This window comes from Haliotis rubra, unplaced genomic scaffold, assembly GCF_003918875.1.
Source record: "Haliotis rubra isolate DU_JTF1 unplaced genomic scaffold, ASM391887v1 Scf6, whole genome shotgun sequence".
In the NCBI taxonomy this organism is placed as follows: domain Eukaryota; kingdom Metazoa; phylum Mollusca; class Gastropoda; order Lepetellida; family Haliotidae; genus Haliotis; species Haliotis rubra.
Window position 1 is genome coordinate 3829637 of NW_025767301.1, and position 233055 is coordinate 4062691.

Below are 233055 nucleotides of genomic sequence, written 5' to 3' on the forward strand. Positions count from 1 at the left end.
TCCATGGCCTCATTGACACTAAGATGACTCAGTTAGTGTTTTGTCTTTTGCCAAACCGACAACGCCGCACGTATGAACGTCTGTTCAGACTCTTGAGTGAGAAAGTACAGCAAACCACTGGACATCCAGTTCAGCCAACTAGCATCCAAACAGACTTCCAGTGTTCCCAAATAGTGCTGTCCGTGGTTGCTACTTTCACTATTCACAAGCTCTGTGGAGGAAGGTGCAAGAACTTAAGTTCACTGATGTCTATCTCCAGGATCCTGAGGTGTATACGTGGATTAGGCGCGCTGCAGCTCTACCCTTTCTGCCTGTGAGGCAGGTTCAGGATGCCTGGATTCCACAGAAGGTCCAGTGGCACGACTACATCACCAACACCTGGGTTGACGACCATGCCTTCTACAGAGTCGGAATCTGGAACCAGCATGACAACCTAGGACCTCGCACGAACAAACCACCGCCACGACGTCGTGTGTACAAGGAGATTGACAGCAGGCTTGATAGACTAAAGGATCAGCTACGAGCTGGTGTGAAGGCTCCCTTGGACTTTCTCAGTGCTGTTGGTCGACTAGTGAAGATGGAGTAAAACAAATTCTCAGACTTTTTGCCAGTCAAAATATGCATAAGATAATGTAAAGATATTTGATCCTGTCAGATGTAAAGATATGAATTCAATTATTGTTCCATTTCACAAATATATGAAAACCCCCAGCATTTTTTCATTGTGTAGGCATTTGTCCACCTTGTCTGTTGGAATGTTCCATTTATGTAATGGGGAGAAGATACTGCTGCTTGAAATCACTGGTGCATTACTTTGTTTATTCTACACTGTAGGCATTTGTCACTGTAGGCATTTGGAGACTACGCCACTGGAAATACCACATGCCTCATTGAATCAGACGGGCACAGGTGTGATGCAAACCAACAACCGGTCACTAAAGATTTAAATAGCTTGGGATTCGAACCACGATTCAGCGGATCCTGATAGTTCATCGTTGTTCGTTTGATGTTTAACGCCGCTCTCAGCGCCATTCCAGCTATATAATAAAGCTGTATTATTATATTGTAAAGGATCGAGTCTGGGCCAGACATTCCAGCTATATAATAAAGCTGTATTATTATATTGTAAAGGATCGAGTCTGGACCAGACACTCCAGGTATATAATAAAGCTGTATTATTATATTGTAAAGGATCGAGTCTGGACCAGACATTCCATTTATATAATAAAGCTGTATTACTATATTGTAAAGGATCGAGTCTGGACCAGACACTCCAGTGAATGCCATCATGAGTATCGATCTCAGCAACTGGGATACGATGAAATGTATTTCTCCCACATAACAATGTTTCAGCTATAGAACGATGCAAAGACGTGCAAAATTGACGGAACCGGTGATTGAAAGCATGAGCATCGATACACGCTTTCGGTAGGAAACCATCATTCAGGTTATAATTCAGTCCCCACCTGATCCAGGAATACCAAAAGGAAAACGAATCACAAACCATGCAAGTAAATGCGTCGGTTATTGTTTTCATAATCACAACCACATAGGTACAATGTATGAAGCCCATTTCTGGTGTTCCCCGCCTTGATATTGCTGGAATATTGCTAAAAGCGGCGTAAAACCATACTCACTTATTTACTCACTCATACACATAAGAAAAGCAGAGTTCATCGTGTGGTTCTGACTGTATAATCAGTATATGCTTTCGAATCTCTATCCAAAAGTGATGGTACCGGGTGTTCGCGAAAACGTCAGCGTATCCTGCTCCACCGATGGCATCCTTCATAAACAGTATAACATTGTCATGCTATTTTTATACGTTTAGACCTGAAACTGGGAACTATCTACGACATGTATCTGTTCGGACTTTCTTCCCGCACCAAGGTGACACGCCGTGATTTATCTGATTTATCTGAAATATACTGACGTTCAAAGAAAGTACACAGTTGGAGCTTTGGGATTATTTCCTCAAAAAGACAGCGTAAATATTTGAAGTGCTAGTGTCATCAAATATTTGATATTTGATATTTGATCAACCGAGAGATGTTACGAGGTTATTAATATTTGACCCCCAAAATGAAGTTGTGGAGGTTTCGCGAATTGCTTGTAATTGATGTAAGCTGCTAAATCATGTGTAACGTTCTCTGTATTCTTGATTGTGACTTGTAAGTCAGAGACATTGTGTATTTGTAGCCAAGACACTACTCAAATCTGGGCGGTGGGGTAGCCTAGTGGTTAAAGCTTCCGCTCGTCACGCCGAAGACCCGGGTTCGATTCACCACATGGGTATAATGTGGGAAGCGCATTTCTGGTGTTCCCCGCCGTGATTTTGCTGGAATATTGCTAAAAGCGGAATAAAACCTTACTTATTCACTGTTCAAATCAGCGTTAAGACAAATATACACTGACTTTATTTTCCATTTTCCCTTTGACATATTTCTAGACACCTGCCTTCAGGATAGTGTTAATTTCTAGTACTTAGTACAGGTCCAGAATTTCTACTTTAATCACTCGTTGATATCCTTGGCAAGGATTGACCAGTATACATGGTTACTCGTGAGATTATATACAGGAACGGTAGATCTGTTCTTGATCAAACTCGGACACATGTGGCCCGTCTGTGTGAAAACAGTTCCTCACCAAAGCTCACAACAAACCCATCATTTGGGTGGGGAAATGTATCAAACATGTCGAACACATAAGCTGTTTTCGAATTTTTTTTACGGAAATGAAAATCCCCTGTCGGAGGGAGTTGGTGGAGGCTGGTGAAAGATATCCCGGAAGTGAAACCTCAGTCTTGTTATTCTACCTTAACCTGGTGTTTTATTTCAAACACACTGGCTTTCGACGACACACCTACACCGTTCTTGAAGCTCGCGGGGGTAAACTAGAGGACTGTGCGTGATGAATCTAGCTCCCAGCTCAGACATATAGCGTTACTGATCCCAGGGGAAGAAAAAACTCCTAGAAGCATAATGTTGACAGAAGCGATCTGCCTCTCACTACCGCCACTATATCATGTTAGTCAAAATATTGTAAAAGGCCAAACGATTAAGGATCTCTGTTTCTGGCAATAAACACAGGCAAATGTGTCACTATATGCCCTTGTTATCCAAGTGGTGTTAACCGGGGAGCGAACAGCTTCTTCCTCCCACCTGGTGCACAGCTGTGGGACCAGAAGGCGTTGTTAACCAATCGGGGTATTATCCGACACTTTTAACGCCTTTTTGTCACATTTTCTTGTAATTCCTTCCGTAAACCTCACACTGGGAATATATGAAACATAAACAAATATACAAAAACGTATTTAAGCTGCTCATAGTGACAGAGTTCGTGACCCTAGAAGGTATTTGAGTCTTGAGTGCTTGCTTGCTTTTGTAAATTACCACTTCTATTGAAATGCATTATTTCTGTAAAGTACTGACGGTGTATGTCAGCAGAGTGGGAAGGTCATCGGCTCGGGTCTTTGTCACTCAATTTGAACTGGTAAACTTGTGTCTTAGTGAATTTAACTACTTGGTGTTTACTTTGGACCGATGTTTTCCATGAAAACCATCCCTTGTTGAGTTGACTCACTGGAATATTGCTGAGTGCGGCGTTGAATTTGGTTCACGTGCAAGAGAAGGCACAAAAAAACTTGTTTGGGATTATGAACTATATATAGAACGTATACAGCCTTAAAATGTAAGAAATATGATTCATATCAAAACAGATGCGAGGAGGAATAATAAAATAAATCTATATTATTAATCAATCATGATTTTTATATATTATATATTATAAAGTAAGCATTTAGCATACAATGCTCTGTAAGTTGTAACACAGATACCGCCTTCGTGGTGTAGTGGTTAGAGCGTCCGCCAGGGGAGAGGAAGGTCACGGGTTCGATCCCCGGCCGCGTCATACATTAAAACATTAAAATATGGTACTTGTTGGTCCCTGCCTGGCGCTCGGCATTAATGGGTACAACAAGGACTGGGGTCTTCATGCTTAACTGCGGCGTGACATGCTAGTGAGCTGGCACTATAAAACCAGCTTCAATCTGGGCTAGTACAAGCAGCCACACACACACACACACACACACACACACACACACATGCATGTCGTCATATGAGCGACATATTATAAGTACGACGTTAAACCCCGCCTCACCTCACCTCACCTCACCTCACCTCACCTCTTGGCTCGTCACGCCGAAGACCCGGGTTCGAATCCCCACATGGGTACAATGTGTGAAGCCCGTATCTGGTGTCCCCCACCGTGATGTTGCTGGAATATTTCTAAAAGCGGCGTGAAACTAAACTGAGTCAGTCACCTCACCTCACCTCACCTCTGTAACAAAGGGCGGTGGGTATCCTTGAGTTTAAAACGTTCACTCTGGTGTACCAAAAGGTCGGGTTCGATTCCCTGTATTTGCGAAATGTGTGAAGTTTATATCTTTGGCCTTTCAATACACAAAGAGTATACTCTAAAATATATAAAAGTATAATTAACCATTACCATACCTGGATATTAATATATCGTCATCTACTTTATGACGAGAGCCCAGTGCTGGAAGCAACTTAAAACTATTCTCACACAGGCCCAAGTGTAAATGTTCACTGAATCACAGAAAGTCCAGGCCTGTGTGAATTGCGAGAACGTTACAGATGATTTAGCACCTTACATCAATTACAAGCGATTCGCGAAACCTCCGCAGCTTCATTTTGGGGATCAAATATTAATAACCTCGTAACATCTCTCGGTTGATCAAATATCAAATATTTGATGACACTAGCACTCCAAATAGTGTGCAGGTACAATAAATCGACAAACGAGGAACTCATTTCCCCGCCATCAATGTCTGACGTTAGGCGTCGTGAACTTAGTGTGGCTACTGATATTTACACACCCACAGCTTCGGTAGTCGCAGTTGTGGTTTTAAATAAGGTTTCTTTCATTAGATTGTGTTGGTACACAGAAGTTAAACACGTGGCATGTTGTCGGATACCTTAACCGTGGGTATATGTAAACATATAATAGGTGTGTTATATATGAGGTTTGATATTTGGTACATAGTATACATACCACAGAGTTATTGTGAATCCATATTACGAAGACACCTTTTAAATTCTTCAAACACCTTGTGCGTCTTAACAGAGAAAACAATAACTATTTATCTGACGATGTTTAGAAAAGTCCTGCTTTGTTTGCAAGATAAATAATTTAAGTACACACGCACACACACGTGTGTTCGTATGTAAAGTGTATGTGCGTGCGTACATGCGTGTGCGTGTGTGTTCGGTAGGTAGGTAGCTAGGTCCCCTGGTTGACGAGCTGTCAACTGGTTGAACTTTGTTGAAGTTTTTACCACATATTTCGTCTAGAGATGTTTACATTTGATTTAGCATGTAGGTATTTGCAAATCTAGACGACCCTCTGATATTTTAGCGGCTTAAATGTTAAAGAATGTGTGAAGATATTCAAACGTGTGGCTTGTCGAGAAATGTCGCCTACAGCGGGTTGGTCATAGACAGAGAGTGTTCACCTGCACGGCTCCCCCGGCTGAGGAGTAAACGGACAGTGTGTCGCAAGAGTCACCATTGAGACACTTCAGTGGACTTTTCAGCGCTGAATTCGGAGTGAGGTTATGCCTTTAAAAGTGCCGAGTTCAATAATGAAATCCATGAACTATCATCCTTAAGTCTTTTACCTTTCAAGAACATGCTTTACCTGCATTATACATTATGTTAGTATAAATGGTGGGTTATATACCGTATCTGACACATGACATATGTTTGTTATGACACAGCACGATGTGGAGGTACCTTCATTACAGTGAAACCCCGATAAGTAAACTACTGAAAAGTGGCAACCCGACCATGTATAACCGACTTCACTATAGACGTACCTGTTATAACGGACTATACATAGGCGTTTTGTTAGAACAGACTTGCTACAGACAGTTCCACTTCATAATCGACACCCATACCTTTATAACAGCGTCCACCGTTGTAGACATTGTGTTATAGCCAATGTTTCGCTTATAAGAGAGAGAGGGGGAGAGGGAGAGAGAGGGAGAGAGAGAGAGAGAGAGAGAGAGAGAGAGAGAGAGAGTGTGTGTGTGTGTGTGTCTCTCTCTCTCTCTCTGTCGCTGAGTGTGTGACGGTTCAAGGTGGTGTTTATATATACAAACTGTTTATCTACGTTCCTTTCTAGACGCAACGTTTTCTTTCCTTACAACTTAGGGGGTTTATATTTTCAGAACGAATTCAAAACGTCTTTTCGTTTTCCGCTGTGGCTCACATTAAAAAATCTCACATATAGAAACTAACTTGAAGAGGCTCTACAAGCTTTATGTATTCACACAAACGAAAAGGACACGTGGTATCATTTACTCGTGTGTATATTGTACATTGGGAACAGGCTGTCGCCCTTCCCCTCGCCACCACAACCCTGACTGGGAATAATCAGGGGTGTTGCCGTGAAAAGAGATTTACCCTTAGTGGAGCAGGTAGACTTCAAATATATTGCATTGTGTCACTGTCACCTTGTCTGCGCCCGGGGCAGCAGCTGTGAAGAAAACCTCTAGAGTCAGTCACTTCAAGAAGATTATGCGACAGTTTCGCCGTGTAATCAACTTAACGATAGAATTATATTGAAAGGAAAACGACACCCGTTTAAGTACATCTTTCAAGGGGTGGTTTATTACCCTCAGCGTCAAAAAGATGGGGCGCTCCGGTTATTCAAATAAGCGGTCTGGCGATAAGCTTCAGGGCGAAGTTATACTCAGGTAGTTTATTCCTGCCCCCCTCTTGGTGATGTCTAGACGGACAACGTGGTACATACATACATAGCTAGTTTTATGTCGGTGAACAGGGTACACGCCGGTAGGGGAGGATGACGTCACACAATGTGCTAGTCAGCGGGCCCGGGGCAACCTGTGGAGGGGATAGAGGCGAGGATGCTGGTTAGAATGGGGAATAGGAAATGTAGATTTTATGGAGATTTCTAAAATTATCGGGATATTTGGTAGCGTCGTCATCGTAATGTTAACTTGAGAAATTGTGATGTTAATATTCTTCACAACGCGGGTGGGATTATGATAATTTTCGAAATTAGGTGGGGATTGTCGGCAGTGTAGTGTAAACATTGCTGAGATATTGTTGTGTTTATTTAACGGGTTCTGAACGCAATAATGGTGGTCTTATGTGGTATCTTGGATTATCAGTGCAAACTCACGGTTCATGTACATTCTTCAAAGAAAGAAACGCACAGGCGTTTTCAGCAGTTCATTTCGATATATTTTGACAGCAATCGTCATTAAGACAATTCCTGTGTTTGAATCCCGTTAATCATGTCGTGGTTATTGTGTTTTGCACGCAAACGAAGAACAAAATGTGTTTGTAAAGGTTTCTCAAAAAAATTAAAACGATACATGAAAAATGCATGCAGAAAAAGTTTTCCTCGTAATGTACGTGCAATGTGTTGGAAACATGAGTAGAGACATCGACAATAGAAAGCCAAACCAAATTCATCATTTCATTTCGAAATTTACGACTTTAAGGAAGATAAAACATGCCAATATTGAATACTACAGACAGAAATATCGCCATTGGACGTTTGGAAGCAGGGGAGTTTGAAAAACAGTTCAACATCCACCGCAGCACCATATCTCCATTATGGCATCTCTATACCCGCTCCGACCTAGATCGTCCCAGACGGACTGGCACGACTACACCGACAACGACGTGTTCAATTGTGAAACAGAGTACAGGCATGGAACCTGAGGAACCGGCGACGCGTTTGGTTGAGCGATGAATCGCTTTCCCTCCTGCAACGACGGGATGGGAAACAACGCGTCTATCGACGTCGACACAAACGTTTGGCGCCGAACTGCGTTGGACAGGTGGACATATTTGTTGGAGTGAGCGTCATGGTGTGGGGAGACATGTCCTACACGGGTAGATCAGAGCTAGTGGTGGTTCAAGGGAATCTTACAACAAATCGCTACATCGACCACATCCTGCTACCTCACCTCCTCACGCTTTTTAACCGCAATTGCTCCGTACATCGAAAACTGTCGCACGCGGTGTTGTCGGTATTTGCCGAACTGATTTCAATCACACGTTTTGCGTAGGATCTTCGTAAAAGCGCTCCAAGGGACATAAATCTATGGGGTTCGCTTGAAATAATGTTTGGCCGGTAGAGGGCGCGAGAGTCGATTTAATGCAACGTTGCATTAATTCATTCGAACTGTTTAATTCAATATTGTAATCTTAATATGTAGTTGTTTTTTAATAAATTATATGGTAGCTTCTCTGAGGGCTGATTGTTAGTATATTGAGAGAAATGCATAATTATTTTTTATTGTGTGACATTGTGCCTTTAATGAAGAGAATCTCTACAAGCTTTATTATGCATAACAGGTAGTATGCATAACACAACGGCTGGATAATCGAGTTTCATGTTTCACCACATTCTTTCCATAAGATATCAATGGAAATTACGTGTGGAAACATTCTCAAGTATTTCTGTGATATTGTTGACTACAGGCCGCCAGTATCTTGAATATTGCTGAACGTGGCATTAAACAAACAAATTGTGGTGAGAGCCGACTACACTCACTCACTCACCCACTCACCCATTCACTCTTCCCGTGAAGATCCGGGTTACAATTGGTCCTCGGTAACCCATGCTTGTCGTAAGAGGCGAATAACGGGATCGGATGGTCAGGCTCGCTGACTTGGTTGACACATGTCATCGTATCCCAATTGCGTAGATCGATGCTCATGCTGTTGATCACTGGATTGTCTGGTCCAGACTTGATTGTTTACAGACCGCCGTCATATAGGTGGAATATTGCTGAGTGCAGCGTTAAACAACAAACAAACAAAACACAACCTTCCAACCCTGATGCTGTTATAGACTGCGCGGTTTATTTACTCGATTATTTACTGACCGCCACCATGTAGGTGGTATATTGCTGAGTGCGGCGTAAAACTAAACTCACTCACTCGGAACACATTATTATGTATTACTATCTCGGATTTCGTTTTGCATGCCTAATAGCAGTAGTAGTAGTAGTAGTAGTAGTAGTAGTAGTAGTAGTAGTAGTAGTAGTAGTAGTAGTAGTAGTAGTAGTAGTAGTAGTAGTAGTAATGGTGGTGGTGGTGGTGGTAGTAGTAGTGGTGGTGGTGGTGGTGGTGGTGGTAGTAGTAGTAGTAGTGGTGGTGGTGGTGGTGGTAGTAGTAGTAGTAGTAGTGGTGGTGGTGGTGGTAGTAGTAGTAGTAGTAGTGGTGGTGGTGGTGGTGGTAGTAGTAGTAGTAATGGTGGTGGTGGTGGTGGTGGTGGTAGTAGTAGTAGTAGTAGTGGTGGTAGTAGTGGTGGTGGTGGTGGTGGTAGTAGTAGTAGTAGTAGTGGTGGTGGTGGTGGTAGTAGTAGTAGTAGTAGTAGTAGTAGTGGTGGTGGTGGTGGTAGTAGTAGTAGTGGTGGTGGTGGTGGTGGTGGTGGTAGTAGTAGTAGTAGTGGTGGTGGTGGTGGTGGTGGTAGTAGTAGTAGTAGTAGTAGTAGTAGTAGTAGTAGTAGTAGTAGTAGTAGTAATGGTGGTGGTGGTGGTGGTGGTGGTGGTGGTAGTAGTAGTAGTAGTAGTAGTAGTAGTAGTATAACTGCTACAAATCCCTCCCACTGCATTCTTCTTCCTGCGTTTGCGTGTTATAACTGTAAGAGGGAGGGAGGCACAGGTGGTGCTGGATTTAAGTGGTAAAAGTCTGCACTCTTTTCTCCCACATTAAGATGATATTTATGGAATGTGTTCAAAGCGGCGTTAAACGTCACTCATTCGTTCACTATACATGTAACAATGTGACAATCGACATGCTAAAATTTTACTTTAAAAGCTATTATCGCGATTACAGATGTCTGTTTAATAATATACTACTCTAATTGTCTGCTTCAGAAAACAACGCACAGATCGACTGTGATAGTGTTGAGTTATTGCTACCTGTGGCGTAAAACAAGATTCATTCGTCCGGAATTAACACACAAAGATAATGTCTTTTTACAGAAGTTGTCTTAATAGGCCCTGAAGCTTTCAGCTGTGCTTGTTTATTACATAACTTTCCAGCTCGTGGTGCCCGGAGAGAATCGATAATATACAACGCCTTCGGCTCCATCAGAGACGAATCCTGATTGGCTGATATGGCCAGCAATTGATGATATGATTGGTCAGTGCACTCGATCAGTTCTGAGCGATCAGACATGGCGAGACATGATCGCGTGGCTAATGGGATCTGCATAATCTAAGAAATGCGTAAAACGTGATGCTTAGACGTTTTAATGGGGTGTGTTTGTCTTATATTTTAACACATTGTACATGAGAAAGTTTTAACACAAGCTGATGTTGAAAACAGGGATATAGGCATGTGAAGGTAGATAGTGAAAAAACCCTCTTAGAATATGGAGATTTTCACTTGAAGTTTGTACACTGGGATTTTGACTAATTTATCATTGGTAAGTCTAAAGTCTATACTTGCAATTGTAAGAAAGAGGCGAAGTTAAATATGGTTAATCGTCGCGTTGCTGATTATATCACTCATATACCGGCGAGTACACATGTTTGTGCGTGTAGCTGCTTGTTCCGGACCAAGCATATGTCTGACATGGGCACCCAGGTCAGTATACTGACTCCAAGACGGATAGTCTTTGTGTTGTTATGCCCCTAAAATCCTAGTGCCAGACAGAGTGACAACAAGTACCATCTTTTGGAATTGACCCGTGAAGATCCGGGTTAGAATTGATCTTCAGTAGCCCATGCTTGTCGTAAGAGGCGACTAACGGGATCGGGTGGTCAGGCTCACTGACTTGGTTGACATAGGTTATCGTATCCCAATTGCGTAGATCGATGTTCATGTTGTTGATCCCTGGATTGTCTGGTCCAAACTCGATTATTTACAGACCACCGCCATATAGCTGGAATATTGCTGAGTGTGGCGTAAAACTAAACTCACTCACTCACTCTTTTGGAATGACGCGGCTGGGGAACGAACCACCGAGGTTCCGCTGAACGTGTAGCCTCTCTACGCACTACACCACTGAGGCGTGGACGGACATCTATGTATCTATTAAGAAGCAAAATTAATATAAAGAAGACCAGACCAGCTGCACATTTCTTGCCCAATCCTTCTAGACTTGAGTCGGGCTCCTTTATCATTATATTCTCTAGGTTCTGGGAGACAGACTCATTCAGGGGACCTTTACGACACAAAGAGACAAGGCCAGTTGACAGCCATTAATCATGTGATACTTATCTCAAATATCTAACACCGGACATATTGACACACAAGCTCATGCTTGACATTTGCAGTGATTAACATAGACCATATCACGTCTGTAGCCATTCTTTCCCACCCCAGGATATGCGCGTGTGCGTGGTTACTTTTTTCCTGGATAGTTAATGTCTAAAATGGATATCCTAATTTTCTTTCTAGTGAAATATATTGTAAATAACCGTCCTTTCCCGTCTCAAATATATAATTTCAAGCTTGTTCCATATTGACTCAGGTTTGTTGTTCTAATCTTGCTGAAACGTAATGCAATTTTCTCCTATTTGGAAGGGTACAAATAAACACTGACTAATTTAATCTTAAATTTTGATGGCAAAACTTTGTCTACATGAACCGGCAGTCAAGTGTTGACAGAAAAAGTATTTCACACACCGCGTTCACAGACATCACCATTCTAATTTCATGAAATGATTCTTCAGACAAATATCAATATGTTGTCGTTATCGTTACTTCAATGTAAGTGTAAAAACATTAAAAAAATAGATTAAAGGTTGAATGGGGGTCATTTTTTAACCATGGTTAAAACACCGTCTGTTCTTCAAATAGAAAAAAACATTCAAATAATAAGTCCTGACGCATTCATACTCTCGTCGCCAGTTTCCGGTATATCACCTCCGAACTGTGACCTTGCATAAATTAGTTAAAGCCTCAACAGTATCGGTCACACCTGTGCTTAATGGGCTCTTCGCAGGGTTGCAATGGCATCATTAGCGTTGCTTCTAATTAGCTCCGAACACTGCGTGCTATTATGGCAGATTGAGAAGAATTCCACTTGAGAGAGCCGCTCCAACAAATGTCGTCTTAGCTGTAAATGGCCCATAAACCTCTCAGCTCTAATTTTCTAAAGCCGTTACGGCATACATTCATTTATCACCTTGACCTTTCAAGTTATTCTGATGGATACAGGGCATTTTTTTCTACATGTTCAGCTGTTAAAGGCGTGTATTTCTGCTAAGTGCCCTTTGCATCCAATCGTTGATACCCAAATGGACATAACGCTTTCCTCAAGATCAGTTTCCTCTTGCATGATCAGGCTTGCGTTATTGCCCATTTTTTCACAATTCACAATTTTACGCTCTAATAATACTTGCCGTTTGTAGAAAATGGCCTTCTGTGAACATTTGCAATGCTGTAGAAAGGAACTCTGTTTCGTGTACTCTTCTAAATTACACATAAAATAAACACTAATGCCAGCGTCGGATATAAGTCGGTTGTTGACTTCAAGTAGTTGTAGGTAAACTAGCATCCACAAATTTGGCTCATGATGAATGGATCGTAAATGTTCTATGTTTTCGGATACATCAAAGAGGCTATTAAAGCTTTAAGAGACTGGAAAGACCCTGAATAAACTTTATGTGAGTGGGTGAGTGGATTGGGTTTGACTCCGCTTTGACAGAGACCATACACCGGTATATGTTTTCAGGCTTTGCTTTTATTATACTGATTTTTGTTCAGGTTTTATCTATACTGTTGTGCGTCAGCTAAATGTTACACAGGGCGTTCCCCGCTTTATCAAAACTTTTAACATTGGTTTGGTACACATAACACAAGAGTCATACAAAAGGATAATGCATGTTTGTTTGTTGTTTAAGGCCGCACTCAGCTATATTCCAGTGTGGAAATAATTGAGTCTGGGCCAGACAATCCAGTGATCAACAACATGAGCATAGATCTACGCATCAGGAAGAATTAAGGAGTCCAACTAAACCTCATCGGATCCTAACACAATTGTCGGGCGCAACTTCACGCTTGACGAATCGCGAAGCCTGAATACATTGGACCACCAAGATGTATGTCAATGAATTCTTGTAAACACTCTTCTGGCACACCAGCCTCAACATAAGCGTAATCATGTATGTACATGAGTGAAGACTTCACTTATATCACGACGCGTCAGGCTGACGGGAGAGAAGTGCACAAAGTGATGAAGGTCATGGACGTTTACCTCTTTGGTGAAACACACGGTGAAGGACTAGCAAACCTAGAAACTGTCGACCCACGATCAATTCCTGGCGCGCCCAAGGGACGCAACTCTGCATTGCGAAATAGACGCCTTTCACAATTGTCCTGGACCTAACGTCTATAGTTGACATAGGTGACAAAGTTAGGAGAGTTCGTTGTAACAAAGGGCTCCCCTAAACATGTACGTATTCTACAAACATTGATACCACTTAATACCATGCTAATTATGTAGAATTAACAATTCATATTGTAATCACCGTAATATCCGTGATGTAATCAAAACAGCAGATAATCCTAAATAGGCCAATCTATTCCCCTCCAACCTGAAACTGATAAATCCAAATTCCACGGAAAAAAAACGTTATCAAAACGCCGACACACCCCAAACTGTCCAAAAACACATCTCTGATTCCCGTATCAAATACATGCGAGTTAGTGAGCTTAGTTTTACGCCGCTTTTAGCAATATTCCAGCAATATCACAGCGGGGGACACCAGAAATGGGCTTCACACATTGTTCCCATGTCTTCGGCGTGACGAGTGAACGCTTTAACCACTAGACTACACCACCGCCCCTCCACAACTGAATAACCATTTTCTTTTTAACCGGTAGTGTATATGCACACCAATGTCCTTTACACACATTTTCGAAATGCACTGTCTGCGTTGTGGCTTTTCAGAACATATTCAATATTTATTATAAAGATCCACAAATAAATACTATCCAAATGTCTACATACTATCCACATGTCTTGAGAGAACATACGGAATGTTGGCTCAGTCGAGAGAAAAGAAATCTCTAAAGCTTATCCATTTGCCGTTGATGGGCCATGCGTCTGCAAAACGATGGACATTTACAGGCATCTCTGACTCTTATAGTAGCGACTTGGGGACCACTTCTCCCTACAGCGTATATCATAAAGTGTGCCGATCTAACCATGCCGCGACATCCAGACATACCATGTTAATATCCACCAAACTTATCAGAGTAAATCCTATATCTTTTATGGCCTGGTGTGTCTGAGGCCAGCGAAACATGACATTTTACTTCAATGTACAAACTCTCCTGGGCCGTATTGTTTGCCAGGCCAATCAAGCATCAGCGTTAAGAGTTGGACTTTCGTCTCTCAGTTCAAGACTGAAGTAGCTCCTTTATCTGTAACTGGTTCCAGTACGTGTATGCGCACTTCCATATCTGTGCTCAGTTTACAGATATCGTAGACAGTAGCTCCTTCAAATTGATCACTTGATCACGGGCTATATTCGGTGATAATTTAGGCTTCGGATAAAAGAAAGTGTTAATAAACTATATATATATATCTATTGAAGATACATGATGGAGTGGAAAAGTGTGCCATCAGACAAACGTTCATGACAGTTACCCTAGGAGCCATTCGCTAAAACTCGGACATGTCCGGCAAAGACCGGAAACTCGGTATTCACTAAAATAACAAAGTGTAGACTGTTTCTGAAAATTCCACTTTGAGGAACGTCTAATTACAGTTTATCCATGTACAAAGAGTAAATTCATGGAAGGGTTTGCTTTGGGAACATATTTAGCAATACATATACATCCATTTTTAGGGGTTTGACTTTGAGGTAAGTCCAAGAAATTAGCGGATGGCGAACTTGGCCAGAAACACCGCATGCGCAACCAGCCCAGGGAACCAGACTGCATTGTGGTACACGTTATGACAGTCATCTTTGGAAAGATGTGAAGTACCGTTAATCGAGTGTTATGTGATTTAGAACAATCTCACAATGACAGTGTTAGTTATTTGTTCCAGTGTTTAATAGGTGCCACTATCAAGCTTGTCCAAATTGCGTAATAACGTAACGATTGTATTTTTTCTAAATTCAAGAATGTCTTATTACATCCAGTATCAAACAGATATAAGAGATATCAAACAATACTCCCTAAATCCCTGCTTTAACGTATGTGGCTATGAAACTTCCTACCGAAAAAAGTTTAATAGCTTTCAGGTTGTTTACTTGAAGGTCGTTAAGTTTCTCCGCAATCCACATCTCGTGTTCATCGGATAAACCTGACGACCCACAAATAAATACTTTGTTAAGTATTAAACTAACAAACTCTCGGGTTTAATTAAAACTAGTTGAGTCACTTTTGCTACATAAATAAACTTTACAGGGTGGAATTGATTGCTTTGACGAAGAGAATGAGATTTCTACTGTAGAAACGGGCAGATGTTTGGACAAAGATCAAAACACAAGGCTCTCTGAAGTAAGCGCAGCTGTAGACTATAAAACACTCATTTTGTTTTTTTCTTCAAATTAAAAGCTTACACGCATCGGTAGCGTCTTTCTAAACTGGCAAAGGATGTATCACATAGATTATTACATGTTGCTCTGAACCAGGTACCGTGAATGCTGCAAGATGACTGCAAATTGTAACACTGTTGTGTTGTTGTCTGTTGCCACACTATAGTCGCTCGTGCAGGCCAGCCTTACAAAACCGTGCTTATCAACCACCTCGCCATGAACGTCTCCCACTTCGCCTTGCACACCACCCACCTCTACTTCCGTACCAGACGCCTCACCTTGCATACCACCCACCTCTGATTCCGTACCACACACCTCACCTTGCACACCACCCACCTCTACTTCCGTGCCACACACCTCACCTTGCATACCACCCACCTCTACTTCCGCACCACACACCTCACCGTGCACACCACACACCTCTACTACCGTACCACACACCTCACGTAACACACCACCCACCTCTACTTCCGTACCACACACCTCACCTTACACACCACCCACCTCTACTTCCGTACCACACACCTCACCTTACATACCACACACCTCTACTTCCGTACCACACACCTCACCTTGCACACCACCCACCTCTACTTCCGTACCACACACCTCACCTTGCATATCACCCACCTTTTACTTCCGTGCACACACACCTCACCTTGCATACCACCCACCTCTACTTCCGTACCACACACCTCACCGTGCACACCACCCACCTCTACTTCCGTACCACACACCTCACCTTACACACCACCCACCTCTACTTCCGTACCACACACCTCACCTAACACACCACCCACCTCTACTTCCGTACCACACACCTCACCTTACATACCACCCACCCCTACTTTCGTACCACACACCTCACGTAACACACCACCCGCCTCTACTTCCGTACCACACACCTCACCTTGCACACCACCCACCTCTACTTCCGTACCACACACCTCACCTTGCATACCACACACCTCTACTTCCGTACCACACACCTCACCTTGCACACCACCCACCTCTACTTCCGTACACACCTCACACCTCACCTTACACATCACCCACCTCTACTTCCGTACCACACACCTCACCTTGCACACCACCCACCTCTAATTCCGTACCACACACCTCACCTTACATACCACCCACCTCTACTTCCGTACCACACACCTCACCTTGCATACCATCCACCTCTACTTCCGTACCACACACCTCACGTAACACACCACCCACCTCTACTTCCGTACCACACACCTCACCTTGCATACCACCCACCTCTACTTCCGTACCACACCCCTCACCTTGCATACCACCCACCTCTACTTCCGCACCACAGACCTCATCTTGCATACCACCCACCTCTACTTCCGTGCCACACACCTCACCTTGCATACCACCCACCTCTACTTCCGCACCACACACCTCACCTTGCATACCACCCACCTCTACTTCCGTACCACACACCTCACCGTGCACACCATCCACCTCTACTACATGTCATCGGTAGATCGATGCTCATATTGTTGATCATTGGATTGTCTGGTCCAGACTCGACTATTTACAGACCGCCGCCATATAGCTGGAATATTGCTGAGTGCGGGGTAAAACTGAACTCACTCACATTACATACAACTCACCGTATTGTGCATACTGTCCACTTCGCTTTGGATACCACCCACCACACCGAGCATACCACCAACTTCACCTTGCATACCATCACCTCACCTTGCATACCACCCACAAAACCCACTTCACCCTGCACACAACCCGCCTCACCCTGCAGAGCTCCCACCAGGAAGATGTGTGAGTGAGTTTAGTGTTACTCCACTTTTAGCAATATTCCAGCAATATCACACAGGAATGGGCTTCACACATTGTACCCATGTTGGGAATCGAACCCGGGTCGTCGGCGTAACGCGCGAACGCTTTAACCACTAGACTACCCCACCGCCACCCACACCGTACATACGCGTAGTCGAACCTTTATGGGCCCCGATCCACAAAGTGATCGTAGTGGTGATCCTCAACAGTTTCCTACATACAGCTGCTTCTTGCAGCGCTACCAACGCTTTATGGAAGTGGGGCCCTGTATACATGATGTGTGTACACATCATCGACTCAAAGCACAACTAATGACGAACTTTTTTTGCGATAATACCAGCCAGTATTGCATATTATTTAATAATAACCACAACCAGCGCATCTGGATAAAAGTAGGAACATAAATGGCAAATGATAAATGATAAAAGGCAAGTCATTGCCCATACGCTTCCTCCATAACCCCATTCGCCTGTCCTAGACAAGGGACATAACTCTCATGTCTGTCGTCACTTCCTAACTGACCATGTGCCCAGATACCAAAAGCCAAAGATGAAATTTGGAATGACCGAATGTTTGATAGTTTATAAGCATGAACGTGTTGGGAACTTGGACGAAGCTGGTTTCATGAGCACGTTCAGCTGAAGTCACGTGTCAATACCCCGTTACATTGTTTTCCTTTTCGGAATAATTCACTCGTCAAGAGAACCGATTCAGAATGTGATCTTTCGTCAGTCTGCATTTCTTGAAAATGTAACGCCGTTTGTTGTCTTAAGAAGATTAATGATTGTTTACCCAAGACATAAAAACATGTTTCACACCTCCTGTGAGAATCCATTCATCACAGAGAACTCTGCTGTAAAGGCAGGAAGTGACTAAGAGTAGAAACTGTACCAAACAGTCGGTCGTTATCAACAGCATCCACATGCCAACTTGACAATACTCTAGCCAACACCTTATTAAACCCGCACGTGGGTTTGCAGCATGTCGTAATCACTAATTGTCGTAATTGGTGTCGTTTTTCTGACGCAGAGTGCGAATGACCCACCATTGTGCGACAGACCTACCACCCTTACCTGTACCAGTAGGACTTGTCCCCCCTAACTCCCGGGGGTTCTTGGTGGGGCGTCTTGACTGGGGGCTTAACAGTGGGATCATGGGAAGAGCAAAGAAAATGGGAATCGAAACCCGCATGACGCATAAGAAAATATTTTATGAACAAGACTGGCATGCTCACAAACAGGTGGTTCTAAAACATTGTCCTATTCACTGATTAAAACGTTTTCTGTGTCGAGCCTTAGGTAAAGTGCATTACAGTAAACAACGAGCGTTAGTTCAGTGTACTTCCCTTATGTCAAACATAGAAACAGGTAGAAAAACAGAAAGTACTAAGAGAAAGAATGTATAAAGTGTGCAATCATGTATATGCAGAAAACGAGCGTCACTGTTTGTTTGTAAGGATTTACGTCAAATATATTTTCATAATAAATACTGTGTACATCCCACTTTACAGAAATCAGTCAGTTGATAACATTACTGTTATTATTCGGGGCGGTGGGGTGGCCTAGTGGTTAAAGGGTTGGCTCGTCACGCCGAAGACCCGGGTTCGAATCTCGACGTGGGTACAATGTGTGAAGCCCATTTCCGGTGTCCCCCGCCGTGATGTTGCTGGAATATTGCTAAAAGCGGCGTAAAACCAAAACTCAGTCAGTATTATTCAATTTCAAACCATGAAAGATACATGGCCGCAAAGAGGCTGTGGGGCTAAAATTCCATAAACATCTGATGCTGCGGAACCATAGACATCTACTGCCTGGGCAAAGAAAGTATCACCCATGTTTGATGGTGGCTAAAATGAAATAAGAAAGAAATGTTGTTTCCATGGTAATGTAGCTGTTTGTGTCGACCTAATTACGTTTGAATGAAGTTTGTATGTTCAGGGGAACCCAGTTACCAAGTGTACACTTTTTCATCCTACAGGTTACTTTTTATTCCCCCACATTACCGACTAATACACACAGAGATCAAATGGATACAAATATGGATTACTTCGGAACCACGATCACAGTGATCACATTTGCCTATTTTCTAAACTGAAAACGTTAACCAACAGATGATAGTAATACAGTCTGGGTAACGTCGTTTCTGTATTTTACATCCAATTGTCAAGGACCACCTATTGTGGCTCGCAGTCTCGAGCAGATCTCTGCAGGTGGACATAGCCTAATGGGTAAAGCGTTCGCTCGTCCGTTCCGAAGACATGTTAGAAGTTCAGTTCACCATATGGGAGAATGGCCCATTCCTGGTGTCCTTCACCGTTATGATGCTGGAATAATGCTAAGAGGTGCAGTCAACCCCTCACCACTCGCATATACACAGATACACTCGCTCTTAAACACTGTAATAAAAACAATCACAAAACCTATTGCTAAAACACACTGACCGAGAAGGCGAAAGCTTCTGCAGAGTCCTCGTGAACATTCACGGACAAACTTGCTCTGTTTCACAACAGCTTTAGTCGGCTTTGTATCCTACTGGTACAAGCGTTGCTCGTCTAACCAAAACACGTTTATATTCTGCACTACGTAGGGTGAGTGAGTAGAGTCTAACGTCGCTCTCAACAAGTTATATCACGGGGTGTCTGCTAAATGAGGGAGGAAAGTCCGAAGAAATGCAGGTGGTAGATGTTTACCACTTTGCCGAAACCAACGTTTGGTACTGGCAAACACACGGCATGGTGCTGTCAAACCTAGAAACATCAAAAGCGAACTGGGATTCGCCCCACGATCATGGGTTTCTAACATCCCAAGGGACGCAACTCTGCACAGCGACTTACGGCGCCTTACATGACCGTGCTACCCATGTCCCACACTCTGCAGAGACACGGTTCTTGTGTCCCCGCAGTGACTCGACAAATCGGTCTCTTTGACCCTAGAGAATATATTGAAGAGAAAAGAATTCCACTAGACTAGACTAGAGTACAGAACGATTTGTCGAGTCTAAATTGCCTCAGCTCTGAAATTAACATGAACTAAATGTTAATCCTTGATTTGACTTCAATATCTCTGCATATGACTAAAACCCGTATTCCCTAATAACACATTCTGAGAAACCATTCAGCGATAAACAAATATCAAAAGTGCACTGATTACCAAAATACTTCTGCTTAAAAGTTTGGAAGAGAATTACAGCAGTAAGCCCATTCACATACTCCTCTAACGATTGATTATATTCCCCAAATAAAGAGCGAGTTTCTTCCTCCACGAAAGCATGTCGTGGTGACTTCACCTAATCCCCTAAATAGCCATACCATGTCCAGACGCGCCCGACATTTACTACAATACAAACACCGCCAGACAAATTCTCTTATAATCCCGCCTATCCGTCTCTGAAGATAGCTACATGTTTTCTAAATAAAATCTTGGCATACAAAGCCAAACATGATGTAAGTGAAGAAGACGATTCGGTTCCAGAAAAAGGTTACCTATATACCCAAGTCGTATGAAAAACTACTTGCGTATCCTTCCACATGTGAAAATAGTTCCGGTCCTATTATCCGTTTCCTGAGTAGAGGGCGCTGTGTATTTTCCCCAATTACCACGCGTCCCCCTTGCATAACGCACATTAGTGTCCTTTGATTGGCAGTTCCTTTGCTAAAGCTGTAAATCTTGAAATTTATCGATCATTTACGGGCTTCAAATTATCGTTTGGTGGCCAATTTGAGGGTGTAAGTACGCATTGTGCTAAGACTCGAGTAAAAAACATTCGGGGAATTTTGGTGCGAAATCGAAAGTTTTGAACCGAGACTTTAATCCCATTGATTCCCTTGAATAAAACTTTGTTAACAGGCCTTGAATCAAAGCTTGGCGATGGACGTTTGCCTGTTTATACCTGGGCCCTGCTAACGATCTCTTACTATTTCTAGTTGGTCTTTTTGTGCACGTGTGGGTGAGTGGTTTGGATTGGTTGAATTTCAAATCAGAGTCTGCTTCCCGTCGGAAATAGCTTGTCATGGGAAGTATGCCGACACATAGACTAACATCTAGTCTCTGAAATGATCATCTTTTGAAGAAAGAATGTTCCTAAATCATATTCATAAAATATCATAAAAGGAGTCTCGAGACTTTGGAGAACTGCGGCAATATCGAGACTTGCCACATAGTCTATGTTTGTTTCAGGGTCTGTTTGACAGACCTGCAGCTGTAGCGTACACAGACACACCAGACCAAGAACAGACAAGAGATGCAGTAAACCTATAAAGCAAAACTATATACCACTGAAGAAAAGGTAAACAACAGTCGATTATCATTGTTGTTCTAATCATGGCACATGAAGTAGAGTAATGTAAAACAAATCGTTGTTTTGTTAATAAGTTTTAGTTGTATATTCTCCTGTATTTATTGTTCATGTGAAGAATGAGTGAGTGATGTTGCAGCGAGTCAGCTCCATGAGGAAGGAGAGCACGAAGTTATAAGGAGGGCCCTGGAGGTTTACCACTTTTGTGAAACATACGAGCCAAGTATTAGTGCTGACAGACCAAAAGTCTTTAACGAACAGGCCATCCGTAACTCCAGGTATTCAAGAAATAAGTCCCGTCTCAGGTAAAAACAAACAAGAGTATTTGTTTTATAGAAGGTATAAGGCTTCCAGTTATCAGTGTTCTTAACTTTTAATAGTTTTCAAAATGTACTTTTTAGGTAAAAATGTGGAAAAAAGTAAATCGAAGCAACGTGCCCTCCTGTCCTACTGGTTAAATATCCAATATGCAGCTCCGACGTGGAGTGAGTGAGTTTAGTTTTACGCTGCTTTTAGCAATATTCCAGAAATATCACGGTTGGGGACACCAGAAAAAGGCTTCACACATTGTACCCATGTGGGGAATACCCGGGTCTTCAGCGTGACGAGCGAACACTATAACCAATTGGCTATCCCACCGCCCCTGTGACGTGGAGACATGAAGCTGTGTTACAAGAAGTTGTGGCGTGGCGTTAATGTGAAGTTGAGGCGTGAAACTGTGACATGAAGCCGACATGTGAAATCGTGACGTAAAGCTTAGAGATGAAGCCGAGACGTGAAGATGTGACGTGAAGCCGACATGTGAAATCATGACGTAAAGCTCAGAGATGAAGCAACGACGTGAAGCCGACATGTGAAATCGTGACGTAAAGTTTAGAGATGAAGCAACGACGTGAAGCTGTGACGTGAAGCCGACATGTGAAATCGTGACGTAAAACTCAGAGATGAAGCAACGACGTGAAGTTTTAACGTGAAGCCGACATGTGAAATCGTGACGTATAGCTCAGAGATGAAGCCGCGACGTGAAGCCGACATGTGATATCGTGATGAAAAGCTCGGAGATAAAGCCGCGACATGAAACTGTGACGTAAATAAGTGAGATTTTAGTTTTACGCCGCATTCAGCAATATTCCAGCTATATGGCGGCGGCCTGTAAGTAATCGAGTCTGGACCAGGCAATCTAGTGATCAACAGCATGAGCATCGATCAATTGGACTGTGACGTGAAGTCCTGATGTAAGCTATTACGTGGAACTACCAAATGAAGCTGAAGTAGTTCAACTGCCACATCGAGCTCAGAGGTAACGCAGTGACCAAGCGTGATGCCGTAGCTTGACAAGCAGCGGCGTGATTGTGCTAATCAAGGAAACGAGTATAATATGCATCTAATATAATACCACATACCATGCAGTTAGCACCTTGAGGGCGGAACGATTTCTTGTATATCACAAAAATCGATATGAACCAGACAAAATTGTCTCAACCCAGACTATCAGTCATTTAAAAAGTACACTGAAAGAGTTCCGGCACGGAAGGTTCAGGGAATTTATAGATCCCCTAAACTCTACGCTTTGTGTGAACATAAGTAAGACCACATAGACTGAAAGCTGAATAGTGCACCACTCTCATACTAGGTGTCCGTCTTCATCTAGTTTCCCCACTTTCCCTCTACCCCCACCCCCAGGGGCTCGTGCCTCAAGTGATGTGCTCTGACCCCCTGCTGCCGGAATCGCTGTATCCTTTGCGATACGGACATGTATCCGTGGCATTCGCATATCGGCGAAATAAACCGCCTCCCGCGGGCCCTCGCTATCTGACTCCAGATGAAAGCGCCATGCTCTAGTACCAATAAAAATGTCGGAATTTCTCCCGAGCGAGTAACTTTTACCGATAGAAATTGAGATATGCCTAGTGTTTGAAACTTTGGAGAGATTCGTCTCGCGGTGCGTTGTCATATCTAGATATCACACACGTTTATTGACGTATTTCCATGCACTGGAGTTGAGTAATGGAGGCTGCGCGATACCTGCACCACCATTACCGTAAACATTTCAATCCAAGACACAGCCAAACACTCGCCACTTTCTGTAACGGACACGGACAGTTTCGGTGTCATTTCGAGTTGACAATCTTCATCTGGAATAAACGGTAAAGGATGGATTTCAACGCTTTCAAACACTGTACCCATGTGGAAATTCTAACCCGGCACCCCATTTAACCACCAATTAACAACCCAACTGAGCTCTCGATACTTATCATGTCTGTTTCTATGATACCATTCTTCAACACTCGCCTTTTGTCGTAACCGGCAAGCAGACCCGTCCCTTATCGATGGATCATTCGTCAACACTCGCCTTTTGTCGTAACCGGCAAGCAGACCCGTCCCTTATCGATGGATCATTCGTCAACACTCGCGAATTTCATTCGGCATGTCCCGGAATAACACGAGTTGGTCACGAATGTTTGTATACCCCAAACGTCTCATTCAGCTTTCACAGAAGAATCAAGCTAATTATGATCAAAGAACAATAGAAAATCAGCGTTTGTGAAACTATAACACGTTTTCCTCATGTAGACTCGTGACGAATCAGCTATTAACATTATTCATCCTTGGAGGATGGTTGGCTGGATCATGTCACGGATCGGTACTCATGACGTCAGTCACCGGATTGTTTGAGCCAGACTCAATCATATACTGACAACAAAGAAACTAAACACAAGAACCGACTTACGAAGTAATAACAATGTCTGGCTTTGATGTCATCGTGCCCTAGTGAGTCTCATAGTCCTTGAACCAGATTATTTCCCCTTCTGCCCAGCCCTTTGGTTGCAATGCTAAAGCCCTAAATGAAACATATGTTATATTTGGGATTACTCTTTCTCAGTAAAGTACAGATTCTAGTACTTTTGTTGGGTTGAGTCCCTTGCGGGATTCGAACCCACACCCTCAGAGTCAGACGCCTGACTCTATTACTAAGAAAGTGTAATCCCAACTATAACATATGTTACATTTGCCCACTTTCTTAATGGCATTGTGTATTCATGCCCAAAATGAAGACTAGATTTCACCAGGTTCAGGATCTAAATGGGGCTTCTTTTCAGTTTAAAAGAAGTATTTGTATCTATTAAAACTATATAAACGTTAGTCTAACGTGCCCCGACGGCGTGGACCTTGCTCGTCAACTCTCTGATCCAGACAGCTGTGGAATACTTCTTGTCTGCTGTGTTAAAACAAGATTCACTAACCCAGTCCTGACAAGTGTACCAAATTCAGCAACAAATAGCCTCGTACGATCAGTCTTTACTGTGTGTAATGGTTAAAGAATTTGCTCGTCACGCCCATGACATGGGTTTACCTCCCTACATGGGTACAATATGTGCCAAGTTTTGTCCCATGCCGTGATATTGCTGAAAGCGCTGTTATCAACCACCCTCAATCACTTTCTAATGCGTATCGGCAACACTTCAGAGTGAGTGAGTTTAGTTTTACGCCGCACTCAGCAATATTCCAGCTATATGGCGGCGGTCTGTAAATAATCGAGTCTGGGCCAGACAATCCAGTGATCAACAGCATGACTATCGATCTGTGCAATTGGGAACCGATGACATGTGTCAACCAAGTCAGCGAGCCTGACCACCCGATCCAGTTAGTCGCCTCTTACGACAAGCATGGGTTACTGAAGGCCAATATTCTAACCCGGACCTTTACGGGTGCAACACTTCAGAAAGGCCAGCGATGTACCGAGGCAGAAGAGGTTCGGTAAGGATCAGCTGATCACTGTATTACTTCACACTATTTTGTTTGTGTAATTTCTCCGGTTACAACATACGAAAGAATACCCATGAAGTGAAACCTTCCCAAATCCTTGTAAACATTTCCAATTTGTGTCAGATATCGTCAATGACAACAACATCGTCATGTCATAGTTCCCCTCCCGTCTCCACTTATCCCATTTCCATCGACTCAGTGTAGCTGTCAACGCTCCGCTCTTTGAAACAAGCAGCATTCGGCCGACTTCGGGAATCTGGATGGTCCGGTGCACTGCGTGATGCTTGACGAAACGTCTAGAAAGGTCTAGACGCCAGGTGGCGCTGATTGTGATCCATACATTAACACCGTCGACTGCGGCTGTACACTAATCATCTTTATGATTACTAAACAAACGGGGCTTCTCTAGTACTCATCCCCACAACGTCTGTTTCCGCCTTGGCCAACCATCTGTTGCTCAAGGATGATGTGCGGGTCACCTTGTTTAGTTCGGGATGATGTAGGAAAGGAAACAGCGTATCAAATTTTATTTGAGGATTAGTAGTTTTTAGGAAAATAGAACATATGATACATTCGGATTTTCTCGTCGGTGCAGAAAAGAAAACATCTCGAAATATATTGCTTCCAACACGGCGTATTTTGCAACCTTGTTAACCCGGAAATTTATGTAATAATGTGTGAAAAATATCCGTGTCCGTATTCGTAGGGTTTGGTCTAGACTAAGGCTTAGTCTCTGAATATATATAATTTTGATAGTAACAAACAAGCCCATTTAAATTGAAAAGGAGCCCTAGGTAGACCAGAGATTCCTGAACCTGGGGAAATCTAGACTTGCTTTATTTAGGGCTTTAGCACTGCAGAGAGGGCTTGGCAGTGGGGAAAATAATGTGGTTCAGGGACTGTGAGACAGACTAGGTTTGGTCAGACACCGTGTCAAATAGAAATATTATTCTTAGCAGCGGTAAAACCAACAGACCCAGTCCATTTACAGCTCAGTAGTAATCAGCAGAGATAAAATATACTTTGAAATCAGTTACTCAGATTGCCTGTAATAAAGTCAAATATCAATATATCAAGATTTAATATAGTCCGATATTACCCTTTAGTCCAGAGTTAGATTATCTGTATAAACATATAGCAACAATATCTTCAGATGCAATATACTCCGATATTGTCCTTTACTCCAGAGTTAGATTGTCTGGATATATATCTGATATCAGTATATATTCAGAGGCAGTACAGTTCGATATTGTCCTTTAATTCAGAGTTAGATTATTTGTATATAAATCTAATATCAGTATGTATTCAGAGGTAATATAGTCCCATATTATCCTATACTTCAGAGTTAGACTGTCTGTATTATCTGTATAAAGGTAATATAGCATATTATCATATACTTCAGAGTTAGACTGTCTGTATCTAAATCTAATATCAGTATGTATTCAGAGGTAATATAGTCCCATATTATCCTATACTTCAGAGTTAGACTGTCTGTATCTAAATCTAATATCAGTATGTATTCAGTAGTGGTTAAAGAGTTGGCTCGTCACGCCGAAGATATATGGGCACAATCTGAAGATATCGTGAGTTGCTGGAATATTGCTAAAAGTAAAACCAAACTCAGTCAGTCGGTCAGTTCAGAGGTAATATAGTCCCATATTATCCTATACTTCAGAGTTAGACTGTTTGTATCTAAATCTAATATCAGTATGTATTCAGAGGTAATATAGTCCCATATTATCCTATTTCAGAGTTAGACTGTCTGTATCTAAATCTAATATCAGTATGTATTCAGAGGTAATATAGTCCCATATTATCCTATACTTCAGAGTTAGACTGTCTGTATATAAATCTAATATCAGTATATGATAATTCAGAGGCAGTATAGTCCGATATTGTCCTATATTTCAGTCTTTCAGATTCGATCACTTACAAGCGGCCGTCATACAGCTAGAATTGAGCAGTGTTAAAGAGCAAACAGACAATTGTTGGTTGATTGCAATTGGCGTAAATGTATATCAAGAAGCACCTGAGGCCGATACAAATGATCACCATTTTGGAATGAATAGGTCTTCAGAACATATACAGTAACATAAGTAACACAAAACAACAGCTTCTTAGTCTTCTGTTTCCTCTTTAAGTCATTAAAATATAAATTAAAACCAAGTTAATTGCGCTTATAAGATTGTCTCAGGCAGAGGAATTCTTGCTTACACTGAACGAAAAGGTAAAAGAAGTTAACAAGGGAAAGCAGTTGGTGAACATCAAAATAGGATTTCAGCAGGCTTAACTATTCATGCGAAACAGCTGGACAGAATGGAAGGCTGCGATAAGTGAAACTTGGACAAAGAAATCATAGTGTATATTTTGAATACCAGTGAGAAGCTCCGGTTGAGGCTCAACATTTAAAGACGAAACACTGCTGGACCAGTATTGGTTGTCCCAATTTAAACTTAAAAAGGTGAAAAAGTGCAAAAACGCTGAGAATGAAACAGTTTTGGAATTTGATTTTTTGAGAGTATCGTTTACTCGTGTATGTATCGTGTTTACATTCAGCATGGCACACTGCCACCAGTGGAAGTGTTCAACGCTGTGCTGTGTTACAAGGGAACTTGGGTAACCTGTGCTTCTCATCATGAGGCCAGTGTCAATTGATAATTTGATTTTCATCCAATCTGACTCCAAAGCATCTACGCGATCGGGTGGTCAGACTCTCTGACTTGGTTGACACATGTCAACGTATCCCAACTGCGTAGATCGATGCCCATGTTGTTGATCACTGGATTGTCTGATCCAGACTCGATTATTTACAGACCGCCGCCATATAGCTGGTATATTGGTGAAACTAAAATCACTCACTTCAAAGCATTTAACTTTTATTTTTAAAAAAGCATCCAGGTTTTCAGTATAACATCGAGCCTCCCTCTGGAAACAACTTCCGCTTCTCGAAATCCAAAGTTCCCATCCAACCTCCCTGTCAAACCTCACGCATCAGCTTCAGCCCCTATCTTAACTTTTTAATCTCCTAAAACCCCCTCCTAAAGCCTCTGAGAGCTTCATCTCACTTTTTCTGATTGGGCTATGACTGAGTGAATTTTGTATCTTTGTTGCAATCGGGTTATTCAATCTTAATTAAGGCGGCTTGTAAATAATTGAGTCTGGACTAGACGATCCAATGATTGACATCGCAGGCATCGATCTGGGAAACGAAGACATTTGTCAACCAAGTCCGCGATCCTTACAACCGATTCCAAAAGTCGGCCCGTGCGACAATCAAGGGGTGCGGTAAAAACAATTCTAACCCGGATCTTTACAGGTGTAAGTGTGAGTGAGGGAGAGGGCGGTCGGCAAGTTGGCAAGTTGCAGAGAGCAAGTTTGGTTATGCGCCGTTTTTAAGAACATTCTATCTGTTTAGCTCGTTACGAGGATCGCGTGGATACAACGCGTCAGCGACGGCATTGGACGTAACCTACACACACCATCGTTCTGCCCGCCCGGTTACTTACCGCCTGCTGTGATGAATATAGTTGGAATATTTCCCACTGAAGCTTAAAACTAACGTTAAATATCACATATTTACCAACATGCCAATACAGTCATCACGTTCCTTCCTTGAAAGAGTACCCGATGAAAAGAATCCTTTTTCTAATTTCCAGAAAAAATAATGACCTAATAATTATGTTTTAGCGGCTTATCGTACACCATGAACATCTCCGATAACATATCCAGATGTCGCAAAACGGTAGATGAGATTACGGAAGATTTTTGGAATGTTTTAAATACGCAATTTCCACGTTCCAGTCACCCGTTGTCTTTTTCTGAAGGAACTAATCTTTAAATGCGTTTCGAGTTTCCATCTGTGAAGAGTTTGGCAAGGGGCAGTGCATGCTGGAGAGTTCTGTAAGAAATGGATGGAACAGATTGCCAAATTAGTTAAGATTTATATAAATTGACCATACCACGGACTCGCTAACACTTTATGATGTCATTGCAGCTGTTTCAAAAACGCGATAGTTTGGTGCCTTGTTCAGAAATAAGCTTGACCCTATTCTTGGCAGTCAAGAGTGACTGAGTGAGTTAAGAATCATAGTCACATCGGCAATATTTCACCCATATCGTGACTTTAAAAAATACAAATTCATAATAAACGCAATTAAATTGTACAAACCTGTCGACGAAAGACAGTAAAATAACTAGATTATCAGAGATACAGAATTAAAACTAGCATGTAACTGTTAAATTAAACAAATTGTATGGACAATACAATACATTTGTATATAAATCGGACTGGAGATCCCCTTGGCAATCAGAGCAAAGCTTATACGTGGAATTGTGTTTCTGTATTCAGTGGTATATGCCGAATGGGAGGTTCACTTGTTTTCCTTGATTCTCAGCTTCTTACTGTTATAAAAAAATATAATGAGCTATCAGTTGTAAACAAGTGATGGCAATCACTGGATTGTCTGGTGATGCCGAGATTACTTACAGGCCCCGTCAATATAGCTGAAATATTGCTGATTGCGGCGTTAAGCAGCAACCAAACCATAAGTACTTACTTCTCAAGGTCCAGGGAGTAACAATGTCTGATTCCCTGTGTATAGTTGCTTTGTAAGAATATGCTTGTGACTTTGAAACAAATAAACCAACTTGATAAAGTTGAATTAAGATAAAAAATGTATAGGTTCAAATTCATATCGCAGAGTGATATATCTGAAATACAGTATACCCAAAATATTCGTCTGTTCACAGAGAACCCAACTTTGATCCAACCAAACCAAACCTCAACCGAACAGAATCGAACACGAACCACGAGATTTACATCACACTGATCCTACCAAACCTGGATAGACGGCACATTTACATCACACTGATCCTACCAAACCTGGATAGACGGGATATTTACATCACACCGCTCCTACCAAACCTGGATAGACGGGATATTTACATCACACTGCTCCTACCAAACCTGGATAGGCGGCACATTTACATCACACTGATCCTACCAAACCTGGATAGACGGCACATTTACATCACACTGCTCCTACCAAACCTGGATAGACGGGATATTTACATCACACTGCTGCTACCAAACCTGGATAGACGGCACATTTACATCACACAGCTCCTACCAAACCTGGATAGACGGGATATTTACATCACACTGCTGCTACCAAACCTGGATAGGCGGCACATTTACATCACACTGATCCTACCAAACCTGGATAGACGGCACATTTACATCACACCGCTCCTACCAAACCTGGATAGACGGGATATTTACATCACACTGATCCTACCAAACCTGGATAGACGGCACATTTACATCACACCGCTCCTACCAAACCTGGATAGACGGGATATTTACATCACACCGCTCCTACCAAACCTGGATAGACGGCACATTTACATCACACTGCTCCTACCAAACCTGGATAGACGGGATATTTACATCACACCGCTCCTACCAAACCTGGATAGACGGGATATTTACATCACACCGCTCCTACCAAACCTGGATAGGCGGCACATTTACATCACACTGATCCTACCAAACCTGGATAGGCGGCACATTTACATCACACTGATCCTACCAAACCTGGATAGACGGCACATTTACATCACACTGCTCCTACCAAACCTGGATAGGCGGCATATTTACATCACACTGCTCCTACCAAACCTGGATAGGCGGCACATTTACATCACACTGCTGCTACCAAACCTGGATAGGCGGCACATTTACATCACACTGCTCCTACCAAACCTGGATAGACGGCACATTTACATCACACTGATCCTACCAAACCTGGATAGACGGCACATTTACATCACACTGCTCCTACCAAACCTGGATAGACGGGATATTTACATCACACTGCTCCTACCAAACCTGGATAGACGGCACATTTACATCACACTGCTCCTACCAAACCTGGATAGACGGCACATTTTACATCACACTGCTCCTACCAAACCTGGATAGACGGGATATTTACATCACACCGCTCCTACCAAACCTGGATAGGCGGCACATTTACATCACACTGCTCCTACCAAACCTGGATAGGCGGCACATTTACATCACACTGCTCCTACCAAACCTGGATAGACGGCACATTTACATCACACTGCTCCTACCAAACCTGGATAGGCGGACTGCTCCTACCGGCTGGATACATTTACATCACACTGCTGCTACCAAACCTGGATAGGCGGCACATTTACATCACACTGCTGCTACTAAACCTGGATAGGCGGCACATTTACATCACACTGCTCCTACCAAACCTGGATAGACGGCACATTTACATCACACTGCTGCTACCAAACCTGGATAGGCGGCACATTTACTACCAAACCTGGATAGACGGCACATTTACATCACACTGCTGCTACCAAACCTGGATAGACGGCACATTTACATCACACTGCTGCTCCTACCAAACCTGGATAGACGGCACATTTACATCACACTGCTGCTACCAAACCTGGATAGACGGCACATTTACATCACACTGATCCTACCAAACCTGGATAGACGGCACATTTACATCACACCGCTCCTACCAAACCTGGATAGACGGGATATTTACATCACACTGATCCTACCAAACCTGGATAGACGGCACATTTACATCACACCGCTCCTACCAAACCTGGATAGACGGGATATTTACATCACACTGCTCCTACCAAACCTGGATAGACGGGATATTTACATCACACTGCTCCTACCAAACCTGGATAGACGGCACATTTACATCACACTGCTCCTACCAAACCTGGATAGACGGCACATTTACATCACACTGCTCCTACCAAACCTGGATAGACGGCATATTTACATCACACTGCTGCTACCAAACCTGGATAGACGGGATATTTACATCACACTGCTGCTACCAAACCTGGATAGGCGGCACATTTACATCACACTGCTGCTACCAAACCTGGATAGGCGGCACATTTACATCACACTGCTGCTACTAAACCTGGATAGGCGGCACATTTACATCACACTGCTCCTACCAAACCTGGATAGGCGGCACATTTACATCACGCTGCTCCTACCAAACCTGGATAGACGGCACATTTACATCACACTGCTGCTACCAAACCTGGATAGGCGGCACATTTACATCACACTGATCCTACCAAACCTGGATAGACGGGATATTTACATCACACTGCTCCTACCAAACCTGGATAGGCGGCATATTTACATCACACTGCTGCTACCAAACCTGGATAGGCGGCACATTTACATCACACTGCTGCTACCAAACCTGGATAGGCGGCACATTTACATCACACTGCTGCTACTAAACCTGGATAGGCGGCACATTTACATCACACTGCTCCTACCAAACCTGGATAGACGGGATATTTACATCACGCTGATCCTACCAAACCTGGATAGGCGGCACATTTACATCACACTGCTCCTACCAAACCTGGATAGACGGCACATTTACATCACACTGATCCTACCAAACCTGGATAGACGGCACATTTACATCACACTGCTCCTACCAAACCTGGATAGACGGCACATTTACATCACACTGCTCCTACCAAACCTGGATAGACGGCACATTTACATCACACCGCTCCTACCAAACCTGGATAGGCGGCATATTTACATCACGCCGCTCCTACCAAACCTGGATAGACGGCACATTTACATCACACTGCTCCTACCAAACCTGGATAGGCGGCATATTTACATCACGCTGCTCCTACCAAACCTGGATAGACGGCACATTTACATCACACTGCTCCTACCAAACCTGGATAGGCGGCATATTTACATCACGCTGATCCTACCAAACCTGGATAGACGGCACATTTACATCACGCTGCTGCTACCAAACCTGGATAGACGGCACATTTACATGTTCCTAGTTGACCATTTGTTCATGTGTGGACTTACATGTTCATGTGCCGTAGTATTTCTGTGAAAAACCTAGGCTGACATTTATTCCTCTAAACAAAATTATCTTTTTAACAACAAAAAATGTTTCAAAATCCAAACACAGAACGATGTTTAATTTCAGGAGCTAAGACAATCTAGAGCTGCCAGATTGCTTTAGAGTTTGCATTAGATTCATCTTTCAATACATTCTCTTGAGTCTCGCAGACTTGGATAAACCTACACCCTGATGCCACTGAGAGAACAAAAAAATATATCATGCGTCTACAATAACAGCACAGAAAAAAATAAATGATAATTATGAAAAACATAAATATTCGCCAAATCATTAAATGGTAGACACCTGGCATCAGTTTGGCTTCCCTCCCACATGGCTCTACTACGTCGTCCTACAACGGTAAAACTGGCGGAGGCGTACTCGGGCAGATGGACAAAACTGGTCGCTTAGCGCATCTACCGGATAGTCCTCCTTCTGAACACACCCATCCTATAACGGCATCCCCAGACTATCCGAACGTAAGGTATTAGCAAGGTACTCGATGGTAGCAATTAAATCAGCTGGAGTGGCGACTCGGCAACTCTTCCTTTTAATTGCCCGTCTCAAGCAGAGCACTCTCTGTGGCGTGTATATTGATTTAAAGAACGCTGCCACTCCACTGCATGATAAAACATTATATTTGTCAATTAACATTATCAGTGGACCTGTAAGTGTGCAGTTGCCTCGCCACTGTCGAGCATGTCTTCAAGATATTATAATCAAGAACATGCCACATGCCAGGTATAGGGGCATAATGGATTAAATATCTCTCTGATGTAAGAGTATAACGTCAGTGCTAAAGAATGCCCAGAGTTGACCATCAACAGAAACACATTCCATAAAGAATTGTAGATTTGAATGCACCACTGAAAATCAATTATGACACCAGGTGTTCGCGAAATGGGTAGCCTGGCCTGCATTACAGGTAGCACCAGCCATTCCCACAATCTGCCTTAAACAGCACTATTTACAGCCAGAGACTGGACAGCAGTGATCCTGCCTCGCGACGGCGCTCTGTGAACAAACCAGACAATCAAGTGATTATCCAGTAGGCCTAATGTTTTGCTTACATTTGATCGGCTGTTCGCCGATACGATCAACGTGAACAGTTCACATTGATATAGGCTACATTGATATAGCATCTAGTATGTGTGACAAGATAATCTAGCAAATGTTCAGATGAACTTTCAATATGTATAATCAGAGGTATTGCTTTTGTGGATCATCCTAGAAGTTGGTATCTTATATGTGTGCCACAGTGTTGCTGTCCCACATAGCCAAAGTAAGAAGGTTTGGTGAAACACCGTGTTCACCAGTTCATTCATACCTTGATTCAGTCTCATTGCTCTGACCACAAGTCGACCCCACCGCTCTGGATAACAGACATAATATGTTGCACTAATGCCGTCGGCATTCAGTAAGCCTGTAGTGTGTGAGTTGGGTTCCGCCGCTTTTAGCAATGTCCCAGCAGTGTCATGGAGGTGACACCAGAAATGCGCTTCTTCGGCGTCCTTGGTCTTCGGTTGCCCCACCTATAGTCAGATGTTGGGTCTGTTGTGTGTTGGCTACACTAGAAACCTATTATCAGATAAAGCATATGTTGTCTGAATACTGAGGAACCTCAGTGCGTAACATGTTTTTTAAAGATAACAACTTTTAACATTCTTTGTAACGTTTCTGCGATACGTCTTGCCCCTTCATCTGGTGGGATAGCCTTGTGGTTAAAGCGTTCGCTCGTCACGCCGAAGACCCGGGTTCGATTCTATAGATGGGTACAATATGTAAAGCCCATTTCTGGTGTCCCCCGCCGTGATATTGCTGGAATATTGCTAAAAGCGGCGTAAAAACTAAACTCACTCACTCTTGCTCCTTCAGAAGGTGGACTGACCCGATGAATGAACAACTTCTTCCATCTTCTAAATGCTTATCGAAGACTTCACTCTATTGTAAACCTATTATCAGGAGCAGCATTGGTTGTTTGGCGACTTGTTTATTTACTGTTGTTAAGTTATTTATTGTTGGTGCAGTTGCTTAAAACCTTTGAAAAGTATTTTCAGAGGAAGAACGTCGGGACTTATTCATTATTGGTATCGGTGCTGATAACAGTAGAAATGTCGACTCTTCAGGTGTTGTGCTTATATGTTTGCAATAATTACGAACAAGTCGCTTTCCACATGGGTCGGTTTTGACTTGGCATTCGCTCCATATACTTGGCATTCACCCCCAACATCTTGGCACATAGTTGCCTTGGCATCAACGTTAGACATCCGGGGCATTATTTACAGAGTCATAACGTTTGGACACCTGCAAATTAGTATCTAGACGCAGTGTGACCTCGCGATCTATTCACAACGTTATCTTAGTGCTAACATTGACGTTAAAGTGTCAGAGCAGAAAGGGTTTCTCGGAGCTGGCATATGATAAAAGAAAAAGATTCAAGTTCATTCCTCGGTATTGTGTAAAACATACTTAGGGTAAACAATGTCGTCTTTCAATCAAGGCAGGTTGATTCCCATAACAGGCCTTCCAAACTATCGATATTGCTTTCAGGGACCGCGTTGTAGTCACGGACATCTGTGTGTAATGGCGTATCTCTTCACGCCGAAGGTCTTGGTTCGATTCCCCCATGGGTACAACGTGTGAATTCAATTTCTGACCTCACCAGCAGTGATATTGTTGGAATGTTGCCAAATGCGGCGTAAATCGATACTCACTCCTCTATGATATGTTGTTGGATGCAAGCTATTCCAGGTTTTTCACATGCTAACTTTGCGATATAACGCACGTGTGTCTTGTTTCCCTTTTAGAAATGTGAGATTCTATACAGATTTATCAATTCGTATATGAATTTCAAACTGGGGAATTCCCCGAGTCACCAATGATGGCATTGTGGAATCCCCAGCTTATTTTCTTACGTCATAAAAGAGATCACTGTTTTAGATAAGATTTTTGCCGTGAGAAAACGTTGCGATTGGTTTACGACAGCTGTAAATATTCAAGTCTCGACCAGACAATCCGGTGATCAACATCATGAGCATCGATCTACGCAACTAGGATGACATGTACGAACCAAGTCATCGAGTCTGACCACCTCACCACTTACGACATGGATGGGTTGCTGAAGGCCAATTCTAACCCGGAAATTCACTCATAGGTTGGCAGTGGTGAATAATTGGTAAATACAGAAAAATATCCCATATTTGGGTTATCTCCATAATGCAAATACATAGCTTATTTGATGTTGCTCAGCAAATAATTCGTTAGATACACGTGGAAAAAATTATTTATTTATTATAAATATATTTAGTTAGGTTTACTGGGTTTTTTCTATGCAGCATGTAACAGTTGTCTGAAATCTGAAACATTTTCCTTCAGAATTATTTGTGTTAATATCAGAAACCAATCAGTGATACTATGGATTACACACGAGGACTCCGCCCTCCTTCTAATCTTCCCCTGCAGCTAAAGCTACATCAAGAAGGAATGAATCCTACTGGCTATCTAACTAGAGATGGCTAACTGATGGTATCACACACCGTGAAGAATAACGTTATACTCTCCCAGACTAATCCGCTCTGTTGTTCGACCGGCACCTGAGCAGACTCTGAAAGGATAATCCCCTTGACAAAGCTCCAATATCCCACATCAAAGTACAACATCGTATCGCATCAGAATGACCTTTGGCATGCAGTTTCACACCAGTCGTGCACGGACTTGGCTGAAACTACAAGACTTTATTATATGTTTTATTACAAGACAAGGAAGGTCGATGGCCTATAATGTTCACATCGACTCAATGCATACACCTAAAAATAGTCGAAACAATCTGATCTGAGTAGTTAAATACGCATAACCATAGCAACGCTCCACAAGGTGACAAGGGCAGTAAACCCCCGTGTTAGGTGTCATGGTCTCGTAGTATTAGTAGAATTTGGCTCTGCCACAGGTATATAGGGTCTATGATTTTCTTATCGCTTATGATAAAGATATGATTATGAAAAGGAAGCAATCGAGCGGTGCTCAAAGGTTGGAATAGCTAAATAAACACGTGACACAGAAACGTCAGAATGGAATTCCTGGGATGCACACGACACCGCTGTTCTAACTACACTCCGTGTAAGACGAAATGACAGCGATGAATTGCAATCTAACACAAAACAAATAGACACAAAGATTCAAACCAATGCGGAGTGCAATAAAAACAACAAACCAACTTTGTCACAAAAATATAAAAGTTGTTTAAGAAACTGTCATCATTTATTTGTGCGTTTTCCAAGTTTGTTACAAGGGCGCATTGGCAACTGAAGGAACAGCGCGAAAAGCGAGATGCACTTGTAACACCGACCTTTCTATACACCGAAATGTTATCAACAATATGTGCAATCTTATTTGTTTCCTATGCGCTATATAGCATATAGTTTATACCAGACACCCAGGAGTGAATTAACATGCTCAAAATCTAAATTAATTCAAAGAAATAAATTGTTTGATTATAATCAATAAAAATTACTGACATATGGAAGTCTTCTTGGGTCCTATCCATTCTCTAAACCAACATAGATAATTATAGACATACATTTATCTTATTATTATTTTAACAAGTAAAGAGTCACGTCTAGAAGTGTATTCGTATTCTTAAATGTAAATAATTAAATCTTCACTTAAAACTAAATAGAACACATTCCGGAGAAGTGCGGCTATCTCTGATGATAGACGGGTCCTCCTAAATCTCTCAAAATAAGATGGTGCTGTTGTCATTTGTCAAATGTATGTATCTAAGCGACGACATCCAGAGACATCTACTACATTAAAAACGTCATCAGAAGTGAGTGTCTATGTCATGTCTTCAGAAACAAATTGCCATCTTGAAAGATAGTTATTTTCAGACAGAGGTAAGGAAGGAAAAACAGCATCACGGTAATAGCTTTGGCCACATAGGTTTTAACAGCTTGAGTGGGGCGCGCTCCCCTTATCAAGAGTAAGAGAATAAAAGCATCCTCGCCCGGTATTGGGGAACTCAAATGTCGCCGATAGTTTCACAGTCCATTCCATGACACTGAGTTTAATGGAGTTATCGGGGTTCTCCATAGTATTAGCCGATACTTCACGACTAAACGATTTACCGAGTCGGAGATTGCAGTTTTGGAAATATCAAAACACAATGAGGAATGTTTTCTAGTTGACGTTAAGAAACACCAACGGTTTTATCCAAGCTTATCGTGGAATGTCTGCATTTTCAATATTTACCCCCAAAATGAAACACATCAGAAACCCCGGGAGGTAATGAAATGTTTCTCCCGACTGACATCCGACTTAACAGTAAATGATGACTCGCCATGAGGAAAATATAATAGCGAAAGTAAATTGCGGATACAATGACCAGGCCGAGAGTCCGTCCTATCTGATCGCATGGAAAATTGAATAAATACTGCCAAAGTCTGGGAATCATAGTGGAAAGTGGAGTCGATTATCGGGAAGATTTCAACTCATGACATTCTTAGCGCGTTATCCAGTTTGGTCGAGATTCCATTTTCTGGTAATAATGTCCCTTGGACCATTCTGATGGCGGCACACCTGATGAAGAGACATAACCAACCAGAGTCAGGACCAGGGGATGTTGAAACACCCCCGATTCAGATCTGTAATATAGGATGCTGCTGGAGAGAATTAAATGTAACACGGACGGGCTGAGATCGAAACGCTATCTCAGAGCCTTTGGCCCCTAGGTAAACCTGTGGTCGGGTCGGTAGCTCTGTTTAATTGCGATTGTGAAGCCCGAAAGAAATGTTTTGGAACGCCGAGTGTATGCGGTAACGTGAGTGTGCGATAGCTTCCTGTTGCCGTACATTAACAGACCCTGTTATGTAATCTCTGTTTGTATTTGGGCGGGGATAAACACTCGCACATATAACGTAATCTTGTAAAGTCATTAAAACTTCTAAACTTAGGAGAAAGTTTGTCAACTTTGGCAGAAATAAAACTTAGCAGTTGTTTTGGTGGCTATCCTGTTACTTTGTATAGGTCAGCAGCGGAAGTATCTGGTGACTTATATAAATGCAACTTGCATACCTATTGGGCATCACCGTGTCCTCCAGGAGGGTGAGAGGTATAGGATAAGCAGCAGGGAGAAGTCAAAGTGAACCATCTTGGCATGGTGATAAGTAATTGACTTCACCTGCAGGTGGTGCACGGTAACTAACGGTAATTGAGCGCTAAGAACAGTACCACAAGAGACGAAGGCTTAAATGCTTTCCTTAGGGTGCACACAACTTGGGTTAAACTCTCCGACCATACGATGTATGGTTTCACAGGAAATCTGACGTCATGGTGTTTTGGTTTCGTCAGGCACTTGGACACAATCTGGTCTAATTATATGTGTTATGAATACACAATGACATTTAGAAAGTGGTCAAATGTAACACATGTTATATTTGGCATTACACTTTCTTAGTAAAATACAGATTGTAGTACCTTTGTTGGCTTGGGTCCAATCCGGGATTCGAACCCATAACCACACAGTCAGGCACCTATTCGCCAGCACACACCGTCAGCCGTTTAAGTATAATCCTAATATATAACATGTGTTGTATAAGTGTTGTTTTAGGCCGCGTTTGGTAACGTTCCAGCCCTGCACGGTAGGGGACGTGGATGATGGACTTCACACATTGTACCATGTGGTAAACCCAAGGCTGGTCAGTGAATGGTGTACCATCCCCACCTTCATCGCTGTTAGTCTACATGGGGATGGTAGAACTATTGGGGGACTAATTAAAGTTAATGCAAGCTGTCCGGTACGCTCTATAGCTCATAAATCTTTGCCAATTGTTGTTGCTGTTGGGGCAGTAGTAAGTGGTTGAAGCGTTTCTTCGTAATGACCAGGTTCGACTTCCCTGAGTGGTACATGGTGGGAAGCCATAGCTCTGTGTTGCCATGGTGACATAGCTGGAATAATGTTGAAGCTTTATTGATGATAAGTTCTTGTTTATTACAAAGAGAGATGTTTCAAGCTAGATAACGGTGTAAAAAGCTACATCTAAACATCGTTCTGGAATAAAGTAAAATCGGAGAAAAAACACTTTAAGTCACTAATTGCAAAACCTGTAACTAACAGGGATCAATAGGTCTTTCAGGTCCACTAAGGACATGTTTTTGATAGGATCAGTATTCAGTATATATTATTTCTTATATATATATATATATATATATATATATATATATATATATATATACGCGCAAAATATATATATATATATATATATATCACATAGATAAATAAAACAGAATGCCTTTTTCTCCAACATGAGAGAGAGAGAGAGAGAGAGAGATAGAAATCTAAAGATAAATGATATTTTAGCGGAGATCTTTTCTGAACTAAGTCATTGAGAAAAGCATTGAGAAAAGCATTGACATTAGCAAGATTGGTACGGTTAACGTTTACTGATAGACGTTGGTGAAAGGTTAGTCTCCAAGGGTAGTTATTTTTGTAAATCCCGCTCTGTTTTACCGGAAAAGAAGAAATAGCATCTAACCTGAACGGAGGAATCGTGAATGCTAAAATCCAACATGGCCGTCGGCTAAAGTTACCACGTACACATTAATCTTGCGCCAATAAACAGTTTAAATAGATTCCCCCAAAACACCGAGACAACACCTATGTATTTTTGGAGAGAAAAATAAATACCGGAACTCCCTGGTCATGCAATATACCAGAAATATCAGACTCGTGACAATCTCTTCATTTACGCTCCTCATGTGTCGATACGAAAAGCGAATGAGAAATTTACTTTTTTAATTATGGTGATCCAGGTGAGACAGGTGAGTCCGACTTGAGGTGAGTAATGAGGACCAAGTATATATCGGGATGAACATGGCAACTGCATGTCACTGAGGGGATTGGTGTTCATGATGTTGCCCACTGGTTGGACTGTCCCAAATCAGATTACAGGCCGTTGTTATAACCTTTCTGACTATGGAACACAATACAAGTTGTCCTAATGACATATAGTGTCATAGTGTCACAGGTGGCAATGGTAACATCGCCTCGACCAATGCTGTTTTAACCGTGAATTGTTCACGTGACGAGCGCACGAGTGCAAATGCACTGAAACGCTACATACGGTCGTACACCATGAACATCCGAGCGTTGCCTTGAAAGTAGGTACACCATCCCCCAGGCACTGAGGTAACTGACTGAAGTGATAAAAGAGCGGACCCTGCAACCGAAGGCCACAATCTCATCAGACTAGTTACACTAACGGTTACTCTCTGAATGTATATGATTTTCATAGTAACACATAAACCCATTAAATTGAAAAGGAGCCCAAGTGAGATAGGAGATTAAGAACCTGAGGAAATCTAGACTTGCTTAATTTAGGGCTCTGGCATTGCAGGGTGGGCTAGGCAACAGGTAACATAATGATGTTTCGAGGACTGTGAGACGGACTACATACAAGTGCGCAAGTCTCGATACAAAATATGTTATTCGAGATATCTGTGTATTTGTCGTGTCTAAGGTATCGCACGTCGCTGGGAAGAGTTCCGCCCCTAATCTCAGCGTTCGAAATACCTGCCTGCCCGACCGCCCGGGACGGGTTATTTTCAACGCGGACTGCTAGATTATCAAATTCACATGTCCGACGGTCGGGTTAAAATTTAGATATGTGGTATGAAGATATTTTGTGGGCAGGTGATTTTGGTCAGGGCTTGCAAGTTTTACATCTAACCAGCCCTGTGGTCTGGCTGCAATGTTTGGGAGTTTCATACCCTGGTAATCTACAGACATCCGCCCTGGGATGCATGAACTCGAATCCCAGGTCTGACCCCAGCAGGGGAATCCAGGAGTTTGAAAAAGATTTGACTTGGCGTCGGGGGTGAGGGGCTGCATGAGTTGACCAGGTCGAGCTTAACTCGAAAGGTGTCTGAAAAAGAGGGATGAGAACATACGCTCCTTGCACCCACCTCCTGATCCGCCGGAGTGCCCAGACAATGACCCTGGGATATTCAACACAGCAATGGCCAGATGACCAGATAAGGGCGTCCTTAACGATGGACAAGCTTATAAGAATAGCTTTCTTCAGTTTTGCTACTTCTGGTCAACAGAAAGGTGTTCCCCTTCGTTTAAGGTGCAACATCCACTTATCTTTCTGTGGGGACTAAGGTACCTGTATATTTGTCGCTATCGTTCCTCATTGTACTTTACGTTTCTTGGAATTCGCCGAAGTGGCGAACGTCAAAGAACTGAATCCCTTCGACTTCAGCACACATCAAGCAGGCACGCCATGACGTAACTAAAACATAGGGCCGTGTTAACCTAAGCTCACTTACCATTCAACCGTTCCCGGACAGGCACAGCTCAAGTAGATTCAAAATATATTGTCGTAAGGGCCAGTTACAAAGAACAGGTGCGTGATACACGATCATCGTATGGATAGCTGTTCATGCCATTAACCGCGTGTTAGCCTGGCTAGGATATTCCTGTCAAGGTCCAGCTAACGTAGTACCATCTCCCTGTGAAGATTTACCGAAATACAACCAAGGAAGGAATTCCTACATAATGACGCGTCTGTAACGAACCGTATATTCCCGATGCAAGTCCCTATTTTGAAATGTACCATACGATCCCGTGTTGGGTTTTTTCTTTCAGGTGAATTGTTGCCTTGTCTGTGCATGTGTGTGACCAGTGCCACATTTTCGCGAACTATCACCAGTCAAATTGATTCATAAACATATGCTCATCATGTGGTCTGAATAGTACAATGGACTTTGTTTTTCGTGTAGATTACTTATGACAAACGGTTCGTGTCGCTTTAATTCACAGAAGTATCAACGTAGCCCATGGCGAATCCGCAATACGTGGCGTTTTGAAAAACGGTACCCTGCTCTCGACTTAATAATGCATGTTCACTTACATACCAGCTGTAATGGTTCACTCTTTGGTGTGAAAGGACACTGACTCAATACAAATTTGCAGACGAGGTTGCTGAGTACTCGTATTATTATTTTTTACAAACTTCACAAGCTTGTGCAAAACTACACTCAGTACGGCTGTCAATACCAATAACAGCATGTCTCCCTAGAGCAGGTGAAAAGCATAACAACATCTCGGAGAATATCGTACGCATTACCTTAAGACAGCTGCGTACTCACTCCGGAGTCAAACAGAATACAATCAACAAACAATTCAGTGTCGTAAACTTCAAACCAATGTGCGAGCGTACTTGCTTTCCCAATTGTAGTCCTCCATGACAGATTGGCGGGCTACTAAAGCTTGTCAGGTCTTCAAGCCTAAGTTCTTGTCATTGTTCAAGCGTGGTACACATAGTACAGTCGGTTAACTTTACCGTTGCGCTGATACTTCCTGACGTTGCACGAGAGTTTTATGGTGGCGATATGCACCGGGCATATTATTTCAGTGCTAGAGCACATTTGGGGAGACCCATAAACGTAACCTACGGTAGTTCAGGCGTTTACTGGGGCGGTGGGGTAGCCTAGTTGTTAAAGCGTTCGCTCGTCACGCCGAAGACCCGGGTTCGATTCCCCACATGTGTACGATGTGTAAAGCCAATTTCTGGTGTGATATTGTTGGAATATTGCTAAAAGCGGCGTAAATACCCAACTCACTCACTCACTACAATGGCCTTGAATCAAGGAACTGAAGTAATGAAAGAAATCAAGTAACACTTGTATCATCCTCGATAATCTCCAGGGTATACGTTCAGCCTGGTTCCCTGGGTCTGTTGCGCCTGCGCTACGCTAGCGCAGGCGCAACGGACCCAGGGAACCAGGCTGGGTATACATTACGATCACTCTCCACTATACCCTGGATGCATCCACGGCTTGGCCCAATGATTTTATTACCTCCCTTTGCTGGCTTTTTATCCAATCAGGTGTCTACGCTGGGAACTTGAGCGAACCAATCACAACTCACTATTCGCTTCTTAAATTATCTAACCGTTTAAACTTGACAACACAATTGATGCAGAGGTACTCCGAAAGAGGTAGAAGGAGTTCTTTCATATATTTATTTAAAGTTTCAGATCCGTCAATTTGTTTGTATGATTTCCCCAAAACTCTGAGCGGCACTGCGGACAAACCTTCGCGACTGCGACCGCTATCTTTGTTGACACTGGCAAGCTCGGATGTAACGGCGGCTTAGCTGATTGGCTACTGTGAGAATGCGGAGCCAGCAAAGGGAGGTAATATAATTATCGGGCCAAGCCGTCGATGCATCCAGGGTATAGTGGGAAGTGATCGTAACGTATACCCTGGAGATTATCAAGGATGCACTTGTATGTGTGTTTTGATATTAAAGTTTTGGCATAAGGATCATTGGATTATCCCCCACTTTTACAACGGCAGTGTGTATATCAAGCATAAATCTCTGACTTAGGCTACCATGTATTCTTTATTCTTCGTCGTGGCAGGTGTAATTTGCACCTGTCTGAGCCCGATGGTCAGTGACCATTGAATTACTGTTACGACAGGTTCACACACCATGCATTGATTTATAGACACATGTGTATATATTTTCAGTTTGTAACTGAACAGAAGGAACTGGACTCGTGTTCTGGGTCATCGCGGAATTCTTCTCTGCACGTTCACAACAGACGCTATTCAATATTAACGTATCGAGTTTAGTTTCAGCGAAATTAGTAAATGAACTGTCGTGATAGATTTCTGTCCATCACTTGATTGTCTGGTTTGTTTACATGCTGAGGGTAGGAGTACTGTTGTGAGGTGTCAGGCAACAAACAACACTTTTGTTAAGTGAGTGAGTGAGTTTAGTTTATTCTAACCCGGACCTTCACGGGTCACTTTTGTTAAGCAAACTGTGTGAGTAGCGGATGAAACTGTCTGGCAAGACATGCTTACCCAGATGATTGAAATCATGAGCGTCGACCTACGTAGTTCCGATACGTTGACATGCATCAAGCCATATTAACACAGGGGCGGTGGGGTAGCCTAGTGGTTAAAGCTTTCGCTCGTCACGCCGAAGGCCCGGCTTCGATTCTCCACATGGGTACAATGTGTGAAGCCCATTTCTGGTGTCCCCCGCCGTGATATTGCTGAAAGCGGCGTAAAACCCAACTCACTCACTCATATTAAAAAAGAATTAGTGCGGGATTCGGGTCTTCAGTAACCCATGCTTGTCGCAAGAGGCGACTAAAGGGATCAGGTGGTTAGGCTCGCTGACTTGTCATCGTGTACCAATTGCGTAGATCGATGCTCGTGCTGATGATCACCGGATTGTCTGGTCCAGAGTCTATTATTTACAGACCGCCGCCATATAGTGGGTATATTGCTGGGTGTGGCGTTAAACCAAAAAACAACCAACCGTTTGGTGTCATAATGACCTGCCGGGACCTATCGGTGCTCATGCTATTAACCACTGATTTTTCTGCTCCAAACCAACCAACTGTAAATACTCGAGTATGGGATACGATGACATGTGTCAACCAAGCCAGCAGGCCTGACCACTCGATCCTGTTAGTTGCGTCTTGGGACAAGCATGGGTTGCTGAAGATCAATTCTAACACGGATCTTCATGTGTACGAATATTTACAGACCGCCGCTATATAGCTGGGATTGTACTGAGTGCGGCGTACCACAACAAACAAACAAACAATATAGTGTCGGATTGTATGGTTTTTTTATCTAAGCATAGGCGGATCTGGGGTGTGTGTGTGTGTGTGTGTGTGTGTGTGCAGGGGTGCGCACCCACCCTTTTGTGCTGAAAGTTTGTTAAATGACCATTGAAACTCGGGTGAAAATGAAGTGTGCACCCTTCCTTTTCTCAATAGTGTGCACACACACAGACCCCCCACACCCCTTTCTCAAAAAGCTGTATCCGCCCCTGCTAAGGATGCGTATTGCCTGGAATTTTGTTTTACAATACACTGCGATAAGTAGGTGTGTACTTGTGTAATACATTGCAATATATTGCTGTCAAAATGTATTATTTTTATGAGTGAGGCAGCTTCAAAACAAAACAAATAAGATAGCGTTGGCTGCAATGTTCAAACAATAACAACGCTTTAGGCCTCTGTCACTTGAGACAATAACTGCAGCGTCAAAAGGGAGTGAGTAGGACTTTACGTCGCTTTTAGCAATATTCCAACAAGGCAACACTAGGAATAGGCTTCACACATTGTATGCTTGTATGTGTGGAAACGAACCCGTCTTAGATGTGACGAGCGAACGCTTTAACCACTAGGATAACCCTCCGCTCCGATGAGGAAAGTAGCGTTGGAGCCTGTTTCACCATATCATTACAGGGACGATTTACTGCTGTTTCCCTTCTTTCGAGCTGACATTCGTTGTATCAAGATCAAAATAGAGCCATACGTCGGCTTTCCCCTTTGTTGAGATCAAAGAGACACTCTTATTTACATACTTTCTCAGTCTACCGACCCATTTAGATGGTATCGCGATCCCTATTGTTGAAGGTTTATATCACGGCTCTACCGGTAATACTGCACATTCTTGGACTCTCTGCAGCCTTTCATAACATGCCGACCAAAACAAAAGAACCAGCGAGTTCAAAAACCTAGATATGTGTACGTTATTCCTCCATTTTGCATGTTAAAATATCCAGTAGCAGTGAAATATAAGATGTTGCACATTGAATAAAAGCAAGAAGACCCTTTCTGTACAATGTCGAATACAGTCTAGGAACAGACTATTTCATGAATATATGTTAATGAATCACAATCAAAGAGTGGTCATACCAGGTGTTTGAAAAGAGATGAGCTTATCATGCCCCATCATTAACACACGAAAAGGCTAGTCAATTGTTTACCTCAAACTGTTAGCTGGGTTGAATAGAGGTATCTAAGTGTTAGAGAGTTTAGTTTCAACCTCAACTCAGCAATATTCCAGCTATATGGTGGAGGTCTGTAAATAATCGAGTCTAGACCAGACAATCCAGTGATCAACTGCACCAGCATTGGTCTATGCAATGGGGATAGGATGACATGTGTCAACCAAGTGAACCAAGTCACCGGTTAGAATTGATCTTCAGTAACCCATGCTTGTATGCTTCCATATGGCAACTGGGCTGTCCAAACGTGCACTCGATGGCAAGAATAAATGACATTGTACTCATTGTAATATATTTTCATCTACAAATTCATTTTAGTAAAAGTACTTTGTGTGTTTAGCATTAATTGGCTTATTTGACCAGCCAGTCAAAACTGTCTCTAGCTCATTGCTAAATTAAAATTCCATTTATTTACAACTTGTTGCTGCTAACAACAGAACTCTTTTGCCATTTTAATCTAACTTAAAAGTGGCTGTATCACTGTCCCGGTTTCCAAACCATGTGCTCAGTTAGAGTATCACGGTATCAGCTGGAACCAATTAGTGGCGGTCATGCTCACTGACCAGTGCTGACCTCTCCACTGAGCAGCACACAGCCTGGGCTGTCTTCGGCTCTCCTCGGCATTCTCCGGCTCCCGTCCGGCTCCATTACAAAATGGCTGCACCGGATGTAAACAAAACTAGGGTCCGTCGTCTGCTTCATGGTTATCTCAACATAGCATTGACTACCGGTACCATGCAACTATATCAATCATATTTTAGTATGTTTCCCCACTTGATGTGAAAGTGAAGTCACAGTTTATTCAATAATAATATAATATACCTGCAAATTGTAGTAATGTAAATTATGTAATATCCGTTTATTACATATTGTCAATTTACTTACTACAATTAGGGTGTTTATCCTAGGTAGCCCCAAGTGGTGTACCTACTGGGTGTATCGACATTCTGTTGGAGCTAGCCTCATATTGACTAGTATGATCATCCAACAGGCAGTCATACCCCATTTCCTTTAGCCACATGTGTGTCATTACAGGCCAGGTGTCCTGTCGGTATTATTGTCAATCAATCAAACCGGTTTTCATATATTCCAAATGTGTTGGGTATAGATGTTGCCCCACTTTGTGTATATATATGTATTTTTATACTTCCCATTGGCCCTTAATATTAATGTGACATTCACCTCACCTCAGGTGGGGCCCTATGTAAATCCCTCTGATAGGAGGGGTGTGACGATTCTTTTGGGTTATGTAATTAAAGGTATTTATGTAAATACTCTTTGGGATTGTGTTGCTCATATATGCACATATACTTTTGTACCAATATTGTATTTATTTGTCCTTTAATAATATTGTTGCCCCTATTAAGTATTGTCGTCACATCCTACATATCAGTCGGATTATTATGTATTTTCATTATTGTATCTGTACAATGGCTCTTTCTGCCTGCACTGTCGAGGTGACAACAAGCCAGCTTGTTTTAGGGTTTCACCTGGACTGTGCAGTCGGAACTTGCAACTCTGTTACCAAGACTTTATTTCAATATATATTATTACTGTCTTTTGTGTTGTGTCATCTTTGACTGGAGCACTTCGCGCAATAGACACACTTGCCCATCCAGCACTTTTCCCGTGGAGACGTAATTGTTATGCAATGGCAGCAATTACCCAAGTCTTACATTGGCGCCCAACGTGGGGCCAAAGTGTCGCAAAGCGTTCATAGTACTCCTCAACGGTCAAAGATATACACTCGTTGGAACATAAGGCATAATTTTGTATCTATACTCCTACCCTTAGTTGCCTTAGTCAACTAAGAATTCTCAGTATCCCAACCTCATCTCCGATTTTTTTGTCAACATGTTCTCGCTCACAAACTCTGAGCTCTTGGACACTATGTTGTCAATGAAAATTGACCCCAAGCGATCAATTGGAATAATTGGGCTCCCAGAGGAAACAAAAACGGAGTCGGTTGAGGAGGAGTTGTCCCCTTGCTATGGGAAGGTGCGGGTTCTCCAGGTGCTTGATTCTATTCATCAGCTGCACCTCGTGGAGTTCCCGAGCCCTCAAGTCCCTCTGAAGCTTGGGGACACTGTACTCATCAGAGAGGAGGAGTATCAAGTTATGAAAGTGAACTTGGTTTGGGAAGGATCCTCTCTAGAAGATGTTGTGGCCAGGGCAGTAGATCAGGCCCTGGACAGGAAGATGGCCCTGATGATGGAGGCGATGAAGTCGCAGATGCTGGAACAGTTCCAACTGCTATTACGACAGCTTCAATCAGCTACGACCAGCACCGGATCCATAAAACCAAAGCCAACAACTCCCACACCTGTTCTGGCGGCTAACGATGTTGCTGCTGCCCACTTAAAATCCCAGCCGCTATCGACTCTAATGTTTGCAAGCTCGAGTGCTGGGGTTGTGGGAATTGCTGGGTAGCACTGTACCTGTAGACCCACAACAGGTGCTGGTGGTGGGATCGTCCCTCATCCAGCTACTTCAGACTGAAGACCTTCTCTGGTACAAGACCCATCAAAACCGGAGAGGTAGCCTTTGAAGAATGGGCCAAACAAGCGAAGATTGTAATGGAAGATCAGGCCCCTCTCAGACACCGGGAAGTCAGGGGAGTCTTCATTGTCGAACGTCACCAAGGTGAACTGCCTGTCTATGTTGTTCGACCAGAAAATGGAGACGGCCCCTCAAAGACTTACCATCGCAACCTCTTACTTCCTGTTGGTTCATTGCCCCTAGATATGGATGAACCAGAAAGAAACCAGTGTCAGAGGCGGCCTGTTACCAGATCCAAAGCCCAAAATCAACAACCAGAGGACATCTCAGAATCCTCCGAAGATGAACTCCACGCTGTCAATGTATGGTATCCACAGCCTGACACCATTAAAGCTGTATTCCACTAGCAGCTTGAACCCTGAGGCTCAACCCTTTGAACCACAGGGAGACCATGCGCTGCCATACACACAACCTACTGTAAGAAGTCCCCTGCTATCCAAGTGGTTCCCGGTACGCAGAATGTGAGGCAACCACTGCAGGACCCCTCACCTGGGAAACGGTTGCAGTGGAAGCTGAAGCTGCTCCATCAGAACTCATGGAGAGTGGGGATTCAGGAGAACTACATGGGAGAGAAGATGGGCTGATTGAAGATCCGGACAATGAGGATACATCGCTCATCGCTCCCTGTGATCCGGTAGAATCATCTGGTGGTGAGCCAGACCTATCTGAGAACTCTGTGGACTCTGCTATAAGTGATCCAGTTGCCGCTGACGAGCCACTTCAGTCTCTCCCCTGTGAGGAGACTGTTATCATGACCTTGCCGGAAGCTCCTCGTAGATCCCAGCGCCAGCGACGAAGCACTAGGTTCTTTTCCTGGGATCCATTTACGAAGAAGTATTCTCAGGTCATACATGTGTGATACAAGAGGGTTACGAATGATTGTTCAGCTGAAGCATTGTTTAATCATGTATTTGTATTCATCAATACCAATCCGGGTTACAAAATTTCCTTAAAAGAGTGTAAAGGCTGGATATTTTGTCCCAGTCTTTTGCTGCAAGTAACCCAATATCCTGCCCTTTACCAGTTATCTGATAGGGTTCTGGGGCTCAAGGCACTGGTGCTATGGGTTCCATAGCAACAGTTTTTAGCCAATCCCCAGGGGCTATGTTGTCACATGACAGGGGGCAAGAGGGAGCGTGGGACCCCCAAGCCTGAAATCTTCCTCTTTCTGCCTGCACTGTCGAGGTGACAACAAGCCAGCTTGTTTTAGGTAAGAACCCCAGTTTGCTTCCATATGGCAACTGGGTCTTCTGTATTAAATTCTATGCATAGTGATGTTGTTAGCAGGATAAGTAATTATCTGCGGCTTTTAAATTAATGTATTTTTTATTTGATAAATTACAATTAAAACAAGTGTTGGGTCACTGTCATCAATTATTCTTGCTGTTGCCAAACTGGCGAAGGTCACTCATCTGTGACTGTCCAAACGTGCACTCGATGGCAAGAATAAATGACATGTACTCATTGTAATATATTTTCATCTACAAATTCATTTTAGTAAAAGTGCTTTTGTGTGTTTAGCATTAATTGGCTTATTTGACCAGCCAGTCAAAACTGTCTCTAGCTCATTGCTAAATTCAAAATTCCATTTATTTACAACTTGTTGCTGCTAACAACAGAACTCTTTTTGCCATTTTAATCTAAATTAAAAAGTGGCTGTATCACTGTCCCGGTTTCCAAACCATGTGCTCAGTTAGAGTATCACGGTATCAGCTGGAACCAATTAGTGGCGGTCATGCTCACTGACCAGTGCTGACCTCTCCACTGAGCAGCACACAGCCTGGGCTGTCTTCGGCTCTCCTCGGCATTCTCCGGCTCCCGTCCGGCTCCATTACAAAATGGCTGCACCGGATGTAAACAAAACTAGGGTCCGTCGTCTGCTTCATGGTTATCTCAACATAGCATTGACTACCGGTACCATGCAACTATATCAATCATATTTTAGTATGTTTCCCCACTTGATGTGAAAGTGAAGTCACAGTTTATTCAATAATAATATAATGTATTATATTATATGGCCAATAATATACCTGCAAATTGTAGTAATGTAAATTATGTAATATCCGGGTTTATTACATATTGTCAATTTACTTACTACAATTAGGTGTTTTATCCTGGGTAGCCCCAAGTGGTGTACCTACTGGGTGTATCGACATTCTGTTGGAGCTAGCCTCATATTGACTAGTATGATCATCCAACAGGCAGTCATACCCCCATTTCCTTTAGCCACATGTGTCGTACAGGCCAGGTGTCCTGTCGTGGCTATTGTCAATCAATCAAACCGGGTTTCATATATTCCAAATGTGTTGGGTATAGATATTGCCCCACTTTGTGTATATATATGTATTTTATACTTCCCATTGGCCCTTAATATTAATGTGACATTCACCTCACCTCAGGTGGGGCCTATGTAAATCCTCTGATAGGAGGGGTGTGACGATTCTTTTGGGTTATGTAATTAAAGGTATTTATGTAAATACTCTTTGGGATTGTGTGCTCATATATGCATATACTTTTGTACCAATATTGTATTTATTTGTCCTTTAATAATATTGTTGCCCCTATTAAGTATTGTCGTCACATCCTACATATCAGTCGGATTATTATGTATTTTCATTATTGTATCTGTACAATGGCTCTTTCTGCCTGCACTGTCGAGGTGACAACAAGCCAGCTTGTTTTTAGGTTTCACCTGGACTGTGCAGTCGGAATTTGCAACTCTGTTACCAAGACTTTTATTTCAATATATATTATTACTGTCTTTTTGTGTTGTGTCATCTTTGACTGGAGCACTTCAGCGCAATAGACACACTTGCCCATCCACTTTTCCCGTGAGGACGTAATTGTTATGCAATAACAGCAATTACCAAGTCTTACATGTAGACAGATCGGTGTCTGGCTTGTTGTCTTTATCTATATTTTATGTCAGAGTGAGTGAGTAAGTATGGCTTTACGAAACTTTTAGCAATATTCCATCAATATCACAGGACACCACTAATGGGTTCCACGCATTGTACCAATGTGGGGAATTGAACCCAGGTCTTCGGTGCAATGAGCAAATGCTTTAACCACTAGGCTACCCCACCACCCCTTTAAGTCATAGAATTTAGTTATTTGTCCTATCTGAATGGAGGAAAATCATGTTCAGTTAAGTAAGATTAGCAGAAAATATAGCGAAGAGATAACTTTCACCTTGTAGACTCCATGTCTTTACCTCTGTATATATGTTCTATTTTGCTACGCAGGAAATAACCTGGCATATATATATGGTTTAGTGGTTTGTGAAAATAATTTGGCTCATAAGTCTGCTTCACTAACATAACATCTTTGGAGCTCTCTAGCCACACTGTTTACAATAAATACACGATAAAATCTGAATGAAAGTACATGAGAGTACACTTTCCCACATCTCAACCAATAAATACTTTCACAATTTCTGGGGTAAAACAATACCCACAAAAAAATTATCAGAGCTGTCCCCCACAAATCAACTTTTACTGTTACATAATGAAAGTCATTAGCGTATTCCTCAGAGACTAAGCTGCTCACAAACTTATGGTGATAATATTTCCAGGTTTGTACCAGAAATACTAAACATTTAAACATCACCCTTTGACATGGAGCTACAATACTTTCAAGTGACTTAGCATAAGACTACAAGATTATCATAATAACTGCAAACTGATCTCATCACAACATAACCTTCCATGAAGATCACTACTGATAAAAGTAGTTCCGGCAACACACAAACAACAAAGCCTTGTATCATACACTCCACAATTTATTTATGCAACAACGCATAAGCACCATGCTCAGTGACACAGAAACTCAGGAGGATCACCAGGGAGACGAGACAGGCTAGTGTTTGCTGAAAAAATATTTCCCCTGGGAAAAACCCTCACAAACACAGAAACACGAAGGAAAGAAAACATAGAAGATTGAGACTGTGGCGGATATGAGTAGAGACCATAACAGTTGGTTGTGAGAGGCGATGATCATCTCTCCGTGAATTACGGGTGATGAAACAAACGGAGAATCGGCGGCTGCAACTCTGTGGGAGGCATCATGACAACCTCTACAAGCTGATGCTGGTAAAGTCATCAGCTCCTCCCACAGAAGGTAAGGCAGCATACTTAGCATATCTTCATGGACATTGCATTCAGTTAGACACACCGATTCCAGATTAATATTTTACCATAATTAAAAAGCCATGAGTGGGGAAAGCTTCTATTTTGACTTGCTCCATCAACACACACAACTCGTTCAGATAAAGGACATAAAATTCTGATGTTAGGCAATCAAAGTTGGTAATGTGCCTATGTTCATTTTATCATCTGGTAACCTCTTCACCAACACATAATTTAGTCCATATTGATACCTAAAAATGGATATTTCACATTCTCAAGACATTCCGCACAACATCAATACATGATTCAAGTTCTAAGAAAGTCTTTCACGTCTTGGAGTCTGTTAAAAACTGGGGAGATACCTCAGGGGTAAGCATAAAAATATTACAAAAAGAAAATGACACTAAATTTGTTCTGTCTCTCATCACATGCAGTATATCTCTTTGTCTTGGAGTGAGAAACACCACCAGTACATGGCCAGATGAAAGACGGATAGTAAAGCCAATTCATTTCATCATTTCTATAATCATAAATAACCTGGACTCACATCATCACTTCCTACTGGAAGTGAAGTCCCGATCTCCATTGTTAGTCTCCATTGTGACACAGAATGTCTCTCGCACATGACAGTAATCTGACTGGACAGCTTTTTTCAGTATATCGTCATTTGGTTCTGTCATGTTTAACAGAATAGGTCCAGGGAATTTATCATGATAGAATGGACAGATATACACTGGATATTGGAGGAAGCTCCTACACAGTACTTTACCAAAATGAAGACAGTCTCTTGGTACATTTCCATCCAACAAGTCACATACAAGTTCCAATGGTCCACATAACTGATGCAGTTTTCAAAAAAGTCATAAAATGTCTTTTCTTATTTCTAAATGCCACACTTACATCCCACTATAAAATAGGAAATGTCGCCAACACTAGCCCATCCCTCCTGTCTATGGTGTATAAATTGCATAAACACAGACAATATCTGCCGTGGAATAACACTCGCTTTCTTACAACTGATGATGTCATAGACTTGCCAACTATTGTGTTATCAAATATATACATAGGAAACATGGTAAATACTTCAAAATGTTGTTTACTGGGTAAATATACATTAAAACATTGATTAATTTCACATCCAGTTACATAATTCAAAGTCAACTTATATTTTTGTAAAGTAAAATGAAGCAAGTTACTAAAGATGGACAAAGGACCAAAAACCAAGTCATTTGACACACTCAAGCGAAACATCTCATCATGACAGAATGAGGTCGGAAGGGTAGCGTAATGGTTAAAGCGTTTGCTCGTCACACCAAAGTGAGTGAGTGAGTTTGGTTTTAGCAATATTCCAGCAATATCATGGCGGGGGACACCAGAAATGAGCTTCACACATTGTACCCATGTGGGGCATCGAACCCGGGTCTTTGGTGTGACGCGAGCGAACGCTCTAACCACTAGGCTACCCCACCGCCCTCGTCACACCAAAGACACAGGTTTGATTCCCAACATGGTTACAACGTATAAAGCCCATTTCTTGTCTCTTCTGCTGTAATATTACTGTATATAGCTGTATATTGTATATTGCTGAAATATTGCATTACTCACTCACCAGAAAAATGAGAGATTAAAAAATACCAGGAAATATAACTTTCATCAAACGCGAGGTATGAAACCAACTCCTGTGATATACAGTCAGCAAATTGCTTTATTCATCTCTTTAACATTAATCCAGCCACATCACAACAAGGGGGACCAAACATGAGAAATGTGCTTCACACTGTACCCATAAGGGGAATAGAACCCTAGTTTCCAGCCTGATGAGCAAACACTTTAACCACTCAGTTCCCACACCTCCCCTTAGTGCTACAGAGGAAACACTTCTTCTCCCTGGCTCATTCTACACTTGTGTACTATAATAACCTGCAATATTCACAGACTTCCTGTCATCCTTCAAAGACCTCATAATCAAAAGTGGCTTCTTACACGGCTCTCAACTTCGTGTGGAAATTACATTCTTACATTTCTCATCTGTTCTCTAGCGTTGTGCAATAATTCCTGCCAAAAACCTGAAGCATCTTAACTGATAACATGCTGCAACATGCTTGTTGGATTCACAAGCACTATTTCAGGCTCCTGTCATGTACCAGGCCACTGTAGCTGCAAACACGTCACTAGAAAATCTATCAGCCCTGTGTCTATTCTGTGCAATGAATGACTGCCTGGGATTACATAAACACAAAACTAATCAGGGTGTCTAAAGGTAGAATTAATCACAAGCCTACATCCATGATTCGTGTTTCCCAAAACATTTGAAAAGGTTCAAGGATTAACATACTCCAAGTTAAACATGTTTACTGTATTTTATTATTAACATGCCATTCATTGTTTTACATGAAGCATATTATAGATGACCTTTCTTCTGAAGGCTGCCCATGGTTCAAGTTGAACAAATATTGTTCTGTTTTTATTGGCAATAAAAATATACAAATATGCAAGAATATTTTGAGGCACTCAGTAAAACAATCTACAATATGATATTTTATTTCACAATGGTATTTTCTATTTTTGCTGACTTTGTAAAACAAACAAGCTGACTTTTATTTTAAACTAAATAATCCTTCACACAAGAAACTAATTTGGAGGAAGCATATTTTCCTTGGAAACTGGTTCAAAGGCATTTCTCTTTCCAAACAGATGAGACTTACTTAATTTCTTTTGTTCCTCCAGGCAACTTTCAGCCTCAGCTGCTCCTAAAAGGATAATCTATTTTCACAGTCTCTTTTAACAAAGTTAACAACTAGCCTTAATTTTAGCAAGATGTTTTTCAGGTCGTTGATGAATAATTCCACATGAAGTTTACCGGCTCAAATTGACTTTTGAACACCAAAACCAACACAAAACCTGTTCTACTGTTCAAAGAGGAGCCTTATAAACAGCAGCTTTCCATCAAAATCTACACATATTAGGGGAAAGGTCATTTATGGGGGGAGCGACAGATGCCTGGGGAAGGGCCACCCAAAATGTGACAGAATGGAGGGGAGGTTCATACAAATTAATAAATATATATTGAGGGATGGTAATTAAAAAACTGGCCATTTTTAAATAAACAATGAAGTACTTTTCAATTTTGACGTTGCAGGATAGTTCAGGAACGAACATGGGTCTTCCATAAAGGCACTAGTATTAGGGGAAGGTAATTATTGTCAGTTCATGCGAGCCAACCATCAACCCTGTAATCGATTAGTGGTCCATAGAGTCTTGTGTTGTTCTTCATGATGCCAATGATATTTTGCAAACATTTTAAGTGAATATCCTATTTGTCATTTGTCAAGCGAACACAGTGAATGTTGTATTTCTGCACCAAACTAATTTCAGTAACAGATGTAGTTTCAATTAGTGTTGTTAACAAAGACCACTGGTTAAACAGCAAGACTGATGCTGTTTTCCACACGACTACACACAGATAAGACAACAGTCACCTGGCCTTGATAATACAAGTGTCTTGTTAATGTCTTAGGGGATTAACAGAGGAGACAAATCATGATAAACAACAGTGCAATTGTTGGTGATTGACAGCCAATCTGTCACAAGGACAGACATACCTGTCAACCCAGAGATGTCAAAAACAATCAGACGTCAAGAAGCAGAAGCATGATTCACAAAATTCAGCAGTGTTGTAAATTACAAAATTCACTTACAAAGAAATGCATCTTCATTTCAACAGTCAAAAAACATCTATAACATTTTCAGTTGTTCAGAATTTAAATGAAATGTGAATCTCTTAAAGTACACAATGCTGATTATTTTTAGCAAAATACGGAACAATACACAAATGTATATATAAAAAATTAACCAATTAGTAATATTACATTCACTAAATGTCCAATTAATGCTGAGCCTATATTCAAAGTAGCTACAAGTCAGCTTGGTACATCTCCCAGACCCAAACTGGAGTCAGGAATAACTGAGCAAGTCTGGATTCTGAAATGTACTGGACGTTTTACTTTACATTTTTTTCTTAAAGATACATAATTCTAAGGATAATTATTTTATTTCTGGGACTAAATGCCGCTAAGCTTAAGCCAGAGATTCAGAGAAACACAGCTTCATTGTTTTTTCACAGCATCCTCCATAGATCCTTACTATGCTCGTTATCTTGTGCCTCCATCATTGAAAGCTTCCATAAAGCAAACCAGGCAAGAGGCAAATCTGGGAAAATACAACCCTGTGCAAATCTGTGAAAATACAACCCTGTTGGGCATTACTCATACCTGTATGCCACACTGCACATTTAATGTCAGAACTTCTGTCAATTTCATCAAAGCCAGATCTTGTATATTTCAACCTTCTGTATGTTTTCACAGTAAACATCATAATAAATGCACCTACATGTTTATTTTAGATGGAGTCGGCTGATTCATCTGTCAGATGAGGCTGTGAGAGTTATTTACTCAATAACTCTTATCAATGAAACATTTTTTAAATACATGGCATAACCATGAAAAGGCAGAGAAAACAGAAAAACTGTCATTCTCCATGAGAACACTTTCACAAACGGAACGGCTAATGAGATCCTGTTGTGAAAACTAGTTTTTTAGAACCTGTATTTTTAATTGAAAGACATATATCGTCAGAAAATGCATTAATTATTGCTCAAATAGTCATCTAAAGTGATGTATGATTTTCAAAAAGTTTTGATATTTAGCATTCACATACATGTATGTGCAAGAGGTATCAGAGTTAACATTGACAGCCATCTAATATCTAATATAAACAATAATTGTCAACAGTGAAACAGTATTAGGAGTGAGTGAGGGAGTATAGTCTAAGGCCGCTTCTGGGGAGACGCTGGAAACACTTTGCACCTCTGTGGGGAACTCAACCCAGGCCTTTGGTGTGACAATCACAAGACCTTTACTGCTTTAGGCTCAACGACTTTGTTCCATTTTCACTCTCAAGAAAGTTTCTTAAGTCTTGTATCTTTTCATTTATAATTCAACAAGTGACTCATGTCGTCGATCCACTGGCAAAGATGATAGCACATTTATTTGCTGGTGATTTCTTCATTTCAAACTTTAAACAATTACGCCCAAACTAGTGTAATATTACAGAGATTAGAGCCCCCGTGCTATTTATAGGTGACATCACATGACGTGCACATGTAGCCCTGGAAGTCAATCATCACTCAACCCTGCAAGATTAACACCCAACTTACATCATTCATAGCTGAGTGGGTGTGTCTCACACTCGCCATTATTGTTTGGATAGCTGCCTCTAAAACATATTTATTTTTATTCGTACACTGTAGAATAATTTTAGATACATGAGAAAATGTTGACTTCCTTTGCGAAGGTGTTAGTTTAATATGGTGGTATTTACTTTATTGTCGACACATGTTAACGGAACGTTATACCTGCGGACAATATAAGCAACACTGCTGCTGTGCGGAATGTGCAGGGGTAAATAGCCATATGCGCCTGTCCCTGATGAATTCATTCCGAGAGCAAACATAAACTAAACATACAGAATATTCACAGGTGTTAATTATGTCTGTCGCAAAGGTGAGCTACGAAGTGCTATTGTGTCACATGTTCACAAAGACAGAGCTTCAGTTGTAACCCAATCCCTTCTTCAGATTGTAAAAGTAACTATAGTTTTTGTTTACCAGAATGATTCAGACAATCAAATTTGACAATCAAACCTGTCTCCACTTTCTTCAGGTTTATGAACAGGGATCAAGCAGTTACCACGTTAACTGTCAGCAGTTACCGCGTTACCTGTTAGCATTAAAAACTATATCAGTTCCATCCACAAAGGTAATTGTGTTGGGATGCCGTGACAGTTGGTACTGTATTGGCATCCAAGATGCCAACAGGCCTTCTATATCAGCAATGCGAGGCACAAAGACTTATTAATCAGTACAGGACAACTTTAGGGAATTAGATATTAGAATCTAAGAAATGTGTAAGTATACACGCTCCACAGTATATTCATGGACATAGTTATTTATTACGACAAATCTATGACTTCTTCAGTTTCTATCCATCTAACCAGCTACAGCTCTTCATGATCATCCGTCGGCGGTAACGGTGGAAAACGAAGAGGCTGTCGTACAATAAGTTCTGTGACAATAAGGGCCAAGATGGCCCCTAACAGAAGCCCCGCAAACAAGAGTGTCCCCCACAGCAGATCTCCATGGTTACCCTCCTGAGTCATGGTCAGTCCAACTCCTCCGGCCGAACTGGGTGGGCAAGCGGTATGACCGACTTCTTTTCAACATCGCGAGACAGAGCCTTCCTCATGTCTGAAATAACAAAAACAGGGATTTCAAAAATCTATTTCACACCTTCATAGTAATAAAAATGTTGACACATGCCTGGTTTCTTGTGTTCATAATCCAAATGTCAGACTGGAATTATATAGGTAAAATGTGAAAAGCAATGATAAGATCCTAAAAAATAAAAATTCTATTTTATAGTCATCCTACCTCAATACCAAACTTTCACCCTCACATCATTAAATTGGGGGCTGTGGGGTAGCCTAGTGGTTAAAGTGTTCGCTTGTTCGAAGGCCCGGGTTCGATTCCCTACATGGGTACAATATGTGAAGCCCATTTCTGGTGTCCCCCACCATGATATTGCTGGAATATTGCTAAAAGTGGCGTAAAACTAAACTCACTCACTCATTAAATTGTCTCTGCAAATAAGAATAATACTTATGTGTGTTCTCTTACTTTAAATGCAGTTACCTGAAACAGACTGTATAAAAGATTAAATGCCTACTACCACACACTTTGGAGTGAGTGAGTGAGTCTAGCTTTATGCCGCACTCAGCAATATTCCAGCTATATGGTGGCATCTGTAAATAATCAAGTCTGGACCAGATAATCCAGTGATCAACAGCATGAGCATCGATCTACACAATTGGGATACGATGACATGTGTCAACCAAGTCAGAGAGCCTGACCACCCAATCCCATTAGTCGCCTCTTACAACAAGCATTGGTTACTGAAGATCAATTCTAACCCGGATCTTCACGGGTCCACACACTTTGGAAACATGTGGATGAATTTATGTTGGTTAAAATGTCTGCTCTATTTCTTCAGTGTCACACCCACTCAGGTACCTGCATGATAATACCCTTACCCAAAACAACAATCTCTATACCACCATTCCTTCTACCCTCTCACAACAAGTCCCCTTCCCCTAAAGGGGATGCAGGAAATAAGCTTCACAAACTGACAGAAATTTAAGTACTAGGCTACACTACCACCCCTTAATACAAAGCTGGAATATAGTTATAGAAATACTATCACTCACTTGCAGGTTTTCCAAATCAGCTACATCAAGTTTAGGACATAATTATGCCTTCTAAAACATAACCTTTTGCATTCCCTTTTCACCCTCGCAGTTTGAACAAGTCAATTGCTCTTAAAGTAACATTCATGGACATGTTAGGGCTAAGCCATTATCTAATTTCCAGTGGAAGATGACAATAAAAAAGCTTTTACCATAAACCTATAAAAGGAACACCAAAACACAGTCATATGTCTTAGTACCAGAGTCAAAGCATCACTTTCCCCAAATACAAGACTTAATGTACATTTCATATGCGCCATGTTTTGTCAGTTACTCCAGCTGTTATCTTTGATAACAAACACTACATTGGATAACATTTACATAGCACACTACATACATTTCCTAGTGTCAGCAGTTTGGAGGGGGAGTTTGCACCACTTGACATAATTGCCAAGCTGAGATAGAGGAACCCCCTCAAGCATATATTGGCAACCCCAGCCACAAGCAGAGGTCTACCCCAATTTGCTCGTCATCATATTAACACAAGTCGTCACTTTGATCCTGACATCCTCAATGGCCTGTTTCTCCTAAACGCCAGCAACATGTACCATACTCTTCTGTGTACCATATGCTGTTTTACAGTTTGTGCAAGACTTTATTTCAAATGCTATCTATTTTAATAGAATTACTTTTTATTCCGATAGATATCTGAATACAGTGTTATGCGTGCTATGTCCATCAAACCAGTTACAATAGTGCTAGTCAGTTTCTTTGTTTGCATACTTTTTATAAATCTGTGGGTGTGGAAACCAGTTAAGGAAAACTCATCACTGGTGAATCAATGAGACCTGTATAGTAACTTGTGTTGCAACTGCACATATTATTTTATTATTTATTTTTTATTATTATTATAGGATATTTATATAGCGCACATATCCACGCAACTAGTACATGCTCAAGGCGCTGTTTTGTGTGTGTTTTCAGATTGATATCTGTAAACAGCCCATCCTATCTACATTCAATTACTAGATAATATCATTCAGTTTTTAACTAATTTAAATTTGAAGTATGTGGTTAATTTATCGTATGGAACAGTAAGATTTGAACGACATATGTAGAACGAAAGGAGAGGTGCAAAAATGTCGACCAGATTGCCCTGATATGGATTGGGTGGTAACAATGTGGATCAGGTGGCTATACAAGGTAACAATCTGAATGAAGGTGCCTATGAATAGTAACAATATGGATCAGGTGATAACAATGTGGATCAGGTGGCTATAAAAGGTAACAATGTAGATCAGGTGGCTATAAATGGTAACAATGTGGATCAGGTGGTGGTTAATAGTAAAGATGTGGATCAGGTGGCTATAAATGGTAACAATGAGGATCAGGTGGCTATAAATGAGAACAATGTGGATCAAATGGAGGTAAATAGTTAAGATGTGGATCAGGTGGCTATAAATGGTGAAGATGTCAATCAGGTGGCTATAAATGGTAACGATATGGATCAGGTGGCTATAAATGGGAACAATGTAGATCAGATGGCTATAAAAGGTAACAATGTAGATCAGGTGGCTATAAATGGTAACAATGTGGATCAGGTGGCTATAAATGGTAATGATATGGATCAGGTGGCTATAAATAGTAAAGATGGATCAGGTGGCTATAAATGGTAAAGATGTAGATCAGGTGGCTGAATGTGGTAAACGATATATCAGGTGGCTATAAATCAGATGGCTATAAAAGGTAACAATGTAGATCAGGTGGCTATAAATGGGAAACATGTGGATCAGGTGGCTGGTGGTAACAATGTGGATATGGCTATAAATGAGAACAATGTGGATCAAGTGGTGGTAAATAGTAAAAGATGTGGATCAGGTGGCTATAAATGAGGAACAATGTGGATCAAGTGGTATATGTGGATCAGGTGGCTATAAATGGGAACAATGTGGAATCAGGTGGCTCTAAATGGTACAGATGTAGATCAGGTGGCTATAAATGAGAACAATGTGGATCAAATGGCTATAAAGGGGTAAAGTGGCAATATAAATGTGGTAAATAAATGGTAAAGATGTGGATCAGGTGGCTATAAATGGGAACAATGTGGATCAGGTGGCTATAAATGGGAACAGATGTGGATGTGGATCAATGTCAATCAGGTGGCTATAAATAGTAAAGATGTGGATCAGGTGGCTATAAATGGGAACAATGTGGATCAGGTGGCTATAAATGGGAACAATGTGGATCAAGGGTGGCTATAAATGGGCAATGTATCAATGAACAAAATGGTGGTAAAGATGTGGATCAAGTGGCTGTAAATGATAAAGATGTGGATCAGGTGGCATATAAATGGTAACAATGTGAATAAGGTGGCTACAAATGGTATTGTTGTGGATAAGGTGGCTATAAATGGTAACATTGTGGATCAGGTGGCTATAAATGATAACAATGAGGATCAGGTGGTAACAATGTGGATCATGGGTCTACAATGTGGATAGTGGGACTACAATGTGGATCATGGATCTACAATGTGGATAGTGGGACTACAATGTGGATCAAGGAGCTTTAATGTTGATCCAGGGACTACAATGAGGATCGGGTGGTAACAAAGTGGATCAGCTGGCTATAATATACAACAAGGGACTATAATGTGCATCACGGGACTACAATGTGGATCTGGGGGCTTTCATGTGGATCCAAGGGCATCAATGTGGATCAGGAGGTTGCAATGTGGATCACAGGACTTCATGCTGAGTCAGAGGAATCCATGTGGATCAGAGGACAAAAATGTGGATCATGGGACTACAAAGTGAGAATTTACACAGACTCACAAAATTGCAATTGTTCATGATTGTTTTTACCTGACCTAAACACTTTTTCTCTATTATTAAAGTTTAACTGTATTAATTTCTCTCATCAGCTCAAATGAACAAAAGAATATACTTCAATGGCTTCCCATATTGGGGAACAATACCTTTCATGAAACATGTACCCCACGCCCCTGTTCCTACTGAAGAAACCTCAAGTATTCAAACAAAACAACAAACTCAAAATCCAAAGCCATGCTCAGATTTACGGTCAGACACATCCAAGTTTTGTCACATGCTGACAAGTAATAACCACAATTTCACAAGCCATTATTAACGACCCCCACTGCTGGTGCAAAACGCAATCAAAAAGATAATTTTTAACCTTTTGGCCCTCCACTGTTGTATGATCTTACAACAATGACATCCCACACTCAAGGCTTACGTCTGCCATTTACAACTCCACAGTTTTGCATCTGATTTGCCTCTAAATTTTTTAACAGTCCCAGATGTGCAGTGGTGAAAAGTGGGACGGAATCTGAATGTGACAGAAGCGAGAAATAACACATTTGTCATGATTAATGTGAACAACATTTGATACTTCCCTCAGATGGATGAATAGGATGAAAGAATGTAGTTGTTGTTGTTGTTTGAGTAATCCAATGGCTATCACATGATGTTATGTCTACCTAATTATCCAGTGGTAAGGACGTTTATCGTTCATCATTGGGCAAGACTCTGACACTGAGTTACTGAATGAACTAGAAAAGATTTATCATCTACCTTTCTGTGTTGTGCTGTGCTGTGCTGTGTAGTGCTGTGTTGTGCTGTGTTGTGCTGTGTTGTGTTGATTAACACCAACATACCCAGCGATACTCCAGCTATATGATTGTGGCCTGTAGAAATGACTATGGACCAGACAATACAGTGATTGATACTGAAAACAGCAATTCACTCCATGGACATGCATCAGTCAAGTCACCAAGCTTGATCACTTGATTCATTGAGTTTCTTCTCACAACCACCATAGGTTGCTAGAGACCAATTCGAACCCACAACAACCCTGCAACTATATGGCGGTGGTCTGTAAATAATTACATCTGGACCAGACAATCCACTGATGAACAGCATGAGCATCGACCTACGCAATTGGATACGATGACATGTGTCAACCAAGTCAGAGAGCCTGACCACAGGATCCCGTCAGTCGCCTCTTCCGACAAGCATGGGTTACTGAAGATCAATTCTAACCCGGATCTTCACAGGTCCACACACTTTGGAAACATGTGGATGAATTTATATCGGTTAAAATGTCTGCTATATTTCATCAGTGTTACAGCACACACCCAGGTACCCCTACCCAAAACAACAGTCTCTATACCACCATTCCTCCTGTCCTTAGGACAAGCATGGGTAGCTGAAGACCAATTCTAACCCAGATCTTCATGGGTATTATTTAAAAAGCAAGATATTATGCAGTCTTAAGGGCCACATCATTAATCATTTAAAGCCTATAAAAGATTTATGACATCAGGCTTCCAAAACTGTTCATTGTGCACATCACAGATCATGATACAACACAGATGTGTAATAAACACTCAGGTACCCCTACCCAAAACAACAGTCTCTATACCACCATTCCTCCTGTCCCTTGGACAAGCATGGGTAGCTGAAGACCAATTCTAACCCAGATCTTCATGGGTATTACATGTATTATGAAAGAATCATTAATCATTTAAAGCCTATAAAAGCTGTATGACATCAGGCTTCCAAAACTGTTCATTGTGCACATCACAGATCATGATACAACACAGATGTGTAATGGCAGGTATTATAAAATGTTCCAAGCTAGTCCAGATATAATAGCTTCCAACCTCCAACTGTAACAGAGAAGCATGATACACTGTACTGTCATAGACTCTGTTTATTTATATTGCTATACCAGTAGTTGAAGATGAATACCATTTAATTGAATACCATCAGATTGAATGTGTTCCACCATACCTATATATTGGTAACCTGTGTAAGGATAGTTTTGTTAGACTTGTGTCATGTAAGGTTGATGTTTTGATATGTATTGCTAGGTTTTCTGATAAAAGCTTACATAAGATCCACATGTTTTCTTTAGAAGGGTATATTATGCCTGTACTTTGTGCAAAAATGTTTCCATAGTTTACAAAGGCAATAATGTATGACTGTTACTGGTTTTACCAGCATCAAATAAAATGTAAAATTATTCTGTAATGTGGGCCATGGCCTTATATACTGAAATAAAAACGGTCTGTCTGTCTGATACCAACAGAGATGTGTAATGGCAGACACTTCACAACTGGCTTCACAAAGTGTATATACATTCCACATCTCAGAACCCAGACTTTTCCCACACTCAGCAAGCACACTAACCATCAACCTACCCACAACCTCTGCAGATAAAAACACATGCCAGACAAAATAATCTTAAAATATATTTCAATATTCCAAAAATATAGCCTTTGTTTATGATTTTTACATATTACTATTGCTCAAATAGAAAACAGCACAAAGAATAAAGAATGTGACAACCAGAAAGAATGTTCAACCCATGATAATATTCCATCCAGTTTACTTGATTAATTCATTCTCAACAGGGATTCATTTTAATCCATTTGTCTCCCATAACTTAAAGTCACTACAAAACTTTTATTTCCCAGAAGAATGTGAGCTTAACAAACTTATTCAACAAATTACAATATTAGACCATTATATGCTCATAAAATTAAGACATAAAGTTGGATGAAACAGTTTTATTACGGGTATTTGAATTAGGCAAGTTTGTATCACATAATTCTATGTTTGAATTGATGAAATGTACATTAGGCCACACTCAGTTGTTGGGGGTACAGCATTGTCTAGGGACAGGTCATAAAAAACATAACATAAAATGCAATGTACAGGATTTTTTTATCATTTGAAATTTTATTTGGATTGGCGATAAAAATGTAAATTAATCTTGATTCAGTTTGTCTGGAGTTGTATGAATTGGGTTGTCTGCAGTGATTTGTTTGGGGATTAACATAGGCATGACATACATATCAATTGCATTGAGAAGGTGGTTTCAGCCACATAAAAATCCCTTGGATTATTTCAAGTGTCAAAAGATCTTTACTGTCAGGAGTTACTAAATAAACACGTTTACAGATGATTTCTTTATGATATTTCTATGGTTGGGTGGTTGGTGGATCCATAAACCATGCCCCCAAAATGTTTGGGTTAAATGAAGATCAATACAGCTAATATGTGGTAAATAATAATATCAATTTTGATAATTATCAAGATATGGCCAAATGAAAACTGGTACACATCATATCTTTTACAATTAGCCTCCAGTGTATGTCAGGTATTTCATACTAAACCAAATGACAAAAATCTGCTTAAAATAATTTAACAATTCATGTTAGAAATCGTTCATATACCCATAAACCACAATATATATTACACAAACAGTTTACAAATACAGCACAGCATTGTACATCACAGCATTGTACATCACAGCATTGTACATCACAGCACCATTATACCCATAAACCACAATATATATTACACAAACAGTTTACAAATACAGCACAGCATTGTACAGCACAACATTGTACAGCACAACATTGTACAGCACAGCATTGTATAGCACAGCATTGTACAGCACAGCATTGTACAGCACAGCATTGTATAGCACAGCACATGTACAGCACAGCATTGTACAGCACAACATTGTACAGCACAGCATTGTACATCACAGCATTGTACGGCACAGCATTGTACAGCACAGCATAGCATTGTACAGCACAACATTGTACAGCACAGCATTGTACAGCACAGCACATGTACAGCACAGCATTGTACAGCACAACATTGTACAGCACAGCATTGTACAGCACAGCATTGTACGGCACAGCATTGTACAGCACAACATTGTACAGCACAGCACATGTACAGCACAGCCCAACATTGTACAGCACAACATTGTACAGCACAGCACATGTACAGCACAGACTCTGGAACATTGCTGTTGCTCTTGCCATCCTAAAAATGTTTTCCTTCATTGTGTTTGTAGATGTATGAAAATAAAGTATTGATTGTGTTTGTACAGAAAATTAGGGCATGGAAGAAGTGCAATGAATGATCTTATGATAGCCAAAATGTAAACCTCAAAACACACACATTGCTCAACGTTTCTCCTTCTGACCAAGTGTTACTTCTAAACCTTCATCAGTTCAATTCCTAGATCCAAGGTCATTGTAACTATCACTGTGTCTATGTATTGAACTCTACTACAGAGCTGACAGAAAGAACTAAAATGGTAAATTATCATGTCTAGTGATGCTATATCATACTTACTGCAAATTTCACAGTTTCATCGACCAAGTTTGTTATCTTCTGTTTATGCACTTTGAACAATACATGAAATTTGAACCAAAGAACATGTGGTGCGCACAAATACACAAGAAATTATTACTGGTATACTTCTTCCAGTTCTGGATGTAACACCATCCGAGCCAGGACCCTTATTCTCGAAACGTTCGTAGCCCTAAGATTTCTTAACTTTGATCGTAGCCAATGTGTTAAGAATTGGCTTAAGAAGTTAGTAGGGCTACAAACGTTTTGAGAATAGCTAGCCAGGTCTATATATTGCATACTGTCATCACGCAATTTTCTCTTTTCAAATATTTCTGTGCCCAATTTTAAACATCAAATGAGATTCAAACCTGTCCTGTTGTGCTTCATTACCTGATGTCAAAATACCCTGAACAACTAAAGATTATCTATGTGGCCATCTTGCCAAACATTACAAAACAATTAATTTATATGCCTTTTCAAAGTGTACATTGGTATATATTTAGGGAGAAACTACTTGCCCTTACAAAATTCACAACAGTCTCACAATACATGTACCTGCAGTGCCAAATCCTTAAATATGGCTGCAGTGGTAGCCATATTGAAATTCAAAGACCTCTTGAAGCAATTAAAGATTCTTTATCTCCTGTGTGTACACATCTTACAATGACATTTAGCTATTTTAGGCTTTTTATCAAGAGAAGACAAAAAGGTATGTTAAACCTATAATAATTACAAGGACGTGATAGGAAAAATTTCAAAACATGTCAAGAATTATCACGATTACAGACGATTGTTTAATAATACATACGCCCGTTTCCTGCTGCCCTGATAGACAAGGAACAGAAGTTATTCGTGTTTACATAAAACTGCACTGCAATAACAAATAGTCATCAATGCTGCTCTTATCCAAGTCCACATATTGACAAAACAGTGGTTTTAAACGCAGGAATAGCCTGCAATCTTCCTCTATGTGTTGAAACCTCAAATGTGTGGGCCGATACCTCTTATATTAACAGGAACAGCAACTAAGACAGGCGCTGACAGTGATTCAGATCTAAGGAAGATTGGGTTCAACATGACAGAAATATTTCACCAATATCCACCTAAATGGCTGTGAAGCTCACCTAATACAACCGAGTGTAAGAGTTGAAAATGGAAATCATTTTTTTGCATGTTGTTTAACACCACACCTCGGCAATACTTCACTGGTATGTAAATAACCAAGTCTGATAAATGATCCAGTGATTTCTACTGTGAACAACAATTCACATTAAGGAAGTATTATGACACGTTCTCAGCAACAGCAAAGTCTCTGCGTCAGATCGACAGTTCCAACAAGTCACAAATTTACATCAAATACAGGTTGCTTGGATCCAACAGGGGTGGTGGGGTAGCCTAATGGTAAAAGCATTTGCTCGTCATGACAAAGATCCGGGTTTCGATATCCCAACATGAGTACAATGATTGATGCCCATTTCTGGTGTTCACCGGCATATCTTGCTGGAATATTGCTAAAAGCGGCGTAAAACCAAACTCACTCACTCACTCAGTGGATCCAGCCCACAATTCCAACAGGGTAACAAGGAATTCAAACAGTTCCAAAAGTTTTTCTTTAGACATTTTTCTCCAAATTTTCAAAATAGGACAGATGGAAAAAATATACATATTTCTTTTTATAAGTCTGTGTTCTTATGTACGATTTTCATTAAACACTTGCTATATTATGAGTGAGTTTAGTTTTACACCGCTTTTAGCAATATTCCAGCAAGTATCACAGCAGGCAACACAAGAAATGGGTTTTACATATTGTAAACCATGTGGGGAATCGAACCTGGGTCTTTGGTGTGACAAGCAAACGCATTAACCACGGGGCTACCCTACCACACCTGCTATGTTATGAGGTGGCAAAAGTTGTTTTCTACGTACTGATGGCATATGAGGGAACACAATGGGTATTTTGAATGGAAATGCATCTCTTGGGAAATATTGTTACATCCTTTCAGGAAAGTTTTACATATAATTAATCAAATGAACTCAATGTTTTTGGGAGGGGAGTGGAGTAACAAGAGCGACATTTATAATTGTAATTGTCAGAAGCATTTCAAGCCCAATTCGATCTTAACCATAATGCTTTTATCAAGGCAAGAAGAATAATACCTGCACCATGAGCTCAAATTATCAATGAAATATCACTGCCTCAGCGAAATTAACTGTTTCCGTAAAACGTTTATAATCACATAAGTTCATTTTGCTACAGAATTGTGAAAACATTATTCATGCATAATGCTCATTTCCTAGACTAATGCTTAGTCTCTGAATATATATAAGTTCAATAGTACCAAACAAGCCCATTTAAATTGAAAAGGAGCCCCAGGGAGACAAGAGATTCAGAACCTGTACCTGGGGAAATCTAGACTTGCTTTATCATGTTTATTTAGGGCTTTAGCATTGCAGAGAGGGCTAGGCAGTAGGGAAAATAATGTGGTTCAGGGACTGTGAGACAGACAACTCATTTCCATGCAAACAGACACTTACACAACATCCAGAGATTTAAACCACAAATTAAGGCAATTAGAACATCTGCCATAATGAGGGTCTAATATTATTTATGTTCAAACATAAAACAGTAATCACCACTGACTGACAGCATGGTGCACTAAACATGTGCTGAAAAATTATTATGTTGCTTACTTTTTCTATGTGAAAATAGTGATTATCAAGTGATTAGCAATTATTTGATTATTAATTGGTAGTACTGACAAATATCAGATCATATCTTTTACCAACCTGGCCACATATACTACTCACAACTTAAAGAACAGCAACAACTGGAACCATGAATTCTAATACCTACCAACCTTGACAGATCAGTAATACACATATGAACATGTTCAGTGTTCTCTAACTTATTCTGAGTATATATAGAGTATTTCTCTTTAAAGTTTTTGTTGTGTTTGTTTCTAAATATTACAACTACTCCACCAAAAGAGAAATGGTTGGCATCTTTGAACATCACATCATCAAATTTGTTAAATTTTGGTTCAAAATCATCAAACATAATCTATAACCTTTTTTTCTTACAAGCAAAATATATTAATGAAATTCCATCGCTGAAATGAAAATATCCATGAATGTAATCATTAGCTATTGCACGGATTCGCTCCAAACTCAAATTCAGCTGTAAATATTTGAGAGGCACAGCCCATCCACTTATGTTTTGTTCTGGAGCACTCATCTGCACCTGCGACATTCATTAAAATCTTTCCATATCTCATGGGATCCGAATACTCGCATTATTACGTAAGCTAACACTTGCTTTCCATATGTTCAACAGAAATGAGCCTGTGTGAAGAAAGCCAATGGGCACAATATGGATTTCAGAACAGCCATTCGGAACAGTTTCATGCTTGCACTCTTGGTAGAGGATGACAGGTTAATAATAAAACATACTTGTTATCCTGAACATGTTAAACAGAAACACCAGCTAGGTGGACATCCTTCACAACAATATGTAAAGGTGCACTATTTATTTACACGTGTCGTTATTAATACTCTGACACCACCAACTAGTCACAACATTGCACCTAAGAACACCAAACAAACCCAAACTGGTAAGGCCACACTTAGGTATTTTATGGTTTACAGACTGTTGTCAGCTAATCAAAATTTTAAGTTATATCAGCAATATTTCAGCCACATATTGATGAGACAAAGTGTGTCAGTACAGTTTAGGCCACTTATAGCAATATACCAGCCACATCATGGTGGGGGACACCAGAAATGAGCTTCACACATTGTACCTATGCAGGAAATCGAACCCAGGTCTTCGCCATGAAGAGCGAACCCTTTAACCACTAGGCCACCCACCACCTGATCAGGACAAAGTAATGCTTTTGGATTATAAAAAAAACTGTCATCAAGTGCAGTAATATAACTCGTACATAAAAAGAACATAATAGTTTAAAATAATATTTAGAGTAGACAACTAAAAAATGTAATCTAATATTCAGACTTGAGATCTGTATGAATCAATAGTAGGCCACCCTACTGGGGACCATGGAGACTTGTCTGTTATTTTCTGGTACCCTAGCAGGATCTACACCGTCGTCTGCTGCCTAAGATTGTTTGCCAACTATACTGTTATCTTCTGGTACCCAGCAGGATCTACACCGTCGTTTGCTGCCTAAGATTGTTTGCCAACTATACTGTTATCTTCTGGTACCCCAGCAGGATCTACACCGTCGTCTGCTGCCTAAGATTGTTTGCTAACTATACTGTTATCTACTGGTACCCAGCAGGATCTACACCGTCGTTTGCTGCCTAAGATTGTTTGCCAACTATACTGTTATCTTCTGGTACCCCAGCAGGATCTACACCGTCGTGTCTGCTGCTGATTGTTTGTCAACTATACTGATCTGTACCCCAGCAGGATCTAAAGCATATACTGTTATCTTTGCAGCAGGTTTCTGCGCCTAAGATTGTTTGTCAACTCTTTAATTGGTTATCTTCTGGTACCCCAGCAGGGATCTACATCAGCCGTCTGCTGCCTAAGATTGTTTGCCAACTATACTGTTATCTTCTGGTACCCAGCAGGATCTACACCGTCGTCTGCTGCCTAAGATTGTTTGCCAACTATACTGTTATCTTCTGGTACCCCAGCAGGATCTACACAGGACCGTCGTCTGCTGCCTAAGATTGCTGCCAACTATAGATTGTTCTACTAACTATGCTGCCTAAGATTGTTTATCTATACTGGTATCTTCTGGTAGCAGGATCTACACCGTCGTCTGCTGCCTAAGATTGTTTGCCAACTATACTGTTATCTTCTGGTACCCCAGCAGGATCTACACCGTCGTCTGCTGCCTAAGATTGTTTGCCAACTATACTGTTATCTTCTGGTACCCAGCAGGATCTACACCGTCGTTTGCTGCCTAAGATTGTTTGCCAACTATACTGTTATCTTCTGGTACCCCAGCAGGATCTACACCGTCGTCTGCTGCCTAAGATTGTTTGCTAACTATACTGTTATCTACTGGTACCCAGCAGGATTTACACTGTCGTCTGCTGCCTAAGATTGTTTGCCAACTATACTGAAAAATTCAACTCAACAAATATGCTATGACTAAACAGTGGTAGATATGGACACAAAATTAACATGGTCTTCTGATAGCCTCTCAGACAATAATAATTTTACACTCCTTCAACCCCCATCGAGGGCAGAGTCTATCGCATTAACAAGGTCATAGGCTTGGGTTTGAAACAAAAGTAATCTTTTGGATCTCAATATTTCTATTTGTGGCATGTGGGAGCAGGGTGTGTAACTATCCGAGTCATTCAGTTTAATAGGAAAATATAAATGATAATACTGTTTAAAGTGCAGGATGTTTAGTATTTCTGAGCACAGGGGCTTGTAATGCTAAAAACGCCATCAAGGTATATACTGTCACTAATGGGATCTTAGCACTATAAAAACTGCCATCGAGGTATATACTGTCACTTATTGGATCTTAGCACCATAAAAACTGCCATCAAGGTATATACTGTCACTAATGGGATCTTAGCACTATAAAAACTGCCATCGAGGTATATACTGTCACTAATTGGATCTTAGCACTATAAAAACTGCCATCGAGGTATATACTTTCACTAACAGGATCTTAGCACTATAAAAACTGCCATCAATGTATATACTGTCACTAATGGGATCTTAGCACTATAAAAACTGCCATCAAGGTATATACTGTCACTAACAGGATCTGAGCACTATATGCTTATATATACTGAAATAAGTTTTTAGACCCGTGGAATGCCGCTGCCGATCGAATCTAGCCCTACATAGGAGCTGTCAACGTGGCTGGAATTAATAAACGAATTTAAAAGGTGAGTTTTCGCTGTCTTGGCTGATCCATGATTTTGGCTTGGAATTGCGAAGGTAGCTGTTTTCGGTGAGTCGTGGCGTATAACTTTTGAAATAATGATCCGATTAAGACCATTTAGGGCTCATTTTGTAGGTAAATCATCTAGCTTTCGATGCGTAGGCCTCGACAGGGCCTTAAAAATAGTTTACATGGTGAAATCTAACTTTGATCGAGGATGGGGTGGTTCCGTTGTCACATCCCTTTCCTTTTATACAGTACTAGGGTAGGGTCCTACTTACGCTGTTTCTAAGCGTGACACGCCCCTGTGTATAGTGCTAAGACCCTGTCAGTGACAGTATATACCTGGATGGTACTTTTTAGGGTTACAAGGCCCTGTGTTTCTGAGTAACTTTGAGTAAGTGTGCTTTGTGTTCTTTATATGTTCTTTACGTGAGGACGGCAATGACCTGTAACGACCCACTCTGCATTGGATCTTTATTAAAAAAGATTCATTTGGCAATTGGTTAATAACATATGCCCCATGTTGTGTTAAATCGTAATTCTTTAGTTCATACATACACAATTATTGCTATTATATTTCTATAATTTATTAAAGATGAAGCAGTCGACAAATACAATTAAATTCTCAATAGTTTTATTTTTGTTTTTGACTGTGGCTTTAGGCAAATCTGTAAACCAAAATATTGAAAGGTTTTGAAGTAATGCCATTATTAGCAAACATAAATCTGAAAACTGCCTACCAAATATGCATGTGCTTAAAAATTGTCACCTGCATGGCCTTCACTCCCAGTGTGTGGTTACATGATAATGGGTGTTCACACGCTTGTTTTAAAGGTCGCTGGGAGCTAGTTTAAAAATTGCTGTCATACTGTCATTTTGTAAGTGTTTGCATTGGATCTACACTATGCCCGAGTCATTCAGTTTAATAGGAAAATATAAAATGATAATACTGTTTAAAGTGCAGGATGTTTAGTATTTCTGAGCACAGGGGCTTGTAATGCTAAAAGCATGCATCAAGGTATATACTGTCACTAATGGGATCTTAGCACTATAAAAACTGCCATCGAGGTATATACTGTCCTTATTGGATCTTAGCACCATAAAAACTGCCATCAAGGTATATACTGTCACTAATGGGATCTTAGCACTATAAAAACTGCCATCGAGGTATATACTGTCACTAATTGGATCTTAGCACTATAAAAACTGCCATCGAGGTATATACTTTCACTAACAGGATCTTAGCACTATAAAAACTGCCATCAATGTATATACTGTCACTAATGGGATCTTAGCACTATAAAAACTGCCATCAAGGTATATACTGTCACTAACAGGATCTGAGCACTATATGCTTATATATACTGAAATAAGTTTTTAGACCCGTGGAATGCCGCTGCCGATCGAATCTAGCCCTACATAGGAGCTGTCAACGTGGCTGGAATTAATAAACGAATTTAAAAGGTGAGTTTTCGCTGTCTTGGCTGATCCATGATTTTGGCTTGGAATTGCGAAGGTAGCTGTTTTCGGTGAGTCGTGGCGTATAACTTTTGAAATAATGATCCGATTAAGACCATTTAGGGCTCATTTTGTAGGTAAATCATCTAGCTTTCGATGCGTAGGCCTCGACAGGGCCTTAAAAATAGTTTACATGGTGAAATCTAACTTTGATCGAGGATGGGGTGGTTCCGTTGTCACATCCCTTTCCTTTTATACAGTACTAGGGTAGGGTCCTACTAACGCTGTTTCTAAGCGTGACACGCCCCTGTGTATAGTGCTAAGACCCTGTCGGTGACAGTATATACCTTGGATGGTACTTTTTAGGGTTACAAGGCCCTGTGTTTCTGAGTAACTTTGAGTAAGTGTGCTTTGTGTTCTTTATATGTTCTTTACGTGAGGACGGCAATGACCTGTAACGACCCACTCTGCATTGGATCTTTATTCAAAAAGATTCATTTGGCAATTGGTTAATAACATATGCCCCATGTTGTGTTAAATCGTAATTCTTTAGTTCATACATACACAATTATTGCTATTATATTTCTATAATTTATTAAAGATGAAGCAGTCGACAAATACAATTAAATTCTCAATAGTTTTATTTTTGTTTTTGACTGTGGCTTTAGGCAAATCTGTAAACCAAAATATTGAAAGGTTTTGAAGTAATGCCATTATTAGCAAACATAAATCTGAAAACTGCCTACCAAATATGCATGTGCTTAAAAATTGTCACCTGCATGGCCTTCACTCCCAGTGTGTGGTTACATGATAATGGGTGTTCACACGCTTGTTTTAAAGGTCGCTGGGAGCTAGTTTAAAAATTGCTGTCATACTGTCATTTTGTAAGTGTTTGCATTGGATCTACACTATGCCTCTGTTCTCAAATCAAATATTTTTGAATTTCACAATAAATACCAAAACAGTCCTAATAATGCAACTATAAAGAAGCTATTTCAGTCACTAGATTTAATCTGTCATGGCATAACCTATAGCCATAGTCATATGAAATAATATGGGACTGCTTCTGTAAACAAATATGTCTAACAAACATTTACCAAAATATAATTAATTGAACTTTGTATGGGTAAACTCTTCTTAATATATGTTAATGACTGAAAATATACCTACAACTGTGATATTATATAAGAGTTTATTACCTTTGTTTCCAAATCATAACAAACATTTGTCAAAAACAATACCTAAGTTAAAAAACAGTCGCCTTGTCTTAAGAGCCGACATAAAATGATCAGCCTTGGCTCGGTGACAACTGACATCATGTCATCCTTCCCAGGATGCATTAGCTGTAGTAGTGTAGCACACGGGGAAATTCTTTACCTTTCTAATGAAAACCTGCTTCACTGATGACAAATTACTAGTGAATCCTTGTTGAGAAAAAAAAATGTTTGTGAAATATGCAAACAGGATAAAAAAAGAAAAAAATTCAGAATATATTTTTTTCATTTCAAAAACATTTAGTTGGCAGATCCATAAAGCATGTAAATAGTGTGGCCATTGAAGCATAAATTTTCATTGGATCATATCACATATACAATCCTGGTAATGAGTAATCACCCCAATATGAACACAAATTCAGTCCGTTACATCATAGTTTTTGTCTGTAACTACGACTTATTCCACACATTCATGAAAGCAATCAGGGGTACAGAGTACATAAATCACGAGTTTTAAAAGAAATGAGATGAGTTTTACACCACTAGTATTGATTCAGCAGCCTCATCTGGAGAGGAGGCACAAAAGATGGGGTTACCATACACTATGATACAGACTGTGGGTGTACACCATGGCCTCAGACAACTGCAGATACATCTTGCCTACCCCCAATGTACTTTTTAAGTGATCCTGCACACTTCAATATCGGGGTGAAATACAGTGGCAACACAACTCTACCACTACCAAGAACCCAAGTGTAAGGGAAACCAAAGCTATAATTGTTATAGTAAAGAAATATCTTTAGTTCTGCATCAATTCAGACATCAATAGAGAATGGGTTTGGTTTAATCCTAGTCTCAACAATATTTCGTTTACCGGTATATTACAGTGTATCAGCTTAATGTGGATGGAAGGTGAGCCAAAACTGATGACAGCAACCACTGCCTAAATGCCTAACAGCACAGGTATGGTTCTGACAAACTAGAAATATAACCAGAAAAGTGTCCAACAGGTCTTCAGCAGTAAGGATCAATATTCATTAGATCCTTTGGGATGCCAGAACAACTCAGTGCTGTGCCTATGCAATACTCTAAAATATCTACTGCTGGTTTCATAACCATTACTGCCACTTCAAACAGATAGTACAATGTATATAGATAAACTAATAAGTAAGTTTCATGCATTTCAGTTGAAAAAATATTATTTCTGGTTTTGGAAAATACCTGAAATGCAAAACAACAACAACATACAAAAAATGAGGTATTTTGTTACATTATACAATACCAAAGCAATAACAACTTATTCCAACAAGTGTTTCTTTGTCTGGTATACAGCAGCAGAGCACTTCTGGGTTAGTTTTTAAAATGGCACCCAATGCTTTGATGGCAGTACAAGTTGTCTCCCTTGTCGTGTACACTTCATATCCAAAAGATTGACAAATCCCAATATTTTCTATCTAAATATTATAATAATTCCTCAGTGATGACAGTGATAAAGTATTAATGGTGAAATATCACTGATGTTGATTAAGGTTCCTCACTTGGTCACATATCTATGATATTCAAAACTGTAGTAATAATGCTCCAACAAGAACAGTGTCAACATTATGCAGTGGTCAGCCCTGAGGTCCTGATTTAAACCCAATTCAACATCTTTGGGATGAAATTCAGAGGAGACTTAATAATGTCATACCAAGGCCGAAAACAGCCGATTTATTGCGCCAGGCTTTTCTCAGAGTGTGGTTCCAGGTGCCAATGGCCTTCATCAATCGATTGATGTACTCCATGCATAGACGCTGTGCTGCAGTTATTGCCGCTCGTGGTGGTCACACTAGATACTGAAGTCAAGGGTCTGAATGGACTGCAAACGTTCGAGTAATGTCTTGAAATTGTGCTGAGTTATTCATTGATGTGTCAAGATATTGTACACAAAAAAACGTTTTTGATCCGCTTATTATGTCAATTTCTGTAATGATTTGATTACAGTGCCTATCTAATTTTGAATTCGTACTGACGGGCTTTTTGCTGCTGAGTATATACACTTTTGATAGTAACAAATCATCACATTTAAATTGAAAAGGAGCCCCAGTGAGATGGGAGATTCAGAACCTGAGTAAATCTAGACTTGCTTCATTTAGGGCTTTAGCATTGCATGGGGGACTAGGAAGTAGGGACAATAATGTGGTTCAAGGACTGTGAGACAGACCTGGGGTTTCTGTCGCTGAGTAGAAAATCAGGATGCCTACGCCTACATATAGGTATTTTTACCTGAGAAGAATTTCATTCGCTTGTAATTTTTAAAAGGAACTTCGCAATTTTCAAGCTACTAGCATATGATGGTGGTCAACAAGAAAAAAAGTTAGGATAACATAATCCAGTGATTAACAGCACAAGAATCAATAACCTCATCTCACAACAATCATGGGTTGCGGAAGACCGATTCTAAGATCTTGACAGGTAATCAAAGAGTAAACATGGGTCCAACAGATAAAGTATTGCTACTGGTCACTTAGCAATCATTGCATCAGACTGACCAATCTTTAAAAACATCAGCACTTCTCAAGAGGCCCAATACAAAGATATTGTAAAACGCCTCCATTATGTAGGAGATATGATTTTAGGTGACAACGCAGCACAACTGAAATATTTTTATGAGAAAAACAGTAAGAAGGATGTGGTTGTAGTTTAATGCCTCACTCAGCAAATTCCTGCTATATGTATAGTGGCCCAGATATTGATATGATGAAGAACTACGTCCACGCCAGGGAACAACGACACACCATCAACATCCATTGCTCCAGATCAGTTCCCACCAATATTCAACACGGGAAGAGTGAATGGGTATGGTTTTGCACCACTTTTAGTAATATTCCAGCAATAACACGTCGTGGGACACCAGAGTGAGCGAGTTTATTTTTTACGCCACACTCAGCAATATTCCAGATATATGGCGGCCTCTGTAAATAATCGGATGTGGACCAGACAATCCAGGGATCAACAGCATGAACATCCATCTACGCAATTGGGATACGATGACATGTGTCAACCCAGTAAGCGAGTCTGACCACCCGATCCCCTAAGTCGCCTCCTATGACAAGCATGGGTTGCTGAAGACCAATTCTAACCCGGACCTTCACGGGTCGGGGACACCAGAAATAGGCTTCACACATTGTACCCATGTGGGGAATCAAACCTGTACCTTTGACATGACGATCAAATGCTTTATCCATCAGGATACTTCACCGTCCACACCCCCACCCACCCCCTCACACACACAAAGTGGAACAATGACATGAAAGGTCAGTGACAGTGGTGCTCATAGTACATCTCTCACCCAGGGTCAAAATTACGCTAAATACTCAATTTATGTGACGTAGTTGACACTCAAGTCGAAGTGGCACAAAAATATAAAGGAATGCAATTCAACATGTTCGGTATTGTTTGATATCACGTTTAATGACTGTATACATCATGTGCTTGTAGCCTATGTATATTATTCTATTTGTGTGAACAGATCAGCAACATTAAGTAACATAGTTAGTTTCATGCAAACAGTTGCCATAAGCAGCAGATACATGACCCATCGGATACACAGATCAAAATGCTCCGTTAAAGCACCACTTGCTTAAAGTCCCAGTCAAAACCTAAGAAGTGCACATAAATCTCAGTGATATCAGCGATATTTTCTCACTAAAAGTTAGTTAACATTGTGAAATGGTGTTTCTACCATGACCTTGTAGGATGATCCAATTTGATTGGTACACTTTCCTTAATAATTATTAAATTTCGTTAGTGAGCAAAATTGCCTCCTGGAAGCATCACTGGACTCAAATGGTTGCAAGAAAATGGGCTTAACATGCATTTTGTCATGGCAGAACACAGATAACCTAATGTGCGTTAAACTTTGAGGTGGTTCATTTTCGGAGCTATTTTTTCACAAAGTGACAATATACCCCACAGCATAGACATTACTCCAATAACAACATCACATAAAACCATAAGTAACAGTCTTGTTCACAGACAAATGCACAGAAAGACCTGAAAACATCTTAACAACACTGAATACGTTAATGCCGATGACCTTCATTAATGTTGGGGACATCATCATATCAGGGATTTGACTCCAAGCGTTTGTACACATCTTGAGGTGTGTTTGATTATAAAAAAAGACAAACACTTTTCTAACATTAATCAGAAAATACAGGTTCCTGTTCCCAAACCTACCATCTTGGTTCTGGTGCTTGTAACTCCCTAAGAAGACTATACTTGGGATGGAGGTTTGAAGAGTTACCTCCCTTAAACCAAAACTTCCTGCTTTCCAGGATGGTCCTTGAGGTTCCACTACACTAAATCATAATCACGTGCCCTGAGCGAGCATCGTATGTAAACAACTGAAGAGATAGAGACTTGTGACAGCTGTGATTGGATGAAATAGTGTAAGATGTTTATGCTTTTTAAAAGCACATCCATCCAGTAATTAAAACTGACCACAATTTTAACTGTGCTGTCATTTTTGTCACCATGAGTTATACTTATTGTGTGTACAGATATTTTCCAGTAGGTGACATTTGGTGCGGAACTGAGGTTGATGTGTTCCGCTTCCTGTGCTCGGAAAATGAGCCGGACAATTTGGCCAGAAATTGTCTTTTATTGTAGTTTAAAGGCCTGACTGTACCCATGTGTATGTGGAATGACTGTTGATAGCCTGGATAATTTTAAAAAAAACATAAGGTTACTATAGATGTCTATGGGAAAACATTTGGTGTTGTGTAACCTTGAGGGTGTTCCACTTATCAAAGACTCATGTCAAAGAGCATTCCTTAAAAGTAATACTACTCACCAAATGCATCTTCGTCCACTTCCCCTGAGTAGTACTCTAACACTCTCCGGTACACACTGTACCCTAACTTCTCATACATCGCCACGGCAACCTTGTTCGATACCCTCACAAACAGGTCCACGAAAAAACAATGTTTTCTGCAACATAACCAAATTCACATATTCTTTAACATGACATAATTCAGTGCCTGGTCCAGATATACTATCAATCATATATGGACTGCACATCTATAACTGCACAACCTGAGCATCTCACTGCTTCTGATCTATAAACCAGGTATAACTATTAACCAAAAATGATCAATCTGCTTCTGATAGAGCTTACTTCTCTGAGATTTCTTCTAGTATGTTCATGAGTTTTGCTGCAAGGCCAAGTCTCCGAAACACTGGGGCAACAGTCAACGCTGTCACATGACCATGCCAAAGGTCACCAGTTCCTTCTGACTTCCCCATAACTGAAAGTGTACACACAGATTAAGGATGGTGGCGCGCTGTTATCACTTATCTTTGGGCAAAAACTTTCTGAATTACTGCAACCATGTTCATATGCAATCAGCAGCAAAAATGAATGGAAGAGCTGATAAATCCATGTATCAACATTCTTTCTTAAATATATAAATGTGATCCATGAACTTCCACTGTACATTTTCTATTTATGTCATTTGCCAATATACTTGAATAAAGAATCAACTTAGACGCTAAGTTAGAGTGAGTGAGTTTAGTTTTACGCCGCACTCAGCAATATTCCAGATATATGGCGGCAGTCTGTAAATGATCGAGTCTGGACCAGACAATCCAGTGATCAACAGCATGAACATCGATTACATGTGTCAACCCAGTCAGCAAGCCTGACCATCCAATCCCGTTAGTCGCTTCTCACAACAAGCATGGGTCACTGAAGTTCAATTCTAACCCGGACCTTCACGGGTGAATCAATTTAGAATGGAACAGCTTTATAGTATGTGTTTGATTGAAGTAAATTCACTGCATTAAGATCATAGCAATTGCAACACCAGTGAGACCAAATATGTGATATAATGTGTCCCAAACACACCCATTCTAGAGACCCAAAAAACATCAGCCCTTTTTACGCTTCTTTTTCTCGTCATAAAAAGTGATTGTATGTTCAGGTTTCCTGGTTGATACGTGTCACTGATTCTCAATTGATCAATGCATATAATGTCTATCACTGGATTGTCTGGTACAGACTAGATTAATTGTCACACAGATATAATCATAACAAACAAGCAAGCAAACTAACGAACATAATTTTTCTCAAGTTGTAACACAACCCTTATATCCATGATCACAGTATACTTGTCTATATTTTGTTCCACTGTCATATGATTTGTTTAGCAAATACTTACTGTATCCCATGATCTCGCCACTTGGAGACTCCGCAATCTGGAAGTACTCCGGCCAGTGAGCCAGGTACTGCATGTAGAAGGGCAAGCCATACTGGGACAATATAAGGAAACCAACATGGAATACTTTCTTCATCTGTGACAGCCATTTTGAAAATCCTCTCTTGTTGCGCTGCCATGTGCATATTACACAGCAATCAACACATCAGATGTGGATTAATAACCCAATCTTAATTTGAATAATTAGCCCAGACACAAGAAATAAAAAAAAAGTGAACCATCATCAACCACATACTGACAGTTATACATAATGATTACCCTTAGAGGCATGGATGAAAGTTTTTGAGTGATTTTCTAAAGTCTTTATTAGGTATTCTGTGTTTTGCCACCACTAATTGATACTTGAAATAATATTATTTTCTGAGCATCAAGTGAATGAGAACAAGTAATGTAGGGTATATATAATAAAACATGGATGACAAAGAGGGAGTAGGGTTTGTATTGAATGCAATTCGTTTTTAGTTTATTGACTGAACTTTGCTGCTGCAAGAATATGTACACATAATTGCTGTACACTGCCATACATAATTGAACAAACACATTAACACCCATGAAATTTGCAGGGTGAGAGATTTTACGAAGCATCATATGTGAATATTCAAGGGGATTCCCTTGTTGTTGAGGTCCTCCCTTACCATTGCTTACAGCTCAAAAACCCAGATTTTTGGGTGATTAAGTGGAATAAATAAAATAGTTCCCGCAAGATAAGTAAGAGTTGCAGTGCTGGTTCCCTTGTAATTGTAATTGTATAAAAGGTTTGATAATAATAAATAACAAGACTAAAGAGTATCTATATAGTGCTGACTTCCACCACACAAGGGCAGTGCTCAAAGCGCTGATATTGCTTCCATGTGACGTTTGAAACACTATATGGAACATTTTTGGATCCGAAAAAACCAGACCGCCTCCGTGGTGTAGTGGTTAGAGCGTCAACCCGGAGAGCGGAAGGTCGCGGGTTCGATCCCCGACCGCGTCATACCAAAAGATGTTAAAATATGGTACTTGTTGGTCCCTGTCTGGCGTTCGGCATAATGGGTACGACAAGGACTGGTCGGCTCGGAGTCAGTATAATGTGTCTGAGTGGGGTATTCTTGCTTCACTGCGGCATGGTATCTCAGTGGGCTAGCACTATAAAACCAGCATAAGTCTGGGCTAGTACAAGCAGCCGCACATACACATACACACGCACGCACGTCGTCGTATGAGCGAAATATTCTCAAGCACGACGTTAAACCCAATTTTCACCTCACCTCACCGAAGAAACCAATCTTCATAAAATGTAAGGATACCGTTTCTGTGAGTGGATCCAAATTCCTGAAAATAAAATAATTATTTTACCTTTGGTTTGTTGCTATTTAATAACACAATGCTTTTCAAACCTTGGTTTTGTTATGAGCCTTTCCTTTGAACTACCATTATGTTATATTTTTCCATGAAGTCCGAATATTGCTGGGTTTAGAAATTCAGAAGATGACCATGCATGATGGGACTCTACTGAGGTCTGTGGGACCAAATTATGGGTGTGAGGTGAATGGTTGCACGAGTCGAGGAGTCTTGCAATTTTCGACGCATGTCTTACAACAAAACAGGAAAGCTGTTTACGCTAATCCACAAAACAGTTTACTTACACGTTATTAAACCTGAACAGGTCGTCACAAGTAAACGGTCTTATCGTCGTCATGTTTGTCGCAAAACCGACATAACAAGCCTTGTTGACAACCTGACTGGGTCCCCCCTCTCTCAGGTCATGCTTGTGTCCATAAGGGACATAACTCTCGTTTCTTTGTAAGCGACAGCCGCTAATTGACTGGGTTCGTGTAAACGCGCTTCGTCGGGGAGAAGAAAGACTTTACAAGTCTCTAAGGTAAACATTAATAGTTTAAATGGATGATTTCTAAGAAATAATAAATAACATACAGGGGTTCGCTTAGACTTGCCTTTTCGAGGGATAGAGTTACTATACATCTATGGGCTCACCATTCAGTACAGCCTTAATGGAGCAAGGCTAGGGGGTAGGCAGTAGTGTAACCAATTTTATTGTGGAGTAAACCACTAATTCTCGGAGGCGATCAGTGTGTTTATAACTAATATAAAATCAGGAAGACATGTTTCTAAAATTTGGAGTTTACACTACGTCTTCGTTGTTTAAGGCATTTTGTCACCTTAAACTGGATATCAGTTACGAAACCGTTTGTTTTTTAACAAGGATATGTTAACTAATGGTTATTTGATGTACGATGTACACTACTCAAAGTTTGCTAAGGATCACATTTTCAAGACATGAAACATGAAATTATACTATGAAGTCATACTGGATTAAAACCCGGTCCACAATGATTGGGTAACCAAACTGGAGTCACACTACCACACACAGCAGGGAAAAGCATGCTGTGACGGACACGATATGCACGTGCATAGGCGGATCCAGAGGGTGGGTGCAGAGTTGCGCACACCCCCGTGATGCATGATAAAAACAGTTTCCCCCGTTCTGATTCTCTGGCATTGCAAAACTGCACCCTGTTTTTAAGAACCTGACAAACGTCCATTGCAATTACTGAAAAGAGAAATGCCCATCAACGGCAACAACGTCGTCTGACAGTCGAAGAATTAGCCAGGGCCCTGTTCCTCAAAGCGATCGTAGCGCTACGACTGTCGTAAGTCTATGTTAAAGTATGGGAGTTACGATCACCTTAACGCTACACTCGCTTTGTGGAACGGGACCCTGATGCGTAGTGGGACAACACAGCGTCACGTTCAACGTCCTTGAGTCAAAGCGTGGTCTGCAGGGCTTGGAATCGGTATCAAACTCATGGTTCAGCTACCCAGCGACATGCGGGTGGTCGAGCACGTTCAACCAGCCAGCGTGATGACCGGTTTCTCCTGCTTTCAGCAAAGACGTCATCACTTTGAGATGGCAACCACGCTAAGAAATGAACTGCGGAATTTTAATGCCATTGAAGTGAACGTTTCCACTCAGGCAGTCCGTAATCGTCGTCGGTAGACTGGTCTTCGGCCAAGGAGAGCATGCATTCGCATTACCTAGCCGTCTCACAGTCCCTGAACCATATTATTTTCCCTACAACCTAGCCCTCCTGCAAAGCTAAAGCTCTAAATGAAGCAAGTCTAGATTTGTCCAGGTTCACAATCTCTGGTCTCCCTGGGGCTCCTTTTCAATTTAAATGTGTTTATTTGCTACACTCAAAATTATATATATTCAGAGACTAAGCGTTAGTCTACCCTCTTACCCAGCGTCAACGGCAAGCATGTGTGGAGTGGGTGAGAGATCATGCCAATTGGAGAGTCAATGACTGGGCATCCGTCCTTTCACAGACGACTCAAGGCACTGCGTGGACTTCACCGATCGGTGGGCACGGGTGTCCCGAAGAGCAGGAGAGCACTTTCATGATGTTAATGTAGCCGAACATGACAGATGGGAGCCGGCTCATTAATGGTTTGGGGAGGTATCAGCAGAGCTGGAGCACTAATCTCCATGTGCTAGGTAGACTGTCTCACAGTTCCTGAACCACATTATAGTCCCTAATGCCTGGCCCTCCCTGCAATGCTAAAGCCCTAAATGAAGCAAGTCTAGATTTCCCTAGAATCTCCCAACTCACTGGGATACTTTTCAATTTAAATGGGTTTATTTGTTACTATCAAAATTATATATATTCAGGGGCTAAGCGTTAGTCTATGTGCTAGTGAGAGGCACGAAGGCAGGTGTACGTTAAGGGATGAGATCGTAGACGTGTACGTGAGACCGTTTGCTGGTGCAGTTGGTCCTGACTTCATCTTCATGGACGATAATACCGACCCTATCGTGTCAGGTTGGTTGGTGCTTACCTTGAGCAAGAGACAATCGTCCGCATGGAGTGGCCACCCCGATAGAACACATTTGGAACATGCTTCAGGTTTCCATCTCACGTCGTCCAGTGTATCCAGGTTCTCTAGGAACTCGGAATTGATCTCCGCCATGGGTGGAACAATCTTCCCTTGGCGTCCATCCAGACTCTTACTGGAAGCATGACACGACGGTGCCAGATTGTTATCGCATCTCATGGATCCCACGCTACTGACAGTTGTTGCGTCATGAGTGGAACAATCTTCCCTTGGCGTCCATCCAGACTCTTACTGGAAGCATGAGACGACGGTGCCAGACTGTTATCGCATCTCATGGATCCCACGCTACTGACAGTTGTTGCGTCATGGGTGGAACAATCTTCCCTTGGCGTCCATCCAGACTCTTACTGGAAGCATGAGACGACGGTGCCAGACTGTTATCGCATCTCATGGATCCCACGCTACTGACAGTTGTTGTGTCATGGTCAATGGCTTGTTCTGTGATTTGGAGATTTGTTGGTTGCTGTCATGATCACCTGTGTTATGGCAGTCTCACCTCACCGGTCCATTACGTGTTAGTTTGGCGTCTTCATCAACACACGACAACAATTTCTTTTGAGTTAAACATTTATTTGCATGTTTTTGTCCATGGTTATTTGTATTTGTCAGTGAGATGTTCATTGTCATATTCGGAAATTGTTATCCTTAGCTAACTTTGAGTAGTATATTTTCATTTTCAGTTCATTGTAAAACCCCATGGAATATCGTCGATTGCTGAAAGGGATCTTCACTTGAATATATACGTTCCTTAAATGATGTAATTTACTTTCACCAAAGAACTGTTTTGAACAGAACGAAGTAGTGAAATATATGCTCCGTGCATCTCTAGTATGTATGATATTTGATAAAACATTGTTTGTTAACCACGTGGAAATCTGTAATTTAGTTAAAAGTATTGTAACACTTGTGTGTTACGTTTATGTAAAACACTTTAAAAAGATGATTTTTAACAGTGTTTGTTAATGTAATTATTGCCCAATATGAACGTTTACTTTAGTGAGCGATTTCAACTTTTCTCCCCGACTACTTTCACCCGCTTCTGATCAGCATCTTCAAGATCCAATTATCATACAGAACATAATGATCAACACCCAGAATATTGTGATCGACTTTTTATCAGGAAATGTATATGACCAACAAGTGAGTGAGTTTAGTTTTACGCCGCACTCAGCAATATTACAGCTATATGGCGGCGGTCTGTAAATAATCGAGTCTGGACCAGACAATCCAGTGACCAACAGCATGAGCATCGATCTACACAATTGGGAACAGATGACATGTGTCAACCAAGTCGGCGAACCTGACCCCCCGATCCGTTAGTCGCCTCTTACGACAAGCATGGGTTACTGAAGATCAATTCTAACCCGGATCTTCACGGGTTATGGCCAACAAGAACCTTTCAAGTAACATCAGTATCATCAGTAATGTGTTAAACTATGTTCAATATCTGAAGGAGGTGAGGTGAAATGGGGTTTAACGTCGTATACTTGAGAATATTTCGCTCATATGACAACGTGCATGCGTGTGTATGTGTATGTGCGGCTGCTTGTACTAGCCCAAACTGAAGCTGGTTTTATAGTGCTAGCCCACTGAGATACCATGCCACAGTTAAGCATGAATACCCCACTCAGACACAGTGTACTGACTCCGAGCCGACCAGTCCTTGTTGTACCCATTAATGCCGAGCGCCAGGCAGGGACCAACAAGTACCATATTTTAACGTCTTTTGGTTTGACGCGGCCGGGGATCGAACCCGCGACCTTCCGCTCTTCCGCCCAAAGCACATAAAAGATAGCACAAGATATTATGAGATTTTATTGAATCCATGTTCAATAAGAACACATAGGCACGATAAACGAAAATATGTTTCCTACAAGCACTACTACGATAATGAATCGAAGGTCTGGTTTTATTGAGATTTGATCGTTTCAGAAAATACAATTTTCATACAGGCTTGTGGGTAAATTCAGTGTTCTCAGGGCAGCGATTGAATTCGGTGCTTCGGGCAAGCTACAGCATCATAGCTCACAGGTACTGCTTGAACAATTTAAGACATTCAGAATACACCATCAAGATGACTGCATTCAACGTGAAGGACCGTAGATATATTACCACAGCACCTTTAAAAAATATCTTCCCTCCATCTGTTTTATAACTTTTTGTGGCACAATCCCACAATCCACTGTACAGGCGCCTCTCTGGGTCTGCTTGTATCCGGCTCTTGACTACATCAACAGGTAGAATACAGGACCAGCTGATTATACCACTGAGTCCTCCAGAGAAAAAGTTGATGACCTGAGATGGAACTGTGGGCATCACACTGGTGGTTGTGTGTGTCAGTAGTTCATAAGTCATCATGAAAATACCACTGACTGGGATGTCTCTCAAGGCCTGTGCACTTAATCCTCTGTATAAGCCTTGTATCCCTCGAAGACGGATAATATCCATAGCTGCTGTAGTGGGGCCACGGTTGAATTTTTTGTGTGCATCTGAAAATTACACATATAATAAGTGACCCCCTTGCATGTCATGTACAAAATCAATGACCCCCCCGCCCCTTCCCATAATTTCTAAGCATAATTTTAAATTGCTGAACCCCACCCCCCTAGTACGTGTGTACAAAACTGCTGACCCCCTAGCTCCCCAGAACAAAATGGGTCACCCCCCTTAAAATCATCATCACCTCCCCCTAGCCATAAATTATGAACGGTCCCTAAACTGATATTACTAAAACGAGAACAGTTACATTCGTGACGTGGGCGAGTGACGTATTTAGAGCAACAAATCTGATGTGCTTTTTAGATTCAGGAGCATGGTTAAGAAGAAATCATTTGTGTGAATAAGCATGTGACACATCAGCTTAGACATTAACATTTTGTGGCCAAGATGATGTGCCAAGTGCCAGTAAATGCAGTTTATAAGAATTCAGGAGCATATTCGTTGTCTAAAGGCCAATATCTAAGATGATCTGTTCAGTACTCATACGAAATCCCAATAGACTTTGGGCACATATGTCCCTAAATATGTTTCAGCTTGCAATATGGTTGAAGTAAAAAGGTGCAATCAAGGTGGAAGTACTTGAAATGTTAAATATGATTACACAAATACAAACATTCTTAACATTTTGTAGCAGGGCGTGGAGTCATCCCACAGATGACATCCTTACCTTGTCAGCTTGCCGAAGAGGTTAACCTTTTTGGTCATGTGGACGACTTCTGATCAGAAGGTTCGTGGTTCGAATCCCAGCACGGACTAGGAAATTTTATGGCCGCTACAATTTTGATAAACGTGCCATGTAGCCATACATATGTTTTTCAAAATGGCTGTCACGGTGGCCATATTGAAAATCGTATTTCTGGGACCAAGCATTAGTCAAAGGTATTCCAGAGAGGAGGTACACTCATTTGACATTCAGTTGGTGTTTTTCTAAACATATATGTTGCCATATATATATATGCATTATGGTCGGCGAGTGGGGTTTTACAATTTTAACAGGTCTCATTTTATTAAAATCAAATTTCTGAGGCATGTGTCTGCGCGTCAACAGACAAGATCCATTCAATAAAGGGGCAGTGGGATAGCCTAGCGGTTAAAGCGTTCGCTCCGAAGACCTGGGTTCGATTCCCAACATTGATACAATGTGTGAAGCACATTTCCTGTGTCCACAGCCATGGTATTGCTGGAATATCGCTAAAAGCCACGTAAAACTTTACTCATTAACTCATTCCACGCAATAAAATATGTAAAAAATACATCATCCAGATTTGATTTTTTCAGCTTTGATTCTTTTAATCTAAACGTTGTCCGATTAACGTTTCCGGTACTGTGATTAGGTCCAGCTTGGTCGTCGTAGGACACACAACCCACACCATCACTGAGCCACCGCCAAAGGGGACCGGTGGTTCAATCATTTCCAGGTTATAAGCTTCATTGCGGCGGCGCCAGACACGGCTGCGGCCGTCAGTGACGTGCAAAAGGTAACGACTTTCGTCCGACCAGTGGACTCTGCGCCAGTATCGGAGATTGTGGTTTTGCCTTAACCTGCACCACGCCAGGCGTTCTTGCATGTGTCTGTCAGTGAGAAATGGACGTCTGACTGGTCTACGTGCACGCAATCCTGCAGCTCTTAACCTCTTTCGGACGGTATTCGTGGACAGTCTGACGCCCACTCGCCATTGTCTACGGAGGTCTTCAGCATGGGTCATTGGATTGCGTCTGGCTAAGCGAATTAAGGCCCTGTCGTCACGAGCACTAGTTTTTTCTTGGACGTCCAGGTCTGGGTTGGTCTTTGATTCTTTTTACTATATATACCACCTAAGTAGCCCCACCTAGCTTGTCACCCTGGGGTATCTGAGACTGCAGGACGATCTTCAGTGTGTCTACCGGGCATGACAAGGGCAGTTGAGCAGCACCAGCAACACAACCTGCAGCTAAGACTGTCGAATAGTAGGTGGCGCTGCGCTGTGAAGACTCCCTCTGGTGACCAAGAAGAGACAGAGTTGTCCCATATGCGCCAAAGAAGATGGACGTGAGGGCGACACTTGACATCAGGGGCCATGACAAACCACGGAAAAAACCATTTGACTGAAATGAAGTGTTTATAATTAATATATGGTATGATAAAGGGTAGTCCCTACTGACCAAAGTGAGGGGTGAGTTTAACCATTTTCCACCATGTGAACTCAATCAATGGACTCCAACATCGTATGTGTGTGGGGAATCAAACTCAGCTTTCATGTGTTAACACGTCAACCTCTTGCCTTCCCCTACTCCCCTTAAACCGGGAGAGAGTGAGTAACTTTAGTTTTACGCCGCTTTCAGCAATATTCCAGCAATATCGGGGCGGGGACACCAGAAATGGGCTTGACACATTGTGCCCATGTTGGGAATCGAACCCGGGTCTTCGGTGTGGCGAGAAACGCTTTAACCGCAAAGCTATCCCATCGCCCTTTTAAACAGGAAACGCGAACAGTGATGATATAATGACTGTGTAATGATATCAATCTTATGCATATTGATGTAAATCAGAAACTCAGATCATAATATAACAGAAGAATTTGGACATAGCCCTGGCTATTTTATCAAAGAAACAAACCAGTATTTCTGGCACCAACCGATATCTATGTTGTGATGTAAGTATCATGTCATAGGTTGTTCTTATTACCAGTGTTGTTTGTGTGTGGAGATTCTTGACACAGTCCAGGATGTTGTTGTAGCGGTTCCCGCCTCCCTGTATCTGCAGCAGCACCTAAATACAGAACATATAGTCCCATTTAGTCCCATTTCTGGCAGTCCCATTTCTGACAGTGAGATTATCATACCTTTTAATTGGTCTAGCGCGTTGTCCCATTTCTGGCGGTGCGGTTTCCGTAAGTCCCATTTCTGGCAGTATGCTGTTCACACCGCTTAACTGATAGGTAATAAATTGCTAATTGGACTTGAGTAGGCTAATTAATTCGGTTGACTCAATCCCTGATCCAGGGAACTGAACCATTCTTGATTTCCTTCCTGCGTGTATATCTGTAACCATCCAGAATCAAATCCCCACCTACTTCCATCTAAAATTTCACCTCTCTCTGCCATCATAATGCTTATGTGTGACCAAAGTACTGACTAACAAGTATTTATGCCAGTCATATTTCCTTCTCTCAATGTACCAACAATGGAAAGCGCCTTCAGACACAATAGAACAATGGAAAGCGCCTACAGATAGAACATAATACAATGGGATGCATAAACAGACCGATCACAATACAACAATGAAAAGTACCTACAGAGAGAACATAATACAATGGGATGCATAAACAGACAGGAACACAATACAACAATGGAAAGCGCCTACAGATAGAACATAATACAATGGGATGTATAAACTCAGAACACAATACAAATATGGTTAGTACGTGCAGACATAGAGGTGAGGAGGAATTGGGTTTAACGTCGTGCTTTAGAATATTTGAGAATATGCGTGTGTATGTGTATGGTCGATTGCTTGTACTAGCCCAGACTGAAGCTGGTTTTATAGTGCTAGCCCACTGAGATACCATGCCGCAGTGAAGCATGAATACCCCACTCAGACACATTATACTGACTCCGAGCCGACCAGTCCTTGCTGTACTCATTAATGCCGAGCGCCAGGCAGGGACCAACAAGTACCATATTTTAACGTCTTTTGATATGGCGCGGTCGGGAATGGAACCCGCGACCTTCCGCTCTCCGGGCAGACGGTCTAACCACTACACCACGGAGGCGGTCTGCAGACATTGAACAAAATACAAGAGAACAAAGTCATCGATATCCCCTGCAATGGTAATTGCTGGTCTCGAAAACGTCATCTAGTTATATTAAATGTATGTACTTTTCTTCCAAAATAATTTTGTAAATAAAAACTTTAGAAAACATTATTGTTTACAAACCTCACTATTTCCGAATCACATTTTGAATCTTCATTAATTATATTCATTCAGTTAATGTACTGGTTTTAGATAAATTGTATTATAACTTTTGTGATATCTTTCACTGTACCAATGTCACTCCTTTAATAGGGGATGTGGGGTAGCCTCGTAGTCAACGCGTCCGCTCGTCCTATTTCTGGTGTCCCCCGGCGAGATATTGCTGGAATATTGCTAAAAGTGGCCTAAACCTAAACTCACTCACTCATTATATGAGAATTACCTTAACTGTGTCGAAGGGATAGCCAACTACCATTCCAGCACCACCTGAGAACACAATGCAATATTAAACAAGAATTACTTTTACCAGGATGCTTTACAAAAGACTATAAACAGCAGTTATGCACAACGTACAACCATATGTAGAGCTAACATTCGGATTCAGGGCAGTTTATCCCGTTTGAAGTTTGCTGAGAACATAATATGTTAAATGCTGGACAGTACAATATATGTAAATTTAGAGGCGAGTCATGTTACTCAGATTATTATTCATACAAATCGCAATTTCTGTTCGGATTGGCAGGGCAACTAGAAGTAAAAACAAGGTAATTTGGTCCAGGCGCTTAACATGTATGCTTCAGGTATATCAATGATATGATATCGTTCAATAATTGTTAAAAGACACATTCCTTCCACTGATTTAGAATAGTGAGACCGCCACGTTGATTTCATATTATAACATATACATGTGGGCTGAGAGCGGCAAAAACACTGAACAAGTCTGTATGACAAGAGGACTGATTTCAACTTTCTCCTGATGTCGAGACCCGTGAAGATCCGGGTTAGAATATTGGTCTTCAGTAACCAATGCTTGTCGTAAGGGGCGACTAACGGGATCGGGTGGTCAGACTCGCTGACTTGGTTGTCATCGGTTCCCAATTACGCAGATCGATGCTCAGCAGATGCTGTTGATCCCTGGATTGTCTAGTCCAGACTCGATTATTTACAGACCGCCGCCATATAGCTGGAATATTGCTGAGTGCGGCGTAAAACTAAACTCACTCACTCACTCACTCCTGATGTCGAGCAGTTTTCGTGACTTTCATGTTTACGTCGAACCTCCTGAGGTAGAGTCGGGCACACTTTTTGTCAAGATTTCAAAGAGCATCAAATGACTTGATCAAAAGATGTACAATCAAGGTTACAACATTCTAGGTCTCATTAAAGCTTCAACAGGAAGGAAAATCATATATATGGTTTTAAGGATTTGTCACTTTCATTTACTACCAATCATGTGAATCAAATCAGATGGAAGTTGCAGTTTGTTAGGAAAGAAAACGTAAAAGAAAAAACTACTCACTTCTCTTAAATATTTGGATGAAAATCTTACAATTTGTTTATTGGTGTGGCCTTATCCAATCAAACTACACTGATAGTAGTGCATTACCTGTTTGCTTTCAATTGATTAGATAACCAATGCTTGTCGTAAGAGGCGACTAATGGGATCGGGTGGTCAGGCTCCTTTACGTGGTTCCAAATTGTGTAGATCGATGCTCATGCTGTTGACCACTGGATTGTCTGATTGACTCGATTATTTACAGACCGCCGCCATATAGCTGGAATATTGCTGAGTGCGACGTAAAACTAAACTCACTCGCTCACTTTAGTATTCAAAATATTGATAATTGAATCCTGACATCACCAAGGGACAAAACTCAGTTCAGCAAATTGTGGCTATGTATACCCTTAATCAAGCACGCCCCTTTTACTCTTACGCCACCAGTGCCCCCTGTTGGTAGAGAACAGTGAGTACCTCCAATGGCTCCTGCTATGTAGTCATGGAGGACTGTCTGGTCCTTCAACACGGCCTTCCTCTCCAGCCATTGGTCATCTCCTAACTGACAGTCCGCCATTAGATCATCCAGGACAGCATATCCTCAGAATATCCTGCAGAAAAAATCAAAGATGAGTGGTCAGTAACTGAGACCATCGAAATACTGTACTATACTGGGATATTGTCTGACTAATGGTTTTGTATACAGTTCCATACATATGTGATATTGTCTGAATCATGTACTACACACGTGTGACATTATCTGAATTTGTGGTGATCCGATTGAAATAATCGAAGATTGGTCGCAGTGACTAAACGACCAAGCAATCGATCATGTTTTCTCATAATCGAACACAAACAATTCTGGAACACTTTTTGCATTAACAATATTTTTCACATGTTTTTTCCTTATTTTTTGTGTGCATTAACAAATTTCATAAAAATGACGCTAACCAATTATTTTCGATGATTGGTCGGTGGTAATGAACCAATCATCAATTATGAGATTTTAACCAATTCCCAACACTATTCTGAATCATGTACTATACATATGTGATATTGTCTGAATCATGTACTATACATATGTGATATTGTCTGAATCATGTACTATACATATGTGATATTGTCTGAATCATGTACTATACATATGTGATATTGTCAGAATAGGGTACTATACATGTGTGATATTGTCTGAATCATGTACTATACATGTGTGATATTGTCTGAATCATGTACTATACATATGTGATATTGTCAGAATAGGGTACTATACATGTGTGATATTGTCAGAATAGGGTACTATACATGTGTGATATTGTCTGAATCATGTACTATACATGTGTGATATTGTCAGAATAGGGTACTATACATGTGTGACATTGTCTGAATCCTGTACTTCATGTGTGTGATATTATCTGAATCATGTACTACACATGTGTGATATTGTCTGAATCATGTACTATACATGTGTGATATTGTCTGAATAGGGTACTACATATATGTGATATTGTCAGAATAGGGTACTATACATGAGTGATATTGTCTGATCATGTACTACACACGTGTGACATTATCTGAATCTGTGGTGATCCGATTGAAATAATCGAAGATTGGTCGCAGTGACTAAACGATCTAGCAATCGATCATGTTTTCTCATAATCGAACACAAACAATTCGGGAACACTTTTTGCATTAACAATATTTTTCACATGTTTTTTCCTTATTTTTTGTGTGCATTAACAAATTTCATAAAAATGACGCTAACCAATAATTTTCGATGATTGATCGGTGGTAATGAACCAATCATCAATTATGAGATTTTAACCAATTCCCAACACTATTCTGAATCATGTACTATACATATGTGATATTGTCTGAATCATGTACTATACATATGTGATATTGTCTGATATCATGTACTATACATATGTGATATTGTCTGAATCATGTACTATACATATGTGATATTGTCAGAATAGGGTACTATACATGTGTGATATTGTCAGAATAGGGTACTATACATGTGTGATATTGTCTGAATCATGTACTTCATGTGTGTGATATTGTCTGAATCATGTACTATACATATGTGATATTATCTGAATCATGTACTATACATATGTGATATTGTCTACATCATGTACTATACATGTGTGATATTGTCTGAATAGGGTACTACATATATGTGATATTGTCAGAATAAGGTACTATACATGAGTGATATTGTCTGAATCATGTACTACATATAAGTGATATTGTCAGAATAGGGTACTATACATGTGTGATATTGTCTGAATCATGTACTATACATATGTGATATTGTCTGAATCATGTACTATACATATGTGATATTGTCTGAATCATGTACTATACATATGTGATATTGTCTGAATCATGTACTATACATATGTGATATTGTCTGAATCATGTACTATACATATGTGATATTGTCTGAATCAAGTGTACTATACATATGTGATATTGTCTGAATCATGTACTATACATATGTGATATTGTCTGAATCATGTACTATACATATGTGATATTGTCAGAATAGGGTACTATACATATGTGATATTGTCTGAATCATGTACTATACATATGTGATATTGTCTGAATCATGTACTATACATATGTGATATTGTCTGAATCATGTACTATACATGTGTGATATTGTCTGAATCATGTACTATACATATGTGATATTGTCTGAATCATGTACTATACATATGTGATATTGTCTGAATCATGTACTATACATATGTGATATTGTCTGAATCATGTACTATACATATGTGATATTGTCTGAATCATGTACTATACATATGTGATATTATCTGAATCATGTACTATACATATGTGATATTGTCAGAATAGTGTACTATACATATGTGATATTGTCAGAATAGTGTACTATACATATGTGATATTGTCTGAATCAGTGTACTATACATATGTGATATTGTCTGAATCATGTACTATACATATGTGATATTGTCAGAATAGTGTACTATACATATGTGATATTGTCTGAATCATGTACTGTACATGTGTGATATTGTCTGAATCATGTACTTCACGTGTGATATTGTCTGAATCATGTATAGTGCATTTGTGATATTGTCTGAATCATGTACTATATATAAAATGTGATATTGTTTTAGTCATGTACTACACATACATGTATATGGTATTGCCTGAAATATATATCGTCAAATGTAATTTGATAAGGACAATGTCAAAAAACCAGAACTGTTATATTGATAGAATTATTCAACACAATGAATTGTAGGTATTACCAGTCGACTTTGTACATATTGTGGTGTGTGGTACATTACGCATACATGTATCTTGCGAGCACATGTAAGTTGGTATATTCTGCAAATTCTTCACAAGAACTATGAGACTTTCTCTTACCGTGAGCACGTGTGACCATTACCTTATGGTGTAATCCGTTCAATTTGACAGTGTACCGTGTTGACTGACGTTTGATTTTTCACGCACATTGACAATGCACGTGATTGTCACAACTTACACGTGCATTCTGTTTTTCATTTCCTCTCTATTGCATTTGCGTGCAGTCTCACCAAAATTGCTGTTAAAATTATAAAACTTTATTACGGTTGTATTTGCGCTGTACCAGTTATCGAAAATGTGACTTACATGATTCGGTCAAAATACTGAATCTTTATTGAATGTTTTATAAATAAACAAGGTCATTATTCTCAATATCTATTATGTTTCTGTTTTCAGGGTGTGGACAAATAGAAACTTTACCAATCTGAAACATTGCTACTTCTGGCAAATTGTCTGTTCATGAATTTGTAAAGTGATATAAAGCAACCTGCTATATACAAATATGGTGCTTTAAAAGACTTAGCATTGAACATGGCTCATATGTCGTCGTGCATGCGTGTGTATGTGTACAAACGTGCTTCTGTTAAAACAACACGCCCGGTACTGTGTAAATCAAAGGAAATACGTTCCTTCCAATTTATCTTGGTCCCACGGGGCATAAGATGGATTAATTGTGATATATATATGACACAGAAAATATTGTACCATCTTAAAACGCGTTACTTGTTAACGTAAATATGTATTGTATTTAAATTTAACTTCCATAAAAGCGGCACAAGCCTTTCCCTGCATGCATAAACGTTCGACACATGTCTTGTGATGGCAATGTTTTGAATTTCTTGGCCTCGGTGGCTAAGATTCGTTTAAATATCTCGCAGATTAGGACCCTTTTATACATAAACATCACTGAATGTTTTAAGAATAATTCTGCAGACGCTACACTGTAAATGCGATAATAAATGCAGACACATATAGTAGCCATCACTTAAGCGTTTCCGTGTGCCTTTAATGGACGCAAGGAGATACGACACCATTATGTGAAACAAAAAATACTCACAAATTTTCAGTACCACAAACGTTCACGGCCATTCAGGTATAAAACCGAATTTAAATGTATGGACAGCATTTATAACCTGTTGGCTGCAGCTGATATTGATATACATACCCCATTAACACAGCTGCTGATCTGAAGATAACAGCATTACACGCAAACATGCACATTCGGTGAGGTCACCATATAGTCAACACATACAAGCTAAGGAACCACTGGTATTTTGCGTGAACTGATGAGGTTAAAACATTCGCTTTTTAGCCGGAGATCCAGGTTCGATTCTCGGCATGGGTATCATATCACCGTACTGTCTTTGGTATAATGGTAAGTGCGTCGTAAAACCTAAGGGAATGAATATTGTTTTATGCCGCTTTAAGCCATGTGTCAGTATAATGGTGAGGGAGACCAGAAAAGGGATTTACAAATCGCACCCATGTGGGGCATTACCCCGTGTCTTTGGAGTCACGAGCGGATGCTTTAACCACTAGGCTACCCGACCGCCCCCCGTAAAACACAAACGTGTTTGGCGTATCAATTCTGAGGTATTGTGGAATGGGGTTTAACGTCGCGATTATTTTTATATACCTAAAATACGTCTGTGTGTCTGTGTGTGTAGTTGTCTGTCCGTCCGCGTGTGTGTCTCTCTCCGTCTGTCTGTCTCTCCGTCTGTCTATCTCGGTGTGTCTGTCTGCGTGTGTGTGTGCGTTTATCTTAAACTCTTTGCGTGACTTAGAACGAGTATTGCAAATGTTTTGATGTACAGAAAACGTTCATTTCTGTTACCTCGTCAAATTTTATATGGTATCAACTTGTGCTGGAATTCTGAAAACATTAATACTATCTTTCAGTATGTATAAATTACTTGTAATAATAATAATAGCAATGAAACAAGAGTCTAGGCTGTCTAAAATATAGTAATAGAGATAAACTACATGGCATCTGGTGTTCAATCTGCAAGAGAGATCTCACAAAGTCGCCCTGGAGAGAATTTTAAACAAATAATTATTCTTATTTATTTTTCTTAAACTATTTACTTAACACAGATGATACAAAAGACTGAAGAAAAATACCAATTGTGACCCAGATGATGAATTTCACTGTTTGTCTACTTGTCATTTAATAAAAGAAAAGAACATAGGTATTATTTTATTAACGTGATTAAACTGAATTCACTTAATAAATTACTTTTGTTCATTTTCAGATCCTGAAACTGTAGTAATCTAGACTTCCCACCCATTTTAGACTTGCATGGGCTACATTGGGTATATTTGTGTCAGAATCTGTATGACAGGCTTATGATTAAACAGTTCCCAAATTACAACATATGTCGCCATTTATATGGAACTGTTGATACCTGTTCTGCACAGTGTCTTTACAATCAAAATGAAATAATAAACCATTAGTATGAAGATCGTTGGTTTTAGATTGGATTAACACGCTATATAAGGATAACAATTAACACGTGTTTACCAACAGATCCTGTGTTTTTCCCCAGTCACTCAAGCGTAAGTTGCCAAATTAGGTTGACAATGCAAACATATTACAATTATCCAAGGCGGAACTGGAACAACGACGGCCATTACAAAGTATTCAGAAGACCGTGTCTCATGCCTGTTTAAATATGTTAATAGTACTCATATTGTGATGTACATTTGTGATATATATGTAAAAAAACAACGCACACTTTTTTTGTAAGTGATGGGTCGGATGATGTTTTACGCAGCACACATGGACTATAGTGAGTATGGTTGTAAGCCACTTACAGCAATATCAAAGTGAGGACGCAAGGATAAAAAGGTGGGGCACCTGCCAGTATCAGTTAAGAAAAATGTCCCTAAGGCTATGAGAGAGTGCGTGCCGTGCGTGCGTGCGTGTCAAGCGTTCGTACAGAAAGTCGTGTTTCTCGTGGTTCGGTTTAAACACGACACATTTTACGAGTTATGTCTTCGTAATAGTATGATCTGTATCTCTTCATATCGCACGTTTAATCTGTGCACTTGAATTGTGCTCAGACTTTCTGGAAAGGGGCTTTGGCCAACTCATTCGTGACCAACTCGTGTTATTCCGGGACAAGCCGAATCATTCGTGACCAACTCGTGTTATTCCGGGACAAGCCGAATACCGTTCTTGAAGGTTACGGAAAGGGGCGAGTGGTGACGAATGTGGCCAGCTGTGTAGCGACTACTTTCGTGCCAATAATCGCAGAAAATAGTTTTCACGGGCATAAAAATTTGTTTTTGTTTAGTGTAAATATATAATTTGTCTCTGTCGCTATAATTAGCTGATTACACACATAGAAGGACATGCTTTGGGGATGTTACAATGTGGTATTGGGGCGGGAGGAATATAGTCTTTCGACATAATTCGTTATCTGTTTAATATAAGGTTTTCATATCATTTCAACACTCCGATTCCCAGATGGGACTCAGTTAAACAAAAGTACTTGATTTCTGTACTGAGAAAGAGAAATCCCAAATATAAAATATGTAACAAATATTGAACATTATATATTCCTCTGTTGACCCTTTTGTTCGTAAGCCTTGAAATTTCTGAACTGGCAACAGTTTATCTGGCCTTATGACTTTGCAAAGCGGTAGCCCGGTTGTGTGACTGGAATTTCATATGCCGCTGTCAATGTTAGTAGCCTACTATCCGCTAAATCTAATATCTTTAGGCCTATTATCTAGGCTATGTAGTCTTCTATTTGTTCACACCATGGATAGCACTGAAGTCTTCTCCAATGAGAATAGACCCATGAAGATCCCGGTTAGAATATTGATCTTCAACAACCCATCTTTGTCGTAAGAGGCGACTAACGGGATGGGGTGGTCAGGCTCGCTGACTTGGTTGATTTGGTTGACACATGTCATCGTAGTTCGAGGCTCGTGATGTTGATCACTACTACAGTAGGCTGTCTGTACCAGTCTCGAAAATTTACATACCGCCGCCATATATAGCTGAAATATTGCTGAGCGTGGCGTTAAACAACAAACAAAGAATCGATGGATAATATGTATATCTGTGTCAAACATCTTAATTACACCAGATAAAAAGTTACAAATTAAGGTCCTGCCATATTTTGCGTTTCTGTTACAATAATCGTTCGTTACCAACTCAAAGAGTCTACGGGCGGTGGGTAGCCTAATGGTTAAAGCGTTGGCTCGACACGCTGAAGACCGGGTTCGAAAATGGGTCAAGCCTATTTCTGGTGTCCCCGCCGTGACTGGAATATTGCTAAAATATTGCTATTGCACATATACACTACTGGCCAACTTGTCATAAAATTTACAATATTTCCAAATCAATCCACGTTACGACTGGCACCACAGAGGCGGATCCAGGAATTTTCAACGGGGGTGGGGGTGGGGTGTTCAGGGGTGTTCGAACTCCGCCAATGCAAAACATTAACTTCAATGTGGTCTTCAGTCATTTTCAAAAAAGATTTGGGTTTCCGGCGGAACCTCCCATTTGTTCCTGTAATAGTGCATGCAGAACTCCGCACACACAGTTACTTAATTTCTTTTTATGAAAATACATTTGTAGATTCCCCAGAGTGCGAACTGATGATTCTAAATGGATCTTGTGTTAAAAAGAGTTCAGTTATTATGTAACCAAGTTACCTTCATTAATCAGGTTACAGTCAGTAGCCAGGTTACAGTCAACATGTAACCAAGTTACAGTTAGTCAGTAGCCAGGTTACAGTCGACATGTAACCAAGTTACAGTCAGTAGCCAGGTTACAGTCGACATGTAACCAAGTTACAGTCAGTAGCCAGGTTACAGTCGACATGTAACCAAGTTACAGTCAGTAGCCAGGTTACAGTCAACATGTAACCAAGTTACAGTTAGTCAGTAGCCAAGTTACAGTCAGCATGTAACCCAAGTTACGGATGTTGACAAGTTGGATGAGTCCATTTTGCATTCAATAATGACTGGAATAGGTTAGGCCTACGGTATTTGTTCCTGTTCGATGGAATATTTGCCGTATGTGCGGAATTTTTATTCGTGTCATCCATTCTCAATTTCACGGCATTTATTCCGAACCGGAACATTTTACTACTTGGAACTAAATCATGTTTACATAGGATCCACCAATGCACTACCAGAATTCAATGGTCATATTTTCCTCTTGCGAAATTCATAAATTCATTTCTGTTGCGCGTTGATCTTGGGATAATGATTTGTTTTAAGATGATCGAGGGCTTTTGATTTATTTCAACTGAGAATGACCACGCTGTAATTAATTTTTTCAAGGTCACTTCAACAAAAATTCTGGACGAAAGATGATAATCACTGAGTGTCCACCTGTCTCGGGTGGGTTTACATAACGGCGAAACGAACTGGGTATCGCTTCGCCAGGCCTTGAAAAAAATCCATATTCTTATTACGCCAAGAGTTCGTTCCCTTTGTCACCCCTTGAACCAAGATCCTCGATTCGTGGGCAATAAGAATTATGAAGAACTCAGACACAATGGGATAGCAGGAAGGTGATTTGTGTTACTGGACCCATGGCGTGGTTATATTCCCGCGCCTTTCAGTGTAGACGATGACTGGCTGACAGCTGTTAGGTGCCCTCAAATTTTCCATTGCAGAATATTCCGAGGTGGTTAAGATACCAAGAGGCCCAATTTGGGTTGTGTCAGATACATATTTGGCGTTTTTGTACACTGTGTATTCATTTTTTTTTTTTTTTACAGTTCTGCATTTAAAAACCAATGAAAATTACCAAAACAATAACCACGACAATATGTTTCTGGAACATATGGAAAAAGGTTGTTTTGGCAATTATGTGAAGAAGCTAAGTAATACAAAAACATGAAATTCTGTCATACTCAGAATGTATCAGGTTCTTCAAATTTCTCTTATTTCAGACTTAGAATTATCTGGTGTGGAGAAGCTAGGCTAATGTTTAGTCCCTGAAGATGTTATTCTGATAAAAACAAATAACTCCATTTAAATTGAAATGGTGCCCCAGATAAATTACATTACCTGCAAATGTCATTTCTCTTGCCAAGCTCTCTATTTTCTCCATGGGAGTCTCTTCCGAGTGCTGCTGTCATGACCTCATGTACCATAGTCCTGCCCTCCCATAATTTCCCATATGGTATTTTCTTAGATGTAAGATGTAGGAATTTTATCTTTTTCCAAATTTACAAGTATTTATTTCTGTAAGTCAAGAGGACATAAACCTCTTTACAACAGAAAACTTTTTAATGGAACTGAAAAAAACTCTGACAACTGTCTCCAGGGTACTTGAAGATGTAGTGAATGATCCTTTTCTGAGAGGGAGCCATACAAACAGCAAGGGTAACAACTGCATCAAAACCCAACTGCCGCTGATGTTCTACTTAAAAAATGAATCATCTTGTCTGTTGTACAAAAGTCATAAAACTACATGTTCCAAAAGATTGAGGTCGTTACAGTGATTTTTTCACCAAGTGCGACCAGAGCATAGCATTACAGAAAAGGTCTTATATCCTGACAGCATAGCAACATCTCTGGCAGAAATTACAATTATTTGTCCTCAGCGTCTTCTTTCTCTGAATGATGTGACAATGGACAAAGAACTGTTTCTCCACACAGCTGTGATTTTCGAGTCGAATTGTGGTGGTCAGGGTTTCCAGAAATGTAACTGTTGTCCTAACCAGTGTAAATCAATACGTTGTAAATGTTTTAAAGTGCTACTGAAGTGTAATAGCTTATGTGATAACACTCTATCTTGTCCCAACAAATGAATTTTATCAGGAAATACTCTGTACTCGCATTATAAATTTGTTTTTCTCTATTTCAATAAGGGCTTACAGGGATATCATGAAATCACTGAGCTAATATTTCAGTAATTTCATGAAATCCCTGGAAATTTTAGGGAATACATGAAATCCCTGGTTTCACACATTCCCTGTAACATATATTCAGAGATAAGTTTTGTCAAGTCGTATGAGGCAAGTAAGGGGATCAGGTGGTCAGGCTCACCGATTTGGTTGAGATGTCATATCCCATTTTCATAGATAAATCCTTATGATAAATTGCAATGTCACTGATTTGTCTGGTCCAGACTTGATTATTTCCATACAGTTGGAATATTGTTGAGAGTGGCTGAAAACAACTGAAAAAACAAATTGATTTACAGTTAAATACAATGTTACCATTTCTGTTAGCCGATCTGAAGCAGATATCCAGAAGTATCCACTTATCCATGTATACACATACTGCTTTGGTGTGAGACAAGGGCTGAATTAAAGTGTGTGTGACAAGTGGCGTGTGTAGCTAATTTCGTTTTTTATACAATCACATGCATCGTGTCTCTGGGTCAGACAACCCAAACCTTCATTGGTAGTCACCTCTTCCTACAATCACACTGTAGGTGTCAGGTCATATTCTTAGATACACTGTGTCAATGTCCAGAGGCACCAAACGGGAGGTGAAAAATCTGGATCTGAAAATGCAGACAATGTGTGGGTTCATCCGGGGTGCAATCAGTGTTTGAGAACTACACTGGAGACCAGCAACAGACTCTCCTGAACCTGTGTGGATCATTGCTCGGATTTCATACCCAATCATCTTGATCATTTTTTCTGCAGGATATTCTGAGGATATGCTGTCCTGGATGATCTAATGGCGGACTGTCAGTTAGGAGATGACCAATGGCTGGAGGGGAAGGCCGTGTTGAAGGACCGGACAGTCCTCCATGACTACATAGCAGGAGCCATTGGAGGTACTCACTGTTCTCTACCAACAGGGGGCACTGGTTGCTTAAGGGTCTAAGGTGTCACCACTTGCTTGCTTTTTGAGTTTTGTCCCTTGGTTGTGCCAGGATTTGATGATCATCTCTTTGAACACTAAATTACTGACAATCCTAGGTATATACAGACATAATGCATGGTAGAAACTTAGAGATATGCAAGGTATATACTTTCTCATGGCCTGGGGTTTACTTTTGATTATCCTGACTGAAAAAGTAGAAATAGATCTTCTTAGTATGAAATATTTTACCACTGCAAGTTGTCAACAAATGTTTAAGAATATTTTTAGGCTGTATCTCTCAGAGTAATGTATTTGTTTTCACATCAAATAGAACAAGTTCAAAATGATTTTAAAACTGCAGCTCTAAATATTATGTCATTCCCTGAAAGGATTAGAGAATAGATTGTTCCTGCACCAATACAATATTTGGATGTCTTCATTACATGTGGTGTTTTCCTAATCAAATGCAAAAACAAATAGAACCACTACCAGCATATCTTCACAGGAGTATGCAACGATAAACAATGTGAGGAAGAAGGCACATTTCCTTCTGAATTTTCTTTGCCATTAAAAGTAGTTACCGTCATCAGAATGTTAGGAACACCACAAAATAATTAGGTATTTCAGTTGTATGTATTTAGGTGAAGGGACAGAAAAGCCAAAAACATATTTGGCACTTGTGTTCCATGGTTCATAGATTGTTTTACTAATCAATGACTTGAGTACATCAACATCCTAAATATGTACAAATGCAAAACAGCAATTACAAATTTAGCCCTCCATTTGATGGGCAAGTGTGCATAATTGCTGTTAAAAGTCTTTGTGAAAGAATATAGTCATAAGCAATCTCACTGAAGTGTTTGCATTGTGTTCCTAGGTGGCGCTGGAATGGTAGTTGGTCATCCCTTTGACACAGTGAAGGTACGACATTAAGGCTTCAGCCATATCTCCAAGAATATTTTGTATTGTGTTCTCTGTCTGTAGGTCCTGCCCATTGTTGTATTGTGTTCTATGTCTGTAGGTGCTGCCCACTGCTGTATTGTGTTCTGTCTGTAGGTGCTGCCCATTGCTGTATTGTGTTCTCTGTCTGTAGGTGCTGCCCACTGCTGTATTGTGTGTTCTGCCCATTGTTATATTGTGTGTCTGTAGGTGCTGCCCATTGCTGTATTGTGTTCTATGTCTGTAGGTGCTGCCCATTGCTGTATTGTGTTCTATGTCTGTAGGTGCTGCCCATTGCTGTATTGTGTTCTATGTCTGTAGGTGCTGCCCACTGCTGTATTGTGTTCTATGTCTGTAGGTCCTGCCCATTGTTGTATTGTGTTCTATGTCTGTAGGTGCTGCCCACTGCTGTATTGTGTTCTGTGTCTGTAGGTCCTGCCCATTGCTGTATTGTGTTCTATGTCTGTAGGTGCTGCCCATTGCTGTATTGTGTTCTCTGTCTGTAGGTGCTGCCCATTGCTGTATTGTGTTCTATGTCTGTAGGTGCTGCCCATTGCTGTATTGTGTTCTCTGTCTGTAGGTGCTGCCCATTGCTGTATTGTGTTCTGTGTCTGTAGGTGCTGCCCATTGTTGTATTGTGTTCTCTGTCTGTAGGTGCTGCCCACTGCTGTATTGTGTTCTATGTCTGTAGGTGCTGCCCATTGTTATATTGTGTTCTATGTCTGTAGCTGCTGCCCATTGCTGTATTGTGTTATATGTCTGTAGCTGCTGCCCATTGTTGTATTGTGTTCTATGTCTGTAGCTGCTGCCCATTGTTGTATTGTGTTCTATGTCTGTAGGTGCTGCCCATTGTTGTATTGTGTTCTATGTCTGTAGGTGCTGCCCATTGTTGTATTGTGTTCTATGTCTGTAGGTGCTGCCCATTGCTGTATTGTGTTCTATGTCTGTAGGTGCTGCCCATTGTTGTATTGTGTTCTATGTCTGTAGGTCCTGCCCATTGCTGTATTGTGTTCTATGTCTGTAGGTCCTGCCCATTGTTGTATTGTGTTCTATGTCTGTAGGTCCTGCCCACTGTTGTATTGTGTTCTATGTCTGTAGGTGCTGCCCATTGTTGTATTGTGTTCTATGTCTGTAGGTGTCCTGCCCATTGTTGTATTGTGTTCTATGTCTGTAGGTGCTGCCCATTGTTGTATTATTGTGTGTCTGTATGTCTGTGTTCTATGTCTGGTGCTGCCCATTGCTGTATTGTGTTCTATGTCTGTAGGTGCTGCCCATTGTTGTATTGTGTTCTATGTCTGTAGGTCCTGCCCATTGTTGTATTGTGTTCTATGTCTGTAGGTGCTGCCCATTTGTATTGTGTTCTATGTCTGTAGGTGCTGCCCATGTCTGTATTGTGTTCTATGTCTGTAGGTCCTGCCCATTTGTTGTATTGTGTTCTATGTCTGTAGGTCCTGCCCATTGCTGTATTGTGTTCTATGTCTGTAGGTCCTGCCCATTGTTGTATTGTGTTCTATGTCTGTGTGCTGGTTCCTGCCCATTGCTGTGTTGTGTGTTCTATGTCTGTAGGTCCTGCCCATTGCTGTATTGTGTTCTATGTCTGTAGGTGCTGCCCATTGTTGTATTGTGTGTTCTATGTCTGTAGGTGCTGCCCATTGCTGTATTGTGTTCTATGTCTGTAGGTCCTGCCCATTGTTGTATTGTGTTCTATGTCTGTAGGTCCTGCCCACTGTTGTATTGTGTTCTATGTCTGTAGGTCCTGCCCACTGTTGTATTGTGTTCTATGTCTGTAGGTGCTGCCCATTGCTGTATTGTGTTCTATGTCTGTAGGTGCTGCTGCAGATCGAGGGAGGCAGGGATCGCTACAAGAATATCCTGGACTGTGTCAGGAGTGTCCACACACAATCATTGGTAATAAGAACTCAATAAAACATGATACCTATCAAAACACATGTTTGACATTGTGGTAGATATACTGATAATATTTCTATGATAAGTCATGTCTAAAACCTTTGCTATAGAATGATATTTATATACAATCATTATTTCCTGACTAAGGTAGTTGGAGAAGGCCAGTGGTTTAGGATGTCACACATCTAATCTGAGTTTGATTCCCTGTCTTGATGTTGCTGGAATATTGTTAAACGTGTCATCACAATTTTAAAAGAATGATTATATATGAAGTGCAAACTTTATTTCAGTCAAAGGGTTTCTTCCGTGGTTTGTCATGGCCCCTGCTGTCCAATGTCTGCCTCAATTCCATCTTCTTTGGTGTGTATGGGACAGCTGTCTCTCTCTTTGGTCACCAGGGGAGTCCTCACAACGCAGCGCCACCTACTATTTGACAATCTTAGCTGCAGGTTGTGTTGCAGGTGCTGTTCAACTGCCTCTGTCATGCCCCATAGACTCACTGAAGACTGTACTACAGTCTCAAATACCCCACGCAGTGAGTGACAAGCAAGGTAGGGCTAGTCTCAATTTCATTGTATCTTGACCATCCTCGATATCTCCAGTGAGATCACTCTGCACTATACCCCTGGATGCAAGGTATGTTGCCTGGCTAATCTGAAGTGGTATTTTATTATCTAAGCTGAAGATGTGGAAGGAGTTCTTTTACATGTTTTGTAAAGTTTCAGATAATCAGAATGTATTTCAAACCTTTGCTACTGCGCGTCAAGCTGTTGACACTGGCTAGCTCTGATGTATCTGTGAGAATTGACCTGCTTGTTGGCTACCCATCGAGGATGTATCAATACCCACCAATCACGCACCACAACATCAGAAACAACTGTCAAGACTGTAAAACCATTGTGTATTTGTGTCAAAATATTCAAAAATAATTTTTAAATCAAATGAGCTCATGTTATGACCTGTTTATAAGTCTTGGGTTGTCCATCATAACCTTCTCCCCAAAATCTGCAAGACCAGTGAAACTGAGACTTCAAATGCTTGTTCCCCACAGTGACTCCTAAAAGTTATGTGAATTTATTTTTCAATATGGCTGCCACTGCATGTTGATTTGGGGTAGGGGGATGATTGGTGTTTGGACTGTATATTTAACTTTTTTATTTGCAAAGATCAAACTGTTATGATTTCAGGCACACTTTTTTGTGTTTAAAACATTTTTTCATTCCAGATACACACAAAAAATTCCACCGTGGGCCAATTGCTGCAGCTATGGACATTATCCGTCTTCGAGGGATACAAGGCTTATACAGAGGGCTAAGTGCACAGGCCTTGAGAGACATCCCAGCCAGTGGTATTTACATGATGACTTATGAACTACTGACACACACAACCACCAGTGTGATGCCCACAGTTCCATCTCAGGTCGTCAACTTTTTCTCTGGAGGACTCAGTGGTATAATCAGCTGGTTCTGTATTCTACCTGTTGATGTAGTCAAGAGCCGGATACAAGCAGACCCAGAGAGGCGCCTGTACAGAGGATTGTGGGATTGTGCCACAAAAAGTTATAAAACAGATGGAGGGAAGATATTTTTTAAAGGTGCTGTGGTAATGAGTCTAAGGGCCTTTCCAGTCAATGCTGTCATCTTGATGGTGTATTCTGAATGTCTAAAATTGTCCAAACAGTACCTGTGAGTTTTGATGCTGTAGCTTGCCTGAAACGTTAGTCCAAAAACCAGAATCTCTGAATTTATTCCCTTCCCAGTCAGTAAATTTAGTCCCAATTTAATTCATATCCTGCCCAGAAACAATGAAATTAGTTCAAAACCTGGAACCAGAGACCATATCATAGATTATTCTATTATCTGGTCTCTCAGCGGCTTGAACCCAATTCATTCCCTACCTGGGACAGTGCATTTAATTACTGGTCTTCATACAACTTGAGATGTGATGTGAGATGAAAGTCAAGATTTATCTCCCATTAAATACTAATTAAAAGACTCGAAGTCCAGGGCCCTGGGTCCTCAGTTGAAAGGACCATAGGGTTGTAGTGCCCAACTCTGTCTAAATATAGCACAATTCTAAATATAGATCACCACAGCAAGTCTACTTAATAAAGTCTACTTTACACAAGGAACATTTCAACACAATGCTTTTCACTGCCATATAACACAATGAAATGGCTGGGTTGATGGGGCTGACCTTAAATGTACATGATTCCAACTTTATAAAAATAAAACATACTATCATTATAATCCATTGCTGTGCTGCAATGATTTCGACATTGATCTTATTTTAATTATGTTCTCAATGTTGTGTTCACATATTACTTAGTCTTTCCATGTGGTTGTGAAAATTATGGTAATTATTTGGTTTGTCGGTGACATCACATTTTGTTGTATATTTTCAGGTTGACCTGTCACTGCTTATTTTCAGGTTGAGTTTTTTATCTTCATGTTGCTGTGATATTGGAACTGTTTGTTTTTTGTCCTCTAGTCACACAAATCGTTTGAAATGTATGATCTCATGAGGCAAATATTCAAGAATAAATCAGTTGAACTATAGAGGCTTGAGTTTATTTACAGCAGGTCTCCAAGATTCATGTTTGAATATTTGCTTCTATCCAAGATCTGCACCCGAGGTGGCTCCTCTCAGGCTCGCACCTCAGTTAAGCTTCCACACTCACTTGTGGATTTAATGTGATGTTTGTTCGAGCTGACAGGAGGCCGGTGGGTAGCCTAATGGTTAAAGCATCCGCTCATCACACATGAAAACATGCTTTAGATTCCCCACATGGATACAGTGGGAAGCCCTTTTCTGGTGTCCACCGCCATGTTTGGCTGGAATATTGCTAAAAGCAGCATCAAACTCAACTCACTCACTCACTAGAGCTGACAGAAGTAAGTGAAGCACACTTAAAATCTTTGCAACAAATATGCCATTAATGGATAGTTTGTGGAGGATATGAGAGGGAATTCAAGCAGGATATTTTCCTGAATATTATTGAACTCGTGTGAAGAAAAACAAACAAAATAATAATAATTACATACGTGTAACCTTTGATAGTGTATGGTCTTCATATGAATTGCCATCTATGACTGAAGAGAAAGGTTTATCAGACAATCATCAGTAGTTCAAACATCAGATACATGTACCATGGAAACAAGACCAGCTGCTTGGTGTTGTATGTAGATTATATAATACAGAGGTCAAAAGGTGGACATTTTGGATTTGTAGTTGGCAGATCCTCTTATGGCAAACATATTTGCAATTCTGAAGAAAACCTTCAAGTACATAATTTCACTATAGGACAGTAGAGGAGTATCATTTTAAATCAATGATCTATAAATTACATCGACAAATAACTATCTTTGAAACACAATAAAGGCATGGCAACTGAACAACTGCTTCTGCACAGAAACTGTTTTGCATGTCTGCATGTCATCAAATGACACACCTTTGCACAAACAAATAGCTTGGATTTATGAAATCATCCAAATGACATGTAAGCCATAGTCAAAAGGTTTACCCAAAAAATTGGCCTTTAGTATTTCCACAGAAAATCTCTCTCTATATATAGGAGAAACCAGAAGGGATTTCAAGAATACATATTTAAATATCAGATTTCATGGTTCCCATGTTCTTGATTTTCTTACTTTTAGAAACATAAAAATACATTAAGTCCCTTGCAGATTATTTTCTTAATTTTTTTAATTTATTTTATTAAAGATATTGTACAACGAATGCAACCAGATTCATTTTCAGGACTGTTCCGTTTTAAATCGATTCCATCTTCTCGGTTATTAACTTCCGGTCACAGTCTTCCGGTTTCAAGAAAGAAAGACTTGTTGTGTCCAATTTGCATGTTATGACGCGGGAAATACAACAATCCGACGGACAATGATATTTAAAACAATAGGTTACGTTCACAAAAGTCTTAAAGATGCTAGATAGCGATTGTGGACGTCACCCGTGCAGAAAATGGCCAGTTTATATCAAATACAGACGCCCAGTTTCAAAGCTGATACAGTCTTTTGCTTTGTTATAATTTTCATATTCATATGGCCGTCAGTGTATATGCATTGTTGGCACGATTTTGTACAGGAGGATATTGTCGAGTCTACATATCTTGAATATGAAAATGACCAAGATTTATCATATCACACTGGGAATTATGATATAGGTCGAAACAAAAGGGCATCCAAGAATCAATATCAATCAATTAGGATAAAACCGGAGTATATTTTTGGAAAGGGCCTCTTCGGGGATGAAGTCGATGTTTTGAAAGATACCATAGGAAGAGCCATACGAAAAAGCAGTCAAATTCTATCTGGTAAGTCATTTATTTGATAACTTTAAAACTTGAAAACAAATACTTTCCCAGTTTGTTTTTGGTCTACAGGTGTCTTAGCTATTACACAATTTCAAGGTCATAACTTCATTATGGTGTTTTGTTCAATGTTTATCATCTTGTAATTATGAAAAATGACCTACCATTTTACAACTTTGTATTATCACTTTTATTATTTATGCGTTATGTATGTTTTATGTAAATATTAGATGGAATAAATTCAACATTACCTGAACATCATCTGTGTGAATAACACATAATTTATTGTTAATGTGTCTCAAAACATGTAAACAAAATATGATTTAGGTAAATTTTAGGATTAATGTTAAAGTATGCAAAAACCTATGGACAATAAAAGTTTATAATATTATTTCGGTAAGACTTCCACACGTATCCCCCCCTAAATTTTAACCATAAGGAAAAATTTCTTTGAGTGGCATTTTATAAGTTGGATATGTCTTTCATTATGTTCAGATATAATTAAAGAAACATGTTAAAACTCATCCTTATCAGATAAGGAAAATATACTCAGGTGATATTATTTGACTAGAATGAAAATTAAGGGAGGATACGGGCGGAAGTGTTTCCATTATTTCAATCATTTTGAGCAAGTGAGCAGCATACACATTAACTCTCAACATAGTCAAGTACATGTCACCATGGTCACATTTGTCACTACTATACATTATATGGGTTCAGGCTAAAATGGAACCACAGCAAAACGGCACCTGGCGAAAATGGCACCATTTGGACATGACGGAACCTTGACTTGGCGAAAACGGATACAAATCTTATGGGGAAAACGGCACCAAATAAAATCTTATGGGGAAAACAAGTTTGTTATAAGATAATCGGATTGCAGATAGTAAATACATCTACTATTATGGCGGAACTATCAAAATTTAAGAACAAGGATGTATTTATATATTCAAGGATACGATGTGAAAACTACTCTATACGATAATGGCGCATTGAATAACTCAACTAATAGTGACATTCTGAACTCATTACAACAGTTCATTTCTAAAAGTAACCGCTTCCAGTAATTATCAAATCTATGTATATATTCAATGTAAGGCAAGTTTTATATAACTTGATTTTCTGCGGCTGCTCATTTCCTTGCTAGGCATAACCAACACTATACCAAACATATTTATTATTCAATCATTTATCTGTTATTTTGTCACAGTATTATTCTTTTGTTGTCAAATTATTTCAACTATGTAGGCTTGAACAATGTAATGGATTTGCATCTATCCAGGTTTCAGGTTTTGATCTAAATAAAAATGTGCTTAAACCAAATATATTTACTGTGCTGACAGTGATTGGAAATGGGCATCCCATAGCTGATAATCGGATTGCAGAATGTTTAGATAGTAAATACATCTACTGTGCCAACAGTGATTGGAAAGGGCATCCCAATTTAGCGTGAAAACATCGCAACCTTTGATGTTTTAAGTACATTTACTCAACTGAAATCGCCCAGTGTCAAAATGAAATGTACCCATTGTTTACCGTCGACGAAATACCTTAGTTGTGCGTGCGACATTAAATAAAGCAAATAAATATATGTTAGCAAATAAATATATGTTAGCAAATAAATATATGTTAGCAAATAAATATATGTTAGTTTTTTGGTTTTATGGGGATTTTTTTTCCTTTTTGGGTATACATAACATAATATTTTTTCTGAATATACATAACATAAATTATGCAAGCTTAATGATGTTTCATTTTTCATATTTTACCATTTTATTAGACATTTCCTGAAATTGTGTCACTACCGTTACGAAATTTGTAACATCATTTTGAAAAGAAAAAATCCAAAGATAATATTTATTACATGTACATATATATTAAAATATCTAGTTTTACAATATAACATGGAGTTTTGAAATTGTATATTTATTGCTTATGAAAAAGACCCAAAAAATTCAAATGCCACATCTGTGACATCAGCCACTGGAGTTGTGACACATGAACATTGAGTAAAATTGGCCGGTGTAAAGTAAATATAAAAATATAAATTTTCCCTAATTTTGTTACTGTAAAGTGTAGAAGATACTGGGATAAGTTAGTTACCATAATTTTTTTTGTTTGATTTTGACTTAAGTTTGTCGGATACAAACATCTGACATAAATATGCACGGATTTTGAGAATGACTCTTATGTTGATATAATCTTGCTAATGTTATAATGAAATGAAATAAAACACGAGTCAACGTCATACTTTGTTTTATATATGGTGCCGTTTTAGCCCAGAAATCAGTAGCTAATATGGTGTGGTTTAGCCACAACACAAATTTGGTCCCGTTCTGCTGTGGTGCCGTTTTAGCTATAACCCCATTATATCTAGCAAATAATGTTCAAAGTATCAGTGTGAAAAGCTTGCGGTATCATGGTCATGGAGAAGTCTTTCTGTTTAGTGGGCAGTGGGGTAGCCTAGTGGTTAAAGCGTTCGCTCGTCACGCCGAAGGCCCGGGTTCGATTCCCCACATGGGTACAATTTGTGAATGTGAAGCCCATTTCTGATGTCCCCCGCCGTGATATTGCTGGAATATTGCTAAAAACGGCGTAAAACCATAGTCAGTCAGTCAGTCTTTCTGTTTATATGTCTTTTACTCTACCATGCTTACCATATAATACCACTGATTCCTGAACAAACCTCACATATAAGAGTCACAAGCTATATATGTGTTCATGGTGCTAATTAACAGTCCTTTTATCAAATCTCAAACTTGAGAAGCATACAGTTTTGTCTCTAACATGTATTTCAACACAAACATTTTATGTTAATTTTTGATGTGGGTACAGAGAAAGCTATTTTATTGCCAGAAAATCTGTTAATATTTTTTTTGTGAAGAAGCAAATGTGTTAACAGGATCATTTGTTGATACATATTCTCATAAAACTGATAATTGCAAGTAAAGTAAGAATGCTAAATCAGCTACCTTTAGTGATTAGCTGCCCCGCCGCGGATATTGCTGGAATATATATGCATGTCAGTGAAGGTTATATACAGAATACAGAAAACATTTAACCCCAAATCATTGAAATGGAAACGCATTGGTAAACTTTGACTATGAATTTCAATTATGCAATTCATGAATTGCGATAGCTAATGATTTGTGAATTTTCAATCTCCAATTTTAGTAGTCTGTTTATCAGCTGAAATCCCTGTATGTTTGTCATTACATTTAATTCCAAATTCAGCAATATTCCTACTAACTGACGGCAAAATATAAATAATCATGTCTTAACCCGATATTCTAGTGATTGAATTGATGAGCCTGAGCTCCTGATCCATTTAAAACATGTTAAATGGCTTCTTATGACCAAAATGGTTGCTAGAAGGAATCTGTAACCTTGAATCCCAACATGGTTCCCAATTTAGTCACTGCACATGGCTCATAGAGGGTTGATCAGAAGACATTCTACCCAAGTCCCCATGAGACCAGTAGGATCATGTGGATTATTGGTAGTATTAACCTTACCATCTTGTTTGCACTCATATCAACTGTACTTTCTTGTTCACAGTCAAACCTGTGGTGGGACCACTATTGCTGTCAAGGACACCATGCACAAAAACATGGCTGTCAGGAATCAACAAGGGAAAGTAAGGAATATTAGGATTAATACTGGACAAAATTGACATAATTAGCATGATTAGTGCCTTAGGTATTTTCTTCATGTCAGTTTCAGAAGAGATCTCTCTTTCACTTAGTCAGGCCAGCTAAGATAGCAATGTATTATCACATTGAGTATGGCATTATCAGAGTTCATACCAGAACAGTCAGTGATAAGATGTTGGGATAACTATCAATGCCATGAACATGATTCTCAAGAGCATGGCAGAAAGAAATTATCAATGGTTCACATCCCAATTTGGTCAGATTATGTTTCGTGGTTGGTCAGCACCATACTCATGGGTTTCATGAAAGTGATAAACATCGTAGACCTGCATCATTTCCACATTTCCTGCCTCAACAAGCTTATATAACTGGAATATTGTACTAAGCAACGTTAAGACACTCACACTTACAATCAAAGAGTGGTTAAAATAAGTTGACAGAAGATTTGTTTCCATTTGTCAATGGCATACATTTGTCTTGTTGCTCTTCAGCACTGTTTAGACCACCTCTGATAGTTTCTGATACTAAACAGCACTAAAAGTTCACAATTTCATCACAATGCTATCAACAGGCTGCATGCAAATTACCTTAAACCTCATTGAGATTCCTCAAGATTCCATTCTGGAGAAAGTAGTCAATTTCAGTCAGGTTGGCTGATTTGTTTTTCATTCATTGCAAATGATACAGGTTACAGGTTGGCATGTCTTATGTCCATGTGAGAATGGCGCAGTTGATGATTAATTTATTTCAAGGATAACATTTACAGACAGCAGGCACTGAAATACTGCTAAAATGGTGAATACATATTTTTTACTTAAATTGAAGCAATTTTGTCAATAACCAGTCTTTCTTTATTCTTGTAGGTGTTCCCAACTTGATGGCATAAAACAAGACTATTGCATGGATTATTTAAAGGTAACACCATGATTTTATTGGCACTATTAGAACAAGAACAGTAGTTTCTGTTTTCTGGTTGATTTTGTACCTGATGATGGTTTGTCTTGGTCAATATGTCACAAGCACTTTCAAAGCTAGTGGCAAAATAAAAACCAACATTCTACTACCAAAAAGACAAACACTCAAGAATGTATTTTCAATTAATTTAAACACAGCATTTTTAACTATCATTATAGTCTTAGCTCTACCATAAATCAAGAAATAAGATTTATGGCACCTTGAATAAAACATGTAACTTGTAAATTATACTATTTGGAAATGAAATGGAGATTGTTCTTGATATGAACAAGATAAAGGAAGTAAAGTACAATCACCATGGGCACCATCCCTCAAAGCAACCTTAGTTGTACTGTTGTCAGAATTCAGTGTAATAGTATGGGCATTACATCGTCTTATTGCTGAGATTGTTTTCTTGTTCCTATTTTGAAACATTTATTTGAAGAATTGTGCAAAAATATAGATCATTGCAGAAAATAGTTGATAGTACTGTGACCATCTGGGACCCAAGAAGGACCGGGTTAGAATATTGGCCTTCAGTAACCCATGCTTGTCGTAAGCGGCGACTAACAGGATCGGGTGGTCAGGCTCACTGACTTGGTTGACACATGTCATCAGTTCTCAATTGCGCAGATCGATGCTCATGCTGTTGATCACTGGATTGTCTGGTCCAGACTCAATTATTTACAGACCGCCACCATATAGCTGGAATATTGCTGAGTGCGGCGTAAAACTAAACGCACTCACTCACTCACTCACTCACTGTGACCATCTGGAGTCAATTCTTAGAGATCTTAGGACATCCTATTACAATCAATCAGAGCACTGTTTACCAGATTGGGAAAGTGACAGTTGGAATGTATTTTCAAATGACGCTATATTTTGAATTTATAGGCTGTATGGCTGACTCCGTCAAAAGCATTGGCTGTCTCCCATTCAACATTTGAAACTGAAGAGACTTTCTTTAACTCATGGGAATGCCTATTTTTCAGCCTCGTCTTTCCATTTAATATTTCCAGATGTGTTTTTTTTTTTTTTTTGTATTTGCAAATTTTAAATGATTTGTTTTTAAAGGGGAGTCACCTGTTTAAAACTACTGTAAAGTTTTAGAAGCAACTTTGATTCATTGAGTCGCTTCATTGGTCAGTCAAGGTTTACTAAAGATTGTTCTGATGTTACCCTTTATGGGATGCCTAAGATCTTCGTTTATTTGGATGAGATTACTGATATTAATGTTGACTTATTGATCAAATAATGAATGGTTTGTGACATTAAAAGAAATTCTCATTGTGTTGATGATGGTGATAATGAAATGATGGAACTATTGCAGATACCTAAATCCCATTTGAAGGGATACTCCGTGTACAGTGGAAGGAGTCAGTCGGCGCCATCTCACCACGAACCTGATGGCGCCGGTGTAGAGAATGCAGACTATGTTCTGTATGTCACTGCAGAGATCACTAGTGTCTGTTCTGGCTCAGTGAGTATCTTACTGACATAGTTTGATGTTTAAGGAGTTAGTGAAAGTCTGTCCGTCATGATTGTGTCAGTGTACATGAGAAATGTCAGTGTATTTCACCTTTCTGCCAGTAATCTGAACAAGTATACTGGGAGGGATAGTTTCTATATTGACAGAGACGTAATGTGTACGCGAGACAGCCTTTCGTATCTTGTACGCGAGGTGGGTGCGCTCCGCACTACTAAGTGAAGCGATTGACCCTAATGAATTCAATCACCCTGGAATCAACTCGATTGGGTGCTAACACAGCGCAGGGTGATTGATTTCTTGACAGTCGTGAATAAACAGGTTTCTCGATCTCGGATTTCACGCTTTCGTCATTTGGAGATTACCATGGATGAAGTTTGAATTCCATGAAGTTGTAAAGTTGTTTATTGATTTCTGTCTAACATTAATTTGATCACTTGATCGATTTTTTGGTCTGACAAAATATACTAAATCATCCTATGTTGATGTATACTGGGACTCTCTCTTTTTCTATTTATGCGGCATATGAAAACATCGGGAAAGCAGAAACACCATGCCAAGGGTCGGCTGTTTACATATGCAAATTACGTAAAAACAATTCATCGCATTTGAAAAATTGATTTATTTCATTGGTATGCCATGTCTAATGGTATTAAGGTATTCATCTTTGCAGTAAGTTCTGGAACATTTCAGGAAGTCACGTATTGTGTAACTTCACCACACGGCACGTTTTTAAAAAGCGGAATTTTTTTATTGCTTTCGTGTATTCAAATGCAGAGAAGTCTCAGATGTTTTCATTGAAAACATGATGATATTACTAATCTCAATTCCAAAATTCATAAAAAAATAATATTTAAATTTGTTACTTGTCCTAAATAAATGTTTGACAATTGTTTGTACCTATTACATAGTGAGAATGGTATTGTGATCATGTTGAACAATTTGAGACTATCTGCCACATTTTTGTGACAGAAATGAAGATTAAACATCGGTCAACTGAAAACATATATAAAATGCCAATGTCATTAGGCATTCTTAATCCCGATAGCGACAACATTAACTATCGCGATAATCGAGGGTCACAGGATAACAACGCGAGCTAAATCTCTACAAGACCGTCCGAGAGATGAATGTCTCAGCTACTCGGACTGTAGTGTCTTGGCTTCGGCATTACACAGCTACGAAATTTTACCTTACCTCACCTCACTAATGTTCACATATTTGTACTCGTAAAAGTAACCTTACAATTCAATACTAACGTACAAGTTGTTCTTGCTTGTTATAACGTGTAAAGAGACTCAAAGGTACATTCGGATATTGAATCTGAAATGAAGTTATTGAAGTTGATTAAAAGCTCAGACTGTACTGCACATGGATTGTTCATTTCACTTCAAAATATATTTTTTGGGATCATAATTGTTATCCAGCCATTACATGATCCATTTTTGTTGTATGCATAACTAGTTGTTGGTTTGTTTTTTTGTTGCTTCAGAGTATTTTTACTTTAATTTGTGTGCACAAAATGGATTACATCCAAGTCAGGCAAGATAATAGCCAACACTGTTTTCTATTTAATTTGGCAAAAATCTGGTCATTGATCATTGCTTATAAATTAACACTGTCAACAAGAAACATGACAAGTAGTTATTTTGTTATTGTTTCACTGGTAATAGTGTTGGGAATTGGTTAAAATCTCATAATTGATGATTGGTTCATTACAACCGATCAATCATCGAAAAATATTGGTTAGCATCATTAATGAAATTTGTTAATGCACATAAAAATAAGGAAAAAACATTTAGTTCTTTGGGGTTTTTTTGGCAAAATTTCACATCTTTAAAGCATGACTAGTATGTTAGGAACATAAATTTCTTGGAGTCTTTAAGATAAATTCAATCATGAGTTGAAACGAGTTTGTAGTGCTTATGAAAATTAACAGACAAAACCAACCTTGTGAAAAATATTGTTAATGAAAACAAGTGTTCCAGAATTGTTTGTGTTCGATTATGAGAAAACATGATCGATTGCTTAGTCGTTTAGTCACTGCGACCAATCTTTGATTATTTCAATTAATCGGACCAACACTACTGAATATAATGAAGAATACAGCAGCTGCTGACTAGTTAGTGTATTTGTTACCCAGTATTCATGATATGTATCATATATGTGCCTCATAGTGGATTCATTGCAGACCTACTGTGCATATTGAAGTTATATGTGATGATCTATGGCTAGGGGGTGATGGTGATTTTATGAGGGGTCACACATTGTGTTCTGGGGAGATAGGGGGTCATCAATTTGGTACACATGGACTGGTGGGGGGAGGGGGGTGACAGCAATTTTGTAAATAAAAATACTAAAACATTATCCTTAAAATTAATGTCATTGATTTTGTACATGACATGCAAGGGGTCACTTACTTCGTACATAAATTTTAGGGGGGTCATTCACATTGTACATGCTTCTCCATAAAAAGCAGCATCACCACCCCCAACCCTCTAGCCATAACTTATGAACAGTCCCTTAGCTGTTCATGGTTTCATGTTTGTTTAGTGTATAACCTCCACTAATCTTTCCACAGGGAGACACTGTGTTAGCCTATGCATCATTTTGCCGAGTTGACCAGACTGACCGTCCAGTGGCTGGACATGTCAACTTCTGTCCATCAGCATTCAGGAAGCCAGGCTTCAACAAAGAAAGACTATACTGGGTACAGTATTACTACAGTAGAGTTAATTTTTTTAGGGGGCGGTGGGGTAGCCCAGTGGTTAAAGTGTTCGCTCGTCACGCCGAAGACCTGGGTTCGTTTCCTCACATGGGTACAATTTGTGAAGCCCATTTCTGGTGTCTCCTGCCGTGATATTGCTGGAATATTGCTAAAAGCGGCTTAAAACCATATTCACTCACTCAGTTTTTTAGGGAATGGTAACAGCATCATGTCATCTATCTCCAGATACTGATTTGTTTTGCTCCTTATTTGCTCACACAGGTAGTGAAACCTTACAAAATGTTCAGGTTCATTCAAGGACATGTTCAGTTCAACCCTATTTGATGAAAAAAATTGTTCTGAAGTGTATTTTTTCTTCAAGTGCAGGGGAAATGTTGGAAGTTGATAAACTTTAATTGATAAGCATGAAAGTTTCATTACAAACAAACCTCACCTTGAAAAATTTACAGAAATAATTGTTGCTAATGGTGTTCTGATTGAAATATTTAAGGATTGATTAGTTCATCCAAGCAATCAATTTATTTTCAGCATGAGTAATTTAGATGATCGTCCATCTTCAGTCAGTCATGTTACAACTGATTCTGAATGTTGATTTTATAAAATTGACATTTCATGTTTCAGAGTGCTCTCCATGAAATATTCCATGCCCTGGGGTTTTCCAAGCGGCTCTTCAATAAGTACAAGAAATGTAATGAAAATGGTTCGTATAAGGAAATCTATCTACATTATCATAAGGGGATTGAATCTTGAGTTCACATAATAGTCACAACCAAGAGTCAAGTGAGCTTATGGCATATGTTGTTCTTCTGTTGTTGACTGTTTTGTATTTGCGGCAGTTCCCCTCAAGACTTGTGTAATGGAATGATCCCAGCTACTGTATCTTGAGAGCTTGGTCACAAAATTCAGATTTTGCTTAAACACTTTTGGCTACTTGTATAAAATACTGCTCAGAGAATTTTGATGCATTGTTTAACAAGTGTTTAGTTAATGGCTATTAATCATTTTACAAAATGCATTGAAATTTGTTGTGGCTGTAGTTTGTGGTGGGATCTTAGATATGTTTTGCAGTCATGTTGATGTTCACCTTGATTCAGCTATTACAGCATTCTATTAGGCACTAAAAATATTGGGAAATATTTGGTGAGTGAGGTGCCATACCTCATAGCTCCAGTTTGATAAGTAAACTGACCTGTGAGGATTCAGGTCTTCAGTAACCAATGCTTGTCGTAAGAGGCAACTACAGGTGGTCAGGCTCGCTGGCTTGGTTGACACGTCATCATATCCCAATTTCGTAGAACGATGCTCAAGTTGTCGATCACTGGATTATCTGGTCCAGACTTGATCATTTACAGACCGTCGACATATAGCATGAATATTGCTGATTGCGGCGTTTAACAACAATCAATCAATGATAAAAGATCGATCATGTTTACTTTTCACCCACAGGAAATACTGACTTGACTTCTTCAATCCGGTGGGTTATGATGGAATGTTTATTAAGTTATCAGCAATTGGGTTGCTACCCCAGATATGACTACTAACAGGACGGGCGGTGGGGTAGCCTAGTGGTTAAAGCGTTCGCTTATTATTCCAAAGACCCGGGTTCGATTCCCCTCATGGGTACAATGTGTGAAGCCTATTTCTGGTGTCCCCCGCCGTGATATTGCTGGAATATTGCTAAAAGCGGTGTAAACTAAACTCACTCACTCACTAACAGGACATTGTAATATAGACAGAATGCTGCTGAAACATTCACTGACTCACTGACCACTGTTTGCTGCAGGCCTGAACTGTACCGTCCATCCCTCGCCAGTTCTCCGTCTTGAAGATAACGTTATGCGGCTGGTGACACCACAGGTCAAAAGAATAGCTGAAGAACATTTCCATTGTCTGGATAAGTTTGATTACGGAGGGCCGATGGATATCAGAGTAAGGGCCCCTTTCTTTCTGTCATGCTTGTCAGTGTTTGTGGTCATTATGACAAGAATGAAAGAGTCTCTGTGTTCTGTTTCAGAATTTGCAATTGTACATGATTGTCAAAGAAGATAAAAAAGATTTAAGTTACTGTTCCATCATGGTGTTGATGGTGATTGTGTGTTATTATGAAAGGTTTCACAATGAACCGTTTTGAATTTATATACCCGATATGTTATTACTATGACAGAGGGTAGTTTGCTTCCTATCTTTGATACTACGACTGAGTGAAAACAGGTCACCCAAACACTCCCCAGAAGTAGTTCACCCATGGGTCAGGTTGATATTCTTTGATCTTCCTCTTGCTCAAAATCATCATGTGCTAGACTGGTTCTGCCTGGCTAGCAGACAGCCTTTCCAACTTCATCTTTACATGGGGATTTAGGCCGGCCTCATTCTGTGGACTATTTTTCCTGTATGATTGAAGCCGGAAAGCTTCAAGTGCAGCTAAATCCAATGGGTGACCAACACTATAGTGTAGTTACCAAGTTAGAAGCAGCCTGTACACTGTTACATGAGACTAAGTATATATACTATGGTATATGGAATTCTAATTCCTGTAATATTTTGATTTTCCTTCTTAAATTGCCTTTGCTCATCTCTTAAACTCTTTTCACATAATCATAAAAAATAATTGAGGGAATGAATTCAGCTTTGTATACCTTGTTTTCTTCAGAATACGTCCCACTGGGACTCTCGCACAATGCAGGGATCAATAATGGCTGCCAAACAAGGCATGGTAAGGCCAGTGTTCTCTCAACTGTTTGTATTAAACTGATAAAACATAGGCATCGACATTGATAAATCTCTCCATCAGCATAATCAGGACATGTAAATAATTTACATGTATTTAAATGGATTTGTCCTAGATTTCTATTAAACAGCCACAGCATTCTTTAAGTTGTTTCTGATTAGCTGATATTCTTAAATGCAGGGAACTTGAATGAAAAACAAATAACCACAAATAACAAGGATAATCCTTAGAAGAGCAGCATTATCAGTAAATAACTTTAGTACATAAGGGACCGTTCATAATTTATGGCTGGGGGTGTGGGGTGTGATGATTTGTATGGAGTAGCATGTACAATGTGAATGGACCCCCCTCCTTAAAATTTATGTACAAAGTAAGTGACCACCCCTGCATGTCATGTACAAAGTAAATTACCCCCCTCTCCCTTTCCATAATTTTAAAGCATAATTTTTAGATATTTTTATGTGCAAACGTGCTAACCCCTCCTACAAAGATGTGTACAAAATTGATGACACTTCCTCCCCAGAACAAAATGGGTAACCCCTTTACAATCATCACCACCAAACCCCACCCCTACCCCCTAGCCATAAATTATGGATGCCCTAAGAAACCCTGTGAACAAGAATATATACAGGTGTACTTCAGCTGAGTTGTCATTTGTTTGTCTGTTCCAGCCTCACCTGACGTTCATTGACTCGATCACCCTAGCCCTGTTTGAGGACTCGGGGTGGTATAAGGTGGATTACAGTCAGGCTGATGTGTATCTGTGGGGGCGAGGTGGGACTAAATGTCGTAAAGTGCATGAGCACATAGTGCATAGTAAAACTAGCCCTACTGTAACTGGTGGTCATCATGTGCTGCATGTTGCGTGTTGACCTCTTCAATGTTGTGGCTCCTTGCGAGGTAAGTAACAGCTTCCGCACTTCTTATATGCTCACTGGTTATCTTTCTGTTTGGGTTTTGTCCACCCCAACCCTTTCCTTCAGACAAGTACTGGAAAATTGTGCTCTTAAACAGACCAATTTGTGTAAAGTTGTTGTCTCCCCTTACCATGCCAGGATCCTGGCTTTGAATGCTGGATTTGCTATGATTTTGATTAGTGGGCGTGCTATGACGTATCTGCAATGGTGTTAGGTCTAATTCATTCATATGATTAAGATAACCATGTTGTTTACCAATTGCCCCTGTTTCCTTACAATGAAGTTTAATGTGTTAAAAGGAACAATTTCTTGCTGCTTATCTTCCCACCATTCTTTACCAATTTTTTTCATGTTTTGTTTTTTATTTTCTCAAATTTCAATTGTATTTTAAGACCGGTTTTAATCGTATGAGAGGCCATGAGGACTATACATGTAGTATAATGTGTGTGCCTCACATGTCAAATTTCAGTGAGGGCTATTTGTTCCAAATTTGAAAAGTAGCAATATGCAGATCTAAATGTAGCAATATATTTTCCTTCTCTGTGGTACATAAACTAGCAATGTTTTGTTGATTTGGATCAATATAATAGCATGATGTGTATATTTTCTCAAGTGCACATATTCTACAGATAAACAAAATTTGCTATTCATCTTTGAGATATTAACCACATTGTCCACAAAAAGCATCAACAGGATTTTATTATTTTTCAGTTTTGAAATCATTGGAACTAGTGTAACTTTTCCAAACCTGTATGTTATGATAGATTGTTTATGCAAATTTAAATAGTGTTTCATTTAATAGTGAAATGTCCACTATGATGAAGCCTGTCTGAACCCCAGTTTTTTTGCTGACAATCATACACACTGTTTTGCTTCTTGATTCTATGATGTCTTGATGTGCAATCTCAGAAAAATCTAGTTCAGCAAATTTGTTGTTTGCATGAATGTTGTGTTTCCATCTTGCCTAGCAACTTTCTTTAGACATACATCCAAGTTTTTGTCTGTTCTGAGTGTTCGTGAACCTTTAATCAGTGTCACACTGGTAGTCAGGCCTGTATTTCCTCAAGCTTCATCAAATATTTTTAGCTCACCAGACTGATGGTCAAGAGAGCTCATGGTGTGTTGTCCAGCCTTTCATTAACTTTTACATTGTTGACATCTCCTGGAACTACTAGGCCATAGCTGAAACTTTGTATGATTGATCTCAGTTGTTGTATCTCTAGTACCTTCTCACAAGATTCAGATACGACTGAATAGTTGATTTCTATGTTGAGAACATACACATAAAGGGATATCTTATCCCACGCTCAACTGTCCAGCACCCGGACTTGAACCTTTATGATAGTCACACAAGGGGTGGTGGGGTAACCTAGTGGTTTAACCATTCGCCTCGTCACACCAAAGACCCCAGGTTCGATTCAGCACATGAGCACATTGTGTGATGCCCATTTCTGGTGTCCCTTGCTGTAAATGTTGCTTATAATACTAACTCACTATCATAGTCACACATGACTATTTGTATATACTCAGAGTAGTTTTAAGGAGCAAAGGCTGTCAAAGGAACAGGCTAAGTTTGGATACCACACTATGCTGTTTAATGTAAACCATGAGTGCTGTGATGGGTCTTTATTGCTATTGATAACATGTTTAAACTGGGGTGGAGACATTTCAGCAGAATTCAACATTACCTTGGGAAGTACGAGTGTATGATGTTTTGTTTCAGGAGCTGGATGTAGTTTTGGACTCCCTTCTCATTGTAAATTTGAAGTGGAATACTTCTGTCAGCAACAGTGAGTGAACAATACATGAATCATATAGCAGTCTTAACTAAAGCCACAAGTCTGAAACCAGAGTCTGTTGAACAATTGTTTTTCTAGTTTGCTTAGCTGGTAATAGTCAAACAATGTGCAAATGCTAGAAATCACTCATTCTTTTTCCACCTACTTCTCATAAACGTATTCTCTGTGCCGGTCCAACTGATCCTTGTTTGCCAGTAGAAACTAATCAGATTTTCATTGCATTAAAAAGATTTTCTTTAGAAGGCCTGTATCTGATGAAGATAAGTCACATATTCTTCATCAGCATGTATGCATCATAATGTCTCCTTTGCTTCTCTACAGGGCAACTGGATGTCACTTCCTGCACTGGGACAAAGCGAAGTGTAGCACCAACTCCCATCTCACCCCTTGCCGAGTGTTCGAGTCCGAGCCAGGGGTGCGTAACTCTCTCCTATAGTTACTGTCTTCAGGTTAAATAGTAGTCTGGTTGCCTAGTAGTGGACACAGTTGCTTGTCAGACCAAAGACCTGGGGGTTGATTCCCTTCGTGGATACACCATTTCTTGTTCATTCTTGTGAGCATGTTATGATATAGTTAGAACTAATATATTGTTTATCTGTTTATTGTCCCCCGCCGCAACACAGAATGGGGGACTGTGTATTCAGCAGCGTCTGTCCGTCCATACGTACATCCCGTTTCTTGTTAACGTGATATCTCATGAACTGTCATACCCAATGTCTTCTAATTTGGTGGCAGCCTACATTGGGGGATTACACAGACACCAGTTGATTTGGGTGACCTTGACGTTATCTCCGAGGTCACCACGAAACTTTGGCCTTTTTTTCAAACTTATGTAAACCAGATATCTCACCTAATGTCTTCAGTTATGTCGACAGCCTACATTGGGTGATTATGCAGACACCAGTCATTTCAGACATCTTGTATATTTCATTCTTCTTTAGCGGGGTCGGTGGGGTAGCCAAGTGGTTAAAGCATTTGCTCATTACGTCGAAGACCCGGGTTCGATTCCCCACATGGGTACAATGTGTGAAGCCCATTTCTGGTGTCCCCCTGCTGTGATATTGCAGGAATATTGCTTAAAGTGGCATAAAACCCAACTCTCTAAGTCACTCTTCTTTTGCAGCGAGGGACATTGCCATATTAGTGGCAAACACTTGTTTGTTAATGTTTGTTTAATGCCACACTCAGCAATATTCCACCTGTGTTTAAATAATCCAATCTTGGTCAGACAATCCAGTGATGGATATCATGAGCAGCGATCTATATAAGGATAAGAGAAAATGCATCAGCCAAGTGAGCCAGCCGGCCAATCCTGTTAGTTGCCTCTTATGATATAAAGGGGTTGCTGAAGATCAATTTTGAACACAAATCGCCACAATTTATCATTCGTTCACAATGTTAAGTCACCTATGGTTTTGTAACATATTTTCTTGTGAACATGGAAGCTATGAATTTTCTTAAGCCACTGTATTTTTCTATATAAACAAACTAGATTGTCATGCAACCAAATTTGTGGGTAGTTGTATGCACCTAAATGAGTGTTCAGGAGAAGAATACCTGTATAATCTGAGTTAATCATGATATTATATACCAACTTTACAGTTGTATTGTTTTGAGTCCTGGAGTTTGTTTGTCAACAGGATGAATGTTGGAAGGTGCCCTCAACAGACCCGTCCAACGTCACGCTGGAAGTGTTCTCTAAGGACAGCAGATGTTTTCTCTCAAATATCTCGAAGGTCAGAGTTTTCCCCTACCTCAAAACGATCTGCAAAAACCTATTTTAGTAAAATATGTATTGCACGAGACAGATAAATCAATTCCAATTGATTGCAATGTGTAGTTGAAATGTATAATACATTGTTTGTTTGTTTAGTCCGAGGGAGCCCCATCAGTCCTCACACCTAGATGTTTCCATGCCCACTGTTATGACCGGAATCTGATGGTCAGGGTAGATAACTCTAGCTGGATGCGTTGTCCTCCTGGGACACTGCTGCAGGTAGGTGTTTTATGGTATACAATCAGAGACTTCATATCCAACAAAAAGCACTGTTGACCTTATACTACGTTCATAATTGTTTCATATCGATATCATCAGTAGTTTGTCTGGTTTTTGAAGCAAAACTACTTTAAGACAGCCTTAATCATAGTTCTGCACCATGGTTCCTGAATGTCTGCATTTTATCTGAACCTTTATCTGCGTCTTGTTGGTAAAAATAGGCAAGTTTAACTAGCTATATCTCACATCAGCATTATAGTTTTATCATTTAATAGAAACATTTATGTGCAGTAAAAGATTTCATCAACTATAACTAACTCTACTCACACTCCACCGAGTGGTGTGTGTCTCTTATTACATGGGATTAATGGTACTGTTCACAGATTCCTGGTTATGTTGGCGCTGTGAAATGCCCAAGTCATGCAGCACGCATCTGTTCCACTGTACCTCGACCTCTCACCAGCACACAAGCAACGACCACAACACAGATTGCTCACACTGTGCCCTATCATACTCCCAGGTAAAGGGTGACATTGTTGTTTGCCCTATAACACACATAGGTCAAATGTGACTCCACTCTCTTAGCATTAATATTCTCCAAGGTAAGACCCATGAAGATTTGGGTTAGAATTGATCTTCAGTAACCCATGCTTGTCAATGTCGTAGGAGGCGACTAACAGGATCGGGTGGTCAGACTTGCTGACATGGTTGACACTTGTCATCATATCCCAATTGTGTAGATCACCGGATTGTCTGGCCCAGACTAGATTATTTACAGACCGTGCCATATAGCTGGAATATTGCTGAGTGTGGCGTAAAACTAAACTCACTCACTCTCCCAGGTAAAGTGTGACATCACTGTCAATGCTCCATCAGACTAGCAAGTAAAATGTGATGTCACTCTCTATGTCTCACTCCCATGACATCATATCGCAACCATCACTCTCTCAACACACTTTGAGGATTCCCGGATCAGAATAGTACCCGGATAACACGAATGTGTTGTAAGATCCTACTAAAATGAGAGTCAGTTTGAAGCTGCTTGCTTCATACCCAAATGGAATAATACATGCTTTATGTCCTGTTATTACACAAGGATGAGATCCTGCTCTCTCAGATACAGTTTGACACCACTGCCGGTCCCATGATAAGATGTAAATATTTGAGTACACACGTTCTTGATGATTACCACGATAACTGTTGATGCTGACAGTGATGATATGGAGATGTCACATACTCTTTCCATCCAGATGCTTATTTCACTTGTGGTCACGTTGTTAAGGCTGGTATTTTATTGACAGGGCCAGCACTACTACAGAAAACAGTGGCCAGTCTTCCTCTGCTCCACTCTGCTCAAGTGCCACTGTTGCTGCCATCATCCTGGTCTCCCTACAGCTCACCCACATGCTTCCAACATAGGATGGCTGGTCTTCCATCGGCAACTAGCTGACAATGTGTTAGATACATGTTTTGTATAGATAGTTGATTTATCCAACTAGAATTGACTGGTTAGTGAAAGTTTCCCCAGCTGTTTCTAACAACAGATTCAAGTTTCAGGTTGTAAATTTCAGCAGAATGTAACTTGAAGTGTGGATTTACTATAGGACAATAATATGCTTTTTTGTATCGTCTATTATTTATTTCAAATTGCATTAAATGTCTGTATTTGTAATTGAATGGAAACAAAGTAATTTGAAGACTCTTGTGTTCAGTGAACAAGGTGAACAGAACTTGGGCATTACATGGATTTTGTCTACCTGGGGAAGTCTGTTTTAATTAATGTAATGATACATTGTAGTCCAACTCAGACAGACAAATGAACTCATGTTCACATACATGCTTGATAGTTCAGGGCAGTTAATGTGGCTCCAGGCATTGAAATAGTATGACATTTTTTTGTTTTGAAATTTTATTTCATAGGGCAGTTGGGTGTACCCCATCTTGGTACAATTTGTGAAACCCTTTTCCTTTTTTCTTTAGCTGTGACATGCCTTGAAAAAATTGAAAGCAGTATTACAATGTACGAAGTCTTTGTTTACAGACTTTGTGACAGTTCAAATATTCTTCCACCATTCAAGGCCTGGAGTACTTAAGACATCTTCAGCTATTGTAATGTTGTGACATTCTGTAACTGTGTGACGTGAATGTGTATCATGCTGATGCGAGTGAAACTAATAATACCAGGGGTTCATATCAAATTTGATTTGGGGATTTCAACCCCCCAAAAGTACCCACAAGATATAAAGCAAAAAGTGTTTTAACCCTTATTTGTGCCATAAGGCGTCTCTAGTCCATATGTGTTTACTGAGACAGCTAGCTGATTTAGTTGCCAAAACGACAATGTCCACCTTTCACAACCGTGTTAATTCAGCTGTGACATAGATGGGTGCTGAGAATGTGTTTGGCACCAGAAAATATTTCTCTTCTACAGCCTATGCTAATTCATGTATTTGTCTGTTGTAAGTGCTTCAAATATTTCCCACTGTGATTCTTGAGAAAACTTTCTCTATCCCTGTGACCAGTGGACCAGTGTTGTTGAGTAAAGTTAACAATCAATATGTTCTTCAAAACCAATGCTAAAAGTTTGTTACCATAATACAAACTGCCTCTTTCGTATTTTCTGGTATTTTTCAGCATCAAACACTCAAACCTTGCAGTCAGAGCAGTGATAATGAATGAAAGTGCACAGTGCCTGATGTCCTTTTTAAGAAATGGGTCCCGATCCACAAAGCGTTCGTAAGCGCTACGACATTAGTAAGCCTATGATAAACTATAGAGTTACGACAGGTCGTAACGTTGCTAACGCTTTGTGGATCGAGGCCTAGATCAACTACCACTGCAATCTAAGCTATAGAAATCAATCTAACCTGACTGCAACATGCAGTACAACCTGTAAACAAAGATCAGTGTCCACTGTTTCCATGGATACAAAGAAAGTATAATGTCATTTTCTTGAAGCTTTTGAAAAGAATTTATTATGCAATAAAAGATAATCTTGTAGTGTTATCGTCTCACCCATTGTTAATTATGCTTTGTTATGTGTTTTTCAATCTAATATGCTGTGCAAGACATACAATGTGCTTCCTCTGTGATGTCAGTCTCTTCCAAGTGTTGTCTTATTTAAGTGTCAAGTTATTTAATTGTGTTATGCATAATTAAACTTCAATGCTTCCTACTGTAGAAGTGCCTTATTTGTAAATATATTTTTTTTGTAGAGACTAGCATTGTCCATCTGAGCACATAATATAGAAGTGCCTTATGTGTATATATTAATTTCATAGCCTTAGAGTTTGTCCATTTTATTCACTGGAAGTGACAGTTTTGATTAACAATCAAGTTTTATAACTGCATTTCTTTTAGATATTTATACTGTATGGCATAGTATTTTATTAAACGATTTTATGTATGATAGGGTATTTTGTTATCTGTTTGGCTTTTTGAAACCCCGAATCAGGATGAAGTCTGCAAGCATGTCTTATGCTTATTGTTGTGAGTTGTGGGATTCAGTACATTTGCATAACAATGAAATACCAGTATAGGAAGCACATCCACGTATCTTGTGTTTTCTATGTTTTTAAACATCGGAGTGGCAACTGTAAAACTTCTCATTCTGGCTATAAAAAAACCCATTATTTTAAACACAAGCCATCACCTGAGTATTTACAATGCCTACTTGACATCAACCCACTCATTATAGCATGAGCAAATTGCAATTAACATGGCCATTCAAAACCCTTTGTCTGAAATCATGTAGTTAACCAATATGGTCCGAAACTGGTACAGTGCATGATGGGTTGTGAGCATAACAATTCTATTATGCCTGACATTAACTTCATTAAATGGCATCTGGAATGTTGGGATGATAACATGGGAGATAATTCCATGGATGTACAGTTTCTATGTTACAATGAATGCAATATTGCGGTGTAGATACCCATAACATTCTGAACAATTTTATCAATAAGCAGCAAAAAATCCACGCAGCTGACTCAAGAGAGGACAAAAAGCATGATCATTCCTGGGATATAGAGCTTTCTTTCAATGCATGCAATGTTTTTCTGCTTGACAAATTTGTCAGCATCTTCACCAAAACTTCATATAGAATTGTGTCCCTTATTCATGCTTGCCATGTTAGCTGTGTGTAATGTCAAATTTGACATTGCTAATTGTAGGGGCCTTATTGCTTGGATCAGTCACGTTTCAGGTTCATGAACCTGATGGTATCAGAAGAGATCATTTGTCGTGCTTTAAGTTCCTTTCCCAAATACAACATCACGTCTGTCATTGTTTGCTCCAATATATCAGAGGTTGTTTTCTGACATAAGCTTCTTGTGGTATTTTTTAAAATGAAACACAGCATCACAATATGTATTACTAAATGTTACTCTTTATTTACAAATGTACAAATACACAGCCTGTCATATGTCCAACCACTCCTTCATATAGACACATGTTTGAGGTGAAACAATTCCTCCATCATGGCACTGATCAAACACCTGGAACACAAATAAATGGAAAAGTTAAAATTCTTAAATGTCCCTCATGTTTTTCTACTTAAATCACAAACACCTATAAAACCCCTTAAAGAACACTTCCTGCTTTCTTCAGTCTGCGTAGTTGTATTTTGGAAATTCAATATGTGCTTGTGGATTTCACTGAAGCAGTAAGGGGCTGTGGGTTAGCCTAGTGGTTAAAGAATTCGCTAGTCAAGCTAATCCAATGTATACATCGTGTACATTCTCATTTAATAGCCATATAAAAGGATGGCCATGAGCAACTCACTGGACATGTTCCACAGGGTATCCTCACTAGCCCTGTAGGTTGGATGATTGGTTTAACAGCCCGGTACAGCCTCAATTGACCGCTGTCCCCTGTTGTCCCTTGAGCAGCTACAAGAGTTCGTTCCACCTTGCCGTCATAAATCAAAGTGTCAAGAATTGTCTCGATGTCCTCCACAGATAGTTGGACCTGGGAGCAGAAAATCAGCGAGCAAATGTACAGCCTTCAAAATTCATGCTTGCCTTTTAGTCTGAAACTAAGGACAGGTACAAGAACTGATAATGGTGGGTCTCACTGACAGAATGTTTGGGCTATAATTCTGAACCAGTTCTTGATGCTTCAAATTTACAATACTGGAATAAATGGAACAAAAATATAAGAACAATATAATTATTGTATTGATTCTTGTCTCAATCAAGCAGGACTTGCTTCTAACATGAGGACAAGTGAAAGATGGTTTCCACCAGTCATTAAAAAGACTGGAGGTAGCTGCACCCGTTCTACTTTCTGCATCTTCCAGGATATCATATCCACAGTCTACTATGGCATACCCTGGACCAACAGCGTCTCTACAGAATGTGAGCTTGCAATCAACCAATCAAAATGTTACTTTGCAATGCAAGTTATGCCTAGATCTAAAAAATCATGTTCCCAATATATTTGAAATACACAAGCTAATCAAAGATACCAATACCAGCCCACCCCATCCTCTTTGGCAATTGTCACTACTGAATCTTAATAATCGTACCCTAATATTTTAAACATTAGGTACAACTTTGGACAAAAACCATCATGTATTTTCCAGACTTGCAGTTGCAGGTGGGTATTCATCAACTACACAACAATACTGATAACATTCTGTTGCCCTCTTTACATAAACTGAAACACACAGATACATCCTGGACATTGCGTTTTAATGCTGTCATGTCAGTATACAACAGATGAAATTACATGCTTCTATGACAACAGAACACGACTTGTTAGAATGTTCTGATAAGTATCAATAAAAATATATATGTTAGATGTGGAATTCTGGCTGCCGAGAAGTGTGCTGCATTTCTCACGTTACATGACATGAAAAGTATTCGTACACATTGTCATGACCAGAGGATACTGGAGTTAGTTTGAACAAATGACTCAACTGCAGCAAATATTTCCATTAATTTTGCAACATACTGACTGACTGACTGAGTTTGGTTTTACGCCGCTTTTAGCAATATTCCAGCAACATCACGGCGGAGGACACCAGAAATGGGCTTCACACATTGTGCCCATGTGGGGTGCAACATACTGACTCACTAATACAATCCAGGCATGTTACATATCCCTCAGTATAACAGCAATAGATAGTCTCTAGCATAACGAAAATAAGTACATCTTACTTTGCTTATTCCAAGTTCTGATATGTACTTCCAAACATCTTTAGAGGGAGCAAAGGCACCATTTTTCTGAGCTACAGGGTCAATCTGAGATTCTCTTGCTTGGGCAGCCTGCAAGAAAAATCACACACACTGGAGTAGACTGATTATCAGATGCTGACCAATGATAAAACAAACCCTTTTATTAGTCAGTTATATATCATTTTGTAAAATTCATATTCCAGCACTTGTGTTTACCACATTCTGTGTTCAGCATGAATGTCAAGGGTGACTCATCTTATTTCCAATGTGGAATGTTGATTCAGGTATTCCTGATCAACTACTTAGTTATGAACGCTGCAATTCTACCTCAGATCGAATACCGACTGACAATACATTCTTAAACTTTCAAACCTTGAAAGGAAAACTGTTGGTGAAGATGAATATGCTACAAATGATATAATGTATAACATTGGAAAGATAGTCATAGTGCTAAGATTGTTTAGTGGGAGGGGACCCGGGGGGTGGACAACAAGCAACAAACAATATTTCACATAATAAGGGCACGAGTTAGGAGTTATAAAGATCACATTCTAGGGATTCAGCATATATCTAACAGCAGCTTTGTCTGAGCTATCTCCCAATACATATTATCCTTATCCTCCACTTAAGTGGTATTATCTTTAGCAGTATTCATCAAGCATGCCGTCTGTATGATACAAAATATGGCTAAGAGCAATAGGAACTTTTACTAACAATGATTTCACTTTTCAAACACACAAGGACCACCTACCTTCTGATCCAGATATTTGTAACACTGTTGGTTGAGAACCTCCACAAACTCGGCCTCGAAGTCCTGGTCACTGTACCATGCCCCGCCTGTCACTGTCCGGTCCGGTTCTAAGTTGTACAACATGTAAACCTTCTTCTTGGAGGCCTGTGTTACAGAATAATGGACATATATTCAACTGTTGAAGTAACAAACTGGAAACAGGGAAATCACGAATATTGTAACAAAAACATTGTAAATTTATTAACTGAAATGGGCCAGTTGCTCAAGCACAGTGACTAAGTTGATTGTAATGTAATTGTACCCTGAAGGCCAGGGATGCTACTTATGACATCAACCAGTGTCTTGTTTCATCTGGACAGAATTATATAGAGGAGGAGTATAGCTGACAACCGTACACAACTTCACTGCATTATTTACATATCGTGAGACAACAACATTTACTAATTTCTGCCTGATGGTCACTGACCCATGAAACCTTTCAAAAACATTGTCCTATATCTGACACTCAATGGGCACCAGCAATCTGGATATTATGGTCTTGATAAATCTCTTGACTGTCAAAATACTTTCAATGATTACTTTCCAGGGTTGTACAAATGATGATGGTGAGATGTACTTACTGCTACAGACTTGACAGCTTTGATCAGCTTCTTGCTTTCTAAGTTTTTCAAGATCTTGTTGAGCTGGGTCATTAACAGATTGCTCTTGTAGCGGATATCCCTGATCCATATTCCTGCAAAATATAGGACATACAGATGATGACACACATTTTAATGGTATGAGTAAAATGGTAAAATGGTTTTATTTTAAGAAAAATATAACAAACAAAACTCTGAAAACTTGTCTAAAATGATATGGATCCCATGTGCAGACATACTCTGTGTACACACAGTACATGTGGCAGGAATATTTGTGTTTTCTTCAGAGAGTCCATTTTCATGTTCTTCTATAAATAATGGTATGATTAAAAAGCAGTAAATATTCTTGCCTGTAAATACTAAATGAAGTTAAATCATTGCAGATGCATATAACACTAAAATGAACACTGTAAATATTGGACAATAAGTATGATTTATTCTTTGCCAATCAATTATGGCCATGTATGATCATGGCAATAAGCTAACACAGTCTCAACCATATAAAAATGAAGGGTAAAAATTCTTTGTTCCAGGGTGTCAATGATCATTGTGAAGATATGGTTCAAAACATGACAAGGACATGGGTGGCTAGTTGTACAATGCACTGCCATTCGCTATGTAGAGTTGTGTCCCTTGAATACTCCAGAAACACTGGGAGTCTGCATCATGGTTTTTCTCAGTTATGTTTGTACAGCAGTGCTATAGAGTTCCACCAAGTTGTAAATGTCTGAGGCCTGCATCACTGCCACATTACACTGTCTTGCCTTGATATAACTGGAATAAGGCTACAAGTGGTGCTAATTCCAACTCACTCTAACTCATGACACAGTTAAAATTACCGGTAGATCCCAATACCTTCAACAGTTGAAACTTTAACTTTTTTAACAACTATTCTTTTTTTTTAAATGGAGCCAGTGATTAATGTACTTTCATACAAGTACATTTGACAAACCCAAAGACAATTCTTTACAACAACATGCTAATTACAGAACGATTCACAAACTGTGAACAAAAAGTGTATTACCAATCACAATAAAAACCAGTGAGGTAGACTTTCTAAACTACAAACTACTTATTATCTAACTTTTGGTAAAATGAATTCTGAGTTCAAAGCTAAATCAAAATTGTGCTCATTGTTGGCACACAACCTTTTCACTGCTTTATGACACACATGAAAACTCAACATTTCTATCCTTGCAATGTGAAATGAGAAGTCACCTTTGTTTCCAGCCTCCTTGATGATTTGGTATACCAGCTTCTCCTGGTGATCTGCACCCTTCACCTGACTGCAACACACAGAACACAGCGTCATTCACCGCCCTGTGAACATCCAGGCTAGAACTGGTCTCCATCAACCCATTACCACAAGAACACACCGTCATTCACCGCCCTGTGGACATCCAGGCTAGAACTGGTCTCCATCAACCCATTACCACAAGAAACAGTTAACAGGATCAGATAGTCAGGCTTTCTAGCTTGGAGGATGCATGTCATTGTATATCACATGTGTAAATTGATACTCATGATAACATGGAAATTATATTCTGTTATTTCACATCTCTGCTCTCAGGATTTATTCATATAGGCCAGGTTCTGGTGCTGATTACACAGTGATACCTCAACTCCCACAGATTCTGGTTTTGACCTATTTCCATGAATCCATTTCAGTTAAAACCTGTATCATCAGGGCATTTTATCCTGTTATTTTAAAATTCATAAATCATATTTCAGGATTAGTTTTCAGTTATCAATTAAAACTCAAAATATATGTTTTTCGATTTAACAACTATCATGTGAACGCATATATATATATATATATATACATGTACTCTCAAATAACTGTACTCTGGGCCATATGGCCATACTTCTGAATAAATGATTAATTGAAAATATATATGAGTGAAAGTTTTGCAACCCTAATTATATATATTCCATAGAGGTTGTTGTTACCAACATTACGATGATCATGACATGGTGACTATGTGTCTTGAATTTGGCAAAAAACTGACATTTCAGAATGTACTCACTTAGCAGCATCTGGATCTTTCAACCTGTACACCAACTTTGATCCACTCTTCAACAAGTCAATGCGCCCCTGCATAAGAGACAAACATATTTTATTGCAAAAAACCATGGGAGAATGTTGACGATATAGAATATTGTCTTTGAACAATAAACATTAAGCAATATCTTCATTTTCATAAATACCCATATGCAGAGCTACAGATAATTTTTTGGTCATTGAGTTATGTACTCGCTTGTGTTCATCTTAATGGGTATCCTAATTTTCCTTTGAGTAACCAAATAAATTGTACCCCCCTCACTCAAACGCAATTGGATATTTTGTCATTTTCCATTAATTGTAAAAATATATTAAAGTTTAAATGTTGATTTACGTGTTTGTTATTTATATTTGATCTGTTATATGAGAAACGATAAGAAAGACTGCAAGTTGCCAAGTCCAGGTGCTGAATAGAAACTTTCAGTATACCTCAGTTATTTTATTTTTTTCTGTTTTGTATGTATGTAATATAAAATCTATTGAGTATTTACAAAAATTGAAGCGTACTTGTACACAATAGACTTCATAGGAATTGAGTTTTCACATAAATATTTACGCAGATACGCAGCTTATCTGTACCTCTGATATGGGAATTCAGGGGAAGAACAGATCCCAAGTACCCCAGTGCTTGCCGTAAGAACTGGATGGCCACGTTGTGTGATCTGATGGATTGTGTGTCATCTCACCATGCTTGCGTTGACGATGACAAGTATAAGTGTTCATGGAATCAACCCCATGTTTCTCAATATTGTGCTATATTCACTGACTAACACATTTCTATCTTCATAGAAACATTATTTAGACATTTTGCAATCGCAGGTGTTATGTTTGTTTCCATGTATTGTCTCACTGTGGAGGGCTATCACTTGCTTGATCCACTATTAAGACTATGAAGACATCAGACTCAGGACAAGCTTATTATTCTTGAACATTGCTGCAGTACAACTTGTCCGATCCTGGTCTGAATGTTATGTTATTGAGTTTATTTAGTACCTGATAGAGTGATCTAGTTGCCTCTATTTAAAATAGCAAGACACTACAGCAGGCCTGAAAATGTACTTACAGTGGACAGCAGCCTGTTGATGGCTGTAACTCTCTGTTTCACCTCAAACTGAGGCATGTCAGCTTGAATTGTTGCATCATCAATTCCTTCAGGGTGAGACTGACAGAGAAGGAGAATCCTATAAAGATATACAGGATACCATGGTAGCTTAACTGCACAAACAGTCCATACTGATAGCATGAAAATACCAAGAAGATAGTTTTATTCAGAACACAGGAGACAAAGAGTTAGTCACTATTCAGTAACATAGCTTACACCTGACTTGAGGATATTTTAACTTTTGCATTTGTACAGTTGTTACTGCAATATCTATAAGCATTATTGGAAAAGTTGGACCACCAGAGACTTTCAAAAGTCGCATTTTGTTAATACATCGGCATGAGTTTCAGCTTCCAATAAACATTGCAGGGTTTCTTATTAGATAGTTATTTTTTCGAAAACTTTGTGAACATAGTACACAGACAAATGTATATCGCATAGAAATAACCTTGAGTATGCACAATCGCGCGCACAAATTACTGAACACGATAAAATTGAGTGAGTCAATTAACCCGAAAGCAGGCATCTGCTGCTTATGAACGGCAAATGTGACTGTCTTTCTGAATCCACGTGTGTAGCCCTTTCCTCGAAAATGTACCACATAGATCTATATATCCTTTATCACCCAAGGTTAGTAAAATTAAAACTTCAAATGATATTACAGATATAAATTACGTTTTTGTCTTACATCGTCGAAAACCCCTGATACCGGGATACTATCTTGTTCATGTCACATGCAAAAACTCAACAAGCACTACTATCCACTAGACTAGAAATTAAGATCTTGATCTCAACAAGACAAAATAGATGTTTTACATACCTTGTCTCTAAATCAGTTTCTTCTACTTGTTCTTGGGGCTCTTGTTTCACAACTGACGCCATGTGTCATTTAAATTACAATAAACAACTAAATAGTAATACTTTCTGTTTACTGTCGGTAGTTTCATGCAAGAGCTGGAGCCGGTGAGGAAATTCCGGAAGTTTATGTCTGCTGCTCTTAGCGGAACAAATCCTGGTCTGAATGTGGTTGGTTATATATTAGCCGAATGACCATAACTGATTTCTATAAATAGATACCATATATCATTCTTATCTACTTAGATCTAATATAAACTTTCAACGTTTATTTCTTTCTTTAAGAGTTATATTTAATCTTTATTTCGTTGTTTGAAATTCAGTGCGAGGCTAATCATGACGATTATGGCGGAAGCACAGGTACGTTTGTGAGAAGTTCTGCGTAAATTTCAGTTAAAAGGTATGTTTTTCAGTTCTTTCTTGAGATTGACGAAAAGAGTACATTGTTTGTCTTTTATTGTTTGCAGCCTGAGATAACTGAGGGTTGCAGATTGCCCGTGCTTCTAAAAAACGGCGATGGTTGGCGTAAGTAAAGAGAAAGTAATACCGAGCGCCACCTGCTGGCATTTCAACACACCAAGATGTGGATGCCGGTTTATTCATTTTGTTCATTAATTATTGTCATGTTGAATGAAGATATTCTGTAATGATATTTTTAATAATATTTTGATAGGGATGAAGTACGTGTTTTACAATAGGTTTTAAAGTGGAGCTGGAATATGTGTACAAAGTGATTATTAACTCCCTTTACTCTCAGGGGAAGCAACTCTAATGATCTTTTGGTACAAGTTACCATTCAACAATTAAGGGACAGACTTACAATTTCACTCCATGACATTTGTTGACGACATAATATCTGACATGAAAATCTCATCTTGTTATTTTGCAGATATTGCAGAAATCCTCAGTAAAAAAGATGTCCAAGGCAAACCATTATACTACATTCATTATGAAGATTGTAAGTATTTCTAGTAATAGTATTAGTTTTATGAGTTACTGTTTGTTATTCGTTTAGAATAAGCAGTCTGATTATAACCACAGGTTTGTATTTGTGTTAAATTTTCCTTCTCCTTGGGCAGTTAATAAGCGACTCGATGAGTGGGTGCCAGAAGAGAGGATGGACATCAGTAAGTTGGAGCAGCCGAAGAAAGATGCCAAAACACCTAAGAAGGATTTCCAAAAACTGGCCAATGGTGGATCTCTCGCCCCAGTAGTCCAGAGCGGGATGTTGTCACACCAGTTGTAAGTACAGTAGTTTTGTGAACATCTGAATGCATTTACATGAAGAATAACACAAATCAATTACTGAATCACTTTTCCTATAAAATAGGAAAATTTTAGCCATGTTGTGCCCTTTCAGATGATGACAAACTAAATGCGTGTAGAATACAAAATTAACTGTTTAACAATTTATTTTTGTTGTTGCCAGGTACAAAATGGTACCTCAAACAGTGGTGGACTTGGTGGCGGGTTAGGTGGTCTGGGGCCTGGCCTCGGTGCAGGTCTTGGTGCTGGACTTGGTGCTGGCCTAGGTGCTGGATTGGGAGGGATGACTGGATTGACGATCAACCTAGCAGTTCCGTCTCCCAGTGGTGCAATGTGCAGCACTGGTGGCATGAAAAAAACACAAGCAGCCACTGCAGCCAGAAAAAGAAAGGCAGAAGAAGATGCACTGGTAATTATGTTATGCTTAAACATTCAAATAGGTTATGTTGGGTGCTCTTATCCTGTGTATTACCATACATTTTATTCAATTTTGTAAAATATATGAATATATGAAAACGTATTACAAAATGATAATCCTCCAAAATAACAGTTGAAAAATATTTAAATGTGATGTATGCTTCAGGAACACAACTGACAATATTCATTTGCTATTTAAATTTTGAGCATTACCGTCAAATTGTCAAGTCAGATTTCAAATGTGTAAATGTGTCATTATTTTAGCAACCAGACTCACAAGATGCACTCCCAAAGATGCCAAGACAGACAGGCAGCATGGTCGCACATCATGATGATATTGTTACAAGAATGAAAAATGTTGACCTTATAGAACTAGGTCGATACCGCATCAAACCTTGGTACTTTTCTCCCTACCCACAGGTATGTACTTATGACTGACTGACTGACTGAGTTTGGTTTTACGCCGCTTTTAGCAATATTCCAGCAACATCACGGCGGGGGACACCAGAAATGGGCTTCACACATTGTACCCATGTGGGGATTCTAACCCGGGTCTTCGGCGTGACGAGCCAACGCTTTAACCATTAGGCTACCCCACCGCCCCCTGTACTTATGAATATCCTTTGTGTTATTTCTAGTCCATGAAATGTAAACATCATTATAGTGTTTAAGAGTGATGAATGCATTGCAACCTACAAACTGAAGGAACTTGTTGACACATTTTGTGTTATTTTTAAAGTAAATGTTGTATTTTGGAAACCATGTGTCCACATCCCATGAAGCATTTAACTGTTTTTGTTTTTTCTTCCTTTCACAGGAACTCACACAGACACCTATTGTATATATCTGTGAATACTGCCTGAAATACTTGAAAAGCAACAAATGTTTAGAAAGACATTTGGTAAGTGAATATATTTAGAAGTACATGAAGAGTAGGAGTTCATCTTGAGATAAAACGTTTCAGGGAGTCATATATTTCTTCTGTTAGATGTCAATATTATTTTCAGTCTTTATAAGGATATTAACCTGAATTTGAATAATGCAGGCTCTTTGAATAAATGTATTCTCAGTGACATCTAAGGGGATCATCTTCCAAACATACTGTTGTCCTGTTTATGATGTCATCAAGTGGTAAGCATATGTTAAATCTCAAGAAATAACATCATATTCGGGGCTCCAGATAATTTTTCAACATCAGGAGTAGATACTCCTTATTTTCTAAATATAGGAGTACTGGAAAAACTTAAGAGTACATTTAGAGTACTGAATGGAATTTAATGGAGTATGTGATCTTGTGTTTCGTTTCATATATGCACCACAACACTGCTACTCTTGTGTAGACAAGTAAAAAAAAAACCCCAATAAACAATACTTTTTTCAGATAAATACATCTGTAAATGATTCTACACCATTGCTGGGGTGTGTATCTGCTACATTTTCTAAATTATTTCCTACCATATCGTGCATATTTATCATCCGTACATACACCGATACGGCTCTTATCTGGAGCCCTGCATATTAGAGCAATGTTTCAAAGTTAAATAAACTCCACCTCATTCCTCATTGTTCTTGTTGTGCAATTTATCTCATGGCTATCTTGTATCCGGTAGTCATGAACTGAATTACACAACTTATATGTATATTCAGTGAAGCTGTTTATCTGTAGCATGCCCACTGAATTAGTAATCCTGATCAACAAAGAGTGGTGTATATGTTTCTTGAAATTGTGGCATGTTGTGTCAGTGTAAGTATTGTAATATCATGAATATCAAAATGCATGTAATTTTCTAATTGCAGGCCAAATGTTTGCTTCGGCATCCACCTGGAAATGAAATTTATAGAAAAGGTGAAATCTCTTTCTTTGAAATAGATGGACGGAAAAACAAGGTAAGTGTGATATATATTTTTCCCAGTAGATGAAACATTGTGGCAAAAACACTTATATGTATTCTTTTGAAATGGAAACACCTTCTCAAAATATATTAACAATATTAGTAAGGTTGGTTGTTGTCAGTATTTGCAAAGTGAAATTTGTGTGTTAAAATGTTTACTCATGGTATTACTGATATTTGAAAGACCTTTATTGTAGTATTCCGTCTGTTATTCTTGTTTTCCAGGCATATGCTCAAAATTTGTGTCTCCTGGCCAAGCTGTTCTTAGATCACAAAACACTGTACTATGACACAGATCCATTCCTCTTCTACTGTATGTGTGAGATGGACAACAGGGGCTATCACTTAGTGGGCTACTTCTCCAAGGTGGGTGCAGTCAATTGTTTGTTTGTTAAACCCCACACTCCGTACTATTCCATCTGCATGATCATTGATGATCACCTGATCCATGTATTTAAACAGTAAGTACTTCAAACTTTTGGAAATCATACCTTGTGTGTATCTGACAAGTGTACTCCTTTATTTTACAGGAGAAAGAGTCCACGGAAGATTATAATGTAGCTTGTATTCTCACATTACCACCTTATCAGAGGAAAGGGTACGGAAAACTGCTGATAGAATTTAGTGAGTACTTTACAGTCGGCCTTCACATAGCATTGTGTGTGGTTGTTCTATGTTGACACCCCTCATTATATACAGGGTGACAAGCAGCAGAATATACCCAACTAATCTTTTTCCTTATCTATAATATACAGTGAGACCTCGGATATCCGGACACATTCGTTTTTACCTAAATCGTCCGGATAATTGAATATCTGGATATCTGGATTTTTGGTTTTCATACACCTCAAGGAAAATCCAAAATGTTTATGATCATCAAGCGTTTATTGTACATGTATAGACATTCAAAAACAGCATCACAACATAACAATCGTACCTTTACAATTTTTCAGTTTTGAAAAAGTCTTTCATTGAGAACTGCTTACACTGGGTGCCGCTCCTTTGTAACACGACGGACAACATTTTGTCCAGGTTTTCACGGTCGCCATTGTTCTCAAAGTAGCTGAGTAGGCCTTTGTAATATTTCTTTGCGTCAGCAAACGAGCAGGGTAGTGGGGCTGCCTGATCCTCCGTATCGACATTGTCTAAAAGCAGTATGACACGCCTACTTACGCGCTAACCTCATCTGTCTATCAAAGTAGATCAGCCAATCGCTGAACAGGTCAGATGTCATCCAGGCTTTAGTGTTGAATCTGTAGCGAGCATACGCTTCGGGGTTGAAATCACTTCCGAAACAACGTGGTCCAAAATGTTTGCTTATGTTATCAAAGCTTACTTTGGGATTTTGTTCCTTGTAAAGACATATCTCTTTCTTTTCCTTGGCTGTCACTGCGTGGCGCTTATGCGCTTAGTAGGTTGACTAGCCATTTGTGATCAATTGAAAGACCAACTGACTTGAATATCGACACACTGCACTTTTATTGCTTTGACTGAATAAACAACTTAACAGTTAGAACTCAATGGTTAACTCAGTGTCAGCTAGGCCTTCTAATCACCACCAATACCTTGATGATCATTAATCCGGATTAGCCGACCATGTCTTGTGTCAAAACACGTGGGACTCTCGCACTTATCTTCACACGGTTAGCGGTAGATCAAAGCTTCGTGCGGATAGGTGAGTCAATTTTGTGTTGATTTAGCCGGTATGTTTGTAAAATGTACCGTCCGGAAACGGAAACCGAATATCCGTTATAGACAGTCACTTTTATAACGTAAGAGATTGTTTTTTTCTAAAAATTGACCGGAAGGCGAGGTTTCCGGATATCTGGGGTCCGGGTATCCGAGGTCTCACTGTATTATGATGTCATATTGCTGATTATATGTTTCTCTGTCTTTCACTGGTCTATTACAAAGCCACTGACCCCATTTTCATAAAAGAAAATGAGAGGTCACACATGATAATGTTTTGTGATTTCTCAGCATTGATACCACCATCAATTTGACATTCATATTTCCATGCCAAGACAGTCAGTTCTAAAGGATCTAATAGCGCTGTAAAAAAAAATCAACACTTATGGTATTGTTGATACTTGTAAAAACTTCTTACATTGGCAGATAACTGTGATCAAAATAATTATCAGCATATGAATTTGGTTGTGCATTATCAGTTTGATGAAGGCTGTGATGATTTTATATTTTTCGTCATCCATATTCTGTATGAGGATAAATTTGTTCTGAGCCTTCTTTTGTAGATATTTAGGTATCCCATGTATACCGAGAACAAAATAAGTTCTTCAATCTCATGCCGATAGACCTTTAAAAAGGGTACTTGATATTACACTTCCTGGTGCTCTGTATTCAAAGGTAAAATGGTTGATGGTGAGCGTAGAGTCTGTGTCTGTGAGTGGTATGGTATGCGTTACAACATAAAGCCTGGCTCTCTGATCGGATGTGATTGTGCAAATGTGATTGTCTGTTTACAGGTTATGAACTTTCTAAAGGTGAGGGTAAAACGGGTTCACCAGAGAAGCCTCTCTCTGACTTAGGCCTTCTGTCATATCGCAGCTATTGGTCACAGACCATTCTGGAAATACTGCTGAATCTCAAACCAAATGAAACTGGGGAGAGACCTCTCATTACCATTAAGTAAGTTGCTGCTCTCATCTATGTTGCTATGATTCTTTTGTTTGGATAGCACAATGCTTCAAACTAAAATTATCCTGATAGTGAGATTTTTTTCTTTCTTCCACAGAAACTAGTTTGCTCAGAATAAGGCATAAAGAAAATATTTCACTTAAGATTTCGTGTTGAATCTTTTTCATTTTGTTAATTTGCTTCATGTATTGTTTAGTTTGCTTTTCCACATGTTCTTAGGTAGTCTAATCCATGCAGTGTTGTACAGATTATATTCTTTCCTTTGTAGCAAGCACAGATAGCAAAGTCATTTATGGCACCACATTTAGCAGAGTTGAGTCCCTTAGGCAAACCATAAACCTACGATCATGGGTTCATATCCCAGTTCACCCTGATTATGTTTGTAACACTTTATCCAGGCCAAAATGGTAAATGTCTTAGACCTGTTTCACTTCGGGCTTTCCTTCTATTAAGATGACATGCTATGATATAACTGAAATACTGTTCAAGCAACGTGAAATCCAACTCACTCTGGTGATGGTATTATTATCCCCCGCCACTAAGTGTGTTGGGGTATAGGTTGGAGCTCCGTCCGTCCATCAAAGATGATGGGGACAGATTTTATCAAAAATCATTATAGATAGAGAAACCAAATTTGGTATGTGTTTTCAGGACATGAATCCTTTGATGGAGTTTGAAAATGGAAACCGTGTTACAATTTGTTACAGAGTTATGGCCCTTGTCATGCGTTTCTTGACTTAGTGCACCTTATTTCCAACGGGGACAGCTTTTCTCAGAAACCGTTATAGATTTGGAAACCAAATTTGATACGTGTTTTCAGGATATGAATGCCTTGATGGAGTTTGAAACGGAAACCATATTACGATTCTTTACAGAGATAGGGAAACCAAATGCGGTATGTGTTTTCAGGACATGAATGTTGTGGTGGAGTTAAAAAACAGGAACCATATAGGAACAGAACACTGTAGTGGGGGATATTGATAACCATGTCTTCTTGTTTTATCATTTCATTCATTAAATAACATCTAATCATTTTCATTACAGTGAGATTTCGGAAATGACAAGCATCAAGAAAGAAGATGTTATATCAACACTCCAACATTTGAATCTCATCAATTATTACAAAGGACAGTATATCATCACAATATCAAATGAACTCATGGACTCTCATAATCGTGCAATGGCTCGTAGAAAGATCCGCATTGACTCAAAATGCCTCCACTGGCAACCAAAAGACTGGAGTAAACGAGGAAAGTGGTGACTATAGGAAGTGATAGACTAACAAATAACCCATCCTTCTAGCAGTCTAGTAACTTGAAAGTACTTAAACCAGCCTCTTCCAGAAGACAACTTATACCATGAATAAATGTTCCAAAGTCAAGAATATCAACATCACAGAGTGATCAGTCCCATACGCCGAGTTCATGGTCACCTTCAACATGTTCAATGCAAAAGTAGCTCCTGGTGTGTTGCAGCAAATACCATTGACCAATGCTTAAGGATTTTGCCTGAAGCCTGTGGGATACAGTTTAATGAACAAGTGCTTCTGTGGGTTTTTTCTTAAATCTTTCATTTCCTTTTTTTCAGCAATAGTCTGTGATACAAACTTTTTTCTACCATTTTCATTCTGACTTTTTTTTTATTAATGTGTGTCCATCATCCCATTCCAATCTCAAATAGTTTGAAATATATTCAGGTCCTACTCCTTCAGTGGAATACTGGTTCACTTTTGTCATTTTCCAAGTCACATACTACCTTGTAGCCCTACTGGTATCTTGTTGGTCTCATTTCAAGTCCTATTTCACACATTTACAATTTTCTTTTTAACTTTTTTAGACTACAAAGGGTGCTTATGGTTTCCTAATAAATGTTTTACAAACGTTCTTTAACCTTAATATAGTATTTGTGTTCTACAATGCTTAGCGGTATGTCATTGTACAAACGAGTTACCTTTATAAAGCTTAATGCACATGACCATGATAATATACTCTATAATACAAGTTCTACCACTGTTGTTTGCTGTTAGTTAAGGTTTACTTCTGAGGATTATTGTTGCGTTTGACACAGTGGGTATGTTGCATTTGACACACTATGGGTATGATCCACGAACTTAACTGAAGTAGTCTGAGAGTTGGATACACAGATAAACATTCATATCAGCTGGTAGCATAATTGATATTGTCCCTATTTATGTACAACATTTATGTGATGATGATTTGGAGATTTAACGTGCGCTTTCTGACATAATGCGTATTTCGCACACAACACATTTATGTTTGCAACTGACTGCTGAACAAGCATGTCTCAACATCTAAATAATTGATTTCAAAGACCTGCTATTTTACTGAACTTCCTTTGTCAGGGTTAATACCAAATTTTTTAGTTGGAAATTATTAACTTCAAATAAATTGACTCAAACATACTCTCCCAAAAAAGAAACACATATAGGAATTTCAACTGTATTTTTATGTTTATTTTGAAACATCTTAAAGGCTTTATGAGTCAATGAAATATAGCGAAATTGCACACTGGGAATGCAGACTTATCCGTCTTTGGCACCAACTCGAGGAAAGTCAGTTTGAGTGTCACATGGAGACGTGTGGTGGCGCTTAAGTCAATACCTCGTGTGACCACCGTGGGCATCCAGAACTGCACGGCATCGCCTCATCATCGAACGTATAAGTCTCAGAATCTCGTGTTGCCCAATCGCAGCCCACTCTGCCTGTAGTGCCTGTGCGATTTGGTGAAGTGTCTGGGGATGAGGGTTACGGCGTCGCACCTGTCTGTCCAGGGCATCCCACAGATGTTCGATCGGGTTTAAGTCCGGTGATCTTGAGGGCCAGGGGAGCACATTGATGTTGTGGTTCTGGAGGAAGTCTCTAGTGTGACGTGCTGTGTGGGGCCTGGCATTGTCCTGTTGAAACAACTCCCTCTGGCGATCAGTGATTGGAAGGAGGTGTGGGCGTAGGATTTCGTCACAGTACCGTTGAGCTGTCAGGTTGCCCTGGATCATCACCAAATCACTTCTCCTACGGCAGGTGATCGCTCCCCACATCATAACACTTCCCCGGCCGAATCTGTCTACGTCTTTACACCCGCAGTCTTCCATCGCATCGTTCCAATAGAAATCGTGATTCATCACTGAACCAGATTCTACGCCAATTCGGTAGGTTCCAGGCCTGAACGTTGGTGCACCATTGAACTCGATGTCGACGATGTTGTTGTCGAAGCACAGGGCCAAAATAAGGTCTTCTGGCACGTAAACCAGCCTCTCTCAACCTGTACCTGACGTCCTGTGCAGAAAGCCTCCTCAATCCGGGTATTTGTTGAGCGGTACTGGTCGCCGTAGCTGTTTGATGACGCAGGTGATGTACCTGGATGTAGCGATCCTGCGCGGCAGTGGTCGCTCGAGGTCGCCCACTACGAGGGGCATCTGCTACCGAATTCTGCCGGCGATATCTCTCCCAGAGCCGTGAAATGGTGCTTTGGTGAACATTCATGCGTCGGGCAACTGCGCGTTGAGACTGGCCAGCTTCAAGCAAACCAATGGCGATATGACGGTTGGCTTCACTTAGACGTGGCATTTTGCGTTCGTCAACAATATTCCAAATACAGTGAATAATCGACAGACAGCGATCAACCTTTTATACCCATCATTGAGACTATCTGATCCCCAACTTTCACGTGCATTGCATGTGAATTGTGTATTCTGTGACACTACACGCCGAAATTGAAAATCATGCTGTTAAATACGGGTATTTTACGGATGGTGCGTTTTGTTGTGATGTTTCAAAACATAAACACCATAGGACTCATAAACAGAGCAAAACCTTTTGTAAAATGAATCACGTTTTAATTCATTGCTACATGAAATTGCTATTTTCATGATGCGTTTGTTTTTGGGAGAGTATAGTTTCAGTGATAAAACCACACTTACGTTTTTTGCTTTAGTGACAATTGATAGTTTGTTTGACTGCAAATGCACAAACAGTCAAACCAATTAGGTATATATAGCTTATATATATTGCATAGTTTGTCAAGAATTCTTAAACATTTATCACCTCATAAATCCAAATGTTTTTCCAGATCAGTCAGTGTCATTATCATTTATGAAAAAGTGGATGTGTTCATTTCTTACCAACTGTTATATTTTGGACTTGTGCCATTTTGTAAGGACCTATGGACAGGTTGATAATGATAGGACTTCAGGTGTCTAACAAATACCACTTTTAGGAATTATAGGCAAGAAACATATTTCACCTGCGATAAAGTGTGTTGTACTTGACGAATTATTTTCTGGCTGAATTTCTTTATTGTGTATCACATCCAACTTATATTCAGGAGATAACATTCGCTTTGTATACTCCTCAAAGGAAGTTCAAGACCACACACTTTGTTTCTGTTACTGTAGTTAAAGAAGATATATTCAATATAAACTTCTTAACATATGTTAATTGTACAAAGTATGCTCATTTACACTCTAGAAAAAAGTGATCAGTGATTTTATTGTCATCTGAAAAGCACCAAACAACTGCTCTAATTCTACAACCTGCAGGTATGCATATCGTAATCCCAGCCTCGGCAGAGCTCAGATTTTGACGTCACAGTATCAAGCCGCCTACCGTTTCACTTTGTTTACACAGAGCATTTATCTGCATAACAATGGAGTGATTTTTTTCATTATACTCAGTGTGAGTTAGATGTAAGATGGTATATTGTTTCATGGCGTTGTCTCAGTCCTTCCCAAAAAGTTCCAGGTGTCATTTCTTCAAAATTCTAAGTGTAAGGACCAATTTAGCGAGGAGAAACTTTTCAGATACAGCATAAATTGTATACATGGTAAATACTCATAACAACATACATAATTAAAGTCAGCAGGAATCATGTAAATAAAGATGTGTTATACAAGGATAATAAGAAATATATTGTACAAGTTTTTGCCCTGAGAACTACTTTTCATAGATAAATGGGTAAAATGGTGTGTGTCAGTTTTATTGGATAAACATTGTTTCACTGGATATATGTTTATCATCAATCATTAGTGATCAGTCAGAGACACATCTGGTGTTTTTCAAGCGAAAAAGCTGTTATAGAGATAGACAGTCAGAATATGGCGTACATTCTTTGGATAAATTATGGAGTGATAGGTATATTTAAGATTAATATTGTCAGTTCAATAATTGTTGTGTTTATTTATTTCTTCGTTTTATGTTTTGTTTTGTGTGTATTATATATGGTAGTCAGTGATATATTGATGGATTTTGGGTCAAGACAAACTGTTCCTATTGTAAGCTAAATACCAGCCACAAAGACCTATCAGTTAAGTATGTTACAACAAATGTTTAAATGGCAGTAATCACTGAACCAACCATCACTAGATACACTAAACAATTAATGCGTAACATTCATTTGTATAAAAAAAACCAAAGTTTGCCTTAATTATAGGCTAATTATTTCGTGAGTGCAACATTTCAGCACAGATTCTTGTATCGTTGTCAAGCAAGAATGAGTACCAAAACAAGAATGAGTACCAAAACATCACACTCACGCAATAGAAGAAGAAGTTATTCATTAAGGTTGTCTATATGGACATAAATACACATGTGAAGAAACTCACAATTATTTCATGATTTCCATGGGAGATTATTTGTGTTGAAAGTAAGTAACAAAAGTATAACATCCAGCCTAAATCAAGTTTCAAAATAGAAAATTGATGGTATAGGTTGCAAGTTATAACTTTGTGTCTTTCCGTAGTGACATCTGATTCTATTTTCTGGTGTTATTGTCCGGTGAAAGCAAGTTATCTACGAAACACTGTACTGAAGAAGGGAGGCAACTCCCACTATGACATTAGGTCATGTGATGCCAAACTCTGCTCATTAACTCTCCATAGTCTCCGGAACATGTTTAGGTTTTTGATGTTTTTGGCTACAAGTGTTCACTTAAGAAAAAACATTCTCCTTCAAGATAATTTCTTTTTACATGCTTTATAAATAATTTGATTTAAGATTTTTACTGTATATTTCCTTTGATCTATCCTGCTATGACAGATTAACTATAGTAATAGGAAAGAATCGGGTGGTCCCTAACTTCTTGTGTGTAGTATACATAATTCTATCAGGTTTGTGGCCAGAGTGCATTGTTTGAAACAAAGCTCGCATTCATAAGACTTCCAAACAGTGTTTATTCCCATGGTTGGCGTAAAGTACTTTCTCAAGTGCCTACATTAAATGAAAATGAAACAGGCATATTGAAGGGAGTGAACAGAAGCAGAAAGCTTGCTGCTATTTTTTTTTTGTTACTTGCCAGTTGTTTACATTGCAGATTGCTTCAGTCAGTTCATAGTTGAAGTGTTCGAAATTTGATGCATCATTATTCCTAAGATTGATGATGTATTCTTTATCTTAAATACGGGTCATTGAAACTTACATATAATGTCCAAGATCTTATCCCTTGACTATGGATACATATTGTGTAGATTTATTGTTGTTTCCAGTTTCAAAATGAATAGCTGATGATGGATCCACTGACTAATTTGGCCTTACAATCAGGCCAGGCTTTTGGGGTTCGTTTTATCTTCAGTCACATGTATAAGTGTTATCTTGAACTTGGTTTCATCTGGTACTGAAGCACTTTGAAATGCTAGAAAAATACTAAATGATCTTCCTGCTGCTATGGATAAATGAGATTCCTTTGAATATGCAAAACGTGTTTGTCTTGTGTCAGCTCTCTCGTGTCATCTCAAGTGTTAATGTGAAGTTGTGAATCATACCCATTGTTTCAACTATTTTTATGTAATGCATCAGAATTATAACAGGTGGACAAACCACATGTATGGCGTTTTCGTTAATTAATAATATTGAACACCTATTATGTAATTACATCAGCGTTTAATGAAGTGTTCATTATTTTAACTGAAAAAGAGTTGCATTTGCATATTTCTAAAGTCTGTTTCAGCTTTCATTTGTCTCCTTTGAATTTGTAATTAAAATATATTAACAATGAAATAGTTCAAACGTCAGGTTAGTCAACTGGTAGCATAGGAACTCTCATGAAAACAGCCGAGAATGAATATGCATCCCCCTTTCTCAAAAATCTGTATCTGCCCCTTGGTAGTTATTTGATATTAATAGCAGCAAATTGTGTTATGTTCTGCTATCAATTAAATGGCAAATAGCCTTTCTCTAAACATTTCCAACACTTTAAAAAAATGTTCTGCAGAAAGACTTGACCTTTGGTGTTCCATCATGTCATGTTGAAACAGAAACAGTTTTGTCTTTGAACAAGATCACAATGAACAAATTATCTTATGCATTGTTTCTGGACCATCACTGCATAAGATTGACAGAACTATACTTTTTATATTGTTGGCACACTAACTGTATCAGCAATGTCCATCTTCAGCCAATTACAAACAGTTTATCGTCATAGTTACCTTGTCTACAAACATGTATAAGGAACTGTATCTTTGTCAGTCACATGTGATAGATAGAAGTGGTACTGGGAATTTGGAATAATGCAACCTTGGTGAATCTGTCACGTAGTATCCATGGTGAAAGGCGAAGAAACCCAGCAATATTTGGGTGTTGTATTGTATGCGTGTTGTTTGTTGTAGCCAAACCATTGCATGTGAAGCAACACTGACATATTCTGTACATCATTTATATATTAAAATTGTGGTGTGCCTCTTTCTAGAAACAAACTACACAACTTGAGCATTTATTTGTTTAATGGATAGTATTTTCTTTAAAACAGATAATTTAGTAATATGAAGAAATATTGAGGTAGCTTTATATTTTGCATCTCATTTTATTCCATGTTCATAAGCTGCTATGTCCTACCTTTTATGTAGACATTAAGCAGCCATGAAACATCCACATCATACTCCCACCCCAATGGTGCTGGGATGAAGACTGTAGCCTTTACTTCTTCCCCTGACCAAAGAGTTGAGTAATTATTTGTTGTAACCATGGTTACCTGAATGAGCTGATATTTGCTCAAAGCACGTCACCCTCTAGTGCGTAAGAATGTATCAGTCTTAAAATGGTTCATTTTGGCATCCATTATTCAAAAACGTGTTGGATGTAATAGGTTTCATTTTTCCTTTCCAACTTAGCAATAGATGCTGTTCTTTTGACTTACATATTAGGTAAACCATTCTGACATCCACCCATTTAATTTCAGCAAAATATTTTTCATATATATGCACAAACAACAGTTAAACTACCCCTATAATCTGTTTTCTAATAATTCTGAGAGACCATTACTGCTGGCAGTTTCTGCTTGCAATATCCCAAAAGATGTATCACCATCAAGCACTCTCTGACTAGAATTGTAACCACTAGATATCGGAAATGATGAAAGTGTTACTTTGCAATATTTTGTCAAACTCCACTCCAACATAACCACTAGAAAATACTTGTATATAAGACTGCATGAATGTATGGACAGACCAAGGTAACTAAATATTAACTGAGCTTTCTGATCAAGGTTTGGTCTTTAAGTACAAATAACAAAACTGACAGTTACCCTCTAGATAAGTAGGAGTACTGTAGTTGTTCAAAGTTTCTAGCCTTCTAAGAAGCAAGGATGGGCAAGTGCTGACAATGTAGCTGGACAATGTATAGTCATGGTAGAGCCACCTCAGGAAGTGTTCCGATTGAGTGGTTTGTGTGTGACGTGAGAGCTTGATAGTTGTATCATGAAGAGTGAGAGAGTGACCATTTTTTGTCAACTATCATGTCAAATAAAACTGTCTAAACAGTTACTCTGATGCTTTGTTATCAATTGGTTATTTTGGACAAGTATGAAACCATGTGTCAGGTATTTTTTGCTTTCAGTTAATTGTAGCTGAAGGTGACATCCTTTTCATTATGTGAGGAGCATTTTTAGGCCAATTTAGCAATATTGAAACAACATCAGCTGAGCGCACTAGAAAGGCTTCATACATTTTACACATGTGGGCCACTGAACATGGGTCATAAAATAACTATAGTCCATTTGGCTCAAAATCGGACCGATGAATTGCAATCTAACTCGAAAACTACTAAACATATAGTACTCGATGAAACACTGATCATAATCAAAACATCAGACCAACTCTGTGATTTGTTTTCAGAATTTATGTCCTAAAAAAAAAAAAGTTGTTTAACAAACTATCATTAAAATCTTGACACAGTTCACTATTTGTTACGAGGGAGGGTGCAAAGAGAGGAACAGCCAGGTGTGCGAGAAAGGATGGGAGACGGCACAGCTCAGGTTAATGAATCAATGACTGGCGGCACGTGCTTCACTTGTGCAGTCCTCCCTCGTAACAAATAGTGAACTGTGTCAAAATTTTAATGATAGTTTGTTAAACAACCTTTTTATTTTTAGGTCATAAATTCTGCAAAAAAAATATAGTTGGTCTGATGTTTTGATTATGATCAGTGTTTCATTGAGTACTACATGTTTCGTTGTTTTCGAGTTAGATTGCAATTCATCAGTCCGATTTTGAGCCAAACGGACAATTTAAACCACTGGGCCATCTAACCAACACATCAACTTTGATGAAACTAAAATGAAAACCACCTTTCATAAAGCTTAAACGGAACTATTTCTGCCTTTTAACATGGATGGAGTAAAGACGTTCCATGTTCCTTTTCACCCAGCAGATTACACTTTCATCTTCACAACAGAATACAGGGTTTTCTGTTACGTTAATCACAACACAAACATCAAATGGCAACAATAATTTATTTAGAACCTCTCTGCTGACCTAGAGGCAACACTCCTCATCTGGCCATATACTTTGGATGGCGGACTCCCTGCAAACAGAAGAAAGGTACAAGCTGTAGATGCCATTCTGATCCATGTCAATGAACTTCATACTAACTAGACTTAGAAATTAGTGGAACTCGAAGCCATGGAACTTTTTTATGGATAATAACCTCTTTACTGTTTGTCATGACAGCTGATGAAAGTAGAAGAAATATGATTCAACTAGAATCACCATTAGACATTAAATACAAACATACTCATATGCAACATGAAATATTCAAAAATATATGTTTTCCCTCCCCAAGATTCTGGGTTTCTGGCATGCCCAAGGGAAGCAACTCTTGAATAATGGCTTGTGTCACCCTGGATGCTAGCAGCACTTGTGGTCCTGTAAACAACAGTGTTGTAGCACTACTTTTAAAACAGTTGAAGAGAGTCTATCTTGAACATGAACTTACCCAATATGAGATTGCATATTGCTCTTCTTGCAACCTGGATATTTTGATAGGAACCAAGGATATTCACTTTCCTGTAGAATAAATACATAGCTGATTAATTAGGAGTAAGACCTACATCACAATATCCTCAGACTTTCGAAAATACAGTCAAGCACTGTTGTGTTTAAGTTGAAGGGACCTACATAACATTTCAAAACAACCCCAAAATAACTTAACATAAATCAACTGACATACATAAAAAATGAATAACACGGAAACACATTTTGCAATTTACATTTTAAAGCCTGCACAATCAATTACACTTTCAATTTACATTTTTAGGGGCAGGAACATCTAATCCAGTTATTCTGGTTAAACCAGGCCCTTTATTTGATTGCTTTGACATGATTTTGGAAAATTTGCGGTGTACCTAAACTTCTTTTGAGTGTTTTGTAAAAACTTACGTATCAGCTAGGACAATCCTAGTTTTTGTGACATTCTCAATTGTGAATTTTGTCTTGCCATTTTTCCCTGCCAGTCTTCCTATAGCCCTGGCAAGATGGTCGCCCTTCAAGGGTTTGACTGAAAACCAAACACATTTAGACATTTAATATGAACCAAGTTGAAGGATGAAACTTTAAGTTGTGAAGAAAACATATCAGACACACATTATACAGGTGTGACCAGTTATGTATCACCTGTGCTTTTACCCATTGCTTGGTTTACAGAGTTCAAGTTCAATGTATGCTAGACTGCCCAATACACTTCATATGATGATATACAACTCACTGTTTTAATCTTACACATTTAATAAATAGCAAGTGAAATGTGTAAGAATTATATATCAATCTGCTGATTTGATGTCTTTATTAAACAAGTGGTGTATTTATTTGCACACAAACATGAAGCAGATGTCTCAAAGTTTTAAGTCTAAATGTACCACCATGTACTTTCAGTCAAAAAACATTACTTCCAGGGCATGATCTTAAAAGGATAACTTCTTAAGATCCAATGATGACCTTGACCTTTGATAGACACAGCACCAACTTACTACCAGACATAGTAGAATTTGTACAAATACTTGCAAACATAAAGTTTCAAATATAAAAGTAACCATGCCCTCAGAAACTGGCAATGACATATCAATGTTTTACAAATGTTGAATCCTGACTTTGACCTTTGACTTATTTTGACATCGCCTTTTGGTACAAATATCTACAGTGAATTCTAAAATGGTGCAAAGGATCTTTTGAAACATAAGAGATGGTGAAAAGAACATGTTGTTGCAGCTATTTCTAAAATCAAATTTTCAGTGACGATATTTCAGAGACACAATTACTGGGATCACTCATACAAATTTTCAGGTCCATAGGCCTTGTGGTTTCAAGAGATGTTGAAAATACAAAAGTTAACAATGGACAGAAAAACAAAGGACAACGCATTAACACATAAGCTCACTTGACTTTCAGTGACAGTCAAATTCAAAGAAATACTATAAGCAGTCTCATTTCACAAGGTTACTGATAACATTTTCTTATTACAATAAACAATATCTTACCATCTGTAACAGAAAATGACTCCAGATATAAATCATCCAGCCTCACAAGAGCTAGGGCATCCTGAAACAATAAGAACAAGTATTAAGACCATCTCAAAACCAGTTTAAGTAAACTTATCCTAGTAGAAGGTCGCGTCAGCTAACCTTTGAGCGACCTATGACCGTCCAATCAAACGCGAGATGGCAAACAGATTTAACCAATCATACAACGGCTACTATTTAGGGTTTGGCGGGACTTACGGTTCCCTTTTAAAATCACCAATGATTAGTTTAATCTTTTCAATTCTTCAGAATTCAGTTTTGAGTTTCTGCATGAAGTGTCTATGGATTTTCTCTTATTAGTATATATTTCCAAAAGATGACATCCTGGAATATTTACGAAAACGCTATTTTCAGCGACTGTTTACGCACTGTTACAGTGACTGTGTATCACACATACAATCATGCGGAAAATCGGAATAGTTCAAGAACAAACGTTTTCGAGATAAAGATTCCAACGGTATGTGCGAATTTTAACTTTCAAGATTTGGAAAGCTGTGTTCTGATTGGTCAATTCAAAAGGTTAGCTGACGCAACCTTCTACTAGAGTTTGTTAGACTCAGTATGGCAGTGTAATGAATAATACTGAGCCTAACTTTACTTAGACTGATATCAAAACATTTGCACATGTCAAACATTAATACTGTACTACATTAGACATGGGCTAATATTAGCATAATCAAACCTACTCCATGTACACATGAAAACAATAGATTATCAACATTACAAATTTCATATTACCTTCATTTAAAGAACAGTGCCCAACAACAAATGTTAACCGATGAAAAGTTATTCATATCTAAAATTAGTTATTGAAATTTATGGTATTTAACAACAAATTCCTTAACAACTGATAAGATATATATGTAAACTTACATCTACTTCAAATCCAAGGGAAAACGCTTTTACAAAGTCAGCTGCTTTCTGAAGTGCACCTATATCTTTTGTTTCCTTGCAAGTCTGTAATATTTGAAACATGACAAAATTCAAACCTATGAGTATGACAAGAACATCCATTATGTTATCATGGTTATCATTCATTTCAATTCAACCAGCATACGAGTAAAAAAGGTTGAAGGACAATACATGGAACTTTAATGTTTTGTTACCAGTGACAAACATGAACCTGAACCCTGTTATTTCCAGTTTGCTATGCTTACCTTTATTTCAACATTTCGCGACCGCAAGTTGAACCTTATCTGTAGATGTAGATGTTCAACAACTGGAGTAAATATTTTCATCCAGTTTTCCTTGAGTGGAGTATATCTGTTTTGTGGGATGGGAATCTTCCTCATTTCTGTAGAACCACCCTGAAATAAATCCATTACAATACATTATGTACTGACTCTACAATCTGTAATTATCTACTAAGATTAACACATAACTAATTCTTTAAAAACAAAGGACATATATATAAATGCTACTATCATTATCTTAACTACCTTACAACAAAAAGCACCTGGGAAGTGCATGCAGAAGTTACATATCTTACACAAGTTGGGTGTACATTTAAGCCTTGTTAACCTGGATGGTACCCTTCCCAGGCATGAACCGGAACATCAAATATGACAGGGGTCGCAATTTTCGCCAGGTAAATCTATGGTGCCTTTATGAAGAGGTCATTACGTGTTAGCTGAATTGCCAAACATCAAATGCTGAAGGGGTACAAGTGGAGAAGAATCACAATATGATTGAATTAATTGAAAAGACTTTATCAGGCACTCTTTTTCAGATTTCACATGTTGCGTGGGTGATCAAACTAAATTTGTAAGCTTAAATAGTAAGAGTTCCTCCCGTTCTCCCATCCCAAATAATATTTATAAGATAATTAATATATACTAAAATTATTAACAAAACTTAACACAACAATTACTAGAGAACTCACAAAAATGAATAAAAGTCCATAACTTAGGTTTAGGGTTGGGTGAACGGAAGGAACTCTTTCCGCTTAAACTAGTTAAAGTTAACTTTGGCTAATGAGTCAACAAAAATTAACCCATGTTCATTTACTAAGTCGTCAGCATTGTTTACCTTTCTGCGCATGTGAGGCTGTAGACATTTTCTAGACAAAACTCGAAACATGACGAAAATGATACAGAGTATCCTCAAAGTGTATGTGTTGGTTATATTCGTGAAAAGTGGTGGTTGATCCATACCCTACCTCACAACTAACATATAGTCTGGCATATAACTAGACAACTCTGCACTACACCAAGGTGTTGGCATTGCTGGAATGCACTTTACCGCACTCTCACTCCTTTTACAATCCTTAGGGTTAGGGTCTAGGGTTAGGGTATTGCACCCTTTACGATCCTGGTTAGGGTTAGTTTTTTAGGTATATGTTTTGGCACCCTTTACGATCCTTAGGGTTAGGGTTAGGGAACGCTAATTAATCTGAAAAAGTGCGCCCGGTAAAGTGCAGTACTCCCGTTTATTTATATGCAAAGGGACAATTTTTATGTAGAGCGACAGCAAGAGCCGACAGTCTCATATAATTACTGCCTGTCAACTGCGCTAAAATGTATGTTACCATGGTAATATTTGTAAAAGGTGTGACATCAAAATTTGCTATGAAGAGCCTGTCAATAGTATTACCATCAATTTATCACTGCTGATAGGAGGAAAACTGGGACGTTTGGCGGCTGATTCCGACGTATCCATAACAGTTTCTTCCTTGGAATCACTTTCAACCATCTTTCGTTTCCTTAATTTTCTTTTCGCTGGTATGAAACTGTCTTCTTGTGGCGTTTGTGATGATTCCATTGAGGAGGTCTGTGATGTTTGTGTTTCTGCCATTTTCACGTGTGTTGTAAGAGGAAGTTGGTTATTGAGCATGCGCCAATTGATGACTATTGAGTCGATTATCCAGACATTTACAATTATTGAAACTGGATAAGTGAATATGACAGGTGCCCGTTGACTTAAAGGGAGAATACTCTGATCTAATTTCAGTAACGGAATGGGTGACAGAGGTTGGAGGTGGACTGATGCCCATTTTTGCAGTCTCCCGTCGCAGACGAATGTTTATGGATTAACAAGAATAACAGACAGTGAAGGAAATAACAAATTATTAGTTGCATCTCTTGATGGAAAGGTTATTGCAGTTGAATATCAGACATTTAACAACAGACTGACACCATGCACCAAAGAAATTCAGTTTACCTACATTCCAGGTATAAAAGAGTTTTTGATATATTTAGATGATTGATACATTGGCTGACTGACAGTTGGCCAACTTAATTGATATACATATTACCTTGAAAACAGATCAATCATTTTTTTAATATTATGTATAGTTTTAGCATTGCCATGGACCCTAAAAAATATAGTGTTCACAGTTAAGACAAGAGTTCAAAGTCTTAGTTCAACCTTTTTTAAAGCCAGTTTAAAAATATCTCATTCCTCATTACATTTTTGAAGACTCACTGTAGAGGAAGGGAGTGTTTTATTCTGAAAGATATTTATGTATTAACTTACATATCCATAAAGATGTACTTGTTTCTTGTCATGCTAATGTATAATGGATCTCTTTCCTACCATGCCATGGCAGCTCGAAGACATTGGGCATAATCTATCGATGGTGTCCACGAGATGGTTCACCATGCTATTAATGGCATGGAATTTTATGAATTGTAGGATTCATATTCATCTCTATTCTGTCATAGCAAAATGACAAACTGACTGACTCTCTAGAATGTAATTAGGATAACAAAGGCATGAATATAAATTCTAGAAACAGAACTGAAAAGATATGCAAAGATGGAATACATAATTGCCTGTTGATGTGGTACTTTGATTTCAAAATATGTTTTCAGCCAAAGTCAAATATTCTACATGGTCTTTTGAAAAATCCATACCAGCATATGATTTCATTTAAGCAATCTATTTAAGGTGATGCTGAAATAGTATCTGTTGATGTCCTGCGGAGATGTCAAGGAAACAATGGAATCATTGTAGGGATTACCTTTTTAAAGGTAGGATTACAATGATATGTACTTGGTGGTCTTGAGAAATGTTTCATTCAGTTCAATCAAAACTTTATTTCCGTACAAAGGCCATCGGGCCCATATACATACAGTTACATAATTTATAACAAACATCAACAATTACAGAGACAAAATGTATGTGAAGAATGGCCATCAGTAAAGTTACAGACAGGCTTTCTGGCATTCACATGAAATAACGTTTTCAGGTCACCATGGTTACTGAATTTATAGTTTTCAGATAGAATCTTCATCAATGTTTTTTTTAATGTTTTATTCAGGTATTTGTTAAAAGGGATCTTGTAACGGTCACCATTGTAAAGTTACATTTTTGTATTCCATTAATAGAAAGTAAAGACAGTGACATTTGTGTGTTTTTTGTAATAGTTCACCATATTTGAATGGTCATATGATTTAACTCATGGGAAATTCTTATAGCTGCAAGAGGATGAGAAGGAATGTAAGCCTGCCTCACAGTTTCTCAACTTGTACTCGGCCAGTGAAGTGGGGGATGAAGCAAACTTGGATACAGTTGCTCGTAAGTTCAATATAACCAAGAAAACAATCGTAATTACAAACATCTTGATGAGTTTCCTATGGTGCACTTGAGAACAAATACTGGTGTTGATAATTATTAGATGGGAGACCCATCGGGTGTTTCTTATTAGAAACAGATTTGCTGCTTATTACTTATTGTACCATTCAGCAGAAGTTAAAGAACAGAAGTTCATTTGAGTAGTATATATTTAGCATGTGATAGCAGTAGTGTCCATACAAATGACAACTTATCTTTTCAGAGGGATGTTTGAGTCTAGAACTGAATTTCATTCCCTACCAGCTGACACACACAGAGTGAGTTCCTTCATGATTGTGGAATGTTAGTAAACAACTAAATCTAATCAATAATGTGAAATATACTATTCACACTTTGCTAAGGATTAAATCATGGATTCAAAAGAAAACTATTATGTGGGGTGAAATTTGGTTTAAATACCTAAGCTTATTGTAAGCATGGATCCTAAAGTAAGGCCAGAAATGCTTGGAAAATGCTTTTTGACTTCAATATCAATATGATGAATTTGACACAAGATAAAAGCACATATATGATGCATGTACGACTACCTAGTTGAAAATTAAAGCTCAGCTGAAACAATACACTTGAGGGGTGACTTCACAGGAGGAAATTTGACATTTAAACAACATTCGTAAATATTCTAAGTACAAACTGTAGTTTTGAAATACAGACTATAATTATTCATATAGCCTTAACTAATTAAATTACATAAATGATTGTAAAAAGTTTGTGTTTTTTTTAACATCTATATGTGAAAAAGATGGAACTGTTGTAGTAGTTAAATTCAAAATAATTATGTGAAAAAGTCTTAATTCAAATCGCATAGATAATCTTGTTCACCCATAGACGTTTCACTTCGTGTATGAGCATTGAACTGGCAACATGCGACTTGATATCTCTGCAAGAACATTTAATTTCAAATTTATACCAGTATGTCATACTGGAGAAACAAAGGGGGAAACCTCTCATCAGCTATGACAGGGTTTACTATAGAATGTGTAAAGCCCTTAATTTGACATATAGTCAGGTTTACAAAGTTGTAAACAAATCAGTTACCTTAGGGGTCATGTCAAAATCAAAAACCAAGTAGGAAACACAAACTGGATAGCTTTGATAAGGGTGTCAATACGCCGTGCAGTTTATAAACTGTATGAACGCAAAATCCCACCGACGTGTGCTAAAATACAAGATGAGATGAAAGATACCATAAATGTTCTGGTGTAATTCCGCTAGAGTCCTCCACCAGCAGTGATACTGACACTTGATATTTTGAGGCGGTCCCTGACATGTACTGCCCATGCATTACATAACGCTGTCACCCTGTCTGCCTGCCAGGTGGGTCACAGTATAGTTTGTTTCTTAGAAGTGTTTCTATCATGGATTTTTTTCTAAGTTTTTCGATATTTTACAAGTAATCATTATGATTAGGGAATGGTACATCGTGATTACTCATATGCCATATTAGGTCGAGGTGGTATGAATGATTATATATGAGTTTTGAATCTGAAATATCAACCATTGTCAAATAGTTGCCAAAAAGCATTTTTCAAGCATTTCTGACCTTACTTTAGGTTTCAGTTTGTCATTGTGGATCCCATACCTGCTATTGTCATGTGTTGTTTATTTGTCAATGACTTGTTCCATGATTTGCAAAATGGTTGATTGGTGCCATGAAAACCATTTTTATGGTTACTTGTGTATCAAGTGCATAAGGTTAGCTTAAAGTGACCATTTGCATAATGAGGGGTTACCATATTATTATTTATCCAGTTTTAAATGGATACAATTTCAAATTATAAATCTACGTTTAAGTAAAGTTGTGAATTTTATGCAAAGTGTGAGTAGTATAGTATTGCTTTCCTTCAAAATATACATACACATATGGTTTTCTGGGTGAGTGACATATATAGCGGGACAGATGTTCTTAATAACATCTTATCTCAATTATATCTCATTTAAACCAGACTTCTAGATGGCAGTTCTAAGGAAATGGTGTTTCTGCTCAGTGGAGGTGACAACAAGATACACATGTACCGAGAGGTAGGTATGAATGATAATGGTACACGAAAGCTATGACCTGCGCTCCCACATAATCCATCCCATACCTTAAAATAGGTATTAGAGGCTTGACACAACCGATTTATCTTTGAAGTGTTTCCCTCAATCTGGACTGCACAAAATCAATGTAGTTATTGACAGGACAGAACATACTAACCAAGTTCTTCATTCTGATAAGTTTTAGTTGCTGTTATTTTTTCTATGATTTTAAGGACAGTACATACTTGAGTCACTAACATTGTTAAAACCAGACTTCAATGTATTGTTTTAGTCTTTCAAGTCACATGGATTTCAAGAAACACCATCTGAAGAATTCTTTCCAGAGTTTAAAAATATTCCTAGCAGGTCAGTATATTCAAAATAGCATGTCACTTGATAAGGTTTTCCTTATATCAAATTGCTCACCTTATGCGTATACATATGTTCATTTCATCAGACATTTAGCTTGCTCAGCTTTTCACTTCATATCAAGTACTACATTGCAGCATGCTTACTGTCTTATTGGAACTTTCTCTGATCTCTTTGACAAATGTTTGTGTTGTTGCAAGTGAAGTGTTATGGTGTTGCAGTGTCCTGCAGCTGAATATTGGTTACCTAGACAACTACGAGAGACGGCTGACTGTGATGGGACATCAGAATGGCCTTGTCCAAGTTGCCTATGTCAATGTTGCAGCCAAAGGTATGTTAACTTGTTGGAATTTTTATATTACAGCCAAAGGTAAGTAAATCTGTAAATATTCCAGTGTTACTGTCAAAGGTAGGTAACTCTGTCAGCATCCAAGTAGGTCAGCCAAAGGTAGGTTAGTATGTGTCATAGGCCATAGCAAGACTTTAGTCTACATCAGTACCTTGATCTTTTCCAATGATTCATTTACATGAACATTTTGATTGTCAGTTCTCTTTGTACCTATTTCCACTAAAGTTACAGCCTCTTGTGTGATAATCACTACAGAGGGTACAATAATTTGTAAGCAACATAGGGCTTCAGGCATTTTCCCTGTTAGTAATTTGTCTGAAACAGTCATATCTTAGGGTATAAAACATGTCGTTATGCATGCTTGTTATTAAGAACGGTTTTACCAGCCTCTAGTTGCTTGGCCTGCAGAGTTCTGTCCCTTAGGTGCAAGGGTCCACTGATCACACACTTCCTCCTGTCACTGACATGTTGTGATGACCTGTGAGTGAGTGAGTTATTATTTAACGTCACATCGGCAATATTTCAGCCATATCGTGACGAGTGTGATGACCTGTGAATATACTATGCAGAATATACCACAATCATGCCAGAATCATTCTTCTGACACTTGCAATCATCGAGTGACTTTCTGTGCACAGTTGTGCAGCCATGTCAGAATCCTGTGTTTGATCCCACATTCTCTGTGATTGAATCTTGTTTTGTCAGAACCATGCCTGTAGTTAGTTCACCCAAGTGGATAGCATCTAATACCTCCATATCTTAGTGAGTGAGTGAGTTTAGTTTTACGCCGCACTCAGCAATATTCCAGCTATATGGCGGCGGTCTGTAAATAATCAAGTCTGGACCAGACAATCCAGTGATCAACAGCATGAGCATCGATCTGCACAATTGGGATACAATGACATGTGTCAACCAAGTCAGCGAGCCTGACCACCCGATCCTGTTAGTCGCCTCTTATGACAAGCATGGGTTACTGAAGGCCAATATTCTAACCGGACCTTCACGGGTCTCCATATCTTAGGATTAAGCTGGCATGCAGTAATATACTGAAAGACCACTCACTTATGAACAAACAAAAGAACATGTCTCCTATATGTGTTATAACTATATGTGTTATAGTTATGTTTTTCTGGATAAGTTTAAAATGATATTTTTACTCTAATAATACATTTTTCACTCATTTGTTTGTCAGAGGTGCTTTATTCCTGGTCAACAGAGCATGACAGCCCTATCACCAGTATCAGGGTCTTCACAGCCAAGAACCATGTAGCTTGTCCATCCTTCCTTGACTTCTTCAATGGTACTATTTGCAATGGTTTTTATTTTCACTCACGTATTGAGTGGGGCACAGGGTAGCCAAACAGTGTTTGACTAACATGGTTACAGAATGGGTGTATTTATTCACATGGGTATAGTTTTTTCGGTCCATTGTTGGTGTCTTTTGGAATGGTAAATCTTCTTAACACAGTGAATGTATTCATCGACTCAATCAAGGCCTATCAGTTGTGGACCACCTCCGTGGTGTAGTGGTTAGAGTGTCCGCCCAGAGAGCGGAAGGTCGCAGATTCGATCCCCTACCGCGTCATACCAAAAGACGTTAAAATATGGTACTTGTTGGTCCCTGCCTGGCGATCAGCATTAATGGGTACAACAAGGACTGGTCGGCTCGGAGTCAGTATAATGTGTCTGAGTGGGGTATTCATGCTTCACTGCGGCTTGGTATCTCAGTGGGCTAGCACTATAAAACCAGCTTAAGTCTGGGCTAGAACAAGCAGCCGCACATACACATACACACGCATGCACGTCATCATATGAGCGAAATATTCTCAATCACGACGTTAAACCCAATTTCACCTCACCTCACCGTTTAATTGTAATGTCAGTGTACACTTTCGGTGACAGGGGATGCAGCTTCAGGATTCATTTGTTTAAGCTCAACAACTCACACTTTGGCTGGGAATAATCTTCCTCTAGGTGAATCTCTACTTTCTATAGAGTAAACTACTGTGATAACAAACTCAAAGGGACCACTTATTTTGTTATTACCATAGTCTGTTAGATGGAAGTACGTATTTAAACTAATATATGCAGCAAGTAACTACAAATGAAAACACCGCACATTGTTGTATATGTTACATGCATGTCCATTATAAATGTAGTTTACTGTATTTCATTATTTATTTGTTGAGATGCATTTGTTTCATCTGTCATCAGAAGAAAGTACACGTGAAGAAGAAGAAAAGTTGGCCAACTTCAACCTGTTGGTTACCAGTGCTCTTGAGCCTGCAGTTGTGTACAGGTAGGTAAGGCTCATCAGTCCTCAACAGGGGTGCTCAGTGTCAATGAGTTTGGTAAAATACCTCATCAAACATTATTTTACATACCATATTTGCCACGATATATGCCCAGGGAGTTAGAATATTGATAATGTGTGAGCGAGTGAGTTTAGTTTTATGCCACACTCAGCAATATTCCAGCTATATGGCGGCGGTCTGTAGATAATCAAGTTTGAACCAGACAATCCAGTGATCAACAGCATGAGCACCGATCTATGCAATGGGGATACAATGACGTGTCAACCAAGTCATCGAGCCTGACCACCCAATCCCGTTAGTCACCTTTTACGACAAGCATGGGTTACTGAAGATCAATTCTAACACGGATCTTCAAGGGTCAAATATTGATAAGGGGGGACACTTATTAAAAGCATTCATCAGTCAAATTTGTCAGTGATCATATGTTAGTGAACAATCTTGGACATCAAAGATACTAAAATGTATTTGATAATATTTACCTGGAAATTATGTTAACCTTATTTAATCACTGAAAATTGGTCCCCAGCAACCTGTGCTGGTCTTGATAGGCAACAAGATGGATTGGGTCATCAGGCTCCAGGACATGTGCCAGGATGGCGCCTCATGATACCCTGATGGTGTGGATATCTGTACCCAATGTCAATCACTGGATTGTTTGGTCCAGAATTGATTCATTATGGGCCACCATTGTATAGCTGGAATGATGCATTGTTAAACCACTCACACTTGCACGTACATGTATTGCCTTTGTTATGTATAGCAGATTACAGATTAAATCAAGAGAAGTTAGCTCTTCATATCAGTGGATGTATTCTTTGTTAAAGTAGGCAAACATTTCAGTCATTGCAGTGAACAAAATTCCTCTCTGCTTGTATCCAAGAAACAGCAAATCTCACACCATTAAATCAGGAATAACATCAATTTCAGGAATATCCTGATCACTGGGTTCGAGGACATGTTATCACTCCCCAACAGTGAGAAGTTTGACAGCACACTCTGCTCCTGTGTGGTGGACATAGACTTCGACGGGGAGAATGAGCTGCTTGTTGGAACCTATGGCCAGGTAGGTTAAAGCCACTCAGAATACAGCCATGACAAAAGTATCATGTTCAGGTGATAGTGTTTTAGTCTATCAGCTGCTGTTTCGACTACCTTTTGCAGTCAGTTTTTTCGGAATTATAGCACAGGTAGTGCACTTATCTAAGACAACACACTTGACTGTGGATTCAAATATTCGTTTGCTCTTTTTATGTTTCTCTTTTTATGTGGTGTCAGCACCACACTTATGCTTTAGAGTTTTACCCGAGAGATAAATGTCACAGACCTGCGACACATTGGTCTTATTTCTACTAAGCATCCATGAAGATGGGTGTGACAATTGGTCTTCGGCAACCCACGCTTGTTGTCTTCGGCAACCCACGCAGGGGTGAAAATAACCCATTGCCCGACGTCCGAGTCCAGTGCTTTTTTCTGTCGGGCAAGCAAATTTGTATATCACGTTGTACCGGTGTCCAGTTGACTTTCCAATGTTAATAATGTTGTTTATTTAAAAAATGAACAAGAAAACGGCCGGTATATTTGAAATATGATCAGGGCAAGTGATTTTACATGTGCCAATGTACCGGAGTACACTAGCAATTTTAAAGTTATTTCCACCCCTGCCACGCTTGTTATAAGAGGCAACTCACGGCATTGTGTGGTCAGACTTGCTGAATTGGTTCACGTCATCATATCCCATTTGTGTAGATCAATGCTCATGCTGTTGATCACTGAATTGTCTGGACCAGATAACCAATTAGAGGAACTTAACAAACAGAGGCACGGAACAAATTATTTACTGAATGTCGGCATATGGCTGGAATATTGCTGAGTATGGTGATAAACAACAAACAAAACAACATTAAGGTGACATATGATATAACTGGAATACTGGTCAGTTTAGTTTTAACACAACTCTTTCACTATCTTTTAGCAAGTCTTAAAAGTGGAGGTGTTAGCTGATGTTTGGATGACCCTACATATATATCATGAGTAAAGTATTCTACGGCCAGAATATATTCTCTGTCAACTTTCTGTTAAACAATTACAGGAACTTCTAGCATACAAGTATTTTGAAGAAAATCAGCACTTTGACACTGACAGAAAATACAGCCAATCTGATACCACTAAAGCTGGGAGCAGCCAATCAAATACTCCAACACATACGTCATCAACACCAGAGAGAACTCTTAACCAATTAGAGGAACTGAACAAACAGAGGCACAGATCAGATGAATCTAACTCACAGCCAACCCATGTAAAGGATGCACAGCCAACAAGGAAGGCAAAGTCACAGGAGGATCTGTTTCTGCCAGTCCATGGTGTAAAGGAAGAACAGGATCAGCTGCAAGATGACATCCAGCCTCCATTTAACCCTGCAGGTTTCCAGTTACTATGGCAACGGAGTTTCCCCGGGCCTGTGGTTGGGTTGGATAGACTGGACATCATGGGGGACGGCATGGACGACCTTGTGGTGGTCACCCTGAAAGGGATGCATATACTACAGGTAGGTGTCTGTAGATATTATTGTATTAGCAAAATAGCATTGTAACAATTGTGAACTGTAGTACATGCCAGTAGATATCTGTTGTATTGGCCAGAGCATTGCATAAGTAAATGTTTCAAAGTGATACGATGTTGTTTTCATACCCTGGAAAAAAGTTTGATGAAAGCGTAACCCATAGATAAGCTGATCCCCTTCTTCAGACTGCTTTTTTTTGTCCTCAAAATTTGGCTTATCTACAGTAATATATGGTATCTGTTTTGAAAAGTAAAGTATTAAGACCATCATAAACGATTACAAGTAGTCTTAGTAAAGAACCCCTGGTGATGTGAAATTCTTCTACTGTGTGCTCAGTACTCAGTCTTTTTCCTGTTTTTGACAGATTTGAAATAGGTCAATTGTAACATGTTGTAGCCTGATCTTGGGGAAGTGGCGGAGGTGTGTCGGGAACGACTGCGTGGTTTGTGTGACTCCAGCTCTGAACCTGACGATGCTTATCACAACCTACAAAAGGAGACTTTCGGGAGATGACAGTGACTGCCTGGAAGCTTTCAACAAGTTTTTCTTTTTGTTTAACAATTTGTAAATAAATCATCAACTGTCAAATCTAAGACAATGTATTGTTACTTGCCAAGAACATTGTTATGCTGACAAATGTGGATCTTTCTAAGTCATGTGGGGCAGTGGGGTAGCCAAGTGGTTAAAGCGTTGGCTCGTCACGCCGAAGACCCGGGTTCGATTCCCCACATGAGCACAATGTGTGAAGCCCATTTCTGGTGTCCCCCACTGTGATATTGCTGGAATATTGCTAAAAGCTGTGTAAAACTAAACTCAGTCAGTCAGTCTTAGCCATGTTTATGTTATGTCTGTGAGAAATGTTTTGTGTAAGTATTCATACATGTAGAAACATGTAAATGTGTGTACATACAGTGAAAATTATGATTAGAAGTTAAATTAACACATCTCACAATATGCTGTCTGTATATATCTACATGTGAGTTTGGGTTTTACAGTAACGGGATCAGGTGGTCAGCTTCACTGACTTGGTTGACATGTCATTGGTTCCCAGTTGCACAGATCGATGCTCATGCTGTTGATCACCTGAATTGTCTGGTCCAGATGCGACTATTTACAGACCACCGCCATATAGCCGGAATATTGCTGAGTGCGGCGTAAAACTAAACTCACTCACTCACTCACAGCTATTAACAAATCTGGTTACAGTAAAGCAACATGTAAGAAGACATCTTAATCATGAATGTTTACAAACTTTCCTGATGAAAGAGATTGAAGATAATGTAAGCATAGATGTGTGTTACCCTGCTCCCTAGCAGACTCATGGCAACAAGAGAGTGAATAAAACAAACTACTTCCCTACCACCATATGCACAAGGTGATTCGAAGAGAAGATATTTCATCAAAGACATTGTTGAACACATATATGAGTATCAAACCAGATACCTTTATGAAACATCAATGCAGTGCAAAAACATGGTAAATATCAAACTAGCATACAAAATACTGTTTCCCTAAGAACAAACATTTAAAAATATAGAGAGATATACATACTGTAAATTATGAGCACCATAACTGAAATACTGTTCAGGTTCTGTTTCTTATTCACAAACAACAGAAGAATTCAAGCCACTCCTTTTTGTGTACTGTTTTCTGAGTTCCTTATCCTTGAAGTGTCATGCTGTTGATCACTGGATTGTCTGGTGCAGACTTGATTATTTACATACCAACGCCATATAGCTGGAATATTGCTGAGTGGGGTGTTAAACAACAAACCAACCAACTACAATACCCCTTGTAGTGGATGAAAGACATTCATTGAACACTTTGTTTTGAACTACTCAGTAAGGTGTCTAGCTCCATTCATCCTGAATCTGCTTTGTGTATGGAAGACATCTTGATTGACTTTATTTCTTCTCTGAAGGGGCAGTGGGGTAGCCTAGTGGTTAAAGCGTTCCCTCTTCACGCGGAAGACCCAGGTTCGATTCCCCGCATGGGTACAATGTGTGAAGCCCATCTCTGGTGTCCGCCACCGTGATATTGCTGGAATAATGCTAAAAGCAGCGTAAAACCATACTCACTCACTCACTCTTCTCTGAAAGCTCTTGGTAAGTTGAAAGGGTGTTTTCCATTTGTGCTCCAGACGGATCTTTATGATGGCGGTGTCTCCAGCTGCTCGTATAAACCAGGCCTCTCAGACATATCTACATGAAGTTCCACTGGCGTGACTGATTTGTGTTTGAACCAGTAATTATCAGCTTCATCGTTTTTTTAATCTTTAATTTGCTGTGGTACATCGTCTCCAAACAAATTCTCAATCAATGTTGTATTGTGAGCAAACAAAGGCTTATACTCACGGCAATGTGTTTTGAAATACATGTAATTCAAACACTTCCTGACCTTACAACTTTCCAAGGGCTTCTACACATATCTTTACATGGTACCACCCTGCAGGGAATACTCAAGTGCATGTCAAGTGTGCATGAGATTGAGGAATGTTGAATGAAAAAGTGCATGTTGTTAATTGTGTAAATGTTGATGTAAATAAATACACAGATCTACAAGTGATCCCCACTGTCATCTGTTTACTTTGCAGCCTATCAGCTATGTAATCGGCTCTTTAATGTATACTGTGTATAGGATAGGGTTACCTAGCGCGACGTGTTGGGTTGCATCTCCGCGGTATCAGCGCTTGTAGCACAATTAATACGGTATTGTAACTATATACGTACAGCCACATTCACGCTTTCTTATAGATGTCACCTCCACACTGTGACCCTTTTCCAACTTCCCACGTCAATCATGTAAACAGGTACTCTTCCAGGGCTATACAGGTTAATCACGTAACAGGTCTTCATAACATACTTCATCCGGTTATGTAAGCCGTCCAAACAAGAAGGCCAGTGGGCGGTCTCTTTGCAGGACATACTCCACCGGTGAGGACATATGACGGATGATTAACCCCGAATCCCGGCTTTATAATTATATATATACCAGTTGGGGGTATTTTGCGATATTGGTTTATGTTCCCTTATTATTACCCTCGATAGTATGTTACTGTATTGCGTGTACCTCAGTATACAACTTTGTAGTGGTTTATTCGCTTGCAAGGGGTGAATCTACATTGTTTATGGCTCCATTTGGATTTATTTTTTATTTTGTAGACGTATATATAAATCCTGAATGCTGGCCTTTATTTTTAAACACGATACCTATAATTCCGAACGTTCTTTTCTATACCAATCCCAGTCGGTAGTGTTTGTTCAAATTACCTGTTTAACTATATATTGTCATTACTGGTTTCATAATTTTATCTATGTGTGATATCTTCTCTTTCTATGGGTACAATGTGTGAAGCCCATTTCTGGTGTTCCCCGCCGTGATATTGCTGAATATTGCTAAAAGCGGCGTAAAACCCAACTCACTCACTATTCCCGTTCTGTAAAAGTCGTCTTACGCAGTGCCATGATGTATGGAATGTGGGGTTAGTGAGTGAGTTTAGTTTTACGTCGCCCTCAGCAATATTCCAGTCATAAGGCGGCGGTCTGTAAATAATCGAGTCTGGACCAGACAATCCAGTGATCAACAGCATGAGCATCGATCTACGCAATCGGGATACGATGACATGTGTCAACCCAGTCAGCGAGGCTGACCAGCTTATACCGTTAGTCGCCTTTAACGACAGGGCGTGTTATACCAGTACCCGTAAGTCACTGTTACACGCAACATTACCATCCGTTACGTTTGTTTCAAAGCTATTAACATGGGTACAATGTGTGAAGCCCATTTCTGGTGTCCCCCGCCGTGATATTGCTGGAATATTGCTAAAAGCGGCGTTAAACTAAACTCGCTCACTCACTCACTCAAAGCTATTATTTTCACCAGCAGTCAAGGTGAGCATATGCGAACACTTTATGGTTCATTGTTTTCTGAAAGCCATATGTCGGTATACTGACATCCCCTTGTCTCAGATGTAAGGAGAAGGCCTAAAAGGTGACTCACTTTTGTCCAACCATTTTGACTTAGTCAACAAACTACGTCTCACTACTCCTAAAGGGGTGTGCAACAGATGTGTACCCCAGGCACTTTTCTGCATACAGAAACGTACCTTTATCAAAATCAGAATACAGAAACACACCCTTGGACGAGTGCATTCCGCATTGTGCCGCGGAGTTGTCATACTAGCTGTTGTATAAAATGCATTTGATTGCGTTATATAAGAAACAAGAATACACAGTATCGAATTTTTCGCGAGGTACAATGCCACTCGCGATCAGGTACACGGGAACGACTTTTAAGACGGCTTCGTTTTTTGGTTACGAGTATGGACTCGTCCCCCGTTTAGAGTACCGGGTACGTTTCTGTATTTTGACTTTGTTTAGGGTACGTTTCTGCAGTACATGTTCCGACAACAACCCCTTCAGCCTCACTACTAGACTAACATCTTGTCTCTGAAATGAACATATTTTACAGAAAAATACTGTTCATAATAAATAATCATAAAATATGATGAAAAGGACCCCAGAGACTTTCTTCATTTTCCTGAAACTGTGGAAACCTGGGATATTGCCACAAACTCTAGACTTGCATCCTTTCTTGGATATATTTGTTTCGGGGTCTGCATGGCAGACTACCTCACTACAAATAGACAGACAGATTTATACAGTATTACAGGCCTTTTGGTTCGATGTACAGTTTCACTTCCGTTTTCTTATCATCACTGGCGTATATGGGCACTTATTTCGTTTCCAAAAGTGACCCATCGACTGATCCACTTGTGCTACGGGATATCTTTGGCGCAGATATAGTTTGGTAACCTGTTCACCAGGACAATTTGGGTTACAAGTGATTTTCAGCAACCCGTGCTTGTCGTAGGCAATTATAATGGGATCAGGAGGTCAGGCTCGCTGACTTGGGAGATGTATACAGGCGTATCAAACATACGGATGTCAGTGTTCATGATGCCAGTCACTGCGGATGTCAGGTCCAGAAATACAGAACGCCCGAACAACACTTTATTTCCACTCGATGATACATTAGGCTAGCACGTGGAGGTTTACAGCCATCATAAAGCAGGAATATTGCCGAAAACGACGTTAAACAACAAGCGATCAATCAATCAATGCAAACATGTTCCTGGAAAATCGAGGCATTTCTAGAAACAATCTCGACACAGGGAAGAACGATGTCGACACTCAAGTTGGGTCCGAGCTTCGTAAAGTCCTCCCTTGAGTTAAATTGCTAATGGCTTGACGAAACGTAGTCTGTCATAAGACCCTGAAGCAAATATATCCAGGAAAGCCCACGCAAGTCTAGAAAATGTGGCAAGTCTAGATTTCCACAGCTTCTGAAAATGAAGAGAGTATCAGGGCTCCTTTTCATTATTATTTTTTTTTTTACTATGGGCTTTTTTCTGTAAAATATGTTCATTTCAGAGACTAGTTGTTAGTCTAGACGAAACGATAAAGTGAGAAAGATAACTTTGTTCCGAGAGCAAGAGGGGTATCTATTTTATAAGAATGGAAGGCTCCTTTTTGAGGTCATCTTACAGCTCGGGAAGGCAGTGGACAATATCTATCGGCTCCAGCTGCAAATGTCATTAACCCACGTGGAAAACCGTCAGCTGTGGATCAGGAGTGCGTGTGGCACGGCCAAGGTCGACAGTTATCTCCGTTCTGGGAAATAACGGGATGTCGAGGGCTGTTGCGGTGCCTCAACAGGCAAACACTTATCTTATATCTTAGAATATAGGAGGTTTATACCCCACAAACTGACCGATAACTATGTCTTTCGTTCATATCTCTGACATGACATTATTGCTTTCTATGTAATATGGTCAACAGAAACTAAAATAGTGCATATGACATTCTTCGTGACTTTCAGAAATATAAATTAGTAAGTTAAACCTAGCTATTTGTCTATATTATTGCCATTATCTTTGTGGCTTTGCTGCCTTTTATTATGCCAAAAGTGTCAAAGTTAGTCAGATATTGCAAAAATGCAACGACACGACATTTGACCTATTTGTCGCGTTGTTGGGCTTTGAACGCAAACATATTAACTATATAAAAAGCGACAATGCGACAACGCCATATTTTTCAAGGTCAACAACTATTGTCACCTTTGTAAAACAATATGTGAAAATAGGGACAAAGTGCCTTCCACGATTACATATATATAATTCATCCGAAATCTACTGACAATAAAACATATCTTGTATTGTTTACTCTGTGCACCTAAGTTGTTCTTCTTTCGCTAAAATGTCCAGTGGCCTATACAAAGTACTGAAAAAAGTCACATTGACTGAAGTGTTATATCTATTTGCTGACATTATCAGCAATACAGACATTGTTAAATCTTCTTTTCTTCACATACACTGAGTGAGTGAGTTTAGTTTACACTACTAACTGCTACAAAAATATGAAGGAATCCGATGGTCCTCACTGCTTTTGTGAAGTATGAATGTTTCAGCGACCCGTATTACCAAATGAAACCAGCGAACGACAAGAACAGTTATGAATAACATACGGGGCTCCGCAACTATATATGGGGGGTTAACCTCTAATGGGCTTCAAGGGACAGTGCGTCGACTGTACCCTAGCACAGTTTGTAAACAATAGCCAATAACCTATGATGGTTGGTTGTTTAACGCTGCAATCAGCAATATTCCAGCTATATGACGGCGGTCTGTAAATAATCGTGTCTTGACCAGACAATCCAGTGATCAACAGCATGAGCATCGATCTACGCAATTGGCATACGATGGCATGTGTCAACCAAGTCAGCGAGCCTGACCACCCAATCCTGCAAGGGCTACTGAAGACCAATTCTAACCCGGATCTTCTCAGGTCTTATAGCCAATAACCTATGCGCTCACTCGTCTCTGAAAACTTTATTCGGCTACGTATGTTTCTGCTCAAGCGGCCACACGGTGGAGAGATCGAGGCTCGTCACGTGACCGGACTTATTTGGAAAAAAAGGACAGACTTGTCTAATCATACATTCGGTGGGCTTTACTTGCGTGTTGGTTTTAGCATAACAATATAACAATATCTAGCTATTCACAACAAGGGCGACAGTTACAATGTACAGTGGACGGAGCATATGCGATAACATGACACTAGCTTCGACAAAACGAGTTGATATCACACAGTAGAAGTCGACACCGCTCTGTGCTGGAGAATATAACCATTGTATAAATTGGCAAACGGAATATGTAATGGCGGGAGTTAAATGTACATATCGTAACACCTTGTTCAAAAATCTTGTATTTTGTTTCGGCAAGCATGTTTAAATATTCAGCTTATTTTGACAGTCGTTTGCTTGTTTGTTGTTTAACGCAGCATTTAGCTCTTTAAAGATGTCCCTCTTAGATAAACAATTTTAATGCATTTATTTTGTAAAAGCTGTTACTCATGTTTAAATACATCTATTATAATTGCGAGCCATCATTTCAAGCTCTCTGTATACAACAAATATATGTACCTCAATGTCTGTATCATGGGCCTGTGGCCCCTTTACGAAATAAACACATATCAAACGCAGCATTTAGCAATATTCCAATTTATGACGGCGGTCTGTAATTAAGTGAGTCTGGACCTGACAATCCACTGATTAACATCGCAGGCATTCAATCAATGTCCCTGGGCTACGATGACATGCATGAACCAAGTCAGCGAATCTGGTCACCTTGTCCCCTTATAGCCCTCTCTTATACGACAAGCATGGGTTGATCTATGGCCAATTCTGTCAGGCTTTCTTCACGGGTTCTTCACATCATGAGTATGAGCTTCGTCAGTTGTCCGTCCGACAGCACAGAACTTGCCATCTCTGTTTCAACTGAACATATAAATATCATTTTCACATGACATGTTGTAAAAAATCTCTAGATACAAGGAAGTAATCTTTTGCATTTTTCAATTCAAAATAGACGCTGCCGCAGCGCATCTGAGTTAAAAATACAGCCTTCGAGCGGAAAGCATTTGACATGTTTGTTATTTGTTCAGAGGATGTTTTCGATCCGTGGTTTGCTGTGTCAAATACTATTGCATTAATACTATTGTGTGAGCTGATTACTGTACTTCATCCTCTTCCTGGTGTTCCTGGATATCGCGTACCGTACACTATAACTTGACCCACTTGTGCCCTAGGTACAGATAAACTTAGAAAATAATTGTTTTACAGAAAGCTTTAATGATATTGTATAAGTGTTGAGTTGAACCTAGGATGTTTTATTGTGCTGGAGTCGAATCGCTATGATAATATATGATATAGCAAAGAAATGTCAATGTCGAACGAGTGAGTGAGTGAGTTTAGTTTTACGCCGCACTCAGCAATATTCCAGCTATATGGCGGCGGTCTGTAAATAATCGAGTCTGGACCAGACAATTCAGTGATCAACAGCATGAACATCGATCTACGCAATTGGGATACGATGAAACGTGTCAACCCAGTCAGCGAGCCTGACCACCCGATCCCGTTAGTCGCCACTTACGACAAGCATGGGTTACTGAAGATCAATTCTAACCCGGACCTTCACGGGTCCAATGTCGAGCGAATGTTCTACAGATGAACTCAGTAAGGTACGATCTATCAGAAACAATTCCAGTACAGCACACCCCCATAAACAACATATACAACATTAGTCCAGCATATAACTAGACGACTTTGCACTATACCAAGGTGTGATGGACGTGGGCCTTGGCTGGAATACGAGTTTATTCATATGAACTAATACAACATATACCTCTTATAAACATCATGCCTAAGATCCATGCTACTACATACCTATTGGCCGACTTACGTGATGGGGTGGTCAGGCTCGATGGTTTCATTCATGCATATCATCGTGTCCCACTTGCCTAGATCGACGCACATGATGTCAGTCATTGGATTGCTTGGTCCAGACTCGATTGTGTACAGATCGCCGCCATATGGTTGTAATATTTCTGAGCACGGCGTTAAACAAACGAAACGAAACATGCTTATTAAAGTAAGAAAATGCTATTTGAAACAAACCCCGTGTATGTAACACATTGTATAAAATTAGTGACCAAAGGGTTTTGGTCCATAACACCCCTTTCCTACAGAGGACAGCGCACCGTTCTGGTAAGGTAGCGTTTATGGCGCTTTACGCGTATCATAAGTAAACATACCCATACGCCAAGATCAGCCACATACTTCATAACGCAATACACAAACAACATGCACGGATCGGTGGAAAATAATTTTTCTCCAACTACATCCACAAGTCAACGTTGCTGTTGATAATCTAATTATGACCCGAAAATCTCACATGCACAACCCTTTCTGAAGTTTCATGGCCCAGTTTTGTAACATACACTAGCTATACATTTGGTCCAATCAACACGCGCCGGAATTTGCCACGCCCACTTCTTCTGGTGGACCATTGACCACCAACGGTACTGGTCATGTTAACATTGACCTTATTTACAAGACATCGAGCATTTGAAGAGATAAATACCAGTTTCGGAGATATATAGTTTTGTGAAGTATACTAGTGTACGCGTATTGTTTGTGTGTAATACGGTAATGCGGAGCCAGCTAGCGAATGGGGCGGCTGAACGCTGTCAGTTGAATTGTTGAGTGAGGGCAGCTTGGGCAGAAACTCCAGCAGGATGGCCGTGCTCAGGGAATTGTTTTGCACCACTCTTAGAGTCCAGACGACACTATCTTGCAGCAGACAACCACAACTGAGGAAGTGCCTGAAGTATGCCAAGGTTTTGGTCAGTCAGCGAGGCATCACGACATCCACCACAACAACTCCTTTTCCTGAGTTTGAAGGGGTGCCACACATCAAAACACATGACGATTTGTACAGGTTCAGTTTGGAGAGCCCCGACGTGTTTTGGGGTAAACTGGCACGATCCAGGTTAAAATGGTTCCATGACTTCCATAAAGTGAAAGATTGTGACATGACAGAGGGGAAAATACAATGGTTCGATGGCGGCAAGCTCAATGCATCGGGTGAGTGTTGACAGAACGCAACTGTTTTGTTGTTTCTGTGGCAAAACTTGAGAGGCCCTGTTAGGGTTAGGTCATCTGTGAACACAAATGAAACAAGTCGATTAGATATGAATTGTTTCAAATATTATTGAAAAGACCATGTGTAATTCCCCATGTTATTTGATTCATGGTAGTTTAATGTTATTTGAAACACAACATCTTCCTCACCCTAAGTCGCGCCCTTTGTGATAGCAACCTTATTGTTCTATAGATAGTGAACGATAGTGAACAAACTTAATATTTTTAAGACATCGTGTGATGATCAAACAACGCGATAACAAAACTATTTTCATGTCATGAAGTTGTTGGAATTAAAATAATTGAAATAATTTACTGCCTGTTATTGATGGTGAGAATTCTTTCAAAACTGCAGTGAGAAAAATGTCATTATTTGCATGAAGTTCCCTAATTTGCTCTCTGACTTCTTGTCATACTTCTCAGATTGTCAAAAGAGTGATATCTAGTCTTTGAAATGAAAGTATTTTATAAAATTGTTTTTATTCAATTACCTTGATAAAATTGAAAAGAAAAACTTGTACAGGGATGGTTTTCACTTTAAGAGACTGTGGTAATCTTGACTTGCCAGATAGAGCTGTATTTTTATATATGTGAATGGACCGTAATGGTTATATTAGCGGTATGGTCTGCATGACGGACTAGTAGATCAAGTTTGTGACAAGTTCAGCAGTGCATGGATTTAGGTTAATAGTTTTAAGGTAATATGGCCGTTGCTCAAGTATGCATGCATGAAGTTCACCAGATTTGGATGGAGATTAAGTGTTTGCATGACCTGTAAAATTTGCATTTTTTAATTTTTTCAATAATTAGCACTTTGAAATAAGACAAGACTCGATTTAATAAGTGAGTGAGTGAGTTTAGAATTACGCCGCACTCAGCAATATTTCAGCTATACGGTGGCAGTCTGTAAATAATTGAGTCTGGACCAGACAATCCAATTATCAACAGCATGAACATCGATCTACGCAATTTGGATACGATGACATGTGTCAACCAAGTCAGCAATATGACCACCCGATCCTGTTAGTCACCTCTTATGACAAGCATGGGTTTCTAAACCAAGAGGGGCGGTGGGGTAGCCTAGTGGTTAAAGCGTTCACTTGTCACGCCGAAGACTCATGTTCGATTTCCCACATGGGTACAAAGTGTGAAGCCCATTTCTGGTGTCCCCGCCGGGATATTGCTGGAATATTGCTAAAAGCGGCATAAAACTAAACTCACTCACTATGCCCGCGTCTTTATGGGTCCATGTGATTTAAAGTGAAAGACGTGTTTATAGGATAGGATGCATATATAGTAACAGATACTGTTGTAGTATCTATGAATGAGCACCACGTTATCTACAAGGGTACAACTACCAGTATATAGTAAAGTTATCAGTAATTTTAATCACAATCGGCTCTTCAACAAATACTATATCCTAGCAACAGCTTATCCCTGATACAAGGATAAAATTTAACTATTTAAAACATGCACCAATGTAACTTGATATTGAAAAATGCTACTTTTTATGTGAGTATTTTCTCCTGGGGCATTTCAAAATTGTGCAAATATTTGTTCTATTTCATAGCCAAAATTTACAGAATTTAGCAGCAGTTGTTTGTTTTGTATGCAGCACTCAGCAATATTTCAGATATTCCCGGTAGCCAGTACATAGTCTGGACCAAATGACTGATTTTGTAAATCTGTACTGTCAGGTAGTGCTCGAGCGATTGATTGAAATCGAATAAATTGAATGGCTATGCTTGATGTGACGTGACAATTGCACGTGCTTCCCGCCCTTGACGCTGTTCACGCAGGTTTACTGTTAGTTTACCCTTGTAAAACTTCACACAGAAAATCAAAACAAAATGATAATAGTTTGTTAAATAACTTTTTATTTTGGAGAAACCTTTTTCCAGAATTGGTCTTATGTTTTCATTACATTCTGTGTTGGAATGAAAGATTGATCATGAACCAATTTGGATTTAGATTGTGATTCATTGATATCATTTTGACCCAAACAGACTGTGGAAGCATTTCCATTATAATACATAGCAAATGTCTGAGATAAAAAATACTATTCATTACATCTGTCAGTTTCTTAGAAGTGTTTTTGTTATAAACATACTTTACTGTATTTGGTTCTTCCTATTAATGCAGGGGCGGTGGGGTAGTCTAGTGGTTAAAGCGTTGGCTCGTCACGCCGAAGACCCGGGTTCGATTCCCCACATGGGCACAATGTGTTAAGCCCATTTCTGGTGTCCCCCGCCGTGATATTGCTGGAATATTGCTAAAAGCGGCGTAAAACTAAACTCAGTCAGTCAGTCCTATTAATGCAAGTCACTGACTACCTTTATCAACGGAAGTGATAAAACAATCATGCTGATAATAGAATACCGACCCAGTTAGAGGACTCCATTGTTTAGTGAGTTGAGAGGTAATGTTAACATGATAGCACTTAGTCCTTGAAGGAGACAAAAATTATGTTAAGTCATATGCAACACAGTGCTCATGCATTATTCATGAGGTAGCCAGAGTGTATATTATTTATAAAAAAATGTTAGTTATTGTTTTAACCAATAACGCTGGTAAGTTCAATGAGTGACTTAAGACTTGATGCTTTATCACGACTCCAGATTTATATTCATCAAGTATTTACGCTATCTCACAACAGTGCTATAGTGTCTATGATTACCCTCATGTTTGCCTAGGGAATATCCATTTACTTTGGGATGGGTGGAGAGTGGGAGAGAATTTGTTTTTAGAAAAAATCTTTATTTTCTCCATCTCTATCCAGACTGCCTCCGTGGTGTAGTGGTTAGAACGTCTGCCCAGAGAGCGGAAGGTTCGGGTTTGATCCCCGACCGCGTCATACCAAAAGACATTAAAATATGGTACTTGTTGGTCCCTGCCTGGCACTCAGCATTAATGGGTACAACAAGGACTGGTCGGCTTGGAGTCAGTATAATGTGTCTGAGTGGGGTATTCATGCTTCACTGCGGCATGGTATCTCAGTGGGCTAGCACTATAAAACCAGCTTAAGTCTGGGCTAGTACAAGCAGCCGCACATACACATACACACGCATGCACGTCGTCATATGAGCGAAATATTCTCAAGCACGACGTTAAACCCAATTTAGCACGACGTTAAACCCAATTTCACCTCACCTCCATCTCTATCCAACAAACTATTTATTTACTGAGCACCTGCAAACAATCTTTTCATTTTCACTACGAACACAGGAATTTTGACATTTGGGTATTTCCATCAAACTGACAAATTATTCTTTTATACCTCTGCCAACAAAAGATAACATTTTGAGCATTTGTTTCAACACACTACTCATTTAAATAATCTTTCGAAAACATATTCCCTGTATATGTGTACAACTTAAACCTATGCAAAATAGTACTCTTGTTTTTGTAATGTAAATGCAAATGCTCACCTGTGTATTTTACACATACTAGTATTTACACCAAGTGTATAAGAAGTGAGAAGTTCCTCATGTTTGGTCCCACCAATCAGGTATCTGCTCTTTTTTGCAAGTCTTCTTCTGTGTCTTTCCAGATATGTGTCCGAAACAAATGTTTATGGAAGCTTTCTTCATGTCATCTTCAAAATGTAGTCTTTCCATCCTGAAAGTAGTTTTACAACTCAATTTATACATGATTTAGCACCAATATTACCAGCCATGTATACACTTAGCACATTTTACTTATACCATCTGTAAGATTTTGAAATTTTATAAGTGTGCAAAGTGCACATAATGAAATTATAATTTTATTTCGTGAACTGAAGTAAGTTCTAAACTTGATAATCTCAGGCAAGGTGGGAGATTATCAAGTTTAGACCTTATTTCAGTTCATGAAATATAGTTAAGAACTTCATGTGTTAAAACATGTAATGAAAACACATCCGGATAGGGTATACTTGCACATGGGGTCAATTTGCCTATGGTCTGGAGGTCATGTAAATGTATCTGCCGTGATATTGCTGGAATATTGCTAAAAGTGGTGTAAAGCTGAACTTACTCACTCACCCATGTAAATGTATAGTTGCATTTGTGCAAATTAGCAGGATGTGTATTTCGGCCATGTGAAGACATGCCAAAAATACTTAGGTGTGGATTTCAAGTTATTTCATGTCATGTCATTTACAGAAAAGCAGAGGATCATTTCTATTAATAGCACTCTCCTGTCTTGACATGAACTCATTGTGTCTAAGAGAGTTCAGCTGCACCTTTCTGGCGTGCGTGTCACATGTGCATGTCACTTGAAATGTGAGGAATGTTCAAGCTCAAAGGGCCTTGTCCAGTAGGTAATGTGCTAGGTACATCAAAGTCAAAAGGGAGTAGTCAAACAAGGAACATTGTAAGTACGTAAAAGTCCAAATGACGTGGTCCAGCATGGGATGAAGGTTGAGCAACAACTTTGCTCACTATCTGCCGAGAACTTCACATTGTAATGTCCCTAAAGAGAGTGAGTGAGTGAGTGAGTGAGTGAGTTGGGTTTTACGCTGCTTTAAGCAATATTCCAGCAATATCACGACGGGGGCACACCAGAAATGGGCTTCACATACTGTAAGCATGTGGTGAATCAAACCCAGGTGTTTGGCGTGATGAGCGAATGCTTTAACCGTTGGGCTACCCCACCGCCCCTAAAGTGAAGAAAGCTAACATATACAAGACTCATGCATCTGAAAGGGAAGAACAGGGATATGACAAGATTACGGAATGATGTAAAACAATGATGCACACTCAGACGCAGTTACCGTCTTTGAAAAAATGATGACACAAGACTGGTTCATGCCAAAAGATCTGAGGGTTTGAAAATATAATGGTGTCATATACACAACCAGGCCAACCAAAAGCTGTGAAGACACAATGCCATTTAGAAAGTGGTCAAATGTAACACAAATGTTTATAACTGTTACATTTGACCACTTTCTAAATGGCATTGTGTATTCATAGCTTGCCATGCATGTAATAGTTATATACTCATACAGGGGTGGAAATAACCCATTGCCCGACGCCCGAGTCCAGTGTCTTTTTCTGTTGGGCAAGCAAATTTGTATATCACACTGTACCGGTGTCCAGTTGACTTTCCAATATTAATTATGTTGTTTATTTAAAAAATCAACAAGAAAACGTACGGTATAGTGGAAAAATTATCAGGGCAAGTGATTTTACATGTGCCACTGTACCGGAGTACACTAGCAAGTTATTTCCCCCGCTGTCATATCTGTAGTTAGTTTATTTGATGTTTTGTGATTGGTCAGTAAGTAGAGATGAGTCATGAAAGTGGTTCACGAACTGAAAAGGATACTTTTGGATGATTATGCAGAGTTGTGTATCATCAAATGTATTTACTTTAGATAAGAGCATTGTTACACCTTTTTTTAAAATTTTGCATTGTATTTGTACTGCTGTTAACCACTGGATTGTCTGGCCCAGACTCAATTAATTACCGACCACTGCCATAATTCTGGAATACAAAATAGCAGATCCTTAACCAAGCAGAAGAAAGGTATAATGAAGTATAAACTACCTTAATGCTAATATGATAATAAAATTCATACTTTATGAGACTTACAACAGTTGTAGTGCTATGATTGCTTGGTGGAGGGGGCCTAGCTTGTAGTTAAGACATTGAAATGAAGTATGATTCAATCATGCTGAAGGGCCAAGATAGCTGATGGCAAGGTATTTATCAAGTCGATTCATCCATTCAACTATTCAGGATATCGGCATTGTTTTTCAGTCCCATTTGACCTAAGCAGCCAATCATATTATGGAAATGGATACCTTCTTCAGAACGAAAAACTTTTAGATTAAGACGAAAGTTTTGGGTAAAATAATGCTATTCTGAACATATTAAGAAAGACATCGCTACCTATACCTAAATTATGGAACCATATTGGACATATCGCGGCTAGGTTATGGCCTATGACAAAAATGCTTCATGCATATATTTTCACATTAAGCATCGCGGTCGCGAAGGCTAAGACGGAGGCTGTGAAAGTTTCTAGATGTAACTTGTCAGTGACTTGACTTTACATTGCATGATCGCACAAAAGTATGGAAATAGTAATTTTATATGCACGCTGGACAACTTTTATGAATGTTATTGTTGATTTCAATTTATTTAATGATTTCCTCGATGTTTGAAACATCGCTATTACTTTGCTCTTTGACAATGCTATTGTAGACCCGGGGCCAAAGCATAAACAAGAATCGTTGTTTTCAATAACATTGCGAAAAATAGTTTATACTGTTTTACATGGAGTGCTGAACCTATAAACCTGACTTCAGATATATATATTTTATATTCAGAGAAGGAAGGAGGTTTAGTTTCTCAGAGCATAAGAAGCGTCTAACCATGGTAACACAGAAACTAAGACAACCGCAGCTTGTTTCCTTCATTTTGTTTATTAATTAGTGTAAACATGAGCGCCTGTTACTCGTATCTGGGACATTTTGAAAAGATAATTCTGCATAAAATGTTGTTCGTTTGACTTCTGATTTTTACCTGTATATTGGGAGTCCTTGATGTGTCAGATGTCACATTAGATCATAATGGCTGTTTACACCTAAACTACAATGAAGGTATCCCAAGTTATCTCCCTTACCTGGATCTTACTTCTCAATCCTATTCCTGGAGCTACAACATTAAGAAAAAATGTCGTGAATAACAGTGCACACATATGCATGCACAAACACACACATGTAGACAAACATAGACGCACACAGTCACACTCTTGACAAGAAACTTGATATGTTTGTTTGGTAGCGTACAAAATGTGTTATGTAAACAGATGTGCAACCATTTTCAAGGCCAACATACATGTTCCGAAAGCCAATATTTCTTTCTGTTTTTTAGTTACTGCAGGATAAGAGTATATCGTCTGCTTAAGTACTGTAATGTAGCATAACTATACCCAATATTAGACTGTCTTTTGACATTTCCTGATTGTGGTGTATATTATGCTACATTGTTCAACGTTTGTTTACATTGATATATATCCCAACCAGTGGAACAAGGTGGTAAACCTACAGATATATACAGTGTATCAAACCCTCTCTACATGTCTACAAACACCAGAATATGTAGAAAGGAAACAAAAATGATCATTAGGCTACTTTCCTGTATTAAATGAATCACGGTCCAATAAGATGTATGTGAGGGTGGCTCAGTGGAAGTCCAACCTTTCTTCAGACAGCCTTTCTCTCTTCCTTAAGTACGTGTCAATCAGCACGTTTTTCATGTAGTGACAGCATAGTGTGCTCTCTGTTGTTTTAAAATCTGTAATCCATCTTCAGAAAAGTATGCAACTCTGACAGAGATGAAACTTGACACCTGTACTCAGAATGATTTTTTTCCAATTCCTTCAATATACTAGAATGTTGATGTACTTACCTTGTGCAGCCTGTGTAACATCAGAATATGTTCACAGTTGCGAATCATCAAGCGTATTGACTTTAGATAAGAGTGCAAAGTTCAACGCAGGTATAGCCCACCGAAGTTGGTATTTGACCTCATTATTTTGATAATTTACAACAGCTTTCCCTCTTAGTCAAGCTTTCAAATAATAACGACTAGTTGAAACTCCAATAGAGTTTAACAACATTAAGCATGAGGTTATGTTGGATGGGAATATTAGTGCACCAAACAAATGACAAGTGCATTATTAAACAATTAATCATTATAATCATAAACGTTTTCATTCTTTGGAGACACTACTATTAAAATATTAATATGTGTCCCACTTTTGTAGTTGTTCACTTCATTTCCTATTCTTTCTAGTATATTTGAATTAGGTAATGTCAGAGCTGCCTTCAGTTTCAGACATGTTGTAGACCTTGATGATACTGTGTATGTTAAAGTTGTTCATGGATGGATTGGCTATGTATTAGTGTTGGGAATTGGTTGAAATCTCACAATTGATAATTGCTTCATTACCAACGAACATTACCAACATGATGCAACTTGCAACTTTAAAGTGATGACTAATATATCATGAACATAAACTTCCTGGAGTCTTAGAGAAATATTCAGTCATGACTTTTCAGTTAGTGAAGTGACTTTTCTAAGAATTAAACATGTTTTCAGGACCTGACAACTTCTAAGATATGTTCCATCGTCAAGTATTTCAAACACTAAAACAGTAGTTCCAAAATTGTTTATGTTCTATTATGAGAAAATGTGATCGATTGCTTGGTCGTTTGGTCACTACGACCAATCTTTGATTATTTCAATTAATCGGAACACCACTACTATGTATACATGAATGCCTAGGAGTTGGAGTATGTCAATGTCTGTCTATCCATCAGTTTTCGTTGGGTGGCATGGGGAAATTTGGGAAGTACACTAATACAAATTTATGTATATCAAGGTCCTTTATTTCATGAATAATAAAATGAATGAATTTGTTATAGATAAAATTTGTCATTAGTGACTCAGTCTGTCTGTCATTACCGGTAAGCTTGACATGTGATGAATTCACTAATTGTATCAGTGGCAAGAGACATACCTACAGTAAATTCATTAAGGTAAATATTTGCATGTGCAAAACAATGCACGTATAGTTTGTATTTAACAAGTTTTATTCTGATTGAAGTACTATAAAAATATCTAGTTCTGCAGACTGAAGTTTCAAGCCAGAATAGCATTATAAGGACACTGCAGTTATCATTGAGAACATGTTTATTTAAATCCAGGTTTTTGATCATATGATACAGGACCAAAAGATATAATTGACAATTTATTGCATGGCATGTTGTCAATAATCTATCCTTTCTTCCGTAACCACCTTCTTCTCTGAGATTTCTTAGATTTGATTATTTCAGTGAGGTGTGGTAGAAAAGCCATATTCATCTGCTGAATCCACATCACCATAACTCCATTAAGGCTATTAGACCGACCTTGCTTTCTGGATCCTGCTCACTGTGATATGGGGGCGGTGGGGTAGCCTAGTGGTTAAAGCGTTTACTCGTCACACTGAGGATCTGGGTTCAATTACCCACATGCATACAATGTGTGAAGCCCATTACTGGTGTTCCCCGCTGTGATATTGTTGGAATATTGCTAAAAGTGGCATAAAACTAAACTCACTCACTCATTGTGATATGGTGTATTGTCCATGAATATACAGAGTTTGCAGGCAAAGCAGGGACCAACCTATTTTTCACCCACTCCTTGGTCTTGAAGGGAAAGACGAGGTCACAGATTGGAGGACAATTACACGACTGACTTGATTTTTTCTGAAAACTGTCGAATTTATCAACCCTACATAATGTGACATAAACAAAAAAATTGTACATGTGCTGATTTGACGCTATTGACACCTTTTACAGGACTTAAGTGTATCTGTACAATTTGTTTTATGGGACTCCTGCAAACACTGTAATTAGTATCCAAGTTATGTTAGACAAGTTATTTTTGTGTATTTCAGTGAACTGCGTGGACCGCCATCTGGAGACTCGACAAAACCAGGTGGCACTCATCTGGGAGAAGGACGAGCCAGGGACACAGGAGACAGTCACTTATGGGTAAGGGCACATTGTCATTTGGGGCCTCCATTCTGCATGGGCCTTTTTGTCCCTTGCCGCAACGCAGAACGAAGGACTATGTATTCTGCAGCGTCTGTACGCCTGTACGTACATACGTCCCGATTCATATTAACGCGACATCTCATAGACTGTTGTACCCAATGTCTTCAAATTTGGTGACAGCCTGCATTGGGGGATTACACAGACAGCAGTCGGTTTTGGTCACCTTGACCTTATTTTCAAGGTCACCACGAGACTTTGACCACTTTTCAAGCTCTTGTTAATGCGATATCTCATTAACTGTTGTACCCAATGTCTTCAAATTTGGTGACAGCCTACATTGGGGGATTACCCAGACACCAGTTGATTTGGTTGACCTTGACCTTATCTTCAAGGTCACCACAACACTTTGACCACTTTTCAAACTCTTGTTAACACGAAATCTCATGGACTGTTGTTCCCAATGTCTTTAAATTTGGTGACAGCCTACACTGGGGGATTACGCATATACCAGTTGATTTGGGTGACCTTGACCTTATCTTCAAGGTCACCATGACACTTTGACCACTTTTCAAACTCTTGTTAACGCAATATCTCATAATACATTGCACCCAATATTTTTAATTATGTCGACAGCCTACATTGGGTGATTATGCAGTCATTTCCGGCATCTTGTACATTTGTATGTGACCAAAAAATGAAAAGTAGTAAATGTGTTATAAATATTCCATTCTGAATACTCATGAAAAAATAGATGTAGCAATAAAAAGTTGGGTGATAAGACATTGATTTTAACTTTGCAGTGAGCTGTCTGTCATGGTGAACAAGATGGCCAACATGCTGCGGCACAGTGGAGTGGACCGCGGTGACCGAGTGGCTATCTATCTGCCCCAGTCCCCCATAGCTGTGGCGGCCATGATGGCCTGTGCCAGGATTGGTGCCATCCACAGTGTAGTGTTCGCAGGCTTCAGTGCAGAGGCACTGGCAGGGAGAATCCAAGATGGTAGGTATTGGGGCGTTTTCATACAAGTCTACATATCAGATGATTTCATTAATTTCATTAGGACATTTAAATACGTTCTACAAATATTATGAATGTTTGATCAGCCAGTAATGAACTAAATATATATAGTATCGGTATCACAGTTATTTCTTCAGTGGCCTTACCCTTTAAGCACTAATTAATTTGAGAATCAAATGATGATAATTGTATGATGCAGAGATTATGTTAGGAGCTAAATAACAGAGTGTATACCCCATCACGGGGGGTCGGCTTATGTACGAAACATACCATTTTGATACTGATTTTAAGGGTCAGGTTAGGGGGTCGGTTTATCTATGAGGTCGGCTTATCTACGGTAATCCATATCTTTTACTAGTTGTGCATGATGATTAAGATATGGAAACAGACATAGTTTATAATCTCTATTTCAAAAGACGTTGTATTGAAGCTGCTGATATACACAAGCTGTGCATGCAGTATAAGATACCAGTCCACTGACATTATATGAATCGCTTTTAACAAAACCAATTTTCCTCACCAGCAAATGCTGAAACTGTAATAACTGCTGACCAGGGACTTCGGGGACGGAAAACCATCGAGCTGAAGAGAACTGTAGATGCTGCAGTTCAGAAGTGTCCAAGTGTCAAACGTGTGTTTGTGTATCAACGCACTGGAGGAGATGTGCCCATGGGCAAACTGGACATTCCCCTCGAGAAGGTTAGTCGAGAATCTCTGCATACCAGATGGTTATTAAAAAAAATTTTGTAACTTAAAACTATTTTCATGATGAAGTGGGGTCAACAAGCAAATGTTTAATACAGTAAACAGTTTAAAACTCATAACAAATTGACAGATACGTTAATCTCTATTACATGTCCTGGCTATTCGCTGTATATCTAGCTGAAATGCCAATAATGAGCAAAAGGTGGTCGTTCCTTTAAGTTAATTATAACCAGTTTATATTTACTGAAGATAAACCTCTTCTCAAAATGAAAAGATAACCATTCATTCTATTCTGGAATCATTTGGAAAGTATGTGTCAGAAATACTTGACTGTTATTTTATATGTATCACAGTATTGACTGTAAATCACTGCATAATGATGGTGGTTATCTTGTCAGATAAAGACATCAAGGACCACGTGCACAAATCAATCCTAGTGTTGCGATGATCGGAACTTATACTTTAGCTTAGGGGTGGTGAGGTAGCCTAGTGGTTAAAGTGTTCTCTTGTCACAGCAAAGACCCAGGTTCAATTCCCTACATGGGTACAGTGTGAAGGCCATTTCTGGTGACCCCCACCATGATATTGCTGGAATATTGTTAAAAGCGACATAAAACCATACTCACTCACTCACTTTAGCTTAGACTTGTTGTCCCGGAGCTAACATCTCTCAGAGCAAGTTGGTCAACTTCAGAGAGTAATCATGTTTTAATACCCTCCAGGCATTAAGCGGTGAGTCTGTGTCATGCAAACCCTCCGAGATGGGAAGTGAGGATCCCCTCTTCATGTTATATACATCTGGCAGCACAGGAAAACCCAAGGGCTTATCTCACTCAACTGGTGGCTACCTCCTCTACACCAATGTTACCTTCAAGGTCAGTCAAACTATACTAATGATACCATGGAGGTACAGGTAAACCTCCCCGTTATGTTGAACTTTGATATGTTTGACTTATGGTTGTCTTGAAGTGAGAGTTTGGTGCATTCTATCTTTATACATCCTTGTTTGGTTATGTCAAATATTTTCATAGGTTGATTCAACTTGTATTAGGTCCACCTTTTTGTGAGACTTCTAGACCGTGCTCCTTGGCTGATATTCTGTGTCAGATGTACAGTTAATGTCAGTACAACTTGCAAAATTGGAGGAAAAACTGTCATGTTTATACAGTTTTAATTAGAGAGATGGCTTTGGCTAAAAATAAAACCAACAGAGAGGCAGAGACATTATTGTAATGTATGCAGTGTTAATAACTATGTATTAAAAAACCTTTAACTTTTAAAAAATCTGCACAACATAATGATTCGTTTTAAAACCTAAATAAAGTTTGGAACCTGAGATCATCTCAAGGAAAGGCTCTACCTCTATGTTGATGTTAGAATCAAGGTGTAATCTGCTAAGTTACTGTTGTGTGCCTTGCCAGCATGTCTTCGACTACCAGGACGGCGAAGTGTTTGGCTGCGTTGCAGACATTGGGTGGATCACAGGACACAGCTACGTGGTGTACGGGCCCCTTTCTAATGGGGCAACCACCCTGTTGTTTGAGAGCACACCTGTATACCCTAATCCAGGTAGGGAAGCTGTTTTAGACATGTTTCAAATAATTGTAATGTTTTAATGCATATTAGGATATTAAATAATGTGTTTAGACTTTTTAAGTCATTAAACAAGGAGATTTATAAACTTGTGAACGACAGCATGGAAAGTGATTAGAGAGGTTAGAATTACCTTCTCTTGGCTGTAGGGCCGTCAAACAAGACAAAAAAGTGTTTTTGTTTTGCAGATATTATATTCAAAGTATAGTTACAACTGTTGTAGGAATTTTTAATGGACATAAAAAGTACCTCAAGGAGAACTCTCTTCAAAGAATGAGCAACCTCTACAGATTGGTGCGAGTTTCTTTATTATATTTAGCCTGTAAGAAATTCAGGAAGATTTTAAACATTGTAGAGACAAAATTATGGCTTATTTCATTTTCAAACCAATCACTAAAGGGCCATGCCTTGTGAAAATGATGAACATTTGTCATTAGTGTTTTAGTGATATACTGGTAATCAGTACCTGTACATTGAAGTCTGTTGATACTTAGGTCGGTACTGGGAGGTGGTGGAGAGGTTAAAGCTGAACCACATCTATCTGGCACCCACTGCACTAAGACTGCTGCTCAAGTCGGGGGACTCCTGGGTGAACAAGTATGACCGATCTTCACTGCGAAAACTGGGGTGTGGTGAGTGTGTGTTGCCAGTCTATCAGAGCACCTTGGTACCAGGGCTGGATCTAGCATTTTGGAAAGGGGGAGTGCACATATATTATGAAGTCTAAAAGTTAGGGGGAAATACTCCTCAGTGACATTTTCTTCGAGGGAGAGGGTGTGTGTATATGTCCCCCCCTTTTCTCTGGATCCACCCCTGGGTACCCTGTGTACTGTACGGCTGTTAGACTGTATAGGGTGGGCTTACTGAAGACCTCCTACAGGTGCTTTGTGATCAAGTTCTGTAAGGAATGCTGCGAAGAGTTGTGTCTACACGTGAAGATCCATGTTAGAATTTGTCTTCAGCAACCCATGCTCGTCATAACAGGCGACTAACATGATCAGGTGTTCAGGATTGTTGACACATGTCATTGTATCCCAATTACATACCTAGATTAAAGGTCATGCTGTCGATCACTGTATTTTCCGGTCTGGACTCGATTATTCACAGACTGCTGTCAGAATGCTCAGTTAAACAACAAACAAAAAAACAGAGTTGTGTCCCTTGATGTGGTTTTGAGTGTTTGATACTTCCTGTTTGTGACTTTTTGATTGCTGACACCAAACCTGTGGCCAATCATATGGCTAATACACTGTGCAAAATGGTCTTTGATAGGAGTGCACAGTATAATTAGGATACCTGTATTCCATTACTTCAAGGTGCTTTTCCGATAATACAAACTACATTAATGTATGTGTTCTGGTCAATTTTGTAAAAAAAGACAAATAAAACTTTCATTATTAACATTACACTTAACATAAAATCACACCATAAATTTCAGTACTTAAAGCCACAGGTGTTTTTGTAGGAAATATGTACGGTATTGTTAAAATGTTCATGAAGTGCTTAAATTTTAGTCAGAAAATTCATAGACAGAACTTGCTTCATTGACAGTCTTCATGTTGTTTCCAGTTGGTGAGCCACTCAACCATGAGGCTTGGCAATGGTACTACAATGTAGTAGGGGAGAACAGGTGTGACATCATCGACACCTGGTGGCAGACAGGTCAGTGCATAAAGGGAGACCACTGTCTCAAACTTCAGCTGGCATGTTTTACCTTGTTTGAATATTATCAGTTACCTGTAACAAGTTACTCTTTTCTAGTTTCAGCTGTTTATTTCTTTGCTTTGGTACCATATTTTTTATTTTGATTGTGTGACCTGAAAAAGTTCCAACACACTTTGTCAACATTTATGAGTCAAATTTGCTATGTGAAGTAACCTTTAGACTAAAATACTGTCAAAGCCCTTTAGTTTAAAAGTTGTTTTTCTCAACCAAACAGAGACCGGGGGCATCAGCCTGGCTCCAAGACCGTCGGCTCCTGGTGCTGAAATTATACCTGCCATGCCAATGAGACCATTTTTCGGCATTGAGCCTGTTCTCATGGATAGTGAGGTACTGTCAGGCTATTAGCATTTGTTGGGTTCATACATTTTGCTGAGGTATGACACAAGTTTTTGTTTTTCATTATCTGTATCATGATGATGGTGTTATATTTTGTTGTGAGATAAACAATGTTGTGTAATAAGTAATGATATTCGGGAAGCCTTTTTTAAAGTCAGGTGAGCTTCTGTTGTGGTCTCTTGTGTTGCTTACTTTTTACCTTATTTAGACACTTGCACTTTGACCATGTCAATAGATTCTCAATTGCCAGCATCAAGAGACTCCACTCCAAAACTCTTGATTTTGTTCAATATAATCAAATCGTATTTCCAATATGGCTGCCACAGCAGCCATTTGTGAAAACACCAGAAATTCATATGCCAGTATTTATAAATCTGTAAGAGCTGAATGTTAAAGCTCATTTGAATTATGATTTAGTATGAGAATCCATGAATCAAACAGTGTGTGCACTCTTCTTGAGTAGGGTCAAGAGTTGACTGGGAATGATGTCAATGGGGCCCTGTGCATCAAGAAGCCATGGCCTGGAATGACCCGCACCATCTATGGCGACCATAACCGATACCAGGACACATACTTCAAGCCTTACCCTGGTCAGTGATCTACATCATATATATCTGTAGAAATTGCATCTTCGCGAAGCAAGGGAGTTAACTGACTGTAAAAGTCCACTTTCAACCCTTGCCAAACTAGACTGGGATTCCGTAGCTCAATTGTATTGCCACCAGGGGATTACTATTAGTTATGTCCTTTTTGTGTACCTCATACTGGCCAATAACATTCCATCTCTCATATCATGTGCACTTGTTTCAAACAAAATGACAGTCAAGACGACGAGATTAAAAATCAAGATTTATTGGGGTATAGTGTGATAAAACTTGTCTTATCTCATAAGTGTATCAGGGGCGGTGGGGTAGCCTAATGGTTAAAGCGTTGGCTCGTCACGCCGAAGACCCGGGTTCGAATCCCCACATGGGTACAATGTGTGAAGCCCATTTCTGGTGTCCCCCGCCGTGATGTTGCTGGAATATTGCTAAAAGCGGCGTAAAACCAAACTCAGTCAGTCATAAGTGTATCAAACCGCTTGTTGACTGAAAAAATGAAAAGATCTGGCCAATATTTGTTCTTGCCCAGCTGTACACTACAATGGACCTACATCTGCACACTACTGGCCATGGTGTTTTAGAAACCAGTTGTTGAATTTGTTACACGTTTGATTCGACTGTGCATAGGTTTGTTAGGCCAACATATACTGGACAAAATAAGTTAGGGATATTGGTATTTTTATGATTGATATTTTATCAGTGTGACAATGAATAAATAGATCATTATTCATAATTTCAAAATTTACATATATCCCTAACTATTTTTGTCCAGTATATAACAGATACAGTTCAGGAAGGGTGGAAATTGGACTTTTATAGTCGGGAAGATGTAGAAATCACTGCACTTTACATGTATTGAAATGAAAGTTCATATACATGTATGTATACGTTTGAGCTAAGGAATAATTGATCTGTTTGAAGAGCATTATATGTAAGTCAAAGTAACTGCTATTTATATGAAGTAGAAATGATAATTTATCGGTAAGTAGAACTGAAGTTGTAAAATGTCAGAAGAGAAATGTTCAAGTCTAGATCCACTTGCACTAAGCTTCTGAAACACATAGATTAATGGAACCCCCCATACTTAACATTGGCTTACAATGGTTGTAGCACTGTGATTGTTTTGTGCAAGCCAGTCTCGGGCTGCTAATAACATATGTATAGTTCAGGTTTGGCCATGAAAAGGATATAAAAGTGTCATTGCTCCAAGTTGAGCCATTCATTCAAAAGTGTATCTGTTGTATTTGATTTGTGTTTTGATAAGCAGCCGCCTGTAATGGAATGCCTTCACCTGTTTGCTTGCAGTGTTAGAAAACGTTAAATATATGTAAGTTTGATCTTTTTTAACATGTATGTTTGAATGTCCAGGGCTATACTTTTCGGGTGATGGTGCACACCGAACTGATAAAGGATACTACCAGATAACAGGCAGGATGGACGATGTCTTGAATGTCACAGGCCACAGACTTGGCACGGCAGAGATTGAAGATATTATTGTGAGAATATTGTTAATTAAAAAACTATTATCTCCTTGCGGTTACATGATATAGCAACCCAAACATGGCGCACAGACATATTTAAGTCTTCTTAGGGTACCATGTACCGCGTATTCCAATCTGAACTTGTCCTTGAAAAATATCACATATACCACTTTCTCCTTGGCTCTTAAATTTCTCTTGTTTAGAAGTTCCTGCCATTGTTTACCTATAGAAGTAGGTAGGTGGCACAAAGTTCCACCTGAAGAAAGAATGTGTAACCTCTGCGACGCGTGTGATGTTGGCGATGAATTTCATTACATTTTTCTCTGCCCTTTCTTCAAACATCATCCTAAAAACTTATATCCCAAATCATTATGTTAAAAAATCCAATGTTTTAATATTTAAAGAATTGTTTAACTGTAAACGAATTAGTGTTTTAAAAAAACTGTGTATATTTTGTAGTACTATCATGAAAACTGTAAATCTTCCTTGTAAACCATCCAGCCATCCCATGTATTCTCAGTTGTATATTTGTACCTCTTATGCCGAGTATCCTGGCCTGAGCGTAATCAAAGTTCTGTTCTGTTCTGAAGATATTATTGTGAGAATATTATTATAATACACATTAGAGTTGCTTAATGAATTTGCATCTCTATAATATTTAAGGGACCAGTCATATTTTTGGAGGGTGGCTAGGGGATGGGTTTTAGATAGAATCATGGCACGGTCACTGATATTTCACTAGGGAAGACTAATATAAAAAAGTACTATATTTGGGATGATATATGACTAGGGACGATTATTAGAAACATAAAACACATTTTTGGGGAGGGTGATGGTTAAATGGCTATTTTACAATGAAATACAGAGTGATTTTGCATTTTATCTTTTCAGCGAGGGTCAATACAAAATATACAAGGTCATGAGAACGTAATCCAAAAATATGAAAAGCTGTAGGGAAGGGTGTTTTCTGTGCATTAGTACCTCAAACTTCTCTGTCTATCTGAGTTCATTATAACTGTAGTTTGCTATGATAATGACTGACAAATTGCATTTGATCATGATTTGAGAAAACAGGATGTTGTGATTTGTCTTACAGACAGAGCATCCAGACATTGCTGAAGCAGCAGTGGTGGGCTTCCCTCATGACATCAAGGGGGAAGGTAGGGTATGAACATGTTACCTTTATGACAGTGGTGAATCTATCTCAACAACAGTCATATCCCTAAGATCACATTGTGGAATTGAGCCCACACACACCCTCTGGATCTGCCCCTGCATACACAGGCAGTCTCACGCACACTTTCTCTCTCTCTCACACACAACACACTATCTCATACACACACACACACTCTCTCTCTCTCTCTCTCTCTCACACACACACACACACACTCTCTCTCTCTCTCTCACACACAACACTCTCTCTCTCATACACACACTATCTCTCTCACTATCACTAGCACACACACACACTATCTCATACACACACTCTCTCTCTCACACACACACACACTCACACACAACACACTATCTCATACACACTCTCTCTCTCTCACTCACACACACAACACACTATCTCTCTCATACACACACTATCTCTCTCACTATCACTAGCACACACACACACACTATATATATATATATATGTCACACAAAACACTTAATCTCTCGAATGCACACACTACCTCTCTCTCTCACACACACACACGGTTTTCAAGGCCATGTCTTACCCTTCACCTTGTGTGTGCAGGTGTGTATGCCTATGTGACACTCAAGGATGAGGTGAAGACGTCCAAAAAAGAGATCTGTGAGCAGCTGAAGGGTATTGTGAAGGCCAACATTGCCGCCTATGCCGTACCAGATGTAATACAGGTCAGTGGGTAATACAGTCAGTGGGTAATACAGCCAATGGGTAATACAGGTCAGTGGGTAATACAGGTCAGTGGGTAATACAGGTCAGTGGGTAATACAGGTCAGTGGGTAATACAGCCAGTGGGTAATACAGGTCAGTGGGTAATACAGGTCAGTGGGTAATACAGGTCAGTGGGTAATACAGCCAGTGGGTAATACAGGTCAGTGGGTAATACAGGTCAGTGGGTAATACAGGTCAGTGGGTAATACAGGTCAGTGGGTAATACAGGTCAGTGGGTAATACAGGTCAGTGGGTAATACAGGTAATACAGTGGGTAATACACAGTGGGTCAGTGGGTAATACAGGTCAGTGGGTAATACAGGTCAGTGGGTAATACAGGTCAGTGGGTAATACAGGTCAGTGGGTAATACAGGCCAGTGGGTAATACAGGTCAGTGGGTAATACAGGTCAGTGGGTAATACAGGTCAGTGGGTAATACAGCCAGTGGGTAATACAGGTCAGTGGGTAATACAGGCCAGTGGGTAATACAGGCCAGTGGGTAATACAGGTCAGTGGGTAATACAGGTCAGTGGGTAATACAGGTCAGTGGGTAATACAGGCCAGTGGGTAATACAGTCAGTGGGTAATACAGGTCAGTGGGTAATACAGGTAATACAGGTCAGTGGGTAATACAGGTCAGTGGGTAATACAGGTCAGTGGGTAATACAGGTCAGTGGGTAATACAGCCAGTGGGTAATACAGGTCAGTGGGTAATACAGGTCAGTGGGTAATACAGGCCAGTGGGTAATACAGCCAGTGGGTAATACAGGTCAGTGGGTAATACAGGTCAGTGGGTAATACAGGTCAGTGGGTAATACAGGTCAGTGGGTAATACAGGTCAGTGGGTAATACAGCCAGTGGGTAATACAGTCAGTGGGTAATACAGGTCAGTGGGTAATACAGTCAGTGGGTAATACAGTCAGTGGGTAATACAGGTCAGTGGGTAATACAGGTCAGTGGGTAATACAGTGGGTAATACAGGTCAGTGGGTAATACAGGTCAGTGGGTAATACAGGTCAGTGGGTAATACAGGTCAGTGGGTAATACAGGTCAGTGGGTAATACAGGTCAGTGGGTAATACAGCCAGTGGGTAATACAGGTCAGTGGGTACATACAGGTACAGTCGAGTGGAGTAATACAGTGGGTAATACAGGTAATACCAGTGGGTAATACAGGTCAGTGGGTAATACAGGTCAGTGGGTAATACAGGTCAGTGGGTAAGTGGGTAAGCCAGTGGGTAATGGGTAATACAGGTCAGTGGGTAATACAGGTCAGTGGGTAATACAGCCAGTGGGTAATACACAGGTCAGTGGGTAATACAGTGGGTAATACAGGTGGGTAATACAGGTCAGTGGGTAATACAGTCAGTGGGTAATACAGGTCAGTGGGTAATACAGGTCAGTGGGTAATGCCACAGCCAGTGGGTAATACAGGTCAGTGGGTAATACAGGTCAGTGGGTAATACAGTCAGTGGGTAATACAGGTCAGTGGGTAATACAGGTCAGTGGGTGGGTACAGGTCAGTGGGTAATGTACAGGTCAGTGGGTAATACAGGTCAGTGGGTAATACAGGTCAGTGGGTAATACAGTCAGTGGGTAATACAGGTCAGTGGGTAATACAGGTCAGTGGGTAATACAGGTCAGTGGGTAATACAGTCAGTGGGTAATACAGGTCAGTGGGTAATACAGGTCAGTGGGTAATACAGGTCAGTGGGTAATACGGTCAGTGGGTAATACAGTCAGTGGGTAATACAGGTCAGTGGGTAATACAGGTCAGTGGGTAATACAGGTCAGTGGGTAATACAGTCAGTGGGTAATACAGGTCAGTGGGTAATACAGGTCAGTGGGTAATACAGTCAGTGGGTAATACAGGTCAGTGGGTAATACAGGTCAGTGGGTAATACAGTCAGTGGGTAATACAGGTCAGTGGGTAATACAGGTCAGTGGGTCAGGTCAGTGGGTAATACAGGTCAGTGGGTAATACAGGTCAGTGGGTAATGCAGGTCAGTGGGTAATGCAGGTCAGTGGGTAATACAGGTCAGTGGGTAATACAGGTCAGTGGGTAATACAGTCAGTGGGTAATACAGTCAGTGGGTAATACAGGTCAGTGGGTAATACAGGTCAGTGGGTAATACAGGTCAGTGGGTAATACAGTCAGTGGGTAATACAGGTCAGTGGGTAATACAGGTCAGTGGGTAATACAGTCAGTGGGTAATACAGGTCAGTGGGTAATACAGGTCAGTGGGTAATACAGTCAGTGGGTAATACAGGTCAGTGGGTAATACAGTCAGTGAGTAATACAGGTCAGTGGGTAATACAGTCAGTGGGTAATACAGTCAGTGGGTAATACAGGTCAGTGGGTAATACAGTCAGTGAGTAATACAGTCAGTGGGTAATACAGGTCAGTGGGTAATACAGGTCAGGGTCAGTGGGTTATACAGGTCAGTGGGTAATACAGGTCAGTGGGTAATACAGGTCAGGGTCAGTGGGTAATACAGGTCAGTGGGTTACTCTTTGTGCATGGCTGAACTATTTGTACTATATCTGTTGGACAACACAATCATAGTAAACTATTTGTACTATATCTCTTGGACAACACAATACTACTCAACTATTTGTACTATATCTGTTGGACAACACAATACTAGTCAACTATTTGTACTATATCTGTTGGACAACACAATAATAGTCAACTATTTGTACTATGTCTGTTGGACAACACAATACTAGTCAACTATTTGTACTATATCTGTTGGACAACACAATACTAGTCAACTATTTGTACTATATCTGTTGGACAACACAGTCAAAGTCAACTATTGGTACTATGTCTGTTGGACAACACAGTGATAGGGAGAAAATTTAGTACATTTTGGATGATATCTTTTGTGAAACTGTACGTGACCCCAGTAACTGTGTGTTGATTGTTTTGTCTTATTAGGAGGGCTATGAATAGATTAGATGGTCTCTTCAGTTGATTTTATTTTTTTCTTGTGTTTAGAAAGGCTAAATTCTCCACATGCTTCATGTAAGTCAGTTTGGCCAGTTACTGCTTCATGCCAATATCAACCACAGTTAGGATTACATGCTGATATATATATACTAATGAAACACAGAGGTTTTCAAACGAGAAAGGAAGAAATGATTGTCAAAGTTTCATTACAGGTAACGCCAGGCTTGCCAAGAACTCGGTCAGGTAAGATAATGCGACGCATATTACGAAACATCGCAGCAAATAAACTGGATGAACTTGGAGATGTGTCAACCCTTGCTGAGCCTGACATTGTTGATACCATCATCAAGATCCACATCAAACTCACAAATTCTGAGAATTAATCCAGAGAATTGTTGCTATTGGATGGTACTTGACAGAATCTTCCATTGGAGCCATAGCAGTTAGAGCCAGGATACCTACTGCTATAGGAACTTGACATTTAGGAACAATGTTGAACGGGGTCTTGTTGGATGGATGGATGAAATGATATGGGGGTCAAAAGAGACCACACAAGGCATAAATGTTCGTGGTGATGGTTGTGAAAACCACAAATCTTTTTACTGTCATGAAAACAATGGACGTCAATCTTTTGGTTATATTATGGCAGTGTTAGATTAATCCTTATAGATGGTCATAAATTCTTCTTGAAAACATTTGGTTAACGAAAAGGTTATCCATGTTGTTTTTTAAAAACAAATGTATTCTGATTTATAAATTTTGGACATTTTGTATGATATGCCTGTGTGCCTATATCTATGTTATCAGGAAGTGAAATTTTCAATGGCAGAGTGTGTTCCTGCACTGTTTCTGGCAATACCCTGCATCAAGGGCACAGAGTTCTTGATGTTTGCCATGTTAACTTTACTGATTCTTGAAGTTTATTGATGGGTTGTAGTTGTCATGTTTCCCTGGCAACCACTACACAGTGGAAAACAATACAGCATACTCGATATTTTTTGTGACAAACTGTTTCTGTAAAACAGTTAGTTCCCTACAGGGAAGTGTGATGGCATCAACACCGTTGCATGTTGTAAAGAGAAAACCCGCGTCCAAGGGTTACGTTCAAAATGTAAACATGGGAGAGTGAGAGAATATCCCCAGCCTTGAGTGTTTATATTTGTAAGCCAGAATTTACCAGAAATGTTTTATGCTAATTATAAACCATCTAAATGCAAGAAATACCAGAAAAAAAAAAACGGAATAGTTTATGGTGAAACTAGAGTAGGTATATAATGAATTCAATGACAGTCTGTCACATGCCACCACATGCCGAGTGGGAAAACACTGGTTTACACTATATATACATGAGGTTGCAGGTTCCTTGCCTTGAAATTATATTGTGAAAATAATTGATCAGATTTCTACATTAGATGCATATTAAAAAGCCTACCGGTATTAAACAATTCTTCTATAAAAATGTGAAATGTCCAAGCAAGCCTTACAATTCAAATACATGTAGTTATAAAGGAGAGTTCAGTGTACATGCAAAACTAATCTACCCACTAACCAGCAGCACATCCGCTCTACCTCATTAGAAAGAGTTGTATTCAGTCATTCATAATCAATATGTACCTTTATTTGAATGTTGATTTTGCTCTTGCTTTTATACACACATGAAATGCATCCCTCTCACCCTACTTTGTTATGCGCACAATACTCAACTGTTACACAGATGAGAGATTAGGAATGTTATTTGTGAGTGCATGATAATGTATATATGTCTGTGAGCAGGATATTTTTGCATTTTATTTGAGAATTCTTAATGTGCTATTGCAGTTTTTAACATTTTAACCTGTTTTAGTCTGTGTAAATATTGTTACATGTACTGAATATATGGCAGCTACCTAAACATTCTTATTCAATTCAAATGTTCTGATTCCCAGGGTATATTCATGAGAGTAAATACATTTTTGGAAACTAATAACAATAATATTCCATTGCCTTCTCATTCTCTTCCCACAGAGGTTACTCCTGTCATATCTTCCTACGTAACCTCTGTTCTAATACGGCCCTTTCATGGTGTGAGCGTTCAAGACTCGTGATTGGAGGCAATCAGATTTAGTTGTGCAATCAGCGCCGTTGTTTCAAAAGTGATCATTCTTAAGGCCTCGGTAATTTCCGTATGCTTAGAGAAAACTAAACTTCTTCCCCTGCGCGATGCGCAAATGTTTCTTCTAGACAGAACTCAGTCATGTTATGGCGGATCAGTGGCCTCTCCATCGCCCTCGTTGACAACTGACAAGCTAGCCATTAAACGTCTTGTGTGTAACATCAACACAAGTCCCCGGCAGATGGGGGATATTTGTGGCCCCACATTTGCTTGTGTTAGTCAAGTTGAATCTAAGTCAATGTAACACGTGTTCTGATTAGATAGAAAGAAGGGAGATAATTCGTGTTGTGATCTTTTGCCGCTAGGGGATTTAACGAGAACCGGGAAATATGGCCGTATTAGAACAGAGGTTCGTAGGAAGATATGACAAGTAACCTCTGTGGGAAGAGAATGTTGCCTTCTTGGAATGGATCATTGTGAAGTTTACAATATTCCATTTTCCTTGATGGGGATAGAGACCTTATTGATTGACTGACGCTTTAGACTCACAGTTTTACATATACTACCCATCAAAAGTTTAGACTCACTAGTGTAAATGTAGCCATTTACTTCAGTCAACTGTTCTGAACTAAATTTTGCCAAAAATTCCATACTGTCAAAAGGTACTGTTTATACATGAACTGGTGTATTGTAAAACATAGTTGAAACGTTGAAAAGAGTATTGTCCCGAGTTCAATATATGATGAAACTCAGTGATAATTGGCAAATTCATAACAAAACTTTACACCAAAGCACAGCTGTTCACATGTACGATATTTGCACATGCTTTTCAGCAATTTGATGCATGATCCTCGTGCAATTCATCTACAAAAGGTTTGCAGTTGGTTCCTTCAAGTTAGTGGAGAAATTCATCTTCGATGTAACTATATATATTTATACTATAACATATAGTGAGTGCTTTAAGTGAGTCGAAACTTTTGATGGTTAGTATACCTGTACACGATGTTGATATAAGGGTTCAGGGTCTTGCCATGAGATTTGCACGTCAGGTATTACTTGCATAATGATATATTCGTGAAAGAAGTCCAGGCTAGTGAAATAAGAAATATGTTCCAGGGTATACTTTTCTATGTTATATATTCAGTAAACTTATATGTAATATATTTGAATACATGCACTGGTGGATGGACTGATATTCATGTTTATGTAAAAAAATGTACTAAGATATGTTGCCTTTAAACAAGAACTTTTCTGATATGATGTTCTATTACTGTAAATATTCTTATGTTACATATTATCTGAAACATCTGAACAAATTGTTTTGAAATTTGTTGTGGTTAGTTCTACTTCTCACGGAAACAGGATGTCATTAGCATGGCCACTCCAAAATATGGCTGCATTTCTGAGGAACTTAACAATACTAAAATTGAAATCTAATTCTAATATCATCCTTTGAACTAAAAAGGGGAAAACAAATGCTACAAATCCAAATGTTGTATGAGCTATGAATTAGTTAGTATCATAAGAATGTTTTACAGTATTGATACCTGCTTGCTCAATTTACTGACTTTACTCGTGTTATCCAATATAGCAGGTATATTGACACATAATACCCGGGTTAAGGGACCAGTCATTTTTTACAAGGGTTGGTGGGTGAGAGTTTTTTATGCATAATGTACTGGAAAGAATTACCCTCTGATAGTGCTTGTAATATGTTTTGGATGACCATCCCCAAATATGGGTATTAGTTTTGCCCCAAGAGCTAGTTTAAGACTGTCACATTGTTGGTGACCCTCCTCCCCTCCCTTATCCTAAATGACTGGTCCCTTGTCATGACACATAATAATTACTCATATGTGACTAACCATGAAACATTATAATTGCTCATGTGTGAGAGAATGTTGTTTTATGCCAAAGTCAATGCATGATGTTCATGGCAATTATTATGATGATGGTGTTTTGTATTTGTTGTTTTGTGCCTTAGATATTCCAGCAATTCATAACAACCTTTGAATATCTTACAGGATGGTTTTCCACTTTAGACAGTCCAACCCCTAATTTGACCCTTTAAATCACAGCCTAAACAATATACCTTGGAGAAAGGTAGACAGTAATCAACCAACAACTAATACACATACATGTAAACAGGTTTCGAATCTGAAATGCACTGGCAGGTTTTTATTAATCTTAACCCAGGAAACTAGAGTGTGAGTGAGTTAAAAAATTTACGTGATATGGGCAATATTTCAGCCATATCATGAAGACAAGAAACTAGAAATTAAAGGACTGCTTAGTCACTTTGTACCACTTCAGTATGAGGTACTGCACATGAGCATAGGGTACTGTCCCTTCATCATCACAGGGCGGTGGGGTAGCCTAGTGGTTGAAGCGTTGGCTCGTCACGGCGAAGACCCGGGTTCGATTCCCCACATGGGCACAATGTGTTGAGCCCATTTCTGGTGTCCCCCGCCGTGATATTGCTGGAATATTGCTAAAAGCGGCGTAAAACTAAACTCAGTCAGTCATCATCACAGGACTTTAGTTTATCATAATACTGTAATATAGACAATGAGGAACCAGATAAAGTGGTTTGGGTAAACCCAATAATGTGTTTTTTAACTGTTTCTCTGTTAAGACCATCTTCTGTCCATGGAGAACTCCTTTCCTGAAACCAGCATGATACCAACATATTACTTTCAAAGTTGTCTGTGTTAATGCTCAATGCCATCTTCTCAGGTATATTATGCATCTTGAAAAGTGTTGAGTTTACCATGAATTCTCCAACCTCTGAATGAATGAATTGTTCAAACTTTCAGGTGAAGGTTATAATTTTTACATTTTCCATATGATTTGTTGAACTTACATATGCTTTTATATAATAACTGGGATTGTTAATTACACAGAATGAATTTTTCAAGTTATAAAGTACTCAATGGTGTGATATATATATATATTTATATATATAAAAAAATCACACACCATTGAGTACTTTGTAACTTGAATATATATTATATATAGGTTAAGGTGTGTCTGTGCTTGACAAAGTGGCAGTTCTATGAAACTTAAAGTACCCGGTAGTTCAAATAAGCAACACATTAATCATCACAAAAGTTTTGTGGCCAAGATGAACCTAGCAAAAACTGATTTCCCTTGTTACACATGCTAGCTCTTATTTTCATACAAAACTCAACTGCAAAACTAACTTCAGAAAAATCTTGTGGATATGCATAATTTAATCATTTTCCATATTGCATAATAATAATGATTGTAAAATACATTACAGTGAAATGTTGCACATGTGGTTCATGATAAGTTTATTTGTCGCTGAACCAAGTCAAAAGCCCCACAAGCAAACTTTCAACCTGCTGTTTGTATACTGGTCAAAAGATGTTAAAGAACACCCAATGTAGGTGTTCTTTAACGTCAGTGAGTAGTGTATTTTACAGATTCGGTTTGAATCTTATTTTTGGGAAGTCTGTTAAACAGTATATACAGTGTACACACATACATGACACTGCCTTGTTTCAACCAAAGCCCTACCTATGATGTACATACCTAGTTTTACATCTGTAGTCCTTGTCTTCCTTTAGACAAGCATGAGGGTACCTAGTCTGGGATGTCGTTCAGTCATCTTACATATTTCTTAATGATTATGATTGTGATTATGTACCCTAGATTGTATGCAAAGCCTAGACTATTTTTTATTTCCTTCCATACATGCTATATAAATTTTTTTATACATATATGGGACAGATACTTTTTAACACTTATAATAACTGAAATTGTCAGTTTTGTAGATCGTATATACTATATATCTCAGATTCTGTATATGCAAGAGTTGTTTAAACATGAATACTATGATACTCAGGTCTTTAGCAACATGACCACATTCTATTGAAAAAAAAAGGAATTGCTATTCAAAACCCAAATTAACAGTTTGGGTGTGGTTTTTGTCCCATAAGTCATGTTTCCAGAAACCAGCTTCATTGGTGAATATGCCAGTGCCTTATAAGACAGCAGTGTTTCTTGCTGGCAGCATATGACTATTTCATTTTAAAATAAGACATGTTGATGTGATGTGTACTGAATTATCACTATTGTGAATGGTTTGTGGATGCTTGTGTACATGATGTTTTGCCCACGCACATCAGATTGTAGTACCGGTATGTTGAGAGTATATGAAATAAACATTTCATAATCAGAAATACTGCTTTGTTTTCTTTGTCTGTTTAATTAACATGATTGAGGAGAAAATGGTGTTTCCAGATTTTATCATGTTTATTGTACTTAATTTCCACAGCAGGCATGTCCTCCATCCATATGAGTCAACACAATAGTTCTCTCTATATTCTGAAAGGATCTGGACACACATTGTACCAACATGTCAAAATGACAATGTAAGAATCTACAACGAAACGTCGCTCTAAGCAATAAACGCGAAGTTGTCATCCATAAATTTGTATCATTTCTGACTCACCAACTTTTAGAATGCCGATCAAACAATGTCAAAAAGAAATCTTCATCATGTAAATAAATAATTTTATCACAAGACTACCCTATCTCTTGTAATTGACTGATGCCATTTCAGTGGTGTACCATACATTCAAGCCAAAAGATAATGTGCTCATTAAAATCTTATTAAAACCAGATGTTACTCTCAGCACATTACCTCCCTGCATCAAGATCTGAGAATACCTCCATAGAAAATCTTGGAATCATGACAGAAGAGTGCTCAATCTAAATGAAGGAAACATGGGACAATCTGATGTTATATTCTCATCGAGATTCAGGAGTTTAATCTTAACAAAACAAAACCCACAGAAAGCAGATATTCTTGTTCCCTTTCCATAACACCCAGATATAACAAGGTGAACAAAAACTCCACAACAAAAGACTGGCACAGCATTTATCACCTACACTCAGAACATGCTGGTTTAGGTTGTTTTCAAGAAACACAAATCAGATCTGCGGGTAAAAATGCTTATCTAGCTTGTTCCAGCTGATAGGCTGATTAGAAAATTTATTTACCTTGACCTATGGAGGTGTCATACGATTTTCACACACCCGGGCACTGTATCATAGATACAAATATGATTTAAATGAGACTGGTGCTGAGTACTTCTCAAGAATATTTACACTGTAACAGTCCGAACACATAATCATGGGGTATCATCTTTTCTGTTTCTTCTCTGCTGGCTCTCCTCCATCATCATTATCTTCTTCATCATCATCATCATCATCATCCCTCCTCCTCTTCCTCCTCATCATCCTTATTGTCTGAAATAAAATAAAAACTACTTTAATGGACCTTTATAGATCCTTTAAGTAAAAAATTACAACTGACACATACAGTCGAGCACCGTTGTCTCGATATTCATGGGACCAAGAAAAAATATCGAGTTATCCGAACTTCGAGACATCCAACCAGGCCATATCATCACATATCACTATGAAAGAAAACAAAACGCTTCTCAGTATGTTTTGATTTGAAACTATAATCCGTTATCAGTAGAGTTTAGTCGTAACAGTGAGCACTTCCTAATTAATTCCTTCTTAATTAATCCTAATTCAATAACAAACAAGTGACACCTTCAACTCAATTAGCCCTTATTACTTTACACTACCGCATCCCTTTGATTCATGCCGCATCGTGTGTAAACATGTGGAAAGAACCTCAGTTCAGAGGGCTACTTGTCCATGAAAGGTAGGTGAATTTGGAGTTTCTTTGCAAATATCAAGTTAAAAGGGTAATTTTGCTGGTTGGGACCATGAAATTATATCGAGACATCCGTATTGAGTTAAAAGAGCTTGAAAAATGATAAATTAGGAAGGATTTTGCCGGGACCGAGATGTTATATAGTGACAACCGAGATATCGAGTTATCAGAGTTCGACACAACAGTGTCACTGTGATCGACTGTATATTGCTTTTATCATCAGTAGTTAGTAGAGAATTAATGGGATGAACATAATGAACCTGATCATTGTGTGTTGGGCTGTGCAATGAAATGACAAGTGAGCTGATTAGAGATGTGTGAGGGCAGTCTCTATCTTGCATTGCAGCATGCTTCACTTGCCTTGATGTCTTAGCCTTTGGTCTCTCTTGTTTGAGTGGCGTCTTAGAAGTTGGGACAGATTCTTGTACCGTTATCAAGCAGTACAAGAATCTGTATCAAAACATTGCACTCATGAAATAAAGAAGTTGTTATCCATAAAGTTTGTTCGATATTATTTGGCCTCTCCTACAGTATTAAATGAAATCAGTGAGCAGTGAGTCAGGGCCAGTATAGCTGCATAAATGAATCGGTAAACTGGTGTCTTCCCTCCCATTTCGAGGGAACTTTAAAAGGTGGGCCATAAGGAGAGGCCACTGCCCTTTACATGTGCACTTTATCAGATTCCATGAACAGTAGGCTAGGTAAAATGGGGTCAACTCTTATTGCCTACTTGAAATGACAAGTTATTTAACTTTATCCTTAAGCAGAGATTAAATGACATATATTCACAAAACTGGCACTCACAAATATCATCCTCAAGATTTCTGTGTCATTAGGGACCGTTCATAATTTATGGCTAGGGGGGTGATGATGATGATTTTAAGGGGGTGGGGGTGTCACCCATTTTGTTCTGGGAGCTAGGGGGTAATCAATTTTATACACACATATACTAGTGGGGTCAGCAATTTTGTACATAAAAGTATGTTTAAAATTATGCTTAGAAATTATGGGAAAGGGGGGGGGGGTTGATTGATTTTGTACATGACATGCAGGGGGTCACTTATTTTGTACATATATTTTATAGGGGGTCCTTCACATTGTACATGCTTCTCCATAAAAATCATCATCACCCCCAGCCATAAATTATGAACAGTCCCTTATGCAAATATAAAATCATTACTTGTTCCTGAAAAATATGTATCCGAACTACAGGATAGAACTTTAAGAAGAGCATTCTGTAAATTATGAATATCACTCCACAATATTAATGTTAAAAATATTAGAACGAAAAATGTACATGATAAAAATAATAGTTTATGTCATTTTTGTAATGAAGGCTATGTCGATGATGAATTTCATGTTCTTTTCATTTGTGAGCATTACCAGTCTCTTAGGAGCAGATATGTCCCTATGATCTCAACTGTGTACAAAGATGAACAACAAATGAAAAACCTCTTAAACTCAAGAAATATCAATATTTTATTATCTGTTTCAATATTCCTAAAAAAGATTTTTGAAATTAGACGGTAATATATGTATGTATATTTATATTTCCATGTGACTGTGCAATGTAAAAATATAACGACAACACAACTGTACTATAGGTCATATGGCCTGAAATACTGAATAAACATTTGTCTGTCTGACTTGAAACCACCTAAACAGTGAGGTAGGAACGAAAATGGACGTCTTGACGGGAGTGGTACACTTTACCGGGTACACTTTTTCAGATTAATTAGCATTGCTGGGGCTTGAACAAGGCATGCCGGATTACTGAATTTGGTAATTAGAGCCACAATTAGCGGACGCTCTACCTCAGGAACACGATGCCACCACAGTTAATGCGCCTCACTATGCCACTCTTCCCTTTCATTTTTTTTTCATGCAATTGTTTCTGGGACTGTACTGTTGAGTCCCAGGTAGGGGTGAAATGTGTTTCAATTGGACATATTCAGATTGCACTGCCCTAAGGTAAGGTCTAACCCTAAACCATATGGATCAGAAAGGGTTGTTTACCTCTGAAGATGTGTCAGCTCCCTAAGAATCGGAAAGGGACCTTAAACCCTAATCCTAAACCCAAACCGTAAGGATCGGAAAGGGTACCTAACCCTAAGGATCAGAAAGGATGTAACACCCTAAACAGAAGGATTAGAAAGGGTACCTAACCCTAACCCTAACGATTAGAACAGGTGCTATACCCTAACGCTAAGGTGAGGTGAGGTGAAATTGGGTTTAACGTCGTGCTTGAGAATATTTCGCTCATATGACGACGTGCATGCATGTGTATGTGTAGGTGTGGCTGCTTGTACTAGCCCAGACTGAAGCTGGTTTTATAGTGCTAGCCCACTGAGATACCATGCCGCAGAGAAGCATGAATACCCCACTCAGACACATTATACTGACTCCGAGCCGACCAGTCCTTGTTGTACCCATTAATGCCGAGAGCCAGACAGGGACCAACAAGTACCATATTTTAACGTCTTTTGGTATGACGCGGTCGGGGATCGAACCCGCGACCTTCCGCTCTCCGGGCGGACGCTCTAACCACTACACCACGGAGGCGGTCCCTAACGCTAAGGGTCGTAAAGGGTTGTTTGCCTCTAAAGATGTGTCAGGAGAACATAGGAGAACTCTAGGTGAGCAGCGATATAGCGAGACAGAGGGTACGATATAGTGCGATAATTTCTCCGCATGCGGGCAGTCATCGCTGGCTGGTGCTGAGCCCCATAAACTGCACTCTAGCTGATTTGCTAGATTTGGTTAGCTTGAACTTCAAGCTGACTAAGGGACTTGCTTTTGATCACTGGATTGTCTGGTCCAGATCCACCGCCATATAGCCGAGTGCGGCGTAAAACTCAACTTACTCACTCACTGACTAAGGGACTGATTCTCACAGCGGCGTTAAGTGAAATTTGAAAAAAGTGTGGCTGGTGAAGTAATTACTCGGGTAGTGTTCGGCAATATTCATCCGCGTCTGGTGGAAAGAGTTCCTTCCGTTCCCCCAACCTTAAACCTAACCCTAACTTAAATTTTGGACTTTTAGTCATTTTGTGAGTTCTCTAGGAATTTTTGTGTTAAGTTTTGTTCATAATTTTAGTATATTTATAAATATTATTTGGGATGGGGGAACGGGAGGAACTCTTACCCGTCTGGTAAGTTACGCAATGTAAACATTACCACGATTACAAAAACACTTACCAGTTGACTTAGTTTGACCATTTGCTGCCTTGTTTAATAAGGTTTTTTCCTGTTCAACAATTTCAGTAAGGTATGAGTTGGTTTCTTTTTGCAAAGATAAAAGAGATTGTTGTAAGGTTTTGATATCAATAGGTGGGTCTCCTTGTCCTGCTGGTTTTGTAAATAGTTTCTTGCTTCCATCCCGAAGCAGAACTGATAATTCAACAGAAGCCGCCATCTTGTATCCGAGGTGTACATGCAGGCTTATCTTTCCTTGGGATCATTCTACGGGCACCTTTTTCTTTCTTATTTAATGTTTATGCTATAAATACTGAGTGAAGTTGATTTTCATTCCACATATTCTGTATAGAATATATATTAAATTAACATCTTTTATAACTTCTTAAGTTCAAGCCTTTTCTAAATAGACTGTCATTTTGATTGCATTAATAAGGGAATAATTACTCCCTTTTACTTCCGGATAAGAGAGACAACTCTGGCTTTTCTTTGATTTTCCAGCGGCCGCGATCAGAGTGCTGACACAGTTTCGGTGCAGCAGGCTGGCGTATTTATTCTGTACGAAATCCAAGCTAAAAACACTCCAAAACACTGAATTCTGTTTGAATTCAATATATTAGATGTTCCCATTATGTTTAGTTGTTTTGTATCATTAGTAGAGACTAACAATTTCATTTTGCGTTGATCTAATTAAAATATGCTTTTCAATATGTTACAGATAGTGGACATGTGAAACGTCGTCATGTAAGAATTCCTTGCAAACTAGGAAAGAATGTCAACATCGTGTGTGGAGAAGGAAATACAAACTGTTGTCCACTGGTTCCAGTGCTGGAGTCCAATGCAGAAGGGAGATTTTTACAAGGATTTGGTAGAGAAGGCAGCCCCACCTCAAGTAGATGCATTGTTTGATGCTATGAAAACCCTTAATGTTCAAGACAGACCCCCAAGTATATTCCAGTGTCAACTAAAACTTTACACTCAGTGGTTTGATGGATGGACACAACAAGATCGCCAAAGTTTTATCATAAAGTTGGCAGAGGTGGATTCACAATTTGTCAAAAGATTTAATGATGAAGTTGCATCTTTACAGGGATCATCTTAACCATTTGGTTCCATGTGTATGTGTATCAATGGCTGAACATTATTTGCATGCATGAGTGGAATGCGCTGAATGAAATTGAACATTGATTTAAGATTTTCATCCTCATTCATCCAACTGAATGTGTGAGTGTCTTCATCATACTCTTAGAAGGAATGTATGTTTACTCATAATTTACATCATACTGAATTTAGTAAGTGCAGTGCAAGGTCATAAATCTGATAATGTCTAGTATATGGATGCAGCGAGAGATTCAGTGGACTGTCCATTGGTTTAAGAAATGGACGTCGTTGCAAAGAGAAGAATTTCTTAAAGGAACTAGTGGACAAATCTTCTCCTCAGCTTCCACAAGCACTTGACATCGCAATGAGAAGATTGAACATGGAAGAACACCCTGATGTATTTCATTGTCAGCTGCGTCTCTTCTCTGAGTGGTTTGAAGGCTGGTCTGATATTGAGAAGAATTGTCTTGTTGAGAAACTTAAACTTGTAGATCCATCATTTGTCGAAAGACTAAGCTCTATTTTGTCTTCCATTGCATGCTGCCGTTGACAATCTGCAGTACTTTTCAAGTGACATTTACAATGGTAGATGGTGACAGAATTCACTATTTGATGAATTTATGCAATGCCTCAGTGGCATTTGATTATTTTTACTTTGATGACTGAAAGTACAAGAACAAAATAATAGATACCTCTTTGGAACATCACAATTTTACTACATGATTATAGATAAAGCATTAAAAATGATCACTAATAAATCTTTCTTGTGACATGGATTTTACTTTTTCCCCAACTTGTATTAAGTTGTGTCCATTCGGCATGTTCAAAGGAATCAAGCCAGAATAGTGTTGTAATGCAGGATTTTACCAGTACTTACTGAACCTCCAAACGACCCCTAGTAATTACATCCATGGGTCCTTACAGGAAATATGAGGGTCCTGTAAACTAATGAAATGTTCTGTAAGAACAACAATGACAGGACCTTTATATTTCTTGTCAGCAATATATTACAATGAATATTATTGTGTGTCTTTTAGGGACATGACATATATTTTTTTCTATACATTGGATGCACATTTCCATGTCGTATAAGACCCTGGTTATGTACATGTATATGATGTTGAATATTGTTTGGGTTGACCAGCTGTTAAGGTTGAGGAGTTGATAAAAATTGTATGTTTTGTATTCATTCATTTGCATGTGTGCTATTGTGCCTACCTACAGTGAATGAGATGTATGAATTTTCTAGAACTGTTTCCAAAAATCTGTTATATTCTTCTAGCATTGCAGAATGAAAATGTGTTTGTCTGACTGAAATTACGTTTTGATCCTACCATGGTGTGTCATGGAAGGTTTAACAGTATAATTAGGTATACAAGTACATCATAATTCACTGCATCCACTTCATTTTACATACACTATATCAAATGCCCCTGGTGCTTAGAAAATTGACCGTAAAAGTCTGGAATGTTGGGGGGGGGAGGGAGGAGGAGGAGAGACATTCTCAAGATTACTTACTTTGTGTGGGAGGAGTAGTTGCTTATCGGAACAGGATGCTTTAATAACTCAAATAAGGCAATGCAAGACAATTCCCACCTTCAGGCATTACAAAGAATCTTTTTATCTAAAGACATTGGTGGGTCCTGACAATTACCACTTGTCCATGGCCTGCATAATAAAATTGCTGAATATGGTGTACTATAGATCAGTATTCCTTCATTGTTCACAGTGAAACCTTTGTTTCTATCTTAACATGTTGCTAAAATGTTGACTTAAACCCATCAGAGAGAGAGAGAGAGCACAAATCCAACACTACAAAGCTAAGGAAACAAACTACCACCATTATTCAATAAGATATGATTCCTTTCACTGCAAACTTTAGGTTCCTGAAAGTTATTTTTTTTTTGTGAATAACAGAATGAAACTTCATGGAAGTTTGTACATAGTGCAGAGAATGTAACATGTCTGCTCAAGGGAGTATTTCAGTGTCAGCCACAGATAAACTGTGTCATATGGCAATAGGTCTACTGTTCTCAAGTATCATAGAATGTTTTACATGTACCATTTCATATTCTTTTGTAGTCTTTGAAAATAGATATTGGAATCATATCGGTAGTGTCATTTCTGTAGCTCATACTCAAAATTGTGTTGAATATTATCAATGAATAAATGTCATTACTTTCAAGACACCGATCCAAGACATTCTGTAATTTTTTTAATGTCGGATCAAGTACAAATGGGATGTTTGAAAGCTGAAATGTAATGAGATGTTTATTGTACATGAAAATAATTAAATCAAGAGTTACCTGGACGATAAGTTCTGGTATAACCAACTGCAAACACTCTTTGTTTTCTGTGTGTCATCTGATCACTGGATCGTCTGGTCCAGACATGATTATTTACAGACCGCCGCCATATAGCTGGAATATTGCTAAGTGCGGCATAAAACTCCACTCCACTCACTCACTCACACACTGTGTGTCACCTTCAGCTGTTCCTGGACGATCTGGGTTAGAACTGGTCTTCAGTAACCCATGCTGAAGATACGGACAATTGGATACTTTTTACTTTCAAGTTCAATTTCTTCCGCCTTTAAAAAATTATTACCAGGAAATTATTCATATAATGTGATGTGTGGAAATGGGTAACTTTTAGGACCCATCTGCTCTTCTAAGTATATTAAGTGTTAGGTGGTATGAGAAACCTAACATTAACACACAGGGTGTACGTTGTGCTTGAAACAAGACTAGCTTTGGAGGAATATGTACATAGTTGCCATGATAACCAAAGGATTGACAGTTGACTTTTTGTAGTGTGGCTGGATTGTTGTCCTGGAATATATTACCTCTGGTACTTGAGCTGCACTAAACACCAATACAGTCAAGATCAGACTAACTTGGATTTCAGTATGTCCACATTACAAAATACATGATTTATGAGACCTTACATATTGACATTTCACAATTATTAATAGTAAAAGTTCTACATAGGGAGCATTATTGTCAAATAGAAATACAATGACTGCATTTTCACCAATAAAAACTCTTACAGATGAATATTGTGAGTAATCTATCAATAGACACACAGTCTGTGTGTGAAATGGTCACTAAATACTGCTGGCCAGGTGAGCTGGATAGCCTTCAAAGTTAGAAGACAGTTACATTTGCTAAAATATGTCACAGATTATGTTTTCGAGACATTTGATTCTCGGATGTAATAATAAAGTAAACCCATTGCAAATCATGTGTCAAATGAATGTATTGCAAAGGGTTGGGGGAGACCTAATCTGTTGCAGAATTTTATTTGTTTTCTGACTGAGTGAATGAGTTGAGTTTTACGCCGCACTTAGCAATATTCCAACTATATGGCGGTGGTCTATAAATAATCAAATCTAAACCAGACAATCCAGTGATCAACAGCATGAGCATTGACCTGAGGAACTTGGAACCGATGACATGTGTCAACCAAGCCAACGAGCCTGACCACCCAATCCCATTAGTCGCCTCTTACGACAAGCATGGATTACTGAAGGTTCATTCTAAGCTGGACCTTCACAGGTTTGACTGAGGAGCTTAGGTGTATCCTTTCAAGGGTAATGAGCTAGAACATGTGGTGTATTTGATAATGTGGTTTTTATCTAAAATGTGCAGCAGGTCAGAGCAAGTGATGTACTAATGTCTCAATTCCAAAAACACCACAACACTAAATTTCCCTCCATAGTTCCCCAAAAGAGCCAAGGTTATGAACATGGTAGACGTGCATTGCCTTGATGAGGCCTTTATGGATGGGTGGTGACAAAGTAACTCTGGGAAACCTATGGTCATCAGATTCAAGCACTCCTAACAGAAACAAATCTCATCACTTCAGATGACTGGGTAGAGATGTAAATAAGGTTCATCTTCACAAGAAGAAATATTATACACTACAACATAGTGACAATTAACAAAAAAGATTTAATAAGTCAAGATCTGATGAGGTATTTTACATCTGATAAATAGGGAGGCCTTTATTGACACAAGGATAGGATATGATGGGCAAGTGAACATCCTCTGGATCCACCGTTGATTGCAGGATGTCTTGTGCCTTTAAGTAAAGCAAGTCTTGTATAGATGTCCAGCATGAGTCACAAACTAACTGTACAATAGGAACTGTTCTACGCAGTACAGCATGAAGTGCAGGACTCGCACACACTAGAAAAAAACACTATTGTTTATCCTTAACCACTGAATTACTTCTTTTCTGAATTACTTCTTCTTCAAATGTTCATCTGTAATGCCTGCCTGTTGCTGTAATACTTTCATCAATGCTTTGTTTTGCTCTCTCATTCTTTGTGAAGCTGGATCATTCATCTGCTTAAGTTTCTGTAAAAGACAGAAATATAATTATACAGACAGAATAACATTTGACAACTTTCTCTAAGCTTCTTTCGAGGTTCATGAAAACCACACAAAACAACCTACTAGTAATTTGTTTGCTGGTGTCCTTTCTTGGTACACATACAATTGGGCTACAAGTTATATCACCATCTTTATTCTTGATTAAACTTACTGACCAGAAATATTCACTATCTAATTAAGATTATAATACAGAACTATTTATGTTTATTGGGTAACATAACAATAACAAAGGATACTGCTCAGTAGCAGATCTCCAGATAAGATTTAGCTCATGTGGGTACTGTACCCACTGTATTTTCTTGGAGTTGGTATTTTGAATGTTGAGTTGGTTTTTCATTTTCCGTTACCCACTGCTTTCAAATATGTGCGTATTTCAGTCATTTTACTCACCTAAGTATTGTGTCATTGAGTAAGTTTACTAAGCAGGTATGTTCTGCCTTATGTCATACCTAATCAAAACCAACTTAAATATAATGGAAATGATTTCATTAAAAAATCACTCATCCTATACTGACAGTACAACACTTGTCCTAAACTAACAGTACAACTTGATAGCAATCGATGTCTTTTTCATTACGCAAGCGATTTTATAAATATATTCTGTACGCATTTGTTTCAAACTTTTTACGTATCTGACATTTTAAATGCGTTAATTGGTATGCAACAATTTTTGTTCAATGCGTAATTTGAAATTTTCTATGCATATTTTACCTGGATATGCAGCTTATCTGGGCCTCTGCAGTAGGGACTTGTTACACATCTTTCTAACTGTTTTGTCATCAACAGATGATGGTGAGTCAATAACTGACTGACTGAGTTTGGTTTTACGCCGCTTTTAGCAATATTCCAGCAACATCACGGCGGGGGACACCAGAAATGGGCTTCACACATTGTACCCATGTGGGGATTCGAACCTATGTCTTCGGCGTGACGAGCCAACGCTTTAACCACTAGGCTACCCCACCGCCCTGGTGTGTCAATAAAGGGAGTTGACGACTTTATGGATAACAACCATAAAGTTGCACGCTTCATGGCTGACTTCATTGCTCAGCAGACACTGTCTCAGCAAGCCGTTAAAGCCCTTTGTATCGTCAAGTCTAGTGTTCATAACTTTGCTAATCTGCCATACAATGTTCTCTTTTACATTTTTGATGTTAAGATATTGCCAATCCTATTGTACAGTGCGGAGATCTGGGGGTTTCATCCATCACCATGCATATCACGTGTTCATGAATTTTTTTGTAAAGAAGTCTTACATCTTGGAAGATCCACTCCGAATCTTGTCGCAAGAGGTGAGTTAGGTCGTCACTCACTAAAAGTTAACCAGTTTGTTAAGATTATAAAGTTTTGGGTTCGTGTGTTGAACCAGGTGCATAATGTAGTGCTAAAGAAAGCGTATGACTATCAGTATTCACTTGCTGAGAAGGGACGTAACTGATGGGCACTCCAAGTAAAGAGACTTTTATTCAGTTATGGTTTTGGTTACGTGTGGATTAATCAGAATGTTACATGCAGCCAGGAATTTATATCTTAGTTCAAAGAAAGATGCCTAGCCATTGATCGACAAACATGGATGGAACAGATTGGACTGTATCCTAAACTTGAATTATATTCCAGCATCAAATTATGTTTTAAATTTGAAGATTACTTATCCGTTATTAAGGTGCCCACATATCGTATAGCACTATGTAGATTTCGCTGTTCTAACCACAGCTAGTTTACTACTTGAAGAAGGACGAAAGTTTAACATTCCTCGTCACGAACGAATATGTCTATTATGTATCATTCCTTATGTAGAATCCGAATACCACTTTTGTATGGTTTGTCCATTTTATGATATTCTGAGAAACTCCATTTTACCAGTATATTACACTACCTATCCATCATTTGATAAGTTTATTCACTTATTATCCTCTACAAACGTCGATGCCATTAACAGTCTTGCACGATTTGTATTTCTTGGTATGTTCGATTTCTAAAAACTTAACATGTAACAACCTTGGCGCTCCACGTCAGTATAATAAGTCTGTATGTACTTGTATAATGGGCCGGTGGCCCCCTTACAGAAATAAACATCTCTCTCTCACAGGCTGACTTCATTATCAACATTTTTCTGTTAGTTGTTGCATGTGACCAGTGCCAAAACAAGAAAGAATATAAACTACTTTAGCTGATCATACAGCAGAGTGGTTGGTGATGTCGACAAATATATATTGCTTTCAAAGACATTTCAATTTTGAAAAGTTGTTTCAAAATCATATTTCTAACTGTTTGCAAATGTTTTGCAAGACATGAGGGAGAATTTGTATTACCTAATATAAGTTCCACACAACTATACCAATACCAACACCTTTTGATTTGTGCGCATGTACGTTTTCACAAGATCACACTGATTCACTGACAATACCATAAATCATAGCATATGCCTATGACAGCCCTAATGTTGTACTGATATTATTACGATTTACAGTTCCCATGAACCACGTAAATCTACAATCATACAATTTTCTACATCCAATGAATACGCAGGTTTATATTTCTATGTTTAAATATTAAAATATTGACTCATTGATCTCTAGTAATAATATTCTATATTTGACTTATAAACGAACAGGTGCGCGAAACGTCCGATCCATATAAAGTGCCTTACTCTTCGTGTTTCGTCTTCAGAAGGTGATACTCCTACCATAAGTATGTAACCAACAGCCGGTGTTGCTAAAAGAAGAATAAGACTTCTGAAAAAACGAGCCATGTTCAGGATATCCGAATGGATGCATTACGTAAATGTCCCCCAGCCTTTCGATGTTGGAGGTTTTGGGAGGCTCTGAAGAGTTACTTCCCTTTGGACAATCGGCATATTTCGGCGTTTTCCGCCAAATACACAGGTATCGACAACAAAGTTGAAGCAATCGCCGTCAGTGAGTTTGTTGTTATTGAATCTTAGTGACATAAAGTTATCGGTCTCCCTGGCTAATATTACCCTCGGTTATGAAAATACCTATTTCAATACTCCATAACAGTTAAGTTTTCCTCTGGTTTATATTGCAATTTAAAGCTTTCGTTCAAAAATCCTGGAATAGTTTTATTGCCAAAGTGTCAAACGAAATCTCAGCTACTTAGATACTACTTTGATCTCCATCTGTGATATGTTATTCGTTAAGTACTCTGACCGTGATATCGTCATGTTGAGTTGCGAACCCAGTGGAGTGAGTTTAGTTTTACGCCGCACTCAGCAATATTCCAGCTATATGGCGGCGGTCTGTAAATAATCGAGTCTGGACCAGACAATCCAGTGAACAACAGCATGAGCATCGATCTGCGCAACTAGGAACCGATGACATGTGTCAACCAAGTCAGCGAGCCTGACCACCCGATCCCGTTAGTCACCTCTTAAGCATAGTCGCCTTTTGAGGCAAGCACGGGTTGCTGAAGACCTATTCTACCCGGGATCTTCACGGGTCCGAACCCAGTGGAATATATGTTACATATATTTAAGAGTTAAGAACATCCGTTGTCGTCCGAAAACATATGTCCAAAAACAAAATGATATATTTATATTGATACTAGACGATTCGTGCCAATCGGAAATGGGTAACCCGTACCTAAATTTTCGTCAGATTCGTAGCCAATTTGGACAACTCATACGTATTTTTGTGTGTGTGTGTGTGTGTGTTTTGGGTTTTTTTGGTTTTGTTTCGCCGACCCGTTAAAATATTTGGACAATCTGTAACAAAATTTTGGATGATTCTTCAATCTTGCCAATATTAGATAAACCATACCCGTGTACTTCACTGCCGAAACGAGATTGCATTAACCGATGTAGACCGCCAGTGATGCACTTTACAAGATATATAGTCACCAGTCGTGTATATTTTCATTCAGTATGGGTATACGATTCATCCATGCGTTTGGGGACAAGTGAGTTTGCGGGTCCGCCAAAACGCGTGAGTAAGAATCTCCCTATAGGTACGAATTGTCCTCTTAAATAATAAGTGCATTTCTAAAGTCCATTCACTAGGTGAATGGTCATAGCGCCAACAATCATTATTACCCCGGATAACCAAAGGTGCCAGTGAGACGCTAGAAGGTTATCCCACCGGGAACCCGTGAAGATCCGGATTAGAATTGATCTTCAGCAATACATGATTGTCGTAAGAGGCGACTAACGGGATCGGATGGTCAGGCTCGCTGACTTGGTTGACCCATGTCATCGTATTTCAATTGTTTAGATCGATGCTCATGCTGTTGATCACTGGATTGTCTGGTCCAGACTTGATTATTTACAAACCGCCGCCATATAGCTGGAATATTGATGCGTGGGGCGTAAAACTAAACGCACTCACTCACTATCCCACCGGGTACCCATTTTCTGCTGGGGCAATGTGTTGCATGTGTTTAGTTGGCAACATGTTGGTCGATTATTTTCAGTTAGCCTTTTCTGTATTTCCACACCCTGCTAAACTCATTTCAAACAGTGTAACTCTCTGAAATAAAAGACAAAACTCAAATATATTCATTTCAAAGAATCTCGACACATTTAAATGAAGAGTTACTTTATTCAATGTTCAGATATTATGCCAATGTACATACGTTGAACGTCAAACTGATCGGTCACCATTAAGACCAGAGGTTACATACAAATATCCCTAACTACTGAATACGTTTCAACTTTCCAAGGACTCTTTACGGCGTAGCAGTGCTGAACAGTAAGGTTTTACACTACCGACGACAAGCATTAAGTGTATATCAGATTCGGTACCACATCCAGACATGTTTTTTTGTTTCTATGTATTCCTATTTCAAAATCAGTTTGTCAAACGTAGATTCATTCTTTGTTACACAGAATACAATTTAGCCGATCCCATGAGATCCGACTATATAGTATATTTGATACATTTATAAATATGATTTATTTGTGCCTGTAATTAACATGGCTATTTATGTTGTAAATGCTTTCAGTAAAGCAGCAACGTGTATGGGGAAACAGGTTTCCGATATAGTAGAGCTGTATATAAGTAGCAGCTATACAGTGGACACGTCAGAAGTAATTGTCCCCGGTGTCACCTCGCTGAGTCACGTTCCGCCTTGTTAGAATAGATCGAGTATTGCATGGTTATTTCATGATGAGTTCATGTGTGCTGCAGTAACGGCCATGCCGTCGTCATCAGCGCGAGGAATCTACAGGACGCGTTTCTATTGACTCTTTGATTCAAGCAATAACAACGAAGATAGGTGATTATTTGGCAGTTAGAGTGTGAAGGGGAATTTGATGGAAAGGAAAATTTAAAACAGTTAAAACACCGCAAAGGAAGGTACCAATCCCCCTCCCTCTCTCTCTCTCTCTCTCTCTCTCTCTCTCTCTCTCTCTCTCTCTCTCTCTCTCTCTCTCTCCAGCTATATGTGTTTAGGGTTTATGTAAACAGCTGTACGTATCTAAGGTATAAGTGTATCTATTTTGGTTATAAGTAGTTCTTGAACCGTAGGTTTGACAACATACAGCTGCATCTGTTTAGATAGTCTTAGTAGACCTTGAACCGTAGGGTTGACAACATACAGCTGCATCTGTTTAGATAGTCTAAGTAGACCTTGAACCGTAGGGTTGACAACATACAGCTGTATCTGTTTAGATAGTCTAAGTAGACCTTGAACCGTAGGGTTGACAACATACAGCTGTATCTGTTTAGATAGTCTTAGTAGACCTTGAACCGTAGGGTTGACAACATACAGCTGTATCTGTTTAGATAGTCTTAGTAGACCTTGAACCGTAGGGTTGACAACATACAGCTGCATCTGTTTAGATAGTCTTAGTAGACCTTGAACCGTAGGGTTGACAACATACAGCTGTATCTGTTTAGATAGTCTTAGTAGACCTTGAACCGTAGGGTTGACAACATACAGCTGTATCTGTTTAGATAGTCTTAGTAGACCTTGAACAGTAGGGTTGACAACATACAGCTGTATCTGTTTAGATAGTCTAAGTAGACCTTGAACCGTAGGTTTGACAACATACAGCTGTATCTGTTTAGATAATCTTAGTAGACCTTGAACCGTAGGGTTGACAACATGCAGCTGTATCTGTTTAGATAGTCTAAGTAGACCTTGAACAGTAGGGTTGACAACATACAGCTGTATCTGTTTAGATAGTCTAAGTAGACCTTGAACCGTAGGTTTGACAACATACAGCTGTATCTGTTAAGATAGTCTTAGTAGACCTTGAACCGTAGGGTTGACAACATACAGCTGTATCTGTTTAGATAGTCTTAGTAGACCTTGAACCGTAGGGTTGACAACATGCAGCTGTATCTGTTTAGATAGTCTTAGTAGACCTTGAACCGTAGGGTTGACAACATACAGCTGCATCTGTTTAGATAGTCTTAGTAGACCTTGAACAGTAGGGTTGACAACATACAGCTGTATCTGTTTAGATAGTCTTAGTAGACCTTGAACCGTAGGGTTGACAACATACAGCTGTATCTGTTTAGATAGTCTTAGTAGACCTTGAACAGTAGGGTTGACAACATACAGCTGTATCTGTTTAGATAGTCTTAGTAGACCTTGAACCGTAGGGTTGACAACATACAGCTGTATCTGTTTAGATAGTCTTAGTAGACCTTGAACCGTAGGGTTGACAACATACAGCTGTATCTGTTTAGATAGTCTAAGTAGACCTTGAACAGTAGGGTTGACAACATACAGCTGTATCTGTTTAGATAGTCTTAGTAGACCTTGAACCGTAGGGTTGACAACATACAGCTGTATCTGTTAAGATAGTCTTAGTAGACCTTGAACCGTAGGGTTGACAACATACAGCTGTATCTGTTTAGATAGTCTAAGTAGACCTTGAACCGTAGGTTTGACAACATACAGCTGCATCTGTTTAGATAGTCTTAGTAGACCTTGAACCGTAGGGTTGACAACATACAGCTGTATCTGTTTAGATAGTCTTAGTAGACCTTGAACAGTAGGGTTGACAACATACAACTGCATCTGTTTAAATAGTTTAAGTATTCCTTGAGCAGTAGGGTTGACAACATACAGCTGTATCTCTTTTGGGTAATGGTTGACAACATACAACTGCATCTGTTTAAATAGTTTAAGTAGGCCTTGAACAGTAGGGTTGACAACATACATCTGTATCTCTTTAGGGTTACAGGTTGATAACAAACAACTGCATCTGTTTAAATAGTTTAAGTAGGCCTTGAACAGTGGGGTTGACAATATGCAGCTGTATCTCTTTAGGGTAACGGTTGAGAACAAACAACTGGATCTGTTTAAATAGTTTAAGTAGGCCTTGAACAGTAGGGTTGACAACATGCAGCTGTATCTTTTTAGGGTAACGGTTGAGAACAAACAACTGGATCTGTTTAAATAGTTTAAGTAGGCCTTGAACAGTAGGGTTGACAATATGCAGCTGTATCTCTTTAGGGTAACGGTTGATAACATACAATTGGATCTGTTTAAATAGTTTAAGTAGGCCTTGAACAGTAGGGTTGGCAACATGCAGCTGTATCTCTTTAGGGTAACGGTTGATAACATACAACTGCATCTGTTTAAATAGTTTAAGTAGGCCTTGAACAGTAGGGTTGACAATATGCAGCTGTATCTCTTTAGGGTAACGGTTGATAACATACAACTGGATCTGTTTAAATAGTTTAAGTAGGCCTTGAACAGTAGGGTTGACAACATGCAGCTGTATCTCTTTAGGGTAACGGTTGATAACATACAACTGCATCTGTTTAAATAGTTTAAGTAAGCCTTGAACAGTAGGGTTGACAACATGCAGCTGTATCTCTTTAGGGTAACGGTTGATAACATACAACTGGATCTGTTTAAATAGTTTAAGTAGGCCTTGAACAGTAGGGTTGACAATATGCAGCTGTATCTCTTTAGGGTAACGGTTGATAACATACAACTGCATCTGTTTAAATAGTTTAAGTAAGCCTTGAACAGTAGGGTTGACAATATGCAGCTGTATCTCTTTAGGGTAACGGTTGATAACATACAACTGCATCTGTTTAAATAGTTTAAGTAGGCCTTGAACAGTAGGGTTGACAACATGCAGCTGTATCTCTTTAGGGTAACGGTTGAGAACAAACAACTGGATCTGTTTAAATAGTTTAAGTAGGCATTGAACAGTAGGGTTGACAACATGCAGCTGTATCTCTTTAGGGTAACGGTTGAGAACAAACAACTGGATCTGTTTAAATAGTTTAAGTAGGCCTTGAACAGTAGGGTTGACAACATGCAGCTGTATCTCTTTAGGGTAACGGTTGAGAACAAACAACTGGATCTGTTTAAATAGTTTAAGTAGGCCTTGAACAGTAGGGTTGACAATATGCAGCTGTATCTCTTTAGGGTAACGGTTGATAACATACAACTGCATCTGTTTAAGTAGGCCTTGAACAGTAGGGTTGACAACATGCAGCTGTATCTCTTTAGGGTAACGGTTGATAACAAACAACTGCATCTGTTTAAATAGTTTAAGTAGGCCTTGAACAGTAGGGTTGACAACATGCAGCTGTATCTCTTTAGGGTAACGGTTGATAACATACAACTGGATCTGTTTAAATAGTTTAAGTAGGCCTTGAACAGTAGGGTTGACAACATGCAGCTGTATCTCTTTAGGGTAACGGTTGATAACAAACAACTGCATCTGTTTAAATAGTTTAAGTAGGCCTTGAAAAGTAGGGTTGACAACATGCAGCTGTATCTCTTTAGGGTAACGGTTGATAACATACAACTGCATCTGTTTAAATAGTTTAAGTAGGCCTTGAACAGTAGGGTTGACAACATGCAGCTGTATGTCTTTAGGGTAACGGTTGATAACATACAACTGCATCTGTTTAAATAGTTTAAGTAGGCCTTGAACAGTAGGGTTGACAACATGCAGCTGTATCTCTTTAGGGTAACGGTTGATAACATACAACTGGATCTGTTTAAATAGTTTAAGTAGGCCTTGAACAGTAGGGTTGACAACATGCAGCTGTATCTCTTTAGGGTAACGGTTGATAACAAACAACTGGATCTGTTTAAATAGTTTAAGTAGGCCTTGAACAGTAGGGTTAACAACATGCAGCTGTATCTCTTTAGGGTAACGGTTGATAACAAACAACTGCATCTGTTTAAATAGTTTAAGTAGGCCTTGAACAGTAGGGTAGGGTCGATACCATACGGCTGTATCTAATTTGGGTATATAAGCTGTCCTTGAAGGGATAACGGCTGATAACAGGGCGATGTACATGACAAGCCTGAGCATAGATGCAGTGTCAGCTATCCACATTCTATTTGAGAAGGACATCCTTGTACTCTACATATATACCAGGTATACGTTATGACCAATTATCATTTCACAATAAACTTGAGGACACGTTGTGCTATCTACTATATAAGCATGCAGCAGTCATTGGTGGGAGGTGTATGAAAATCCATGGTTTGGGCATACATGCATATACTTAATGTGAGGAGTGTCAGGGAAAAAACAAGTAATGTTATTTTTCATGCGAAATCCTGGTTCAAACCTGTTCTTTCACTTCCGTCTTGCCGTGTAAATACACGCTGTACAGTGAGTGATAGTATACTTATATAGCAGTGAAGTTAGTATTTCACCCACCCAATGTTTTTTTATGGTAACTTTGTGAAAATACATTTCTTTTCGTAAAAATCAAGTCCGTATAGAAATGGGTTCGATCCTTTTGTACAGAGGACCAGGGAGAATAGAAGACGTTGTAGATTAGCCCTGGCACAACAAAACAAATATATGAGCGGACAAAGTCCGCGTGCATCACTTGGATTGTGTTTATCTATCTTAGATCTGTGTTATCATGGCGATAAACGTAATATTGTTACTGCTCTTCGTGATTTCCCTATTCATTGAGAAAGTACAGAAAGTTATAACCCAAACGCTCAAGGTGTACGCATATTGGGAAACGGATTTGTCGTCTGCATTGCAATGTTTCGGTTTCACAGAAAATCCTTTGATTTCTGAACATTTCACGTCGTAAAGAAAAAGTGCCCCTCACATATGCGGTTGTTATAGATCAAGACTGTCCGGGTCGATTTGGACTGACGTTAGACTTAATTAAACAAAATGGACTTTGAATTAGTGATATTATATATTTTTGTGAACTTGACAGAATTTCAAAACGCCTACATACATTGATCAATACGGGTTTTAAAAGCATAATGATTCAGTTTGGAGTTGTGAGTTTAAGTATTTAATAGTCACACTTTTATTACGTGTCATTATATTTGAAACACAAGTTCGTCTCACTGCGGTTGATGAGTAATTGATTGTGCTCCAGTGGTTACAAAAAATCGAACTATAAACGTTTTCCGCGTCAGGTTTTGAGAAATTGTATTGTTAATAATGTATTTATGTAAAAGGCAAGAGTATTGTTGGTGTGTTTTTTTTCGCTGAAATAATACCACTCTATCAATCATGTGACGCATGTGGATAAATAATCGGCTAGCCACACAACCAAAGGCTTATCGTGTGGGAATGACGTCATGTCATATTGTGCTATGTTTAGAAAATTCATCCGGGTTTTCGGCTTTGCGCATGCTCAATGTAGGACATCCGCCATTTTATGTTTGTTGAAGTTCAAACATTTCGCATGTTTCTGTGCGGAAAGTTTATTGTGTTTACTCATTTATCCATGCCTCATCAGTAGTCACATATCATTATTTATCACAACTGAATTTTGGACTGATCTCTCTGAAGTTATGTATTTAGATCTCTAAGTATCGCGACAAGTTATGAGGCATGGCGGCCGTGAGTTGCAGTTGATACTTTGATCAGCGAGTCCTATCATTACGTCAATATTGTTAATGGTTTAGAGTCAGGCGGCTGTCTGTTCAGAGAACATAGGTAACAGACAGTAATCTTACAAGGTAAGCCATTTGAAACATTAGCAAATGATGTTTGTTCGATGTTGGCCCTGTTGTCCACGAACAAAATACCAAACACCATGGACACACGCCTCTACATGTTCGACTTCGAGGTCATGAGCGACGCGATCGCTTGGCTTGTTTTGTCGGATATGAATTCAGTTCGGTTTTGCTTCCTTTTTGGACAGATCACAGGTATTCTATTATCACGTGAGCAAAAGCAGTGGTCAGTGGTAAGAATTGGATGGGTACATTGTCAAAAATTACTGAGGCTTTAGACTGTATGTAACAGGGGAGGGGGGGGGGTTTGTTACGACACAGCATGACATTGCACTATGACGACTCTTGATGTGCAGGTCAGCACTGAAGCTATGCTCCATAGAACACCTTATTGAATTATCAATCGTGTCATGTAAGGTACAGCACAGTTTTTCATGTGAAAATCTCATCAATGTGATCTAATATTATGTATTCCATTATTTAAAAAGTAGATATTCTTTTAATCCTGTTAGAAGTTTAATTTATAACATATCATGCTGGGTAGTGGAAATACCATGGGTCCTGTTTGTATAATGTGTGGTCTGATTGATATTGATTAAATATCATTCCAAAGCTTGTATTGACTCAGTACACAGGTTTAGTAGATAATATATATAAAGTATGATCCATTTCTCCGTAGCACCTAACATTTACACGTGAGAATTAGGGGCTCCAATGCAGTGCACTACACATCTGTTTTGCTCTTGTGAGGCATGGTTATAACTGTGTACAACACTATAATGTCATCTGCTGAAAATCTGTTGTGTTTGTAATCCACAAATTGCTAACTATGACATCACAAACACCACAATACCTAGGTTCTTGAAACTTCTATGAAATGAATCAGGGAATTTATGATGAATGGTTAATCTTATTTTCTTATGAATTTACTTGTCCGCAGACAACTAAGGAGCAAAATTCTGCTTGTCAGACAGCTCAACATACTGTCTCAGGCAAGTCCAACATTGGATTTCCGGACCCATGTTTATGGATATGTTAGCAAGTAGATCTGAAACTGAGTGTAATGACCAGATATTCCCTAAGAATATTCTTAGCAATGTTTTTTTTGTTGTAAAAATCTGTTTGTAAATATTAACCAATTCCCGTAAGTAGTAACCTTCAGTCAATGCCTTTTAAGCACAGTTAAATATCAGATGATGATGTATTAAATGGTTATTATTCTTTGTAACTTTATTTCATTTGTTTTATAGCTACTTTAGTTGTACCTCATTTCATAGCCAGTATTTCCTGTTGGTTTTTTTAAAATAAAACCAGGTGGCAAGAATCATACCATGAATTTCTTATGTTTCAGACCAAACATGGGGGCTTTCTTAGATAAACCAAAGACTGACAAACAGAACAAAGGTGGTATGGGAAATGGTCTTCGATATGGATTGTGCAGCATGCAAGGATGGCGAGTGGAGATGGAAGATGCTCACACTGCTGTCATTGGTCTACCCTATGGGTTAAAAGATTGGTCTTTCTTTGCTGTATTTGACGGGCATGCAGGTGCCAAAGTTTCAGCCTTCTGTGCTGAGCAGCTCCTAGAACATATCATAGCTAATGAAGACTTTAGAGGCAAACTTGATGTAACAGATGGAACTGAGGTTCAACCATCTCTGGAGGATGTCAAGAAGGGTATCAAGACAGGCTTTCTGAAGTTGGATGAAATGATGAGAACAATGCCTGAGATGGTCAGTGGGGAGGACAAGAGTGGATCCACAGCAGTGTGCTGTATTGTCTCCCCACAGCATATCTTCTTTGCTAACTGTGGAGATTCGAGGGCAGTGTTATGCCGTAATGGCAAGTGCTCATTTGCAACTCGAGACCACAAACCTGTCAACCCGGAGGAAAAGGAGCGAATACAGAATGCAGGTGGTAGTGTAATGATTCAGAGGGTCAATGGCTCTTTGGCAGTTTCCAGGGCTTTGGGGGACTTTGAATATAAAAATGTTGAAGGAAAGGGTCCTTGTGAACAGTTAGTATCTCCAGAGCCAGAAATTTTCATTGAGGACAGAAGCCCAGAAGATCAGTTTCTTGTTCTTGCCTGTGATGGCATATGGGATGTTATGACCAACGAAGAACTTTGTGCTTTTGTTGAAAGTAGAATGAAGATTACAGACAGTCTGGAACAAATTAGCAATTCAGTTGTTGATACATGTCTATATAAGGTGCGTGAAAAACTATCAACAATGAGGATTATGTTTGTTGAAAGAAAATATTTAGTAACTGTGGCTACAAGTTGTATATTTCAATTGTGAATCTACAAAGTTGCATTAGTCATGCATGTCATAGTTCATTCCATGGTTAAACTATTAAACCTCTGGAAGAAATCTACTTAGCGTTCCTGCAAAATATTTGCTGGGTGTAATTTTTGCCAATTAAATTTGTTCTACCAAGTGTTGACAACCCAAACATGACAACTGTTTTTGCTTGTTTATTTACAGGGAAGCCGAGACAATATGAGCATTGTTGTAGTGTCCTTTGAAGGTGCACCCAAAGTGTCTGATGTCGCTGTGAAAAA

General features: G+C 39.4%; 12 protein-coding genes and 2 long non-coding RNA genes across 19 annotated transcripts in view; 7 read left to right on the forward strand and 7 right to left on the reverse strand.

Moving 5' to 3' along the window:
- Positions 1-14937: 14937 nt before the first annotated feature.
- Positions 14938-23518, forward strand: LOC124255354 (leucine-rich repeat extensin-like protein 5). The gene is given in 4 exon segments (XM_046689251.1): positions 14938-14973; positions 15738-16127; positions 16899-17015; positions 23360-23518. Coding segments are annotated over 4 exon segments (702 nt in total).
- A 32117-nt stretch (positions 23519-55635) lies between these two features.
- LOC124255249 (N-alpha-acetyltransferase 20-like) lies at positions 55636-84962 on the reverse strand. 2 transcript variants are annotated; one of them, XM_046689110.1, is made up of 7 exons: positions 84836-84962; positions 84497-84521; positions 83151-83241; positions 82109-82238; positions 81785-81921; positions 57924-60223; positions 55636-57867 (listed from the first exon to the last, which is right to left on the reverse strand). In XM_046689110.1, exons 1-6 carry the CDS (start codon positions 84886-84888, stop codon positions 60138-60140), a joined length of 522 nt encoding a protein of 173 aa, XP_046545066.1. In that variant the 5' UTR covers positions 84889-84962; the 3' UTR covers positions 55636-57867; positions 57924-60137. The 2 variants fall into 2 exon arrangements, with proteins under 2 accessions (XP_046545066.1, XP_046545067.1); XM_046689111.1 differs by having other exon boundaries at positions 57917-60223.
- Positions 84963-88903: 3941 nt separating this feature from the next.
- On the reverse strand, positions 88904-101018 carry LOC124255388 (solute carrier family 25 member 45-like). Of its 5 annotated transcripts, none has more exons than XM_046689295.1 (6): positions 101001-101018; positions 95310-95443; positions 93780-93823; positions 92269-92352; positions 91433-91688; positions 88904-89593 (listed from the first exon to the last, which is right to left on the reverse strand). In XM_046689295.1, exons 2-6 carry the CDS (start codon positions 95407-95409, stop codon positions 89130-89132), a joined length of 948 nt encoding a protein of 315 aa, XP_046545251.1. In that variant the 5' UTR covers positions 95410-95443; positions 101001-101018; the 3' UTR covers positions 88904-89129. The 5 variants fall into 5 exon arrangements, with proteins under 5 accessions (XP_046545251.1, XP_046545250.1, XP_046545252.1 ...); XM_046689294.1 differs by lacking the exon at positions 101001-101018 and adding an exon at positions 99244-99329; XM_046689296.1 differs by lacking the exon at positions 101001-101018 and adding an exon at positions 98269-98319 and having other exon boundaries at positions 91433-91580.
- Positions 101019-103636: 2618 nt separating this feature from the next.
- On the forward strand, positions 103637-111385 carry LOC124255387 (solute carrier family 25 member 45-like). The gene is given in 7 exon segments (XM_046689291.1): positions 103637-103723; positions 105818-105951; positions 106858-106901; positions 108747-108827; positions 109118-109198; positions 109201-109378; positions 110053-111385. Coding segments are annotated over 6 exon segments (948 nt in total). The 5' UTR covers positions 103637-103723; positions 105818-105851; the 3' UTR covers positions 110517-111385.
- A 1237-nt stretch (positions 111386-112622) lies between these two features.
- Positions 112623-132821, forward strand: LOC124255299 (leishmanolysin-like peptidase 2). The gene is made up of 15 exons (XM_046689181.1): positions 112623-113154; positions 116710-116788; positions 117668-117719; positions 119089-119238; positions 121826-121954; positions 122594-122672; positions 123756-123901; positions 124623-124685; positions 125372-125474; positions 127341-127407; positions 127738-127831; positions 129057-129152; positions 129290-129412; positions 129796-129932; positions 130714-132821. The coding sequence occupies exons 1-15, from the start codon at positions 112803-112805 to the stop codon at positions 130829-130831; spliced, it is 1788 nt and encodes a 595-aa protein (XP_046545137.1). The 5' UTR covers positions 112623-112802; the 3' UTR covers positions 130832-132821.
- A 958-nt stretch (positions 132822-133779) lies between these two features.
- LOC124255300 (DNA-directed RNA polymerase III subunit RPC6-like) lies at positions 133780-141131 on the reverse strand. Its single transcript, XM_046689182.1, has 9 exons — positions 140965-141131; positions 140106-140223; positions 139008-139075; positions 138199-138266; positions 136963-137075; positions 136343-136486; positions 135574-135681; positions 134195-134380; positions 133780-133908 (listed from the first exon to the last, which is right to left on the reverse strand). Exons 1-9 carry the CDS (start codon positions 141024-141026, stop codon positions 133831-133833), a joined length of 945 nt encoding a protein of 314 aa, XP_046545138.1. The 5' UTR covers positions 141027-141131; the 3' UTR covers positions 133780-133830.
- A 200-nt stretch (positions 141132-141331) lies between these two features.
- LOC124255355 (histone acetyltransferase KAT5-like) lies at positions 141332-149658 on the forward strand. The gene is made up of 12 exons (XM_046689252.1): positions 141332-141359; positions 141467-141524; positions 141889-141957; positions 142079-142241; positions 142452-142674; positions 142947-143102; positions 143500-143583; positions 144480-144569; positions 144800-144940; positions 145105-145198; positions 147058-147220; positions 148274-149658. The coding sequence occupies exons 1-12, from the start codon at positions 141336-141338 to the stop codon at positions 148488-148490; spliced, it is 1482 nt and encodes a 493-aa protein (XP_046545208.1). The 5' UTR covers positions 141332-141335; the 3' UTR covers positions 148491-149658.
- Positions 149659-156950: 7292 nt separating this feature from the next.
- On the reverse strand, positions 156951-161842 carry LOC124255367 (RNA-binding protein PNO1-like). The gene is made up of 7 exons (XM_046689264.1): positions 161618-161842; positions 160183-160332; positions 159899-159982; positions 158984-159044; positions 157890-158007; positions 157447-157517; positions 156951-157035 (listed from the first exon to the last, which is right to left on the reverse strand). Exons 1-7 carry the CDS (start codon positions 161816-161818, stop codon positions 156968-156970), a joined length of 753 nt encoding a protein of 250 aa, XP_046545220.1. The 5' UTR covers positions 161819-161842; the 3' UTR covers positions 156951-156967.
- A 121-nt stretch (positions 161843-161963) lies between these two features.
- Positions 161964-171797, forward strand: LOC124255337 (KICSTOR complex protein kaptin-like). Its single transcript, XM_046689233.1, has 12 exons — positions 161964-162195; positions 162914-162996; positions 163444-163543; positions 163803-163857; positions 165544-165619; positions 165909-165982; positions 166207-166316; positions 167527-167634; positions 168549-168633; positions 169577-169712; positions 170739-171194; positions 171606-171797. The coding sequence occupies exons 1-12, from the start codon at positions 161982-161984 to the stop codon at positions 171720-171722; spliced, it is 1614 nt and encodes a 537-aa protein (XP_046545189.1). The 5' UTR covers positions 161964-161981; the 3' UTR covers positions 171723-171797.
- Positions 171798-180418: 8621 nt separating this feature from the next.
- LOC124255254 lies at positions 180419-188693 on the reverse strand. Its single transcript, XR_006892657.1, has 4 exons — positions 188649-188693; positions 187861-187892; positions 184679-184868; positions 180419-181268 (listed from the first exon to the last, which is right to left on the reverse strand). It is a non-coding gene; the product is annotated as an uncharacterized LOC124255254 (long non-coding RNA).
- Positions 180669-203651, forward strand: LOC124255251 (acetyl-coenzyme A synthetase 2-like, mitochondrial). The gene is made up of 14 exons (XM_046689112.1): positions 180669-181193; positions 190684-190780; positions 191584-191783; positions 192325-192500; positions 193229-193381; positions 193928-194075; positions 194594-194731; positions 195669-195761; positions 196039-196151; positions 196624-196750; positions 198131-198258; positions 199340-199403; positions 199991-200112; positions 203317-203651. The coding sequence occupies exons 1-14, from the start codon at positions 180845-180847 to the stop codon at positions 203485-203487; spliced, it is 2079 nt and encodes a 692-aa protein (XP_046545068.1). The 5' UTR covers positions 180669-180844; the 3' UTR covers positions 203488-203651.
- A 5804-nt stretch (positions 203652-209455) lies between these two features.
- Positions 209456-214347, reverse strand: LOC124255252. The gene is made up of 2 exons (XM_046689113.1): positions 214111-214347; positions 209456-210473 (listed from the first exon to the last, which is right to left on the reverse strand). The coding sequence occupies exons 1-2, from the start codon at positions 214325-214327 to the stop codon at positions 210436-210438; spliced, it is 255 nt and encodes an 84-aa protein (XP_046545069.1). The 5' UTR covers positions 214328-214347; the 3' UTR covers positions 209456-210435.
- Positions 214348-219141: 4794 nt separating this feature from the next.
- LOC124255371 lies at positions 219142-222433 on the reverse strand. Its single transcript, XR_006892673.1, has 2 exons — positions 222256-222433; positions 219142-219569 (listed from the first exon to the last, which is right to left on the reverse strand). It is a non-coding gene; the product is annotated as an uncharacterized LOC124255371 (long non-coding RNA).
- A 7727-nt stretch (positions 222434-230160) lies between these two features.
- Positions 230161-233055, forward strand: part of LOC124255369 (protein phosphatase 1B-like) — an 8521-nt gene continuing 5626 nt past the window's right edge. The window contains exons 1-3 of the mRNA XM_046689267.1: positions 230161-230495; positions 231844-232702; positions 232979-233055. The exon at positions 232979-233055 is cut by the window's right edge and continues 41 nt beyond it. Coding sequence (XP_046545223.1) covers positions 231851-232702; positions 232979-233055 — 929 coding nt within the window. The 5' untranslated portion in view covers positions 230161-230495; positions 231844-231850. The remainder of the gene's footprint in view (positions 230496-231843; positions 232703-232978) is intronic.

Excerpts from the sequence above, each read along its gene's own strand:
- LOC124255249 (XM_046689110.1), bottom strand. The coding sequence starts at position 84,888 with ATGACGACGATAAGACCGTTTACTTGTGACGACCTGTTCAGGTTTAAT. Across the intron at positions 83,242-84,496 it reads TGGATCCACTCACAGAAACG|TATGGCTTGCCCTTCTACAT; the intron begins GTATCCTTACAT and ends ATATTGTCCCAG. Across the intron at positions 81,922-82,108 it reads CTAGAAGAAATCTCAGAGAA|AAAACATTGTTTTTTCGTGG; the intron begins GTAAGCTCTATC and ends GTTATGTTGCAG.
- LOC124255388 (XM_046689295.1), bottom strand. The coding sequence starts at position 95,409 with ATGGCGGACTGTCAGTTAGGAGATGACCAATGGCTGGAGAGGAAGGCC. Across the intron at positions 93,824-95,309 it reads CATAGCAGGAGCCATTGGAG|GTGGTGCTGGAATGGTAGTT; the intron begins GTACTCACTGTT and ends TTGTGTTCTCAG. Across the intron at positions 91,689-92,268 it reads TCCACACACAAACAACACTG|TCAAATGGTTTTTTCCGTGG; the intron begins GTAATAAGAACA and ends ACTTCATTTCAG.
- LOC124255299 (XM_046689181.1), top strand. The coding sequence starts at position 112,803 with ATGGCCAGTTTATATCAAATACAGACGCCCAGTTTCAAAGCTGATACA. Across the intron at positions 113,155-116,709 it reads AAGCAGTCAAATTCTATCTG|TCAAACCTGTGGTGGGACCA; the intron begins GTAAGTCATTTA and ends TCTTGTTCACAG. Across the intron at positions 117,720-119,088 it reads ATTGCATGGATTATTTAAAG|ATACCTAAATCCCATTTGAA; the intron begins GTAACACCATGA and ends GAACTATTGCAG.
- LOC124255300 (XM_046689182.1), bottom strand. The coding sequence starts at position 141,026 with ATGGCGTCAGTTGTGAAACAAGAGCCCCAAGAACAAGTAGAAGAAACT. Across the intron at positions 140,224-140,964 it reads GAAACTGATTTAGAGACAAG|GATTCTCCTTCTCTGTCAGT; the intron begins GTATGTAAAACA and ends ATATCTTTATAG. Across the intron at positions 134,381-135,573 it reads CAGAACTTGGAATAAGCAAA|GTCCAACTATCTGTGGAGGA; the intron begins GTAAGATGTACT and ends TTCTGCTCCCAG.
- LOC124255355 (XM_046689252.1), top strand. The coding sequence starts at position 141,336 with ATGACGATTATGGCGGAAGCACAG. Across the intron at positions 141,958-142,078 it reads CTACATTCATTATGAAGATT|TTAATAAGCGACTCGATGAG; the intron begins GTAAGTATTTCT and ends CTCCTTGGGCAG. Across the intron at positions 145,199-147,057 it reads AAAACTGCTGATAGAATTTA|GTTATGAACTTTCTAAAGGT; the intron begins GTGAGTACTTTA and ends GTCTGTTTACAG.
- LOC124255367 (XM_046689264.1), bottom strand. The coding sequence starts at position 161,818 with ATGGCAGAAACACAAACATCACAGACCTCCTCAATGGAATCATCACAA. Across the intron at positions 159,045-159,898 it reads CCCTTGGATTTGAAGTAGAT|GATGCCCTAGCTCTTGTGAG; the intron begins GTAAGTTTACAT and ends TTATTGTTTCAG. Across the intron at positions 158,008-158,983 it reads GTCATTTTCTGTTACAGATG|TCAAACCCTTGAAGGGCGAC; the intron begins GTAAGATATTGT and ends TTTGGTTTTCAG.
- LOC124255337 (XM_046689233.1), top strand. The coding sequence starts at position 161,982 with ATGGGTGACAGAGGTTGGAGGTGGACTGATGCCCATTTTTGCAGTCTC. Across the intron at positions 163,858-165,543 it reads TACCAGCTGACACACACAGA|ACTTCTAGATGGCAGTTCTA; the intron begins GTGAGTTCCTTC and ends CATTTAAACCAG. Across the intron at positions 165,620-165,908 it reads AGATACACATGTACCGAGAG|TCTTTCAAGTCACATGGATT; the intron begins GTAGGTATGAAT and ends GTATTGTTTTAG.
- LOC124255251 (XM_046689112.1), top strand. The coding sequence starts at position 180,845 with ATGGCCGTGCTCAGGGAATTGTTTTGCACCACTCTTAGAGTCCAGACG. Across the intron at positions 192,501-193,228 it reads TGGACATTCCCCTCGAGAAG|GCATTAAGCGGTGAGTCTGT; the intron begins GTTAGTCGAGAA and ends AATACCCTCCAG. Across the intron at positions 194,732-195,668 it reads ACTGCGAAAACTGGGGTGTG|TTGGTGAGCCACTCAACCAT; the intron begins GTGAGTGTGTGT and ends TGTTGTTTCCAG.
- LOC124255252 (XM_046689113.1), bottom strand. The coding sequence starts at position 214,327 with ATGGCGGCTTCTGTTGAATTATCAGTTCTGCTTCGGGATGGAAGCAAG. Across the intron at positions 210,474-214,110 it reads TGGTCAAACTAAGTCAACTG|ACAATAAGGATGATGAGGAG; the intron begins GTAAGTGTTTTT and ends ATTTTATTTCAG.